This window comes from Agelaius phoeniceus, chromosome 13, assembly GCF_051311805.1.
Source record: "Agelaius phoeniceus isolate bAgePho1 chromosome 13, bAgePho1.hap1, whole genome shotgun sequence".
Taxonomy (NCBI): domain Eukaryota; kingdom Metazoa; phylum Chordata; class Aves; order Passeriformes; family Icteridae; genus Agelaius; species Agelaius phoeniceus.
In genome coordinates, this window is record NC_135277.1 from 16,402,905 (window position 1) to 16,645,567 (window position 242,663).

A 242,663-nucleotide genomic window follows, 5' to 3' on the forward strand; every position below is an offset into this window, starting at 1 on the left:
TCTCAGTGCCACTGAAGTGTGTCTGCACACTGCAGAAGATGCACATTATCCCATCTGTTTCCCACAGACCCTCCATCAGGTCAGATGCTTCAAGGTAACAGATCAGACACAATGAATTCCACCGCAGACGACTGCCTTGGAGGCATCCTCCTGCTTTGTCCCTGCATGGAAAAATTTGACTTAAGAGTAATTTTATTCCTTCACAGCAGGTCATTTAAACCCTGTCCACTCTAGGGAAATCTCTAACTTTGGCTCAGCTCCTCACGTGCCAAGGTTTGTCCCCAGTGTGGCCGTTGTCATTAACGTGCCAAGTCACTTCTCTCCAAGCAGGCCTTACAAGACACTGGCTCAATCAACAGCAGCCACTGGTGGCCAGTTCATTTTTGGGCTGTTGCTGCCACTTGCCAGATGGAGCTGAAATGGTGCCAGCCATGGTGAGGCTCCTGGGGCAATGCCAGAGGTGGGAGCTGGGGCAGTGTCTGAGCACTGGCAGCTCCTGCAGCCGGGATTGTGGCCTCGCCCAGGTGGGCACCTGCCACACCTGCACTGCTGCTGCCAACCCAGCTGCTCGTGGATAAAACCCTCAGCTGCACTGGCCACATGCATTTGCCTCAGAAATACATGGTTTTGTTTCATTACCTGGGAAGGGGGAAAATGAAGCAACAGCAAGTTTGATTTGGAGTGTAATAAAACTAGTTTATTTACACAGTAACATGAATGCCACGGAGTACACAGCAAAGTACCACAGCAAACCAGAGTGTAACTGCCCCTGATCACAAAGGAAGGCTTGAAGTTTATATACTTATTTATATAAAAATGTGTAAATATCAATATGAAGCACCAGATAAAGCAATGCAACCAGGAATTCCGAATACAAATTACCCACAAGAATGGAACTGAAAAAAGAAATTAAAAGAAATTCCCTTATTCAAGGCATTTAAAGAAATCCCATTTATAAAAGTTAGCTGATTTTGGAATCCGCAATTTAAAAATAAATTTCCCCCTTTTACTAAAAACAAGAACATATTCTTAAATGCTCAGCATAATTAAGTTTTAAAAGAAAAAAACCCAAGGATTTCAACTGCAAAACTTTCTAATACCAACAATCCAAAGGACAAGGAAACAGAAATTTTGAGTAGTTTTTGAAGAGGTGTTATTTATGAAATTACTATATTAAAATTTACACACTCTTAAAATATATATTATATATACAATATATAATATATATATTTTTTCAAGCAAAAAGGGGCAAAGAATACTTTTGGGATAAAAAATTCATATACATACATATATATTAAAACATGCCCACATGCACTCATATATATATATATGTATGTATATATATATTTATGAACAAATATTTCTTCCATATTAAAAAAAAAGGTCCAACCTCTTTTAAATCCCTGAAATCTTCCCCTTAAATTTATGGAAAAAAAATCTGTATAGTCTGAAGTAAAAACCAAATTCTCAAATTCTGTAGAGTGGTAAAATGCTTATGTACAGGTAAGTTGAGTATTTCATTTCTCACTGGCAACTCTGCTTGATCTGAAAGCATTCTGTGGTTTCCAGGTAAATTCTGAGTGGAGCACCAATGCAAGGAGACTTACAGGAAATTATTTGAATTACATTCTACACCTATTCAAAATCACCATCCTTCTAACACTGCATCCAGGTGAGTAAGAAAATCCATCCAAATGTCTACCAGAAATTCTCTGCAACACAGCAGGGAAAAAGACTTGCTCCTTCTTTTGAAGTTGAGGGTGCCCTTACGAAATTCCTCCCCAGTGTTTTTTGAAAAGTATTTTTTGTGTATTCTTTGCTTGAAGTCTTTGTAATCCACATGACTGTTTACAGAATATTTCCACAGGTGTATTTTTATAGAGGTATTTAAAATTCTGTTCTGTACTTCTTTGATGTTATCTTACTGCATAACTAAATCACAATCACATCTTTGTGCTGGCTGGAGGGCTCTGATTGTGCTCCAGGTCTTACAGGAGTTTTAGCAGAACCAGCACCACCTCTGCAAAATCAGAGTAAAACTGATGGTCTAGTCATGCAGTAAAGTCCTGTTTGTACTGAGAAACAGTCAATTTAGAGAAAGGGGGAAAAGAAAGTGCATTACAAGGTCTGACTCAGTTTCAACTGTATCCCTCAGAAAACTTAAAATTGATTTAAATAAAAACAGGATCATTTATTTTATATTTACATAAGGATTTGTTATTACAAAAAAAAGAAATTAATTTAGATGGGAATCTCAGCACAAGAATTCAGAACCAGATACATTTTATTTCAGCAGCAAATACACATTAAAATTAAGGACCTACAGTATGAAGCTACTGAATACATTCTGCAGGTAGCTGAACCCTAACACACATATTTTATTTAAATAATATATTTTTCTCTATAACATGTAGGAATTCTCTTGTATTAACACATCAAGATGATCCATTCATACTTTGTGGGTAGGATGTGTGGAGCATAAAAGATTTAAGGTGGAACATTTTTGTAAATGCTACCTGCACTCTTCTCTGTGGGGCAGCAACATGGTATCCTGCCTGGAGTAACTGAATTCATCAGTCTGAACACTGAAGTGAGACCAGGCTTCTGTATTTGGACATTCCAGGGGCTCCAGAAGAAAATTCTGGATTCCCTCATTCCTACAAATTTATAGGCAAGCTTTTACCAGTAGAGTCTCTTCATATTCACCTGGTTATGCATATTGACTGGATCAGATCTGAGGCTTGACAGACAATTAGTAATTCCCATTTAAGAAATACAAAACGAACCCACTTTCCATGTCACCTCAGGAGCAGTTCTTGTAGCACTCCTGTTGGAACAGAGGTTTGCATTTCCCACCACAGCCCAGGGTGCTGTGCAGCAGGAGCAGCACGTTCCCCCCTCCCCACTGCTCCCAGACAGACCCCCCTGGCCAGCACAGCACTGAGTGTCTGCAGAGATTGTCAGAGCAAGAGGCTTCTCCTGTGCCTGCTCAGGCTGCAACAACTGCCTTGGCATCCACTGGTATTCTCCCTGTTCCAGATCCCAAATTTGAAAGCCCACAGTTTTGTTACTTCAGGTTTATGCTGTACTACAAGCAACTTAAAGGAACCCGTTCACACAAATCTTATGGAATAGATCAACCCAGTATCATGCAAAGTACAGCATTTAATTTTGTAAGTCTTTTGCATCTTTACATGGGCAGTATTATTTCTAGGGGTATTATGAAAAGAATAAGATTTCCACCCACTGACCAGCTACATTTCAGGTTTTTGACAAGGCACTAAATATTGTGAATCCAATCACTGTGCTCTCTCTGTAATATTAGAGAGGGTTTTAATGGCTCTAAAAGGATCAGAAACCACTCAATCATAATTCTTCAAACAAGCATTTGATTTTTCCAGAAATTAGTTTCCACTGGAAAAATCCTTAGAGTTCATGTTAAAAATATTTGAATGACAGCTTTTATTAATAGAAAAATATATATTTACAGTCAATACTGTTATCTTAGATTTGCAGCTCTTCCTATTTCTTGAGCTCAACTGAAAGTGCGACATTGCTAAAAAAAATTCAAGATCTGTGCACATATTCAAGTACGTTCTAACGTGCACAGCCAGGGGTTTTGTTCCTGCCATACACAGGATCCTGTTACAAACAGAGCGGGTTTTTTTCCTTTTGCTTAGCAATTATGCTGTAGCATTCTTAGGATTTGTTTACAATCAGGTTAATGCATACATTCTCGTGTATTTACGTGGCACAATCTGGTGCCAGGATGGAGAACCACCACAAACACAGTTGCAATCATCAGTTATGGGCAGATCTGCAAAGTCAGCCTCAAGCTCCTCAGGGAAGAACTCAGGCCAGATCAGGTTCGATTACATTGGCCATTCTTTCTTTTTTAAAGAAAAAAACCACACAACATTAAAAATTGCTAAAGTTTACCCAGTGCTGCACAAGAAAGAGGTTGGTAGTGAACATCTATCCATGCTTGGTTATACTGCAGAGCTAAAATGAGTATTGGTGCATCACAAAAGATACAAACTGAAGTTAGATAGCTAGAGATACAAAGGCCTTGGACCAGCTGCATTAATACCTACGCTTGTACAACATTCAAAATCCAACTCTGCATGTGCGTGTTGACATCACAGTGACAGTGGGAACACGTGTCCCTAAACATGGCAACACCCAGAGGATCCAGGGACTGACTGCCCCACTGCAATGCCAAGTGGTCCAAGAGTTACTCCTATGCCTATGTGAGCTAGCTGGGAAGTCAGGTGCACACACACACACACCACGGAACAGACACAAAACCAGACCACAGAGAACAAGAAGCCCCACTGGCAGCTCAGCACACTGGCACTAATAGCTAGAGTAGGTAGTACACAAGTGACTTGCCATGCTCGGTGGATGTGAACTATGGGAGCATTGCCCTCCTGTGTCCAGATGAAGCAGGGCTGCACTGAACAGGAGATTCTTTGTAAAGGTTCTTCTACAAGCTGCTCAGCAGTAGTGCAGAAACTTTCTTTCCTGATGTAGAGGAAGTACTTCAACTACATACATTGCACTTGGGCTTTTAATGCACTGTCCTGTTTTTCTGCATCAATGCCACCATCCTAACCTTCTTGCCAAAAAGAGAAAGAAAAACATACATATCACATTAAAATATATTATCCTCATCCTTGCCTGATCCTTCACTGATACAGGTGAATCAAACAAAAGAACAATCAGAAGTTTCAAAAAAATCTTCAGAAAGGTAACGAAGACAGTCTATACTAGGGCACAATCAATGTAGGCTTCCACAGGCCATTGAGCTGAGCTCTGAGAGGTGCCAGAGAAGAATCACAGACATGTCAGCCCTCGATGAGCGCCGTGCATCCAGAGCTACTCTTGCTGACTTTAAGCCTGCAGGACTGTTAGTTCAGTTTCCATGCATGTGGTCCAAGAATGCATATGTTGTATAAAGTGGCTATTTGTTTCAAGGCTGAAGTGAATTGATTCCTCACAGTTTTAACAATTACAATGGAACATCAATCCATAAAAAGAACACATGGATATCTGTGCATTTATGTGCCAGGAAAGTAAAGGAAGGGGCTGCAGATCTAGCATCAGGTAAAGGCTGGTGTGTAAAGTGAACACTGTAATGTACAGCTTTAAAAAATAATACAAGAATTGCACATAGATCCATAGGAGAGAAGCACAGGCTCATAACTACGGCTGTCTGCTTTCCATCACCTGGGTCAGAATATTCAGGATTGCTTTTCCCTCTGCATCCAGATCCATTCTTCAGAGCAACCTGGAAAACAACTCCTAGCCTACCAATACTGAGCAAAGATATTGTCTGTACAGAGGTTCCATGGGAAATGGCTCTTAGGGCACAGAAGGAAGTCAGCAGTGGCCTTGAAAAGTGAAAAAGCTCCTTCAAGTTGAGGTTTTCAAAATTCTGACTCTTCAATCCTCACTAATTCCTGCTCTAGTCCAAAACTTTGTCTGTGATGCTCTTTGAGCTCTTCTGACAACATTCCATTTCTAGGGTGTTGTCTATAGCAACATTAGAAAACACTGGTTACAACAGGCAAGAGATGGGCAGCCAAGCACTGCTGCAGGAAATGTGGATCATGATGCTGTTGGTCGTGGCTGCCAAACTTAGCAGCTCCCTCAATAATTAAACAACAGTGTTTTTGCACCCTTGTTCTTACCCTTCAGAGAACTGTGTCTGCAGTGAAAGTATCTCCATGTTGCCTGTTAGCTACACAGACAAGCTCTAAACATTTCTATCTCCTGCCAACAAACCTGCAGAGCCAATTTCAGTCTCACTTTGCAGTATGGCATAAGTGACAAGAGCAGACCAAACCAAAACAGAAGAGGTGGCTTTTATTTTTGTCCCTGATTCATAGCAGTGATTGTCAGAGAAGGTTATGCATGTCCCATCCATTTCAAGTCAGGCTTTAGTGCTTTTTGCAATGGAAAGGGAATTTCAAGGGTCTACCATGTGTTGTATTGTTCTTGTATAAATGTGGTTATGGCTACAGTACATCAACAGTTCAGACTGGTGAAAGTTGCCTAGGAAATAGGATAGATAAAGTGTGCATATGCTGCTTTTTAATGCACAAGTCTCAAGCTAAGGGTAATGGTGTGATTAAGGCAGTATTGATGAAATTGTGAATGGTTAGAAAGGATATGGGTAGGCAATGAGGCAGAGGGAAGAGGACTGAACACAGGTGCTTACTGCTCACTGACACTTGCCATGCTCAGTGGGAAAACCACATCTGGGGAGGAAAGTACAGGTGGTGTAAAGTGTAAGAGAAAGATCAGAACCTGTTTGGTTGAGACCAAAGGAGAGAGGAGCACAGCCTGCTTGTGGGGGACTGACTAAGCTGAGAGGAAATGTGTGGTATGTGGAGTGAAAGCAAATGAGTGTTTTGTGGCATGGTGGATAATTCATCTCACATTCACCACGAATCCATCTCTGCTTATGGTCACTGCTATTCACTAATCAATGCTATGTAGGAAATGACAGAAACTACCCAGAAGAGGAGGGCAATTTGTTTACTGTAGTGGTAGAAATAGTGGTATCAAAGCTTGCTCTCCTTTTCAGCCAGATATGAATCAAGTTACATACTGTCTGATCCAAATGCAGTCGTGTATGTGATCAATCCCTAGCAGGCCTGGCAAAAAAGTAAAGTTTCTGTCATACTTGGTACAGGATGCAATTTCTCCAATTAGAACCTATTTGCTCAGAGTTGCTGGCTTTGTTGTCTAGGCTGTTTTGTAACAATTGTACAAAGTGTGAGCCCTAGTGCAGGCTGGAGTGAGGGCTGGGGCAGAGGTGGGGATGCTTCACGAAAAGCAACAGGCTCTACAACTAGTGCTGCTTCATGAGTCTCACAATGCGATGAAGTGAGTCTGTAGTGGCAAAAGCCAGATATTGACAACAAAGCCAGTCTTCCAGAATAATTCCACAGTCCCTCTCCAAGGACTTCTCTGCAAACTTGATCATCAGCAGCGTCCTTTTTATATCGAGCCAGTTCTGAAGTATAGCATCTCTCCGTGAGGGGTTGGAAGATGTACTGAGAGCATGGAACAAGTCCTCACGTGGGCCCCAAAGCAGACACTGAAGGATTCCTTTGGCTTCTGATATCAAGATCCTCTCCGAAGGGTTGGGATTCAGCAGGCAGCTGGCAAGTTGTTGAAGCCCTTGAGAGTAGAGGGAACGGCAAGGAATCTTGGGGAGATCGGCACAAGTGTACTCCTTCTCTTTCAGCTCTGGATTCTCATCAAAGGGGTTGGGTAAGTGCAGCATTTCATAGATGAGGATGCCAGTCTGGAACTCATCACACTTCTTGTACTGCGTTGCAGTGATGATTTCTGGAGCCAGGCGGGACTGATCCCGCAGGACCTCAGGATCCACCATGTGACTCTTCTGCTTGGCCTGGGAGAAGTTGCTCACAATTAATCTGGCCGGGCAGGCAGTGTTGGGATTGGGCTCTGTGGCCTCGGGGCTCAGGGGGCTGCCTCCCGGCCTGGAGTGAACCAGCAGCAGGTTCTCCAGGCGCAGGTCACAGTGGGTGATGTGGTAGGGCTTCAGGTGCTCGAGGCCCAGGCACAGCTGCAGGAGCAGCAGGCACACCTGTCTCTCGTACAGGTCGGGGCTCTTGCTGTGCCGGGCCGCGGAGTCGCGCACGAAGTCGGCCACGGTGAGCTGCGGCACCTCGCGGGTGATCACCACCACGCGGCTGCGGGGCTTGCTCAGGGTGCCCTGCCTGCTGGGGCTGTCCCTGCACGAGGCCTCTGGGCTGCAGGCAGTGTCTTTGTTCTTCTGCTCAGGCTCTTTCTCCTCTTCCTCCCGCTCTTCTTCCACGTCCGCTGCGTCGTCATCCTCCCAGGGAAGGAGGCGCATGGGCACCTCGGCCAGGAAATGGCCACAGTCCTGCTGGATGTTGAAGTTGATAGCCAGGCTCTGCCGGATGGACAGGCTGTGGTAATACTGCTGGGACTCCTTAGCCTTGCTCTTACAGATCTGGGGGAAAACAAACACAACGGACATCATTCTTCAATTCCTAAATTCTGTATTTTTTTTAATATGTACTTTGCTGATGGGATTTCCAGTCTAGGTCTAAACACAATCAATGAACATTTTTTTTAATGAACTGATCTTGGCAGACTGTCTTAAGGCACCCAAACAGTTCTCACTGGCTGGTAAGCAACTGCAGAGCAATACATGCAGGCATCTGCACAGATGATCCAATGGAAAATACAATTCTGGTTTTTAATCAGAACAGCAGCTGGTACATGGTAAATGCACAGCAAAGCTTTTTTTACAGTTATTTGTTTACCTGTATCATTTTATTCCAATTTTATTCTCTCAGCTTTGTGTGAAGCTTGAACAAGATAAAAATAATCAATAGCAATAGGGGATACAAAGAAATATGCATAAAGTATTTGACCAAACACTTGCACATGGCTGAGTGAGCATGGCATAACAAGTCAGCTGGGTGACTGATGTTTGCTCCTTGCCCATGGTAAGTGGAACTGAAATCCATGAGCTGCAGCAGTGCAGTGTGTTTGCACTGAGGGGGCCATGTGTGCATGCACAGGCTGCTGCCAGGCAGACTTGGCTCAGGTGATGAATGGACAATCAGTAGAACATGGTACCTTACTTGCTTTCAATCAATTATCAAGATCCAAAATATGGTTTGGTTTTTTGCTATATATACTGTATTTATGTCCAGAAGTATCTTATTGATATATACATTATCAACATAGTAATTATCCTTATGAATTGTTTGCACTCCCATAACAACTGGCAGCTCCAACCTCTGAAAAAAGTCACTGGACAAGCCCTTTTAGGGCCTCTGCTTCTAAGGCATTAAGTGATTAAAATTACAAAGACTCAGCTGTCTTGACCTTTGCATATTAACCTTTGTTCTACTAAATTCAGAGAGATCATTCACAGCATGTAAGGTTAGGTGTATGTTTTGATCTTTTACATGGTTAGAGTCTAAATATTCACTTGCTGTAATGCACCAACAGGTTTTAAGTGCAAAGCTCAGAGAAGAAAAAAGGAGGAAGTCATTTCTCTCCAGATGAAGCTACAGCTTCCCTTAGCTCATCTCTGGAACCAAGGAAAGCCAGATAACTGAGGTCAGCACTTGTTATACACAGTCACCACCACCAAGAAACCCGGATCTCATCCCAGCCCCAAATGTAAGCATTAGGTGACTTTTCTTCCTGTTTCTCATTTTTCCCCTTCTCAGAACTTCTGCAGCTAAGTTATAAACCTATCTTTCAGTAACACACACATAAATTTTTCATATTTTACATGCTTATGTGGCTAAGAAATATAAATGTGAGATTTAATCTTTTATGGTAGTTGATCAGAAAACTGCATTGTCAGATAACTACAGGAACCCAGACAAAATTTGAACCAACATTCTGATTGTCCTCTTATCTTTGAGACTCTGCATATTTCCATACTTCACAAGCACTCACATTTCCCTACTCATTATGTACACGAAAACTGCCTGTTTGTAGCTGCCACAAACCCACAAAACTGATTTGAAAAACCCATTTTCTAGTCAATTTTATTTTATTTATGAGAGGAAATGCTGATCCTTACCCTGTTTATACAGTGGCTTTTGCTCACTTAAATTTTCAAATGTATTTTACCCTGTTAGAGGTGAAATGAGTTCTCAGTGGTATGTGTGCCCCCTGGTCCCTCCTCTCAAGGGTTATAGAGGCAAAAATATAGCAATAACCTTTGAATTATATAGAAAAAGAAAATGCTAGCTGATTGTCTTTGAGATTCAAGTCCCCAGATTGATTAAATACTTAATACTGCACAGAAGACAGAACTAGAAAAGCTGTACAGACAGACTGATATATATGTGTTGAATTTATACACATGGTGTGTATCAAATCTGACTGGGAGAAGAGCTATTAAGGAAAACAAAATTGTTCCATCTTCTATGCCCTTCAAGTCCATGGCCTTTTTCTTGCACAGCCAGCTAAGGGAATACTCAATTCCAACTGCAGAAAAGGTTCAGCATGTTGTAATTCAGCCTTTAGTTTTCAAAAATACTTAAGTGACCTAATAAGAAAAAAACAACAAAAAACCTCATTCTGAAAGAGTTTAAAGTCAAGTTTACTTGCTGATAAAAAATGTTGAGAACCACACTTGGCCTTAGCTACTGCACTCTATTTCTTAATCCACAGAGGATTTCTAGTGCCACCAGTCAGCTAAAATTGATATTCTGCTAGGAAAATATAATCCACAAAGTATGTGCTCTGAAAACAATATACACATCTCAGTTTGGTGAATATAAGGCTTTTTTAAAAGTTTATGGAAAAGATTTTTCCTTGCCAACAAGAAAAGAAAAGCAAAGGAATCAAGACTTTTCCCTAGTTTCTAATTTTAGGCAGCCTCTTTTTCCTACTTCAGAGAATATTCTCAAATTTACTACTATTTCAGGTAAAGCTGGAGATAGGATCTGCACCTCTCAAAATCAGCTTTGGTTCCCTCATTTTAGTAAGCATGGCCAACCCCAGACCTGTGAGAGTACAGAAGCACACTTTCATCCATGCTTTATGGAGGTGGTGGTGCTTTCTCCTCTTTTAGAAATGGCTGGCCAAGCACATCTGCATCCAAAGGCACCCAGCTGTTGGTGCAGAGGATGTTTTCCCTGAGCCAGTGGCCTGCAAGGCCAGTCTCCTCTGTCTGGTCATCCCTGAGATGACCTCTCCAGCCTACTGAACCCACCCCAAAGCAGTTCTCCTTCTCTATCTTCTTAATTTTTCTTTCCACTATTCAATCCTAAATCAACTTCACTTCAAATTAAAGTGACAGCCCTTCTCCTTGCTGATTGGCTAAAAATTGATTCCTGATTCCCATCCTTGAATATGATACCTTTACAACTGGGGAAAATGCAACTTTTCCCATCTTTGTTTATTTTTGAAAACACCCAGCCCTTACTTCTCCTATCTTTGTTCCTAATCCTCTGATTTGTGTTGCTCTTTCTGGATTCTCCCCATGTATTAGATCTTTCTGAAGAGTGGTACCTATAATAAATTCAGTATTGCAGCTCCAGCATTCAGCAAAACAAAGCTTTGTGTCCAATGATCCTCTTTGCAGGATCCTTTTGTCAACTGTCCAAGAACACTTTGCAGGAAGAATAAGTTACATTACTAACTCCATGTGTGCTTCAAAACATTCAGAGCACTGTCCACTCTAAAGCAGGAAGCCACAGCAGGGCTAAACTTTCCCCAAAATCAGTTCTTAAATTTCATGAGGTCTTGCTTCAGACTCCTCTCCATATCAATAAAACAGAATTTAAGTTACCAACAAATCAGACATTAAATACTAAATAGAATAATGATTAAAACTGATACTAAAATGACTGCATTCATTAAAAGAGAATTTCCCTCCTTATTGTGCTGTTAAGGAATCTAACCAATATAGGGAAAAAATCTCTAATCCCACAAATGGCCAACAGTGATGGCTTTTGGACACTTCCAGCCCTCTTGTTTAGTACAGAGAAGTAGATGGGTACATGAACCTGCATTCAGTATCTACAAAGACAGGAGAGCTGGGATCTGATTTGAGATGTATTTTCTGCTTCTTGCTTTTTGTTTACAAACACCATGAAGTGAGAAGTGGAAGAGGCAGCTGGGTTATTTCAGGCTGATGAAACTGCTGACTACACAAACACAAAAATCTGTACACTGGGCACTCTGCAATTGTCAGGAGGAAGGGAAAGCTGGGGAGGGAAAGCAGCACCCAAACTCAGTGTGATAACAAATCAGACACCTGTCTGAATTCATAAAGCAGTTTCTAGAAGACAGACCTGCAGTAATCTGATGTTCCTGTAAGTGTCTGGCTTCTCTTCAGGTAAGTCTTGGGGTTTTACATTGCAAGATTCTTTTACATTGCAGGTTCTACTCAGAAGTCTACTTTATATTATGATTTTGCAATAGAGCAGTAAATACTGGTGTTTAATACCATAAATGGGTAATTATTCTCACCCAAGCCTTTTGTACTGGAATAACTCCACTATCACCTAAAACTACCATCTGAATGACAAAGATTTTCAACTTTCAAAATGGTTTGAGTTGGACTCAGTATTTACATTTGAAAAAAATTAGGGAAAAAATTGTGAAATTTATTGGCCCCCCTAGCAAGTATTTTCAACTGCTGGTGATGAATTGCTAAAGGAGTGCACACAGAGCTGCTTTTCTGCTTGTGATGGTTAATTCTGTGTCAAAGCTGGGAAAAAAATATATAGCCTATTTTCCTTTGCATTTTTAAAGGTTTTTTCTGTTCCAGTCATCTACTCAAAAAGATGGCAATCCTGTTGCCTTTTACATATAGAACATGCTGAATACCTGTTTTTTGGCACAGGAAGAAAAGGTGAAAATACTATGACTAAAACACTAACACAGAAAGTAGGATCAATGAGTCATTTACTATTTGCTTTAATGAAATACATCCAGCTGAGCTATGAAGATATGGTATGTGATAACAGCTGAAAGGAAGGTGTTGATAAGGGCTTGGCCAGCCTTATTTCATGAGCTGATAAAGAACTGGTTGCTCAAAAGATGAAGCAATGTTGGTGAAAACCCCTTCCATATGATGCAAGAAAGCAATGAGAAAAAAGGAGAGTACAAGTAGGAAGGAATGCAAAGTATCCAACTTCCTTTTCACTGGAATGCACTGTCATCATGTATCTTTTCCTTAATGCATCCACATGAACTAAACATCTGTCACCTTTACAGGGACAAGGACAGGTTTCTTTATACCCTGCCATTTCAGTTTTCCTCTGTGCTCCCAGCCCAAGATGCAGGATTTGAACATTTCAGAGCTTCTACAAAATGTTCTGTGTTAGCTTTTCTTCTTCCTTTATGAGTGCTGTGGCTCACAGTGCCATCAGCTGACTCTCCCTTCCCCAGCAGGGAATCTCATTCCCACTCTGTCCCGTGCATTTCACACAGCAGCAGTGAACTCACAGCACCACCAGGATTGTGGGAAATGAATTTACAAGCACTGAAAATGAGAAACACAGAAGATCACAAAGACTGCACCATCTGTGCCACTTTGTTGGATTGCACAGAGGGACAACTGCAAATGAAATTCTGTGTAGAATGAAAGCTTGCTAATCCCAAATTGATAGCTTGTTCTTGGCACAACCTTGTTTTCCAAGGAGGCCAGTTTGATCTCTGATTGACCTCATTTTCTTCATCTGCCCTTGGAATAGAGCTTTGACTTTTTAATGATGTGCCAAAACACAGAATTCTGTTTTGCTGTGACTGAACTGGGAATGGGCTGGAAGTTGAATGCACATTGCTTTGTTTTGATCTGAAGCACAAAGTTCTGGGACAGCCTTTAACCTTCTGACAGGAAGCTCCACTAGGAAACTGCATTACCAAATAAAACCACCTTAGCATACTGGGACAAACTAAACATGACTAGGAAGTAATTGTCAGCTGCAGTATGAAACTACCAAGTTCAGCCCAGTGCTGCTTACTTCTGCATTCCTTGTTCTATACCTGGGACACAAACATTGCCAGGAATCCAAGGGTTTTACTGCTAGGAGAGCTTCTGCTGCCCTGCAGCAATCAAAGCAATAAATTTGAACTGCTCCTTGTGAGCTGTCTGCACCTCTGCAGTTGCTGTTACCCACCTGACCAGCACTGCCACACGTGCCTGTGGCCAGAGCCAGCTGGGTTTTATGGCTGTTGTTCTGTCTGCACTCTGAATCATGGCTTCTGTGAGTCAGCCTGTGACACTGGACAGGTCTGCTTTGAGAGTTTCATTCTGAAAGTGGAACCAGTTTATGGCACTGACACAGTAGTCATAGTGTCTGTTACTCCTTCTGAGTAATCTAATTTATTTATTTATCTTTTAATAAAAGATGTCTCTACCACATCAGTGCCTTATTCGATTTGTGTCAGGACACTGAGAACAGAACTCATCCAACCTGCTGTGCCCAAAGAGCTGGTGCTCTGTGCTGCTTTTACTTTGGTGTAACCTTTTCACCACATATTTGGAATTACTGATAAGACTGTGGTTTCAGGGGAATGTTCATCCATATTGCCCCAGATGTACCAACAACTTAGAAGGTGGTACTGCACTTAGGTGAAAGAAAAACACCTCAGGGGCTGGAATTTTATGGAAACCTTTCGTGAAAGGGAACTTATACTTTTCCATTTGAAAACCTACTTTTCTGATCACGACTTATGTACTGGTTTTATTTCTAATGTTTCAGTCAAAATAATTTCCACATGGCTTCCTGCAGCTATTTTTGCACTGGCTGTTTACTAGCAGATTAGGTGAGAGTTGAAGCAAAAAGCATAATAAAGTGCTGTGAAACAACACACCCCTATGAATGTTTCCTCTCATATCCACCCCAACAGAACAAGTTGTGCTCGTTCTCCACCAAATTTATCAGAGCATCTTTTACTGGTGAAACCACCAGAATGGAAAAGTGCACTGGTATATTCACCTCTACAAATCATTAATTGTTCTAAATTTAATTCAGCAGTAGTTAAATGGTCAAAGCTGAATTTTTAGCAATGCTTTTGTAATTATATTTTTGGAAATAGAATATTAAAATGCAAATTTAGGTATCAAGAGTATAGCACTATTTGGGGGTGAATCTCTGATTTTCTACAAAGAGAATAATAATTTAAAAAATCTCATTATGACATTGTTTCTCAGGTCTAATATTAAAATCATAAAACTTAAGAACTGTGTGAATTGTTAGCCAGTGTTGCTTGGGTAGTTCTGTAAAACTGAAAAGAGCTACATTAATTTACACCATCCAGAGATGTGGCTCCATATACACTTTCAAAGTGTATTTCTAAGACTTGATCCAATATAACAGGAAGACTGTTTTGGATTCAATTGGCACACCAGCAATTTTCATCTCACTGCTTTTTCCACCCTGTTTTGGGGACAAGGGATTTAAAGTGGCAGGAAGACACAGGTTATTTGTTGAAGGCAGATTATTGTAATTTGGCTCACACAAAATACACCCATGGCAGTAAAAACGAGCATATTTGTTAAAGCTAAATTCCCAAATCTCTGTATAATGAAACAGCAATCTGTGGTTATGAGCTTTTGGACAAATCTGAACCTGGACTGATGGCTTATAAGTCAAAGATCAGCTTGGGGCCAACACCTTCCTCTACCACAGTAAATATCAGGGGGGTATTTTCAAGAGGAACTTTTCCTCTCATCCTAACAGCACAACAGCTCCTGGTGACCTCTGCCTCAAGGATGTTTTGTGGATACTTCACTCACATCTATTACCAGGCAATAGGCCTTGTTAGTCAGAGAACTATTTTTAAGAAATCTGAATTATGAAAAAAAAATTTAGCACCTATTTGACCATGCTACCCTGCTTTCTTTTTTCTCTCTGGCTTTCTACAAGGGAAATGTATTTTGGAGGACAGGAGATAACAGACCAATGGCACAGGTCTTGCCTGTCAGGGAATATTGTACAGGCACATCTGTGATGTGCAAAGAGATATCACACTAGTGATAACTCAAACCTGCCAATAAAGAAAAATACCACTTTGGGCCCTAGAAGCAATCATTTTACATCATTGTATTAAAGTAAACCCTCCAAGGCAGCCATGAGCAATGCCAATGCTGATTGTGAAGCACAACTGACTGCAGGTAGGCTCATGGGCTGGCTCTCCTTGCCTGCTCTGTACCACTGCACATGGCAGCTCCAACACATCTGCATTTCATTTCACGTCTTTTCCAATAAGAAGTCCTTAATAATTAACACAATAGAAATGGTTAGACCCAGATATCTGCATTAAAAAGATACCTCTTCAGGTCTCAGAAAAACATATTAGCTGCACCAATCTTACCTTTCAGTTTTTTATATCTTGTAAACAACCATGTAGGAGTGGTAACAACATTTGATTCCTGTAAAGCACCACCCTTGTGAGAATGTGAAATCAAAGGAATAACAGCTCAGGCCTCACACATCTGGGTCAGGCAATAAATGTTTTATCTTAGTTTCAACAAGGAGGAGTCAGAAGTTCACTGATTTACTCAAGGTCACACAGGAAGCCTGACAGTGCTATGAGTCTCAGCTGTCCTTCTCACTATCTTCCTACCAGATAAGCATTGAGACATGCAGAGTTACAGCACTCAGAAAGAACTACCTATATAAAAGCCCATGAAATAACAATATCTGGTGAGATAGCCGCCAGCTAGGCACTCATACGTTAGCAGTAAATCTAGTAAATCTTATTTCTTTAATGTGTTAGCTGAAGAATTTATAAGGCAAACACTGATGGCTAGGCAGAGCTTCTGAAAGGCTGGTAATGAGCACTGGTGAAAATCTAAGACCTTCTATGGGAACAGAAAGGTCTATTGCCCTAGAATTTACACTTAAAATTACATGGCTCTGAAAATGGAGAACTTTTCTTCAATTTTTTAGGAAACCTTTCCTAACTAGGAGTGATGATTTAATTTCCTCTGCATGCAGGTGAATCAAAGGATTTTGTTATTGTGAGTTTCCAAAAAATCGCTGGCACACATTAAAAGAACACAGCTTTTCTTTCAAAATGTCATTAAGGAGTGACCATAGTAAAGACTAAGATGTGTTGATTTTTTTCAGTAATTTTGGAGCTGCAACAAAAACATGCAATTAAACAGCAGGTACCAATGGCACAGATGGGTGTGGACAGAAAAAGAGCCTGTATCTTGGGAACCTTCCTTCTTACCCTCTGCCAGCAGCAGCCCTATCACTATGGGATGTGGTGCAGAGAGTGGCTGCTGTCACAGTTTGCCACTGGTGCCTGGGGTTAGCATTGCTCCAGCCCCTCTATCCTGACATGGGTCAGCATTGCTCCAGCCCCTCTGCCCTGACAGTGCGTTACCACTGCTCCAGCCCCTCTACCCTGACAGTGGGTTAGCATTGCTCCAGCCCCTCCTGCCCTGACATGGGTTAGCATTGCTCCAGCCCCTCCTGCCCTGACATGGGTTAGCATTGCTCCAGCCCCTCTACCCTGACATGGGTCAGCATTGCTCCAGCCCCTCTACCCTGACATGGGTCAGCATTGCTCCAGCCCCTCTACCCTGACATGGGTCAGCATTGCTCCAGCCCCTCTACCCTGACAGTGGGTTAGCATTGCTCCAGCCCCTCTATCCTGACAGTGGGTTAGCATTGCTCCAGCCCCTCTACCCTGACAGTGGGTTAGCATTGCTCCAGTGTAGGAGCATCGGGGGTAGCACGGTCAGGACAGACGGAGACGAGAGAGATCTCTGCAGCCTGGTCATGGAACTTGTGGTTTATTGCAAAGGGCCTGGGTGCAGGGCCCTGCTGGGAGCTGCCAGCCATAGCTCAGAGCAGGCCTGAGAGAAGAGAGGGGTAGAGAGGATGAGAGGGTAAGAGCGCCAGAGAGGCAAGAGAGCAAAAGCATAAGAGAGTAAAAGGGGTAAGAGAGTAGAAGGGGTAAGAGGCAAGAGGGCGAAGTTCCCAATTACAATACAATAAATCATCTTCTGTGTTGAATATTCTGATTCTCACTAACCAATCTAGTACAATATACACATCCTATAGCATTTCCATACAGCCTATAAGAATCACTGCATTGCCATACTGTGTTACATTTTAAACCCTAAAAACTCCTCTTTGGATCCCTTCTGCCAAGCTGGCAGGGTCTGCTCTGACCCTTGGACCTGCCTGCAAGCAGAGGGTGTTGTTCCATCAAAAGGGGATTACCTTCAGTCAGCCACACCATTGTTTTCCCGTTGTTCAGTAACTGAGGTATCTCAAAGCTTGCTTTCATTTCAATCTCACTTATAGTTTCCATATTCTCAAAATCTTTTGCCAGGCCATCATATTTATAAGGCTTTCCTGTTTCATCTTCCCTAACACTCCAGCCCCTCTACCCTGACAGGGGGTTAGCATTTCTGCAGCCCCTCCTACCCTGACAATGGGTTAGCATTTCTGCATTTCCTACCTTGACAATGGGTAAGCATTTCTGCAGCCCCTCCTACCCTGACAATGGGTGAGCATTTGTGCATTTCCTACCTTGACGGCGTAGTTGTTGAGGGGGTCCTTGGCGTAGGAGGCAGGGTAGTACACGGCATCGCCCGCCTCGCAGCAGGGCTTGTCGCTGGTGAGCCGGAAATCCGACCAGCTGTCCACGCCAAAGCGCAGCTGGTCCTTCTGCCCCGCCATGAACAGATCCTCGCACTTCAGCGCCAGCTTCTTCAGCGAGTCTGCGTGCAGGCTGCGGATCTTGCCCACCACCTCCTCCCTGTTCTCGATGCCCCGGTAGAGCGCCTGTCTCTGCGGCTTCTGCACGCCCTGGCCCTGCCTGGCCTGCGGGAGGCGCCGCCCGCTCAGGGACTCCATGCTGGTGGAGCAGCGCTCCTTGATGCTGCCGGTGGCCAGGCTGGAAACGCTGCTCGTGGCCGAGGTGGCTGCCCTCAGCTTCTCTGAGGGCCTGTCCAAGGAATCTCCTGACTCATTGTCCAGGACCTTGAGCTCCAGGCTGACCGAGGAGCAGGCGCTGCTCGCTTCCCAGTTGGTGTCAATGTCATAGGTGGGGTTGGCCATGATGCACAGGTTGTTCTCCAGAGCCTGCTTCTGGAGGTCTCGGGGAGTTGGCTCTGTGTTCGCTCTCAAAATTGTTTTCTTTGGCAGTGGAGGTGGTGTTGGCTGCAAGTTGTTCACTGTCTCCTGGTCTGCCAGCCCTCCAAAGGCGATGGCATCATCCAAAGCTCCCTTGGGTTGTCTGGGCTGTTTTGGAGGGATCATAGCTGCTCTGGACTGCCCTGTGGAATAAGATAATAGTGAGAGAAGATTAAAGTACTTCATATGTGCTGTTCCTGTGCTCCTGATTGCACTCTGAAAAGAAGTTTAGGGCAAAAAACTCCCAAAAACCTGACTAGGACCTGCCCACCCCCCAACATTTAAAAAACCCCTAAATACATATATGAAAAGATGAACTAATTAGAAAGTAAATGACCAAATCAGCATCATATATTTCTAATTACATCCAGCCAGTCTTGATTTGACCTTGTCATTTATATTGAAATCAGCTTCAGTGCTAGCAGAGTTGCCATTTTACATCCAGCAGACCAAGGACAAGAACTGCAAGCAAAACCAAGCCCCTCCATTTGACACTTTGGCCAAGTCCAGTTTCAGCAATTACACCCAGTGTCCTATAATTTCTTCTGCAGTCAACTGACTGTAATATTATTTCTTATTTTCTATTCAAATGTGTTAAAACCAAGGGTGGATAACAGTCCATGAAACAACTGGGAAATGCTATTACATGAAAATCCTATTTCAGAATGGAATCCAGAAACTGCCAGACACAAATAACAGCTTAGATACTCTGGAGGTCACATCAGGCAGTCAGGATTGCCCCAGCAGATTCACACAGTGAAATCAAGGAAGTCAAGCCAACTTTCACTCAAGTTGACAAGTGTATTGCCATCAAGAGCAGGATCATAATTTGACAGAAGTAGTTTCTACCCTGCAATTAAAATTGTGCCCTCCCCCTGACTGTAACTTCTCTAATGCATTTCCCTTCCTAACTTGCCACAGGTACCTTTGCTGGCAATGTTACATTCAGAGATAACCAGACCTGGCTTTACTCAAGAGATCCTAAATGGCAAATTACAAACACACAGGCTGGGATTTTCTAGTTTCAGACATTTGTGTGAATCCAGGGAAGATAAACTTCCTTCATGTGTTGTGGATGGCTTTAATCAAGGACATTTATGTTTCATAAGTGCCAGAGTCCTTGGAAATGCAGAATAAATAAATGACAATAATATAATGGCGAATAAAAACTAATAAACACAAAAATACAAAAGACCAGCTCACTGCTCTGGGACAATTAAACTGTTGTTACTCATATCAAGATGAGATCCTTCCAATCAACTGCTATTTTCAGAGAAATTATTTTATAAGCTTTCTACTTCTCCTGGGAGGTTCACTGACTGTCATTGTGAGGTAGGAAGCCAACTCTGACAGTTGAAAACAGCAGACCTGAAATGGATGTTCTGAATAACTGCAGCTGAGCATCTTCTCTAGTAAGGGAACAGACACTATAACTATTTGACTATTTACAATGTGCTGAATCATAAAATCATTTTGGCTGAAAAGTCCTTTAAGATCAGAGTCCAGCTGTTAACCTAACACTGCCAAGCCCACAAAATCCTTGTAAAGAGAGGACTAAACTGGAAGACTGGGGGGATCTAAGATTCAGATCTGAATTACATCACTTCAACCCATAATTAATAATTAATGAATTTGCAGTTTGCAAAAAGAAATTGGCTTCCTCTGTGTGCTAAGAGAGGTTGTTACAGTTTTTATGAACACTACAGAACCCGAAATCCACATGGCCAGGATGTACCAAAGCCTGCAGTGCTGGGATAGAATGCTGAAATACATCTCCTAATTTCAGAAAATCAGAGAGGATCATATTTCTATATGTATCCACAAACAAAACAGCCTCAGACCCTGCTTTCTTAACAATTGTTCTCTTGTCAGTCACTCCAAGGAGACAGCATCCCAAATGAAAGTTCTATCCCCATCTTTTGTTTAAGCTCCAGAAAGCCTCAGAAGAGCCTTACAGATTTAATGATAAGTCTGGCTATTCCAATGTTTAAAAAAACAAGTTTTGAGCAGGAAATTCGATCAGTTTTGTACATACCTGATATTCAGGGAAGACTGCAAATCATTGTAAAGGTTGCTGAAACAAATGTAACTCTTGGAGGGCTGGGGGGACCCTACTGCTCCTTTGATTTGCAGTGAGTGTTTGCTGTGCACAGCATCGAATGCAGCTGCCAGCTGGGCACTACAGGAGCTCTGTCCTGAAGTTCCTTTTGCAGAGGTGAAGTGTGGTATGGGTCCAAGTCAGAAGTAGAATTGATGTCTGTGTGCCAGACACACATCCAGATGCCTTTTGCTTAATCCTGAGACAAGTTCATTTCTACTTGATACCCAATTCTCTTACTCATGCAAACATGTGTCCCCTTCCACAGCTGCTCAGTCTTACAAAATCTGTGACCTATGTACTTCTCCCCAGCAACACTCTGTGCTAAAGATCATTTGCCTGTTTTCTCCTCCTCAGCCTGCTCCCCACTCTGCTGGGACAGCCTGGCTGCTGGGTTTTACAGACACTGCTCAGGAAGCACTTTGCTAAGGGGCCTTGCTTTGGGACTTGCTAACCCAAGGATGCACAGCTGCTAGAGGGAAACAGGGCCAGATGCACATCCTGAGCAGCAGCAGCAGCTCTCTCCAGGAAAGGTAAGATTTATAAGAGTGTTACTGCTCCATTCTCTTGTTTTCTGACTGCTTTAATGACTCTGTCCTCCAAAAGTCACTCACACAGAGGTGAGAGTTGGGATTGCAACCAGGGCTGCTTTTGCACAGCTACTGGCACTGTGACATCCAAACAGAATTGGAGAAGGTTTTCATAACCAGAAGTTGTTTTTTCAGATGTCTGGAGGGGGTGGCAGGTTCCAGAGAACTGAATGTACAAGTCATTCTGTAGTTACTGTTTCAAGTAGTCTCAGCTGAGAAAAAATGAGTTTGTATAACATGCTATGTTACAGTGTGGTTTCTTCCCACAAGAACAAGTTTTCCATATTGAAATCTAACCATCTGTATTATCCAGTTGAAAAGTTTCCTGTCTGCACTGTTTCTATGCTGAGTTCCAGCACTGTACATTTCTTTCATAGCTCTTGGGCCAGTCTCCAGCTCAGCTTTCCCCAAGCATGGCAGGAAACTACAGGGCCAATTTTTATAAAATCATTGCCCAGCAAGAAAAAGATTCTCTTAAATGTTGTCCCTGTCAAAGGCACAAGAATGTCCTTTTGCATAGAAATACCAGCAGAGCATTAATTTCTTTTTCTTGCCTATCCTTTCCTTCTCCCCTTGCATGTTTAAACTCATCATTGCCTTACCTACTGCACAGACTCTCCAACACTGCAAGTTCAGCCTGAGCCACACTCTTGGGAGGCAAAATGAAAAGAAGAATAGGGACAATATTAGGCTACCACTTTGAGAGATCTTTGAAGTGGATTCCAGACTGCTCAATGAAAGAAAAAAAATTTAACTCTTTACAGACAGCAGATTTCTAGAGAGCTTTAAATAATTCTACAGTTCAATAAGATCTTCCATTATAGAATCTCACTACACTATTTAAATATTAATGCTTAAGTCTCCAGACACCATGCAGAGTTCTGAAACTCTGAAAGACAACTGAGAAAGGCATTTAAGTTTAATTTTTCTGGGTAACTAATTTATCATCAGACTTTGCATTGCAGCCTATTTATGCTAGCTGCTGAAACTATCAAATCTGACATCACTCCTTAATAAACACTTATCCTGGCTGATAAAAATAACCAAACCATGAAACAAACCCACAAATGCATCAAGTACCTTCCAACCACAGCAAAAGCTACCAGCATGCTTCACAGCCCCAGCTCCAATAAATGCTGTGCATGTACTGAAATGCATGCTATGAAACTGCCCTGGACAGATTTGCACTAAATCCTCCACTGTTTACACATGTAGTGTTCATTGAATAGTGAAAATCTTACCAGAATGATTAGAGATGGTAGAGAAAGGGAAGGTAACATTTGTTAAGTACCATGGTGGTGCATGTGCAGTGTCTCAGCAGTAACCTGAGACTGGCACAGGTCTCCTGGGAGATGCAGTAAGAGAAGTCTCACTTTGTTTGCTTGGTGACTTGTCAGGTCTTGCTGCCCACCCTCCATTGCACCACCTTAGACATTACCTGTGCTAATTATGTACTACACAAAATGCACCAGACTGATGCTATAATCACTGTCTGTCACTGAACTGTTTTCATCAACAATGATCTCATTACTTTATTTACAGCCTGGCTAAAGCACTGTTTTCTGCCCTGGTCCAACTGACTGACTGAGGCAATGCCCCATGGCAGACACTGTGATTGGGATTTTTTTCCAGTGTCAGCAGTCACAAAGCCTAGAAACTCAGCCTCCTTTTTTCCCCATTTCTTTAGGTGTAAAGAAAAAACCAGCTGATAATGAAATAAGCTATTTTTTTTCAGTGGCAGAAATAACCTATTCTTTTTTTCAATGGCAGAAAAACTATCCTGAGTATACTGAGAATACCTTAATCTACTTACAGCCATGCAAATTCAATCAAGTCAATTTCCCCAACAAATTCAGACAAAGACAGAACAATTTAAAGATTTGTAAAGGAAAGGCTTTGTCTTCCTTATCATCAGTTACAGGGCTTACCTGAATTAACTTCTGTAACAATAAAAGAACCCCTTACAAAAGAAACATCCTCCCTTACACATCTGAACATTTGTTTCTTCATCTTGATTCAAGTGGCAGCCTCTGGATTTTGTTAAATTGTTGATACCACAGGTCCCCCTATTGCAGTTCTGCTCACCACATGAGCAGCCCCACCATGATCAAGCTAGACTCTTACTTTGATAAGCTGAATGGATTCAGATTCTGAATTAGTCCCTATGAAGTGCTTGCCACAATACCAGGCACTTGCAAAGCTTTTCTTTAGAGCCTGTGCAATTTTTAAAACATTCTTCTTAAACTGTGGGCACCAGAGCCTGACTGTGACCATGGCAGTCAAGAACCTCTCTCCCCCTACTCAAGTTTCCTCTGATTTCCACAAGCCAGGAACACACCTTATCCTATCATCATAAAAGCCCCAACTCTTTTATGTTGTACCTGACTCCTGGAGGACAATCCTCTGCTTTGTAAGGTTTGTCTCTTGGGAGGCCAAACCAAATATGTTTGAGGGCAGTACCTGACATAAACTATTACCTGACTGCAGGTGAAAATTCACCAAGGCTTGCAATTATTTCTGTTCATGACACTCCATGAGTGTTAAGGCATCATGACATGTCAGAATTGAAGATTAGCCTTTTATCAAAGTAGAGACATATTATCTGCTTTTTAATAAAAACCACAGAATATGTATCAGATCAGTTTAAAAGGTGAACCTTGTGCATTATACTGCAAACTGAGATGTGCACATGATGCATTTTACAAACTCCAAACTGTAGCAGGCAGCTCTAACTGCAGCTGAGGCAAGAGTCAAATGTGATGTAACTTCTCATTTTATCCTTTCTTCCAGTTTCACATACCAGTATTTGTTAATTCTATAAAAGATAAGGTTTTGCTGCCCAGGTGATGCAAGATGTGAAAACAAGTAGGGATTATTCTCTGTCCCTACCTAGAAATCTCTCTGTTGCCATCTGAACTAGAAAGTGAGGCTGCCTGAATAAAGCAGGAAGCCTTTGAAGGGCAGCCAGGGAGCTCAGTGCCATTTAGGGAAGCATTTCTCCTAGCAGCAGGCAGCTCTCCCAGCCAGAGCCAGGCAAGCCCCAGAGATAACTTAACCCTTTCACACCAAAGGGAACTTTGGAGACAGCACAGCTCCAAGTGAACCCACAGTGAGGAGAAGGTTTTGAATAAATTGCTAAGGGGCTGAATTTTTTATGGTTTTAAAAAGAAACATTCAAACTTAGGAACAGCACTAATACAGGCCAGGACTGATGGAAGGGATCTCTTGGGACAGGCAGGCAGGGTCAGCTGGAGCAGGCTGTCCAGATCCTCTCCAGTTGGGCTGGAACTTGTGAATATCTCCACAGACAGAGATTCCAAAACTCCTCTGAGCAAGCTGTTCCAGTGTTGATGGTATTTTGCTGCACAGGATAAACATGGTACAGGCAGTTCTGATGCAGCCAGGCCTCAACTGCCAGGATTCTGTCTGCAACGTCCCTGTCTTCTAAATACAGCAAATATAGATACAGATACATACCTCACTAAATTGAAAATAATTCATTAGATCTATGAGTAATTCACCATAAAGATACAGATTTTAGTTCTCCTCCTCAGAGGAGGAATTTCTTGGTAGATGTAAGCATCACACTTGGACAGGATATTTTTCCTCCTTATGCTTTATAAACAATACCTAATTAATGTTTTAATAGCAGAATGCACTAATAAGCTTACCACTAATTCACATTTAAGCAAAAAAATGCAACACTTTCACTGAATGTCTAAGGAATGTGTGCACCTGAGGGTTTAAAGTTCAGTCCTTGATCCCTGAAACCTGTGTGGACATGCCAAACTCTCTGTACTCATGAGCCATCTCAACACAATCACTTTACTCTTGGCCAAATGCTTAATGAGTTGCTGTGTACAGGATTGGGATGTTCAAAAAACTTGTATTGGGATATCCTGGAATGTAAATAAATTAGATATTTTGTTCTAGAAAACCTGGCTCTAGGTATCCCTGAATTCACAGTACTGCAAATCAAAATGCTTTAGAAAATCAGGCTGATGATATTGATACTGTGCACTGGGAGATGCTGCTTTATCTTGCTCCCTTATCTTCCAGAGAAGCCCTGCATCCATGGATCTCTTAAGGAGTCAGGAATTCAGTAATCTTTGAGTAGCACCTTTAGGACAGTTGTATCTCATTGGGAAGGACCAAAACTGAACTCTCTGACCAGGAAAGAACAGTTTGAGCCAACAAGAAATGGGTACAAATATTCTAGCAGTTATTGATGCTCTAAAATAAAAAGCCCTATCTTTTGATGAAGTTTAGAAAAATACTGAATTTTATTTATTCCTTCTAAAGAAACTAGGTAATTTGCTCTGTATTTTAAACCTCTTTGACAAAAATTCCTCCAAAGAGATAAAACAATGTTGATTTTAAAAATCATCTGAGATATTCATCACTAAGGGCAATTAAAAGACTGTTTTAAATTACAGGAAAACAAACCTTTGAGTTTGTTGAATCTTCACTTTCTTGGCTATGAATGAGACTATATATCTTTATTTTCTGTAAATCAATATTAAGCAGTTAAAAGCCACCCTTATGAAGATGTATGGAGCTGTTTAGAAGAAAAGACTCTACACACACTGAAAAGGTCTCCAAAATCAGATCCAGTTCCTGTCCACTCACCTAAGTTGCTGTAGGTAGCACTGCAGGTACTCAGATCAGGAGAATTTGGAGCTTCTTCCTTCTCCTCCTGGCCCGGGGCCCCGCGGGAGGCTGAGGCCGGGATGACGGAGGCGCTGCCCCCATTGTCCTGCTTCACAAACACCGCCCTGGGGACACGCGGGGACAGCTCCTCCAGGGCCGGCTCCTCGGGCACCTGACTGAAACAGACACAACAAGGTCACCTGCACAGCCAGCCTGGGCACACCTGGGGACGGGGTCAGCTGGGAAAGAAGGAAGTGCTTGCACCCTCCTTTTCTAAGAACAATCATCTACAGTTTTTATTTCCCTTAGTGAGAAGGAACAACTCGTGATTGAAATAGTAACATGGTAGTTACTATTATCATGATTATAATAATATATAGCATATAAGAGTTCATGCCTTTGATATAAAAGCTACAATAAAATGTTTTACAGCTTGACTACATCAACATCCACGCTCATAAATATGCAGGCATGATTCTGGGTAAAGTGAGTGGGACTCAGGACAGCAGCAGAGTTTAGGGTGCTTTTTGCCAGTGCAAGCAATTGTGCCTCAAACAAATATAATAGGGTATAGGAAGTAGGATTAAGTCCCAATAAATGCATAAAACTTCAATGATACATTTTCATATCCTGGTAGGATTTTGGGAACTGACACTCTGGGAAGCAGACCTCATTTAGGCCAATAATCTCTCTCCCATATAAAATTCTCCACCATTAAAATCTATCTGCATTAGGCCAACTGCAGAAGGCACTGAAGACATTCCTCTGTGCCTGCTCTTAGCTATGAAGTTTTAATCCCACTGTGATGACTTACAGCACAGAACTCTGAAAATTGTGCATTTACTTGGTTTCCATGGATATATTTATTGCAGTATAATTTAAAAATGATGCATTATATGCATGAAAAAAAGCCGAGACTTAATAAAACCCCACAATCATACTGAAAATATAACAGCAATTATCAATAATATGGCACAAAAACATGTCAGAGCAAAAAAATTTCCATGCCTTTATGTTCTCTCACTTGCAGGAACAAATACTCATTACAGGCCAAATCTCAAGAGCATATGTGCTGTTTGCTAGCTCTCACTACTACAGCCTGATCAAATACAACAGAAAGAATTTGAACTACTTGTGACTTCCATTAGGGACAGGAGTAACACACTTCCATCAAAAAACAATCAGCACATCATGTATCTGTAGAGATACTTATTTTTTGTGATAAGGATTTCGAACTTTCACAAAGAGTTAACATAATAAATTATAGGTATTTGTCTATGGCAAAGCCAACCCCCTGAAAATCCTGGGACACAATCTCGTAGCAATTCCCAGTAAAAGGTTCCAACATGCCAATGCTCTGCATGACAAGACCCAGGACAGTGCAGTGAGCACATGCTGTTTCTGCTCAGACTCATGAATTTTAACTGCAGGCTGACACAAACCAAACTCATTAGAACTTGTTAGTAAAAGAGAAAAAATGGCATCAGTTCAAAAAGATGAAATCTTTAATCAGCGTACCAGTTTTTGTTCCATTTTAGTACCATGCATAGGAATGGTGTGAAGAACATTCCATGTGCCATAAATATATCCACATTAAAGAGTTAACCTTGGTAATTTCAGAGTAAAGCAGACATAAAATTAAAGCAGTAACAAGGCTCTCAGGATAATTGAACTGAAGGCTTGTAGTTGCTGTAAATAATATACATACCTGCATTCCTCAACAGGAATGTTTTCTTTAAGAAGAAATAGGTTCTAATAGCTTCACAGTTCTGTCATTGCCACAAACCAGGAATTATCACATCTCAAAGTAACTTTTTAGTATCACTTGGTGAGGTAAGAACATACTCATTCTCCAAACCAGACACATGCATGCACATACACTAAACCTAAGCTCAGAAGCATTTTGCCAAAGTAAACCAACAGCTAGAAAGGAAGAAAGAAAAAAAAATACCAACTCACCCACTGTACTCACTCACACAATTCCCCATTAAAGGAAATTCTTTCAGGGCCTTCTTGAGTCTTTTAATCATGTCTTGAAACTCTGGCGAGCCATTGATTCCACAGTGTTCTGGTGTGCTACAAGTTGTGCAAGCTGTGAGCAAGAGGGCTGAACTCTGCACAGAGTGATACACCTACTGCACCTTAGTGTTTACCTTCGGGGGCTGGGCCCTGCCAGCAGCCAGCACAGCAGCCCTGCCTCCTTAACTCCTGCCCTGCCTCCCTGCAGGGCCAGGGCACGGCTGCATCACTGCTCTGGAATGGGCTATGGCCTCACTCATCCCACTGCTGCGGGAAAAGCACAGCTCAGCTCTCATCGGGAGCTTCAGGAAGTGACACTAACCTATTGTTAAGAGTTAGAGAGTATCTCAAATCTGTACTCAGGGCCTCAAAAGAATACATTTTAAACCATAGCAATTAGAGGTCAGGTCATGAAATCCATGGGGAAATGCTTCCCAGTATCTTAACGCTGAGAACAGAGAGATCAAGCTTGTGTACACAGTGCAAATGTCAGCCCTTCAGTGGTGCTGGCAGGACACAGGAGGAGTAAAAAGGGAACCATCCTCACTCAGGGAGCTCCAAGAACCACATCCCCAGCTGCTTCATGAACTAAACAGTTAAAATGGCTGGTTTTTCGAGGAAAGAGGAGCAGCTGACAAACAGGCAGTTCTCTCAGATTAGAACCATTAAAACCTGATTTTGTGTAACTTTCTATCTGCTTACTGGTAACAAGTCATACTTACAGCTATCTCCTTATTTGGGATATTTATAGATATTTTGCCAGGATGGATTCTTTGATGCCTTGCATAAGAGCACATATTTAGCATCTAGCACAGTGGGCGCAGCCTCCTCTGTCCAAGTTTTTTTCTCTCCCCTTTTTTATTTCAAAAACAAACTTCATAGAAATTAATTATCTTAGAGAACTCTGCTCCTCAGGCACAAGTGGCTGAAGCTAAACAACTACTCAGTTAGTGGAGGAAGCAGCCCTCTGCATGCAGAGAATGTGTCTGTTTTCCTAAGTAGCTGAGATTATGTGAAGCAAAAAAACTTGCCATAAAAATGACTGTCCATCAGACAACACCCCACTGAATTCATATACTTGTCATTCACGTGTGCACAGGCTCAAAACTGTCTTAAAAGTGTTATTTTTCTGCAGGGACAAATGCCTCTCTTTCCTTCAGGCTCTCCTCCTGCATGGTTTTTGGAGGATAGCCAGAAGATGATGTGGTCTAACTCGCCTCAGTCTTTTAGGAACAGCAGGATGCAGCAAGCTGCCTGTGTAGGGTGCTAATTTTGGTGAGGACACTGGAATCACAGCTCTTGTGTGACCTGTGTTCTCCTCTATTCAGAGCACGCCTGCTCAATTAGGGAGATTAATAAACAGCAACGAATACGAGGGAGATAAAGTGGAAGGCTCATAAGAAGTGATTGTGAGAGTGTATCCTGAAATAGGGTCAGATCCAGAGGTAAAGGTGAGGGAACACAGTTCTGTGCAAGACAGCACATAAATCCCAGTGGCAGGAATAAGTGACAGAGACAGAGAAAAGCAGATGTGGCCTTGGGGCCAGCACAGACTCTGATCTCCTCCCCAAGTGGACATCAACACAGCAGCATCAATGGCAGCTGCACAGCTGGAGATGACAAGGAAGAGGACTTTGCTTTGCACACACACAAACCCAACTGTGTAATTTGTAGCTATATTAGTTTCAAAGAGAACGCTTTGAGATGCCCTCAGGCCCTGCACTTTTAAGCTTATAAAGCAAACATAAAGCCTAAACTGACTGAATAATGCTTGAGGAAAAATGCAGAGGTGAATGGCTGGAGGGAGGTCAGAGGCCACCTTGCCCAGGAACTTCTCCTCAGAACACTGCCCACTCCACTCCTGCAGAGCCCTGGGCAGAGACAGGCAGTGCCCAGGTCTCAGTCACAGGGCACTGTGCATACAGAAAACATTTCAGCATTCCAGTGGCTCCTGCAGCTCAGTCCCTCCTCACCACCACCAACTGTCACTGAAGAGGAAAGTGAAACAAACTTCTCAAATGACAACCTGAAACTACTAAGCCATGAAGTTCATTCCTAATTCTGATTATTGAGAAGCTGGCTTAGTCCTGAAGCTTGAGAATTTTTTTTTTTAGATCTCGTATAATGCGATGTTTGCACGGATAAAGGGAGTACACTTGATAATCCAGTAAAGACATTCTGCTAAGCTCTTTAGTGTCACTGAAACTTAATGGTAATGACTTTCACAGATTAACTGTGCATTATAAAGAAGATATTTTTTTTATCCATTTTAGGTTTTCAGTCTTTCCATTTTACAGACTGTATTAGAGGAGTTAAGAACAATAATACATGATTTACCATTTCCTAATCTAAATTTATAAAATAATCAATGGTAAAGTCCCTTCTACTTGGATCTTTAACAGTTCTTGGTGTTTACAAGTTCTCACATAAAACCAAACTTATGATGTTACCAAACTTATTGCTTAATGCACATGCAGAATTTCCAATTCTGTTAGAATTGGAAAATGTTCTAAAGGAAAACCTCGTAAGTTTTTAATAGATGAAATGGTAGAAGAAAGCTAGTTAATACTTTTAAAAGCACTGCTAAGCACTGCTGAGTAAGGTAGATAAAGCTTGCTGACACCAAGATAAGAAAAGCCCTAACAAGGATTTGACAAGAAGGAAGAGATGATCCACCTTAAATTTTCAGGGAGAATTTCTCCCATTTCAGTAGACTTGCTCAAGCAAGGAATTTCTTTTCATCTATAACATCCTTGAAAATGCTCATCAATTTACTTGGGCTGTACCTAAACAGTTCTGGGTTCATGTGAGACCCTCACCCTAAGAGTTATACCAGAAGCCCTCCAAAGAGGGAAGGACTTTGTTTTAAACAGAGCCCTACTGTGATTTCACAGATTTTCTTATCTTCCCAAGCAGTTTCTGAAGCAGCTGTGGAATCTGCAGGACTGGATCAGACACAATGTGAAAGTGGAATGTGGCAGTGGTGGTTATTCCTGCCTGTCTCTGGATGAAATCCTGATCTTAATGTATGGCTACATTGTTGTAGAACAGTGATTCCCATTGTTTCCAGTGAGTGATCTGTCACAACACTCATATTCCTCTATACAGAGCTCAGATCTATCAGTTATGAGATCAAATCCCTTTGCAATAATTAACACAATCTTAGATTGGTGATCACAAATTTAGCTATGAAGAAATGCTTCCTTATCTCAACCAGACAAAATCAATATACAGACCTCACTACCTGAAGGAAGTATTTCAGGAAAAACAGAGTTTTATCTTCACTTCATCCAAGGCTGGCCCAAAGATCCCATAAAGGAAAGTTATGGCTGACTTGCAGCTGTGAAAGGGAACTCCTGAGTTTAGCCTGTAACTGAAATGGAGATGGCTGTGCCCAGCTCAGATTAGTTCAGCTCTGATGTGCTTTATGAAGACAGCCAAGGCAGCAGCAGCACTGGGCTGCACTTTGCTTTGAGGAAATGTCTCAATCTAACAAGTTGCTGCTGGGTATGAGCAGTGATGTCTCAATGAAGCAGAGAAGTCTTTACCTTGTGAAACTCCAATAGGAACACTCTGATCCATAAGATAACAAAGCCTTTGAAGGATCTTTCTATTCAGCCTGTGATGAGTGGATTGCAGCTGTGCTGTCCCACCTTCATCAATTACAGTGACTCAGGCCAGAAATACCATGGTATCTTTTGGTCAGTTTTAGGTTTTGCACCCGAGAACAACTGCTGGCTCATGAACTAAAGGTGTTCTCACATTTTAGCTAATGATAAAAATGACATGACTGCTGATTTTTAGCAAAAATTATCTATCTACAAATTCCAGTAAATTTAATATATCATTATTTGCCAGCTCCTTTTGAACTAGCGTATTTGCATCCTGCCATCAAACAGAAACAACCACAGTGACAAATCAAAACCAAGTTCCTTTGTATGAGAGATCATTTTCAGGTTTCTGAAAAACTGATAGTTTTGCAAGTGCTGTTCAAAGGGAAAACTGACCTTTCTAGTGATAACTTTAAATACCTTCAGCTGTTTTGTAGTTGTGTTATCAATCTTTAGCAGCTCTGTAATCCATTGCAAAGTAAGGAAATACTGGATCTTCATTAAATTTGCTTTTGAGACCCCCCCAGTAATCTGACATTTTAAAAGCTTATCTTATTTTCCAGGGCATCAGTTTGTTTTTTCAGAGAGCTTGCTGTTCTTGGTGTTCTGAGTTAGGGAAGTGTCCTGTTCACTGATGGCTATCTTCAGGTCATCCATTCTCCTCTAAGCCTCTGCAGGCTTAACTGAACATTCTAAACATCTTTTTCATGCACATATTTTAGCCTGAATTACAGCTAACCTTGTACTAATACCTGGAGGGTTAACACAAAACAAGCAAAGCTTCTCATGGGTTATGCCTCCTGTTTGAGCAAAAATGGCATTTAGAAATCCTGATTCTCACCCACCAGGATATTGAAAACGAAAGCCAAACCCCTTAAACAACAATAAAACCCTTCATTATGTGGCATTATAAGGCTTCACTTGGTCTCATTAACAACATTAAAAAGTATTAAAAAACCCTAAATAACTCAAGGCATCAAGAATATAAGAACTGAAGCATAAAGCTACCCACTGCCCAGTGCTCCCACAACTCAGCACCTCAGTGTACTTTCTTTGAAATTTGTAGAAACCAGGGAACAATATTGTCAGAAAGAAGAAATTCCAGTTCTAACATTTGGGAAATTCCAGTTTTCACTGGGGAAAATTCTGAGATATGATTTTGACCAACATCCTTGTGACTTGAAGAAAACTAAAGAGTCAACATGCTTTTTGGAATGAGTGAATGAGAGATCAGTGAGCCACTGCCTCCAAAAGGAAGGGCAGAAGGAGAACAGGACACATCCCAACAGCACCATCTCCAGGGCAGTGCAAGGATCCCTGGCAGGCTGCTCCTCTCACCAGCCACAGAGGCAGCTGCTGCCTCCTGCCCATCCCCTGCACATCAGCCAGCTGCTGTGCCTGAGCAGTGACTGCCAAGCTCCTTCTCTCCTGGATCTCTGCCCTGGTTCACCAAAGCACAGGAGCAGGGCACTGAGAGCTGGGAGCCAGGCAAGCTCCTGATGGCACTGGAACCAAAATCAGCCTCACTTTCCCTAGCTTGCCCCAGAGACAGGAGAAGGAAACCAGATTCCTGTAAAGGAACAAACTCCTGCAATCCTTTAACTTGCCCTCTAAAGGCAGCTACTTCTCACCAATTCATTTAGGGCAAATCTAGAGACTGCACTATTCTGGCACTTGTCTTGTATGGAGGAAGAAAACAAGTGATTTTGCTTTAGGACAAGTGGCAGTCAGTCTATGGTAAGCTGTAACTATGCTCACACAGAGATTTCTATTAAGTTAAAACTGTTTTTAGCTAAAAAACATTGCAGTTTTCTTGTACAGAATATGGAGAAAGAAAACCAAAATCACTGCCATGATACATTTTCTGGGGCTCACACTTCACAAAATTTTTGATTTCCTCCCATTAGGTTGTTGTTATAATGAAATAAATAATTCAAGTTTGAGGCTACTTTGGAATTGGTTTGTGTAATAACACTGGAAGACAAATTCTAACACATCCACAGCTGTGGTCCAGCACTCAGGGAATTCTACTCTGCCCACATGACTGACTGCTACTGATGTGACCAGTTCTTGCTGGATCTAATACTGTGCCAGGGGACAAAGTACAGTCACTGCTAAGGCCTTGCAAGACAGACATAACACTATTTTGTAGGTACCCTAATTCTGTTACTACCTTTTTACAAGGTTTATTTTGAGAGTGCTGCAGTGATGCTGCAGTGTGGTTAATTAGCATCTGTTGAATTCTTGGGCATGTGAGGTAAGGTTAGCACAACACCTTCCATGAGTCACAGATCTTTTCATTTCTATTGTACTTCTCAATAGTTGCCTCCTATTTCTGCTGAGAAATTCTCAAGTTTCCCATAACACAGAAACACTTTCTTAAAGCAGAAATTCAAGAGAATGGATCTGATCCAATGGAACATGACTATTGTGACACATGAGTGAGCCTGCAAGACAAACTCTAAATATCAGGTACTGCTTCTAGTAAATGCTTTACATCTTTTCTGCTATCTAACATAGCAGAAAGATTTTAAAATACTCTTTAAGTTACCTAAAATAAATATACTTTGAAAAAGTGGCGTTAATGTAATAAAACTCCTTAGTGTCTCCCTTTTCAGCAGCATATACAGGACAGCTCTCAACAGAGTAAGTGACTAAAACAGCTGAGTGGTACCTGGGGATTTTCTTGGGAGCCTGAGGTGGTGAGGAATGGCTGGCTGCGTTTTGTTCCGAGCTCTCTGGAGGCTTTTCCTGTGTTTCCCCCTTGTCCTTGGCCAGTGCCTCTGTGATGGCAGAGTCCAGCCCAGGCTGGGCTGGGAGCTCAGCCCGGGGCTCGGTCTGTGCAGGGTCACACCTGTACATGAACACGATCGAGGGCTTCTCGCTCGACTCCGACTTGGCCTCGCTGAACCAGTGGTGCCGCTGCACTGGGGGCGGGGGGAGCATGTGGATCACAGTTCCATCCAGACCCACCAGCTTCCCCTTCTCCCTGTCCTTCTCCCTGTCCTCCTCATCGTCAGCTTTCCTGCGGCGGAAGAAGCTCTTGAACGATATCCAGCGCTTGGGTTTGGCATCGGGGCGCCGCCCCTCCGAGTGCAGGATGGACTCGGCTTCTGTGGACCTGGTGGGGCTGTTGGGCTTGGCCCAGTTGCTGAAATGCCTCTGCAGCAAGTTACTGGCATGGTAGGGAGAGGAGGTGGAGCGTGGAGGGGGGAATGGCGGGGCCTGCTCTGCCTGGGGACTGGTGGCGCCCGGGGTGGCTCGTGCTGCCTTTGGAGAGGGAGTGGCAGCTGGCTGTGACAGAGGATCCTTCTGCATTTTAATGGCAGTGCTTTCCATCTTGGAGGACTCCACTTCAGGCTGTGATGTAAACAGAGATTTGGGTCGTACCAGGGTGTTTTTACTAGCATCTCCCTCAGGGGGTAAGGAATACAGTTCCTCTACGCTACAGGACTTGGGAGCAGACTGAGGTGTTTCTGGAGGAGACTGTGGAGGCTGGATAGAAGCCACAATCTGTGAGAGCACCGTGCTCGCGTTCTCTCTGCCACCCCCGCTGCCGACAGAACCGTCTGGGGTCACATCTGCCTTTGCTGCAGGCTCTTGCATTGCCTTTTGAACTCTGGGGGGGGAGCTGTGGTCAGCACTGTGACTTCTCTGTGGGGATATCTGGCTTTTACTGAGGCAGCTGTTGAACTCTTGGACCTTCTGAGCCACAGAGCCCAGCCTGCACTCAGAGCTACTGGCTGCCCCCTTTGCTTGGGGCAACTCAGTGGATTTGCTGCCTATGGCTTCCGTGCCTTTACTTTCAGTTTCTATTTCTTCATAGGTATGGCTTATCACACTTGTAGTTTTATCTTTGACAGACAGCTCCCCAGTTGTCCCTAGAAAACTTTTATAGATTGCCAAGTTATCATAGGCATTTGGATTGATTACAATGGGAACTTTAATAGCATTTTTGGAACTCCTAGCGTAAGTGGGCTCATCATGAATGATAATAGGGAAAGGTGGCATGCCAGCATTGTTGTAACTGTTGAATTTTATCTCAGACAAATTGGGAGACTTCACTGGGATGGTTTTTGAAGAAATGTTTGTAGCTGTAGGTGAAGTAGGAGCTGACTTGTGGCTTGTCTTCCTGGGAGGAACGGAAGGTCCTGAGCTGTTTCCAATCAGTTCCACCTTAGGTATCTTCTGTCTTGGACTAGTGCTGGAAGTCCACACTTCCTGGTATCTGATCGCGCTGGATTTTTTCAGATTGGCGTGTACACGTACAGGTGATGCTGCAGAGGATGCAATAGGTGTGCCTGGGGTTACTGGTGAGCTTGGGTTAGATGATGCCTTTTTGGTTTCTGAGGTTTCAGTCTGGTTCTCTTTACATTCACTGGTCATGGCAGCTGATACATCCACTACTGTGTATGGCTTGCACACTGGCTGTTCCATGTTCACCACTCTGTAAGGTTTAGCTTGCTCCTCCACAGGCACCAAATTAATAGTCACGGCTTGACCAGCAACATCTGAAGAACTTTTATTCTCCTGCGTATCAGTCTGCACAGCAATTTTGCCATCTTTCTCCTCCAGGCGAAGTGCAAGGACTGCCTTGTGAGTTTCCTGACTTTTCAGAGCATTTCTGGGTGCTTTTGGCACATCCTTCACTTGTTGATTGTCACAAAGACTTTCATATTCTGGTTCAATCACTTTGAGGTCCTGAGGAGTGCTAGGAGATAACCCTCCATTACAGAGCTTCTGGGAAGAACTGCTGGTTGTCCCAGAACGAGACTCTTCTGTCAAAGAAGAATCAGGAGATGTAGAATCAGAAGATACCATGCTCTGCATGCTCTCTTGCCCATAAAGAATCACAGTCTCTTCCCCATAACCATTTAAAATTTCATCATAACTGTCGTCATAATCCACGGCACAGATCCGCTGCAGAGACTTGTTCCGAAGGGGCACAGTATTCCATTTTTTGTCAACACAGAACGGAACAGGAGACAGGGTGTTAGCTCTGAAATTAGCAAAGCGAGGCTGGCCCCTCATGCGGATTTCCATTGCTAACAACTCTTCATCACTTTCATCCCAGCTCTCGTGCTCTTCCTGCATGCTGCCAAAAAACGTGTCATCCTCACTCTCATCTCCACTAGACAACTCTGGATAACAGAAACGTCCACCTTCATTACTTATGACTTCAGTGCTTCCACTCAGAATAACGTGCTTACTCTGTGAGTCCTTCATTCCACCCACCATGCAGCTTGGAGGGATCTTCCTTTCTAAGGATTTTTTGTAACAATTATTTATCCTTCCCAAGAAGGTTTCTCTCGCGCTTGTTTCATTTCCAGTGAGCTGAGGTGTGGTATCCAAACCCGCAATCTCCTTCAGAACTTCTGTCAGCCCATTATTATTATTATTGGGTACCTTCCCCACGCCCTCGCTGCTGCCATACGGCCTGGGAACATGGCTGTAACCTTCGATCTCCTCCTCATTGTTATTGTTCAGTGGTTTCTTGCTCAGCACCGCCTTGTTGCGGTTCCACCCCCCGGGCAGGGCTTTGTTCTCGCACTGCTCCAGCGTGGCCAGCTCCCCGCAGAGCCCCTCTGCCACCATCATGGTGGGTTTCACCGCTATCGTCGGCTTCTTGGCCACAGGCGGGCGGAAGCTGCCGCTGCCCCTCCCCGGGCGCTGGCCGCTGCTCTGGCTCGCATTGGCTTTCAGGTTGGCATGGGAGAGCGGCTTCTTTTCTGACACCGGGGGTAACTGGTGCAAGCTCTTGGGCTTGAAGCAGTTCTTACATTCACCGGGTTTCCAGACGTGCTCAGTGAAAGTGTTGCAAGCAGACATTTTCCCAGAGCCCTGTGCCTGAAGCCCTGCTGCTCAGTGCATGGCAGGAGTCTCCTCCATGGGCTCTGCTCCGCTCACCCGGCACCGACACTTCCCGGAGCAGTGATCATGCTGCAAGAACACCAAACACAGAGAGGATGAGAATGGGGGAAAATCTGCTTGATCATTACATTTTTCATGCTAGGGATAATGTAGAAGGGGCAAGTAGCCTTTTGCTGATGTCTTCATTTACAAAACTATATAACTGAAATGCAAAACCAAATTGCAACTATCATTCTTCTCATACATAAAGAATTTAAACTTTGCCAGTTAAGTCCTATGTTACCTAAAGCAGAGGGAGGGAAAAATGGCAATGACTGAGAATTTAGAGTAATTCTCTTGACTAGTTCAGGACCATTGACCTTTAATTTTGTCCAATAAAACAAATGCAGGAAGAGGATATAAGCCCAAAGATTACTACACATTATGCTTTCACCATAACTACTCAGACATGAGAGAGAAGAGTGAGAGTCTGTTTACTCTCCTAAATGCAATTGAGATAATTTGTTCTAGCTTTGAATGTGAACAAGCTCAGCTTAAGTGAGTAAATGTGTTCAAGCAATCCCAAACTCTGCCATTTTAGCACTTTTTTCATCAGAGTCAAGTGATAACTGGAGAGGTATTTTGGCTGAACAGATAGGCTGTTCTGATGTCCTGCAAAAGTCAGATAACAATACAGTGGAAATCTTTCTAGAAAGTCAGTGTTTTTTCTCCTTTTGCTTACCAGAATGGCAATAAACCATTCTGATATCCTCAAAACAAAGCTAAGGATTTTGAGTCCCTGATTTGTTTCACATGTAGCTTTTCTACCTAACCCCTCCAGAAATAACAACTGAAGAAGAACTGAAAATCTCTTTCAAAGTGAATCTTTTTATTTCCTGAAACAATCAGCCTTAAGTAAAAATCAAACACGAATCTGCTGTGCTTTATAGTCATCAGAGTATCCAGGATTTGAGAGTTTCATGAATTAATGCCCGAAGATTTTAAGCCTCCTGAGCCAAATCCGCAAGTCTGTTCTCTTCGTCACTGTTGCATAACTCAAATTATCGGAGACATTTCACTGAGGGGAAAGGATCTCTGTGTCCACTGCTACTTCTGTAAGCACAGGCACTGGGAATCAATAATGCTCTATCCTTACAGGCCTTGTGGTGCAGATATCCCTGCTGCTCCCCCAGGTACACCCAGAGGGCAGGGCCACCCCCCTGCAGGTCCAGCTGCAGCCCCACAGAGCTGGGCTGGGAGCAGCACCAGGGAGGCTGTGCTGGAACTCTCAGGCACCACTGCCTTTCATCAGCGTGGCAAACACAGGATCATGAGGAGAGCTGACACCAGGAGGGGTTTGTCAGTCTCCTCACGTCCTGCTCTGTGTTTTGGCAAGGGCTGGCCTGTGCTGGCAAAGCAACAGAGCCATCCTGATCCAACAGCAGATGGGGCTGAAGCCTAACTCTATTAGTGCCTGCAGACACAGCCGTGCTACCAGGGCTATCACATTTCATATGCTGACTAAATATGTTTCCAGACAAAGCTTTTTGCCAAAAAGCCACTGCCAAAAGCTTTCTCTGTATGACCTAAGAGATAGAAACTCTGCCAGACTGAGATCTGCCCAAACTTTCAGACTTTATCTTACATATACAGAGTAAAATGCCTTTGTATGTTCCTTGATCTCTCTCAAGTTTTGTTGCTTCAACACTTTGCAAGGCCATATATTGTAAGCAGAAAAATTACATTAAGAAATAGTTCTCCTAGAACCAGAGAGAGAGCACGTACAAGAATTTTATACTCTGGTTAGCTCCCTGTTTTCATGTGTTTAACAAGCAGAAGGAGTAAAGTTACACTAATGGGAATCTAAACGAAATGCTTTCTTGAAAAATATATTTCTCCATCACATAAAAGCTTTGAACAACCAATTTAAACAAAAGGTTAGTGCTTGTGTGTGGGTTTTAAAATTTACCGTGTGATTCTGAAATTGCATAAGCTGCACTTGCTCTAGAATGCCCTCAGAAGGCAGGCAGCTTTAGGGTGTTCCAGGCATTTCCTGCCAGGAACAGGGGGGCACTGAGGAAGCTCTGCAGTGCCCACTTGCCTGGGGCTACATCCTGACGTGATGAAACCACTGCCTGTGTCACACCTGTCACTCTCCTTTGCCCTGACACTGATGCTGGCACTTCCTCTAAGCCAGAGAAGGGTTACACTCAACCTGAGAATGGGAACTACAGGAAACTCAGCAGAACCACAGAGAGAGTAACAACTCCAGAGAGAGTAACAACTCTAGAGACAGTAACAACTCCAGCCCTGTCCTTCATCCCAAACCCCCACCCTGTGTGCCAGTGGTGCTGCCTGCAGCAGTTCCCCTCAGCAATCACACACCTGGGATTGTGGAAATGCAGCTGTGGAACCTGCACACAGTATATACAAGCCATGTGTAGATGTCCCAGCTCTTTTGGTCTCCAACAGCCAATAGAAGTGGTTTGAACCCAGCCCTGACCCCAGGATGATTTGTGACAGTCTGGAACAGAAGAGCCACTGACTCCCTGGTCTGTGAACCCCAGCTGGGTTTGCAACTGGCTCGGGCACAGCAGGACGAGCAGTTCCTGTCACAGGCCCTGACACTGCCTGCAGCTGCACCACAGAGGAAACAGCCACCTTCCAACCAGAGGAAATGGATCTTAAGAAAACAACCAAAACAATTCCAACACTGTGCTACTTTTGTACTTTGAAATCAGAAGCACTCCTACGCTATTTCAAATTAAATCCACAGTGACCTTTATATGCTGAAGCAAGCATTTGCATTCTAAAAAAAAAGTCGGTTTCTTCCTTGCAGGACAACTAAAAGCAATCATTCTGCTGCTTTCCTCTCCTTTAAAAAGAATTCCTTTTTCAACTACAGATTCTCTATCATGTGTGGTAATTATGGTGAGAGTAATTAGGAGTGATAAGAGAAATGAAATCTTTCAGTAGGCTGCTGCTTCCATGGCTGTCACCAGCTGCAGCTTGGCAGGGGGCAGCAGAGGCCATCGAAGGGACTGAAAATGCACACAAAGACAAGGAAAAAATCACCCTGACATTGCTGGATTCCTACACTACCTCCAAAACAAAGCAGGGCAATGAGAGATCCAGGCAGTCACGCCTCAGATCTCTCCAGCTGCAGGTGACCTGCTGTCTTTTCTTCCCTACCTTCCCTGCTTCCACTGACACTCCATGTGCCTGCTAAGGAACAGGAATGTGCACCCTGCAGAGCTCCTGGCTCTTCTGAAATGAGTAGTTCAGATGTCAAAACTTATTTGAAGACGCTCAATCCATGCAAAACCAAGGCAATGACAAGATGTTACTTACAAAACAGCATCAGCTTTGTAAAGAAAGTATTAATAGCAAATACGTGACATCAACAGTCTGCATTTCATCCCTGTATCTCAAAGCCTTTTATGTAAGTTGGTAAACAGAACTATTCACAATTTATAGAGGGAACCACTGCAGTGCAGTGACGTTAAGGAACTAAAATTCACCCAGTGAGTCAGTATCAGGAGCAACCACAGACAGACAACTTCTGCTCCCAACAGCAGATCGTGACACTTCATTCACTAAATGGTTGAGTCAGCACAGATTATTTATCAACCTTAAAGGCCAAATCATTCTTTGGGTATGTGAGACTAATGCCCCTCATTCCAGCAGGTACACAGCTGTGCACAGGAGGGCTCAGCCTCGCCCTGTTGAGTTGGTATCAAGCAGTCAGGAAGGAAAAAGCATATTTCAGTTTTCAGGTCAGAGGGAGAAGATGACAGATTTGGAGTTGCAGTGCAAAGATGAAGCAGGGATCAGCTGAGATACCCTCGTGTCAGGAAGCTTGCAGAGCAATGCAGAAATGTCTCTGTGGAGCTTTTATTTGTTGACATCATCTTTGCTGAGTGCATGAAGATAGTAATAAACATGCATTTCAGGCATTTTGCCTTTGTTCTAGGTAATTTCAGGCTGGCAGGTCTCCTTTGGATGCATGCTGGCTGAATCACAATGAAGGCCTTCTCCAGTAATACTTTATACTAAAATAATCCAATTAAAAAGAACTTAATTGGTGTGCAACATTCCCTACAATTTCAACATTTTAAAAATGAATAGTCTCTGTAAGTACCAGATGGTGACACGCACTAATTAATCAGGCCTGCTCAATGAAGAGCATATGAAAATGAATGCACCTATTAGACATGTGCTTGCAATGCTGTGTGCTGCAGAAATCTCCCCCCACTGAAAGGCTCCTGAGCTGGGACCAGCACCCTCTGGTCTCCTCTGGGATCACACATCTTGGCACAGGGCTCCTTTGGTTTGTCCTCCTCCAGGGAAACCCATGTACCTTTAGTGCTGCTGGCCCTGACAATGGGGCTGCAATTTTTATGCTGCAGAATAAACTGCATTGATCAGCCTTCTTGGGCACCAGTCCAGTCAGGGCTGCTGCACAACCACAAACCTCTCCCCACTGCCAGGCCTGTCCTCAGACTGAAAAAATCAGCAGTGGGAATTCAACCTGGGCTTCCTATATGGGAGTGCCCAAAGGCCACAAAACCACCACGGCTTTGTGGTTTGTCTGAACCACTTAGAGGCATCTGGACAGTCACTGATCATCATAAACAACAGTGCAAGTCTCACACAGCAGGAAAAAAGGGATGGCTATTCTCTGCCAGGATTTGATTTCTGTTTCTTTTAAATTTTAATGCAATCATAAACATTTGAAGAGACTGTTTTAGAACCAACCCTCGTGCAGGTCCTGCCTGGGGGGCAGTGGCTGTGGGAATGCTCCCAGGGAGTGTCCAGCACTCCCCTCGCTCAGCCTGGGCCAGGAAAAGCCAAGGAACTAAAGAATGCAAGAAGCACTATGGGCTGGCACTACTTCTTCCCAAAGTGAAGGATATTTGCTAAATATCAGCTCACTGCAGTACCAAGCCAGAGCTCTGACTCTGGCAGAGAGCACAGATGGACATTTCCATAAATGCTGGGCATTACCACTTTTGTTAAAAAAGAAGTTTGATCTTGCTGCAGATAGGATTTTTTTCCTGTTTTAATGTTTCCCACTGTATTTCCTCTTCTTTAAAAACAGCTCAAATGACATAAGTATTTCAAAATACTAAGTAAGTGAAGGAAAATCTTAAATATGGGAATTTTTTTTCTTCCCTAAAACTTGCAAGGATAAAACCGGATGGAAATAACCAACGAACTGGAGAAAAAACCTGCCCAAGGCTAGACAATCTGTGATGCTTCAGAAGAAAACAGGCATTTCTGTGCAATTTACCTAACCCAAAGAGATAATGCCACAGAGCAAGGAAAAGGCAAGGAATATCCTCAGGATGTGCCCAGGTACTCTGAATGGATTCTGCATCACCACACTGGAACACACAGAGCTGTAACAAGGCCAAGCTCTGCCCTTTGGTGCTGAGGGGCCAGCCAAGGCAGGTATTTGAAAAGGGACTCTTACGTGTTCCAATAATAAGAATTTTTGACATTCTAAACTGGAGATGTTTTTCCTTTTGGAAAAAGAAATAATTTAGCATTAATAAAATTTTAAATTTATTTGGTCCATTTAGACCATATATAAATTCTTATGATCACTCAGACACAGCAGTACAGTACATTCTTTAGAAATACTTTTTTATTTACATGGAAAATCGATTTTATTTTCTACTTTTAAAAAAATGAGGTAAGCCAAACTATAAATTGTTTGCTTTCTGAAAATGGCTGTACAACATTCTAAGATTTAGCAGCAAATTATGGGTGTACATATCAGCTGACAGGAAAAAAGCACAATAATTATAATTTCAAAAAAGCATCCTCAATTTCAGTGCATTTCAGTTTCTCCCTACTTTATTTAAGGAAAACTATGAGAATTAAGCCCTTCACAGCATTTTAGAAGTGCACCTGTTTGAGTGTATCTTGACCAATCTAATTATCTTTGATTTACCCTTCCTGGGCTCACTTGAAATTCTGCCCTTTGATCTTTTTCCTTTTGTTTAAGCACATGCAAACACTCGTGGAGAAGAATGAACTTTACCAAACCTCTCCAGAGGCTGCTCACAATAAACAAAAAAGCAATACCTGAGAAACATTATAGTGCTCTTATAGTCAGAGAGCTGGGAACAGCTGTGGTTATCCTTCTGCTGAGCACAGCTGGAGAAGGAAAACAGGGTGGATCACCTCTGGATTGTGGAGTTCAGCAATTCTGCAACTTCTGTTTGCCTCACTTCTCTCCCTTGCACTCTTGCAGCCTGGCTCCAAAGATCTGAGTGCTGAACACCCGAGGCAGCAAAACCCACAAGTGCAAAACCCCCATTTCAGTTTAGCAAGTAACTTGTGGATAGCAAAATACAAAACAGCATTGGAAAGGATGGGCAAGAAGTGACTAAACAGGCACCAAAGACCCAGGGAAGTATCAGGGCAGGTAACTCAGGAGGGAGGGGCTGGCTCACAGCCAGGACAGGATCAGCTACAACACCGAGGCTGCAGCACAGGGGGCACCCTCCAGTGGTCCCAGTCCCCCCTGGGAACCTTAGGAGTCATTGAATAAAGACTTGGCAGGATTAAGTTTAAAAATAAACTGCCACGAGCCGTTATAAAAAAATGAGGTATTAAAAATAACCCATAAATTACAGCAACAGCACAGCAGGGCTGGACTGTGCAGAGCCAAGAATTGTGGAGAAATTCAGGAGCCAGGTGGCTGAGCTGTGCAAAATTACAGCCCCTTATCAGGACCAGGCATCAGTACAGCACATGGTAAAGGCACCTGCTCTTCATCATCACTTCTGGGAAGGAAACCTGCTCTTCCTACCAAACCATGAACCAATGGGCAAAAAAGAAATGGCACAATTTTATTTTAAGCTTTTAAGAAGTTCTCTCCAATTCCTAAAGAAAAATGGCAGGGCATGCAAATGGTGTCACAGCAAAGGCCAGGCAACCAGCAGATTACATGCCTTCTGTGTGAGAAAATCAATGACATGATTTACTGAGTATTGCACTCAGTTCTATTTATGACTTCTCAGGAAGAAATGCTGCATAAAACAGCCACAAAAATATTTTAATATGGAAAGCTTTTCATCCCTTCAGTGAAACAAAAAGATTAGGATAGTTTAGTTCAGAATTGAGACAAATAAAATAATGTAATGGTATATTAAATGATCTGTCACATAAAGAAGACAGACTGGGTGTTCCCATTTAGTGTCTGTCTCAAAAAAAAAAAGCAATAAACCCAATGCAGCATATTTACATCTCCAAAAAGAAAATTATTCCACATAAAACACTTCCTGAAAGAAGCTGGCACTGAGATCAAGGGGTCAGTGGATTCAGAGGAACAAGCAGACATTTATACATGGGATGAGCCATGACAGTTGTACGAGGTGGGGAGAACCCAAAGCTCCCAATTTCAGAGTTTGACAGCAGCATTAACCCTTTCAGTGGAGAAGAGGATTTGCTCATTAGCAGATTGTTCCCTGTGCTGGCCACTGGAGCAGTCTGGGCAGGCTGAGGGCTGGGGCTGACTGCTCCTCCTCTTACCAGATCCTGCTTGTCTGTGGTTTCAGCTTGAGCCAGCAAAATCACCCCAGGGTGCAGGAGCACTGAGATCTCCCAGGTAAGGTCAGGCCTTCCTCTCCTCCTCCCACACTTTGTCACTCTGTCCCAGACTTGTCACTCAGTCCTGGGCTATCCCATTTGTACCTTTTGTGACTTCATGTTTGACCCTGTCAGGGGCTGGGCCACACCCACAGGTCCTGCAGGACAAACCCACAGCCACAGCCAGGACAGGCAGTGGGAATCAGCCAAGTAAGGAAGCCAGGTGGAAAGAAATTACTAAAGATCAGTACTGTTTGAAGCTTGGCACACTACAGGCTAGAAAAATCAGGGTAAGGTCACAGAGGAATGATAGAAGAGGGATTTTTCTTTAAAAATAACCTAATCAATTTAACTTTTAAAGACACATATATTACTATTTTATGGTGGAAAATATAAATAAAAATAAGCCCTATACTGCTGTCTCATTCACTATGTGGTAGAGCAATGCCTGGAAAGGGCCTGAATCTTTGTAAAAACTCCTCCAGTTTTCCATTCCACAGCAACCATCTCCTCCCCCTGCCATCTGCTTGGTGCACTCATTTTGCCTCATTCCTCACATCTATGATCAAAGACAGACATTCTAATTTGAGGGCCTCTTTGATAATCTTGAGAAACTAGCTACAGGTAATTTTTTGACCATCAAAGCTGGTTCCAGCAGCTTACTCTCACTCAGGCTACTCTTCTAATTAGGGTGTCATTTATTCATCCCAATAAGCTACTTCACCAAGCAAGATGAATGCAAGAAATTTTAATCTGCACTCATAAGCCAGAGCAATGAAATGAATGATGAGCTCCAAGTCAAAAGGTTAAAGATATTAATGTTTACTAGTGTTGAAGTTTACAACAGATAATTTCTTTGCTTATTCTACTTATGCTTTGCCTAAAATCCATTTCCATGAAATGGCAAGCCACCACTGATAAGAATGTTATTAGGGATAAAAAGCACCAGCATTAGATGAAATTCAGAAAAGGAATTAGGAGTACTGGAATTGGATGCTTTTGGCATACATAATAAGAATTGACTTTTTCCTTATTCTGATGATTAAGTGTTGTGCTTGCCAGCCCACAACACCCCATGTTCCAGGCACATTGTGGGGGCTCTGTGTGCAGCCCTTTCCGTCCGTGGGGACAGAAAAGGACTAACAGCCAAAGCCGGGGTATCCCACAGTCAGTAATCAGCTTTTTAGGCTACCAAAAGAGACAAGATGTAGGGCAGGAAAAAAACCCCAGCAAAACCCAGTAATTTATTTTAGTTTCCCAAATCTGATTCCATACTTTAAAATAATCCACACATGGAAAACTATGCAGTGAAGGCATCATTAAATACAATCAAGGACAGAATCAGAAAGGAAATGCAACAGAAATCCTGTGTTAGTTTTTATCTTTACAGTCAATGACTGGTTTTTGCAGCTGGGGAATTTGCTCAATTTACTCCATGAGAAAAGAAATAGCCTGCATTTTCACAGACAGATGTTTATACCTATCAAGTGTGTAAACCACTATAATTTTTAGCCAGTGCTGAAGGAGGAGTAAGGGGAAGCACGAACCTGAGCGGGCTGTTCCAGGAGGGAAATCGCTGCCTGCGCTGTCCGTGTGCTCCGAGCAGCAGAGCAGGCAGGAGAGCCGGCAGAGCTGGCAGCTGCATGCGGCCAGCCCAGCACCAGGGGTGGCTCTCAGGGCCACAGGGCTGAGCCCGGCACCACAGGCAGCTCCTCAGGGCCGCAGGGCTGAGCCCAGCTCAGCCCAGCATCAGAGGTGGCCCAGCAGAGCCGCAGGGCTGAGCCCAGCCCAACCCAGCCCCGCACCAGAAGCGGTCCCGAGGAGCAGCCACAGGGTCCAGCTCAGCCCAGCACCAGAGGTGGCTCCTCGGAGCCCCAGGGCTGAGCCCAGCCCAGCCCAGCCCCAGAGGTGGCCCAGCAGAGCCGCAGGGCTGAGCCCAGCCCAGCCCAGCCCCAGAGGTGGCTCCTTGGGGCCGTAAGGCTGAGCCCAGCCCAGCCTGGCACCAGAGGTGGCTCCTCGGGGCCGTAGGGCTGAGCCCGGCCCGGCCCAGCACCAGAGGTGGCTCCTCAGGGCCCCAGGGCTGAGCCCAGCCCAGCCCAGCCCCAGAGGTGGCCCAGCAGAGCCGCAGGGCTGAGCCCGGCCCGGCCCAGCACCAGAGGTGGCTCCTCGGGGCCGCAGGGCTGAGCCCGGCCCAGCCCAGCACTGGAGGTGGCCCAGCAGAGCCGCAGGGCTGAGCCCAGCCCAGCCCAGCAGCAGAGGTGGCTCCTTGGGGCCGTAGGGCTGAGCCCGGCCCAGCCCAGCAGCAGAGGTGGCTCCTCGGGGCCGTAGGGCTGAGCCCGGCCCAGCCCGGCCCTGCAGCCCCTGTCCGGTCGGGCGGCCCGCAGCGCTGCTGATCGTACCTGGGGATACCGAGCTTGCAGCCCAGCCAGCGCTCGCTCCTGGAGCAGGACACAACAGGAAACAACAAAGCTGAAGCACAGCAAACGAGCTCTAGCAAAGGAAAGAGAAAGAAAATCACCACCAACATTCAATTCCCTTTCTTTTGTTCTTCTTTACAGATAGAAATGTTTTCCTAAAGGAGCTGATTGCCAGACACAAATTTTCCTACTTGTGCTTGACAGAATCCTGAGAATCCAAAGCCTTTTGTAGCCAGAAAAAACAATGTGAATTTTCTACTCTTGTACTGCTGAGATGACTCAATACCAGTCCACAGGGATCTGAAGGTAAAAGCAGAACCACACTCATCTGAATTCCTTGCCTTTCAAACGAGATTTTTATGACAGAATACTTTATTAGCAAACTGGGCTGCTGCAAGCCAACCAGGAGCCACACCAAGCCCAGGGCAATTACCTTTTGTCACTGCCATTCCAGTGAAATGGGACAGGCTGCTATTACCTGCTCTCTTGCAGGGTCTTGAGGGAGGTTTATTCCTGCCATGTGCAACATTGTGGCATTTGGAAGTAAATTGTTTATAACAAGAACCAGTGTGAGACAACAGCCACAGCAGCAGCATCAAGCTGCACGGCAGCAGCGAAGCTCTGTCCCTGCTCCCTCTGAGCTCCTGGGCTCAGTCTCCAGGGGCTGGCCACGACACACCAGCACATTCCACTGCCTGAGGGAATTGCTCAGGAGCACAGCCTGGCCTTGCTGCCACCTCCTTGCTGCCCAGGAGGGGAAGGTGATGCCAGGTGTCCCCAGGATGGTCACACAGGCGACCCCACGCTCCCTGTAGTGCTTAACCCTGCAATTTATACAAAAAAAAAAAGAGGTATGGCAGAGCTCGAGGTTCTGGGCTCAACCTTGGCTTAATTAGTGGTGGTGGCATATGTTCTGTGATGGTTACATAAACAGGGATGGCATCCCGACCGGTGGCCAAGGGGTTGCCATGGTAACTGTGACAGCCATCAACGCTGCCTTACTCATCCCTTTCCCCCTACTCAAGCAGCACTTCTGGTTCTACTTTGCTATTTTCAAACACAAACGTGAATAAATGGAGCTCTCTGGCCTTCTCTGGGAACGAAGCTGCCCAAAGCTGTAACCCCCAGTGCCACTGTGAACTGTGAGCAGCACCCTTGGGCACAGTGTTCCACCCTGGGGACAACCACCAGAACAGCCCTTCCACTGCTGCAGCACATCCCTGCACACCTGGAGGCCAGGCACTGCCCTCTGCAGCCCAGACTGTTAGCCAGAACTCACGATGATGATGATGATGATGATGATGATGTGCTCATGCCTTCCACAAGCTTTTCAGCAGCTTCACTTCTCTCAGTGCAATCAGGCAAGCCTGGCCTAAAATCTTTTATTCCCAGTTTACAGCTGTACATAATGAATAAAATGCATTTCCTCCATCTTTTTTTTCAGTGCACATCTCTGCTTTCAAATCTCCCTCTCTCCCTATTTACATTTTCTTTCAGACTGTTCATAAAAACCCCTGACTAATTTTAGGACAAAGATTAATACAGAGCACCCTACTCAGTAGCACCTGCTACCTACACCCAGTTTCAGACCTGTCACCTATAGCCAGGCCTAACCCACAGAACATCCACTGCATTTTCATCATTTTGGTTTCTCAGTAACAACATAGAAAAAGGAAACTAAAATATACTAGATTTAAAAGTTAATTTAGCCTTTTGTGTATTTGTTATCTATTTATCCCTCACTAAAATCCAGCATCTGCAAAGACTATATACAGAGGCACAAGGAAGACAGGCAACATGGTTTTTCAAACACAAGGAATTTGTGTTTTATTTTAAAGCTGTTTTAAAAAGCAAGTCTTTTGTTTGCAATAGTATCCAGCAGCTATTCAACAGAAAAACCAATCTCAGTAATGCGAATAAAGATTAAATGCTAAATTTTTTGAATTTCAGTGATTGCAGAAATATTTTTTGGCATAACCAGAAAATGAGTCACTACTAACTTCACCTTCTATGACTGTTTCAAGTACAAATCATTTCTCATCTGACAATCACTCAGCTTTTAAAGCCAGCTGTTTTATAAAGCCTTTTGTTGAAACCTGGTATGTGAACAGGGATCCCAAAGCCTTAATTTTGAGAGAAATTGCAGTATGTCAAACTCAATAAAGGCAGAGGAGTTGTTTAGATGCCAGAATTATGTATGTAAAAAAAAAAAAAAAATCAAAAAGGTGAAGTTAATAATGGGAGATTTATCAGCTGCCTGGATACAGGTGGAGGATTGGCCTCTTGATTGCTTCATACAGCAGAGCTGAGTAACTGAAGTAGATCTGCTCTGTGCTGTGCAGCTCTTCAAACTACAGGTTAATACAAAAATTTCTGCTACATAAAAATACTTGTTTCTTCTTCCTTTCTTTAGAGAGCAAAGTAATTCCCTTACTTCCATATGGTACTGCAGGAACAGGAAGAGTAAAGAGAAAAGTGGAGAGACAGTGGTTGTGAGGAGCAGCTCTGCACAACTTCTGTTCACCTGTGGCTGTGCCAAAGCAAGGCTTGGGTTTTAGGGGGCTTCCAAGAGGAGCCCCTGCCCTGCCCTGCCCTGCCAGGACACAGTGCAGCCCCAGGCAGTGCCACAGCCAGGCAGCCCCAGCTCCCTGCACTGCTGCTCCAGCCCAGAGCCCTTCCCAGGCTGAGCTAATCCAACAAAAGGACGGGCTCTCCATGCTAATTAGCTCTGTGTAGTCAGGAGATAGGCTGGAGCCTCTAGTGCCCGATGTGAAATCTCTTCTCTCCACATAAAGCCCGGGACATTAACCATGTCTTATTTTCCCATTTTTCTTTTCAGGGAGCCTGGATGGATTGTAATGCACATGGATAGACTGAAATGCTCAGCAGATGATTTTGCTTAAATCTCAAGTAAGACAAATGTGAGGAGATCTTCAATCACTGCCCTGGGAGGTGTGGGCGATGGATTACACTTTACAAGGAACAGCATTTGGAAAAATTCCCTTTTCACTCCTCAGCCACTGTACTCTTTTAATTACTTGCTAAACTTGGAGAAAGAAGAACAGGAAAGGAAAAGGGCAGAGGAGACTTGACAGAGATAATGAGATGGCTGCCTGCTGAAGTGAGGCATCATTAATGCCTGGGCTGAAGGAGGGGCAGGCAGATCCTTCCCTTCCCTCGTGGCAGCAATTCCTGCAGCCCCTGCTCTGCAGTCACACACCAAGCTCCAGGACATTCTGCAGTCACACACCAAGCTCCAGGACATCCTGCAGCCCCTGCTCTGCAGTCACACACCAAGCTCCAGGACATCCTGCAGTCACACACCAAGCTCCAGGACATTCTGCAGCCACACACCAAGCTCCAGGACATTCTGCAGCCACACACCAAGCTCCAGGACATCCTGCAGCCCCTGCTCTGCAGTCACACACCAAGCTCCAGGACATCCTGCAGTCACACACCAAGCTCCAGGACATCCTGCAGCCCCTGCTCTGCAGCCACACACCAAGCTCCAGCAGCAAGTTCCCTGCTTGAGTCAAGGCCTTTGTCTCACAGGCTATGATGGAAGAGTTCAGTCTGAGGCTCTGTAGAAGTAATAAAATAAATTTGCCTCAAATCTCCACAAACCTGTAATATGCCAGGGACCAGAGACAGATGAAAGTCTCTAAAGGTCCCTGGAATTTTACCACTTGTTATGCCTATGCATTCCCTGGTGCATGCTTCATTTTTACTGAAAATTAACTGCAAAGAAATAAATCAGGAAGAGCTGTCATACTAATTTTTTTTTGAAATGCAATTTCAATCTTCCCTATGAAAAATGTGATATGAAAACTCTTGTAGATATTAGGATCCAAGGACTACAGTTTGTTTAATCTGGTTGGTTGGATTTGATGAGCTGCTCCACACCAGTGTGGACAATACCCTTGTTTCCTGTAGATGCAAACATGGGAGCATTTCCCAAGATCCTGAATGATGCCTGCTGCAAAACACACTCCAGGAGTTCTCAGGTGAGTACACACTTTTCTTACAGAGGCAACCAAGTTCTGACTCTGACATGCTCAGAGGTCATGCATCAGGTTCAAAAGTTTTGCACAAGGAAAGCCCAACTGAGAGCATTATTGTCTTTCATTATCATTATTGTAATATCTGGTGATAAACGTAATGCCACAAATGTACAGCTTTAATTGAAATGTAAACAAAACTGTTTGTTGATAGTCTCCTTCAATTGTCCTTTGCTAATGATGAAAATAATTCTAATGATTACTGTGCCCAAAACATCTGGGAAGGAGATCAAAATCACTATCTGAAAATTAAGTACAGTAGTAGTTCAGGGTTTAAAGTCACATAAATGGTGCCTTCTTTAAAAATACATCTCTATAATTTGCATAGTGCTGTAGCAGAGAAGTATAAATTAGACATATTTATAAACACACACACACAAAAGGGAAGAAATCACAAGTATCAGATCCATTGGGATATTCTGACATCTTCAGATTGAGATCTACAGAAGACACACACATCCCAGGCAGAAAGCTAAAGTAAGTGTGACCAGATAAAAGGGGACTTAAATCTGAGAAAATATGATTACAAAACAGAAATATTATACTATTAATGAATTCCAGGAAGAACTAACTTAGCCAGCTGATCCAGTGAAAGATGTTAAAGTGGGGATGGTATAAAGGCCACCCCACAGAAAGCAGCCTGTGAGAGGCCAGTGGAGAGGGTGAGGAACACCCAGGCAGAGCCACAGGAGGTGACAGCTCTGGCCACAGCTGTGCCACAGCCCTGGCTTGGGGGTGATTCCCACTCTGCCCCCAGTGGGTCTGCCAGCATGGGGGGCATTTCAGCAGCCCCTCACACAGACCCACACATGCTGTGCCAAGCTCCAACAGGTAACTTCCAATCCACATCATGCACTCCAGCTTTAAAAAACACTGCAAATCCTCAATTCCTATAGTAACCTTGTGGACATGAAAACATGCAATTTATGGCAATTATTCTATAAAGGAGAGGGGGAGAGGTTACAATAGGATTATGAGCAAGGGACTTCCAAACCCAGTTCTAAAATTATCTTCAGCTTTAACAAATCATAACTCTAACCCCCTCTCCTTTTTGCTTATTCCTAAAGCCTTTCTTCTTTCTCCTCTTGTGCTTAATCTGATCTAAATTCTTCCAGGATGTCAAGGGGATAAATCTGCTATTAAGAGCTACTAGTTTCCATTTGCTTTTTACAAGTGGGTGTGTGACAACACTCTGAGGCATTACACAGGCAATTAGGTATGCACAGGATGCCCTACTCCAGAGAGACAATATGCAGAGAAGTGGAGGCTAAAGCACTTCTGCATTAACAGGAGGACCCTCCAAGTGCTTTGCACAGTGTGCTCCAGGGCTACTCAATTGTCCCACAGTGTCAGTATTCCAAGCAGAAGACATTTAACTCTGTTTCTTCCCAGACCAAAGGATCAACACAGGAATCAGGTATTTATCCAATGCCAGTTACAAGATTTCTACCTAGCAATTTTCTACAACTTAAATGTAAATGATGCATGAAAAATGTGTTCTTATGAGATATTAAACACAAGCCAAGTGCTTTAACAGAAAAGTAGGAAACACCCCAATGGTTTCTGTGTTTTGTCATCATCAGTGACTGCAGCCCTGAGGAGCCTCCAGCTCCTGCCAACCCAGTAGCAAATAAGGACTCAGTGCAGCTTCGAAGAAATTATGGCACTTTCTTATGTGCATTCAGAAAGAGACAGCCATGAAGCATTGCCTTGCTAAATGTTATAAAAGTTCTTATAAATATTCATGTGCAGCATTTGTACTCTGAGTATTTAATCATTTCTTTACAAGAAAGGAGCAGAGAGAAGGGGAGAAGAAGAAACTACTGTTTCTTGAATTCCAAAGAGATCAAGGTAACAGAAGAGGAAAACTTGTGCACAGGTGATCTATAAATTAGTCAGCACCAAACCCAGAAACCTACAAAAAAAGAGAATTTTTTCAGATAGATTTTCTTTTTTCATTACACCAGAAGTTACGCAATAGTTTACAGGTATTAACCTAATGATTTTTTTGATTGTTTGAATTTTTACATCATTGGCTTTTGAAAAGCAAGCCTGATCTGTTGCTTCTGACATTTGTGTGAAGACAGACTGAGCTGGCTGCACTCTGCACTCCAAAGCCCATGGTCCCAGGTAAGAGCAGCAGCACTGCCTGGAGCAGAGACTTTGTGCCATGGGCACTGGATCCATCCCTATGGGAAACAAGGCAACCCCAATGAAGGGGGAGAAAGACAAGGAGCACTCCATGGATAGCAGAAGGCTAATTAATTACTTTATTATGCTATATTATTCTATACTATATTACACTACATCTAAACTGAATCTGCACAAGCACCCAAGTCAACTCAACTGCACAGAATCTTGTGACTGCTGACTGACAGGCCAAGGAAACAAATCACCATCACTGTGGGTAAACAATCTCCATATTGCTTTCTACTCTGGCACAACACAGGAGCAGCCAATGAGATAAGAATTGTTTTGATCATTCTCTTGTTTGCTTCTCTCAGGTTCAGAGAATGTGAATCCCACACATCCCCTCTGACCCAGCAGGGCTGAGAGCCCTGGCAGCCTCTGTGCAGGCACTGCCTGTCCAGCTCTGGCCTTGGCACACAGCCCTGCATCAGAGCCTCCCAGAGCTGAATTTATCAATACTGCTGGGAATGAATATGGATTTCTGTAACACGTCTGACAATACAAAAGCCTGCTCACAAGTGGTTTGTGCACAAAAGAGAAAATACATTGTAAAACAGCTTTGATGTCAAATGATAAACCTAATAGAAAAGCCAAGAGATGTGGAACAGTAACACCTGAACTGCTCAGAAATCACCCAGCAGAGACAGCAGTCAGGGCTCCTGCCTTGCTGTGATGTGGCCTCCAAGCCAGACCAAGAAAGCCTTGGCCACTTTTTCCTCTCCTTCCACAGGAGACACAGCAGTTCCTGCTGCAGACCTGTGTTCCACTGAAGCTGTGGGTGCCAGTGCCTTTGCAGACCCCACAGTCTGGATGACCCTCCCCAGCCAGGATGCTGCAGCTTGAGGAAAAAATAACAATCTCAGATGTTTATTACTGCAGGCCCAGCTCCTTCACACACACCCTGGCTGGCAAGGAGACCCAGTGCTGGCTGAACATGCTGGGACAGCAGCAGTAACAGTGGAAGAAGCTTATTGCTGTGGTGCTCTGGTTCCCTGCTGGATCAGCCAAGGCAGATTCCTGCCAGCTGTACCTGTCTGTGCTCTCAGGTGTATTGGACAGGTCTCTGTGGAGTCACTCCAGGCCCATGCCATGTTTAGAATTACAAAGCAAAATGAAAAGTGGTGCTGCCTTTTGCTTCCCTCAGGAAAACTGCCTCTTGCAAATGGTTTTATCATTTTCATTATATCCTGTTTGATTTGCTTTACCATCTTGACTGGAACAATAGCTAAGACATAATAGAAAAAGATTTTTCCACAGGCTGGTTCTAATTACATTAAATCTCAAGTGAGATAGGACATTTAAATAAGAAACAACAACTGCAGAGTCTGAGATAATGACATAGCGAGATACCAGGCTTTTTGAGAGTGCCATTAAAATGATGCATGAAGCATTACAGCTACTCCAATTGGGTTTCAACACGAAAGCCATTCCTTCTGTGGCACAGTGCTGCAGAGAGAGGTCAGCACTTACTGCACTCAATGTGCTACTCAACAATTAGGAACCATTATCCCTTATGCTGAAGTTGCAACATAGACACAGGCTTAAACTTCTGCATGAGCTGAGGCAGTTGGGAAGGCAGGGTCTCTGGGATGAATCACCTCATGAACCTCAAATCAGAGTGGAGGAGCTTCTCAAGAACTCCTGAATTTTGCTGCAACTTGTACCTTTAACATTTTGCCATCATAACTGAATTCTCTTAATTTCCTGGAAAATACATCTTTAGATTTTCTGGAAACCACTGAAATACAGACATGCAAAATGGAGCCTGTGGCTCTGTGTCCCCTGCTGGAAATCAAACTGAGGAAAGGGAGTTTCTGTGGGGAGGAAAGGACTTCAGGCACTTCCCCTGTGCCTCCCTGTCCTTTGGCCACCAAGTGCTAACCCAGGCTAAAGGGAAGGAGGAGGGCTGGCCTGGGGGGATTGGGGGCACCCTCAGCCAGGTGGCAGACAGCACTGAGTGGGGTGGGGATGTTCATCTGCTGGAGGGTTCTGCAGAGGGACCAGGACAGGCCAGATCCACGGGCCAAGGCCAACTCTATGAGGTTCAGCAGGGTGAAGAGCTGGGTCCTGTTCCTGGCTCACAACTCCCTGCAGTGCTACAGGCTGGGGCAGAGGGACTGCAAAGCTCCCCAGCAGGAAGGACCTGGGCACAGCTGAACATGAACCCAGATGTGCCCAGCTGTGCAACAAGGCCAATGGCCCCTGGTCCTGTGGCAGCAGGAGCAGGGCAGTGACCATCCATCTCCCTGTGCTGGGCACTGCTGAGGCCACTCCTCACACCCTGGGCTCACATGGGGGCCCCTCACAACAAGGAAGAACAGAGTGCAGGGGAGCTTTAGTTTGAACCTTAACAATTCTCTGATTCTGTAATGGGGGAGAGCAGCCCACCAAGTGCCCTTGCTCACAGCTCATCCCTAGGCTGAATCACTGACATCAAACCATGGCTCTGCTGTGTGGCTGAGTGAGGCAGGGCTGTCCTTACACACGGTATCACTTTCTTATCTGTCCAGCTGCTTTTGCACAGCTGTCACAGCAATGTTTCAAGGAAATTAGTGAGATACTGAGGATTGAGAGACTTTGTTTCAGTCAATCAGCAGAATCTGTGATTCTAAATTCTATACTCAGAGAATAGAAACTTTCACAGAAGGTCAGTAAGTAAAGCATTCTTGTCCAAGTAGCAAAACATTAATTCTCTATTAATAATCAAGTGCACAAAAGAAAATTTACAAAGTGTTTTTCAGCACACAAAATAAAATTATTTTCTTGGGTGTATATTGCACACTTCAGCCTTGCCCCAGTGAAGTGCTGTGACACACAGATTGTCTGTGCTCAGCCAGTGCCAGGGCACTGCAGGATGATGGCCCAGACACAGCTCAGTATTGCAGTTCTATGACCATGTGGCAAAAGCATTTGCTAAATGCAGCTCAGGTACCTGCACAGCACTGCTGGGGATGCCTGCATAGAGCCAACCTGAACAGAAACACACATGCAACTATTACTGCTTAGGACAGTATTTAATCTGCATCCAATAAAGAAGGAATTTAACTTGTACACCTTTCCCTATCAACTACTGGTTTTGTTACCTTCCTTAAGCTAAAATGAGATGGCCATGCTCACCTCCATGACACCTGTGAACAGCCCCAGCTTTCAAACTGCAGCAGCTCCACTGAGGGTGAGGAGGGAGGGTGGATTTCTGTCAGACCAGGGAGGGAAGGACATCAGCAGTGAGCACCAACATGGGAGGCTGTTGGGCCTCTGCCTCCCTCTGCTCCCCAGAAGTGCCAGGGGAGGTTTCAGCAGGTTTTGTGCAGCATCATGGCCTGCACAGATCCTGTCCTGAAGTCCTTGGGCTCACACTGACTGCCCCTTTCCCTCCTGCCCAGTTGTTGGCACAAACTTTCCCCACTGGATCCCACTGAAATACCAACATGCAATTTTACATGCAAACTACACAGAAGGCTGTTTTTCCTAAATAGAGGAATAATTTGAAAACTTGCCAGTGTTGCTCATGAGCTGAAATAGAGGCTACACAGGTGATGATGCCCTGAGAGCTGAAGGGAGCTGAGGAGTGTCTCCCCAAGCCAGGGCATCCCTGGGAGCCAGTGCACACTGCAGAGCTGGGAACTCAGCAGCACAAGGGCAGAGCCCAGAGCCTGCACTGCACCAAGGGGCTGGCACCTCTGGCACTGGCAGTGCTGCATCCCAGGGCACCTCACCCCCTGTCTGTCACACACTCCTCAGCTGCCATCCAACTTTCCTCCTGCACAGCCTGCTGGTCTCTCATTAAGACCAAAATTTACAGAGCAGATTTCAGCTTTTATAAAACCCCCTGTGCTTTCTAAAGATCCACCTTGTCTTCCGGGCAAGTGAAATAACACTTTCTGTCTATGGCTCCTGGGGGTTGTTCTCCAGCTTTATTTTTAAAAAAAAATTATTTAGATCTTGTAATGCCTATTTCTCAGCCAAACTGTCAGGGATGTTAATGAGATTTATCTGCACAGCCTCTCTCACTCTCTGCCCCCTTTCATTCTTTGACACACAAGTGCTTTTATGTTGCAGGAAATGAGGACAACAGAAAGCTGCAGATCCCATGAATGTAAAAATTGTCTTGAAGGCATGGAACAATCCAGCCCTAATTACAGCCAGCTGGAGCCTGCTCTCTTTGCACTGATACTTAGATAATTAACTGAATACTGACTGATGCAAGACTCAAGTATGTCACTACCAGATATTCAAGGTTAATTTTTGTATCCATCACCAGCATCAAGCTTAATGGATATTATCAGCTAAACTCTTGAAAATCAGTAGCACAGAGTCATAGTCAGGCAAGGACTATTTTTCCTTCAGTGAGCTTGGTGCCATCTTTCTTTAGCTGCAGAAGAAATGTCTTTTACATTAACAAGGCAAACTCATAAATTTTGATCCATTTAATACCTGTAAATTCACTCACTTAAAGCCCTAAAGTTAAATACACTGAAATCACAACAGTGATGCAATAAAATACACCCCAGACTGCTCCAGTGGGCATTACTGGAGTAATACCTGTTTATTTCTCAGAGTATGGCATCTTTAAATTGGTGTGTGTGTGTATCCTCCTCAGTAAGCTTTATATGAATGCTGAAAGCAAACAGTTCTATGCTGAAAACCAAATATCCTGATTTGACTGTGCATATATCTGAAACAATTACAGGAGGGGACAGCAGAGATAGTGCTCAAGAAGTCTGAAATGTCTGTAAGTCAGAACTGCTGATGCACTTCTCCTCCTGCATGGAACAATACATGTTTAGATTGTGAGGTACCTGAACTGTGCTGTCAGCAAAAAAACTGAAAGAGGAAGTCAGTCCCAACAAGAGAAAGTTGTCTCAGTTCCACTTTCAGCAGTGCTTTCCCTGGAAACAGGGATTTTTGGACAGATTCAGTCCCTCTGACTGGTTTACAGCTGCACTGATAGGAGAAAACAAGGTGTCACTACTGCTTATCAAGTGGCACTTTTATTCCTAGTTACTAATTCAAGAAATCACCATGAAGAATCTGAAGTATTTTAACCTGGCAAAGATGTTCATAAGAACAGCAATGCAGCACAGCAAAGCCACAGTAAAAGAGGAACAGAACTATTTAGGAATTGTTAGAGCTTGGGTAGGGCTGTGCAGCAGATAATGGCACCTCAGCAGCCTGCAGTGCTCTCCAAACTTCGGGCTGGGGAGGCAGGAATCCAAAGAATCCGGAATAGGGATTCTTTTCATTTTGTATTTTATTTGTCCTTGCACCTTCTTATCTAGTAATGGGAAAATAAACAATCCCAGTTATGTTTGCACATGGCCTACCATACTCCTTCAGCAGGGAAAGTCTGAATTTTGTGAAATATCTTTGGAATGCCACTGTAATGTAAATCACAAAGCACTGCCACCACAATGCAAGTTAAAGTGTAACCTGCAGTTCTCCCCAAGAGAATACACAGAATTTATATCACCAGAAATGGAAAGCAACAGAACAAAAATAAAAGCTTAGCAAAAAAAAAGTAGGTTAACTCATATAGAGAATGATACATAAGACAAGGCTGAAAAAGAAAGCAAGGCAGGTATTTTTGGAAATATTTTGAAGTCTCTTTAAAGCCCTGCCTATTTGCCTGTGAAGTATTCCTGCTTAAAATATAGATATGCTAATGTTCATATTTAAGATAGAGATGATTGGGCTGAAAGAACTCCTCTTTGGAAGAGCAAAGGAACAAAGACTGTGCATCATCAGCAGCTGGTTCTGAGTGCATTTTCAGACTTATCCTGGGGAGGGTTAAGGAATCACAGGATCATCAGGGCTGAAGGGGTGGCTGGAGGTCATCTAGTCCAGCTCCAGGGAAATGGATGTTTGAGAGGAAAAGCTGCATTCTGGATAAAGTGAAGAAACCTTTGGAATCTGAGAAGCCTCCAAAACTCCAATTATTTTGTGTTAAAGGGGGCATTAGAAGTGCCTCTGCAGCAGCTCCCTGGATGAGGTGCCTGCTGTAGTACCCAGGGGCGTCCAGCACTGCCCAGAACCTTGGCACAGTGGCACTACCTGCATTCCATGGAAATGATTATTGCCTGCAGCAGGTTCAAATGTGATAATTATCTTTTTCACCTAGAAGTTCATAGTTTTCTTAATTAGCAGGATCTGAACTGTATGCAGGTTTCTTTTTTTGGTTTGGGATCGTTTTTTTTTGTTTGGAAGAATGGGAATGTGTTTCTTGCCAAGGCCACATCACATAATAACAGACTAGAGAAAAATGAAAGAAACCAATATGAAAAACACAATGCAATTATCACCAACTGAGCAGCTGATAAAAGAAATGACAGAGTAAAAGACACAAGTTTCACATGATGGAAATTCAGGGAAAGTGAATTTGTTACAAATATTGAGCAAATGAAAAGAAACCTCACCATAAGCAAGGCCTCTCATGTCCCAGCCACTGAAAATTCCCTCCTCCTGCAATAAGCAATCTGCCATCCCATCTCAAAGGAGCTACAAGATCCCCAGCAGCAGATCTGCTTGGATGGAACTTACAGGGGCATGGCCAAAATGAAGACCAGGAGCCCCACACAATTACAAGATAATTTTTCCATTTTGTCCTGTTTATTTGAAATTTCCAGCCATCACACCAGCATGAATCCAAGCAAACACAGCCTCAGCTGCCTTCTATCAGCTAAACTGACAAGGACAGAATTTTTAACACACCTGTGATGGGCACATTTCAGAGATAAGTCCAAGTGAAAACAGAGACACTGCAAGCGTGAAAAATCTGAACTGCCCTCTGGAAAGAAGTGCATATAGGGACATGGAAAAAGTATTATTAAGTTATTGTTGCTTAGTCTGTCAATGTTTCCATTTGGAATCAGCCTTCAGCCATTAAAACCTCAGCTGGAAAAGCTTGGTTGAACTTGACAAAAGAACAAGCCAGGTCTCAGGAAGAAAAAAAGTCATTTTTCCTTAACCCCCAACTCCAACAGATCCTGCCTTCAGTATCTTCAGCTTCTGATTTTGAGATCAATATCCTCAATTTTGCATCCTTCTTTTGTGAATGTGTAATTGCAGTTCAAATGTTCCCCAGTGTGTTGCCTGTTTTACCCTGAGAGGGAAGCAGCTGGCCTGTTCTGCAGGGAGCACACCCAGCTCTGTGCCCAGAGCTTCTCCAAACTGCAAGCACACAGAAATGATACAGCACTTGGAGTCTGGAAAACTGTTCAGGAATGCACACAGGAAACGCACTATAGAAATGTAAGATCATTAAAAGAATGTTATTATGGTTATTATCCTAAAAATCCATCTAAGCCAGTAGCCCCTGCCTGTCCCTGCAGATACCTCACTTTATCTGCAGCTCACATGGCTCCTCTTCAGTGCCAGCATTTTCTGCTCCTTCCTTGCTCTTTGTGCCAAGCCAAAGAGAAGCAACAAAGGCTGGTGTTGTTCCTGGCAGGGAATGGCTTCTGCAGGAGTCAGTGGGCAGCCTCCTTTCATGGGCTCGAGCTCTGTACAGTGAGGGAACCTCTGCAAACACGTTCCTGGTGCAGCCTTCTCAATGAAAGCCTCCCACAGAATGTGTGTGGGTCCTGTGTGTGGGACAGGAGCCTGACAGGGCCTCAGAAGAATCCTCAGTGTGGCTGCAGAGCCAGGCAGGCTGAGGTGTGTGAGCTGCCCACAGCCTCCCATTGTTCCTGGCAAGGTGGTGACTTCCTCTTCATTGAATCTTTCCCCTTACTTTGTCCTTCCTTCCTGATGATAAATGCAGTTTTTATTTTTCCAACCAATTCAACATTACTTTTAGAAATTTTATCACTCATTCAGATTTCAGTCAGTGAGTCAAGCGGAAAAAATGTGTTCTCAAGCTGAGAGAAAACCCTCCCATGTAAAATCCCTGAGCCAAGAGCACCTCCCAGGCAACATCCTCCAGCTGCTCTCAGAGACAGAAAGAATTTGTGCACTCCATCAGTTCCCACCTAGGCCACTCCAGAGCATCTCCAGCAGGAAGGAGATGCAGGAGGGAGATGCAGGAGGGAGATGCAGGAGGGAGATGCAGGAAGGAGATGCAGATCTATCTGCCCTGCAGCAATCCCTGGCTCTTGCCAGGCCTCATCCCACCCAGCTCTTCCCTCAACTGCAAAACCCCTTGGTGTTCAGCTGATGAACATCTTCCTGTGCCAGCAGAGGAATCTATCCCCTAGCATTGTTCTCCCTGTTTCTGGGCCTCTGATTGTCACTTTTATCAGCTAAATAATAGTAATTTGAATGCAGAAACAATTATTGCTCAGCTGAAGTCCTTGTCCCCAGCAGATTTACAGTTAGTGCTGTTTTGTCAAAGGCTGAATGCACAAAGAAGTTGCTCTGCCAGGCAGGGATGTACAAGGGAGCAGAAAAAACATCACCTTCCAGTTTCCTAGGAATGTTTCCTCTAATGATGGTGGTTAGAACGTGTTTGTATCCCCTCCTGACTGCCTGCACACAGACAAGCCAGGGTGGTGCATTTTCTTTTGTAAGAATGGGCAAGAGTTTGTGACTAGGGCTGCTTTGTACCTTGTGCTGCTCATATTTGTGGCTCTGAAGTGCCCTACAGAAACCAAACATCCCAGTGAGGTGCTCCAGCTCCAAAACTTTTGCAAAACAGACATGAGAGCTGGAACTGTCTTTTTCTTGTTCTCATTAGACACATGAGTGAATCAGATCTGAGGATCTGTGCACACCTTCAAAGAGAAAACACTGCTGGGCTACAGGGAGCAACAGAGAAAAAGCACTAAGGAGAGCACAGTAAATCTGAAAACTTGAAAGAAGAAAAACATTTTTTCTTTTAAGTTCTTTTTGAGCTTCATTTGTCACCACTGCAGACAGATGGAATCTGCAAGCCCTCCCTTCCTGCCAATGCAGCAGAGGACACTGACACAGTATAGAAACAACCCTGGCAACAAACCAGACAACTCCTAAAGAGGGGAACTCAGTGAGGGAGGAACCTGGCAGCCTCCTGAGCACCTGGTGCACTGGCTGAGCTCTAAGCTCTTGGCTGGAAGGCTCCTAAGTGCTGCTCTGACTGTGCTCTCACAACAGACACAGCAGCAGTGTGGATTTCAGACAGAATTGCTACCTTAATGCTGACCATTTTCTGAAATCCCACCCTTAACCTCACAGAATCCTTCTGGGGCACCGGCTGCTCTCCCATTGAAGTTCTAACACAGCCTATAATACAGGGGTGGAGTGAATACCTCACCTGGACTGGTAAATAAGAACAGCTATATTTGTGAGATTCAGAAATGCTGGTCTAATTTTGCTACCATCAGTCACATAAAACTACTGTCAGATCTGTTCACTCTCTCTCTAAATAAAAGAGGGTAGAGTAAGAGATAAGCATTTCCAACAAAACCACAGCACATAACAGATTTCCTTTGTTTTGTTCATGACAAATGAAAGGAATGTGGTGAGATGTCATTTTTGATATATGCAGTTACATCACAGTTTTCAAACTAAGGCAGATTCTCCTGAGCTGGGGTTTAGTGAGGCCTTGAGGAGAGCACAAGCACCTCCTTCCACTCTTTTGCCTCAAAAGACATGGAAACATCATCTTGGTGTGGTATTAAAGATATGGTAATTCCCCTCCACCCTCTTAAAAGCTTCTGTTATTAGTGGCCAGTTCTACACTGTTACAAAGGCACAGAGCCCAAAATGGGCAGCAAGACAGAGCTGGGGGGGTCTTTCTGCTCCAAATTTAACTTTAAAAAGTAGCACAGTTTTGTATTTCTGACTGACCTCAGGAGAACAGGCATAGAAATATTCAGATGTTTAATACCCACCTATGAATAGCAAAGAAAAAGATAAGTAAATAATAAGAGCAAAGAAAAGAAGAAAATGGAAAAAGATTTTTGAGGAAATATTGAATGTCAGGAGAAAAAAGAAAACTTCCTAGTGTGCCAAATTAGTGTATCTTTTGACAGGTTTCAGGAGTCACACAAAGGACTTGAAATATAACAAAAAACAGGGACAGAGCCATGTCTACACCCTGTTCCAAACTGCATTTTGCTGGACATTGGGTAGGAAGACAGTAAGTAATGGATAAAACTCTTTTTGTTTTTCAAAGATGATCACATGGGATGAAACCACAGGAAGAAATTTCAACTACTGAATAAAGGACCAGATACTAAAATTTCAACTTTTTGCTAATGAATGAAGCTGACAAAATCATGTTTGCCTCTTGTAAGATTGTCTATTTAAACTCTGGTAGTAGTAAAACAATATCATCTATAACATAAATTACCCTGCTGTACTGTATTGGAAATCAGAAGATGGCAGAAAAATGAGTTACCACTTAAGTCTGAGGCACTGAATCCATTCTCATGTCAATGGCTGGCTTGGCAAAACCTCCTGCAGCCACTGCTAATAAATCCTGCTGAAAATTTCAAACTTCCCACTTGTCCAGACAAATTCACTTCACCCCCTTCTCTTCATTACTGCTGGTCAGGGCAGCAACATTTTCTGTGAAAGACAGACAAGAAGATTATTTCAAACAAACTTCAAATCTGATTTATTGTAAATTTTCTTTGAGTGACCTCCTGATCTCTTCAATGCTGTGAAAGCATTTTTTTTTTACAAAAAACACATTTGAATTCTTTTCAGAACACTGGCTGCATAGCTGGCACCCCAGACTTTTGTCCTTAAGGTTCCCATTCCTTTCCCACTCCCCAGGAGCACAGTGCTGCAGCCTTCCTTTACCTTTATCTGCCCAAGAGCCAGGCTGCAGCTCTGCAAGGAACACAGACTGGAGGCACAGGCTGAGGAACAGCCTCTAGAACCCACTGGAAGAATGAAGGACTTTTCCTGGGAAAAGGAGCAGAGCTTATTCAAGGAAACAGCTCTGTCCAGTTCTCCTGGGGTTTTGTTGTGGGGTTGGTTTTTTCCCCTCCTCTGGTATTCTGCTTCTTGTGACTTCAAGTGTGAACACGTTTGTGGGTGACAAAGTTGGCAGAAAGAAAGCAAACACAAATAATTTGTGTAAAGGGAAGCCACAAATAACAAGGAGCAAAGCACTTCAACTTCTGTGCAAAGCAAACACAGCCTGGTGAGGGCACAGACTGAGCAGCACAACCAGAACTCCTTGACAACGATTATCACCACAAAAGGACTTTTTAGGACATTTGAAAGGAAGATTCTGAAATAGCTCTGCAGATCAGCAGCAACAAGTGAGATGAATAAGAATTATCCAAAGAGAAAACACACATTATGTGCTTGACAATGGACTTAATGAGAAGGGTGAACATCCTGGCATTGAAGGCAGGTAAGGGAATCACCTCTAAATCAGACTTCAACTTGTGGCTCATTATCTAAATAGAGATATTAGAGATGAGGAAAAAGCTTCCTCTGCATGGAGAAGATTGAATCTTCTCCTAGCCCAGTGTTACCAACCAATTTACTTTTGCAGATGGGATTAGGCAGAAATAGGATGCAGGAGAAGAACAGGGATGAGAACTGAGCCCTGCAAAGCCTCCAGAAGGAATGTTAAGGGAACACCACAATCCTTCATAGTTCTGAGATCCTCACACAGCAGCAAACTTTTTCTTTGCATATTATCAAGTGCTTTGAAATAGAGAAAAGAGCCCTGAAGAAATCAGCCAACACTTAGTGGCATGGAATGGCCACAATGAAAGATTACTTAAAGCCTCAGCATAAGGAAACATTGTTTGTGTAAAGTTTTAACCCCTTCCAAAATGTTGTTTTGTTGGCAAGAAGAACAAGAGACTGGGAACTTTGTGGATTCAGGCAGGATGCTGCAGTTCAAGGAGCTGGCTGGGGAAGGAGGGGGGATGGATTTCTCCTCCTTTAGTGCCCACCAGCCTGCAGAACCTGCTCCCAAGTTGTGGGCACCCCTGGCACATCTCTATAGGGAGCTCCAAGCCAGGAAACATTGCCACAGCTGTAGCTATATAATAAAATATCAACAGTTACACGCATTTTTAAACTTTAGCTGCATGCAGGTGTTTGTACTTTTGTCCTAAAATTCTGCAGGCTTTGCCCAGCAGTACAAAGGGCTGTCCTTGCCCTTTGCCTTCACTTGTGGAGCTGCACAGCTGGAGATAGCAGAGACTCACTGCCACAGCTGGATATAAATCTGCTGTTCCTGTGGCTTGTGAGGATCACTGAGGTGTTTTATAGGTGCCACAGAAAACATTTTATCTCCAACACCAGCAGAGTGCACATTAAATGGTGGCTAAGGCAACAGGTGGCACAGAGATCACAGATACAGCTGTCGTTGCACTCGTAAGCAGCACAGGGACTTGAAAAACACAATCTAGCACTCAAAAAGAAATGACTCAAGCCACTCCATATTCACTTCTGTTCCCATGCCCAGAACTACAGATTGATTTAAAACATTTGAATTTAATTAATAAAGATGATGTGCAATTAATTCTTTTCAGCAGCTGCTCCAAAGAGGCAATTCACATGGGTGGAGTGAATGATGCTGCAGATGAGTCCCCCTGCATCTCCCTTGGCTTTCCCTGGAGGCTGGGGCAGGAGAAGCCCCGTGTGAAGAGCTGCCATGTGACTCTGTCCCCTCTGCTGTCCCTGCAGCACAAAGGGCAGGAATGCTCAACAAATGAATCACAGACCATCCCTGCACACACCTCACAAAGCATTCCTGCACACACCATCCCTGCACACACCTCACACACCATTCATTTGGGAAAGGTTTTTCCTATTCATGATGGTTGCAAGAGAATTCTTCCTGAGCTGTGAACAAGTGGTGATGCTTTAGCATTCAGTACATGGCCTGATTTTATCATAAAAGCTTACCCTGGCCTTCAGCTGGCTGTCAGATTTGCCAGGCTGGTAGGATTCTGGCAACACTTATGCTGTTTAATGTCTCAGCATGTTGTATCTTGGACACAAACCCCTGCAAAAATACCCAACTATAAATATTTATGTTTGTTATCCTTTTCGCATGATACAGTAAAGAGAGGGGAAACAGATTCTTTCCAAATGGACTGAATCAGAGAAGCATGACAACATCACAGGGTCAATATCCACGAGCAAAGCATTCCATTAAACCATGAGATCCCCTCAGTGGAATCCCACACACACCCTGAGCAGGGCAGCTTTGCCCAGGAGGCTGCAGGGACCCCCTGGCACAGCAAACTCTGCCCCCAGGAACTCCCAGCCCCCAGGGGGACATTGCTGAGCTCCTGAGGCCACTCAGGTGGTGGCATTTGAGGTGGCATTACACAGCCATTGACCAGGAGAGATGTGCTCTGCTTTCAGAGCAATAATTGCTTCACTTCTGAATTGTCTCCTTGGGCAAAGAAATGCTGCACACACAACATTTCCACTCTTGGAGGAGAAAGGGAAAGGGAATGCATCAGTGCAGGGAATGTGCAGCTCCTGACAGATTTGTTTTTAATACAAATTCACAGAGGTACACGAGAGACTCCAGAAAAGTTTAAAAGTCAGAACTTCTGATACTTTAAAAAAATATTAAATACATGATGACTGTTTAAAATAGAACTGATTCATGGGGAGAAAGGAAGTACTTAATGACTTGCTCATGCTTAAGGACTCTTAAATAAAACAAGTATCTGTTACTCATGCGTTGGAAGGATTTGCTGCTCCCGAACTACTGATTTGAAAAGCTTTTGACACAGCAAGATGAAGACACATCCCCAAGGGCTGCTGTGTGAGCTGAAAGCCTGTGTGCTCTCAAACACTCTTCCTTTCATTCAAGAAGGGAAAGATTAGCAAGAGGAAGAAAAAAAAAGAAAGACTTAGTTGTTTTGGCTTTGGAAATGAGGTGTCAGTAAGATTTTCTGGCCCAAAGAACCACCAAAGAACCCCAAATTATCATGTCAAGAAGTAGTGATTGAATTTGAGACCACCAGAGGCTATCCAGGCCCTCATCTGCATGTCTCCTACTGCAATTTTATTCATTAATTGTTGGCCTAATATTGGAGACCCAATACCATTGAATAGGAGAAGAAAATTAGCAGAAAAGACAGAAATTACAACTACTAAGGATGGAGTCACCCTCCATCCTTATGAATGAATCATGTAGTACAAACTTCAAATACAGGGTTTATCAAGGCTTGGCCAAAATGCAATTTTGGCTCTGGGATAGCAGAGGCAGGAACAATGAAGCAACACAAGCCTCTGCTCCATTTTTACTGCTCTGTGCTCCAACAAGCACAATTTCCTCTCTCAGCAGCTCCTGAAAACCTAGCCTGTTGTTGGTATTTCATGTTCCTAAAAGCCCTGTGAATAGCTGAATGGTTATTGGTATTTCATGTTCCTAAAAGCCCTGTGAATAGCTGAATGGGGCTTTCCAGAGGAGGGCTCTTGGCACAGCCAGCCCAGCTCAGGTGGCAGCACGGACACAGGGAGAAGGAGAAGCTGGCAGCAGCGTGGCAACAGGGAAAACTGAGAACAACAATAAACTGCCCCCAGTGCCAAAGCCTCAAATGGCTGCTTATGCAACTTTCTTTCACAAACTAACCCCAAAACTTGCACTGGGATTGCAATTTGCATTTCAACCCACTCTCCCCCCGCCCCCATTTGCTGTTTGCCCAGTTTTATTAGAACCATCTGCAAGATCCTCCCCTTCCAGTTTCTTGTGTCGGTTCATCTGGCAGCTGCACTTTCTCATCTATTCAAAAAATCTTTGTTTCCAAGTTGTTGAGACAGAAGGTCTTTAACAGGCTAAAAATCATCAAGAAAATCAACACAGAAACCACATCATATGCTGTTCTTTACAGACTGAAGAGGAAGAATGGAAGATGGAATATATATATATATATATATATATGTACGTATGTATGTATTTATATTTTTTAATGGGAAGATAAATGAGGGTTTTGGGGATCAAAAAAAATTTTACCAACTCTATTTATCTGCCAAAAGCCACAATTTACTGAAGTACTGCAAGTTGCCACTGCAGAAAGGGTTTCAGGCTCACCATTATTACAGACAGAACAAGAGAAATGCAGAGAAGTATTTCCTTACAGCAGCTCTTGGCAAAAGATAAGTGAGGGGAGTGCAAAGGGAAGGAGGAATGTTGGTGAAGTTGTAGGGTTTGAATTATTTTCTTTAAACATGATACAAGTATTACAAGCTTTGGAATACAACATGCTTTGCAATCCCTTTCATTAGCTGGTGCATGGTGCTCCTTAAGCTTCCATCTTTCCCTGCAACCCTCCTAAAGATCCTTGTTCCCTTCTGTGGGCAGATATCCCTGCTGTCACCAAGCTGTCCATCCAATGGGACAGCTCCTGCTGCAGCACAGGGCAGGGCAGGGCTGAGAAATGGCACAAATCCTGGGCCTTTCATTGCTTTGGGCATTTTTCTACTCCGAATTGTTTCTGCAGAAGAATGGCACAACCTTCACTTTTGGGGATTAACAGAGAATTCTCTCCCAGATTTCTCCAAATCTTCTCATAAAACATTCTTAATAAAGCAAATTCACTTCAAGAATGAACACAAAATACTCGAGGAACACCACTCCTACTTTCCTGTTTAGATTGATACAAACATTTTCTTTTTTCTTATGTTGTTGCTGTTTAAAAGGTAACAAATAACTACAGACAACATTCACCTGCCACCAAACACTGCTTGTACACGTGTAAATTTGAGGAATCTGTGACATGAACTGAACTATTTCAAGTCTCCCAGAGTCCCAGCAATGCTGGAAACAACTTTTTCCATGTTTGCACAAGAACCTCAATCCTTTAACTCTCCACCACATCCCAGCCCTGCTGTCATCTCCCCTGACCTCTCTGATTCTGTTTTATACAACCTCCAGCCCACGTCTTCCCTAAGCAAATTCCTAATTCCTTGTTTAACTAAACAAGACCATTTAAAGCTTCTCAAGCACTCTGACAAGACTTCTACAGCTTCTACACTGGGATTTGCCATTTTCTTCCCACACTTTCCTTTCAATCCTAATAGAACATTTTAAAATAAAAGTATTAAGCAGGATTTCAAAACTGCTATGAACAAATTGGCTTATCTTCTCCCTTGAACTTTATGATAAAACATAATTTAAGTGCTTTTAATTGCACAGGCTCTAGAAAAAAAGATGCAAATTTAATAATTTGATTTGACAGATCATGCAAGGCAGACTTTAAAAGTATTTTCAGAAACACTGGAAACAGCATTATCATAATCTAACTTTATAAATTTTATATGCAAATAAAAAATTAAAAACACAGACCTGAAAATATTTAACTAAATCCATATTATTTCAATGAATAATATAAAAAAGTGGATCTGCTCTTGAAAAAGCACCTTGGAATCTCTCAGGGAAATTAATGGAATAACCACAGAGTTTGTGCTTCTGTGATCAACTAGCAGGAGAGATTTTTATTGAAACACTTGACATTACTTTTGTTAGCATATATTCAGTGGCTTATTAGAAGTTTGGTTAAAATGAGACATTCTTTGTCCAAGAAAGTTGAACAAAACCAAAGTCTGAGACACCAAGCTTGAAATTTCTCTTCCTGCCCCCTCCCCCAAATGTATTCCAAAAAAATACCATTTTGATGAATAATCTCTTCCAAATCCTCTTTTCCAGTCACTTTTGATCTTTAGAGAATGTATACATTTATATAAGCCAGAAACAACCACAAAAGCAATTTCAAACCCCCATCTCAATGCATATCCCTGTTTCAAGGTATCATGAGTATATTAAGCTAAAATTGCAAACAAAGGAAGGCTTGGGACTATAAAAAAATTACACCCTGCTGTTATAATGCCATTTTTCTTGCTCTTGAATAGGTGATGTCAATTCCCTGGTTTCCATTCAGCAAATAATGCTGTGAAATGGCAGTGGATTTTCTGTTTCAAGTGCAGGCCCATATCCAAACAATTCCAACATTAAAACTGTGGCTGCCAGCCTCAAATATTCCCTCCCACAGGAAAAACCACTCCTGGATGTACCACAGAGGTTATCAGGAATTCTTATTGAATTGAGGAGAAGGTGGCAGATTGAATGTGTGCATTCTCCTCGTGGAATCTGCTCCTACAGAATGAAGTTCCTGAGAGCAGAGGCTGCTGTGAGCCTGCTGGAAAGCACCATGCCATGGACAAGGGCAAATCTGGGCAAATCCTGCTGAAAGCTTCATGGCATGGACAAGGGCAAATCCTGCTGAAAGCTTCATGGCATGGACAAGGGCAAATCTGGGCAAATCCTGCTGAAAGCACCATGCCATGGACAAGGGCAAATCTGGGCAAATCCTGCTGAAAGAATCATGCCATGGACAAGGGCAAATCCTGCTGAACAGCCTTGTGCCATGGACAAGGGCAAATCTGGACAATTCCTGCTGAAAGCTTCATGCCATGGACAAGGGCAAATCCTGCTGAAAGCTTCATGCCATGGACAAGGGCAAATCCTGCTGAACAGCCTCGTGCCATGGACAAGGGCAAATCTGGGCAAATCCTGCTGAAAGCACCATGCCATGGACAAGGGCAAATCCTGCTGAACAGCCTCGTGCCATGGACAAGGGCAAATCTGGACAATTCCTGCTGAAAGCTTCATGCCATGGACAGGGGCAAATCTGGGCAAATCCTGCTGAACAGCCTCATGCCATGGACAAGGGCAAATCCTGCTGAAAGCATCATGCCATGGACAAGGGCAAATCACAAGGACTGCAGAACTCTGCACAGCTGCCACAGGAGCCCCAGGACAAACTCAACACAAATGGCAGCCCCTTCCTGGCACAGCAGCTGCCAAAGGGCAGGGGGTTGGTTAGTGCAGCCTCTGCAGCCCCTGGAACTTGGGGGGACCCAGTGCCATGGGCTGCACCTCTGTCCTGGCAATGCAGCCACAGCTCCTCCTTTCCTGGGCTAAAGCAGAGGATCCATCTCTTGATGCCCAGTTCTGTACTCTCAGTTAGGAGCCCTGCCCTCCATGGCTCTGTCAGAACAATCCTGCCCTGTCCCTGCCCTGTCCCACACAGGTGTTCAGGCCAGGGAGGCAGCTCAGCTTGAGCACAAACCCTCTCTGGAGCCCAGAGCCAGCGTGCCCAGCACAGAGGGCTTGTGGCCCCAGGCAGAGTGGGAACAGCAGCTCCCACAGAGCAGGAACATTCCAGAGATGTGTGGCACTCAGCTCTTCCCACAGCTAGAGCCAGACTAAGAACACTCACTGCAGCAGGAAGCTGGAGAGAAATGCTTTAGCTGAATTTTTCTCATTGCTCAAGTCAGAAATGCAATCTTTACTTAAATGTTAAGCCATATACATGGGCCATTAGTCAAAGTTCCTGTTCTTTTTTTTTAATAGCTTTACCAGGTTTGACATTTTGTAATGCTATTATTTTAATCTGGTCTGGACTAGAATTCAAATATTAGGAAAATGATTTTCAAAAGACTATGCTAAAATATCTTCCCCATATTGCTATCATTTGTCAAAGTTTTGCTTAAAAGCAGGTATTAAGATAAATGAAATGGATCAAAAATGGAATACTTCCAGGAACATAAATGATGGTTAAATTAAGCTTGTGACAAGAGCCAATCCACATATTTTGACTTCTCAGTGAAGTACCATTCGACCTTGCAATGAGAAAGGCACTCATATACTATGTAAATCTAAAGGAAGAAAATACATCAAAAAGTGAACTCAATTGGTTGAAAGAGCCAGAAGGCAGAAAAGGCAACAAGTGGTGAAGGTGAGAGAGAACATCAGAAATCGAACAGCAGCTCAGGGAAAGGGCCAGAACCGTAGGGTCAGTCAGCAGAATAAGCAGAGTTTGAAGACAGGTCAGAAGGTACAGTGCACTGAATATAAAACCTGAGTGAACACTGACAAATTGAACAGAACCAGCTCCACTTGCTGCAAAGCCTCCTGAAGGCAAACAGCACTGGGGTGACAGCAGTGCTCCCTGCAAAGGCCTGAGGGCATGGGAAAGAGCCTCTGTGAGCCCTTCCTGGGCTATTTCTCTCCCTCAAGTACTTAAGGCATTTTCCCTTGTTCTGACTGTAGTTTAAAAATACTGATGGAAAACAACTACAGTTGTAATAGGGAACGTCAAGTAGCACTTAATATTTCTGAAGTATTAAGATACAGAGTATGCATTTAAATAGCACAAAATGCAGCAAGTGTTCAGTGGCTCCAGATTTTTTCCCCAGTTCTGTGAAATGCTCTTGCCTGAGCTGCATACAGAGCTGCACCCACACTGCCCTGCTCACCACCAACCTCTCACCCACTGCACCACAGCCTAAGAGTGAATGCACCAGGCAAACCACATCATCACCCAAAGCACTGCCATCTTTCAAACACTGAAGAAAAGCAAGATTATTTCTTTAAGCTCTCTCTTGCTAGAGACAGGTTGGGCATTAGTGGTTTTGGCAGCTGTATAAAACAGCTGCAGCTGGAAACAATTGGTGCTGAGCAATCGGAAACAGGCAAGGACAGAGGACAATACACTGCAAGTATTGCTCCCGTTCTGGCTTGTCATTAGACACAGGAGAGCTTGCTGCAGCCTCACTGCTCCAACAGCACTTGCTTAAAAAAGAATAAAAAAGATACCGAAATTTAGTATCAAGATCAATAGAAGAGTTATGCACTTGCATTGATAAGTATTGTTATGGAAAGGGAGACACTGAGAAGCTTTAATTCTAAACTCATTTGCCACAGAAAGGTGGTTGTTTGAATCCTGCAGTTAACGAAAAATGAGGCAAAAATCAAAAGAAGGTAATAAAGGACTATCAGAAGAGTAATGCAAATGGTGAGAACATCCACAGCTGAGCAACAGTTCACTGGGAATACACAGAAAGGAGAAACAGGTATCAGCAGTAAGGGGGGATCCTGGATCACAAGGAAGAACTGCTGGTGAACAGGAGCCATTTGCCAGGTTGGTGCAGACCACAGGGCCAAAGGAACATGGCTCAGTGTGCTAAAGCAACTGCCCAGGGTGAGGTGACCTCAGTGAGTGTTATACTTCACGAGAAGAGTTACCAAAGCTACAGAGGAGTCTTTTAAATGCTTCTCTAGAAAATTATTTTACATGTTAGCGCAGAATAAAATTCCAAATTGGAAAGATTGAAGCAGCAAGTTACTTTTTCAAGCATTTTACTCCTAAACACAAATTTAAGGACAGAGGAATCGACTGCCATGGAAAAGCAGGAATGCTCCATCTGTGCTGGATAAATTATGGACTAGAAGGGAAGACACAATTCAGCTGCTGACATTTGAAACAACAGAGGTAACAAACTGCAGATTTAGCAAAGCTGCCAAATATCAAAAATGTTGAGAAGAAGATCAGAAAGATCACAAATACCTCAAGGAGAGCCCCAGAGAGGACAAAAGTGGTTACAGGATGCCAGAGCCGAATCCAGCGTGTCCCAAGGCACCAACAGCACCACCTTCCCCAAAGTCACTGCCACCCCCATGAGCAGCTTAGAGACTACTGTGACACAACTGGGGTCTCTGTACTTGATATTCCTGCATGGAATTTTCCTTCAGAAATTCAGCCAATTACCTTTTGAACCCATTTACAGTCCCCTATCCACAACATCCTGTGGAAGGACATTCCACAGCTTCTCGGTTTTGTGCGTTTGTTTTGAGCTGCCAGGTTCTTGTCAGAAAACAAAAAAGAAAACAGATAAGAAACTTGGTTCCTTTATTACCTCTATTTATTTTTCCCATGCCATAATGATTTGTGATTTCTTTTACAGGCCCCCTCAGCCTGCCTTGCAATGGAAATGTCCTGTTGTGTGTTTTTGTGCTGAGTGGATGCTGCTCCATACCTCCAGCTCCCCACCCTGCATTCCTCTTCTGCATTCTTTTCAAGTGAGGCTGTGTGTCATATTAGAAGCTTTTGAGCAGAGGATGAAAGAATTCTAGAGCAGTGAGAACAAAGAGGCGTGTTTGAAGGGAGAGAAAACTTATTTAGGGAAAAAACACAGGAAATAAAAGAAGTTTCACTGTGATTCTACGTGTTTGCAAGCAGAACCATTCAAGCATTATTAAAAGATATGAAATAGGGAACAAACTGTAAGATTTGTAGAAGAAATCAGCTTATTTTTCTGTGCCTTCATGCTTTACAGAGCTGAAATAATTTCAGTGTGCTCGGTTTCCCCTTCAAATGAGCATTTCACCACAGTTTGTAACTTCCCAGCTCATCTCAAAAGGGGCACCAGTGCTAGAGGCTGACACTAATGAGCCTCTGTATTCCAATTGCATGAATATACTGAAAGAATAGAAATAAAGGCAGCGAAACAGATTGCAAAGAACTGGACAGTGGGTGCTGGTAAAGGAGGCTGAAGAAGAATTACTGGTCATTGTACACTTTTAATGTTGTTGGAGTAATACCCAGAACTCAACTTTTCCAGCATTAAAAGCCAACTGGGATCTTTATCACTCACTTCCAAAAGTACAAAATACTGAAACTCTGGAGCAGCACTGTGATCTAGCACCCAGGCCAGGCTCCCCTCAGGTCCCACTGAAGCACTTTGGAGCTGCTGTTCCAGGTAAAGTCGCTTTTCTTACCTTATCCCCACTACCTGGCTGTAGGTGGGCACAGGGGGCACAGCAGGACACAGCTCCTGGCAGCGTTTCTTTACTAAAGGAGCCCTCAGGGAAGCCCAGCTGAGGGCAGGGAAGGTCACTGCAAGTCGAGTCCCCCTTGGGGAAAACATCTTGGATTAAAAACTGCTGCAAACCACACCCATGGCAGGCCCTGCTCCTCTCTGGATCTGCTCCGAAGCCTTGGTCAGCCCAGACATGGACATTGTTTATTTGCTGCCACAAAAAGTGTCCTATTAACATTTTTGAGGAACATCCCACTTCTCATCTCTGGTAAGCATCTCAAATGCCCCAAACTATATTATTAAAACAAAAAAACCCCAAAAAAAGCAAAAGGGAAAATCCCACACACAAAACATTCCATGCTATTGCATCCCTGGGCTGCAGAAGCCCACACAGGAATTTTACAGTATATTTTTTCAGATCACAAATGTTCTTGCAAATGCTGTGAATTGCCTTAAAAATGTTGGCTTCCATTATTTAACAAAAAATCCCAGCAGGTGTCATTCATGAGAATATTTAAATTTTTGTAGTCTACCACTACAAAAAAAAAAAAATTGAGAGCAATCTCAATTTTTATGTTGTTAAGTTACTTCAAGTATATTTTAGATTTTCCCAAGAGTAAGACAGAGGAAAGGAAAAAAAGATATTCAAGTACTACTCTGTGTATGTACTTGAGAGCTTTCCCACTTAGAAATTCACTTTAGAACTGAATTTTGGCAGGTGTAAGATTTTTGCCTTCTTTGTAAAATCCTTCTAATTTGGCAGAGTTATGATGGTTTGAAGAAAAAAAACCAACTAGGTTTATATTTTCTGCACATAATCTTAAATGTTGATATAATTCAGTATTTACTAAACACATTTCAGGACATTGGGAACTAGGGAAGGGGTATTTGCCCTTGATCATAGCAGGTCAAGATTGGAAGAAACACAAGGTTTTCCACATATGACTGTTCCTGAAAATAGGCATAGAAACAGGAGAAAACCCACTGATATCTGCATATCACGTAACACTTCTGATATTTTAAAACTTTTCAGCATATATGACTTCATAAACTTGATGGTGCTATGAAGAGCTACAGGCAATGGAAATAAAATGAGTGCTGTGCTGGTTTGCAGTGGGAATTCTTCCCAGCTCCCCACTGCCCACTCTGCATAAACCCATCAAAGTCTGATGCTCTGCCATGATTTCCCCACTGTAATCTGCTGCCTATTATTCTCTCAAACCCCATCTGCAGGTCATTTTTCTATCAAATGAGCTGGTTAAAATTCCTTCTCCCTTTTTATTTAAACCTAGGGGAATTTCAAATAGTCCAGCACTAACCGACAGGAATTTATTTTAACCATTATTTAAAACACCAACAGCTTTGCACTGCTACAGTTTAACAGCTCTGATGGGTTTCATGCAGTCTCCCTTCACTTTATCTCCTCTGACACAGGCATTAGCATCCTGGGAGCCCAAGTATGGCTCAGAGAGTCATTGCCTTTATTCCTTTTTAGGCTCAGACCTCTTTCCACACAGAATTTGGAGCATTACACAAATTTTCTATGGAGAGAAAAGCATGTACTAGTGTGAAAATAGCTATATAACAAGTAAAAATATTTAGAAATGTATACTAAGGTAAATCCTCTTTCCCTTTATAATTTAAGAAATTTTGAGGTGATTTTCCTTATATAAGGGAAGCAAACGTATTATTCCCTGATCTTCAAGGAAGGAGATACTTAAGAGTTAAAATTCTGCATATGCATTTTGAACTGAAGCTTTTTCCTCTAGCAGATACCACTGTGAATGAAAGCTTCACACTTGCCAGCACTTACCTCCATGCCAGAGGGCTGAGAGGGAGCATGACCTGGATGGGAGTGCTTCCTAAAGCCTCTGTTTGAAGTGATCTAACAGGGTCCTGGGCAGACTGGCTGCTTCTCACAGGCTGCCACAAACACTCAAACTCTGCAGCCAAAAAGCAGCTGTTCAGTAAGAAGCTGTAGAGAAATGGATTTTTGCAGATTGCAGCTTGAGAACTTCTTGTAGGAAGCCAACAGAATAGAAGACAATGGAAAACTGTTGGCTGTGATGGGGCTTGAAAATAATGAAGTTTAACATAGCTTATTTTTTCTTGTATGTGTGATGGAAGAGAGGCAGGTGAGAGCAGCATGATGGGCAATGCTATCACAACATGTTTCCCTAAAAACCACCTTTGGAGCACTGGGACAAGGCCACCTAACCAAAGCATCAGGTGTCTGTACTTCAGTGCTCATTGCAAATGCTTATTTGTGAGTTCCAGAAGTTACCCCTGAACTACAGGTTCACAATCCACCACAAAAACCCATCACCAAAACCACCCAGTACATGCATCAGGGTTCTCCTCCTTTTAGCAAAATGCCCTTAGCTGTGAGTTTGCAAGCTAAAGGGAAAGTTTTTTTTTCTTTTTGGATTCTGAGCTATGCACAAGCTCGTGGCAGTGCTGCAGCCTGGCTCTCACTGAGCTGAGAGCTGGCACACACACACGGTGAGGGTGTGACACACAGCGCTGGTGCCACGGGCACTGCTCCTTATCTGCACCACCTGTGGCACTGAGTGGAGTCACACAGGCTGTCCTGACAGATGAAAGACAGGATTCAGCCCTTTCCCTGCCTCTGCTGCCAGCCAAGCCACTCTGCTTCCTCTTCTGTGCCCACCCACTCCTGACACAGCAGGGAGCTCTGTGCCCTTGCCAGGCTCTGTCCTGAGCTCCTGCAGAGATCGGAGGTGGCAGCACCACCACGGCTGGGGAGGAAGGGCAAGGGCAGAGTGCTCAGGAAGTGCCCCAGGAGCAGCAGGGGCTGCACTGGATCGTGTCCCTGCAGGGACTCTGAAGGTGCTGTCCCCACTGCTCTGCTCTGCCTGATCACTGTACAAGGCACACAGTGCTACACACACACCAACAACTGCAGAGCTGCCAGCTTGGCTCTAGCCTAGAGGAAAACAAAGGGAAAACCAAGTGGAATGCCTGATCCATGAGGAATCCTTGTCTTCCTCATTTGCCCTGACAGACCCAAAGCTGAGTCAGTGGAGCAATGTGCACAAGGACACAGAAGCTGCTGGTGTGGGTCAGGGGGCTGGTCCTGGTGCACAGGGCCTGCACAAAGGGCACCAGTGACCAACACCACCTTCTGCAGTGCTCCTCAAAGAGGCTGCAACCTGCAAACCTGGCCCACAAAAGCTGCACCAGACAAACCTCATTGCATGGAACTCCAGCAATCAAATACTGTGCCTGAGCCTCATCAGCATCACTCATATGAGTATGCTTTGATTTAATTTATCTTAGTAAGGACCTGACCTGGGCTAAATCAGCACAGAGATCTGAAAAAACAGATCCTGATGGTGGTTGTTGTCTCTTTTGTAGTGTGTGTCCCATTTACATATCACTTATTTTTAGGCAAACCCTTCATTTTTAGGCTGTGGCTCCATTATGACTTTATCAGCAGGAGAACAAACACAACTCCTACCTTTTCTCCCCCAGCTGTTTGTTCCCATGCCAGCCCAACCACCCAGGACCACATGGGTTTATGCTGGCAGTTGGTCTTTTTGGCAGGATTCTCCTTCCCCAGCTGAATCACTTCCCTGGCTGGGTTCACTAACATGTGCTGGCACAGCACAGGAGACAGCGCAGAGAGGAAAGGAATGGCCAGGAAAAAACAGAAATCAAGCTTTACTGGGCTGCAGTGCCACCACAGACACAATCCCAGCTTTAATTGGCTTCCTGTTCTACACCTGAGACAAGCTACAGAAACATTAAGAGAGGGGAAGAGTGATGTTAAACTATAGATGAGGGAGGGATTTGGCAGTGACAAGTAGGGAACAGATTCAGAGTAGCAGCACTGAAATGGTTAAATCATGAGAGGACATCTTTTAATCATCCCACGAGTCACATAAATTCTAAGTTCCATAGAAAATTTAAACACACTTCACTTTGTCAGTGCAAATATACTATTTGATATCAGTCTTCAGAACAGGGCCATACAAAGTTGCCCAAACAAATGATTTACTACTCAATGCCCAAAAACATTTCTAGGCTTTGAAATTCCAAGTTTGGCCACATTATCCTCCCAAACCTACAGAAAGAAATATCTCTTTTGTCAATAATGCCATCACTGAACAGTATCATTCCAGAAATCCATGCAAAGAAATACCAACTTGGTTAAACACCAGAGTTCAAGAAAATGCCTTAATTTCCAATAAAAAGTGGCTTCAGAAGAAGACAGGGATGGGTGTGGAATTGAATATTTTGTATTTTTGGAGACAACACGCTTTGGTATTTGCAAGAAGGTTCTGAGAGATGCCAAAGTGCAGAGCTGAGCACCATCCTGGCAGTTGCTCCAGGAGCAGGGAATGCCCATCGAGGCTGTTACACACCAGCAGCCTGCAAAGGGAAGGGTTTCCCAATTTCCAGGGACTGCTGCAGTCCCCCAGGAAGGGGATGGGGACAGCCAGCTGCCTGGAAGCCCTTCTGAGTCCTCAAATGCCCATTAGCTCAGCAGCCAAACATTTCCATAATTCCCTGCTTCTCAAAAAGGCTGTGGCCCACAGCCCACAGGTAGGAGTTACTTAGGCTTAGGAAATGATCTAGCAATAAATCTAGGCAGAAATCCTTCATGGACTCATCTAAAGTTCAGCATTAAAGGGACTCCAATGAGACATTTGGACATGATGGCAATCTGGCAGCTTTGCAGAACACATTTGACTGCTGAGCTGTGCAATGATAAATACAGAGACAGACCAACCCCAATGCCCCACATCCATTAGGCACTTTCAGCCACTTTGCCAACACATCAAACCAATAAACATTGAATAAATATCACCATTTAGCACACCATCTAAGCTGTGTTGTCCAAAAAAGTGGCCATAAACTACTGAGTTTTATGCTAACCCTAAGTTCTGATGACTAATCTGGTTCTTTCATTCCAGCAAACTGAAAGTACAATGGCCATAGTGGCTGATTGGATGCTGGAAACTACAGCTCTTGTGTGAGCTAATCCTCGGGATCTCAGCAGCCCTAAGCAGACAGTGGGGGAAGGTCCCATGCTCATGACTCATCCTACCCTTTTTCTCTCTCCTATTGTTTTGCAAATTCTATGCTTAATCTAAAATCTATTTCAACTAGAAACTTCCAGGCTCGGTGGAAACTTGAAGATAATATATTCCAAAGAAGCGATGCTTCAGAAGGGTGTGGATCTACAACCCTTGAAATCTATCTAAATCTGGGCTGGCACTGCCCTGCCCTTGTCACTGGCCTCTGCTCCTTCCCATGCTTGCATGACCCCACAGAGAGCAGATCCAGATGTGACTCAGCTGGAAACCAGGGCAGTGCCACCACGAGGAGCCACAGGGAGTGGGAGTGATGGAGGACATGTCACAGGATAAAGTTGTGGCAATACAGATCTAGACAAATCTAAGTGGAGGTCTACCACTAAGAGTTATTAATCATCCTGAATGAGCCATGTCTTAAAGGAAATGGGCATCCTGAGCTTTGGGTTTCATTTTAAGGTATTGATTTATGCCCCTAAAACATTTTAAACCTGTACATTAGCAGAAAAGTTATCCTACATATACTGGTAATATATTCTCTTAATGGGATACATAGCAATGAAATTTTGTCTCACCAGATCTTTAAGAGCAGATTCAAACTTCAAGGATTATGAGTTCAGGCAGGATAATGCCCTGATGGCTGCCAGGAACACTTGGAAGCTGCTTTTGATAATAGGTAGGATACCACAGTAGCCACACTCAACTCTAGGAATCTTTTCTGCTTCATTGCTTTAGCTTTGTTTAACAGCCCATTTTTGAGTGGTAAAACAGTAGTAGAAATAGCAATATATTTATGAAGACACGCTAAATAAAATCGTATTGCTTTTACAAGGAAAAGCAATAGATTATACCAAAGTTATAACAAAAACCCTGTGTGTCTGTAAGAACAGTGAGAGAACTGCAAAACAGGATTCCATCTGCCTCCCAGGACAACTTCTCATGCTGGGTACCCATGGCATGAGGCCAAACACACCTTCAGAAACAAATGCACTAAGTCTCAGATATTTTAATATCACCTTTCTATGCAAAGCATTTCTACTGGCCTACCACCCTCTTCCAGACAGGGAAATTCCCACTAAATCATCAATAATACATCCAGGCAGCCATCAGTCCACCTGCTAATGAGCAGTTCTAGCACACAGCACCTATCCAGAGAAATCAGGCCTGGAAGATGAGAGCATAGCCCTTAATAATTTACAAGACTCATTAACCTTATCCCATAAGACAAACAAAAAGAATGTGGCATCTACTCAGATTTCCAGGCCAAACCAAGATAGTGTTTCAGAGGCCATTAGGATGTATCAGTCAATAAATACTCTGCACATGTTCTTCTGTGGAATACCCTGGCAGCCAAAGAACCATCCATCTCTTAAAGCCTGTATTATTAGAGACACAACATCAGGAACCTTAAGAAACTTGCATTGCTGAAAATGAGATTGAAAAGGTTTGAAAATTATTCAGTATTGCAAATGCTAAAAAATCTTTTGAATTTGCTATTTTAAGTAGACAAAACCAGTCTAGTCTGGTTCTGCATAGAATAAATACCAGCCCTCTACAAATGTCAGGTGAGCCCAGGGACAGAACTCACATCCAACATCAAATACTCACTTTGGCAGCACAACACAGAACCAGGAGTGGGGGAAAAGACAGCCCAGGGTCTTGTCCTGGGACTAAACACTCAGTTCTGTACCTGGCCAAGCAGGGCATCCCTATTCCCACGGACATTCCTTACACAGGGGTTGGTACGAGTATCTGGGAAGGAATTATGATGATGCAGTTTGGTCTGCAGCTTATGAAAACCAACAAAAACAACCCTAACACAAATTGCTTGGTTTTTGTGGTGTCTCCTGCGACAAACACACACCTTAGTGCTATAAAACTGCTTTTCTCTCTGCACAAACATCCAGCAGCCACGAGGGTTTGCCTCCAGAGGGAAGCTCTCCACTTACATCTCCTCTTCTATCAGATCCCACACTCAGTTATCATATTCCTGTGCCTGCTTTGAAGTCTTCCTAAAGGAGATAATCTAAATGCTGGAGGAGCTGGCTGGAACACCCAGTCATGCTCTGTGGGAAAGGAGGAGGCCCTGTGTTCTTCCCTGGCTCTGCTAAGCAGGTGTAGGAACAGGAGCTGGAACGCTTTAGGTGCTCCACCTTGATTCTCACTCCACTTACAGGGATCATGTGGGTTTTTTCCAGGGATTTTTTTCCAGACATTGTGTATGAGCTGCTGTACCTTCCCTTCCCTCCCCACATGCCCAGTAAACTCTCCCTTCCAGCTACAAAATCAACATGCAGAACTGCTACATGATATAGGCTAAAAGCACTTAAACCCCAGATGTGCTTCTTAGAGCCCATCCTATCCCATTCCTTCCAAAGCCAGGACACAAAGCCCCATTTTACTGTCGATCATTCTGAAATGGCAGCAATTAAGGAACATGCTATTTCCCTAATTACAATTTCCCTTTCACCAAAGCCCCTTTACTCACAGCAGCTTCTATGGCAGGCAGTGAAGCACAGCCCTGTGCTGCCTTGCCAAAGCCAAGTGTGTGTGACACTTGTTCTCTCCTAAAGCTCTGCCTTTCCTCCCCAACAGCCACCCCTGAAGGCTTTTCCAAGGTGGGCCATGGCACGGGGACTGCTCAACTGCTTGATGGCATTTTGGGACTACAAGGAGAAAAAACAGCACTTAAATTAGAGCAGAAGCACCGTGAATTAATAGAAACAAGGAATGACAAGGTAACCAGATATTCCATAAAGAGTGCTGATAGAAATTATCAAAAGAATAATGGTTAGCTTCCTGTAAAGAGTTTTTACTGAGGTTTCATATTGCATATTCTTTTGAAACAGGACACAAAGATGAAGGAAAAGGTGGTATCTTTTCAAACTTTCTTTCACAATTAGAGTGTATCCTTAAACCTAATTAAACTCAGAACAACTAATTCCAGGTTAGTAAAAAAACCCCATCTTAGACAGAAGATGATCTGATAGGGCAAAATTATTATTTCAGTGCATGATCTGGGAGGACATGCTAAAGATGAAATATTAGTAGCATATGTTCATGGAAGGAAAATAAAAAGATGGCATGCTAACAAATACAGTTTTTCCTTCTGGCTTTCATGATGTTACATCAAGTTCATTACACAAAAAACGTAAATACTTCAAAATAAAAATTTGTATGTATCAACTTGTCAGACCAACACAACAATATGTCAGCCTATAAATAGCACTCCCTGACCTCTCACAGTTGTGGCTAAATAAACGTTATCCCTCTTTTCCAAGGGAAAGCTCCAGCTCTGGGTGATCTGCAGGGTGACTGGGGCCAGTCTCCTGACAGAATTCCTGGCTGCTCACTGGCAGCACTCACCCTGCCACACCCCATGAGATGAGCACAGAGCAAGGGTGAACAGAGGATGAAGAATAAATACTGCAAGAAAAGGAGGTACTGCCAGAATAACACTGCTGTTGTGAACAGGAAGACATCTCTAAGGTTACTTTTAATCAAAATTAAAACCAGTAACTGGTGTAATTTATCTGGACACATGTTCAGTGGTGCCATATTGCAGTGCCAACATACTTTTCTTCCACAGAAAAGTGCTTTTCTAATATCCAGAAGTAAAAGAATTTTTGAAAGACCATTCTGTCTCCAAAGAGACCATTAGGGTCAGTTTTCCATTCTAAACAGAAATTCCTATCTTCTCAAACAGCTCCAGCTCCTCCAAAATAACCAAACCATCCTGAGCTTTCTCGTGTCCTCACCTGCCAAAAGCAACAAACACTCCTAAAGGAGAAACAGCAGAAAACCAAGAACTATTCTTTAATGGCAGTGAAGTTTGAACCAAGTGAAAATTATTGTTGCTTTCCCTGGAATGACAATTACCAAAGGTTTAGTCCAGAAATGCCTTTAAAAAAAAAATTAGGCTACTAAGATTTGCTGCTTTTCTCCATTTGTTTTTTGCCACAGATCTTAAAGGATTTCCTACCTGCAAGTGAGAGATTATCTATGTTAACACTTTAAATATTCATATTTGTACAGGCAAATGTTATCTACAATTTTCTACATCAGTATCTCCCAAAGTTTTGAGGTTTCTGCCTCAAAGTCTCAGTCCTCAGTAAATTTTATTTCCACATCCCATTACAAAGTTTTTAATTTAAAATTGTAAGGCAACACAGTCATGTGAGGCATTTCCTAACACAGTGGTGGGCCATAAACACCAGGTACTTTGTGGTGTAAGCAGTGAAGAAATGCACACACCATGTACACTTCTTGAGAACGGGTGTAATTATGCACCAGAGCATCTCACCTTGCCCCTGCCCAGCCTGCACTGCTCAGCAGGGATTTCTGCACTTGGGAACCTCATTTTTCACACACACTCCTCTCCTCAGGCACTAAAAGTTTTGGAAGAACTTTCTCATTCATAACAGGTCAGAACATTTTGCCTGCAGACCACACACAAATGCTCAGCTTGACAGCTTGGGTGTTTGGAGGCTGCTGAGATGCTGCTGGATAAATTACAAAGGCCATGGGACTTCCAGCCCCCCCAGGACCTGCCCAGAATCCCCTCTCTCAGTCCAGCTGCAGTGGGAAATAAGGTTCCCCATGCACATTTATTGTCCTGAAAGTTACAGCACCTTACAAGGTGCACACAGAATTCAGGACATAAGTTATGCCTGAAGAGCCCCAGGTCTTCCTATAGACAGGGGAGAAAGATTACATGGACAAATTACTCTTTCAGCTGCCCTTCAGGTCAGTAGCTTTCAATGCTAACTTTTTATTAGATACTTCATTAAGTTATTGACAATCTTTATTTTCCTTTCTGAAACTGCAGAGATTTAATTTATTTTTCCTTAACAGTACAAGGTATGCATTCCCTGAGGATCTTAAGTTACTTCATTGCTATAGATTAATTTTCTCTAATCTTACTCCTTTATAACTCATTCCTCTGTTCAAAGAGATTTTCTCTCCCCATGAAAAAACTAACATAACATCAAAGCTGCAATGCTGTGCTTTTCTCAGTAGTAAGAGAAAGCGATATGTGAGATACCAAATTTTTTATCCTGGAATTTTGAACGGTATCTTGTGACAGATTTTATGACATGAAACCTTACAGAACTTTGAAATTTTCTATTTTTTATGACTTGCAGTTAATGTACACAGCAACAAAATGAAATATATAAAATATACACCAACTTGATAAAAAAATCCAATGTTAAATTCTCCATTTTCAACATAACACAATGTAAACTCCTCTGCAAATGCCAGTCTGTCGATCTGTAGACACACAAGCTCATCTCTCTACTGCTGCCTCTCTCCTCTGTTGAAGTAAGCAGTGAATTCAAATAGGAAACATTCTGAAGCACAATTGTTGAGCTGTTCCCAAGGGATAGTTACAGTTTCATGCCTTAATCACTTCAACTTGCCATTTTGTTAATAACATAGTTGAATAAAAATGATCTGATGCTACTTGTGCATTCATTTTAATGAGTCCCTGGAAAGAAATGCCTACAGTGAAGCATGCCCAGATCTCCTGAATCAGTGGGAAAAGTTCTGCACAAAGATTAGAAATATCTTCAGCTTCTATGCATCAGTAACATATTTTTGATCCTGAATCCCAATTCAGCTCTGAAGAAAAATAAGTTTAGGAGAAAGTTTCATAGTTAAATATGAAAATCAGTGCCTGAGCTAACATAATCCTCCAACCCCAGCTTCCCCTTCCAAATCTGAGCATATTAATCTCCTTTCCTTTTAGCTGCTCCAGTTCTTGCATAACAATGCCATTTCCTGAATTCAAATCTCCACAAATAAACCTTAAAGCTGAATAATACATTATTAAGCCCTATGAATATTCCCTTAAGCAGGGCATCCTTAAAAAACTGGGCTACACTGTCACAACTCAGCATCATTTTCTTTGGACTTTCAGGGTAAGAACAAGAAGTACTGCAGCAGCCACCAACCTAAAAACCTTACTGAAACATAACATTTCTACCCTCTGCAGAGGAGATTTTTAATAAGCTACTAATGCTTTGTTGAAATCCCCATCCCTCCACACAGCAGTCACTTATTTCTCTGTGGATGTGTAATTTGCACAGGCTCCCAGGGAAATTCTGGACTGGGATTTTTGGGGGAAGGAAAAGCACACGGCATCCCCATCTTCCTGCACAGCCCTGAGCCACACACCTCTCCCAAGTGTTCAAACATTCACCTAAATGATCATTCCTGCAACATGAAAAATTTACAAGTACTTTACCTAAGAAGGATGCTCAGTTTCTATTTGCCTGCTCCCTCAGTTCTGATCTGTTCCTCTCCTAGTGCAAATGCTCGCTAGAGGCTAAAAATGTGTGTAATTACTGTGTTCAAGCTCCAAGCTGAGCACAGGCTGGAGACTCTGCATTAGTTATTATCTCAAATGAGCTCCCTCAAGTGTGACTTGCTGGATGAGGAGGATGGCAGCTGATGGCAATGCAGATTGTACATGGACATGGTCCACAGGACACTTTTCACCAAAAGTCTATCTCAAGCAAGGAAAAAATAAATCATCTTGAAGTGCAGCTACTACAGGGTAAAGTCTACTGGATGTCAGAGAGCAAAATTTATTTCTCAATTAGGTCCATAAAAGCAAACTATTCATTATCACTGCTTTATCATCCACTCAAGAATCATGAGATACCTTTTCTCAAGGGGCTTGGAGAACACAAACAGTATTACTAAGGAAAGATCTATTACCTGTTGTAAGCTAAACATTAAAAAAATGACTTAGCAGTAATCCCGAGTGAAAAACAGACTGACATCCAACAGGACAAGACAGCGTTTCACACATGGAAATGAGACAAGTTCATTACACAGGGAACAAGAAGGAAGGCACTGAGAAACAAAGGCACATAATCTCTCAATTTAAACATTTTTTTATCAGCCACTCAGCAATCAGCACACAGTCCTGCCCCTGCCTGATGGAGCAAGTGCTCAGTACCTTTATCAGCTCAGTTATTCAGTGCAGCAAACGAATGCTGAGCCTGGAGCATGCCTTGGCACGATGAAATGCCAAGCAGTGAAAAGAGCTGAGCCAAAAGAACTCTGTGCCAGTCCAGCCTAAGCAGTGCTTTCCTCAGGAAAGAGGAACAGAAACCAATGCACTTTTTAAAAACTGATCCTGAGCATTTACCAACCAGGAAAGAGACTCACAGCTCTTGGAGTGGTGCCACTATCACAGCATCTTGTCACCTCCCTCCCCATGCCCTGGAAGATACATCCTCCAAAATGAACCTGAAAAATCAGCTGAAATGCAAGTGAAGAATCTGGAACGACAGATTAGATCTTAAGGTATAATTATTTTAGGTTAAAAAAATAAAAAAAGGAAGCTTGAAAACAAAATCACAATTGAATCCAGCACATTTCAGCTCACTGTGTGACACCGACACCTCTAATTCCAGTATCTTACAAGTCTAGACATTTGTCTGGAACTTTTAATCTGAAGCTAAAATCTGGCAAAACTGATGCAGTAGGAATACAGCAGTGCAGCAGACTTCATGAAGAGCCCTTTTACTTTGGTAAGGAACAAGATCTGTTTACAGGGTATTCTGCTCCAAAACATCCAAATTTAATCAGTAAGAAGTTTACTCACAAAATGATCGATTACTCCCCACACAACTCCATTTAAAGTAAAGCTTCTGGAGCTTTGTTTTTCTCTTTAAAGTGCAAGGAAGCAGCTGAGCCATCCTGAGCCCATCTGCATGTTAACAAACCATTTCTTAAGGTAGGGATTTACAATCTGTGTAAGAAGATAAAAATCTGCACTTTTGGTCGAAGGGACTATCCCTGCACTCCTCTGGCAGCTGGAGCTGCTGAAAGTGCTCGAGGGTTGTGTAATCAGCCTGATAGATGTGCTCCCTAATCTGGCTGGAAACTAATCCCACACACCAGAAAACTTCAGCTTCGTGCTTTTCATATTACTTCAGGTCAAGATTATTTACAAGAGGCAACTCTGATTTCCTACCATGTCATTGCAATTTTTTTTTTAAGTTATTCCATGGAAAACACATTTAGAGAAACGATCTTCCAGAACTGTGGTAATTCTAAGGTAAAAACTTGAGTTGGGCATGATATAATAACATTCTCAAACTCTAACACTTATTCCACTGGACTAATTTTCTATAAATTGCATGTCCATATTGGTATTCTAAGAAAATTAAGTTTTATTGCTATGTGCCCTCCCTTAACAACTGCCAGGCAAATAAAAGGAGTGTTAGAACTACTGTGTCTTAAAATCTGCAAAATCCAGGGGGGAAAATCACCATCTAGTAAACCAAGTCTGCTGAGGAAGGCTTGACAGTTGAAATTCTGTCCTTGGCAGAGCTGACAAAAAGGCCTGAGGGATGCACTGGGTGTGACAAGAGGTGGTGGTGATGGAACAAACCAGGACAGGAAAATGAGGAACCACAGGAAAAGTGGATTGGAACCTCAGCTCTCTCCTGGACTTAGAGACGGTTAAAAAACCTCCATAAATCCCAGTTTTCCAAGAACTTGTTTTCTGCCCCAAACTGAGAGGAGTAAAAATGTTTTTTCAAGAAAATTAGATATTTCACAGCTTTTTTTTTCTAGTGTTGTGCTTACACAGTGATATCACCACACAAAACAATCCAACGTTAACAGGTTCAACAAAATGTATTTCAAGTCCTTTGGAGAAAAAAGGGAAAAACAGTGTAAGTAGCTCAGGACAATTAATGCACTTCTGTGCATTGTTTTGGTCATAAAAATAACACTTCTCACTTAAAAACTGTTTATCCACCTTTTCCAAACATGAGCAGACTTGTATTTCCACCATAAATCTAATCTTTCCACCCTGACACTGAAAATTTTCCACTGACCTCAAGTGCTTTTGGTTCTTCTAAGTCCCAAAAGGGCAATCAGCAGCATAAAAGCTCCAGCTGAGCAGAGCCCAGATCCATTACTCTAAATGGATTGGATAACTGATCCATAACTATAAAATATTTATCTACATTTGGCATGTGGCTATCAAACACCATCAAGTTCATTAGGCAGTTTGGTGCAAGGACACATTTCTTGCAAGAATTATTCCAAGGTTTCACAAGAAGTTGGGGTATGTTTTCAATCACCACAGCTTATTTAGAATATAATCAATCTGTAGAAAAAGAATTGGTTAATTGGCAGATCACCTAATCAAAAAATTCTGACAGAATTACCTCATTAATTCCTCCCTCCTACCCACACAGAGTAAAATCACAGGAGAAAAATGCTCACACTAAATGCTCACAGTTTAAATGTTTTAAACTGGTCACTTCAGCTTTGTTTTGGTTGTTTTTCCACCCTGAATAGAAAAATGGAAGTAATTTTCTTAGATTGGCAACAGCTTGTCTCTTGGATCCACATTAATGGTTGGCTTTCAGTTTTGAAGACCAATTTGATTAGTTCTCTGAACAAAATCCAAAAATCAGCAGCTGCTCCCTAAAGAAACTTTCTTCTTTTGGGGAGAGATCTTGTCCCTTTGTCCCCGAGCCTCTCAGCAGAGGGATGCAGTCACTGCCACACTCAGGGTTCCAGGCTGGCATTTTTTATGTGGCTCTGAGGCTGGACTGAGTTATCAGAGTAAGAAACTCACTAAGTCCCTCTTCCAGATTAGCTAAACTGGGCTTGCTGGAAAAGGACAATTTAGCACCTGCAGGCAGGTGCAAACTGAATTTCTCAATATATGGATAAAAGACAACCCATTTCTATTTATGTCTAAAAACCAAGGAAGGGAAGAAAAACAGCAAGTTACCAAAATACAACTGCTGCAATACATTATATAAACAAATACTTGCAATCCTAGCCAAATTTATTTGTTAATATGTGAATGTATTTGACACATCAGAATGAAATCACTAAATAATCCTGCCAAAATGTTCTGGAAACAAAACTCTTTCTATGAGAACCTGGTGGAAAAGCAGACAGCCTTTTTATTCTGCTTTTCATTAATATGCAAGCCCAACAGGACCAACCAGATACTGCAACAAGTTACAGCCTCACTTGTTACAATGGACCATTACCAAGCCTACAAAGATAATCAGAATCATCTGATGGACAATGCAGCCTGGGACAAAGATGGTTTTCAAGACAGGGATTGCAGCTTGCCACATTTCACTGGTTTTTAGTAGACAGCAGAGGAGAACAAGTCAAAAGTACCCCAAGAAGCAGCTTTCTAAGTTTCTAAAAATAAACAAGTCTTTTCTGTTGTATTCCTAATTCCATGAAGCTCCTAAAATTTTGAATTATTTTAAACTCCCAAAACCTGAACAAAAATTATTTTTCCAGAACTGCAGCACCACTTGCAATATACTCAGAAGACAAATTCTGCTCATTTTCCAGCATTAAAAAGCAGATGTTCTTCTGTGCATTAACAACACTTGATTATAAAATAAATTTATCCTCTGTGCAAAGAGGAGTGAACATAATGGCTCCCTGAAGGCACAGCTTCGAGGTATGAGGGCTATTAGCTCAATTTCTTTTTCAAATGCTGCAGAGAAGGATGACAGAAAGAAAGCTTCCAGTTGTGATTCTCTAATCTGTCTGGACCATGGATGCCCTGGCTCCAGATTTCCCTAATAAACTCCATCACAGCACAACCCTACCCTATCCTCACGACACACAAACTGCAATCTGTGTGGTCTTCTCAGAGATAGCTCAGGGAAAACATTTTGGGTTTCCAATGATTATTTTTTTAAAACCTGGGATAGCAAGAGAAGGTCATTTCATTTCAAGAACCCACAGGAATCTCGTAACATTCCAAATATTTTTATTTGTGTGTGAAGATAGACATTTGTGTGGGATGTGGAGGGGAAACTTTGGGTTTATATATTAGTTTATTTGGGCAGAGGATGATTGCTGGTTTCCTACCAGTGTTTTTGCTAAATTGCTTTGCTAAACTCTCTGTAGTACTGATTACCTGTTAAAATACTTAACTTGCGCAATTAATGAAACAGAAATCATACAGCCAGGTAATTGGTCAACAGCAAAAATTATCAAAAGGGAAAGCAAATCTGTGTTGTTTGGGAGTGGAAGAACAACAAGTACCACTGGTACATTTAAATAGCAGAGATACATTGAGGGAAACAGAAATGCCATCAAGCATGAACGAGGGAGGAGGAAAACCAGGCAGAAGCATAAAGGGCAGAGGAATGAAGAGAATGAAGGGTGGTTGAGTAACAACCCATGCAAAGAGGAGCATCTTGGAGAGATCTGATCTAGCTGCTCCAGATTCCTCTGCAGAGCACAGACAGCCTTTACAACAGTCCACAGCACCTCAAATTCAAAGCATGCTGTGTCACAAAGCCCAAGTCCTACAAATAAATTTATTTTTATCTCATCCTATAGGCTATGTTTAGCCCACAAACATTTCATTACATTTTTCAACAACCAGTTACTGGCTACACCTCCAACTTTTTTGAATAAAAGCATCAGAAATGTACACAATGTGAGAGTATGGGTAATGAATATTTATTTTCTTTTGTGACAAACTCAAATCTGAAGTTGTCACCTCTCCACCCAGCTCTCCCAAATCTTGCTGCTGCTGTTCTGCAGATCTGCTGCTCCACAGGCACCTCCCCTCTCCAGGTGCTGAGCCCACAAGGTTTCCATGGCCTGCTTTCCAGCACAGCCCTATGAACCTGTTCTCTGCACAAATGAGAGAGCAACAGATCCGTGATAAGCAGATGGAATGCAATATGGCCAAGGGGCTCTAAAAAAAAAAAAAAAGTCTGCCATAACTCATTCCTGGTGATGCTGACATCCTTCTGCAGGGCCACAGGCTGAACTCATCTGGGTAAACAGCAACTCAGCCAAACAAGCACTTGACTCATGCCCATTTTTCTGGGATCCATTTCTGGACACAGGTACATGTGACACAGGGACAGGACAGGAGGTGCAAGCAGCTCCTCAAAGTGGCCTGTGCCAGACATCTGCCAAAACACTGCCCTGCTCTGAGGGCTTGGGTAACCACCAGGGATTACATGGGGAGGGATCCCAGAGCCATTCCCTGCTCTGCTGGCCCCACAGCATGCTCTGTTTCCTTCTCACATGCCTCAGGATAAGCTCTTTCAGGGACAAAAAGCAACATAAATCTTTGACAAAAGTCATGGTTAAGCAGAATGAAGAATTTAATTCATTTCATTGTGTTAAATTGCACAGGTCCCTCTCCCTTACCCTGTTCCTGGTGCCATTGTGGCTCCCTCCTGTGTGCTGCTCCTGATGTTTGTGAGCCTCATCACTGAGCCAATCTGAATTGCAAACCTAGTGCTAAAACTCTCTTTTCTCCACTGCAGTAACTCCCTGCTGCTTTAACAAGTTGACTCAAGTTCAGTGAAGGGCCCACAGGTGCTGGTGGCAGGGGAAGAAGCAGAGGCAGCTGGGGAGAGGAGGAAAGATAGGAGGAAGAACTAAGCCATTATTTTTGGATTAATTTAGGTGCTGTTTCACGCTGTAGTTGGGAGAGGAAAAGGAAATAAGACCTATAAAGAGCAAAGTACTGCTGCTGGTTAATTAAGACCTAGGAGTAAACATGCCAAATGGTGTTTGCCACACAACAAACAAATGTGAATCAGAATGTGAATCAGTACTGGAGCAGAGGAGGGAATGTTTTCTCTGCTACTCAGGAAGCACTTCAATTGTTTGGGAAAGGTGTGAGTCATTAACTCTCCATGTACAAGTGAGACATCCAAATCTATAAATACTTGACATACTTCAGGGGCCCTTTGGACTGGAAGAATGGAAATCTGTACATACTTTTTCAAAATTACAACAGCATGAAGCCATGCATCACTTCACAGATTTTGATTTGTTGTGTTTAGGCTCTTCTGAATTGCATTACCCAAGCATGACAAGCTCTAACCTTGAAAGGCCCTGCTTTCTTGCTTCTGAGCTCTGGGTAGCTGAACAGATAGAAGAGGAGAGGTGCACAGGAACTGATGGAATGCTATTTTAATGCAGCACTTTTCTATGTCTCAACTGGTTGCTGATCACAGCCATTTAGCAAAATTACCTTTCTGATGGCAACCAAGAATCTCATGGCAACAGTCACATGCCATAAACACAATCCTCCCCCTCTTTGATTTTGCATCTGCTTGCAGGAGCTCAGCATGAAGGCAGTAAGGAAGTTTTACTGCCATCTTGCAAATTGACTTTTATGGATTCTTCAGACTGTAACGCACTGAAACTCTTCTTAATCTAACTCTTAACATAATTTATTACTTCTAGACACAGGTAAAAAGGCTGGTTGGACTTCAGCAGGGCTTTCATTGCCAGGTGAAACCCAGCACAGAGGGATAATCAGGCCAAGGTGAAGGGCTTGGCTCCCGAGCTACATTTAGCCAGTCTGGCAGCCTAATGGCAAACATTAGTGTAATAATCCAAGTATAGATCCCATTCCTTCAGATATGCAGCTATAACATTTTTCCCTATGAACATCATCAAGCTGAGATGGTATTAAACGCCTACACAATCCTTCTAGAGAAAAATAAGTTTTTTTCCTCATGATGTGTTCTTCAAAGTGAGTCTTGCACTGCCTTTTACCTTGGATATCAGAGATTGCAAGGAATACTGATGGGCTGCATGTGATCACACTACAGGCACCTTCCAGAAGGGAGGCATGAAATACCCTGAGAGCCCTGGCTAACCCAGGTCCAGGGAGTAAATGCTTTACTCCACTGACTGACAACTCCTGGGAAAACAGATTGCACAACAGGAAGAGGGCAGAGCAGAGCTTAAGAGCTTGGACACACATGAGAGTCATTCATTTACCCCTGACCCCAAATCTCAGAACAGAAATAAGAGGAACACAAAAAGAATGCTTGGTTTTATGGAGGCACATGGAAAGTATGATTTTGCAGTATCATAAATGTTTAATTACACTTTTATGCAACCAGTGATATCCTTTCTTAATTTAAATTCCTTTTAAAGTTCCTATTAACAAAACCTCTTTAGAACTATACTTCTATTTTCCCTAATTTAGGAAAAGGTTATGAAAAGTATTTTTATGAAGAACTTATTTTCTCCCCAACACATCCAAGTTATTTTGTCCTCAAGAGGATTGATCAGGTGTTCTTACAAGCCAAATGATCTGTAAAACCTTTGATGAAGAGCTGTCAGAATGTAGAAGTCTGACTGCCCAGCTTATGGCTGCATTTGAAGGGCTGCAGTCTGCATTTACCTGGTGCTACATCACACCCAACTTCCTTAGGATTGGGAAACCAGTGCAGTATGAGGTGATATCCCTTCCTTTGCTAGCAAGTTCCAAGTTTTATTACATTCCCTCACTCAGTGAAGGCTTTCAGTTCTTGAACACTTGGTATTAGTCTTTTCACAAAGTGAGCAACTTCCTATACATTCAATAAAAACCTCCCATGTTATAAAAACCTCCAAGTCTGAAACAAATATTCCCACTTGCTGCTTCAGAGCAAGTAAATCAAGAGGAGCTCATCATGAAAGGCTCTGCATGCCAGAGCTGCCCAGACTGCAGTGTGATAACACAGATCCTCACAGGCACAGCTGCATTATTCTGTTGATGTATTTGTGCAGACACCACGCTAATGCTGACAATTTATGCATAAAGGACATCTAAAGACAAATTAATTACCTTGTGCTGTGGCATTGGTGCCTCTTGTCTCCTGTGCCATCTCAGGAAGCAGAAGCACAGCTCCTGCCCTGAGCCCTGCCACAGCTACCTGTGTCTGAAGGACACTGAGGCTACAGAGCTGCTGCTCTGATGTCACGAGCTGCATTTGCAGCACAGCTCATACACTGGCTCTCCAACATGGCAGCAATAAGAAAAACAGGAGTTTGTCTCACTTTCCACAAGTCTAAAGTAGCAGTAGGGCTTTTCAGCCTGGAATCACAAATCACTTAGCACTGTGCAATTTCAGAAGGATCCAGGGGATGCAGGCTTTCCACAGCAGGGCCCCATCAGGCTGTGGAGCCAGCCAGCAATCTGCCCTGATCTCCCTGAACATGCAGCTCTAAAATGCACAGAATGGAAAAAGCTAAACAGGCAAAGAAAGAGACACATGTATAAACACATCTATGTTTTTCAGAGAAATCTTTCCTGGAAGTGTCAGTCAAATGGAGGAATCACACTAAAGTGATTCTTCCCAAAGGACTGCAGGGAGGTAGCCCAGAGGTCCCTTCTGGGGTCACTCAGCAGAGGTTCTGTCCCCCAGGGGGGCACAGCCAGTGCTGCTCCCTCAGCCTCACAACTGCTGCCCTAAGGAGCTGGGCTGACACATTTCACCACTGCACACACACATTCCTTTCTCACATAACCAGACATCTGAAGAATGGAAAAAAACCCACCTCACTTGTGAGTGGGCTGAAGGTACCAGTCAAGAAGTAAAAACTTGCTCTTGTCAGATGGAGTGATTGATCAAGCTGCTGCCTCTCAGCAAGGATATGGAGAATGCCTGTGCAAGCTCACTGCAGTGCAAAGGAAAACAACTCAGATGTAAGATGTTTAAATCTCTAAGTAAACAAATTGACCTCACTTTGTACTGAAACCAAGTGAGAGGTGCTGCAGCTCTGTCCTGCACCGTGGAGCAGGGGCAGTAACCTGTAGCTGAGGGATGACTGACAGGGGAGGGACAACGGCCCCTTCATGGATTCCAACTTGACCTAGAAAGAATTTATCAGTCTGCATCAACAGAGCACTGAACAGAACTGCAGGAACACAGCTGGCAGGTCTAAGGACTCCATCAGTTTCTGAATCAAAAATAACATTATCAATGTACAAAATGCTCTGAAAAAATCTTTGTTAACCAATACTTTCTTTTTTTTGGTAAGGTCATAGCCTCATTTTTAGAAACAGTAGTGGCAATGGGACACACACAATGGTCAGCAGAACTCCACAGGAAATATTTTGGGAACACATCAGTGTTCCAGGCTCTCAGCTCTGCCCCATTCCATTTTGTCTTTGATGTCACTAAGTTATTCATCTTATTAGTTCAAGCTTTTTCTTTTGATCAAACTTTTGTAGCACATAATTTGGAAATTAGTTTCTTAGAGGGACAAGAGCTGTCAAATCAGATTGACCCAAACAAAGCAGTAACAGCTTAGGACAAGTCAGAGCCAAAGCTGGAATTTCAGAGCATACGTGCAAGTTATTATTTTCTAAAAACCACAGTGTTGACATTACAAGGGAAGAAAAGAGAGGAAAGATCCTATCTCCTGAGCCCTTGATCAAATTACTTCATAATTCACCCACTAACCCTATCCCCTGGTTCCCATAACAGACAGCAATCTGAGACAGCACAAGCCTGTGGATTTTGGAGCATTAAGGGAGAGAAGGGAACAAACTACAGGGCTGCAGCTGAACCTCCCGAGGATGTAGAAGCACTCAGAGGTATTTGACGTGGCAGAAGAATTTTACAGAACCTTGCAGATATAAAATATGGGGACAACTTGAAATTAGCCACAGTCCACATGCATGATATAAAAATTAGGAGCCCAGAATATACAGTGTCTTCAGTTTCCTATGGTTTCTTTCAGCAAACTTTTTTCAAAGTAACTGTCAAAGATATGAGATTCCAGTATTTCGAAGATGGTATCTACTAGTTCTTAATTTATACCAGCCTCTTATCTTTGAAGCAATTCAGTTTCTGTCTCAGTGCCTAATTTCCATTTTACACATCCTATAATTGTGTTTGTCCTTTTGTCCTTTAAAGTTGACTTCTAAAGATTCCCATCATTAACACATCTACCAGGAACAAACAACTCGCTCTCTGTGTTCTTCGGTTGAGATCTAATTATTAAAGTTATAATTATTTCTCCTTACAGATTTTAATAAGTTGGAACTGGCTTTAAATTTTTCTTTTACTGAAAGCTGTGGGCTTGGACATTTCTTTCTTTAGGAAAGGATGTGTGCTTTACAGAGGTTTCAGATTCTCAACCTGTAAATTAACTTGTTGCATGAGTTACTGTTCACTTGGCCTTCTATCAAGTCCTGGCTATTTTCAATCTTATCTATTTTCCCTTTGCATATTTAGGAACTACTCAGCCCAGAAATTTTATGCAGTGTTTCTGTAATTCCTTACTAAGATTTTTAAACATTTTACCTACTTTCTCTTTTCTTCAGTATCTATTTTCTTAATGGGTAAACTTTATCTTTAGTATATGGACATGGTAACACTTTCAAACATGTAAACCCAAGAGCTGGCAAGCCCTCTCCCAGATTAAAAAAAAAACCCATGAAAAATAACTCACAACATTGAGCTATGCTTATTTCATGACACAGACTCTTTTCTATACAGCAAAGTATAAATAGTGTCCACAGCTGTGCAATTTATCCTCAGCCATTAAATGTCTCCACAGTCTTACAATTCCTAAAAGTGTCTGCACTGCCTACAAATGAGCTGCATTAATATAAACAGCATGTGAATGTCCAGAGAGCCTATAAAACAAAAGCCCTAGGAACAGACCTTAACTAAAAAGTGCCATTCTCAGATTTAAAAAATAAGAGCTTGGAACCATTTCACAGTTGACCAATTTGCCAAAGAACCCTTTCCAATGTTTTGATCCCACAATTTTCAATCCCTGGGTTAGATACCTGGAGGGAAAAGCAGAGCTTGTTTGAGAATTCTGGAGCCAGCCTGCACCATGGCCAGGTGCTGGGGTAGGAGCCATCCTGCTCCATCCCAGAACTGCCTGGTTTCACCAAAACCCAGACACAGAGGATGCAATAACCTGCAGAGACTGACAGATCCAAACAGGGGATCACTAACAGGTATGCACAGGAAACACAACTAAACCTGATTCATTGGCTCAGGTCCTAAACAAACACGCTCATGGTATAGATATATACTGCTAGAAATCCAGCACTGTTCACTTACAGCACTTTGCAGAGGAATAAGTGAGACTAAAATAAGCTATACACTGTATCTTATCTCCATTTTAAGAATGAGCAAGTTTCTTAACCTCTTTGTCTCAGTTTCCAAGGCTACAAGTGAGGCATGACAAAGGCAGGAAGAAAACCCAGATATTTTTTGGCTCTCAGCTTTTTCTTTTTTTCTTGCTGCTCAGTCATCTTCTCTTCCTAAACTCTGGGATTTAGTTATTTTAGCATAGATATTATTCTATGTTCAGCATGTTTTCTTGGTGATTCTAATCAGTTTTCCTCTATGCAAATCTGGCCAATTGTTTGGTGACTAAATTTGATCACTTCTTGTTTTATGCATAGAAATAATCAAGGAAACAATACCCCAACCAGCACTAGCAGAGGAAAAGACACATTCCTACAAAATAAAGTTAAACCAAGCTATTTTTTAAAGGTATGCAAATGACGTGAGAGAAGACAGGAAACCACATTTAAAGTGTAAATCAAATCCATTCTTCTGTAAAATTTCTGGAAAAGCTTTGAAAAATGGCTTTTTCTACTTTTCTCTCCCAGAATTTCTTTGTTCCTTACAAAAGGAAAAACAAAGCAACAGGAAAATGAAGTGATGTTCCTCCTCTGGCAGAGAAGCAATGGAGTCTCCTCCCCCTTCCAAAGGGGATCACAGTTTGCCAGCTTTGGCAGCCACCATAGCATTTAAAATAGAAATGAATCCCAAAATGTGATTTGGCAAAGCCCCGCTGCAATATTCAGTAAGTCTGTTTTCTCTCTTCTCCACTTCCTCTCTCCCACTCCAGTAATATGGAGAGATGCCTGCAGGCACCTCAGGGATGAGAGGCACCCGTGGCTGACCCCCAGAGCAGAGCCCCATGAACTTTAACACACATGGAACACGGGGATCAGACAGAGCAGCTCCTTGTATGGCCACAGCCCCGAGCCTGGGACAGGGCCAGCAGCTGCTCTGGCTCTGACACAGCTCCACGGGAGGCAGCCCTGTGCCTCCCAGACCTGAGAGCATCACTTCCCCTGGCACTGGGGAAAAGCCAACAACACCAAGCTTTGCAACAGGTTCCAGCAGTTTCCCAACAGGACCGTGATTTTCATAACACTTTTGTTTTCACTTACACTGAGGTGAATCCTACAAGCCAGAACACACAGTGTTTTAGAGATATGCTGTGTTGAAAGAAAGAATAAAGAAAATACAAGTGCAAAAGATGAGCAATGAATCAAAGATGTGAACCCTTCAGAGGGATATCCAAATCCACTGCCAGAGTGAAGAATGCTGGCTGGAGTCAGTATGCAAGAACCTTCACTCAAAACAATTGCTTTGGAAAAAAATGGCTTAATATGAGACACCATGGGCACTGGGTGGGACAATAAGCCAGTTGTCACAGATGCTTGAAGCAACAGCAGAAAGCATGTGTGATTAACAGAGGCACTGAGCTCGAGGTGAAGGAGCCACGACAGCCCAGCTCTAAAGAACAGTTTTCAACAAGAGGAGCAGATTGTGTGGCATCTATAACCACTGCTTCACTGGGCTTTCAAACTACTGCCTTCTCTCTGACTAGGACGTGTGGTATATAAATTAATCCATCTTATTCATTCACAGAAAAAAAGCTATTAAGTATCTGAACCCACAAAATGTTAGCTTTAGCATGCAAGCAGCCAGCCAGCTGACTCATTCATAACATGGTTTCAATTTGAAAGGTGGGCAAAATGTCTCCAATATATTTATGCAACAGCAACATTAGCAAAGTAATTCTGTTCAGGATCTTGTGACAAACCTCCAGAAAATGTCAGGACCAAAACTCTCTCATTCCAATTGTGAAGAAACTTTCCAAGCATCAACATTTTGTCTTCTGTATGTTTAAAGCTTTAGAATTTTTATAATCACATCCCAAAGCCTGAGTCATTTCTACTTTGCCATCAATGAAAGTGTTCAAAGGCAGCAGCAGGAAGACTCAAAGATTGATTTCACAGATCATTGGTCCAGGCAGTGTTTGTAAACTGCTGACCCCAACCATGGAGAATTGCTAGGGCCTTGCAGATTGAAGGGAGACTTCCAGTTTAAAACTGATTTGAGACCTGAGGTTAGCCTGTCAGTTTCTCCTAAAAAACCCCAAACTTTTAAAGGAGTTCATTCTAAATGAGTCATATTAGCCCACACAAGTAAATCAGCACATTGTTCTGATTTCCCCTCCCTAAAATGCATCGTGTCCTCAGCACAATGCTACTGCACAAATAACTCAGGACTTGCCAAAAGCTTCCACCAAGCTTTAATTACAGCAGTCCTATTTTGTACATTGTCGAATCAAACAAGAACTAAATCAGCCTGCTAAAAACCAGCCAGCACTTCAAAATCTCCAATGAAGATTAAGAAGTAAATCTCTGCAATAAAGGATTAGCCAGCCCAGAAAGATCCTCATTTTCTTGCTTTAAGATAAGACTGTGGTACACACGTGAAATCTGCTGTGCAAAACAAATGGCAGGAAGTACCAATTAATTGCAGCAAATTATTTTCATGCAGATCATTGCTACTAAATGTTTCAGACAACTGTATTTCCACTTTGCCTTTTTGGCTGCTCTTTCCAATTGATTTAGCTCCACAAGTGAGAATGTTTGCATTGTCAAAGTTTTTGTCACTGTCAGCATTTTGTTGAGAACACTATGCCCCATTTCAGATCTCAGTATATTTTCTAGAAGAGTTAAAAAAATAGAGGGTGCACATCATTCTGCCAGTCATTCTCATCTTATTAAGCTTTTGTCACAGCATGACAATACCAAAAGACTTGCATGCATTTTACTGTTTTGCAAGCAGACTGCTTTCTCTCTTGTCCTAAATGATGGAAAATGTGATCCTGGGGTCAACAAGGGAAATTGTAAAAATGAGCCTTCCTTACTTACAAGTATTTATTCAGTCTCTGACTTAGAGTTTTAAAGGCAGGATCTTCCATGCTCTAAAAATGGCAAAAACCTGTTTTAATCCAAACTTCCAAAAAGAGCACCTAGATTAAATAATCTGAAAACTGAGCAACAAACCAAGCATCATCCCAGCTCCCAAGTTCCTTCAATTGCTGAACAATACAGAAATTAATTCCCAGGACGACTCCCAAATCACATATCAAGTATTCAGCCACAAGCAAAGCAAATCCTCCTCAGCAGGCTGGACTGCAAGCTTCTGATGTGCAAGGCAGCTCCTGCAGCTCCCAGAGAGAAATATTTAACTGGCAAAATGTGTGCTTGCTCTGAACTGACCGTAACACATGACCTGGCATGTGCTTTGACAGCAAGTTATTCAAGAAAGATGACAATACAACAGTTACAAAAACAAAATACAGCAGTGCTAGGAGAAGCCTTTGGAAACACAATTTGTGATGTAAAGCCATAAATCTTTAACATTTGAACTAAAGACTTGAAGCTTTTAGAAGCAGCAGCCTCACTGCTAAGGTTAGAAGACATTTCCATACTCTATTATGGCAACTAAATAAATATTTACCATGGCTCTTTTCAAAAGGCTGGGTTAGCAAAGTGAGTAAGACCATGAGAGTGCTCTGGGCCCTCTTTTAAACACTAGAATAATTGACTTGAGGCAAGCCAAGCTTTTAGCTCTCTTATTTGTAAAATCAGTAAATTATGGAGTTCTGGGTTTTGAGAAGAGCTGACTTAAAAAGCCATTTCACTCTGCTGCCTCCCTGCTCCCAACACACAGGCAGCTGGGATGCTCATTAGAAGTCTCCTCAACAGCACTTTAAAGGAAAAAAAACTTCAGCAAAGCAAAGTCCCAGCAAATTCCTGGAAAGATGAGCACTTCAGTCACACTCTCCAGACAGTGAAATGTTTTTACATCACCCCTACCTCCTCCTGTACTACTCTGAAGATAAAAATGGACTCTTCCCAAAACATGAATATAGCAGAAGATTCAACACCAATTCCTAAGCCAGCATTAATAGTCACTTCAAACAAATATATATGCAAGACATACATACCCACATTCAGATAAATCTGAACAAAGACACACACCATTCTCAGGATGAAAGCAAGAAATGTCTTCTCTTTGAATGAAAGTCTGTACAACATTTTGATTTTGAGATATAAATATTTTTAAGCTGTACATTTCAGAGCAACATAGTGTAGGATGATCACATTTGTCCCAATCTTCATGGCCAAAGATATTTACAGAGAGGCCTCTTGAACTACTCACAGAAAATTTAGAGCTTAACTTCCACAAATACTAAAATGGATCAGTCAATAACTGTTTCCTATGAAACTATAAACTTATTTGTATAAATAAGATATGAAATCACAGAAGGTGGTGCACAGAAATGCCAGAACTGACTGGGTCTGCAGAACCAAACAGCAAAATAAGCCACAGCACCTAAAATTGTTTCTTCAACTCAGGCATTCTTTTTTCTCCACCCAAAAGCCACACTCTCTTTTCTAAGTGCCTTTTTGTCAGATTCCAAAGCAGACCCTTCAGCCTCAAGTTTGCTTTGTCCACCAGCCCTTAATTGTGAGGTGAAAGAAGAAATAAAGCAGAGAATATGAGTAATTTGAATACAAATTCCAAAACATAACAGCTTCCACAGTTTGTGCCAATATTTCTTCAGAAAGTCATAATTTTATACAAAGCAAATTCTAATGATTTTGAATTCTATAAGTGTTAAATAAAATATTTTCTACTCAAAACACTGCAGAGTTAAAGGTGCCAAACAAACTACTGTGGGGCATTAGAGGTGTTACAGAGCTAGAATAAAGGGAAATGTATCCATTTTTACATGCTACAAGCAGTAAATACTTTATGAACACAAAATAAAAAAACTTGTGGCCATGCTCCAAACTTAAAAAAACTTAAATGTTATGTAATAAAAAGCACAAAGCTCAAGAGAGTTGCTCATCTGAAAAATATGAAAAAAACCCTTTCAAAACAATGTATTTATTCCAGCACATCTTAGAGAGGCAGAAGAGACCATGTTCCCTCTGTGTGCACATTGTGTGCAGCCCTTCCAAAGGAAATGTTGATGCCAGGTCCCAGCACACGCTGTGAGGCACAGGAGGGGCACACCAGCCAGCAAAGCAGCATTCACAAAGAGCCCTCTTCATCACAAGACACCTCCACTTTCCTCTCTCAGGAAAAATAAAGAAGGCACACTCCTATTTCAATATTTTTTCCTGATCTAAAGGCCAGTGCTGGTTTTACAGGTGCAGCAGGTGCCACCCCTCCTGTTCCCTGTATATTCTGCTCCTGAGCCCTGCTGCCATGTGCACCCAGAGCACAGCACTGAGCAGCTCCTGTGGTTTGTGGGGCTCCTTATCAGCCTGAGGAAGGCACCTCAGGAAGACAGCACTGTCCATTCTCCTATTTTTTAAGCTCTCACAATACAACTTGACTCTAGTTCATCTCTCAAATCAACAAGAAGAGTGCCTTCATCTCCCAAATCAACAAGAAGAGTGCCTTCATCTCCCAAATCAACAAGAAGAGTGCCTTCATCTCCCAAATCAACAAGAAGAGTGCCTTCATCTCTCAAATCCACAAGAAGAGTGCCTTTTGGGTGCTGTGACACCCCTCCTTTCTAAGCTCCATCACAAATCCACTGCCAAGAGAACACCAAGAAAGTTCAAGAAAAACTTAGAGGTGCAGGCTGATGAGTGCAAGTGCACCCCTGAGACCACAAATCCCCTCCCACGTGTGCCAGGAAGGATCCAGGAGCTGCCCAGGCTTTGAGCTGTCCTCTGGCTGTCATTTTTCAGAATGCTGTAGCAGATTTTCTACCATGTAGAATGAAATGAACATTTGTATGTCTGATAATACACGTTTACCTTGCCTGCAGAACAATTACTCCAAGAATTCATGGAAAAATGGCGATGGAAAAGAAACCTTGACCCATGTGGCAAAGTCAGTTTTAGGAGTTGAAATCTATGGATTTTAAAATACCCTAAGTTACAGACAAAATGGCAACTGAAAGCCAGGAAAATTACAAAAAAACCCCAGCTCTTGCCTCACATTCACAATAGGAAAGAAACAAAGTTTTTAAATTATAGCTGTTCCCATTTCCTTTGAAACACCAGCTTGAATGGACAATCATCTCTCCCTCATTATCAGCAAGAGAAACCCAAGAAGCCACATCCATCTGCTGCAGAGAGATGGAGGATGGGACTGTGCTCCTCTACAGCAGCTACACTCATGACAAGCTTTGGTTTTTGGAAAAGCAGAGCTTACCTTGCTTTAGAAACTGATACTGATTTTCAATTATTTCACTTGTTCAGTAATTTTTTATCCATAGTTCAGATATTTGCATGCAGCACAATCACCGCAGCTATAAACTGAGTACTGGCTGCTTATTTTTCCAATATATTTTCAAACTTCTATTGTGATTATTTGATTGAAAATGTACACCAACTCTTTTAGTCAGCAGAACACAAAAAAATTCGATGTGTTATCTGTGCAATACAATTCAGTGACTATTGACTGAACTTCTAACCCCCTCAGTAAGCTGTGCTTGCTGCTGGAAGCAACAAAATTCATTATATGGATTCATATTTCCTCCTGTGTTCTACAGATCTCACTCTGTTTGGGTGTTTAAATACTTTTTAATGAAAGCACCCCAAGTTGGCTCTCTGTGTAGACAGACCAATATTGAACTGCAGAAACTGAACTCCATGGGGAAAACCCAATTATGTAGCATTTGATCTAGTAAATCTAATTCCCACTTATTTAAATGCTGTTGCTTTGGTATATCACCTGTTTACTTTTATTTCTCCTAAGAATTATTAGTGTATGCATGAACCTTCCAGCTGCCCCAGCAGTTGTGCAGGAATACTTGAGAAAATACCATTATTCCACAGCATTTCCATCATCCCCTCTGGGGGGACTGAGCAGAACTCCCTGATAACCTGTGCTGGTTTATCTTTTCCACCATGTTTCTGTACAACACTGCTTCTCACTCAGCAAATTTGGCTTCAAAAGGTCTGTCTGTTGCTATCTCCATTGTTCAGGAATAGCACTGTTGATTTACACTGATAAACAAAGATAATGTACAACCATAAGCAATGAAGTCAATTTGCAAAGGACTCAGTGGGGAAAAAGCCTCCAATGTTATCACTATCAAGTACTACAGAGAAAAATTACAGCCTTGTGGAAAAAACAAAAAAGATGAGGGGTGAGGACTGGGCACCTTTTTTTATGCAGCACTTCTTGCTGTTTACAATTACGCAATCCAGTATGATTTGCAGTCGTGTATATAAAGAATGTATTTGCTGAATGCCCTTGTGATGCTGATGGCAATACCACCAGAAGGGAACCTGATTCAGCTCCTCTCTTTGAAAGCAACAATCAAACACTTCCCACACTCCAACAAGCAGAACAACAGAGAATTATGAAGAACACAGGAGAACTCACCATGACTAAAGCTCCAGTGCAGCTGAGGAATCTCCAGCTAGGCCACTCTGCAATCTCTCCTTAACGCTGCTGCAGGAGGTTTTTCATGGCAACTGTTACTAACAGTGTCTCTCTACCAGCTGCTAAAAACAGGTGCTTCATGTACCAGAGTGCAACACTCCTCCTGATGCACCAGCTACTGAGCACCTCACTAAGGAAGCACCTCTGGAAGGGATCTGCTGCTGCTCTAGAAGAGAGTGGGTTACTTGTAAGGAACCATGACCCAGCACCCTGCCTGCCAACAGCTGCATGGAGCGAGATGCCAACGAGGATATGGCACAGGACTGCCAGAATCACAGCCTTGTAATGAAATACAGGGGAAGCTCTGAGCTCTGCCTCTGCTGACATTTTCTCTCTCAGGGATGCTGCCTTTGCTGCACATGAAATACTTACCAGGCAAAATTCAGAGGAGCAGGAGCCTCAGTGAGCTTTGCCCTAACACGCCTTCGTTTTCTGTGCTTCCCAAGGAAACTTCTCTAGCCAAAAACACTGCCCTTAAACCTGAACCTCTCTCACTTCAAGGCCTGCAATAACACTTTCCAATTTTTGTTGTTACAATTTAAAGGTAAGTTATTGACAACTTCATTAGCAGCAGAGCAGGTTTGAGACTTATTGCTAATAATCTGATATTCCAAATTTAAAAATTAAATAAAATCCCAGCATGAAAATACAATTTTACATATATAAAGCGCTAAAATAGTCAGCATTTCTGCGTTGGATGTGTGTTTAACACCAAGTTCAGTGAAATCTTCCACTGACTACAACATAGCACAAGCTGTTGCACAATCACAGCATGTGTAAATGATCACACTGGCAGCTCTTATGTGCCCCCCACTCTCTACATCTTTACTAGGAGCTGTCTCCCTGCTTCTAAAAACTGAGAATGTCTACAGTTTACAGAACAAAAGTCATTAAATAAACCAGCTCCTCCAAAGATCATTCCAAATGGCAGGAGTCACACTCCTTAACCATATAGTTACAGCCTTAGAAGTCTCAGACTGGGGAATATTGTGCAACCTGTTTTTAAGGAAAACTACCCAATCTGGATGAGGAAGGCCCAGAAGGACAATTAGCAAGGTTTAAAGCAAATGGAAAAACAATTACACAACATGACTTACTCCCCCATGGAAAACTCCTGGACTAATATTTATTCTCTCTGAGCTTGTATATATTTGCATTAAACTTCAAACTTTATTAAAGCAACATGGATGTAATTCTGAGCCTTCACAGAGAGAATCAGTGATTTTAACAGGATGCCAAACAGGCTAAAAGGGCTAAAACGAGGTAGAGAGAAAGGCAGAACTGAGGGGAAGAAAGAGGTGCAAAAAGACTTAACAGTTACCCAAGGACAACTTCAGCTCCAGAGGCACTGAGATTTGAAGCGTCTCAATTACCTTCACACACATGTTTCTGAGTGTCCTGGCCCATTTGGGGGAAGATTATGGATTTTTAAAACTCTTCTTTCTTCTTGCTGCACCACAGAAGCCCCCAGAAAGGACACCAACAAGTATAAAAGCAGAACAATGACACTCACTAAGAGGAAATTTGGCAGCTGAGACAACAATAAGAGCATCTGTGAGATGTACAGAGACTTATGCTAAGAGGGAATATACATGAAGCCAGTGTGGAAGGATGTCTATATTTGTTCATGTTTATACTGTAAGATTTAAATGTCTTTTAAATGTGTTTGAAGGCTTTTCTGACAGCAAGACCCTGGGAGCTGGAAGACTGGATATAAATATATACATGCAGAACTTACATCTCCTGCATTACAGACTGTCTTCCTCCTCTGGGGAGCTTTGCAGAGAGGCCTGTGTAAATACAGGCATGCATCCAAGAGGGAACATTTTAGGATTGAGATCAGTTTTACAAAAACATGGAAGGTCAAACTGTGAACACTAAACAGCTTCCTACAGAACCTGTAGCCAACAATACAATAACCCAAATCTGCTTGAACACCAATAACCTTGCTTTGGCAAATTCTGTGCTAGTAGCAGTATTTTCTGAAATAGCACTAACTTTATCAAGTCAGTGATCTTACTTTTTAGCACCACACTGAACTGGCATCTCAGACAAGATGTTACTAAAACAAGTATTGCTAGAAGCCTACAATGTTTAGCCTGGCATGATTTTTATCCATTTGTTTACTGTGATTTCCAAAACTTTGCTAAAAATGTCTCCTGCAGTCAACAGTGACTGCATTAAGACAGTTGAGCATTTTTCAGCACTTATATTTAAACACATGTAAGGCTTTTTAACTGAAATATTACTCTTAAGGAAAATATGGGATAAAGTCTACAAACGGAAAGATTTTAAAATGCCTTTCCTGGACAATATTTATATTTTTTTACACTTTGTGTAGATAAAATACTTTCCCCCCCACTTCCCCTGAAACAAAGACTTAAAAAAGGAAATCCATTACAGATTGATTACAAAACACTTCTCTAAGAGGTATGGCTCAAAACTGAGTTTGTCTTCATCCTGCACAGCAATATGTGATTACTAGGAGGAGATAAATGATGCCTGAGGATCCCAGGGGTTCTGAAATCCTGTTGTTCTTGTTTTCATCTGAACAGACAAACTCAAAAACATTTGTGGTAAATCCATTTTGTAACTTGGTGAGCTAACATGATAACTTTTATAATAGCTGAATGCATCCCAAGAGCAATTCAATTCAAAGAAGGTGACCTCAGAGTTACACCCACTGTGTAGTTTTCCTCTATCCACATTTTGCACTATCAGGCAATCTCAAATCAACCCAGTCCACTTAAAGAGATATGGGAAAAGAAATTGCTTGAGTCACTCAGCTACTTATCTATCTAAGGCAAAAGGGAAACTGAAAATTTCTTACACAGTTGATAATTTCTGCTTTTGATTTGGAAAACACGGAGCCCACGGCGCTAAACCACAATTTATGGAAATTGCAGCTCAAACACTGGACAACTAGTTAGAATTATTACCAAGTAAAAACAAGCCATTTATCCTTGTCACTGATGTCCTAGGGATTCTAAAGCTGTCACATTCTCCCCAGTGTTGACTTGCTCCACTTCACCCTGCTTTAAAACAGTGAAAGTCAACTAGCAACTCTTCCTCCAGTTTGCAGCCTGTATTTTTCCACTCTAGATATAAAACTGTATGGTAATGGAAACTCTGCATTATTGTGCTGATCCATATGAAACAATAGAAGTACTTCAGCCTTAGGCCAATGTAAATTCCAGTGCAACTCCTGGTCCTCACACAGGAGCTGTGCGGGAGCACAGGAAGGTGGGAAGACTGGTAATGCCGAGTGAGGCTCTGCAGACAAGGTCCCTGCAGCAGCCTGTCCAAGTAATGCACTCACAGAACGGGCTCCATCCACCCCTCCAGGTATCAGCACGGAGAACCCAAAGCCTTTTCCCGTGGGTCTGAGGCTACCCAGCTCCTCCTCCAAAATCCACGGGACTTCACATACACAGAGAGTGGAATTTCCCTCACTGGTGATTTTTGGCTGCCACTAACAGCCAGTAAATTCTATATATGGCTGCAAATAACTTGACATTCTCTCTCTCAACTTTGCTACAGTTATTAAACCAAAACATGTTGTACAAATTATTATTTTTGTACTCGAAGTAGGTTAAAAACATCTGGAGGTGTTAATAGCAGGAAGATAAGAAAGTTACATTTTTAGTTCCCCTGTCAGTTGTTTCCTTTCACACTACAGGCACTCCACAACCTTCTCAGCGCTTTGCACCAGCTCAGCACCATCTCCGCGTCAGAGCCGAGGCATTTGCATTTCAATGCGCTGCCCGTAGCCGAATGTCAGCTCTGACACACCGACTGCACGGGAGGGAGCAGCTCGGCAGGATTCCCGGCAGGATTCCCGGCAGGGCTCCCGGCAGCACAGCAAGGGGACAGCGCGGGGCACCTCGGAGCCCACCCGGCAACCCTTGGGGGCTTTGCCAGAGGCGCTCCAACAGCCTCACAATCAAAAAATAAAAGAGAAAGGACTATTAGCACTGCCTGAAACACAACCTCCCTCATCAGAGAGCAATCAGAACAAGAGAAGCAGTGACAAGGGGGAAAGCTGCAGATCCCTTCAGAGAAAAGGGCAAAGAAAACGTGGGCCATTAGCAGGGATGGGATGGTGTGATCCTAAACCGGGCTGAGAGGCAGCTGGAGGGAAAAGGGAGCCTAAGAGCAAAGACTAAACAGGAAAAGGAAAGGAGACACTCGGGAGTGTAAATTCAGGAACAAGGTAGAGAAAACATGTTACAAGTTAAGTTAGAGGAAGTTTTTTACATACGTATTTTTCCTAGCACAATATAGAACAGTATCACTAGCCCGACTGTAACTGTCAATATTATGACCCTTATCAATAGATTACAAGAGTTATCATAATATTTTGCTATCCTCTTTAGGAAAAAGAAATTAGTCAACATTTAGGAGTCATTTAGCCAAATAGCATCCTCCCCTTTATTTTTCTTTAAATGACCGATTCCAACCAATTCCTTTACATGGAAGGTAAACGGGAAATAATAGATATATTAGTAAACATGCGTGGAAATGGATTTTCTGAAGAGCTGAAAAGTCAGAAACACAAATTACCAAGAAGTGGGAATAGTATTTTGTCTCTTTGCTCTCTTTCACTGAAAGAGCCATAAGACTTGCAGATATGTAGGAAATGCTGTTCCTTCAAACAAACTCTATGCTGTAAAGTAGAAGGAAATGCAAACATTGCATCCATTATGAACTGCAGCTGAGTCAAAGTGCCTACCTGCAGCCAGGCCAGGAAGCAAAGTCTGCTGGTTCCTTGTTCTGCAGCTGGTACCTCCTGCCCAGGCTCAGGAATCACCTGAGCCCCACCTGCCACTGCTCAGGTGAGGAAGGTGTAGTTGAGCCAAAGAGGTCTGTCCAAAAAGGTAATTCAGGAAATCTGTGACTGAATTATCTACATGGGATATCCTAGCAATACGGTAAAGCCATCAGGAAATGAATACAGAAGATTAATCATGGAAAGTTACTCATGGAAAAACTGGTAATTCCTTTTTGCATAGTTCTGTATTTTAGAGAATAAAACAAACTTTTCCTGAAAACACACTAAGCAGTAACTCTGCCAGGAAGATGCTCCATCTGGATAAAACAACTTAGCTACTTTACAGACACAACCTTGTAAGCCAGTATGAAGCTAGATTAAGAGCTCTAACAAGTCCAAACAACCAAATAAAATCTCTACAAGTATTTGCCACTCTTGCTACACCTCTTGATTCAGACTGTCTAGAGGAGGTTGTAAGTCAAGCAAAAGTCACACAGAAGGAAGTAGATCCAGTCTGTCACAAAGGCAGTTGTTCAGCTGGCAATTTTAAGCAAGTTAAAGTAAACTTTCTAACTATAGAACCTAATTATTGGAATTCCATAAAGTCTTGGTTCCTAAAACAACTGTGTGTTCTTTCCTTCATGCCCATATATCTCCATATGTTATTTTTTCTGTAAATATCTGGGAATAAAATGTTTTAGCAGACATCAGACAGCCTTTAAGTCACAGCGAGTAAGGGGAAAAACTTTAGAGGCACTTACAAAGCAGTTAAAGAAGAATGAGCTCTACAAAAGTAAATGGCAAAGACCTAAAGTAAACAGAAATTATGCTATCTGTGAAGGAGCCCCTGTTAAATCCGAGGTCAGAGATCCACCAGAGAACATTCCTCCTTGCCCTGCGCTCACCTCGGAGCAGCCTGGCCATTCTGCATCAGGTATCAGCTGCTCCACAAGTAACAGCCAACTGCAAAGTATTCACATCGTTTCACTTGCTGTCCCACGCGAATCCCAGCCCAGCCTCAACCTCACCCTCAATAAAAACTGGCAAACAGACCGACCCACCTACAAATCCAAAACAACCTTCGAGAGAAAGGACCGAGAGGATGGAATGCAGCTACACACGTACGCGCTAACGCGTAAAACCTTTCAAGTCAGTAATTGGTAATAATAACAGAGCAGGGACAGAGCCCCGGCAGGAGCAGCATCCACCCGGCACCCCCAGCAGCTCTATCCCGGCAAATTCCTCGAAGGTGTCAGCGCGGCGGCAGGCGCTCCCCGGCGGGGCGCGGGATGGCGCCGCACGCTCCCAGCCGCGCTGCGGGCTCGGCCAGCGCCCGGGGCTGCCGGCGAGCACCCGGGGGCCCCGCGCCGCCCCCGGGGGCGAGGGCGCCGCTCGGCCCCGTGGGGGCCCCGGCGCGGCTGCCGGCGCCAGACGGGCTCTGCGGGCGCCGCTGCGACCGGGACCGCGGCGGGGCGAGGGAAGCCGGGGGACCCGAGGGGAGGGAGTGACGGGCAGGCGGCGGCTGCGCCCCGCCGGAGCCCTGCTCGCTGCCCCCGCCGCGGCCCCGCTGAGGAAAGCTGACTGCCGCCGCCGCCACCCCCCGGCCTCCCCTCCCGTCTCTCACCTGGCAGGGGCTCTCCGGCCCCGCGGCGCCTCCCGCGGGGAGGCGGCGGCTGCACCCCGGAGGCTCCGTGCGGGCTCGGGCTGGGGCTCCGTTCCCGCCGGGCCCCGGCGAGGACGCGGCTCCCGGGACGGGGCTGCGACCGCCGCGCCCGCGCGCAACAACCAACTCCGGGTGCCGCCCCCCGCGCGCGCACCGCGGCGGGAAGCCCCGCCCCTCGCTCGCTCATTGGCTGCCGCCGGTGAGCGGGCGTGGCGCCACCGCGGGGCGTGCGAGGCCTTCGGGCGGCCCGGAGAACCGCCGCGAGAAGACTACAACTCCCGGCGTGCACCGCGCGCGGGCCTTTAAATGCGTCCCGTCAGTTCGCGCGCGCGTGTGTGCAGAAAGCATGTGCTTCCGCCTGTGGTGGTGAAGTAGTCCCGTTTCGTGGTTTGAATTCCAGCCCCGCGCTGAGCCGCTGAGGGGAGCGGAACCGTAGGTGCCGAGCCGGGAGTGCTCCTGATTTGGCTGGGCCTTCTCCCGAGGGGCTCCGCTGGGGCAGGCGAGAGGGCCTCGCTGAGGCGGGAGCGGAGAGATCCCAGCAGGCGGGGCTGTAAAGTGGCCGTGCGCGTGAGGGAGGCGCGGCGGCTGCGCGGGCTGAGGGGACCCGGCTGAGGGGACGCGGCCACCCCCGGCGACCCCGGCCCTGGCCGAGAGCCGCCGGCAGGTCAGTAGGGACGAGCCCGCAGCCCCTCCTCGGCCGCGGCGGGCAAGGAGCCGGCGGGCGGCCGCGGGTGCCGTGGCCCGCCGTGAGGGGGGCTGGGGGAGCCGCCGGAGCTCACGGGGGGTGAGGGGGAAGAACCGGATGAGGGTCTAAGTGCTTGGCTTTCGGTGTTCTCCATTCTGTATCTTTCCACGGTTCCCCCAAAGCGATATTTCATGGCTCTTTAGTTCTATTTATTTGTCCTTTCTGTAGGTCCACTTAACGTTCCCTTGTCAAGCAGGTGATTTATTATGGCATGATTTTCTGATACTTCTCTCCAGGTTTCCACACTCAGTTCCCCGTTCCTGGGGAACCAAGTCTCTTATTCCGAGGTGGTAGAAAGAAGCCCCGACCCTGGGGTTGGAGACACCGGGGCCTCGTGCCTTGCGAGGCGCCATTCATTCCAATCCTCTGGAAAACCAGCGCTAGGGCGAGAAGGAGCAAGGACAGGGGAAATAGAAATAAAAGGGCTCCCGCTCTCTAAAGTAGCGGCCTCCAGCTTTTTTTGGCTGTCAATAAAGAACACTTTTTATCATACATCTCTCATGTATGTAAATTTATTGGTTTATCAGTTATCTACATGTAGTACTGTTTGGATATATACGTTATGAAACAAACTCAGACATAGAAATTGAGAAAGGATAAGACAAAAGGGAAATAGACTGTATTTTAAGGCATTAATCCATAAAGCTGCAAATAATGTAGCTTTTTTTTATTTGCCTTGCATGTGACCCCCTTGACCACTTTTAGAGCACATGTATGTTGTTCTGAAGTGACCATTCTTAACTTCTGAGGAGTGTAAACATAAACTGCTGATGAAAACAAATAATTTATTTTTCATAACTTTTCTTTTTTAATCCTGGCCACATGTGTAGGGACACAACCTATTTGAAGATAGTGAAATGATAGTGAAATGCTGTTTTACTCTTGGCTTTTTTCACACCTGTATCATATGCCTGTTAGAAGGGATGAGATATTCATTATTTCTAGAACTATATCTCTTGGTGGCAGGTACTGTAACTTCAGAGTTCAGGAAATTGAGGGAAACTGGTAATTTTTTTCCCTATCCTTAGAAATCTGGCATGTCTTGAAATAGAAGTTGAGAAGTTTGGCTTAGAAATGGTGTCTAAAGTGTTTGAGTTAGTCTTTGAAATCCTAAGTTAACTCTTATATAGGATCCCAGCAAAATGTTAGAAAAATGAGAGATTGTGTGATCTGACCACACTGTCCTGGTTAGAAATGGGTTTTTGTTCCTTTGGTTGCCCCTGGTGGGGCACAGAGGGTATGTGGTGATGACCTTTCATGGCTCAGAAGAGGGAGGAGAGAATTGTGTTCCTTTAGTGCCTGAGGCTCGGGTCCAGCTCCTGTATCTGACTGTTAGAAGGTGACTGTAACAATTTCTGGTGCTCTGCAATAAAGGAACCTCAAGGAGAGAGCTTCTCACTGTTTACACCGTGTGCTCCGCAGGGGATTTCCCTGGCCCAGCTCAGGCTTGCAGGGTATGGCCAGCCCTGCCCCCAGAGCTGAGCTCGCTGTGCTGCTGCTGCCTGCCCTGACTGTGAGCTGTGCTTTTGCTTGTGTGGCATCACAGTGTCACTGTCAGGGCACAGGAATGGAGGGAATTGTGCACGGGTGTGTTGGGGCTGACTTTGTAACCTTTGTCGGTGTCTGTTCCCAGTGAAGTTAAATGAAGGGTCGCTCATTATCCAGGTGTGTCTCCTCACCTGCCACAGCAGCTCAGCCTTCCATGCTAATTGCTGCTCCTTGACTAAATTGGAAGTGTTTTAGGACCAGTTATTCAGTGGGATTTTTCTCAAACTCATCCAAGTTTCTGAATTCTTGCTGTACTTCTTGCCCTCTCTGGGCTGTGGGTGAAAAATTGAAGTATTCCTGCTCAGCATGGCTGCAGTGCACACAGAGCTGTGCTTGGTTTTTTTGGGTGTTGTGGCATGTGCTGTGAGGAATTGTTAGAGAATAAAATAATGGAGATACTCTGGATAGTGATCTGTGGGAGAGATGGTGACTCAAGGGAACAGGCCTTTACAATTTTGAGGGCAGTAGGTGAATACAGAAAAGTTGTCTTTTTTTTTCCCCAGTTGTTCATGTACCTTTTAATAAAATGCTATTTCAGTTTATAATGTGAGTGGCTTGGGAGTCCCAAAATGAAGTTGCTTTCTGCATTCCTTCTAGCTTTTTTGTTTTTTTACTTCAGTGATTTCCCTTAGAAAGAGAGGGAAAATGTTTCTTGTGTCCATGGAAGCTGTTAAGCTATTTTTAAGACAAGAAGAGCGATCAATAAACACACTTCCACACTAAGTGTTCACAAGGTATGAATTACTAAGTGTAGGTGGTTTTCAGAAGCCCCTGGTTTTTCCAGAGGATTGGAAGCAGGTAAATGATGGTTTTTCCAGGGGATTGGTTTATGGAAGCAGGTAAGGCTGGTTGATGGCCATTTGCAATACACAGTCAGTTAAAGCTTTGTTGCTGCAGGTCAGGCTCCATGGCAGGATGGGCGGTGTTGGCCACACTGGGGGGTTGTGGCTCCTTCCTGCCCAGTGCCACCAGCAGCACTGCTGGCTCTGATGGCACCTGTTGGTTTTTGCTGGACTTGGACTCCGTGGTCCTTGTGGGTCCTTTCCAAATCTGCATATTCTGTACTCCATGGTGCAAACCTGTAGTCTGATTCTGGACCTGGAATTGTGGGGGCAGAGCAGCCACATCTGGGTTTGTGCAGGCACTGCCAGTGGGACAGGTCTGGTGATAAGCATTTCATTGCCAGACTAGTCTGTTTTAATCTCTTGCATAATGGGATTGTTGGGATGTATATGGTAAAGCTATTTGTATGCACATTAATCCCACAGATGACTAATTCTTGTTAAAGGAATAACTTGCATTGTTCATAGCTGTTGTTATAGCTGTTCAAAGCTGGGACTGACACTTGATTTCTGAAGCTCTACTTGGTACCACTTTGACAAGGACAGCTTTTGATGAGTTGCAGCTGCACCTACTTTTGAGTGTGTTTATTTGTGAGAAGTCTTCATTCTGTGTTACAGGGAAACAAAACCATTTAACTGTGGAATACCTTCCAAGTTTCTTCCAAGCTCTAAATGTTTTAGGAAATCTTTTTTGTTCCTAGACCTTACTTTTGCAAGTTCTGATGTACTTGGAAAAAAAACTGTCTTTCAGAAACATTAGGAGCATTATTGGCTAGAGTGTTTTAACAGCAAATATGTTAAAAACAGCCTGTGCTGTGTTGCCTTCATTAATGATTTTAATCCTAGAAACAAATAATCCTGCACTGTTTTGCAGGAGACTGTGGCAAGAGCTGACTTGGCTGACTGATTTCAGTCTTTTGGACCATACATCTCTCCTGGCATACAGTGAATTGCAAAATAAATCTTATATTTCACTATTTCTGAAATTCCTGTGACTTGGATTGTTTATACTGTTTCTTCATGTAAAAAGGAATGGAAATCTGAGACATTGGAATGTGCCTTTTGTGCATCATGGCTGGGATAGGTAATGAGGTGAGCAGTGGGCACCCTTAGCCTGCAGCTCAGGATACTGGGATAGCATGAAAATGGCAAAGGATGGTTTGGTCACAAGATTGAGGGGCAGAAGGCTTTGTGGCTGACAACAAAAACCTGTGAAGTGCATAAGAGAATGAGGGTAGCAAAGTGTTGGTTATTAGTTGACTTCAAGAGGCTTAAGACTGACAGGATTTATTTCTGGATCCTTTTTTCCATTTTTTTTCTTCCCCTAACAAGTGCAAAACACAGAGGATTTCTCAGCAATTTAGTGAATTAACAGGGGAAAAGTCTACTTTTGTTTTATTATTGTGTTCAAATATGAAAAGATGATAAATTCATAGCTTTAATTATACGGTGGTGTCTGAGGGATTGTTTGCAGCCAAAAGAAATTCAGCAGTTTTCAACTGCCCTTCAAAATGTCATCTGTAGAACTTGCCAGGCTTTGTTTGGAGGGGTTCTCAGTCTTAACCAAATGGTGGCTAAAGCAGGTCTGACTTGGCTGTGTCTGTTCTGTAGTTCCTTTTATTTCAGGTAAGTAGTATGGCATGAATCAGTGGGGTTTTTGTCAATTTTTGTGTTTGTTACTTAAGAAATAAACTATTTGTTCCTCTTGGAATTCCCGTGGCTGCTGTTTTGAAGCCTTGGATATAAGGCAGTGCATTTCTTCTTAACTTTGGAGTATTGTTTGCTGAAATCCAGTAATTGGCAAAACATTTAGTAATGGAAATGAGAGAGATCTGGGGAGAATGGACTTTGTGTAAGAATAGGCTAAGTAATCTCAGGCTGGTGTCCAGGCCATAATGATGTGTTGAGCAAAGGCTGAGTTCCTGATGTAACAGCATCAGTGCCCCATACCAATATGGAGGATGTGCTGTGCCTAGCAATGTATGGCAAGTGTCCATCTCCACAGCTGGGAAAGCAGTGGAGAGAGAACTGTGCAAAACAAGTTCTGGTAATGGCATGAGACTGTACAGGACAGAAAACAGATCAACACAGAGCAAGGTGCTGGAAACAGTAAACTGTGAATCTTCTGTCACATTTCCAAATCTGGAGTTTGCTAAGGCTGCATTTCTGACAGGAAAACTGGGGAGCCAGGAGGGTGTTCCCAGTGTGGGATAGTGGCACATGGAGCTGAGAGCAGAAAGTTTGGAGTACAAGCTTTGCAGTTTGCCAGTTTAGGGGTGTTGTTTCCTTACTTGTATTCTACCCTGGCTATGGTGCTGCTCTTCTGCCCCAGTTCTCCCTGTCTAGCTTTAAGAACAGTCTGCCTTGTTTGAATTTTCTCTTATCCAGGACATTTACAAAGGTACCTTCTGATACCTAAAGGATAAAAAAGTAAGACTTAGCGAAGTAGGATATTCAGATTAATGCTACCATCTCTTCAAATATACAAACATCTTGTTGGAATATCTCAATAATCACAAATTCAGTGGGATTTCTAGAGCAGAGGAGCAAATGTTCAGAGTCTCCAAAAGTCCTGAAATATTGGCATATTGGAATGCATTTTTCCAGCCCTGACATCTAGTCAGTAGCCATCATAGGTAACCTCCTAAAATCTCTGGAGCAGAGTGCTGGCTCTGGGTGCATTTACTGCAGTATGTTGTAGCTGCTATTGCACATGACTCATGCTGCTGCTGAAATGAAACTGAGATAACCAATATTTGACTAAATCCTCACTGTTTCAATATGTGGGAAACGTGACAGAATAGACTCCAACTTCTCTTTGCTGAACTTGAGATAAGAAATTGCTGCAATTCATGTAAGATATGATGAGCCAGTATAATAAATAATAAGAAGAAATTAATCAGAATTGTAGAATTGAAGTTCTTTTTCCAGACTTATGGGGAAGAATCTCATCTTTCATCAGGAGAATAAACGTTTGCTTTAGATTGGAAAGGGGGAAAAAAGTCATGTCAGTTTATGATATAACCCTAATTTTTTTGGTAATCATATTTTGTCCCACTTAAGACTATTTTGGGGCCCTCTGTTACTGGAATAGCTTCAAATGTTCTTCATTTCTGGCAGCAGTGGAATTTTGGGGAGAGCTGAATGCAGCCTGTGGAGTTACAGCAATGTACATCACTAACTCCTGGCTGTGTTACTCACATCCCTTTTTCTTCTGCCAGCTGCTTGTTGGATCCTTTGCTGAGCCATTTCACCCTTTCATTTGCCATAAACTAATTTGGTAAATGAACTAAATGCTCTTCTGTTTCTTCAGCATTCTGAAGCACCATGTGATTTGTCCAGGGAACAGGTGCCAGGCTGAAAGATGATGCTCTAGGAGTAGCTGGTAGCTCAACAGGCTTAGGCTGCAGTGAAACCATAGCCTAAGGCAGTGGACAGCTGCTGTCTGCACCTTCCAGCACCTGGCTTGTCTTCATGCAGGCAGAGGATCCTTCTGGATGCTTCTCTGGATGTCTTGTGAGAGCTGCAGCCCACTGCTGGCAGAACAAATCCCAAAAGTTATCTTGGGTGATTGGAGGTGGCTCTTCAGGCTTGATACGACTTTACCACGCATGGCAGTAGGAGTTGCCATGCACATTCTTTTTCAATTAGCTCTGGTATTTCTTTGAGCCCTTCCTTTCAACTGTGCCTAGTTGGAGATCCTGAGCCTCCTCTCTTTCCAGGGATTCTCCCAAAGGGAAGAAGAGTTAGGGAGTTCAGTAGCTCTGTAAAATGTCCAATAAGCTGTAACCAGCTGAGAAAGGGGGAAAGGGCAAGACCGTCCTCTTTGCAGCAGCAAGTTACTGCTTTGTAAACGATCAAAATCTAGGTTGTATCAAAATATGCAAAGCTTGAGCATTAGAGAAATACAATTTTCAGGCCTCCTCCATCTTAGCCACCAGTATTTTGCTGGTTTCCCATTCTGTGTCAGTTGAGAGCTGTGTCTCAATCGTGTGACATCACCAGGATCCTGTAAATTGTTCACTAACGCCAAACATGTACTTGTAATGTAGAAGCACAAATATTTTTTCTTTAAGCTCCCAATATAGGAAAAAGGTGAGAGAAAAGCTTCTGAATCATATTAGTTTGATCCCTGCTTTCTAAATGTCAATTTCAAGTAACAGATAGTGCATGATTCATATTGCTTGCTGATGGTTTTGAACAAAATGCCATCAGTTTCAAACTTGTGGGTTATTTGTGGAGAGGTAATGTGACAAGTGCTTTTTCAGTAGTTGTGCTTGACTAACCTGGTTCAGCTTTCTGTTTTTAAAGAATGTACTCAAGCAAACCAGACTTGATACTTGGTGCCATTAAAACAAGCCCAGCTCTGGACAGGTGTGGGCTGGGAAAGCCTCCTTGGCAGCACTGACATGAGGAGGTGTTGGAGGTGACAGGATAATCCAGCTTGGGGACATTAGCATTTAGTGAAGCTTGAGCAGCTAAGCCTTAGGTATAAATAAGAGTACAGAAGAATCTGAACAGGCAAGGTAGAGCACGTGTCTGCTGCAGCTGGCACTGGTGCTGCTGCAGCTGCTTTGGAATTCAGAAAGGGTTGCTAGCACACTGGAAAAAGATCCATTTGAACACGAGTTTAAGGCATATTTTAACTGCTAAAAATACAGGCAGGTGCAGCTTTAACTTCTTGAAATGATACATTTATCAAATAACAACTTAATCAGAGTTTATTGATAAAGGCTCTTAGCTTATAGGGTCTAACCTGTGAAATGATAACAAAATCTCCATGACAGCTGCAGTAAGAAGTTGTACAAATTTACTGTAAGTGCCATAAGTGCCACGTGGGACAGCTGCTGTAGTGATGCTTCTTACTTTAACACCATGATGAAGGTTTGAATTCCTGTGTTTCTGGTTTTTAGCAGAGGGGAGTGCCTGGTGTTAAATGGGTCACAGTGATCACCCTCATCCCCTCTGGCCTGTTCCTGTGGCTGTACTGCAGCTTTTTTTATAAGGAAATAAGCTTTTCTAATCCCAGCCCAGGAAATTTTTGGAAAGTACAAAAACTTTGCATGTATTTGTATTAAACTAACCCAATGGTCTTTGTCTTGACATAAGATTGTTCTTCTGTTTACATTTGGATATAAAAGCCTGTAGCATTGTTAACTGCATATTAAACTTAGACTGTGAGACTTTATGTGAATTGTTTTGAATGTGTAGTGATGTGAAAATTTTCCAAATATCAAAGATACTTTTCTTACTTGAGAAATCTTTTCTGTTAATATTATTTTAACCTTAAAAAACTTAAAGTTCATTGCAAGTATGGAAAGCTGTGAACTCTGTTACAGATGGCTTACTTCAATTTTTTCTATTAGAAATACACTTTACATGTTTGGATTTTTTTAGGCAAGTTATTTATATCATTTTATTGCCACTTGTAAAAACATGCATTCTGTCCCAAAGTCATTTCAACAAAGTATTTCTCAAGGGAATTACAGAGCAGACATTTATCAGGAAGGATTTGCAAGGCATGCAGAAAATAACTGATCACAAGGAACTTTGCAGCACGTTCTTCAAGTTTTTGTTCTCACATTGCTGTTACATGGAAAACTACTATATTCAAATAACCACATGCAAAGGGTTTCCATTTTTATAGTGAGGAAGAGTGGGAAGACAGATTTCAAATGCATACTAAAGGCTGGATACAGTTTAAAAAAAGATAGCCTTCAGCTTTTATCTTCATGTCTTTATATTATAGACTTGTGTGAATTACTTTAGAAAAGTGTGTTTTCTCCATTGATCCAATTTCTTTATTGAGGCAATTCCTTATTCACAAGTCTGAGATCAGTAATGTTTGTCAGCTCAGTGTCTCTATTTTTCCTGGAGGCATTTGAGTGGTGCTCTGTAAATGTAGGGACCTGCTGCTCTCTAGCTCTGGTGCATGCTTGGGTGTTTTCAGTGACTGATCAGTAGAAGATTCTGGGCAAGTGATGAGTCAGGATTGTGCTAGTGCAGCAATACATTCTAACCTAGAAAATGTCTGTCCTGTAGATAAATTTTACTCAAATCAGTTGTTAGTCTGTAATAGGAAATGTGTCTGTCATATTTGTACTTTTGAGACTTGAGTGTCTCTGCTTCTGAACTGCTTTCTAGCATCTCAGGTCTGTGGATGTGTTTGTATACCATTGTAACTAAAAATACAGAAATTTGAGCAATTGGAGGTTTTGCAGATCAGATAAAGGAGTTTCCTGGCATTTGCTGTGACTTGAGACTGCTAAATAATTTAGCATTTTAAAGGTGAATGAAATACAAAGAAGCACAACAGCATTGACAAAACCAGACAAGACCTAGAATGGCAATTTATTGAAAGAATAGAGACGTGTCAAATCAGTGAAACAGGTGACAAATCAGTTGCTTTTTGGGTGTTGAATGGAGAGGGGGGTTACAAGTGTGTTAACCACTGCAGCAGTTATTGAGGTAGGGCTTGGGTATCACTGCAGAGATGGGTTCATGCTGCTGGTGGCAGGAGTGTTAGTGGGTGATTCATAATCCAGCTTTGGCACAGAATGTCTCTTCAATTTTTCATCTAGTGCTGACTATTTCTTTTGAGATTTAAAGCCCTTTTGTCATGCAGATAACAATATATCCTCTGGCAGGCTAGAAATGAGAACTTCCTTTGCTCATAGGCGATGAAGGGCTTGATGTTACAATATCTTCTTGGTCCCTCAGTCATCTGTCCCTATCATCTTGTGAAAGTGTGTGCAGCTCATTTTGCTGTGCCTTCCACTTGAAGGACAGATGGAACAAGTGGAGTAGCAAACACAGCAGCCCTGAGCTAAGCTTTCCATTTGAAGAAAAGAAAACCTGTTTAAAGCTACTATTGAGTTAAACCTACTTGAAATCACTGGAAGTTGGGTTCTGTGAAGTGAGCCTAATGAGGGACTTTGTTGGAAATGGCAGCTTGTCATTGTTTTTTACAGTTTGTTGAAATGGTTTGAGTTGGGGTAAATACTGCTTATTATACTCAGAATTAAGAGTAAACTTGAGCTTAACTCAAAGGCTGAGGGAGTCTTTGATTAGGGTCAGTATTGGAAGTCCAGCTCGAGCTTCACAGAGGGAAGATCCTGGATTCCTTGCTAAGGTTGTTCTCGATGGAATTTCTGGTTAACAGATGAATACAGTGAAAACCTTCTCTCTGTTCCTGTGCTGTTTTATTCTCCTGTCCCTCCATCTTTGTCAGGGCTGGAGGAGGAGTTGTCTGATACACCTGTGCTCCTCTGGCCACTCTTAGGGCTTTTTCAACTGCTTTTGTCCTGTCTTCCATCCATCCCTGTGTCCTGAAAATAAGCAGTGCTTATTTCTTCAGCTCTTGGTAACCTTCCTAGCAAAAACCCAAAGCAGTTGAGGGCATTTGATGATGTAAATCAGGGTTGATCAGGATTTGAGTCAGACAGTGTAACGTGGTGTCTGCCATAAAGATGACTTCACCTTGGTTTTGAGTAGGTGTTGGGATCAAATGACCTCTAGAAGCCACTTCTAGTCTAAACTTGGAATCACTAAATTTGAATGATGCAAGAGATGTATTCCTTGATTTCTGGGAGTAGGCTTAATTCAGTATAGCAGAAAATGTGGACCTTTCTCATATTGTTTCCTTTTTTTCCCCTTCAGCTGACAAAGAAACTGTGGTGGCTAAGCATGTGCTTGGCTGGGTGGATCTTAATCAGCAAAACTAGTTGGAATCTTCAGATTTTTTTTGTATGCTTAGGGGATACTTGTGTATAAAATGTGTAACATTTATGTGATGCCACAAGTGTTATTGAGAAAGGCATTTTAAATAGGAATACAAATGAGTTCATGCTCATTAAGACATGGATACTTGAGTAGAAGAAAATTTAATTGTGAAGTGAGTGAATGTTTTTGCTTCTTGTTAATTAAACTGTTAGCTGTAAATGAAATACACTTCAATTGTCAAAAGCCACAATTTTTACAAACTGAAATTTTAGACAGGATTTCCTATTCAGCTTGGTTACTTGGCACAGTTTCAAATAATAAACTGCTTGTTTCCTACCTGCTAAACTCCAAGAGCTGGGCTTGCTGTGCTGTGGATGGGAGGTGTTAGTTAGGTAGAGATTGGTGCAGTGTCCTCTGCCAGGATTTTTTATTTACAGAGTACAACCTGCTCTGAGGTTTCCTTACTGCTGCTCCTGATCAGGCAGCAGTGGGACTGGTGATGTGTGTTTGGGGGTGTCCTCATTGCTGAAGGATCAGTGTGTGCTGCTTACAGCAGTCAGGTAAGGCTTCCCTCAAACCTAATGCTTCCTTCTGAGTCTTCTGTCATGAAAAACACAGCTGAGTTCAGATGTGAACTGAACCTGCTGAGTTCTTTTTGGTGCTCTTACCACGGAGCTTTGGAATGCTCTGGCCATATTTTGTCTGTGTTATACATAGATGACCCTTTCTGTAGGTCAGGAAACAGTTCCAGGGTGGGAATTTGCTGTTTTGGGAGACTGTTAAAGACCAGGAAAAACAAGCTTCCATTGCTGTAATAAATGTTTTATCTTGGGACATCTATAAACTCAAATGTGATTGAAGTTTTCATAAAATCTGAAGACCTTTTAAAAATATAATATTTAAAAAGCAATATCATGTCTTTTTGCCTTTGTTTTGGGAGAAGTAGGGAGTAGCAAAATATAAATGAGTGTTTTTTTCAGAGGAGTCTTTTTAAATGAAAAGGGAGTGCTGGTGACTGAGAAGGCAGTTGTCTAACTCAGAAAGCTCCTGAGCTAACTTTGGGGATTAAATGTGGTATTTGATCCTCAGCCAGTCTGTGTGCTTACTTCTAACAGAGTGCAGAAGGTAATCAAAGAATGTAACTTTTCTGTGCTTGCACTTCTGTTGTAAAATGTTTAGGCTCCACAAATCAAAAAAGACAGTAGTGCCTGAACTCTTGTTTTCCACCAGTTGGCTTTGTTTCTGCTCAAGGCAATGAACTTCAGGTTATGATATTATACTGAGGTGAAATCCATGTTGTAGCACTTTTGAAAATAGAAATGTTTTTCCACTTTCCCACTGTTTAATGCTGTGTAAAGCAGAGTGGTGCTGACCTTTTGCAAGGATCACAAGGACTTTAGTTCTTATTTCTCTTTGCAGTAAGAATTGCATGATGTGTATTCAGGTCAGAGTCTCAGCACTCTGAAGATCTCAGAAACCAAGCAAAGACTAACAATTAGTTGAGCTGTCCAAAATAAAGGTTAAGATTGGTAGTGCTTCAGAGTTTGTTTCTGAAGTTTGGTTGTATTCTTAGCTTTGGGAGATTTCCTATATGACCTTTAAATCAGCTGTGCATCTCTACCCATATATAGGGGTATTGGGATAATATTTCTGCTTTAGCTCAGAGGAACCATTTTTACTTCACAAATATATATAGAAATGAAATCATGCAAAAGAAATGTAAAAGCAGTATAAATCTGCTGTTTGCTAAATATGGTAAATACTAAACCTGAATGCCAGATATCTTTCAGAACACTTGTAACTAAACATAAATTAGGAATCTTTCCAAGTGCAAGTGCTTGAAGACATAGTGTTGTGTGAGACCTCCATCCTCATGTCTGTTCAGTCATCAACCTGTTTGAAAAGATTTACATTCTCTTCTAGGGCTAAATTTATTGAGTGCTTTGATCAGCTCTAGTTTTCAAAGCTTGTGCATGTTTCCCACCTGCAGTTTCTTGTTTCCAGCCCATGAGGAGCAGCTATGGAAGAGGGGACTTGGAAGAGGAGATGAAGTCTTGGACTTGCTTTTGCCACGTCCTTCTTTGCTCTTTGGCTCCCAGCCCCAGGCAGTGACACTCTGCTCTTTTGGGTTTTCCCTCACTCACCTCGTTTGCCTTCTTGCCTGTGATGTGACAGGAGATGCAAAAGAAGAGGCTGCAGGAGGAAGTTCACACTGCCCTCAGAGCAGTTTCTTTGGGCTGCTGGAGACGGTCTGAGGATGGGGTGCAATATTGCAGATGTGCTGCTGTTGTTCCAAGCACTCAGCCTAGGATATTTAGGCACACTGCTGGCATGGATGCTTTTTTCTCAATGCTACTTCAGCTCCAAAATGAACTATTTTCATTATCTGTGCTAGAGGTGTTCCAAAAATGTGCCCTCTGCCTGCAAAAATCCCATCCCTCACATGCATCTCTGGATCTCTTGTGTATTGCTTAGCACTGGAGAACAGTCAGACCACTCCAGTGGCTTTATGCTTTTGTTGGTTTTTTCCCTTGTTTTCCATTCATGATGCTAACTATTGTCTTTTTCTCTTGCTTTTGGATGAAGATGAGTACAGGGAAAGCTTTATTCTAACTTCTCTACATTCTGCTGTTGATTTAAGTTGATTCTTTTATGGAGCCATGGAAGTAGTGGGGTTTTGTATGATTTTAAAATTTCTGTGAGCTCTCCCTTTGGTGCTGAGAGGGGTGTCCTGGAATGTGCCTGGTTTAGAGCACAAAGTTTGTCTTTTTATATTTTCCTGAATTTTTGTTATTGGTGTATTCTTTTCCTCTCGGATCCATTTTAACACATTTTGTCTGTGAACTCAGACAGCTTTCAAACCTTGTTAACAGTGGTAAAAGAATCTGACTGCTGTTCCTGGAGAGGATGCTTTGGCAGGACTGGGCTGTTTTTGCTGTTTCTTTTCTTTTCAGAAATCCAGACAAGGTTTTGTAAGCAGTGTCCACAGATGTATTGATGCTTACATGAACCTCTTGTCTGTTCCTTTGTGCTCACTTTCCTTATTAGTTTTTCCATCAGAGTGTTTCCAAGGCCTTTACAAATCTCAGCCTGTGATATCAATGGTACCCCTGTGGGACTGCAAGAAGAGCCTTGGCTGAAAAGGGATTTTGGTTCACTTCATGTGATGTACCTCCAAACTTGAATTTCTGATAGATATTAAACTATTACCAGAGAGGTTTAGGGCCAGATTAGAAACAAACAGCCCAACTCAGTTCTTCACTATTCTGGCTATTAGAAAGTATTTGCTAATAGCAGTTCTGTTGCTCAGATTTATATGCCTGTTCTTTTGCACAACTAAGGCTATCTAAAAATTGTGATTTCTTCTGCAATGGTTTGAGGGTTCAAACTCATTTTATGTTGGAATAAAATGCCATACTTGTTTTATGTTGTATGGCAACAGTAAGAAAATAAGAACAAAAATGTATGGAAGCTGACATGTCATATTTTTTGCTAAAGATGGATCTTCTGTGAAAACAGGCAGAATGAGTTGCTTGTTTTGTGTGAGAATCACTGACTCTTCCCACACTTCATTTCCTCTAACCTTTGTCCCTGTACCCATATCAGTGCATTTAAAATATCCAGTTCCATGCTGTCTTTGTGGCTTTTGAGGTCAGAGTAGATGCTTTTGTGTTGGGTCATGATGCCTGTGGTGAGTCATTCTTTTAAGTGTATACTCAATCTCTTTCTCAGTGCATTCTCACATCCAAAGTATTCGACCCCATGTTCTGTAAATGGCTGTAATGACTTGTTTTGGTGAGTATGTGCATGAAAAATTCCAATCTGTATTCCTCTGTGGCAGCAGCCAGAGCTTCCTCTTGCAGAATATAAGTGAGCTTGGAGTATTTGCTCCACTCCTGTACAACTTCTGTGATGAATAAAGCTTTGAGGAAGAGCAAAAGTGCTAAAATAGCTTTAAAACGACTTTCCAATCTCATCAGGTGTATGCAGTCTTCAATTATTTTATTTTCAAGTATGTGACTTTGCATTTCTCTGGCCAATCCCAATCAGGATTCCTTGACATTCAGTTATCTCTAGTTCAGAAGACTTGTTTGGCATTTTAAATCAAAGTATTCCTCAAGCATTAATTAATACTGTTTCTTATTTCACTGGTGTGATGCTGGTAAATGTTTGAACTGGGTAAACACCATGAAAAACTTCAGTCTGTTCATTTACATTTTTTAATAACTGCTTTGCTTATGGCACTTTTATGTTTGCATTGCACAAACAGCGAGTGATTGACTCTTAGAGACATAAATGCTCAGAGGAATGGAGCTGCAGTGTTGAAGGGAAGTGACCTCTGCTCACTGCTGGGGGAGCTGGGTGCTTTCTGGCTCATGGGCTGTGGGAAGTCTCTGTGTTCCAGGCACTTCCAGTTTGTGACGCTGGAGCTGCTGCTTGTGGGGTTTTTGGGGCGCCCCTTGTACCCCCTTAATGGGAAAGGAGCTGTTGGAACACTTTGTCCTGTGAAATACGGGGTCCTCACTCCCAGAGGAGTTCTCAAGTGGAAGAGCAGGGGAAGAAGAATGAATTGCCTATAGTAACTGGAAATTCTGAAGGCATTTTTATGTGCAGATTACAAAACCTGCTCCCATCCCTGGCAGTCATCTGTTGGACTTGCTGTAGGTAGAGTGATTAATGAAAAAGAAAACATTCTCAAGATTTATTTTGAGACTTATTTTTTGTGATCTGAATGGTTTCTGTGTTCTCATGTGAGATCTGTAACACACAAATTAAATTAATTTTGCAGAATTGTATTTGTTACTGGTATTAGTTTAAATGGCAATTGATGCTATCATGAACAAAGTTAATTCAGAATAAAATGAACTATCCTAATCCATAGGTGTGTAATACCTGCAGTGAAGGCCTAGATAGCAAAGCATTCCCTCTGGATACCAGAGGTAACCACAGTTACTGGTTTTAGCTATCCAGGGATCTATAGCACCATTAGTTTTCATCTCTTTGTGGGCTTTTGTTTTCCCTGAAGTGATCTAAAAGCTGGTTTATTTGAAATGCAAAATTTCACTCATGTATTTGAAGGGAGAGAATCAACGTGGGACTGTTCTTGCCTTTGTTGTCTGGAGAGTTGAGTATATTCCTTTCCTGTGGCTTCCATTTCAGACATCAGCAAGGTTTTACACACACACATATATATATATATATATATTTATATGTATGTGAGAGATGTCTTGTATGTGCCTCATCCTAAAACTTCATATAAATTAGAATAGACTGCAGAATTGAACTCTTGTGTTTTTAAAATACATGTTTGCAGATGTTTGACAGCTGTTTCTAAGGTCAGAGTATGAATAGCTTTGTTAGTGTTTGCTGCAAAGACCCAATTAAACTAAACATAAACCTCAGCTTTACATCTTTCCCTTCTTTCCTTAAGCTGCTTGGAAATGCAGTTGAACTCTGGAATTTTTTCCTACAAGTCTCTATTTTGGTCTGTGGTGTTTCTTTGTTTTTACTGGCAAGAAGTAAAACTAAAAGCAGTTGGCTATTCTCTGGTATGTAGTTTCTGACAAAAACTTTTTTTGACAGAAAAACCTTCGTCCCATTAGGTTGAGCTTGCAATTTTCCTAGTCACAAAAACCTTTGTCTAAAGAGTTGCCTGTAGGGAAAAAGTAAAATCTGATTTTTTGCAGTGAAGTATTTTAGATATCGAGCTTCTTCTACAGCTTGATGGAAGAAAAGGCTCTGTCAGAGCGTCTGAACTTCCTCTGACAGCTCCAAAACCTTGTGGTTTTAATAGGAGATGGACTTGGGTTTTCTTTCTGATGTTCTGGTTACTTGTGGAGAGGCAGAGGAAGTGATAGTCCTCTGCCTTTTTGGTTTTTCTCTCCGTGAATCTGAATTTTTTTCTCAGTCATCTGCAATTAGATTGTTTGCATTCTGAAGTGCTTGGGTTCTGATGCTGAGATAAGGAATGCTGTGATTCTTCTGTGATGTAGCAGATGATTGATTGGTTTTTTGTAATCTGTTAGCCTCTAAATGGTAAAATTTGGACATATTTACTCTGGCAAAGGGGGATGAGAGACTTGAGGAGAAAAATTCTCCACTCAGCAGTAACGTTTCTAAAACTAGAGCTGGTGATGAGGTAATTGGAACTCCTGCAGTGTTTTATAATCAGCTTGTAAGTTGGATTTCTGATGCTGACTTCATATTTAAATATGCTTAACCATAATAAATAATCTTACCATGTAATTGGATGGCTAAAGAGTTTAGTAATTTATTTTTTTATTATTCATAAGATGATCTGTTGTAATGTAGCCATTGAAAAGGCAACATTGTTAACACTGTTCTCCCTTTTCCCAGTGTTCAGGGGCATTTTAGGCTTTACCTGGCCTTGGGATGAGAAGGAAATCAGTGTGGATGTGCCAGTGACTCAGTGGTGACATGGGCTGTGCACACCCTGCAGTGCCAGTGACTCAGTGGTGACATGGGCTGTGCACAGCCTGCAGTGCCAGTGACTCAGTGGTGACATGGGCTGTGCCCACCCTGCAGTGCCAGTGACTCACTGGTGACATGGGCTGTGCACACCCTGCAGTGCCAGTGACTCAGTGGTGCCCAGGGCTGTGCACACCCTGCAGTGCCAGTGACTCAATGGTGACATGGGCTGTGCACACCCTGCAGTGCCAGTGACTCAGTGGTGCCCAGGGCTGTGCACACCCTGCAGTGCCAGTGACAGTGGTGACATGGGCTGTGCACACCCTGCAGTGCCAGTGACTCAGTGGTGACATGGGCTGTGCACACCCTGCAGTGCCAGTGACTCAGTGGTGCCCAGGGCTGTGCACACCCTGCAGTGCCAGTGACTCAGTGGTGCCATGGGCTGTGCACAGCCTGCAGTGCCAGTGACTCAGTGGTGACATGGGCTGTGCACAGCCTGCAGTGCCAGTGACTCAGTGGTGCCCAGGGCTGTGCACAGACCCTGCAGTGCCAGTGACTCAGTGGTGCCATGGGCTGTGCACAGCCTGCAGTGCCAGTGACTCAGTGGTGCCCAGGGCTGTGCACAGACCCTGCAGTGCCAGTGACTCAGTGGTGACATGGGCTGTGCACAGCCTGCAGTGCCAGTGACTCAGTGGTGCCCAGGGCTGTGCACACCCTGCAGTGCCAGTGACTCAGTGGTGCCCAGGGCTGTGCACAGACCCTGCAGTGCCAGTGACTCAGTGGTGCCATGGGCTGTGCACACCCTGCAGTGCCAGTGACTCAGTGGTGCCCAGGGCTGTGCAGAGCCTGCAGTGCCAGTGACTCAGTGGTGCCCAGAGCTGTGCAGAGCCTGCAGTGCCAGTGACTCAGTGGTGCCCAGGGCTGTGCACACCCTGCAGTGCCAGTGACTCAGTGGTGCCATGGGCTGTGCACACCCTGCAGTGCCAGTGACTCACTGTGACATGGGCTGTGCACACCCTGCAGTGCCAGTGACAGTGGTGACATGGGCTGTGCACACCCTGCAGTGCCAGTGACTCAGTGGTGCCCAGAGCTGTGCAGAGCCTGCAGTGCCAGTGACTCAGTGGTGCCCAGGGCTGTGCACACCCTGCAGTGCCAGTGACTCAGTGGTGCCATGGGCTGTGCACACCCTGCAGTGCCAGTGACTCACTGTGACATGGGCTGTGCACACCCTGCAGTGCCAGTGACAGTGGTGACATGGGCTGTGCACACCCTGCAGTGCCAGTGACTCAGTGGTGCCCAGGGCTGTGCACACCCTGCAGTGCCAGTGACTCAGTGGTGCCATGGGCTGTGCAGAGCCTGCAGTGCCAGTGACTCAGTGGTGCCCAGGGCTGTGCACACCCTGCAGTGCCAGTGACTCAGTGGTGCCATGGGCTGTGCACAGCCTGCAGTGCCAGTGACTCAGTGGTGCCCAGGGCTGTGCACAGACCCTGCAGTGCCAGTGACTCAGTGGTGACATGGGCTGTGCACAGCCTGCAGTGCCAGTGACTCAGTGGTGCCCAGGGCTGTGCACACCCTGCAGTGCCAGTGACTCAGTGGTGCCCAGGGCTGTGCAGAGCCTGCAGTGCCAGTGACTCAGTGGTGCCCAGAGCTGTGCAGAGCCTGCAGTGCCAGTGACTCAGTGGTGCCCAGGGCTGTGCACACCCTGCAGTGCCAGTGACTCAGTGGTGCCCAGGGCTGTGCACACCCTGCAGTGCCAGTGACTCAGTGGTGCCCAGGGCTGTGCACACCCTGCAGTGCCAGTGACTCACTGGTGACATGGGCTGTGCAAACCCTGCAGTGCCAGTGACTCAGTGGTGCCCAGGGCTGTGCACACCCTGCAGTGCCAGTGACTCACTGGTGCCCAGAGCTGTGCACACCCTGCAGTGCCAGTGACTCAGTGGTGACATGGGCTGTGCACACCCTGCAGTGCCAGTGACTCAGTGGTGCCCAGGGCTGTGCAGACCCTGCAGTGCCAGTGACTCACTGGTGACATGGGCTGTGCACAGACCCTGCAGTGCCAGTGACTCAGTGGTGCTCAGGGCTGTGCACAGACCCTGCAGTGCCAGTGACTCACTGGTGCCCAGAGCTGTGCACACCCTGCAGTGCCAGTGACTCAGTGGTGCCCAGGGCTGTGCAGACCCTGCAGAGCCCAGCCCTGTCCCTCTGGTGTGACTGCACAGGCACTGCAGGTGCTGTGAACGTTTTGGGTGTGCAGTGATTGCTGTGCTTGGGCTCTGCAGGAGGCTTCAGGGGGGTGAGCCCGGAGTGCCTGGGGGCAGGACGGGGCTGCTGTGGCCCTGCAGCTGCCTCCTGACACCCAGCAATGCAGCCAGACTCTGCTGGATCAAATTGTTGGCACGTTTTAAATGGCATTTTTGCTGTTCCTGATGCTTTGACTGTGGGTAAATTTTACCCTTCATTTACAGCATGTATAAAAGGCCCTTGAACTTTGTCGTGTCCTTACATGTGCTGCCCTATAGGAGTGCTGTGAACAGTGCATCCACAGTAATGTTGTGGAAAAGTGACTCATTCTGTCTAGCTCCAGCCATGGATTTGTTCTCACCCTGATTTTAAAGCCACCTGCTTCTGAGTTTTCCTCTCTGCTATACAAGTGTGGTTGGAAATTTGATCACATGGTAGCTTTCAGTCGATGCAAAATGTAACTTGGCTACTTTACTACTAGAATAATAATTACATATCATGGCCTGCAAAAGGTAATGTGAGAAGAAATTAAGAAAGGTTATTTAAATCATATTCTGGTTTTGAATGGTGTTTAATTACTTAATTACCCACTGCTTGATCCTTTATGTGTGTAGTAGCACTTAGATCTTTATGCTGTAAAAGTTTTGCTGTCATTTCCTGAGTAATTCTGTCAGACCATGTTGGTGCACTCTGTACCATTTTGTGTAAGTATGATCTCTGTGGCATGCAACCAAAGTGTCCAGCTGAAAAATTTAAACTGAAAGTTACCAAATAGTGTTGTCCACTTTCTGTGTCATGGAGTCATGATTGCTCAGGGAAGAGAGGGAAAGGAAAAGCTAAATTAAGCCACTTTTTTGATAATGTAGGATTTTTTCTAGGCTCATATAGAGGTTTAACTAATGCCACTGTATGTGTTAGTTGAACCTTTGAAATCCTGTCAAATACTGCTGTAAATAAATAAATAAATCAGTCTCTCTATTCATGTGCAGCTGGTTGCTTTCTTGAGCCAACACAGCCAGTGGTGTAGCAGTACAGTGAACCCAGAGCTGCTCCAGTTTGAATTATTGGCTTTATTTGGAGGAGAGGCTTCCCTGCCTTGAACTGTAGGGCTGGTAGGATTTAGGGTTTAACTGCAGTTTCAGTTTTGTTTTTGCATTTGGGTAGATGTAGTTAAAAAATGAAAATAGGGTATATGTGTGAGCCACTTGTTTCTGTTGCCTTGAATTTAGTTAAATGTATTTCAATGAACATGGAGCTCTGCAGTGGGGCTGAAATGAAGTGGGTATTGATTTTGGAGCAGAGGTATGGGAGGTTATCCTTGAGAAATGGGACTGAAAGGCTTCTGTAGGTTCCCATCTGCTCTCAGTGAGTTTTAGAGGAACTGTTTTGTTTTTTTGCTCTCTGGAACTGATTAGAAGCCATTGTAAATTCACTGATGTTAATTTTTCTTTAGGATGTGGGTCAGCATCCTCTGAAACAGTTACTGTCTAAAGCATATGGGTTAAATAAGAAAAGTGTATCTTCTCCTGGCTTCCTGTGTTTGTGTTCTGTTTATATGTTGGTAAGGTTGGTGTCCAGCTGTCTCCCTGCAGTTTGAAAGTGAGCTTGGGCCAGTTGTGAGCAGACAGAGCAGGACCTGGTGAGAAGGTCACAGTGGGCATAATTGCTTAGGCTTCCTTTTTTGAAAATTATAATTTAGAATTTTTGACTGATGAATATTGTGCACCGTGAAGCAGAACCTAATTTCCCTCTTAGATGATAACTGCATGAAGCAATTTATGTTGTATGTTTAGAAGCTGTGCTTAAAGAACTTCCTGGGCAGTGAAGAGCATAATTTTCAAATCACTTGAATTTTTAGATTTCTTGTGATACATCAAGTCCTGGCCTTTATGTAGTTTCTTTTCTCTGTGTGTGAGGAAGGATTGTTTGCCTTCTTTAAGGATTTAAATCCTACTTCTTTCAGCAGAGTATCTCACTACTTTTCCTCACAGCATTATATTATTTGAGTTGTCTTTCTTTTCCTGTCAGAGATGCTGGTATTTGAAAAAAACCCATAATATGGAGCTGTGATTCACAGAACTGCAGATGTTGCTTGGAAGGGACATCTGGAGGGAGGTCATCTTAGTCCAGCCTCCCACTCAGAGCAAGACTATTGCCAGCATTGGTTTGGGTCAGTAAGAGCTTTCAGCATTTACAATCTGCCAGGCTGGACTCCACCTCTCTGGGAGCACATCCTGGTGTCCAGCCTGGGCCTGCAAAGCCAATAGAGCTGGGGAGAATCTGGTTCTGTCCTCTGTGCCACTTCCCCCCAGAACCTTTAGCTCCATCAGATTGGGGCCCTGTGCCAGGCTGTTCCTGATGCTTTGCAAGGCCATTTCCTCAGCATCCCTTGGGCCAGCTGCTTCAGAGCTCTGAGCATCTTGGGGGCCCCTGGCTGCTCAGTCTCCAGCTGTGCCTCAGCTCTAAGGCTGAGCCCCCAAAACTGTACCCAGTCCCTGGTTTGTACTGGCAGAGCAGGAATTCAGATTGTTCACTCCTGGGTGAACCTTTCCTGTACACAAGTAAAGGTGTTCCTCTGCTAGAGATCAGTGCCTGTACCACCCAGGAATAGTCTGCTTAGCTTTAATTATTTTCCAGATGAGGAGGCAGGATGATGGGATGCTTAAGGGTGGTTCTAAGGATCTCAGCAGCTGCAAAAGTAGAAGAAAAAAGGATGAATGTCAGCCATGTTGTACTTGTGATAGAGATCTGCAAAATCTGGAAGATGCGAGAAGCATTTCTACCTCTGTCTGTAGAAAACATCTACCTTTAGAACTGGGGTGGGATGTGGGAAAACACATCAAATATTCAAAACATGCAGCAAGATTTTCTTCTCAGATCACTTGGATTTCAGTGCTGGGTGGAAAGCAGCAAGCCAGGAGAGAGCAGTACAGGGTGATAGCTCTCCTCTGTCCCTCGAGGCCCAAAGCCCAAGTGTTCTGGATGAAAGGGACAGCAGGAATTGAGTGGAGTATCTGCTGCTCATCAAAGGTGATTCTAAAACTGAAGGAACAGGAATTTAAATAGTATGGCCCTTCAAAATGGCCTGAACTGGCAACTCATAATTGTAGAGTGAGTTTATTAAGGCTTTTTGGTTTTGTTTGTTTTTATTTTCACTAAAATACAACATTTTTTTAGTAAGGAAGGGGGTAAATTAATTAGGTGTTAGATTTCATGTCTCACATTAAATTCCCATGACAGGCCACAGGCTTACAAATGGAACTACTTCTAATTTGGGGGTAGTTTGTATTCAATGAGAAATACACAGTCCTTAAACCATTTGCTTCAGCAACAGTTCTGTGGGATTGAAGATAAAATACTCTAAATAGCTGTGTTCTATGCACACATAGATTAATTGTGAAAATCTGGACAAGAAATTATTAGTGCAATCTTAATTTGAAATTTCAGGGAGGGCTTGGTTTCAGTTTTTTTCTGGGGTCAAACAAAGCTCTGCTGAAGGGTGCACTGTGAGGAATGATCAGGCAGGTGGACTGGAAGAGCAGGATCTACCTACCTGTGTGCTGAGTATGGTGAATGAGGACTTGTCTTGAGGGATAAAACAGAACTGCAGGGATTTCCAGCAACACTGTGGCACTGGCACAGAGCTCAGTTAACATGGAAACTCAGAACTGAAGTGTCATTTATGCTCTTTGTTCTCTGTCCCTAAGCACAGGATCTGTCCTGAAGCCATCAGCTGGCACTGGCCAAGTGGTTCATGGGGTAAAAAATTCCTGCTGTGTTATGATGTTTGATTTGAAGGACTGCTGAAGGGAGAGAATGACATAGTTAACTTAACCTTTTTTATCTTTGGTTTTCTTTTTCCCAGAGGTATGGAGAACTTGGTAGCTGGGTCCAATCTTCCTCCCCTTTTTACAGATGAGGATGGATCTAAGGAAGGTGCTGAAATTAATGTAACTGGGTAAGTAACTCCTTTTTCACCTTCAGCTGGTAGATACTATCTCTGCACTTGTCAGGGAAATCATTTCAGTGGAGGAGGCTATTCTGAGTAATTTGTAAAAATAAGAGAAATAAACCCGACAGAATTCCATTTTGCAACCTTCCCTTGGCCTTGATAGAAGATCACAGGATCCTGTTTAGGAGAAACCAGAACTCTTCTGAACTGATGGAAGTGATCACAAACTGTTCTTTAGTATCTCTTAGCTTTAAAAGGTAAATCCCTGGGATTTCAGTCTTAAGAAAGTGACTTTATGGGAACAGAGAGGGAGGAAGTATCTGTGGGCCATAGTGGTCTCTGCTAAGTAAATGTTTTCAAGTAAGGATATCATCAATGTTCATCAATGATCTCTGAAACTGATCACTGACACTGATATCTCATTTTTGTCAGTCTGACTCTGCTTTTGGAAACTGCAGCAATGGCCTCTTAAAATCAAATTGCCAAGAGAAGTTTTCTTTTAAGAATACATGGAATTTTTGCTGTGTTTTTGTAATTAAAGCTTCTTTTCCATTTTGCAAAGCACCAAACAGTAAAATTCAGACTTTGCAGTCAGGTAAAGCCCTGTAAAAATGTATGTGAACACTTTCACTCTAAATTTGGATTTACTTATCTGGGACTTCAAACTTGTTGGTGCCAAATGAGGTCCATGTTCAAATGAGGCTTGTGTTTAAGAGGTATTAATGTTTTGGCTGAGCTTTCATCAGTGTTTGCTGCAAATGGCTGCATCACATGAAGTTTCTCCTGTAAGTGTAGTTTCAAGAACTTCTCTGCTAAGGGGGAATGGAGAGGAAAACTGAAACACTCTTCAAATCCTAACAGTGAATCCAGAGCTATGTTGTTCCTATTCTTTCTGACACATACCAAATATAATTAACTTAAGGGAGAATGTCTGCTCTGTTCCCTTGCTCCCTCTCTAATTGTCAGTAATGTGAGCTCAATCTGCTGTCTCAAAGTCAGCCATGGATCTCTGCAGCCCTTTTGTCTTTACCAGTAATTATGTCACAATTGCTGATTGTAGTGAGTAGTGAAAATATGCTGTTCTCTCTGAAGACAGATATTCCCATGGGCATTCAAATAACAATTCTGTTAAAATATATCAAATTTTTATAGCTGTAGTCTACATTAATAGGAACAGGTATTTTGAATATTTAAAATTTGCCATAGCCATGAGTAGCTTTAGAGTGGAATAAATGAGCAAAGAAGACTTGAAGCATATCCTGCTGTTAAAGGAATTTTCATGAATGTAACTGGGTAAGGCCAAGTATTCTTTAGTCTCAAGAAGGGTTTAGAATCTGAGATGAGTCCAAAAATTTTACATTAATTTGCCTCCTGAGCACAGGGCTGAGAATGTCCATGGGGTTGTTGCCCCAAAATAGGTGTTCAGCACTGTCAGTCTACCTTCAGAAGTATTTCTGCACGTTTGCTCTTCTTTTTTGCCTGCAGCCATCTTGCCCTTTTTTGAAATAAGGTAGATTGATACAACTCTTGCAGCAGAATTAAATTAGGGCCATTCTGGAGCCTGTTGGGACCTAGTCATAATTGTGTTTAAATACCCATGTGGATGAACAGGAGAGTGTGTGGAATGAAGTTCAAGCCAAGATCATACCCAATCACAGATCTCTACATGTATTTGTGGAGAAATATATTAAATACATCCAGAAAGGTGTATCTTGGTTGATGATTAAACTTTTAATTTCAAATTCCTTATGGTACTTCTGAAAAATGATAGATTCACACTGACTGGTTTCTGATGCAAACGTTCACTTGCCTGTGAGTTGTTTGTGTGAGCAAATGCTTCACCAAAAATGAAACAAAATACCACTTTAAAAATCAAACTGGGTCTGAAAGTCCATGGGAGCTGTGGTGGTTATAGTGGTTGCTTGGATGGAACAGCCAGTTCTTCAAAAATCACTTCTAAATCCCATTTTTCTTGCTAGTGTGAGAATGAATATATTTGCAACATTTTTACATGTTTTAGAAGATTAGGGAGGAAGTGATTTAGGAATGATGATTAAATTTTTTGTTTTCCACTTCTGTGCTTTTTCAGATTAGCTAATTCAGAGAGTTCATTCAGTGGTGGAACTTCACAGCCTGCAAATAACCCAGATTTGGTGGAGGACTTGTCACAGGCTCAGCAGCAGCAAAATGAGTCTTCTAATGCTGCTGAAACCACTGAGCAGAAGCCTGAGGAGGAGGTGAGATGAAATAATAGTAACTTTTCAATGAAGCAAAGGCATAGAATTTTGTCATTATATTGTCTTACCTGCTCGGATTTTATTTTTAATAGGATCACAAATTTTTATCCATTTGCCATGTTCATCTTCTGATTCCCTGATTTCCTCCTGTGTTGCACAGCTGCACACAGATAGCTGGCAGTTGGACTGTGCACAGAGCAGCACATGGGTCTCAGCTTAGCCAGAGGGGCCCACAAGCTCGTGCTGCATTCAGGACTGAATCTTCAACTGCCACAAATGATCTTCTCTCTTGTGAGCCAGCAAAGTGAGACCATTGTCATGTTCTGGTAGTAACTGAGGTCTTTAAAACCATTGTGTTTTTACTGCTTTAGACTATACCTTGTGTACCATCCAACACTGATTTTTGGTGACTAAATCATGAAGGGACCTGAAGTTGCACTAGGAAGTGGTTTTGGGGTTTTCTGGTTTGGTTTTTTTTTTTGATAGATGTATCTGATATTCTCCCTTGTAGTTTGTTTTCAGCTGTGAGGTCCTTTTTTTAATTGAGTAATAAAATTCCAGGAGGGAAACAAAAAGTAACATGATGGCAGGAACATGTTGATCTGGGGAAAGATTAGAAGTACTGAAAATAGTTGTATGTACATAGCACTAGAAAATAGTGTTGTCCAGAGCTTGCTGTAGAAATAATTTGAAGCCAAGAGGATGAGTGATAATGTTGTTATTCCTGTGAACTCACAAGTGTGCCCCAGACACATCTTACAATATTGCCTCCTTTGGAGTTTGTTTGCTGCTCCATTGGAGGGGGTTACTGGGAAAGGCAATCTACTTAGCAGATGAGAGTAGCCTGTTTACTGTCTTTACAGCCACATTTTGGGCACGTTGTGCATGGAGGCCAAAGATCTGGAAGGTGCAAAATGACTACTTATCTATTATTAACTAGTACACAAAATCTCTCCAAAAAACCTATCGAAGTAAATGACTTGCAGGGGAGGGTATGTGAGGGTGAGAATAACTAAAACCAAGCAAATAAGTAATAAAAGAATATTTGCAGTGGCATTAGTTGAGATGATCATGTTGTGGATTATCAGTCCCTGTGATTTTACAATCAGAAGTTGATGCCAATGTTATTTTGTTGTCCCTGTGGACTGGGAGAAACTGTAAGCTACTTTTCACAGTGAGACTTGGTTGGCTTTGTTTAGCCAAAAGTCAGGATATCTCTAAAGTAGGGTTGGAAAGCTGCATCCATGGAGAGGATTGCAGCCATGTACTCCTAATGAAGTTGTTTATTCCTTCCAGAGGGGGTTATTTTCACTCAGCCTGAATTACCTTCGTTTTCATCTTGCAGCAGCAAAGAACCAAGCGAGGAGGCTGGGCCAAAGGGAGGAAGAGGAAGAAACCCCTGCGGGACAGCAATGCCCCCAAGTCGCCCCTGACCGGGTACGTGCGCTTCATGAACGAGCGCAGGGAGCAGCTGCGGGCGAAGCGGCCGGAGGTGCCTTTCCCTGAGATCACCAGGATGCTGGGCAATGAGTGGAGCAAGCTGCCCCCTGAGGAGAAGCGGGTACCTCTGCACTTCCTTGTCCTTGCTGCTACATGGGAATGTTCTTTAGTGAGGAAGGTGACACAGGCTGTTGGTTGGAATCGTGTTTAGGAGGATATTTCAAAATGAGGGCCACAGGTTCACATGATGGGTCCTGGCAGGGCCGTGGCATCTGCTCCAGGGGTGACTTCAGGAGAGCTGTGTCCTGTAGGTAATGCAAGAACACATCCAGAATGGGGGCATTGCTCTAATGAGACATCCCACAGTTCATGTGATCCATGGATGTAATTCTGCTGTACCAACTCAGACACATCTGAGACTTGTAAGGCCAAAGTCTTGGAATGTGGTGTCTCCTACCTGGGAGTCCTGTGGCCTTCTGCACTATCTGACAAGTGAAGGAAGTTCAAGGCTGTGTTTGAGCTGGTTTTTAGGGCCTTCTGGAGTGAACCTTGTTAATGGGTTAATTGCTAATGGATGTCTCACTGTCCACTCCTGATTGCCAGTTGGAGATTTCTGCAAAGCAGTTTTTAAATCACAGTGCTTCTGAATGCTGTCATATGAATTTGATCTTCATACTTGTACTTTGAAAAATACCTTAAGGGTGTAATGAAAAATCAGATGACACAAAAAACCAAGATTTCCTTTTGTTGCTTTTTGCTAAGCTTGTAGAATACCACTTACAGAGATGATACAGAATGGTGCATAGGCACTGTGACTGAACCATAATGGAAAATATGTGGCAAGGCAAAGCAGTTGATTTGGTAGCAGGGATAGTGAGAATGATGTTGCTTAGAGAAAAGTCAAGATTGCTCCTGTGTAAGGTTGGAAATTTACATCCATGGAGACGATGTCTTGTGGTGATGAAAATGTCTGCTGGGAGAGAAGGGTAAAAGACATCTGCCCCTCTGTCCCCTGCACTTTAACATATTCTTATCATGTGTCAGGCAGATTTTTAACCTGAAAAAGGAAATTGAGTTCAAATCTCTATTCTGTATGCTGCTTTTTAAATCCCCAGGGAATCTGTCCTCAAGTAAAGCTGTAAGTTTCTAACTCAGAGCAGGTCAAGGGAAGACTGCTGAGCCCTTTCAGCAACGCATTGCTGGAGGTGGAAAAAACGAATATCTTACAGAGAAATAACATGTCCAAAAGCAGTGCCAACCCAAAAGCATCACCAAATTTGCAGCTCAGTCCAGCATGTTACTATTGTCATCTGTTGCAAATGTATGGAAATCATAATTTACAGGTATTACCATGATGATTTAGAGAATACTAGGGGACTAAGGTTCACTGATTTAATTCTTACATTCATTGAATTTTAAACTCATTTGGAGAAAAAATTGGGAAGGCGACTTTTTTTCTTGAAAGGATCCCATTAGTAAGCCTTCTGACCATTCATTAAATGTTTTTCAGTTCATCAGTTCCCTTAAAGAATTTTCCAGCTAAGCTCATTCTGTCTTGCAGATGTGTGAAATACCTTCAGGCTAATAAAAAAAGGTTTCTGTTAACCAAAATGCAGACGGATTATATAAATTAAAAAAAGTTTTCTATTACCCAAAATGCAGATAGATTATATCAATTAAAACCAGGCTCTTTCATCTTTACACTGCTCTTTGCAATAGCCATGATGTTTTGCTCACCTCTCAGATGTGTCAAGTTTTTGGTGGTGCTTTTTGTCTGTGGGGCCTGAAAACGAGTGTGTATTTGGAACTCTACTGTTATGGGTCTGAACTATAAAGCATCATCTGATAATAAGATGGTATTGTTTGGCAGCACTTCCTCCTGGCCACAGAACAGGAATTCTGAAGTGTCTGGTCTATGACATGTTGGTAATGTTCAGTTGAGTAGAGTAGCAAGTTACTCGTAGGCCTAGCAAAAAAAAATTAAGAGAACAGTTATTATAAAAAAGAGAGAGAGAAAATGGGACACCAGAATGCAGTAATTTATCCAGAGATCTTATGTCTTTGCACCTCATTGTTTCTTCACTCCTCTCCTGTTTGCATAGGTGAAATGGATCAGCACTTCATTTGACAAGTTGTTTTTCTTCCCTTCCTCCCGAAGGGGAGGGAACTCCCTGAAACCCTGGGACTTTTTTGTTTCAGCGCTACCTGGATGAAGCAGACAGAGACAAGGAGCGCTACATGCGGGAGCTGGAGCAGTACCAGAAGACTGAAGCCTACAAAGTCTTCAGCAGGAAAGCACAGGACAGACAAAAAGGCAAATCACACAGACAAGGTATTGAATGGGACAAAAGTATGTGCCTAACTAGAACAATAGAAGATTCCCTGCCAGCCATGCAGCCTGACACTCCTTGAAAGCCTTGGATTTAGAGACTGGTTAAAAACTGAGTGTTCTTTCTGTGGCATTTACCTCAGCTGTGTGTAAAGGGAATTAGACTTAGGTGAATTTCACTGTGTCTAGATTGTGTTGGAGGATATGCTTTAAGAGCATCAAAGTTAGGCACAGCTTCTCTGTGGCTTTGTAGCAGAGCTGCACAAATCTGTCTAGAATTGTTGTGTAATTAGAGTTGTGTAACTGCCTTAATTCTTTGCTTGTTTTCTTAAATTTTGTTTATTTTGAGAGACTTCTTGCTTGTTTTCCTTTTCAGATGGAGCAAGACAGCCAGCTCATGATCATGAGGTAAACCTCTTAATTCTACATTTACATCACTGGGTAGACTTTCAGGTGAAAAAAACTTATAGTGAAGTCAAAACCCAGTTTATCAGAACTTGAGTGTGAATTCTTCCTTACTAATGCAGGTTAGTAAGGAAGGAACTCTTCCTAATGCAGGTTTTGAAAAGTTAGAAATGACTGAGTATTTTTACACTCATTGGTGTGACAAAACTAAATTTGATAAGTCTTGGGCAGGTACAAATGATGGAATGGAGCAGAATATACACTTAAAACATTGGTCAGTTTTGTAATGCAATGTTAAGAACCTAAAAATAGTGTGAGACCTCCATAAGCCTGCCAAGTCAGCACCTTTAGGTGGCTGTTTTCAGGTACTAATTTTTTGCAGTAACATAAATGCTTGTGGCTTCCTTGAGAAGAAAATGGGTAAAGCAACCAAATAATTGGAAAATCTCTGGCTTAAACCCTCTCCTGCCCTCCCTTGCCCTCTGCATATAATGTCAGAGTGATAATGTCTGGAGCTCATCAGCTGCAGCACAGGCATCTTAGCACAAATCTCGTGTGTCCTGGCTGACTGTGGTTTCTCTCTCCTTGAAACACCGAAGCTTTCTCCAGTTGTATTACCTAGGGCCACAGTGCTTCTGTAATGGTTACCAATAAATTGCAAACAAAGAGCAGGGGAAAAAATCTTGATTATACACAGCCTCTTCACTTGTAAGCAATAGGGCTTTCTGAAAGATCTGTTTTTCTTTGTGAGGCTTTTTGCCTTGGGAAAGCAATCCAGTTTGCTTCTAATGTGTTCATTACAATAGTGACAAGGCTGAGCACTGCTGAGAGGCAGCTACTGGTCTTGAAGGAAAGTACCTTTCACTTTCAGGACAATGTTTTGGTGGCATGTTTTTTATATGCCTTTTATTAACTCCTAAAGGAAGTGCTTGCAGTGAGATTATCCTTTAGAAGTACGTGGTCCCCAAGTTTTCTGATTCTACGGTCACTGAATCCAAGTTTGTCTCTAATTGTACAAAAACTGAAGGCTTCAAGTTCTAGGTTGACTGTGACTGTTACATAACCTGTATACAGGTGGCAATCTACAAATTTGGAGTCTTCCCTCTTACCCTTCTGATTCAAGCTATCATTGCTGATGTTTCACATCATAAATGCAGTAAAAAATGAGTTCTCCTCACCCTGTAGGACATTTAAGCTTCATCAGATACAGCTGAACATCAACCTGTCAGTCAGTCAGACATCCTACTCTGAACTGTGCCTTTGACTACTTGGTGTTTTTCACCTTTATATTTATAAAATCCCACATGCTTATCACCTGATGTGCTTTTGCATCTTTTGTCAGGGAAGTCAAGTATTATAATCCTGTATATGTGGGAATCAGCAGAAAAGCTTAGATTGCTTTTAGAAGTGTCTGCTCAAGTTGTTACTGGAAGTGAGACTAAAGCTCTTTGTCATCTTGCTGCTTTCTCCTGTCCACACTGACTTCTGTTGCTGTGTTTGTGATTAGCAGGTACAAGCTGATGAAATTATTTCTTGAGAGAATATAAGAAAATAAGGTCAAAGAAAGCTTTTTTCTTTCCCTTCCTCAACTTAAGTGTTTATTGATGTAGTTTCTGTGAGTCAGTGTTGAAGATATTTTCAAATTGTACATAGAGTTGACCTCTGAAGAGTTTCATGATGGGCAATTCAAATACTGATTATAATAAAATATAACTAAAGGATGAGAGAGAACTTATAATAGATATTGCCTTGAAAAACATGCACATACTGTCCCCTGAGCTCATCTATATGCATGAAATAGAACATTTTTCTTCCTTCAAATTCTAGTTTCATAAATGTCACATATAGCAATATACAGTGGAACTATTGTCATCAGCAGTGACTAAACCCCTGGATAATTGTTCTCCATTGTTCTGTTTTTGTTTATTTCCTCAAGCTGCTTGATTCCAAGTGGGTCTGGCATCATGCACTCAGTTACACTTGTTACTGGAAAGCTTTCAAAGGTTTGTGCACACAGACTGAGAGCAGGGGTTGCCTCATGGTTCCTGCTCTGAAAACACTTAATGGAGTAGTACATTTATTATATCTGTTCCTTCCACTGTCTGCAGCCTGACCATGGCAGCAAAGGTGAGCTTAAACCCCCCAAAGTCTCAGCTGTCTCATTACCATACTTCACCAAGTCTCTAAGAACTTCAAGCCTGATTCATTGCAGAATCTTCAGAGTTCAGCCCCAGTTTTAATAACCAGATGAGATTGTTGACTCTTGAAGCATCTCAGTCTTATTTAGGGTAAATGATAGAAAGAATTCTGATTGTCTTTTGGTTTGAGGAATGACTAAATGATAGGTGAACTGAACAGACTGGGTCCTTTCCAGTAGGAGGTAATCAAAGCTTTAGGATTTTAATCTTCAGTGAACCTCAGAGTGGCTTAAGTACTTCAGGGTTCTCAAGAGGATCTTTTATGTGCTGGGTAATGTATTTTGTAATGGGAGAGTGCTGATGGTTTTAATGATCACTCTTCTGCTTAGTAGAATTTCTTGCCTTTTGGAGGCTGGGCAGTTACATCTAAAGCCTTATTTTTTTTGGTTTTTATCTGAAGAACCTTTGCCAACCTAGGGCTGCAAAGAGAATATCTTCTCCTGGCAGTACTGTCTCCTCCACCATCTATTCTGTAGGAGCCAGTGATGATCCAAACCAGTGGCTCTTTGCACACAGGTAGTAACAGTGAGCACAAATTAGAATCTTTAAAATGGATGTTTTATAAGTGTTCTAACCAAGCTTCATAACTGCCAACATTTCTTGGTGCACATTAGTGTTGAGATCCTGGATTCTGGGGTGAAATTAATTCTTAGCCATCTAAGCAGTGTTCAGACAAAACAAATGCATTATTCACACTTCTGTGTATGTCTTCTCTTTCTAAATATACTCTTGAGACATTTGCCCTGTAGCAGCATGTACAAAAACTTCAGTGAAAAGCACGTGTGATCATAAACCCTAAATAAATCCTACTGTGCCTCACAGAGCTGGGAAGAGTTGCCCTTCCCTCCAGTCTCCCCTGTTTCTCATGTGTCTCCAGCTGATTCAGGCCAAGTAAGGTTTGAATTCTCACTCAGTAAATAGAGAGCTCCTCAGCTGTAATTGTGCCACACAATAAAAGCCAGCTTATCTTTAAAGGCAATCAATGGACAGTCTGTCTCCTCAGGGGAAACAGAGTAGCTGTAGTTCCATCTAGTCCTGTCTGTCTTGGTTGGCTGTCAGCTGGCATTCAGGTACCCCTCTGTGGCAGACAGCACCGTGGTGCTCTGAACTCAGGGCCAGAATTCCCTTAGCAGCTGTCAGACATTGGGGTTGTCTGCTGGAGGACACCAGTCATGTGTAACACTGCAATTCTGGATGATGAGTTGGTGATTCATTATCAGCTATGGTGTTTGAGAGTTGTGAAAAGCTTTTATTCTCCACAGACACTCTTTCCTGCATAACTTTATTTCTGTGTTAAGTTACAGGTTGATTGTAGTTGCTGCAGTTTATCAAACCAAATTTGCATTGGCTTTGTCCATAATGATTCAGGTGCTAAAACAAGCATTAATTCCTGTTGATTTAGAAGTGGTGACTGAAGTATGTTATAGTAGGGGATTTTTGCCTTGAGTCAAATCACATTATGTACAGTTTTTTGACTAAGTTGTAGAGCATTTCCTGATTTACAAGTGGTTTTTGTTTTTTTGCTTTGGTGTTGAAAGGCCAAGAGCCATGAAACTTATTGTGCATTTTGCTCACTCTGTCTCCTTTTTGTTGATATTTCTGTAAAGAATATTTCAGAATGTGTCAGTTGGTTGGTGGTGGAAAATATGAATGCATTCAGATAGTTTTAAAAATAATAATAATAGTAATAATAATAATAATAAAATAATTCTAATAATATAATAATAATTTAAAATAATAATTAATAATTCTTAGGTATAATGTCATTAGGATGAAAGAGTGTATTTTAGTATGTTGTATGTTCTTTCTTAATGATGGTTTGATTAAACCTATATCTTGAAAATCTAAGACACTTCCTTTGGCCTTTCTTGGTAGGAGCTGGAAGTGTCTTTAATCCATACAGCTTTTAGCTGCCTCAGGTTTTGGTCTCCTTGGCCTTTTATTCTCATGATCAAAACAGTTCAATGAATTCCTGAAAACAAACTGTTTAACTATGCTACTATTTGTTCTGTTGTAGAAAGAAGCAGATACAAAGGAGAGATCTGTCTTTGATATCCCAATCTTCACAGAAGAGTTCCTGAATCATAGTAAAGGTAATTTTAACTTTTCCAGGATGCTTTCCTCCTTGCTTTTCCAAAATTCTTGGCAAATGCTGTCCAGCTGAAGAGTCCTTGCACTCTCCCATCTCAGCTCACATAAAGACTTGGGTATAGTTTCTGCTATTACCTTACCTCTGTATATACACAATGGCTGAAAAGCAGTTTTTCCTGGCATTGTCTTCCCAAATTAGCCTTTTTTGAGAATGTTTCTGATGTTTATTCCAGCCAGTTTGAGGTTTGTCTACTGTTCTATAGGACTAAGAAATATCAAAAATGTATCCTGGTGGTGATCAGGCTGGTTAGCAGTATTTTATTTCCCCCCATATGTGGAAGATTACACTGATATATTTTCTGTTACCCTGTTTAGTTTTCATATCTGTGTGTCTCAAGGTTGAGTATTTTTTGCCAGATTTCTTGAAGACTTTCCTGACTGAACAGAATTTAGATTCAGATACTTTCTATGGTCAACAGAAGATTATTTTTGTAACTGGTATCTTGATTGCAGGATTCTTAGCACTGCTACTAAACTTTGTCATGCTGATTGCATTTGAAATCAGTCTTGCAGTCTTCCTCCCTGATCAGTTCCCCCATTCATTTCCATTCTGATGCTTTGAATGTTTTCCTAGTTGTCTTTGTCTCTAGGAACGATCTCTGTCAAGTGCCACTGTAGGTGCTGTTGTCACTCCATGATGTGATGCTCTTTATCTATAAACCACAACGCCACCATTTGTAATTATCAGCTGAGCACTCCAGAACATTCTGTCTCATTGCCTGTTGGTCCTAGAGATATTTGTAGCAGTTTTTTGACTCTCTGGGATGGGTTGATGTTGGCAGCCCGTGAGGCGGAGCTGCGGCAGCTGCGCAAATCCAACATGGAGTTTGAGGAGAGGAACGCGGCGCTGCAGAAGCACGTGGAGAGCATGCGCACGGCCGTGGAGAAGCTGGAGGTGGACGTGATCCAGGAGCGGAGCCGCAACACGGTGCTGCAGCAGCACCTGGAGAGCCTGAGGCAGGCCCTCACCAGCAGCTTCGCTGCAGTCCCGCTGCCAGGTGGGCCTGGGAAAAGGAACTGCTCGTGTTTGTGTCGTGCTGTGGCCTGAGAACAGGGGGGCTGCTGGCACAGACATGTGTTATGAAAAATCCTTTCGTTAGGAGTTTTTCTCCTGAGAAGCTGACAGGCCTCAGAAACGAAATGTAAACAATGATTATCTGCTGCTGTGGAATGCAACAGGTGCATCTGTGATTGGTCTCATGTGGTTGTTTTTAATTAATGGCCAATCACAGTCCAGCTGTCTCGGACTCTCTGGTCAGTCACAAGATTTTATTATCATTCCACTCCTTTCTATTCCTTGCTAGCCTTCTGATTGATCCTTTCTTCTATTCTTTTAGTAGAGTTTCAATATATCATTTTCTTTTAATATAATATATATCATAAAATAATAAATCAGCCTTCTGAAACATGGAGACAAGATTCTTTTCTCTTGTCCTGAGACCCCTATGAACACCACCACAGGCTGCTCTCGTACTTCTGTGCTCTTGGCCATTTCTGAGCTTTTGTTGCATGGGATAATGAAATACTAAAATGCATGCAGGGGGAAGTGTAGAGTCAGTGCTTTATTTCAACATGACATTTATTTTCTTATTGCTCCTACTCTTCCTAATAAAGTGAGACACATATTCAGTCCTGGCTCTCCTTCACTTGTTTTATGAAAATGTTACTGAATAGAATAGACAGGACGTGCAAGTTCCTTGATTAAAATAAGGGCTGTGTCTGTATTGTCAGCTGCCAGGGAACCCGCTTAGATTCTATGAATGCCCAGCTGAAAGAGTTTGTTATAATCAACTATGAGACCCAAATAAAAGAGAGCCATGCTTCATTAGTCCTGATATCCTTGGAACTACTCACTTTGTGGAGTTAGGAGGACATTGTTTAGCAGAATCTGTCACAAGAGGTGGTGCACAGCAGAATCACCTCCTATAGCAGTTTGTGAGTTGGCACAAATTACCCTTAGCATAGTGTTAACTTTTTTGAATTGCTGTGGTCATGCAAGTATCTTGTGGCTCATTCCACTGTGTTGACCGTAGGCAGTGGGGAAACTCCCACGATGGAAACGATCGATTCCTACATGAACAGACTGCACAGCATCATCCTGGCCAACCCCCAGGAGAACGAGAACCTCATCGCCACCGTGCGGGACGTGGTCAACAGGCTGGAGCGTTAGTGACGGGGTGAGTGCTCTCTGCCAGGCTGCTCCTGGTGCCTGCTCCCTGCCTTTGGCACCTGTTCTGCTGCTGAGGCCTCTGCTGATCACCAGATTGTACAATCCAAAGGCTTTCTTCTTCAAAGCTGCAGGAGCAGGTTGTCCTAATGAAAGTCAAATTGGGTTGAAAGGATTCCACGGCATTAAAGGGCTCTGAAATTCCCTTTAGCTCCAAGATCTTTATGTATTTGTATAAGGTGAATAAGAGTTCTGACGGAATGGTAACAGGGTGACTAATTTAGAAGAAGGTTCCTTTCTTGAGTGAAGTAAATCTGAAGATTTTTAGCAGTAATTGTAGAAACTGATGGCCATGGGGAAATTCTATTTGTCTCAAGAGGTTACAGGTGAACTCAATTCTGTTATAAATTGAAAATGCTCTACCTCTGCTCAGTGGCACCTGTAGTCAAGCTGTTGTAATGAGGAAGGCTTAGATGCAAAGCTGTACATAGCATTTGCTGAGACGAATGTTTATGTGGCATGTGCGTAGATTATTATTGAGCTCATGATTCTGTATTTTTGCTGCTGTTTAACAGCTTGGAAAACTGTAATAGAGAACAGAGTAGAAAAACAAATTAACAAAGAAGTAAATACCAGTCTTTCTGCATTACTGTGCTGCTTTGCATTTCCCACACCTCTCACTCCCCCACTTGCCCATGATGCACAGCACTAGGCAGCCATGAGGAGTTTGCCTATTTCTATTTTAACAAAGTGCATACCTTCATTCTTCAGGCATTTATTATGTAGAGATCTACTGTACATGTCTTGAATAGTGTTTAGAAATGCAAATAAAGCTGCCTTGTGCCATCTGCAAATATGAAGACAGGGCTTTTCATCCTTTCTGGTTCTGACCTTTTGTGGTGCTGTGTAGAACAGTTAATTACACATTTCCCATTATAGTGTGGCTTTAGCTGGGAGATCATTGTCCTTCAGGAGGGTAGCCAGATGGAACACACTGTAGTTCTAAGAGATGACTGAGCTCCCAGCAGAATAAAGAAGTGCCTTTACTGCTGCTATTTGTGAAGGGAACAGCTTGTCGATCCAGGTCTGGGATTTTTCAGCAGCTCATCAACCTCCTCCTTTTTGTATACTGTTTTCAGTTAGTTCTCAGGCTCAGAGAGAGAAAACCTCAGAGGGGAGGTTTTACAGAATGGCTAACAGGGAGAACAGTTTCTCATCCATCAGTTATTAGAAGGGTATGCCAGGCCCAGAAATGGATATTTGTCCTTTAAGCACCTTGCTAGAAAAATCGTATCACAAAGCTACTAAAATTTAGACTTTCATTCTCTTGCCAGGTGGCTTCATCTTTCCTAAAGGATGGACAATTCCTGTGTTCCTAAACATATAATTTTCTTGGATAGGCTAGATTTGGCTGTAATTGATTTAGAAAAAGTAATTCTTGCTTTAAAATTCTTCCTTCTAACCTCTACTTGAAAAATAGTACTTCTTTCCTTTCTTTTCCTTCCAATGCCTTCTCTCTTTTCAGCAGCAAAACAGTTTGAGGCAGTCAAAAATGGGATTAATAATCACATAGTTTCACTGGTCAATGACATGCTTGTAATGGAATATAATGATCAAATAATTAATGGGACTGTTAATTACACTGACTTTCACTTGGCACTGATTATATTTTGAGACTAAATTTTGGAAGGAAGAAGGTTGGGTTTTGTTGGATGCAAATCTAGAAAATGATAGAGATTCCCTAGAAAACAAGGAAGCTTTGGATAAAAGGTTCATCTGGCACGTGATAAACTGTATCAACAAACTGTCATCACCAGTGTCCCTTTGTTAGTGTGCATATGTGTATATTAATGCTGGATGTAATCTCTGTCAACCAAGTGGTCTCTGTTTGAGGTTGGGACACATCACAAATCAATACCACAGAGAACTGCCCATAATGCTCCTGAAAACAACTCTTTCACAGATCTGAGGTGGGTTTCGGTGGCTTTGTACATTGTGTTTAGGGATATTTGATTATACTGGTCAATATTTTGGTTTTTCTGTACTGCATGGTAAAAACTTCTTTGTGCAAACAGTATATGGGGAGCACTGGATGGAAACAGCCACTCAGTTTGGTTGTGTCTCTAGAGGCTGCTTTACTATCCTGAGTGTTGTGTTTTCAGATCAAACACCCCACACCCCTGTCATGGTGCCTGTTTGGTCCTGGCAGATTGTAGCCTTCTAACCCTTATTTTTCTGTTTCGTCTGCAGGTCTCGTGACCCGGGGAAGCTTTACAAAATTTTTTTGGCCAGTGTGGAATAAGAAGCCATGGGGGAAAGCCTGGGGTGGGAGGCAGGAGGGCAGGTTTGTGCTGGGCCCTGCCTGTGTGATTTGTCAGGGAGACAAACAGATCAATGCATTAAGAGATGTTAAGAAGCCACGGACACCGCCCACTAAGCATTTGGAACTGTCCTCTGTGTGACCATTTAAGAGCATGCAACTTCTGTGCAATCTACATTTTTTATGGATTTTGCTGGGTGTGAGGGTGCCTGTGTTCTGTGGACTGGCTGGCTGTGGAGATGAAATCTCAGCTTGTGAAATGGAGTCAGCCTATATGTTGTAGTAATAACTTTGATGTGTTATATTGCCTAATGTCTTCTAGTGTCTTTTATTTTGTTTTCATGTTTATCCTGTGGGGTTACCTTCCTTCACTTCAGTTCTCTTCTTTTGATCTTGTTCCCTGATTCTTGCAGTACTGGATAGCAGTGCTTGTGTTCTCTGCTCTAACAGGGAGTTTTTCCTGGTGCACTGTCTTGTCCTCCTGCTATGTTTATAGGAGCTTTTCTTAAGCAAAATCCTGGGGGTTTTTTGTGTTAGCCTGCAGTTCCTACAATGTGAGTTTGCCCCTGCTAGAGACTGGCTGTGGTTGATGCTTTGTGACTTGATTCTACTATGAGACAGACTTCTTCTCTCCCCTCTCTTCAAGCACCTCTCTTGCACATTGCATCCTGCTCTTCTGTGAAGGTCTCCTGTCATCTCTTGAAAACGTTTGCTGGAGCATTTTACTATCCACAATGATCAGTGGAAATCAAGATAAAAAGTGAAACATTAGTTCTTCTCAGCAGGGAAAATGGGATTCTTCAGTTTAGACTAAACCCACAAAGCTTGCCCTTCATCTGATACCTTGTTCAGTCTAATTTAATGTTACTGCTTTGTTTTTGAGAGAATGATCTCATGGGGAAAGCAGTTTTCTATAAAAAGAGAAATGGGCACAGGGATTGCATTTTTTTTCCCCTCCCTGCCCTCCTGAAATTGCTGTGCTGGGAATCAATGTGTCTGGAAGCAGCACATATATTTTTGCATGAATTATTAGAGCAGAGAAGGTTATTAGCAACTAGCTCCACATAGCCCACAGAACTCAGCATTGCAGCTTGTTTCTGCTCTCACCTTTTGTACAGTCCAGTACTGCCCATGGAGCCCATGGCATTCAGCATTTTGTGCTCCAGCTGACCTAAATGGCCTTTCACTAGCATTGAATAGAGCTCTGCATGTTTGAGTCTGATCTTGCAGAGCTACACCAGACCTCCTGGCAGAGCTGGGGCACCCACTGCCTGCACTGGCTTATGCAAAACTTTCCCTGCCCTTTGCTTCCTGTCAGAGTGTTGGTTCTGACTGGCTCAGCACTTGTTGGACATCTCTGGGCTTTATGGGGGTGGTTGAAATGCTCTTGCTCCCACGTGACAATCTCTCTGCTCCTGCTCATGACGTGTGTTAAGATTCCCTGTTGTGATGTGGAGGTTGCTTGTGTTGCTGTCAGCATCACTTTCAGGTACCTGGACACAAATATTTTGAAGATTAAAAACCAGTTTCTTCTTTTCCTGCGCTGTACACACGGACGTCGTGCTGGCCTGGAGCCTTTATGCCAGGTCTCAGCTTACTCCTGGGGTTATTGCTGTAGCCAAGAAGCAAGGATTTCCATGTAAATCAAGTCTTCCTTCAGGGAGGAAACTCCTTTCTCTTGTTATCTGTTTTGCTTTCAAGACTTCACAAAAAGGAACCTCAGTTTACTGCATTGACTTCCACTCTCCTTAGCATGGATGAGACCAGCTGATGCTGCCATGAACTTTTTTAGTGTGTTCTGTAAAGAATGTTGTAAATCCTAGAGGTTTTTAATGCCTCCAGTAGAAGCACCTACACCTTCATCTCATGTATGTATCTTGGTTTTTTAGAACTGGTGATGTTTGACTCTCTGTTGAAGTGGCCAAAATGCGCTGCATAGCCAAAAACTGATTTACAAAATCCTGAAGTTCTGTCTGTGGCATCCTACCTAATACCTGGAGTTGTATCCCATAAAGACTCCAGAAATTCCATGTAATGTAGGATGCACTTGCAGGCTGTAACATATGCAGTCCATCAGTAGGGTCAGATGGCTCCAGGCTGCCTGCTTACAGAAATCTGCTCATGGATACTGCTCATCCATCTCTGCTGAGAAGCATGCAAGTGTTGTGGGATAGGAAATTTAAGGTGATATTATTAGCTGGGGACTGACAAATCTCTTGCTTCTTCCCACAAGGAAGGAGGTGGGGTGGATTATCCATCTTGAAGCAGCTGGGAGAAGACTGAGTTCTTGCTCACTGATGATGTGACAGATGATGTTTTGTCTCATTAAGAAGCTTCTTATTTATGTTTATTAACCCTATAAAAATGGATTTTGTCTTTCCAGTGTTTTCGGAGTGTCACTTCAGTTTACAGTTTTCAGTGTTGACTGATTAAAAAAAAATGAAGTGGGTGTCAAGGAGAAGAGAGGAATAAAATGATTTTGTCACTTGCAAAAATGTTAAGAGAAATATATGAAAGCAGAATCCATTTGCTGGATTAACGTGTTTGGAATTGTTTAAATGCCAAGTTTTCTGTACAATGTTTTTGTAATTAAACTTTGGAGCTCCTTGGTTTCTAAGAAGTTGATGTGCTTGTTTGACACTGCTTCATTAAAATTGTTCAACGCTGAATCCATTCTGATTCAATTTTAACTGCATTTTCATGAAAGAACTATTGCTACATTGATATCTCATGAGAGATTTTGGCAATTCCATGTTAACCTTTGAACCTTTGAAATTCCACCTCTCCATCCTAAGTGTCTTCCTCTGGAAAAGCTGAAGGAATTTAGATTATTACTTACAATGGTGAAAGCATCAGAGTTTTTGGTTATAACTAATGGTTGCCAGGGTCTTTCCCCAACCTGACTAACTTTAAAAATGTCATCTCTCATTCATCCCTTTTTTTACATCTTTGTCTTCCTTTATCCTCCCTAATTTCCCACCATCATAGTGATTTTCTTTAAGAACCTTCTGTATCATAACTATTGATAACTATTCATAACTCCCCACTTGATTTTCTTTTCCCCTACTAGATTTTTATCCTCTCTTTACCCACTTGCTGGCTGAGAATGAAGCAAACTGTAGCCTGATGACATTTGTACTTGGTGTAGGTGCTCTGTGGAGGAGGTTGGATGACTTCTGCCTCTGCTGATGCTCTTTCTGAGGTCACAGTGCTGTGAGCAGCCATGTCTTTATGCTGCTTTTGTGGTCACATCTCATTATTTTGGTTGACAGATTAATGCCTGCTCTGTCTATACCAACAGGCTTGGTACTGCCCTCTTCCTGGGACAGACTATCTTGAGATTTAGAATGCTTTGGAGATTCTTTAAACCACTAATTGTGTAATGGTGAAGATACTGGGTAATCAGCTGCCATGTGACACTGCCTGGTTTGGAGCTGGAGACAGGAACAGCAAGACAGGTGCACACCCAGAGGAAAGAGTAAGAGCAGAGCAGCAGTGAGTTCATAACGAGAGAAAAACCTCATTCCTCTGTAACCTGTGCTCCTGTTTGTGGCACCAGGAGCAGATGGTGGTAAATCATGCTCAATTTGAGCAATGTGGTGTAATACTTCCTCTGTTTGTTCCTGTTTGTTCCCCCTGTTTACTCTGCAGCTGGGCAATTGGCCTGATGATTAATTATCATCTAAGGGAAGTGGGGGGATCTGAGGCCTTCAGGCTCTTTAGAGGAAGAGATCACTTCCTCTCTGCTCAGGCAGCTTCCTGTTGATAATGTGGATTCATTTGGAATCTGAAATTGGGTCTTTTTAACCTTCTGCTTCATTGCAGTTGAACCCTTCAGAGTCATGAGTACACTGATGCCTCTCCTTTACTTTTACCATAGCATCTTTCTGCTTGGGAACCATCAAGAGTTTTGCTGCTTCTTTCTCCTTCATTGCTGATAGTACTGAGGTTTTTAAAACGTTAATATATTAATGATTTGCTATCTTAATTGCAAAATCTCTGGATTTTGTATGAACTGTACCATTTTGTGTGTGGTGAAGTGTCCACATCCATTATGTAATACAAAGCATAGCATTTATACTTCAACTTATTTAAGGGTTTTATTAATTAACCTGTAATTCTTATGCTGTGGAGGTTTGGGTGTTTTTGCTATTTACTGTGCAAGCACTAATGGTTTGTGTGTCTGAAGATGTAAAAATGCAAGTTATTCTAAGATGTAAGGTAATTGTAAGGGTCTCTGCTGTCTCTTCCCATTGATGAAATGGCTCTTCTCCTAAAGTTGTTAAATATTCTGTTTACTGAATGGTCATGCATGCTCTGGAAGGCAGAAGGCATTCTCACTTTTCCCTAGAAATAGGTCTGTGCACTGAAGTCCATGTGATCTTTTTGTTTATAAATTTGGATTCTAAAACCTTAATGAAAAAGAGTTCTACCTGTCCAAATCCTGGGCTGCTAGATACCATCTGGTTTCCTTGAATTGAGTGGAACAGTGTTACTCCCACTGAATACCTGACTCGCTGGAAATCAGAGACAGAGTTCTAGTTTTTGTTTTGAAGCAATAGCCCTGTGGGATTTCTCTTTCTATCTCATATCAGCAGTTCTAGTTTTATTAAATCTCTTCTAGTGTTAATCAAGAGAGAATTCCCTCATCTAATTTATTTGAAATACTGCTTAAGCCCAAGACACTTGCAAAGAAATCCCCAGCTGAAATTCAAGGCCTACAAACACTGTTCGAAGCCCTCCCCCTCCAAAGTGGGTGTTAACAACTGTAACAGTATTTGGATTCTTCTCAGAGGAAGTTCCTTTTTCTCAATAACACTTTAAATTCCTGCCTATGTTGGGTTTGTGTGTTGAATGTTGAAGGAAGAGAAGTAAACTGTTTGGACTGGGGGCAGATTAGCAGGAAATTTATCAAAGGTGCAGGCCAGCAGGGTGGCTGAGTCCAGGAGAGTGAAAAGCTCTGGAAAATTAATCTTACACCTTTCCCAGGAAGGACTGTGGTGCTTTTAGGATGAATGTTGTACATGCAGCAAAACAAAGGCTGCATTCCTTGTGTCTAACAGCTGGTTATGGAGAGTGTTGACATGGTCATCCAATGATTTCAGTTCTCTGAAATTGCTGTTACCCAAGCAAAGCATCTGCTCCTGTAGGAGTACTTCTGTGTAGTGGCTTTTAGGCACATGTATGAACTTGATATGCAGGAGGAAGGGGTTAAATTTTCTTTTGCTTACTGGCATTAATGATGAGTGGCTCAGACATATGTAAATGCACAGAGACAAATTCTGTTTACAGCCTTTTTTTTTCCTTTTGTGATGAAGGTGACAAGAATTGCTTTCAATCTTCACCCTGCTAAAAATCTGTGAAGGCATGGTAGGATAAGGACAGAAGAAAAGGATATAAGAACAGAATTTGCCTTTTTTCTTGAGGTTAATGTTCACTTACTGCCAGTACAGAAAAGGTTGAGTTTTCAGCCTCAGTAAATTTGAATTCAAACCTGCAAATTCCATATATTCTTGAAGTGCTTTTGAGGAGGGAGAGTAGCAAATATAAAATGAAATTCCAGCTGCACCCTCATTTCAGAACTTCACAGTTATGTGGTAAATGTGCATTTCCAGATCTCTGAAATCTCTGTCCACTTCACCAGTTTCCTCCTGGGGGGAGCAGTGCCCTCTGATGATCCATCTTGGTATCTCTGATTGAGAGTGAGAAAGCCTGGCAGTGAAGGCCAGAGCCAGAGCTTCTGCATGTGAAAATTTAAGTCAGTTCCCTGGTTTTGTTCTAGGCATATGGCAGTTTCTCAGGGTTTTGGTATCTGTTTTTTTTAATAGATTCATATCTTTCTTTCATGCAGATACATTATTCTTTTCCTACCACTCTTTGAGAGCTTGTCAGGGTGAAAGTGGTTCAGCAAGTATTCCTGTGTTACAAGGACAGCAGCATAGAAAACATGACCTGAGTTAGCTTGTCTTTGAGGTCATCATTCTGACTGCAAGGATGGCTGTAATAAAGATTTCTGGTTGGCTAAAGCTGTCTCTGTGTGTTGGCAAAATCAGCCTGCCTGACTTGGAGCTAGCAGGAGCTATGAATACATAAATCCATGGAATGGAAGCTTTGCAGCTGTTGGTATTTACACAGCACCGTGTCTTTGCAGAGCTGGTTTTTGTTCTGGAAGCCTGCAGCAGCTTCACACTTCATCAGCCCCACCAGCTCTCAGGTGTACAGCAAGGTGGCAGCTGCTTCTCTATGGCCTTTCTCCAGCCAGGAACACCCCTGTCCAACCCTGAGCTCCACTGGTGCATCAAAATACTGAAAAACTACACAGCTTTTGGTTGTTGTAGAATGTTGTCTGTAGTTTGTGAACTGGCTGAGCTGCTGTAGAAGTCTGGCAAGCACCAGGGTTTTTGTGAAGTGAGCAAGAGGATCAGAGAGGAGATGAAGGGAAGCAGGAGCTCCTTTCTGGAGTATCCTGCTTGCATTTTGGCTCTCAGTTTCACGAGACTGCACTCTGAATTCATGTGGGAGCACAGACTGTAGAGAATTATCTCCTTTTCAGCACCTAGGGCTGTCAGTAAATATGTGACAATCAAAATATAACTCCTGGCTTCATGCTGTTGCCCTTATCTGTATGTTTTTCTGTATGTCTTGCTTTTCTTTCTCTCTCTTCCCCTCTTCCTTTGTGCTGAGCTGTTTCAGCTTAAAACCAGCTAAAATTGACTTAAGTGGCTCCACCAAGAAAGATTTTTTATAAAGTCTTTTTTATGAATGTCACTATCCAGTGGACTTAGGAGGGGCTCACAAGTACTGCAAGTGAAGTATTTAGAAAAGGCAAAATTATAGAAATAAGTATTTTAAATTGTCTTGTCTTTTGGGAAATGGGGGCAACAAATCAACCCAGCAACAGTGCTCTTCTCTCTGGTACCATTTTCCAAGCCAGATACTGACAAAACAAACTGAAGGGATAAAATCAAGGCTGCTTAATCTGTGGGAGGGGGATGAGGGGCAAGATCACATTACTGATAAAAGAAAATATGTAAAATAACAAATTCCAGGCTTTCTCCCTTGGGGTGTGCATTCAGCTGTAGAAAGAATGTTTATGGAAGAATACATTGTGCTGTTTAAGCATGCTTCAAAGAACAAATCTTTTTCTTACCTTGTAGAAATTCATCTCAGCTTTTTCTTTTCTTTCTTTCTTTCAGACCATAAGTCAGTAGAAGTGATGTATGTTACCCATGGGCCAGTTTGTACAGGGCTAGCTTAATCTGGGCACGTCCTTACCTTGGATTGGAAGTCTGTTCTATTTAATGGAGTGTTAACTCAGTTTATTCCCTGGGATTTCTGCAGTAATTTTATTGCCTGCAAAAGGAGCAATTTGAAGCCAGATGAAGTGAAGGTATGCTCTGTACCATACCTGCTGAGCTTGGCAATGATGCCTGGACACACTTACCTTATTCTGGGGCTTCTGTTTTCTTCATCACATCTCTTGCATGCATTTTCCTGGTAGTCCTGCTTTGAGTTTGAGGGTTATCTCCCTTCTTTGAGGAAGTAGATCCATAGGCAATGCCTCTGGTCTGTTCCCAAGTTTGTGTCAAATGTTCTTGGCAGGCATAAGAGGAATGGATTCTGAAGTCGGATTTTACAAACGAGGCTGTTTGGTAGTTGAGTTCAGTGATACTGCAGCAGAACCTAAAGTGAATTACAGCCTAAGACATTTATAATGTTAAAGAAATGGGTTCTTCTAATGCTGAAGCACTAACAGAACAAAGAGGAAAAATCAAAGACAAAGATAAAATATCATCTTAAAGTGGACAAACTGTGCGGGATGACAGACTTTTATAAAGACTTAAAGTGGACAAACTGTGCAGGATGACAGACTTTTATAAAGACTTAAAGTGGACAAACTGAGCAGGATGACAGACTTTTATAAAGACTTCTGTCAGCTGTGGCTGTTTGGTGAGGGAGGATGGTGTGGATCAGCATTGATGCCTTAGGACACAAAGCTTAATTGTTCAGTCCTCTTACACAGGTGGTCTTGCAACTCCTATGTGGTAAAAGCACAGACAACAGTTTCATGAACATTAAAAAGCATTTGGATGTTAAATTACTGGGCAGTATGTGTTTAGTGTGAATGAGAGACACAATGTCACTTGTGCCTGGTGCTTTGGAGAACAGACTGCAGTAACTTCAGCAGACTCTTCTAAAGCACAACTTTGCCTGAACTAATATGAAATATCAGGTCTCAGTTCAGTTTGTTGTCATGTGGTCTTGACATACTTATCTAGTAGGAAACACTTCACAATCAGATCAACTGTTTTCTAAAGCCAAAGCTTCAGTGGAAAGGTTTTGGCCCCTATGAAATTAATGAAAATTTAATTATTGACATTGCTGGAGCCAGGATTTCATCTGCAGTCTTCAGCAGTTATATGTGTGGTTATGGACAATCAGTCCATATGGAAGCTGAAACTGTGTCTGCAGCTTTTCCTAGACTCATCCAGTGTCTGTAATCCTGCAGCTTCACAGAGGAGTCTGTGTGAGGGTTCTTCCTAAGGAAAATCCAAACTCCTGCAATGTATTACCAGGCTGACAAAGCATATGTTTCTTCAGCTAAAATAGCACTGCTCTTTCACATATAATGGGGTCACTGTTTCTCTGCTGAGTTTCTCATGTTATTGATACTTACTAGCTGGGCTCCAATTTGATGATAAAATATCAGCACTTCAAAATCCTAGCAGTGGGAGGGCTTCACATCACCAAAATGTCAGTCCTGTCACTTAAAGAAGCACTTCTGTTACTTTCTGTCACTGCTGCTACTTTTTCTTTTATGATAGGAAATTTCAATTGGATTCCCAAGTTCTCCATTAGCAATTTCACTGAATCCAGTATTTCACTACCATGGGCAAATGCAATGAAGGTGTTCTCAGAGTAGGGTGGGAGAACTCAGCCTGGATCCAGAGGATTTGGGTTTGTTTTCCAGGCTCTCTCTGTGTGACAGATTCTATTTCTGCTTTATGGTCCAGTCAACAAATTAGTGAAAGATACTCAGTTCAGTGATGATGCTGTTAGAGGAACTGATGGAGACAGAGTTTTTGGACAGTGGGCTGTTTTTGGTCTGCTTCAGTTCTTCATTGTGCAAATGAAAAGAGTAAACATCATCCTTTTAGACAGAGCTGCCTGAAAAGGGGGCTGTGTCTTAGCCAGGAACTACCACTGAATAGGAATCTGTAGGCTTTGTTCTGTTAATTCATCTACCTCCACTGATAGTTTTCGATATCATTAAGAGGATTTGGGGTTGGAAATAGTAATTTCTTGTTGGCTTTTTAATTATTATTTAAAGTAGACTTGTGATGTCTTTTTTTCTGCTTGAGCTGTACTGCCTGAAATAGTGCAACTCTTGCAGTTGAATCCTATTTTCATTATTCTTTCTCAAGCTCTGACCTTTAAGAACACAAGTGGAACTGGTATCTATACAAGGAGGTGGCAAAGGTCTGGTGTAGCCTTCTGAAAACACTCCTGTTTTGTTTGCATGACAGAGTAGTCAGAAAATGTATCAGGAAAGAATAGTGGATAAGAGAAAATGAATGACAGGACTGAGTGCAGCAGCCAGAAATAACCTCCTGCCTGGGCTTGTTCACCTCACCAGAAATTATCAGTATAATGGGAGAGGGATTTTACACCATCTTTAACCATAAGGGTGTAGTCTGTGTGGACATACATTTATGTCAAAATTCTTCATTTTGGTGTGGATACTTTAATAAAATGATCCAATATGAAAATCAGTGGCTATATAGACTTACATAATTTAACTGTATCAGTTTAAAAGCTATTTATTTTGCATACCAATGAGCCCTGTCTGGGTTTGATGTCTACAGACAAGACTGTGCATAGTAAATAATAATCATTGCAAAAAATTTGTTTCTCAGGGTCCTAAATTCACCAGTCTCCACAATCTATATTTTCTCTTCATGTGCTGCCCAGTTTCTCCTGAATTTCAGTCTTGTTCCTCACTTGAGTCAGTGTGAAATGTGTTTCTACTGTTTTTTTTTAAGATTTAGAACAAATGACAGGCTGACCCAAGGGGTTTGACTGGAGAGGGAAGAACACTGGGTGCTGCTCAGCTAAAGAAATCTTGTTTTATTAGCCCAGTCTGACATTTGAAGAGGAGAACAGATCAGATTTGGGCTTCACTGGTAGATCTAGAGCTGCCTAGGTTGCTGCCCTAAAGGGAAGGGTTCCTGACAACTCCAGATCTCCCAAGAGACATAATTTGCTGAGCTGGTGTGATGAGAAGGTTCAGAGGTAGTGTCAGTCTGGATGGTTCATTAGTTTAAATGTCTGGTGTTGGGAGGTATGTTCTCAAGCAAAGGTTTCTAAATATAAAATAGCCTTGTGAAGTTTTCATCTTATGCATATTCACTTGTTGAATTTACATTTTGTTTTTCATCTCTGAGCTCCTAGAACAGGGCCTTTCACAGAGGACAGCCTTCCCATCTGTCTGAATAAACTGACAGAAAGTTTTTGCAAAAACAATCCCTTGTTTAACATGTCCATGCCCTCCAGCTAGTTTATTTCAGAAGACTTTGAAGACACAGCCATTGTCACATGCAAGCCTGAATAATCTAAAACTTGAGGAAAAGTTTGATCTATGCACCCTTGAATACATGGACTGTAATTGGTGCAGGTGGAACCATAACAGTTTTGCCTCAAGAGGCTGAAGCAGTCCAGGCAGTGCTCTCAGTACAGACAGTTTTGGTGCAGCTGGGAGAGAGCAAACACATCTGTCCCACACCTGTGGGGATCTGGAGTGGCTCAGAGCTGCAGGGATCACTGGGCTGGAGCCTTTACCAGAGCTGCAGAGTGTGCTTCATGTGAGCCCATCATCTCTGGCTGCCACTGCTCTGCTTGCCTGTGCACTGCAGTCATGGGAAAAGGCATGAAATACATCAATAAGGGGAGGCATTCCTCATCCCCTCCAATCCTCTTGGGTGCCTGATTGCTTCTAGGCTGTGGCTTTTGTTGTTCTGTTCTCATTTACTTTCTTTTTTCAACTACATATCAAGTTCTTTCCTGATCCGGCTTCATATGGTGGCTAATGGAACAAAATTGATGCAATTGCTCCAAAACCAGGCTTTTAGCTCGTAGATTCTAATTAAAGCAACCCTTTTTTATTTTTCACAGGGAAAAAAAAAAATCCTTCCAAGGGCCCACTTTCTTTGTATCAAATGAATATATATGCAATCATTTCCCAGCCTGATGGAGACAGAAGTTGAATATGCTTGGAGCAGTTATAGCCAACCATATGTAAGTGCTGGCATTACCTGGAGCTTATTTCTCCCACAAGGTGGTATTTCTACCATGCTAATCTTGCTGCTTCCTGCTGTAGGCAGTATTAGGCAGAATGTGTCAGAAAATATGTCTAAATGGCTTTTTCTCAGGAGATTCCATTTTAGTTATGCCCATGGGGGGGAAAAAAGTATAGGTTTAGTTGAAAATTCATAGTTCTGTGGTTTGGCCAGCATGAGTGTGAGGGGCAAGTCCTTATGCCCAACTGCAGAAGGTCCTGAATTTACAAATTCTACTTACAGGCTCTCCAGGGAGATGGTTTCTTTGTTCTTGCCTGCTTCTTCGTGTGCTTGGCTGCCTCAACAGATGGAGGTGAGGAGATTTTCTCTGCTTCCAGGAATAAAACCCCAAACTCCACACCTACAAAATGATTAAAATTATCCAGTTAAATTCCACGTGGGGTAGGTTCTCAGTGGCCAAAGCTAAGTGGAACTGTGGAAGGGTGGAGTTAAGCTGCCTTGATGTGACATGGACTGCTCATTGTGCTGGGGGAATCACCTTATCTCCAAACCTCATCTCCCTTCCAAATCCACCCTAATGTCAGACTGAGAAATCAGTGCTCAGGAGAACAAAGACACATCACAAATCCACTTCCACTCCAAGTGCCAGGAGCAGGGTTTTTTTTTTAAATCTTCCTTCTGTATTAGTGAATCTGCTTAATAAGGCTTCCCAAGGTAAGTCATTGCCTGACCCCCAGCCATCCCCAGGAGGAAAGAGTGATGGAAGGAACCAATTGCAGCTCATACACAGTAGCCTCAAGACCTGATGAAAAGACATGGTGGGTAAGTGTGCAGGAGGCTCAGTACATGAGAATCTCTGATTTTTTTCCTCTCTATAGCTGCCTGTGTGCTTCAGAACCACTTTTCATAATTCCCTTCCTTTACTGTCCTAAAGACCAAACAGCCTCTTTCTCCCCATTTGGAGCATTTAGGCTTTCTATTCATGGAGAACCTTTCCCTATCACTCCCTCCCGAGCCTGAAAATCCTTCCTGAACAACATTTAAATAAAAAATCCTTTCTTTGTCTGTCCCATTCCTGCTGGCCCCCTGCACCTGAGCTGGCTGTATCTGAGGGGCTGGAAGCCTGCAAGTGATGCTGTTTGCCTCTTAGTCAGAGAGGCTTTTAAATCTGAGTGTAAAATGAGCCTCCTCCAGCAGTAAACAGCCCATCATACACCTCCTTTGAAGTTCCAATTTAAATAACCTCCAGGGCTTTCCTAATGCGGGAAGGCAGCAAGAGGAAGCAATTCCCTCCTTCTCCCCTCTCCAAAGCAAGGAAAATGAATTCCCTGGCAGAGGGGGGATGCCGGTTTTCAGGGTACTGCAGAGGAGATTAACAGCTCTTGTTTGCAGCTTAGTTTGTGAGTCAGCACATGCTCGTTCATGGGCACAATTTATTAACCCCTGAACACCAAAGATGATGGTGTTATCACTGTAAAGTCATTTTAATTTGTTATATAATTTATAAGGTAGCTGCTGCATCAGAGGGAAGCCTGTATCTGCTCGTGTGTCCAGGTCCTGGTGTGATGCTAGGATGGGAAGAGGATGAGGGAAACAAAAAGGAGGGGTCCTGGCAGGACTATGGGAGCTGACCTGGTTGCAGATGGTTTTTTTGCTGATTTCCCACCTCTGAGGGTTGTTCCTGGTGCTGCTGCCTCATTTAAAGGTGGCTGTGTGTTTGCAGGCCTCCAGATCTACATGTGAATTGACGCTTGGATTTTTCCTGAAGGTGAACAGACACATAGCAGCAGGAGCACTAGTGAGTTTGTGTGACATCTGACAGCACTGGAGGGATGTTCAGTGGTGTTTTGGACAGGAGGGTATCCTGTGCTAGATGGGATCCTGTGATGCTGAATGTCAGAATTTTATATTTTTGAGATTATATTAGGGCCTTCTCTATGGACTGGTGTCACGTGGCTGCCAAATGTGAGAGTACAGTAAAATCAGTGTCTGTAAAATCTCCTGAGACCTTTGTAGTCCTGTGTGCTGCAATGATTTAATGGGACAGCTTTCCAGTGAGACAGCAGGTTTGCCCATTACTGGAAGGACTGGAAATATTCCTACTTGCCTGGATATTACTTGTTTGCCAGGTAGGTTAACCAGTCAATACCTAAATGAGTTCACTCCTTTGTTAAGTGATTTATTAAATAGTAAAGTTTATTCAAATCGTAAAATAGGCTTTACTAGTGCACCATCTTAACTAGAGAATGCCCTGAAGACATCTTAAGTAAGTTTGAAGCTAACCAAGCTGCCTGAGGTTGGTTCTTCCTGGGCTCAGAGGTGCAGAACTCAAGGATCCCTGCATTTTCAGACTGCTGTTAATCAGGTGTTTGGGGGTTATTTTCCACAAGGAGAAATGTGTGCTTGCCTGAATGTGCTGTTAGTCAGTCCTTGGCCTGACTGAAAGTGTGGGGAGTTCCAAGGCAATTATACCTGCACTAATCATAATTTGCTCCTTAATCTAGGAGTACCTGCCTCTATGTCCCTGTTTATGCTAAGTTGCTGAACAATTTGATTAGGTGCTTTGAATAAACCTTGTAATTATGCCATAGATACTCCTGATGCATTATGTTATTTTTATTATCTAAGTTAACACTGCCCATTGTTGTAGCATGGTTACACTTAGAGGCTGCTATTAGAGCTGAAGCTCAATTGTGCTAAATATTGCACAGACATAGAGCTGCAGTCTCTGTCCTGGAGGACTCACAGCTTGGCTGTACTATTGTGCATCAGCCCATTAGAGCACCCTGAGAGGCATTAGTGCCCCAAATAGTGCCAGAGGTTCTGTAATGGAAATGGCCTTGCAGCCCTTTTAACCTGTGAAGGCAGCAGTGTTCCTGAATTCAGCTTTGTCCGTGCTCTTCCGTCATTACCACTGCTTGTTAGACAGAACCTTGGGAAATGATAGTTTCAAATGGGGTTGGAACAGGCCAAGTCTGCTTTCTCAGTGAGTCCTCCTGAGGGTGGAAGAGTAGAGCCAGGCCACCCTCTTTCATGTCCCCAGCATGGTTTCTGCTTTGTCAAAAGCATTACAATGTGAGCTGAATTCTTTCCTGGCTGGTTTGTACTTCACCAGGTTTCCCTGACCTTGTGCCAATCAGTGATGAATTGTACAAGTCCCCATCGAAAACACTGCAGAAGCCAGAGGAATGCCAGCCTCACTGTGTAGTACATTAAGTCAAAATATTTTAAGCCTGAGACTGATGGGTATGATTCTTCTATTTCAATCTGCTCCTTCAGATTAAAAAGCTGCTAAAAGCTTCAGCTTGTCTTGCTGCATCTGCTGCTTCAAGACCAATGAATGGCATGTCCAGGACTGGAGGCTGTGGGTAGGAGGATGATATTTTGTGGTAAATGTACCTGATGGTGTTTTATGTTCACAAAGTTTTTTAAAAGCCTTCTTCAGCAAATGATCAATCTGTTAGAATACTGAAAGAGCATCTAGCACTTCTTTGACTGTGAGGAATCAGTAATGTCTAAAAGACCCCAGACCTCTATCCTGTGCAAAGTTATGTCACTTTTGGTTTAAGTTTCCTTCTTGGTTTGCCCTCTTTGGTGCTGTTACTGCTGGATTGGCCTTAACTGCAGGATTTTATTTTGTATATATTTTGTGTATTGGCTCTCTTACTAATTCTCTATCCCCTTTTTATAGTTTTGTGGCTAAAAGATTAAATCTGCAAAGCATTTATATGAAAAAACATAAAATAAGAGACTATTGTTGGTTTTCACTTGCTTTGCATTAAGTTTTTTCACTGTCAGAGTTTCAGTGAGGCAGATTCTGTGGTGATGGGAATCAGTGGTGGTAGAGTTGATTGATTTGAATTTATTGGTATAAGAATATGAGGATTTCCTGAGTAAGCTGGAAGGTGGGAATCATGCTCAGAGACATAGCTGGTAGAGCCAGTCTGTAAAACCTTTGAAATGATGAAAAGGCATAAATATCAGACTTCTTCCTGTTAGACTACTGTGATCTGTCACAGCACCAGTGGTAGAAGGAGAGGTGCAGAGGCTACAAAAGGCAGCTCATATTTCTGGAAGTGGCTGGTGGGATTTAGAACTGGTTTTAGCTCACATGGAATTTTGGGACTGAGGCTAAGTGCTATTTCTGTAATTTGAGGTTGACCCATGGTTAGGATTAAGGGTTTGAATTCGATTTGCTTTAAATCTGAGGCTGAACTTGGTTGACACCTGCTGGTTGGGATTCTAGGAAATCAAAGGGAGCTTCACTGACTGACATGAAATTCTGCTTTCAAATACTGGTGAGAAATCAAATACTTTTCAGCCATTTTCCAACAACAAAATGAGAACTCAAACTGGTGATGCTTGGGTCTGACCTCAGCACCCTCATTTCTCCTGTTTAAGAAGCTGGAGCTGGCAGAGAAGAGAAGAAAGATGTCTGGCAAATAGACATTCAATTGGCTTAACACAGGGACTGGTTTGCTGCAATGGAACTGGAGCCTCTTATTAACAATCTGATGGCACTTCTAAACAAGGAGAGCTGCTCCCTTGGAGGGGGCAATCTCCAATCATATGCCAACATTGCTTTTGACATATTTATGACTCCAATAAAATCTCCCATCTGGTATATTTTAAAATAAAATTGAAAATTTATCACTTTGCTGTAGTTGGTTTGTCGTTCTCCCTGAGAGAAGATAGCCAGGCTGAGATTATTGCATTGGCAGCCTGTCAGCTGAGGTTAGGCTGAGGTGTGATTTAAATTTCAATACTTTTCACATTACAGCTGTCTGGGGTGGGGAAATTACAAGGAGAAAAGCAGAGAGTCTGTTATTTTTATTCATTAGTCTCTCCTGATTTGTTTTGTTTTTCTTTTGTTTTGTTCTGCTTACCACATAGAGCACCTGGAGGAAAAGATACTCCCCATTTTTCTGGGTTTCCCCAACCTTTGCTTGGCCAGAGTTGATGGGAGGGACAAGGCAGACCCCAGGTTGTGTCTGTGTGTCTGTGGCTGTGCCATCAGGCTGTGGTAGCAGGGTGAGATCCTTCTGCATGTGGGGTACTGTGCAAGTTCATAGCATTTAGAGATACTGCAGCTCTCAGCAGAGCTAGGGGAGCAGTGCTGATTCCCATTTCCCTGACAAAGGACCAAAGGAGAGATGTGGAAGGCATTTTGTTTCACTTAACATGGACAGCTGCATCTAAGTCTAGATTTCATCAGAGCAGAGAGAAATGTGCATTTCTGGAAGCAGAAGCAAACATGCTGTGCATGTGCCTTGCTGTTTCTAAGCCATTATGATGGGGTTAGGTCAGGTACTTTTAAATTATGTGCAATAGATGAAATGAATCACCTGCCACAGGATTTCTTTGTGTGTCCATAGCTGGAGCAGGTTTGGAATGTGGAGCAGCTGGAGCAGAGTCTGGTGTTGAAGCTGCAAGGCAGAATGTGTCTCCCAGTGTGTCCCTGGGCTTTCCCATGCAGCCTGGGGTGGACAGAAGCTGTGGAACAGGAGTGTTTGTGTACAAGGCTGGCTGTGGCCTGGGCAGGCAGCAACTGTTCAGACTGTTCTGCTTCCTGCTTTTGATTCCTGCCCCAGTCCTGCCTGGCTGGCTGCTCTGGCAGTGCTTGCTGGTGTGTTTGATTAGGTGCATTTGTTTCTCTTTAGGTACTCCATAGTCTGACTGTAAAATTATCAGAGGTCTTATCTGGGCAATAAAAGGGTGTAAAATGCCTTTATCCTGCACCTCCAGCAGCTGCTTTGTTGCTCAGGTTGTGACTGGTGCTTGAGTGGAACAGTGGCTGCCCTCCACTGCAGCTGTAGAGGTAGTAAGGTGAGAGGGCACAGGGCTGATTGAGATGCCCATGTGAGGGCTGCATTACTTTACCCTCCATAAAATCGAATTCTTGGGCCCCCCTAGACAGGGGGAAAAATAGGAGAATTGCCAATGAATCTCCAAATGGATTTTGGCAGTCCAGACACAGTAGCTTATGTAGTTCTAAGATGGCTCTGGGGAATTACAGCAGCAGTGCAGGTGCTTATTCTGGGAGAAGATGAAATTCTCCACATGAACTGCAGGCACTGAACCTGTGTGGGGCCAGCTGTGACCTCACCCCACTGCTCTGAGTGCTGTGCTCTGAGCTGCAGGGTGAAATGCAGCCCCCAGTGTGTGAGGATTATTAACTGCAGCCTGCATTTGAGACTTAGGAATTATGTTCTGTGGAGCACATATATAACACTTATATGCATGAATTGGGTATTTGTGTAGAGTGTTCCTCATTTCTAAAGTGTACATTTTTGACTCCTTATTATGTGTAATGGGCTTTTGTTCTTCTGATACATATTTGTGCAGGTGAGTGTATGGTTAAGGATCTGCCTGTGTGCACTTGAGCACAACAGAAGTGTATGAGGAGTCCTCTGGGAATACTGTGTTTGTTTATGGAGGGGAGTGCTTTCCCCAGTGTACATTCTGTGCACACACAGTGCCTGTGTGTGTGGCATTTCATTTGATTGTTCTGTTTTCCTGTTTTCTAGGCTGAACAATTAAGGGTGGTTTTTTGAGTGCATCAGATGTATTATTTCCTTTCACAGCAATTGTGCATTTGCTAATGTCAAATTTATTCTAAATGGATATACAGGTGCAATTCTTCATTTGGTAGACATAAATCTTTGCTACATGGAATGAATGGATGTTTTGTCTGCATGCTCAGTGTATGTGTGCTCCCTTGGTACACATGCTCCTGTTGCCTACAGAAAAAGGTGCTTTGCACTGAAAATCATCTGTGCCTGCCTTATGTACTGTAAATTTGTTTTTGTGAACGTGGGGGTTAGAGTATGTGTGCAGGGCGTGTAGTAAATGCATGGCTCTAAAAATCTATGTGCTCAGTTTAATATTTGTGCCAGGTAAGCACATATTTCCCTGCATTTGCTGGCAGACTTACACAAGTGTTGAGTCTTCATATTGTTAAAATAACAGAAGAATTGTCCACATATTTTCTAATTTTTTAAAATGTCCTGGAGCTTCCATGGTTTAAATTTCTAAATGTCTGTCCAAGTGATGTATGTCAAAACATCAGGAAGGATATTTAAGCAGTTATGTCAGTGGAATGAAACAAAGTCATGAGTTAATGCTTTTCTGATGCTATATAAAAGGGAAAATGGTGAAGAAGGGCCACAACTAAAATACAGAATGAATAAGATCAACCAGAATAAAGTCAGGCAGTTTGCTCTTAAACTGGAGACATCTACAGCAATAGAACTCACATGACTGCATTGCTATTTTTATGCCATTCTATGATCACACCATCCTGTCCCAGATCTCCCACCCTCTAGGGTCAGTCCCCAGGAACCAGGAAGGATGATGGAGCCCTCCTAACCCTGTTGCTTCCTCCTGTCTGTCCTGCCAGGTGCTTTGAAAGTGAGTCAAGGCATTCATTATCCCACCATTTCTTTTCAATGACATTTTAAAAGACCTGGCACAGTAGGAATGATTGAAGTGCCTGCTTCTTTTCTCTGTAATTATGCAGTTTCCTTGTTGGGACTGAAATTATTGCCCTGCAAGAGGGCAGTGTCCCTATTGCCACGTAAGAGCTACCCAAACACAAACCTGCTTGGCTGCCACCAGCAGCACTCCACATAACCAGACAAAAAGAGGTTTTTCCTTGGCTGCTGGGTTGCACTGGGAGTGTGGGACCCAGACTCAACTGGTGAAGCTCCAGTTGGCTGAGGTGGTGATGTTCTGGTAGATGGTTACAAAAACTTACCCCTTTTTTGTCTCCCTTTTCATGGCAAAAAGTAGTGCACTGAAACAAGGGAGAGGGAGCTGTAATTAGTCCTCAAACAACCTTTGCTGTGGATTGCCCAACTGAAGGCCTTGCCTGTAATCTGTGGCAGGAACAGCAGGACAAACCCCCTGAGATCATCAGCTCAGCTGGTTAGAGCACGGTGCTAATAACACCAAGGTTGTGGGTTTGCACCCTGGATGGGCTGTTCACTGAAGAGTTTGACCTGAGAATCCTTGTGTGTCCCTTGTAGCCCTTATTATTATGTGGAGGAACAAATACAGGTAAAAAATGGAAGGTACAGGAAGAGGATGATGGTTGAGGAAAAAGTCTCGCTCAATTATGGAGCATCTTCTGTGGCATTTGCTTTTTAGAGGGTGTTCAAGGAATGTGTGCAGCTCTTGCCAGGGGAAGTTAGATCTGGAGCTATCAGGAAACACAAAAATTGGGAGTTGAATTTCTTCAGCTAAAGGTAGGAGTGTGCCAAGGATGGTGTGAGACAGCAGAGGGAGCTGACAGGGATTCCTGTAAGTATCTGTTGGACAGCTGCTATTCAAAGCCTGAAGAGTTAACAAATAACTAGTCTTGATGCTCAAGGACTGCCCCTCTGCAGTCTGTTGAGTTCTCTGTCTTCACCTGGGCTGTGAATTCCTCTCCAAAATGGAAGCTGGAGTGTTAGTGGATGAGCAAGGTGAGAGAAGGGGGAAAAGAAGATTAGGTTGAAGGATCAATGAGGTAAATGTACCTTCAACCTATGCTAAGAGAGCTGTTTGTAATGAGCAAGGAGGCAGAAGGATCCTGTGTGGCCTCAGGTGTGTGTGCAGATCCTGTCCCAGCCACGGGGCTTTCCTGGAGCTCAGTTCACACTGCAGCTGCCTTGGCCCTCGCTTCCCCCTCCCCTTGGAACACATGCTGCCTCTGCCCTGCCCCCTCTGCCTCCAGTTCCTTGTGACAGGCTTAGAAATCCTGGCACCCCTGATGCTGAAATGGCATTTTGGCCTAGCTGGAATTGTTTATAAGCACAGAGCTTTGATGCTGTCTCCAAAGCCTCTGGAGAGCTGAGAAGGGCTATTTTTCATGTGATGCTTTTGGAGAATGCTATGGGAAAAGGTCAAGGGACAGAGTGGGAATGAGTAGGTCACATACTCATTGATTTAGGGCACCAGGACAGCATTGGCTCTTTAGGATCTCAGAGGCTGCCTTGTACAAATAAGCACCTCTCAGTGAGCTGCCTGGGAAAGAGCAGGGCCACGCCTCCCGCAGCAATGTTCCCGTGGCTCCTTCTCCTGCCCTGGCCTTCCTGTGTCTCAGCATCCCTGCCAGCCAGGCAGATCCCACAGATGGTGTGCAGCATCCTAAAAAGCCTCTTTGCCTTCTGCTTTCACCTTTGTAATGCAAGGAGATGTCTGTAAGCAGGGGCCTTCTGCACCTGGCACAGATGGGGTCTGCCAACAATGCTGTAGGATTCCTTAGTCCATCCCTATGTCACCACCCTGGGCCTGTGGGCAAGAAGAGCTCAGGCTTGAACAGCTGTTTGCCCCTTGATTTAGCCTGTTATCTTTCTCATTTCAATTGGGCTGGGGGGAAGCAGTCTAACAAGTCCTGTTTCCTTTTTCCTCCCTGATTCACACATGCTTCAACTACCAGCCGGAGTGTGGGGGCTACGAGAAGGAACAGGAAGCAGAGGGTGAGGTGGCAAATCATTTACATTGGAAATATGAGCTGAATGTGCATTTCCCTACTGCTGCCATCAATCACTGTGATTTCCTGCACGCTACAGAACAGGGGAATGGAGTTTGCTTGCTTCCTACTTCCCCCGGGAATGGAAACGCTCGTTTGTTTCACTGCCTAGAAATGCTGATCACTCAAAACATTTATTGTTTCAGAGATACATGCAGTTCTGATGCTGAATTTTTCAGCTTTCTCTTATCTGGTCTTCAGAAATGTCTTCAGATGTCCTGCAGACCTGGGGAGTCACTCTGTTCTGGTAGAGATGTGAAGGTGCTGCTGCAGTAGCACAGGAAAGCCCACAGGCAGCAGAGCAGATGCTTTACTGCAGAACCCTGGCAGACACCCTCTGGTCTCCATCAAACCACTTGCTTTAGCTTGTTCATGTGGTCTGGCACCTGATCCACTGAGATGAAGTCTTTAGAGTCCTAAGTCCTTGTTATTGTTGGAAACTTTTCAGTGGCTATTTTATGGGGCTAACAAATCTGTTAAGTGAAAGTTATAGTGGGGAATGACATGGAGCAGACATATCAGCACATGTTCACTGTTCAGCTCTGTTGGAAGGGATGGAGACAATAGAAGAAACAGAACCTAAAATGTGGAACTGAGAAAGGAATAGAAAAAGAAGAAAACCAGAAGGAAGTACTAAGACAAACTAGAAAGTGAATGAAAAGTCTATACCAAAGAGCAGAAAATAAGTGTAGAAGAATTCAGGTAACCTTGCACACTGCAAAGGTAAAATAAAAATGCCTGTGTATTCATTGCCCTTGTGATCATGTGAAGGCCTGGCACACTTCTGCTGTCTTTGATGGGATCTGGTCTCTGATTAAGAAACATCTTCCTCTAGTTTAACAATCTCTCATTAGCCAGATGATTTTCCTGCAGAGGTGTGGAGGGATAGAATGTAAGAAAATAAAGATAGTGCAGAAGGTAGTCTCACACCTGAGGAGTTGCAGCTGCACCAATCACCAAAGATTAGGAACAGGCCTGCCCTTAATAGGCCACAGCTGTGTCCAATAAGAAGATGAATGCTACAAAAGAGTGGGGGTAGCTGGGTAAGGAGGGAGTTGGAGTTTCTTGCTGAGCTGTGAAGAAGAAGGAGTTGGTGCTGTGAGGTGCTCTACCCATGAGAAATCACTGAGAAGGTATGGAACTTTTGCAATAAGATGACAATACAGAGGACATGCTGACTTTGTTCTACATGGGGGCCCCTGGGCTGTGGACAGTTTGGGACTCATGGATAACCAAAGGGATGGGGCACTAAAACTCTGGTGTGGTTCCTGCAGCCCTTGTTTGGGGATGGCAGGGCATCTCTGAAGCTTCTGTGCTGGCTGGGACTGGGATGTTGTTGCTATTCAGTTCAGTTGCTGTAGTAAAGAGGCTGGTGAGGCACCATGTCCTTGAAGCATGGTGGTGGCCAGGAGAGCTCTCCTGGCTGTGGGGGAGTGGAGCCCTGTTCCCTGTGAGCTCAGCATAGCTTTTATGAGCTTAGCCACTGTGGGTCTGGGCAGTAACTCAGAGGAGACCTGTTGGGAAACCCAGGGCTGGAAGGAAGTGCTGTTGGTGACTCAATAGGCAGAGCTCTTCCCTCTGTTGATGTTGGAGCTGAGCCACACAGACACATCCCTTCATAATTACCCAGCAGTTACTTACAGTCCATGCTTTGTAACCACTGGCATTCTCACATGTGGATTTGTAAGACTTAAATCCATCCCGGGAAATCTGATATCACAGCAGTGCCTGCAGCCTCTGAGAAGCAAGGATGTGTTTGCCTCTAGGTGAGGAGTATTTGACCCATGTGAACATGTCTCAGGCATGTACAGGTGTTGTACCCATGCAGACAAATTGTGGATTCATTGCTGTGGTTCTGCCCGGGAATGGCTGCTGTGGGATTACGTGCACAAACCCCAGAGCTGTCATTACCCGCTGGTTTCAGCCTGGTGAGGAGCTGGGAGGTGTCGGTGGCCGGTGTCAGGGTGCTGTGGGATGGCCGGGCAGCACGGGGGAAGGGCTGGGCTGGGCTGACAAACATCCAGCAGGACAGAATTCCCCACAAAGGGTGGGACTGAGCGCGGGGGACCCCTGGCGGGCAAGCAGCGCGCCCAGCCCTGAGCCCAGCCATCTTTCCACGTGTGCTTTCCATTCACTCCTTTCAGACATGAAGTCATGCCATGACTTCAGCTCTGGACACAAAACACAATTCAGCTGTGTTAACGGCATTGAATAATTGCACTTTTTTTTTGTTTCTTAATGATCCCCTTGGAAATAGGGAGGTGCTTTGTTAAACTGGCACAATTTTCAATTGCTGTATTGATAGCTTTGTGATATTTGTGTATTTTGTTGCAACTGCTGCCTTATGCTGAGAAGTTCCTACTTCAAACTCCTTGTAAATGTATTTGACCTGTCCTTGTGCTTCATCCAGCCACAGTGGCTTCCTCTTCTCCCTTGCTCCGCACCAGCCCAGTGTAGTTGAATTTGGTGAATGCCATTAATTAATCTGATTCTTCCCTGAGGGGGTGCTGAGGCTCTGGCACTGGGGTCTTACAGAACCTGTGAAGCTGTGGATGCCCCATCCCTGGCAGTGTTGGAGGCCATGGACTGTCCTGCTCTAGTGGAAGGTGTCCTTGCACATGGCAGGGGCTTGGAATGAGTTGGTGTTTGAGGTCCCTTCCAACCCAAACCTTTCTGTGATGTTGCAACACCCTTATCCAACTTGCTAGCAAATGCACAGATAATTTGCTTGCTCCTATCAGAGTTATTTCTGTGCAATTATTCTCTTTGCTGTGGCTGGCAGAGGAACCAACCCACCCATGCAATGGATACCTCCTGGCTCTGCAACAGCACTGCCTTCCTGTTCTGTTTGTGAGAACAGTGTTCTCTAGAATGTTCCTAGGTAACAACCAGCAGCAGAAAAATCAGCTCAGCTCTCATGCTCTTTATGAGACTTAGTCACTGCCACTTCAGAAGTCAGGGACTGTAGTATTCCAGGGATCTGTTGTAGCTTGACAAGTGACAGGCTGGGAATTGGAAAAGATGGGCTGGACATCTCAAGGGGTGCTCATTTGGGGTAAGTCACTTAGAGGTAATAACAGAGGTGTGCAAAACAGGGATAATGGTCTGACTCACCTTTGCAGAGAACTTAGAGAACTCAGCTGACACTGGTTTTTGCTGACACTGTTTTTTTTGTTGCCACCTCTCAGCTCCAGCAATGGTTCAAGACCTCTCTTAGGACTCAGACAGCAGGAATTCTACTGGTCTATTAGGAATCACAGCAATATATTGCAGGGCTCTTCCTGCTCTCCCAGTGCTGCTCAGTAGCTGTGCACAAGTTACCACAACGTCATCATTAGGATGCTGTGTGAAATCACCACTTAGTGTGCTCACTGAGTCAGCTCTTTCCTGGCTTCCACATTAGGGCTGACTGATCAAACTAACACTATCCTGCAAAAAAACTAGAACGCTGAGATTTCTTTTCTGCCCAAATCCCCTTCTGCATTGTTATTATTATCTGTCAGTGCTCTAAGTAGTAAATTTTCTGAGGTCATGAGCTGTTACCAGCTGCTAATGATGCTGTATGCAAATTGCTGCTGGAGAGATTGGCTTAGAAGAACCATGGGATCCCAGACAACTTCTGGATAAAGGATCCCAGTAGAGACTGGACCTTGAAGTTCATGTCACCATTGGACCTCTTCATGAAACTTCCAGCTCTCCTGTTTGTAGGAGACAATGAGTATAAAGCAAGGGGTGGTTGTTTCTTTAAGGCCCCCCTGCACTGCTCCTCTCTGTTTTCCTGCTGACACAGATTTTCCTCTCTTGCTCAGTTTCAGTGCACCTGCTCATACAAACTAGGCTGCACTGGGTTCTCTCAGGCTTGTGTATGGTAAAAGCACATTCCTAGGCTGAGAGGAGCCATCTGTATGCAAGGAGCAGCCTGGCTTCAGCAGCCCCACAGAAACCAGGCAGGAGGTGAAGGAAGTGCCTTTAACTAAAGGTCAAATCACCTGACATAGGAAAATGTAGGGATATTTTAGAGAGGTAGCAGCAGAACAGGAGGCTTCCCTATTGGATCTAGGTATTCACTGTGAATATATAGCATTATTATTGTCTTACATACTCAGTACAAACCTATTTACCTGTGCATGCTAAAAGCTTTGCACTCAAATTCAATATCAAACAAGACAAGTTGACTTGAAATGTGAATTCCCACATTGTTTTACTTGAGCCTCCAGGTCAACCTGCCGTGTCTTAGTCCTGAGTTAAGTAATGGGGGTTAGTCAGCCTGTATTCAGAACACATATTTTCTTGGTTTTTAAAAGCCATTTTTGTGTAACCAGAAGGACTTAGAGATGGATAGGAAGGCCTCTGTGGTCAAATTTCAGGAAGCCAGAGTGTGTCAGGAGGGAACTGGTTAGAGCTGTGGAGGAAGCTGGCAAATAGCTGGAGAAGCCTGAGAGTTTGGGGGCAGCAATGTCCACTGGGCCTGTGCACATTTCCAGCTTGCTGTAGTTGTGATGGAAAATGTAGTCTCAGAAAGTGTTTGTGTGGCAGCTTGTTTGCCATCCTGCATGTCTGGAGAAGGGAGGTGCTCTCTCAGAAGGATAGGTGCAGCTGAATTCATACCCAGCTTCTGGAACACAGACATGATCCCTGGCAGGATGTTCTTGCTCTCAGCTTTGTGTGTGGCAGAGCTCCCAAAATGCCCCTCCTGGCACGGTGCTGATGCTGTTCTGTGCTCTTGGCTGTTCCCTGTGGCTCAGGGCTGCAGCACAGTCCCTGATGTGCCCCAGTGCTCACCTGTGAGCAGGGCTCCAGAGCTTTGTTCAAGGCCAGTGCCATGCAAGGACAAGCTGCAGTGCTCCCCAGGCCTCATGAGTGGACAAAGCAACTGTGGTGAGCCTCCAAATTATACTGCAGGAAAGCAGGGTTCCTTGGAGTCTGGGTGGGGGCTAATCAATGTACATTCATCATTAATTTATGCATATAAGGGGCTTTTGGAGTGGAGTTGTCATGCTGGTTTTGATAATGCTAACTCTATCCACTCTGCCAGCTGCTGCAGTGTCGTGGTAGTTTGTGTTGCTGCATGCAGAATTATGGTGCTTTTGTGGGAATGTTATGTTCCCTGAATAGAGCCCCACAGAGCAATTTGCTTCATCCTTACAAACCCATCCAAATAACTGGCAGTGCCTTACAAATACAAAACAATTGAGAAAATAAATGTATTATACTGTACATCTGTGACAAAACAATGCTTTCATGTGCAAAGAGAGAAATGTGTTTGTTTAACTTACAGTCTCCCTTTTGGAAATAAATGCATTCATTTAAATCAAAATGGGATGTTCTTCACTATTACAGTATTTTGCATGCCAGATGTAAGAAATATGCTGCTTGAGGAGCAGACAAAAAACTTGGAGTGGTTGATCTTACCAAAAGCATGTATGTATGTAGTGCCTTATTCTAGACCCTGCCTCTCCTCCTGGAGTGGGAACCTCCTGCCTTGGTGCATGAAGGGTCTGTGTGCAAAAGGGAGTGTGGCACTCTGATGTCCTGTCTGCACACAGGAGAGCTTCTTTTCTACCTGGGTTGTGCCCAGAGGACAGTGCAACCAGCAGCCACACAGCAGAGCTTCACATTGCCATGATCATGAGGCAAATTCCCTCCAGGAGTTGTAGCAGTCCAAAAGTTTTTTGATCCTTTATGGTTTTTGTGCTAAAGAAACATTAGTTTCATTTATATGCAGCAGTAGAATTGTTAGATGGGAAACATAATCAATAAAATACAGGTTGAATGTTCTAATATTTGTTTTAAAAATGTGCCCCATCTTGTAATTTTCATCTTTTTAAATGGTTGAGCTCTTGTAATGAAAGTCTGCTGCATTTCAGTTTACACATAAGCTTAACATCATCAAGCAAAGTTTGTTCTGGGAGTTAACATTTGCATTTTTGAAAGCAGCAGCCTAATCCAGAGCAAAAGCAGATGAGAATGTATTATAATATAGCACATTACCAGCTGCCTGTCAGTAGGTGTGAGAATTGTCAGAAAGGTGCTGAAACTTGATTTCAGTGGTTTTCCAAGTCTGCAGTTTCTTCCAATTCAGTTTGAAGATCACTACCACCTGGAGTATGAGTTGTAAACAGAAATTCCAGGAATGATTTATTAGAAGGAAAAATAGCAAGAAAAAGGAAGTATACACCTGATCTTTTCCAACCCGATCTTTTAATAATAATACTCAGACCACTTTCTAGGCTTCTTGTTATACCTTAATTAAAATCACTTCTCAGATTATAGGTGAGAAGGAAAGAGTTAGGAGTTTCAGCCCCTTGCCAGTGTTGGCTGACACACACTGCTATGTCATGGTATTTTTCACATGTATCATCAGGTCTGGGCAAGCATTTGATTGTATTTGTCTTTGAGTAGCTGGAAGGGCCCCAAGTTGAGATTGCCAATTCAGCAAGTCTAGCATTAATAAATACTCTTTAATTCAGCTGGAAAGCATCTTGGTCTGCATCTTCCCCATGTGAAGTGTGATATCCATCTTACTGCTGGATCCAGCCAGCCAGAGGAGTCCTCACAGCCTGCAGGAAATGTGACACCTTTGTGAGAGCCAGCACCTGTGTATTGACTGATTGACCAGCAGGGCTGTGCAGCAAGGCTAGTTTGGCCTAGCTCTCTTTTTCCCCTGGATTGATTAATCAAATAATTGCTGCAGTTGTGATTAATGTCAACTGCATAGCTAATCTCCCAGGAGAATAAAGTGACTCTGTTTGAAAAAAAAAATCAAAATCCTGTAAATGAGTTAATTATTTACTCTGCTCACCTCTCTAACCTTGTTATGCTTGTAAATGAATAGAAATATTGATCTTGGAGCTGACTTTTGTGTTATCCATCTTGCCTCAGTTTAATTGGGGGGTTCAATGTAACCCTGTGCCCTCCTTTTGCCCAAGGACATGCTCCTTCTGCTTTGATTTGGTATGACCTGGGAGAGTGGGGCTGGCAGGACCATTGGGCTGGAGCTGACCCAGGATTTTTAGGGCACCCCTGAATTAGTAATTCCTACTCTCCATGGGCCACCGTGGCCCCTGGCAGCAGCACCTCCTTGGCCACCTCTCTCGGTGGCAGACTCTACCACCCAGTGGCTGCCGCTGTTAAAACAATCTTGTTTCCTCCCATTAGCTTCAGCTCACATCCAGTTTTCCCACGTTCCTGCTCTGCCAGCACATTGTCCCCCCCCTCCCATGGACACAGGAGACTTTGAGAGCAGCCAGGGCTGCAATGACAGATTTCTGCCCCTGGCAGTGCAGTGCAGGCTTGCTCACAGAGGGGCCTGCTCTGTTCCCTGCTGTGGGACAGACACCCCTGTGCCTCCCCATGGAGCTGCTGCAGCCTGGGCTCCTGTGTCCCAGCACTCCTCCCCAGCTCAGCAGTGCTTGGCAAAACGTGGGACTCTCAAACTGACAGAGAGTGCCAGCTTTAGGAACATTAGCAGGGGTGTACCACCAGCAGCAACACAGAAAGCCCCTCTGCTCTTGTATTTGTGCAAATGTAAGTAAAGGAACCTTTAAAGCCAGATGCTGTTTGTGGTCAACTCCCTGTGCTTTCATTTCCTTGCAGTTTGGATTCCAGAAAAAGGTTGGGTGTCTCAGCTTTGGGAAAGGTGTTTTAGGCACTGTCCAGGGACCATCAGCTTGTGTAACACAGAGCTGGGACCGGTCCCATGATGCACAGGTGCTGTTTGCTGGCCACAATGTTTTCCTTGTGAAAACTCAGTTTCAGGAAACAGGGAAAAGCAAGTGAACAGTTACTACAATATCCCTGCCTCAGATAAAACCTGAGAAGAGGTTGTAGCCCCGGATGGGGTCAGTTTCTTTTCCCAGGTGACAAGCAACAAGGGAAGAGGAAAAACCTTCAGGATGCACTAAGGGAGCTTTAAATTGGATATTAGGGATTTTTTTCCATCAAAAGGGTTGTTAAGTCCTGGCCCAGGCTGCCTAGGGCAGAGGTGGAGTCACCATCCCTGGAAGGATTTAAAAGCTGTGTGGATGTGGCACTTGGGAACATGGCTTAGTGGTGGCCTTGGCTGTGCTGGGTAAATGTATGGACTTGATGATTGTAGGGGCCTTTTCCAACCTACACAATTCTGTGATTGGGAAAAAATAAAACACCCCAGCATGGAGGGAACACAATGGCTTTCTCTTCTGCATCAGACTAGTGAAGACAAAAGGGCAGGAGTTTCTAGCAGAGCTCTGGAGGAGATGTTAATGTTTCCCAGCAAGGCAGACACAGCTCCACCAAAGCATCCTGATGGCCAGACACAGGAATGAGTGTATTAGAGCCAGACAAAGACTTTGTGCCAGGCTCCATCAGCAGTCCCTGCCCAGACACAAATGGTCTGAGTTGGTGCTGAGAGACCCAAATTTTCTTCTATTTTTTTTTTTTTTTTGGCAGCAGAAGGCTGAGTTATATCTGTAGCCTGAGGGCTGTATGGACTTGGTACAGGCATGGCTGGTGCTACAAAGATAAAATAAGTAAAATAAACAAGAAGCATTTTTGCTGCTGGACTCAGTGGCTTGACTTTAATGCCAGGTGCCATCATGGGAACTTGGCTGCAATTCAGTTGGTGAAACTTGATATGTTTTCTTGTAGCTTTTGGATGTGGCTATATTTTCTGGCAGCTGGGGGAAAATGGCTTTGAAAAATAATAGTGGCTTTAAAGTCAAATTAGTGTCAACATTCACTCCGTGGTACTAGAAGCCAATCAGTTAAAATTCCTACTTGGCAAATGAAATTTCAGTCTTGATGGCCACTCTCTGTAGCCCAGTTCTCATAGTAGCCCAGCTACTGTAGCATAGTTCTCATGCTACTTGTTTTTCACTTCCTTTCTTTCCTTTTAGTGGCTGGTTGAAGAAATGTTTGCTTGCTGAGGTGTAGGATCTGGTGTGATTTTGAAGGTACCTGTGTTTGGGCCTCTCTCCTTTTGTATAGGAGCAGAGGGGGGAAAAAAAAAGAAGGAAAAGTTGGTGAAGCTTTAACACCTGCCTTGGGCACAGTTCAGCTCATGAAAACCACCAGTGCCTGCTCTCAGCAAGGCCCTGATTCCAGCTGTCCTGCCTGGGCTGAGGCAGGTGGGTAGTGAGGATCCATGGGGGAGCCATTACAGGCTATTCCAGGTGAACAGAAAAGGGAAAGAAGCAAAGCTGCCTGTGAATAGAGAGAATCAGGAGAGCAAGAGGTAGATGGGCTGCTGAAATAATGCTGCCTTTAACTGTGAATAAGTAACAGCATCACAGGATGCATTCAGGGCAGCAATTTTGGAGGGTTAAAAGGAAGGTTAAAGATTACATTTAGGATTAAGGATTAGGAAAATTGGGACCCCTAAGGCACACTCAATGCATGCTGAAGATAAGGGCAGAGGCAAAACTGGCTCTGTCTGGAGTAAGGACTGGTAATTAGATGTGTAAGATACACTTCATCATTTTTTATATTAACACCTCTATATTTAATATCTATGGTATGTGCACATATAATATACAATATCCATGTTATTAGCAGATTAGATGTTATGCAGACTAATTCCTTGGATTTATGGAAGTGTTAGAGGTTGCTGTGCCAAGAAAAAGGTTTCCTCTGGCAGCTCTTTACATCAGCTCCTGTCCAGGAGCAGCTTCCACACGAGGCTTCCCTGTGGAGCTGAGTGCTGGGCTGTGAATGCAGCCCTTGCTGAGGCCCTGGCTTTGGCTGGAGCTCTCCTGCCCTCCCTGAATGCTCAGGGATAATGCAGGCTGTGTTAGCACGCAATGCAGATGCTGGGGAATGAATAAAGTGGGAAAGGAAGGAGTGAGCCTGCCTCTGTCATCCTTTTCAGAGAGCAGAGGAAGGCATTAGCAGCCTCCAGAGGGAGTTTCACTGCTCAGCTGGTCCCTAGGCACGGGCAAGTGGTGCCTCAGGGAATCTTGTGATGGATGAGCCTGTTTTACTTAGTTCTGTCATGGCCCTTCAGAAGGCACTCGTTTCCTGTTTGGTTTTAAAAGATTGGGTTCACTGTGTGCTAATTTTGTGTGAGGGCATCAAAGCTTGCAGAGGAAGCAAACAAACCCCCTCCCACGTGTGCAGCACTGTGCCTGCCAGCCCTGGGCTCTGCCATGGGGGCTCAGGTAAGCCCAGGTGTGAGACTGAGCAGCTGCACCTCAGGAGCCTGGGCATTAACTCCCACAATCACTGCTTCCCTCTGCTAGAGCAGGGACAGCTCTGCTCTGCAAGGGTTGACTGAGTTGTTTTGTAAATCTCAGCAATAAAAACGTGTCCACTATCACCCAAATAATGGAAGGGGAAGATGAGAGCATAAAATGATTATGCTGGTGAAAGAAAGGAGGAACTAGTGGAGTCTGAAAGAGATACAGGCAGGTGACCAATGGGCCTGGTGAAGCAGAACGAAATGCATTATTATTTTTAATGGAAATTCAGAAAAGGCTCTGTAGATGTGCTGGGCAGAGGCTGAGTAGAGAAATTGCTAATTCTGTACTGTTGGAAGAGAAACCAGCTTTGTTCCACTGCTCAGGCAAATGGATGTGGCAGCTGGAAAGGACTTTCTAGCAAGGGAGGATGGGAGGAACCTCATGTGAGGATTGCACTTCACACCTGCCAGGTTTTCTTCCTGTTTGCACCACAGGAGCCCATTGTGCTGGTGTGAAGCTCTGGGTCCCCTGCAGAGGATATGTCTCAGACATTTCAGTGTGACACTAATTCCAGGCTCCATCCTGCCCCTCTGGCTTGCACATCAAACCTGGACACACCACATGCTCCCTCTGCCTTGCTTAGTCCCTAAGCAACCTTTCTGACCTGGGCCATTCTCCATCCAGTATCCTCCCAGTGTGCTCGAGCCTTGCTGCCCCCAGGAAACTTCCTGCATGTGGGATTTGCAACAAAAATGTAAAATCCCTGGTAAGCAGGTTAACTATTTCTTCCAAATTACAGGTAGCTAAAGCTATGCTCAGCTTTATGCTCATAAATTAAGGGAAGGTTCTGATGCCACCACTAAGGAGAAGAACTGAGACTTTCACAGACTCTGAGGTCTTCTCTCTTCTCATTTCTTCTGGGTGGGGTGCCTAAAGCTCAGTTTAGAAAATGGCAATCATGTCACAGGATATGTGTCATATGGGACATTCCATCGTGTTTAGTGCTCCTTAGAAAATGGTTCCCAACACCTATTCCAGAGGCTAGAGAAAATGACACATGTAAAACATAAAATAGAATTAAAAACCAAATCAATCTGTGTCCATGGGGAGGGCATTCCCAAGAGCAACATTTGCTGAGAAAGAAAGAGCATTTACTCTGTTTCAGGCAGAACAAAAGTAATTAAGGCACAGCACCTACCCAAGGCAGCTCCCAAGGTTGCTGGCTGGCCAAGTGGGTAATGTAGAGGGATTTAGGTGGTGATAGTGGCCTGTGATGGTGTTTAATAGAAAACAGGGGTTGGGTTATTATTTCTGGGGGATTTAACCATCCCAGACTTGCACAGCACAAGCTTTCCTGGCATGAAATCCTGCTACATGTCTTGGAGATGCTGAGGACTCCTGAGTCCCACTGGGTGACTGTGCCAGCCAGGGGGACAGGTGAGGGTGGTGCTGCTCTCCCCTGAGGAGGAGTTGGTGACAAATGCTGTATCTCAGGGTGCACCTGATTACTTGTGCCAGGTCCTCTTTTCTGAGAGGTACCTGTGCCAGGCTGGCCTGGCCATCTGTTCTGGGCATCTGAGCTGCATGTTCCCATTCTGGCTCAGACAAATTTTCACTGTCCATGCTTGTGTAGTCTAAATACTGGGCATCCAGCCTGCCCTTTGTCTGGCATTTCAGGGGTCAGTGTGACCAGTGCCAGGGTCCTCATGGAGAAGCACTGTGCCCTAGTACAAAACCAGGAGGGTTTCCTTTTCACACACAGCTCAAGCTGGATCTTGAGGTGACAGGACCAGGCTCACCTCCCTTACAACCCACCAACATGAAGCATTTGCTTTGTGATTGCCAGGGCCCAAAACCTGATTTCTGTGCAGGTCTGTAGAGAGGGGAAGCAAGAACAAAAGGAGAGTGAGGTTTTAGGATTTGCTTTCTTAGTGGCAGTTCCTTCTGATCCTTTGTGCATGTGCTTGGGGAGTGCAGGAGTGGAGGGGATGCCACTGCTTCCTTCAGTGCTCCAGAAGACTAATGGACCTTGACAACTGCAGCACAACATGGAAACTATTAAAAAGGGAGGGCTGATTAAAGCCCCAGCCATCCCAGCATTCCCCTGGGCTCTTAACCCCGTGTTGGGGCTGAGCAGCCCAGCAATGCCTCCTCCCAGTCTGCACAATTAACATCTCTTGTCACTAATTGATTCCTGTGGTGCTCACAGGACAATTAGAATTTAAATTGCCTTTTACAAAGGTCATGAAAACATGATAAAAGACGAATCTATTAGGGAGGATCACTCAGGAGTCTCTCTCCTTTTCTGCTGTGCTGGCTGTTGGTTATCACACAGACATGAGTGAGGGGAGCTGGGAGGGAGGTTCATGCCTTGGGTTCATTTCTTGATTGTAGTTCATGGCAGAGGCTCAGCTCTTTGTGACTTGTGAATATTTTTGCACTGAAGATGGCATTTAATTTTTTACTGCCTCTTTTAGAAGGTTTTTGTGTCTGTATGTCTTCTGATAAACTTGAAATGCTGGTTTTGTGCTTGAATCTTGAATTTACTGCAGAGGGGAACCTACAGTGTTTACAATGTGAGGGCAAAAATTTTGCCTTTGCAGGGCAAAGGTGTCCTAGTACAAGCCTGTCCTGGTTCCCAGAGGGTGGAGAGATGGATTAAAATCTGCCATGACTGCCTGGAAAGCACAGGCAGTGAGGCAAAGGGCAGCTGAAGTGCTGTCTGCACAAGGGTGCAGTGAGGATCTGAGTACTTGGTTTAGCAGTACTGTCACTCCAGCTTTCTGTAAAGCAGTCCCCAGTGAAGAGGTCCTAAAAGAGAATGCATAAATGTAAGTGTATGAAGGCATCACTTCTAAGCCCATACTTGCAGCTTTCCCCATCTGCAGCTGGTACTTCTAGGAATGGCATGATGGCTCCAGAAACCTCTGGAACTCCTGCCATTGCTTCTGAGCTGGTGCAAAGCCTGAATTCAGGTGTCTGCAGCTTCAGGGCTCAGAGAGCTTTGAGCATTTTGCCTCCAAAGCAGCATATGGCAAGCCCCCAGCTTACAGGGGGGGTATTTCAGTGGCACAAGGGAGTGCAGAGCTGTTGCATTTACAGCAGCTCCCCTCTGTGACCCTCAGACCTCAACAGTGGCAGAGATACAAAGTTTGTGTGTCAGGGTTAAGGCAGTGTCTTGTGACTGCAGCAAATTGGCCTGGATCTTGGCAGGTTCCCTGACTCATCTGCCCTCTCCCAGGCAGGACCAGCCCCACCCTTGTCCCCAAGCTGTTAGCCAGGAAACCTCTCACACCAGCCTTTGCTGCAGTGGGGATTGGGATGGGGGCAGGTCACCTCCTGTAGGAATGAGCACATCTTGTTCTGACACACCTGGCCCTGCCTCAGAGCCAGCATTGTGGACTAGCTGCATTTCAGGCCTGGGTCCAGTGAAAAGCAGCTTTAAATCCTGCAGCTCAGTCATTGCTCTCCTGTCTTCTATGCCCCAAGTGTGGGGTTTGACAGGAAAAACAAAGTTGGAGAGCCACCACTGTGGTCCAGAACCCGCCTCATGTAACTACAGCAATATTTCATGCTGAGAGAGAAAATCTAGCCAGAATGTCCAACTGCCCATCCCATCCTATCCCAGTGGCATTCCCATTATAAAGAAAGCTGGCTGGCTTTTTGAAAAACTCATGTCCTTTCCAAGTCCTGCCTTTGACTTCTTGCTATTCTGGTTATTGAAATTGATTTTGCACTCCAGGCATGGGATTTTCCATTGCCAAGTTTAATGTGGGAGATAATAGAAATTATGTTTCCACTTGCACATAAATCTCAGGGCTGTTTGTGCTCAGATGACTGGACAGTAAGTACAGGTGAAATTGCTCCTGTGATTGTTTCAGTAAAAGTGTATTATTGTTGTAAGGTTTTATAAAGTGTGTTTAACTGGCTTACACATATTTCTAGCAGTCACCAAGTAGGTTCTTTGTTGAGGTTTTTTTTTTTCTATTCTAATAAATATAAACCTCTAAGCAGGGCATCTAATTTCTCTTCTTGACAGGGTGGTAAATCAGCTGGTTTTGGCAGTAGGCCAGAGAGTGAGCAGCAAGCCCACCCAGCAGTCATGCAGTGCCCCTCTGCTGTGCTTGCCCTGCAGTTTTGGGCTTGGAGAAACCAACCTGTGCAAAAAACCACAGGGATCCCTCTGCCTTTGCACCCCTCCTCACACAGGACAAGCATCAGGCTTTGTTCTGACTGCAGCACAGCCTGGTCTGTACTAAACCCAGCCATCATTAGTCAGAACTCTCAGGACCTGGCTCTAACAAGCTTGGGAAAGAATAAGCAAAGGTCAATCTCTTGAGCTTTAAGGGCAAAAGAGGCAGAGAAGGTTCCTGCAGCTCCCAGGAGCTCAGGGAGATAATGGTGTTAGTGTGAGCCCCTCAGGGATCAGCAGGGGCTGTGGCCTGAAGGCACTCCAGCCTTTGGGCTCCCCCTGTCCTAACCCAGCAGCTTTTTCTGCTCCCAGGAGGAAGGACCTCTCTTTGTCAGAGTGCATGAGGCAATCTCACACTTTACAAGGATAAAAGAGGGGAAGGACTCCGGAGTGATACAGGGACTGAAGCCTACAACCACTTCAGCTCCAGGCTCCTCTGGTAGTTGTGAATCTGCTCAGCTCTGCAGTCCTCACCTGGGTGACATTCCTGTCATCTGGAGGCCTTGGTCAGCTGCCCAAAGAGCTCCATGTAGCCCAGCCAGCTGGCTGCCACCCAGCCCTGCTGCCATCTGCTGCCCTGGGCCTCTGTTGTGTGTGGGCCCTGGATGCCAAAGATGCTGCCATAGCTCCTTCCTGAGGGAAGCCCAGGCCCTGGTAGCTCAGGTGTTCAGAAAATATCCTTCCTGCACAGAGTGTCAGCCCAGCAGCCAGGGCTTGCTGTGTGTTGATTAGAGCACTGCAATGCATGCAACACATTGCTTGGGTGGTTTCCTATCTGTCCTGACCCCACTTTCTTTTATTCTTTGCATGTCTTGTGTCCTTGGCTCGAGGAATATCATTACTGTGTGTCAGGTAGTGCCCAGCATGGTGAAGCTCAGCTTGAGTTGGTATTTTAGATATTGCTGAACAGTTAAAAATGCTGCACTTGGCTTATTTTTGTACTTGTATGCATTTGGCAGAGCTGCTTTGGTGTATCACGTTGTTTCCCTCCCAGAGATCTTAACTTTGGCTGGGAGCAAAGGGACTCAATTTATCTATGCCTTGCCTTGCAGGGGTTTGGTGAAGCTCAGCTAGCAAAAACTTGTAAATTGCTTGGAGATCATTAGAGGAAAAGTGGTGTAAAAGAGCAAAGTATTATTTATTAATGTGCCTCTGTCTTACAGTGCCAGAAATATCAAGGTTCTAATTGTGCAGACTTGTAATCTGAGTAACTTCCTGTTGTTGTTTTTTGGTTTTTTTCTCCTTTGTTTTCTTCTTGGATTGCCTTGGTAAATAAATTCATGGAGCAGTCATTGCCCAAAGTGGCACATGGGAGGGGTGTTTAAAAGGCAGGTCTGTCAGATAAAAGGCAATGGGATGCCACAGAATGACTTTCAGCTTTCCTCTGCCTGCTCTAATCCCTACTGCCTCAGTCTTATCCTCTGCATCTAAACTTGCTTTTCCTCTGTCCTTGTTTAAAACCTGACCTGTGCTCAGGAGAGGAGTGTGTGACACAGTATTACAGAAGTGAACAGAGACCTTACACTGCAAGGATCACTCCATCAGCCATATGCAGCCACTGATAAACTCTGGCCATGCCTGAAAATCTGCACTATTGCCACTTTTGGGCAGGAGATGAATGATGTGGCTGAAGGGCACAGAAGGGAGAAAATCCTCCCTCTCATGCCACTAGCTTCAGCTGGCAGGGGGAGCTGGGAGCTGGCCCTGCTGTGGGCCTGCCCTGCTCTCAGACCATGCCAACAGTGCTTGCAGCCAGTTTGAGGTGACAAGGGTGGCTGTGAGCTGAGTGTAGCTACTCCAGGAGCAGTTGGAGCAGACAAGATGCAGTTAAATGTTCTCTGCATGAGAAATGTCTCCAGATGAGTGACATTAGGGGCATAATCAGCTGCCACCTTGCCCATCCCACCAGGACTGGACAGGGATCTTGCACATCCTTACCTCTGAGGCTGTGAAAAGGTGGGAGCCTGGTGTTGCTGCAGGCTGCTCTGCAGAGGCTGAGCTCAGATGCTGTGGCTGGTGGGATGGTATCAAGTGATCCACAAAGAATGATGGCAAACACTGTGGTGTGTGGGTTTAAAATTGAACCTTTCTGTAGTATTTCTAATGTGCAATGAGGAAATTCCTGCCCCCTCTCTCTCAATATCTCTCTCCCTTTGCCTGTTTTGTTTTAGTTGCCTCAGAAACAGGAGGCTCAGCCTGCTCCTGTTTTCCCAAGTGCATGGGCATCTGACTGCTTGCTCCTGCATTTCTGGGGCCTGGGACTGGCCCTTTGAATATATCATTCAGAGGCCTCTGAGATCACCCCATTTCATACAAAATTCACCAGGAGCAGCAGCAATTTGTCTGTGTTCTCACTGTTTTCCAGCTCTGGCTGATCAACATCAGGTTTAAAATGTTCATATTGGCTGTCAGTGAGATGTAGAACTGGTCTGGAGACTTTCCTTTCTTCTAGGCTACAAGATATGAACAGCACAGTGTTCTGCCCTCCATGTTTCCCACACTTCCCTCTGATCCTTCCCAAGCTTCCTGTGGGATTCTGAAGGCTACAAGGTAACAATTTCATAGCAAATTCAAGGGGCTGGAATCCCAAATACATCAACATTATAAGGAAACCTTCAGGATTGGTGGTGAGCATGTCTCCAGACAGTCCTAGGGGGTTTTGCCTCGGGTGTGGTGATCAGACAGTGTCAGGACCCGTGACATCCCTCTGGCTGTCCTGAGCAGCCAAGACCCCTGCCAGGGGGCTCAGAGACCCTGGCACACAGCCCAAAACACCTGTGGGTTTGATTATGACCCATCCACTGTTATGACCTCACACTGAGGCCATGGCTGAAATCCCCTGGGCTGCAAGAGATGGGCTCTCAGTTGGCAGCAGAATTTAGAAGTGCATCTGGCTTAGCCCTCAGTTGTAGCCATCTGCCTTTTCTGCTCACTCACAGCCTCACTTCCCTTTAGCAGCCCTCCCCAAGGGGCTCAGGTGTGCCACCTGAGAGAGAAGGGGAACAAATGGTCTGTGCTTCAAAGGGAATGTCAAGTCCTAATTCAAGGGCTGTGGCAGCCTGCTCTTTCCTCATGAGCCAGGCCTTGCACTCTGGAGGAAAGGAAGTCTCTGATTTCTGCCAGTGACTTCCAGAGGGTCCATGAGCAAATGGGAAACAGCTTGCAAATGCTGAGGGCCATAAAATGTGCTCCAGGAAAACATCTCCAGTACAATGCCCATTGCTTGGGCAGCATCACTCAGGCCTGTTCCCTTTAGCTTTGCTAACATCCTTCAATTAAGTGATTCAACACTCTCTGGTTGGTTTCAAATGTGTGGCTGATACTGAAAAGTGCATTTTAAGCATAAGAGGGCTTTGAGGAGCTGTGTTTATGCTCAAGAAAGGAGATCCATGTTTCAAAGGTGTAGATGAAATGACATTAAAGTGGGAAAGGAATAAAACAGCACATTTCTTGACTCTACAAAGATTTCAGAAGTATTTTGAAACCTAGAGAAACTCTGCACTGCAAAATCTGTTTTCCTCATATATTTTGGCTGAGATTTCCAATTATTTTTGCGACATGAGCACAATCTGGACTCTGAAGAGAGAGTGGGGTGGAGTGTGCTGCTGCATTCACTGGGCAAGCCTCGGGTGCTGCAGAAGGGAGAAGCAGGGGAGGCTTCCAGAGGAAATTGTGTTCACAAGGATGCCCTCCCTGCACAGCTAGGGACAGTGACTGCACCTGGCCTGGCCTCACTGAGGATGTGCCTGGAGTTCAGCAGTTGGCTGAAACAAACCCTGGAGACTGGAATGAAGAGGAATTCTGTCCCAAGATCTCAGCACAGTGATCTCTGTGCCTGAAGCTCCTGGCCTGCTCTTTGAGCCTCTTGCTAAAGAGTTGCACACTGGGGAGGGCCCTGCTGAAGTCTCAGTTTGTGTCTGGCAGGAGAGCTCATGCAGACTGCTCAGCAGTGATCCCACCATGTCCTGCCCAGCCCAGCTCTGAGCAATTCTGGCCTCTCAAAAATGTATCTACATTCAAATTATAGAAACTTAACACTCTTGCTTCCATGGCTTCTACTCCCTTCAGCTGATGGCTGGTGACTGATCCCTTTAGTGAGGGGCCTTTGAAGTTATTATGAGACTCATTAAGGTAATTAAATGGTTGGAGCCTATCAGGAGGGCTCATGATCCCACTGGTGCACGAAGGGAAGAGGCAGCATTTTGTCTGGGTTTCTGGGAATGCTGACACCCCTGAGCTCACTGCTGTAGCTCTTGGTGATTGCTGGTGCTGCCAAAGGACCTGTGGGCAGGCTGAGGTGAAAGCTGTGTGCACTAAGGAGCCTATCAGCATTCAGACTGTTGTGAAATTAATCCCAGTCCCTTGAGACAGGCTCAGTTTGGGACTTCCAGCACAGTGAGTGCTGCAGGCATGCTCATAGTTATGGCTGGAATTAATTACATTTATATCAAAGAGCAGATGGAATAAGGCAAGAGGGAGAAAGTGAAGGGGCTGTGGGACAGATCTTGTTCTCTCACCCCAAGGATCCCTGGAAGCCTGGGTGGTTGCTGTGGCTGTGTTCAGCTGAATGGGTGCTGCTGAATTCTCTTCAGCAGAGAAGGGGTTAAGGTGGTGCTTTAGAAATCCAGTGTGGGAATAACAGGGGCTCTGAAGATGGGCACTAAATTGGTACAACAGGCTATATGGACAAAGCTAGCGGGGAGACTTCATTTCACCAGTGCTCAGGAATGGAAAAGAAATGAAAACTGGCACATGATTCTGTTTCCACTTATGAAGCACCCATCTGCCTTTTTAAAATTCAATTTCTGGGCATGGTGAGTAAGGCTGGGCCAGTTCATAGCTATTAGATCCATGCCATTAACATCCCAGCCCCTTCAGAGTATCAGTAGCACGCACAGGGCGAGGGACATCTCTCATGCAGGATTGGCAGAAATTGATATTAATAAATGGATCTAATATTCTTAAATTTGCATTCCTTCCCAAGCCTCGCAGCGACCCCAAAGGGCAGGAGAAATAATAAGTGAAGGCCTAATTCATTATTTATAACCAGGCAAACCAGGGAAGTAACTCTGGGAGATTACCTGGATAATCCAGCATTAGCATCTTGTTTCAGATATCTTTATTAGGACTCAAGAAAGGCTGCTGGGAGACTGGAGACAGCACAGTAAATTCATGTGCTAGCCTTTGGCCCTGCCTGCTGCCCTGGCCTTCTCATTTACTTTGGGACGTGTGTGAGTCTAAGAGAAAGATAAACACCTTTGGGTGAAGAGAGAGGGAAGGAGGCTGAAGAGGGGCAGTGCCTTTTCAGGCTGCTTGGAGTGCATCTCAGAGCAAGGTGCTCCTCAATCTTTTAGACTGTTCTACAGAATGGAAAGAATAATATCACATCCTAGAGCTCAGGCTGATGAGGTTAATGTTTATGTGATGCTTTGAGGTTAAAATACATTAGTTTTTCTAATGCAATGTCTGTTATTCTTTCTCAGGGCAGGGCCAGCCTATAGGGCTTCTGAAAAATTATTGCCTTGCTGTCCTGTGCTTTGTTGCTCTTGTATGGGGTATGTGGATGATTTTGTAGAAGGAAGGGACCAGTTGCTGTCTGAAGGTTGAGAACTATTGTCCTCACTGGGTTTTTGTTCTTTTTTTCCTGCAGAGGTTTAGAATGGTCTCAGGTTGCAGGAATGAAACCAGCTAAAAGGTCACAAATAAATTTTTGGGAGAAGATGTAGATGAGAGTACCGTGGGACAGAGAGAGAGATCCTTCTTCTGAGATTCCCAGCTCAGCTTTGCAGATGTGAAATGTTTGAATAAGTTATGGGAGAGGAATTTAATGTGTGTTTAGTCCTGATAATGCCTTCAGCTCTTTATGGTTTGCTGAGCAGCCCCTTACTGCATGAAGAGCTTTGCTTTTGTGTACTAATAGCAAGGCAGATGGGAGACACACTCCTTGGAAAAGTCATGGGGACTCCCCTCTGGATGACTGTTTGATTGGGGCTGTTCCTCATCTTAATTCTTGGCATTCATTGTTGATTCAGGTCTGTGGGCAGGCAGTTAAAAAGGAGCAGAGCAGGCTGTCAACAGTTAATAGAGCAGCAGGGCAACTGCTTTGCATTTATATTGTACCTTCCCTCAGAGGTTCTCAAAGTGTTTCCAAATATTAGTTAATCCCCACTAGGCACCTACCAGGTAGGTACAGTCAATAATAAGCCCATTTTAGATGAGGAAGTCTGAGGTGGAGCAGTTTAATGGTTCTGTAACAGATCAGTGGCAGTGCTGGGAATAAAGCCCAGGACTCCCAGGTGCCTCTCCCTGGCTCTGATTCACTCTTCTTTGCTTCTTCCTCATCCGAATGGATTTACCCATCCCTAATAGAAAGCAGATCAGATCACCTACCATGTCTGCTTACATGAATTTCCTTTAAACACTAGCTGTCAGTGGGCCTTTTTGTGAAATTACACACAGAGAAAAGAGGGAATATTACCATCTGGGATATCATATCAGCACTTCTAGAGATACTCGGTACAGGATGTATCCAATTATAAATGAGCTAGAAGCCTACAGTCTGACAAAAGCACATGGAACCTTATCAGCAGTAATGAACAGTTAAGGGAAAGAGAGTTAGCAGGATTATTAACCCTCATGAAATAGATTCTGTCTTCCAAAAGGGAAAATAATAATGTCCGATGCCCAAATAATTAACAGAAAAACAATTTGCAACACTTAATTAAATGACTTAGAATATGCTAATGCAGAGTTAAGACTGCACAAAGGCTTCTACTACATTGCATACCAAGTATGCAATTTTCATCCACTTATAACTTGGTGAAATCAAAGACCAACTTCTTCCAATTTAGGGAAGCAGAGGCTCCTCATTGAGGTGCCATGTGTCAGGTCTCAAGCACCAGCCACACTTTCTGGCTGCAAGGCTTTTGAGATTTGTTGGGGGCTTCTTCCCACCACAAAGTGTGCTTTTCATCATTCTGTAGCTCACAAGCAGCTGAAGAGGTTTTTCAGAGATGATTCAAAACTCTGCAGCTCTGGGAACACATGAAATTGTGCAAGAGCTGTTGAGGAGTGTGCTGGAATGGCCTGGGAATGAGAAGTGTCTCATGGCCATGCCTGCTGAGGGTGTGCCAGCTCCAGCCTGGCACACTGGGCATTGCATCTGCTGCAAATGTGCTGGGAGCCACAGGCACCCTGCTCTGCCACAGCTGCCATCCCACACATCCCTGCCACCAAGTGCCACGGGGGTGACTCTGTCTGTATTGTTGTGGAGCCAGTTCTGTGCCACTGTGTGTGACCCAGCTGTCCCACCGGCTGGTGGAGCCTGGCCATTCCAGCTCAGGCTGGCAGGAAAGAAACACCCAGTCTTTCCCCTGAAAAGGGCTTGTGCTGAGAGAGGGGGTGAAGTGTAAGACTCTTCTGGGGGGCCTTGAAATGCTCTCTCTGCCTGTCAAGGAGTGCAAGCTGTGGCCTGGTTCTGTCCTGTTCTGCTGGGCTGTGCTTGTGTCATGGAGCCAGCCCTGGCATAGGAGAGTGAATTGGGTAAATTGGGGATGTCCTGCAGTGTGTGTGTGAGTCCTGCCATGGTAACAACACTGAGGTGGGACTGAATCCAAAAGGTTCTGGATAAGCAGAGCAGGAAAACGTTCTGCTTGTCTCTCAGGATGAGGTCCTTTCTGCTCCAGTCACTGGCAAGAGGGAACTAATAGGAGAACATTTTACATCTGCATTTGCTGTCTTCTTTCCTGGGTTTCCTCTGCTGCCAGCACAGAGGCTGGAGGTGCTAGTTGTGGATTGCCTGTGTGCATTTCCTGGTATCAACCTCCAAACACTACCTAGTGGCACATAAAATGTCCTAATAATCACCATTGGGCAGTGTGTGCTTTTTGGAACCTGCTTGCCGTGTGCTGAGAATTCTTTGGGGTTCAGATTGGCTTTCTCAGTGGTGAGGAGATGCCATTCACCACAAAAGCATTTCCAAAAAACTAGGTCCCTATTTCCAAAGTGAGCCCTGTTCTGGGCTAATGGTGTTTGAAGTCCAGCACCCCTCCTTACCTTTGCAGGGAGTACAGGATGCTGGGGCTGATGAGCACACTGATGTTATTCTGGAAAATGCTATCAAAGACAGCCCAGGAAACCATGTTCTGGAAACATCAATATCTGCTCTGGGAGGTGGTTCGGGCCCTTTAAACTGATCCCTGATATTGCAGATTTCTCTGCTGAGAGCCTCAGTCTCATTCCTTACATGTCCAATTCTTTTATGCCTGGAGTCAGCTGTTAAACAACTGGTTGTAAGGTTGGCATGTGGGAATAGGGGGATTCAGTTAGCAGGGGTGGATTGAACTGAGTAGCACATGAGTGCAGGGCTGGGGACTTTGCAGGATGAGCTTAAACCCCTGCTCATCCTCTTCTGCTGTTCACAACACCCAGGCTGGCTTCAGCAGGTGGGGGCTGTGGGAGAAACATGACAAGAGTGTGGGAAGAGGCATAAATGGTTCTTGTGCTTTCTCTGCTGAGCTCTGCGCTTGCTTTTTATTGCCTGTGAGAAAGTTGGGAGAGAAATTCCTGCTCAAGTCCCAGGCCCAGGGATTTTGAAGAGATGACTACAGTGACAAGAGGGAGAAGAGCACATGAGAATGGATGTTAGCAGCTCATTTGAGTCCACGTGACCCGGAACAGAAGGCTCTGGCTCCAGCACAGAATGCCTTATTCCCACGTTGCCAAAATGCACACTTTGGAGTACACTATCTGCTGCTTCATGACTCTTTTAAGGCTGAAATGATAGAGCCTCCTCTCCCATGGTAAATGATTGCTGGGCTTGCAGGCTGTTTGGTGGGTTGACACATCATAAGTGCAGGTGCTTAGGTAAATATTGCCTCTTCCTTGCCTGAATCAATACCCGTGCTGATCACTTTGTAAATGGATGCCTTTTGATGAGAGGAGAGGGTGCAGTTTGCCATTTCACAGTCATTCTGCAATATCTTTCTCTTCAAATTGTTTTGCTTTTATGGGACTCTGGCCTGTATTCTGCAAATAACCCTGGAATTTTAAATAGTTAAATGGAGTTGGCCAAATTCTTCCCTTGGAGATGCCCGTGTGGTTCCCATGGCATTGCTGAGAACTCAGAATGCATTTCTGAGGACAAGCTTAAGCTCAGCAGAGCCATTTCACTCCAGGCATAACACTGTTCAAAGTCAATGGAAGCATGATTTGAACACATCTTGTTTGTATTTTTACAAGTGTTTTTCTATATTCCTTTATTTCCAGGCTAGAATCCAACTATGCAAATGCCAGGCAGAAAATTGCTGTTTTCTTCTTAACTCTTGTTCTCCATGAGCTGTGCATGGTTTTGGGGAGGACTTGGATTTCTGGATATGTTAAGGTTATCTGGATTTGGTCCTACTGAAGCTGCTTTGTAATCTTGGCTTCCCAGTGGCTAAATAAAGCTGGAGTGGAATGCCTTGGAAAAATCTCATTCCTTCCTGAAAAAGATCAGTTTCTGACCAGTTAAAATCCTTTTCTTCCCAGATTAGCTGCCTGAGGTCAGCTGGTAGCCCCATTCTCTTGGCTTAAAGCACCTGCTGCCTCAGCTTCACAAGGTTATGCACGATTGCCAAAATTTAATTGGCATGTGTTAAAAGTTGTCTGAGGGGAGACACAGCCTGCTTGGTACCTAGGCTGGGTCAAGCTGTCTGTGCTAAAAGTGTCCATCCTGGAAATTCCACCTGCAATCCTGAGTCTTTCCTGTTTGCTCTCTTTTGCTGTATGTTGTATTCAGGGTTTTTCCATGGTTCTCTGTGCTGAGATGCTGTGGGAGCTTTATGGCCAATTGTGGGCCAGTGTGGCTCTTGACAGGAAACCATGAAAAGGCTTTGGAAGGCTACCAAGATGGGAGTGATTTGGCATAGATGGCATCTCATCTCTGCTCACACCCACAACAAAAATGTGTCCAGACTGGGGCTGAGAGCTGTCTGTGGTGATTCTATGCTAAATCCTGGGTCAGAAGGGGTGCAGCACACACTGTGTCCATGCTTTAGTTGCCCAGCTCTCCTGACTCCACTTAAATAAGTTTGGGCCTATCTTGGGAATTGATGTAGCACCTGTGTGGCTGTGCTGGGAGAGCAGTTTAAGATGAGCAGAACCAAGGTTGTCACTGCAGTTGGGCATGTACAGTGTGTCTGGGCTTGTGCAACAAATCCTGGTCTTGGATATTAAAAAACCCACTCTTGGCAAATTCATCTGTCTCCCCAGCAACTGGCAAGATGACAGGAAAATTGGCCAGGCAGATTTCCAGCTAGCTTGTGGCAGCCCTGATTTAAGACGAATATTCCCTGTCAGATTTATTTAGAAGCTCCAAGTACTCCTTCCTGGTCTCTCCTCATCCACTCCTCATTGTTTTGTTGTCTGCTTCTCAGCATCTTATTTGCTGTTGATTTAAGGCAGCCATTGTTTAGGGTGAGTGTAAGCTGCAGTTACACAGCACACCTGACAGTGTCTTGCTCACACCATTTCCCCTGGGAATATCCCAGATCTGCCCCCTGTGCCCTGGTACTTGTGGGGTGGCCCAAGTGCAGTTCTGGGGGGACCTTGCCCTCTGCAGGAGCCCTGGCTGGGGAGGGCAGCTCAGAGAGCAGCTCTGCTGTGGGGAGGAGCCAGGCTCACTGTGCCCTGGCACTTCAATCCTGTGATAGCTGTGTGTGGAGACACTAAAATGAAGCCAGTTCTGCTGGACAGCAGTGGCTGGGCCCTTGGCCTGGCTAATAACAGAGCTGCTGCAGCAGGAGCATGCACTGAGAATGTCTTCCTGCACAGTTTTGATTGGCACACCTTGCCAGGTTTCCTAAGTGAGGTGTTGAATGCTGCAAAATGAGTTCTGGACCCTGACTGTGGGCCTGCTAATACAATTCAGAAGTAATTCCTGGGCTCCCAGGGGCATGAGGAGCATTGGTTGAGCCCTCCTTGTGTAAGCTGGTATGGAGGGGGGGCTGTGTCCTTTTGAAAGTACAAACTGCTGTGCTTGCCCCATGGGATTTCCTTATTGTTCAGCCTGAATTGAGGCCTTCAGGAAAATGCCAGAGACGCTCCAGTGACCTCCTTGCAGTACCTCCCAGAGCTCCACAATCAGATATTAATTACAGGCAGACTATATTAAAGCAGAGATTTGCCAAGTTACCATAGGGGTTTCAATACTTGATTCACATTAATTTAAAGTGGAATTTAGAAATCCACCCCCCCAGCAACTTTGGAAATCTCATAAAAGCAGAAATGAGGAATTTTGCTGGATGTGCCCTGCTTAGCCAGGTAGCTGTCTAGTGGGCACCTGGCTGAAGTCAAAGGGGTTGTCCATGTTGCTTAGTGTTTGCTCTGACCCTGTTTTCTTCTCTGTGCCCCCCACCTGTGGGCCCAGCTCTGTTGCCTGTAGCTCTGGAGAGACTCTAAAAATTGTGATGCCTCCACATATAAGGCCTGATTCACCTGTCACTCGTTTCAGTCCAGTGCTTCATGCTGCTCTCATTGTCCTCTTGCACTCAGATCTGATAAAACTTCTTGGCTTTTCCAGCTTGGGAGGACCTGGCAGTGAGTCTCATGGGGCTGCATAACTGTGTAACTAAGCAGTGATGTGGCTTTGTAGGGCTTCCACTGGGATAGAAACTGATCCTGGGCTGCTTCTGCAAGGTAAATCCTTTTTCCAGAGAGAGCCCAAATTTCACTCTAAGCATGGGAATCAGCAGGTGAAGCGATGGTCATTGGGCACATGGGGAATTTGACTTTGTTTTGAATGCTCCAGGAAAACAAGGACCAATTTATTTCTAGTTTAGTGAAGTAAGCTGTGTGAAACAAGAAAATCTCCTTCAAATTCCCCTGGAAGTTGCTAGGAATAAACTTCAGCTATCTGCAGCAAGAGCTGGTCACTGTAACAGGGCATCTGCTCAGCATCCTTGTGGGATCTGGGTCACCTCTCTAAATGGCCTGCAGCAAAATTTCTTCCTGGGATTCTCAGCAGAGGAGATGTTGCCTCTGTGGTCCTAAGATAGATGCTCCCACTGTGCTGCCTGCTGAAAGCTGTCCCTTTCTTAATCCCAGTGCTGAAGTGGGGAATGGGATCAGTGTGTCACAGAGGTGCTGTCCCAGCTGCCTGCCTGTCCTGTCTGCACTGGAGAGGAAAGCTGCTGTTGTGGCATGGCAGGGCTGGCTGGGGACCTCAGTGGGGCCTGGAGGAAGGGATGTGTGAGCAGCAAGGATTTCCTGCTTCTGTCCACTGGCTAGAATCTGTCCTCTGCCTTCTCTGGCTCTTCATTTCCCTTCCCTTCTCATCTTCCCTTCCTCCTTCAGAGTCTGCCATCTCTTGCAGCTTCCTCATCATGTTCAGCTCAATATTCTTTGACAGCAGCTCTGGAAGGAAGGAACAAGTTCAAGCAGCCCTGTTCCCTTCAGAAAACTCTTCCTGAGGAACAGGGCAGCAGAGCTGTGCCCTAGAACACAGTGTTTCCCTGGCAGGGCAGTGTGCTCTAACAGGCTTTAATCGCCCTGATCACCCTCACCTGGGCCCTCCATCCACCTCTACCCACCAGCCCTGGGCCTCAGCCCTTTCCTGAGCTCCACTGTATCTGCTTCCAGCCCTTTCCTGAACTGAGCCTTGTTTGGATTTCCTGGACTGACCTCAGACCTGATTTGTTATCTTACTCTTTCCTGATGATTTATTAATAGAGCTGTTTTTAACTGCCTGACTCAAGTGCTGTGGGACCATATCCTGCTGGGGAGGTTGTTGTCCACACCTCTGCCTGCAGGCTTGTCTGCATTTATGGGAGAGCAGGACCTTGCTGTTTCCTGACACTCCTTTGAGAGCTTCAACTTGGAGTAGTTCTGCCTCTCAAGTTAGATATGGACAAAAAACCAGCTGTAAAGCTTAGCCTTGCTCATGGACCTGAGGCCTGGTTTTACTCTTGTGTTGATGGCTTGATGAGTGTGTTGTGTGCTCTGCCCCTGAGCAGGCAGGCAGTGGCCACTGCCTGTGCTCCCAGGCTGCAGTGCTGGGGGTGATCCCAAGCAGGACTAAATCCCATTTTGCTGATATCTACAGAAGCTGATGCAGTCAAATAAACCTGTTGTGACAGCAGCATTTAATAGCCTTGCTGTCTGCAAAACCCTGGGTTCCTGTGCTCACTGGCAATGAATGTGTGTTTTCAGCAAGCTGAATTTATTGTCTTGGAACTGGATTTACAGCTCAGCATCTGCTGAGTACCTGTACACCCAGACTGTAAAAGGGAGGGGAGGGGAGGTGTTCAGTGCTCAAGCAGACCCACAGGAGAGAAGGCAGCAGCTTTTGTGCCCCTTGGTGTGCTGGAGCTGACCCAGAGGAGGCTCCTCAGTGCTGGGTGAGCAGGGAGGCAGTGCAGGGAGCCCAGAACAAGGCAGCAGCAGGCAGACATCTCTGCTCCCACAGAGCTCCTGGCTGTGGGAGGCTTGTGTGGGGAGGGATGGTACAAGTGCAGGGTGAGGAGCAAAGCCTCGTGCCAAGTCTTCTCTTCCTGGTGCTTTGCTCTGTCCTTACAACATCCTCAGCCCCTGCCACACTTACAGCTGTGAGGAAGGAGCAAAGGGTTGGTAATGGGGATGTCTTCAAGATGGAGTGTGAGCCTCTGAGGTGCCTTCAGCCCTTGGAGTCACCCACAAGGGTCACTGTGCATCCAGGCCAGGGGCAGGGTTAGTAACAAGAGCCCTGCTTTTGGTTTCTCTCCTCTAGTGTTAGGAAAGTTGTGGCAGGGAGGAATTTTGGTGCTCTCTGCCTCGTTTCACTTCTGTCTCCTGTTGTGGCTGGTACAGTCATGCTTGTTTCTGCCTTTATAGATTAGGTGCTGTCACTGCACACAGTTGCATCCCACCCTGGGGGTGGCTGCATTTTGGTGATTCATGCTAGCCCAGAGGACTCCTTCTTATTCCATCAATTTGATGGAAAGAGGCAGTTGAACTTGTTGTTTACATGATTACTAGAATGCCTGCGTGGCAGAAAGCTGTATTTGTAATTAATATCTGTACCAATGGCCTAACAGTTAGTCATCTTTCATTACTGGATGGGCATTCTCTCTTCAGCAGCTGGCAGGGCCTTTCTTTGATGTTGTGGCTAACAGCCAGTGAGGGCAGCCAGCTGTTCTGAGAGCTCTTGGGCTCCAGCAGAAGTGGTTTCAGTTGCTGCATGACACAGAAGGCATTGCAGCCTTCCTCTTCTTGCTTTGTATCTAAATGGAGCTTTCAGTGGATGCCTCAGGGAGGGTGTCAGAGATCTGCTCTGGCTGGCCCATCTCAGGCACAGGGTTTGTTCTGCTGCTGCTCCTGGGAGTAACTCCTATCCCTTTGGTGGCCCCTTGGTATGGAGAACACACAAACACTTCTCCAGGCCACAATGGAGCAGGGTTTCCTGGCCCATTCCAGGAGACAAAGTCAGTGGTAGGTGCCACTGACTTTGAGGTGTCATTCTCATTTTAATATCAAGGAAAAGGGACTGATTTACAGATCATTTCCCCAAGGACTTAATCAGGCTTTTACTTTTCTCCTGCTGGATCCTTTGCCCTGCACTGAGGTGCACTGCTTGACTCCTCTGTTCCTCCTGCAAGCCCACATTGTCTCTTCCTCCTGCCTCTGCTCTCCCTTCTGTTCTGCTTTCTGGTTTTTTTTCCTCACAGCTGTTTGTATTCAGGGCTCTCCTGCTGTGCCAGGCTGCTGGGTTATCCCTGCATGAGTTTCCTACACCTCTCCTAAGTGTTTGTGTGCCAGCACATCCACAAATCATATGGATGTGTGGGTGAGAAGCAGGGATGGAGGAGCCACTGGCTCCCATGGCATCACAGGCTCTCAGAGCTAGCAGAGGGAAAGGAAGGGCCTTTCTCCAGGGACTTCACTGCCTAGGAAAGGGGGAAAGCTCCCTGAGTGCTGGAAGCAGCCTGTCAGCTTGGCAGGGAAAAGGGAGGGTGGGTAGAAGCAGGTTGGGAAGGAGGACAGCTGGTGTTGGGCATGGTGGGCTGGGGAATGGACTGGCAGTGTCAGGGGCAATGAGGTGTAGAGAGTATGAATGAGAAAATGCCTCCCTCTGAGGGTGGGGGTCTGGTCACATGGAGCCCTCAGCCATTTTCCAGCTCAGCCATGCTTCTCCTATGTATGGCTCTGCTGCCCAGGCCTGGGCAAGGCATATGTGCTCTTCTCTCAGGGAAACCTCTCCACAAGGTCAGAAGTGTGACACTCTCCTCGCTTGACTTCAGGCCTGGTGAGCTTTGGGTCACCCCTTCCCCCTCCAGCCCTCTCCTCTCTGCCTTCTCAGCTGCCTCTTCTTCTTTCCCAGCCCCTCCTGTGGCTGCCACAGAACTCATGGTCACCTCTTGCCCCTGGCTTTGGCTCAGGCTGAGGGAAGCACCTTCTGTGGGTCCCCAAAACCACTTTGGTCCTGGATGCTGTTCTGCAGGAATTTCAGGGATGCTAAATGGTGAACTAGGAACTAGAGGAGATGTGGGAAATGCTTTACTTGGAGGAGCAGTGGAGAGGATGCTGGTCTTGTATGGAGTTGTGAGGTAAATTCGTCATGGGAACAGCCTTGGGTGAAACAAGAAAAGCAAGCACAGCTGGGTTTGTAACAGGTCTGCCAGAAGCTTCACTTGCTGGTCTCAGATATGCTGCCATTCTCAGCCATCCCCCTGTGTGTGTTTTCCAATCTCTCCCTCTTCTCCATTCACAGTGAGTGCTTTGGGACAGCAGCCTCATCTGCCAGTGTGTTTTGCAAGCACTTGAAGCACACTTGGTGCTGAGTAAATGACTGCCACCATTGTTGTTATTGCATCAAGAGCTCAGGGCCCCAGATCATCTCACAATTGCTTTATGGCACATTGAGGGCTCTCCAGCAAAGCCCTGGGCCTGCTCTGCAGGGGCTGTGCCAGGCAGGAGGGCTCTGGGCTGGGGTGCAGTGTGTCCTCCTGCCCTCCATGCCAGTGGTATCATGTCCTTTGGTATTTGTTCCTTGATTTCCCCCTCTCCCCCCACTGGCTCCCCTGCCAAGGTCTTTAGTGAATGCATTGCTTGGCCTAAGAGTTGCTGTGACTTGTCCAAGACAACTCAGCAGTCAGGAGTAAACCCAGGGACTTTTGCTGCCCAGCTGTGTGTTTGAACTGCTCCTCTTGCTCCCCAGGAGGACACCTGGATCCTGTTGGAAGCACAGCAGATGGAGCCAGGCAGCAGGTCCAGCCCCAGCTGCCTGGCAGGGAAAGGGCAAAGCAGCAGCACCAGTGACCTTGTTGATTTATTCATCACACAGTGCTTAGAAGAAGGGGAGGATTGATTTGTCTGTCAAATACAACATGAAACCATGTGGCCTGCAAGGGGAGGACTAATTGTGCTGCTGACACATGGGCCAGCACTGACTCATGCAGTCAAGCACCTTTTTATTGTGTTTTCCTGCTAGTCAGCTTTTCTTTTCATCTATCCCATTATCTCAGGCAATTTATTGATGCAAAGTCAAATTTAAGTGGTTATTTTGCCTGTGAAAATGAGAAAAAAAATGTCTGAACTGAATACCATGAGGTGTTGGATCAATCTCTGTTATGGAACCAGTTTGAAGCCATCCAGCTTGTAGGATCCACAGCAACAAAATGCCTTCAAGGGGCCAAGTCCCTTGTTCAAAAGCACTTTGTGGGCTCTTAGTAAGTGTCCCAAAACAGTCAGGTTCTTGATTCTTGAATCCAAGGGATTCTTGAAAGCACCACACTGCCTGCATGCCTTTGAAATCAATGCCAGAGCTGCTTTAAAGATTAAAAAAAAAAAAGAAAACTTTTTGTATGTAGAGTGTGATGGCTCTGAGGCTGCTGTTCTTGCAAACAGGCAAGGGCCCAATTTAAATTGGCTGTTTCACATGCAAGGAGTGGCACTGCTGCAGGAGCTCTCCCAGGCAGCACAAGTGGGCTCTGCCTGTTCTGTGGGCAGCTCAGGCACTGCTGAGCCTCCACCAGCACCCTGCTGGGGTAAGGTGAGCCTGGCTGGGTGGCAGCACAGGACAGGCTGAGCTGTGCCTTGTGCTGTGCCCTGCCAGCCTCCCCTGCTGCTCCATGAGCTGCCAGGCACGCTGCTGTCCCTCTGTGCAAGAAAGGTGTGGCACTGTCCTTCCTGAGGACACTGAGCATGCAGTCACAGGGGTCAGCCCCTTCTCTCTGCTTCCTGTCCTGATCAGAGCTTCACCTGCACTGCAGGAGGCTTTGGCCTGGCCCCACAGGGCTGAGGACATTCCTGTGTGTGTATGGGATGCCTTCAGAGACTCAGGTTTGCTTGGGCCCTGACAGCTCCTGCTCAAGATTCTCAGCCCAGGCCTGGCCTGGAGGGTCAGTGCAGTCCTTTGGAAGATTTCCAGTGGCTGCAGTGGGTGCTGAGCTGAGCCTGCACTGAGCACACAGGGGAGAATTCCTTGGCCTTACTAATTTATTTTTCATTCTCCCCCACTGCTCTGCTCAATGGACCTCAACCCTGATCTTGAAGCAAGTACTTTGCCAAAATTTGCACCCTACAGGACTTGAAAAGCTCCTCCTCTCACTTCCAGCCTCTCCTTTCCTTGCAGTTTCTGTTCCTCCTCCACAATTTGTTGAAGGCCATTTATCCTCTGGTTGCAGAATGTGCCTCTCTCTCCCCTGCTGTAGTTTCTTGCTGCCCACAGGATGTTGAACGTGATTCCATCCTGCATTGCAAAACTAATCACCTTTTAATTATGTAGAGGAGAGGGAGTTGGAAAAGCCTTTCAAAGCCCAGAGTCCTTCTGCAAAGCAGAGGCAATGTGAGCCTGGCAGTTTTTTGTATTGATAGTGAGCTGTTCCTTTAAGCCACACATTACACCTTCCACCAGTGTTTAGCCATGGACAAAAATGCCAGCTGAGAGATTCCTGGGCTTTTTTTGAAAGCAAAGGTGGATTCCTTTGAACAAGACCTGGATTCCTTTCTCTTGGCTCCTCTCATCCCCATGGAGATAAATTAGGGATACTCTCAGCATGAAGGCAACACAGTTGGAAAGCCAACTGTTCTGCAGAGGGATTTCAGAAAATCTTGTGGATTTGGCAGGGAGGACATCAGTACAAATGGCCAACTACCTCCCAAAGGGTAAAACTCCTCTGGATCAAGGAAAAGCTGCTTGCAGTTTGTTTTGGTGCTTTCTGTCTCACTGTGGGGCTTTTAGGACTTTGGAGGGGGTAATGAATCAAGGCATTCAACTTACAAGACTTCCTTTTTGCTGTGATGCTCATGTGAAAAAGTGATGGCAAAGGCCTGTGAGAGCTCCATTAATGTCTCTTATTCATCCAGCCTGGTTTATGGCAGTCACTAAATTGGCTGCTTGCTAATCTTGTGCTCGCTTCTCTTATAGCTGCGCCCTGCTGCTTCTCCCTTCACAGTTCCTGTCCAAATCATCTGTAAGAGAGCAATATTCTGCATTCATGTAGCACCTGGCAGTCAGTCACAGACAGGCTTAGGGAGCAGCAGTGGAGTCTGCCATGGGACCCTGACCCTTTTCTGTATCCCAGATGAATGTTCCACTGGGCTGAATTATTGAGTCATTGCACAGTTTTTCTCACCTTAAAAAAAAAAAAAAAAAGGTCAGGGATCTCCAGTTGCTGTGTCGTGTGTGTCACAGTAGATCACACTCCCTGTGTGAGGGGTTGAGAAGGAGCAACTCTAGGCTTGGATACTCACCTGGATTTCTGTGAGTGGCTGCTCCAAGGGAAAACCCCGTGTGACCACATGCTCTGTTTATTCTCTGCACCTGAGCTGTGACAAAGCTGAAAAAGCTACAGAAGTACAACTTCTACAACCAGCATAGTGGGGAGCCTGGGGTGAGAAAGCTCAGGGATGGGTAAGCCTGAAGGACAGGCAAAGCCTAAAGGCCTGGCAAAAACCAAAGCTGACTTGAGCTATTGGCATGAGGGTTTGGGTGAAAGGTGAGAGGGGAGCTAAGATGGTGAGGGACAGGAAGGAGGAATCTGAAGATTCCTGTCCCAGCTCTGTACCCACCTAGAAAGTCAGACTTTGATCAGTGTGTTCAGCCTGCCTTGCCTCTGGTTCCTGTTTGGATAGCTGGTGAGTGATTCTCAGCTATCACATGGCTGCAGCTCTGCCTGGGGGACTGGTATCTGCTGAGTGTTGTGATGCTTGGTGTGAAGAAAGGGCAAAGTCCCCTTTATTGACACTATACTGCACCAGCAGTCAGCAAACAGCCGTGTTCACCTTTGGAAATCCTTCTGCCCCAAGAGAGGCCCAGGATTAAATCCTCACCCACTACCCTGAGGACAGGAGGGCCCTGGAGTTGAGGCAGTATCTTTCCCTGGCCAGCTGTGTGCTGCAAGCCTGTGCTAGCAGTTCATTTACATGTTACCAGGGCTCACTGCAAGCTGGCAGTCAGCCAGGGCAGCGATGCATTCAGCTGGCAGGCCAGCTGCAAATCCTCTACAAGTTCATCTCTTGATCTCCAAAAGACAAAAGTAATGAACCTCTTGAAAGAAAGTTGCTGTTTTTGCTGTTGTACTGCCACAATGTTTGGACATCGGTTGGAGGAGGCTGGAGTCAAAGCAAGGAACTGTTGAATGAATAAATCGGCTTAGAGGGCTTTGTGGTGATTTATTCTGGTCCTTTGGGCTTGTGTGCAGCTCATCAATGAGCTTATTATTCTATCATGATTCACAGCTCTGTGGCAGAGGCTGGATGTGCCACCAGGAAAGACACAGGGGCTGGAGATGGAGCATTGCAAGAGGAGATCAGGCAGAGGTCACCTGGAATGTGGGGGAGAGGGAGAGGCTGTGGCTGCAGCCAGCAGTGAGAGACAGGGCTGTGCATCAGGGCTGCTGGATCTGGGTGCTGGCTCAGGGCTGCTGGATCAGGGCTGCTGGATCAGGGCTGCTGGATCAGGGCTGCTGGATCAGGGCTGCTGGATCAGGGCTGCTGATTAGGGCTGAGGGATCAGGGCTGTGGATCAGGGCTGCTGTATCTGGGTGCTGGCTCAGGGCTGCTGGCTCAGGGCTGCTGGATCAGGGCTGCTGGATCAGGGCTGAGGGATCAGGGCTGCTGGATCAGAGCTGTGCATCAGGGCTGAGGGATCAGGACTGCTGGAGCAGGGCTATGGATCAGGGCTGATGGATCACTGCATGTGCAATGCAGCTGCTGGGGAATGACCCTCCCTGATTAGGGTTTAATTTGTGGCTGCTCTGGCATTCGTTTAAAGATATCTGAGATCTCCCAGTGACAGGAAAGTGCTCTGTACATCTGCTGGTAGGAAGCTTAGTGATGGGGTACATACAGTCTGTCTTTAGGGAGACTTCAACCCTCCCATCTGTATCCTGGGACTTCTGTTCCACTTCATTGTTCCCAGCAGCCATTTCAGCCTTTCCTCCTATCAGTGGAAGAGTTTCTCATTGGGATGTTCTGCTCTAGCACACACCAAGGCACCTCAGAAGTCCCTCATGCTCCCCTTAGCATGTATGACTTGATGTCCTACTTAGAGTGCTGCACAGCTGGTTTCTGCATGTTGGGGGGCCCTCTGTCACTGGAGATTAATGCTGCAAACAGGAATCAGCTTGAGATGGGGCTTCAAGATGTCCCAGCCCATTATCTGTGTGTCTGATCCAATCTGTCAGTCTCCCTGGCAAGGAAGAGACAGCATGTGCCAGGCTGCTTAGCCAGATGCTGTGGTATATTTGGTGTTTCAGAGCTGTCAAGGAAAAAAGGAGAAGCCCTGGCCTTTAGCACCTCCCTTGGTTTTTCCAGCATGAGACTGGATTGTATCTGCAGGGCTGCTGCACAGCTCTGCCTTTAGAGAATGAGCAGGTGGGCTTTGTTCTGTGTGCCCAGGGCACAGGAGCCTGAACCATGCTGTCCATACCCAGTCCCTGTGCTCAGTGATGTCCTTTATGTCCCAGAGACCTTCTGAGCAAAGGCACAAAGGCATCTCAGCAGAGCCTGACAGCTGCTGGTGCAGCTGTGGATGTGGTTTCTCAGCCATGACCTTGGGAGGCTTTCTCTGCACATCCTTCTCCCTAGAATCACAGTGGGACTCTGATGTTGTTTGCTTTTCCTTTTGCCAAATGCAGAGGTTACTTTGATCAGGAACCTGCCTGCAGTGGCCCAAGACACAGGAGGGTTGAGAACAGCCCTTCTCAGAGTGTTCACAGAGATGCTGTCCTGGCATTCCTCAAAAACAATTCTGATGGAAGCCTGAGCCTCCAGCAGTGCATTACTTCATCACACAGGGCAATGAGGTGCAGGTTCTGGTCTCTGTGTATATTGTTGAAGTTGGGATTCATCCCACCCAAGCTGAGGAATGCAGATAAACTGTGAGTGCAGCTCTGTTTGCTGGTGTCACAGTCACTGCTCTCAGGGAGAGAGGGAAATCAGCTCATCTGAGGCCTTCTGGCCATGCTCTCCAACTTGCTGGTTGTAAATGAGCTTGGGATGACTATTCTCTGCTCCTCCCTTGGGAGTTGAAGCTAACAGAGGTAAATGCAGGTCTCTGACCCTCTCTCTGAAGTGTATCAAGAGGCAAACCATTCATCATGACACTGTGGCTCTTGGTTGTGGCTCCTGGTGCAATGTGGTGATGGTGGGCAGCCTTGTGAAGGTTTGTTCAGGTGGTTTAGGGGTACAGGTGTATTTGAGGGTGCTTTGCTTGCCTTAGCCTAAATAAGAGCATCCAGCCAGCCAAGTGCTCCTTCTCCTGCAGTGGTAAATAGTGGATGCCTACAATAGAGGATGAATGTAGGAACAGGATAAGCATGCAGTGACACCTCTTAATATATTCTCTCCATCTCCAGAGATTTAGCATTCTTAGCCAAAGTCATTTCCTACAATCAGTAGCACTAGATGGGGTTTTCTCCCTTGAATTTCCCTCAGCTTACAAGAATTTATAGTATCCAGCCCCTGAAACAAGGAGTTCCACTGCTCAAATCCTGCTGGTGCCCAAAACACAGGATTTTGTGTTGTCTTCTCTAGTAAAGCAAACCTAATAACTCAAAGAGATGAAGGTCCCTGGGCAGATATCTTTGATGCTTCTGAAACCTGAATGGCTTTCTGTGGAAGTGTGAGTCAGCAGAGTGTTGCTTGTAGCTTAGAAATACTTTCAAGGCTTCTGGCACAAATATGTCTCCTGAAAAGCAGGCTCTGCGTGGGCTCTGGGACACTGGGAGTTCCCAGAAGATGAATCTGCAGAAGGCATTTCTTCAGTCAGCTGTGTTAGGAAAATTAATCCACAAACACCAGAGGTTTGTGTCCAGAAAGGAGACAGAGGAGTCCTTTCTGGCTTTATTTGAATAAAGGGAGAGGCCATGGGGCATTCCCCTGGGATCTCTCAGATTTTTGGAGGATGCAGCCTCCTTTTTATCCCAATTTCCCACCTGCATTTCCCTTCTCTCTTTCCCCATTGGCTGAGGTACTTGAGAGGTTCAGACTTCCCAGAACTCCTGATACCAAAGATTCCCCTCTAATGTATAACCCTCTCTTTTAATTTTTAATTCTTAGGGAATTTAGGGGTTTTTCTTCCCCATTGTTTCTTTCATCTTTCAATGTCTAATTTCATTTATCAGCAATTTTATTTGTAAAAGCAAGTATCTTTTTCCATTCATCAATCAGTGGAATCCTTCCCATCATTTCTTTTATCTCCCAGTGCTGGTTTTATCTACCAGCAGACCCACAGCTTGTTTGGAAAGACAAATCCACTGTTCCTCTCAGCTGGGAGCAGGGAGAGGCAGTAATTTCCTCTTCTCCTCGGGCCACAGCCACTGCAGCAGTGCAGGCACGGGTGCCTTCTGCATCTCCGAGCTGTGGGTGCAGGGGACAGGCTGTGTCTGCCCTCCCCGCTGCCTGTGGTGCTGCAGCAATGCTGAGAAGTGCAGAAAAGTCAGACATTCATTCATTGTGTGCTTGACACCTGTGAAAAATGCCGATTTTATGATTGGCTTTTCGAAAATATTCAAATGAATATTATATGGGTTATGTTAGAAAGTGATGCTGTATTAATTTTCTTAAGTAGTGTGTTAAATATAGTTTTAGGTTATAACATCATGTTAAAATAGAAACTATGCTATGTAAGATACTGTTTTTAAAGAGAGGACTCCCAGCGAGACAGCAGCCACAGGACACCTCAATCTTTCAGAGAAAGAGAATTATTGCCCTCTTATCAGAAATGAACTTCTTCCTGCCTTGCTCAGTCCTGAAAACACCATTAGGATTCAGAGGGAAGAAGTTGACACTGACGAGACAGAATCCTGTGTTTGAATGGAATTTATGCATCATGGATGAGGTGTATGAATATGCAACAGGCTGTTGTTTTTAAGGGTTAATCCTCTGTTAACGTGGGTCCTTTTTCAGGCTTATGCTGCCCAGACTATCCGTAACTCTTTGTTTCTGTTGTCTCATATTGTCCTAATCCAAATTGTCCAAATTTTTATTACTCTAATTATATTGCTATTTTTCTAACCATTTTATTAATGCTAAACTTTTGAAATTTTAAAAACAAGTGATTGGCGTTTTTCACAATACCCTTGCAGGAAGCTGAAGGGAGCACCGCAGCCCTTTGGCTGGGAAGGGACTCACATGGGACAGCAAGGGAGAGCACAGAGACTGATTTGGTTGTGAGAAATGTAAATGAAGGCTCTGCTGATTCCACAGGAACTCTCAGCAGGCTCATCAATCCCTCTGACCCAACAGCCAAGCTGAAAAGAGTGCATTTACATTTCAAAGAGAGGGAGAAGGTGTGCGGAATGAGGCGGATTCTTCATTTGGTGATCCTCGGGTAGGTTAAAGAGGCAAGAGCTGCCTCCTCTCCTGTGCTTCAGTCACATGTGCAAACCATGCGACCGAGCTTTCAGAAATGCTCGGGATCAAGAGGTTTCCATCAGGAAGACAACTCCAATTCAGGGTGCACACAGATTGATGTCACTTTGTCAGAGCTGCACCTGCTTATGCCAGCTCTGAGGGTGGCTGAGGGCCAGGCAGCACTTGGGTAATCAGATGGGAAATAAGGAAGTGACTTTGATTAAAGCTGAGAGACAACATGTGGGGGAACAGTGGGAGGACCCACTCTGAGCCACTGGAAGGGAAAGCTACTGGGAAAAAAAAGCTGGGGAAGGATTTCTGGAGTTTGAATGGGTGAAGTAATAAGAAAAGAAAGGCTCAGAGAAGGCTGCAAGTGTTTTGGAGATATAATTGTTTGGGACAGTAGCAGGAAAACAGCCAAATTCTCCTGTCACTGTGTTTCAGACCCACTGTGGGCGAGTGGCACAGCAGTTTTGGGAAGTTTTTGAAATGACAGAATATTAAACTCCACTAGCAGAGGCCTCTCTCCTTGGGGAGACAAGAAGGGGTCTGATCCTGGGATGTGCCAGCCACTGCTGGATGTCTGAGGTCCTGCTCAGCCCAGAGCTCAGGGTTTGGCCGTGTGAGAAATGATACTCACTTCAAACAATGTGAAAGGTTTATTAAAACCTTCTAAAAAGTACAACAGAAAACTGACTAGAGAAAATATTAGGGTGCTGGGAGCAGAGGATCTTTCCCACCATGGATGGGAATGGATGTTCCACCTTTTAACCCTTTTGGCTCCTCCCAAAGTCTTGTCAATGGACTCCTTCTTTGCTGTCCAGTGGTGGAGATCACTATCTTACATCTTGATTGGAGGTCAGGTGCTGCCATAGTGAGAGGAATGACAAATTTGTCTTTCCAAACAAGCTGTGGGGTCTGCTGGTAGATAAAACCAGCACTGGGAGATAAAAGAAATGATGGGAAGGATTCCACTGATTGATGAATGGAAAAAGATACTTGCTTTTACAAATAAACTGTAGGTTGGTTGATAAATGAAATTGGATATTGAAAGATGAAAGAAACAATGGGGAAGAAAAACCCCTAAATTCCATAAGAATTAAAAATTAAAAGGGAGGGTTATACATTAGAGGGGAATCTTTGGTATCAGGAGTTTTGGGAAGTACCTCTCAAGTACCTCAGCCAATGGGGAAAGAGAGAAGGGAAATGTGGCTGGGAAATTGAGATTAAAAGGAGGCTGCATCCTCCAAAAATTGGAGAGGCCCCAGGGGAATGCCTCATGGCCTCTCCCTTTATTGGAATAAAGTAAAAGGACTCCTCTGTCTCCTTTCTGGACACAAACCTCTGATGTTTGCGGGTTAATTCTCCTGGCAATAGTAATAAGCCAACCCTTCCAAGTGCCCTGGCTTCCCTGGCCATCCCATGAGAACAATGCAAAAGGGAAAGAAATAAACCTGAAAATCTATAAAACTTCACTTAGCATATACATAATATTTGCCCTTTAATTGTGAGAGTCAACCCTATAATTACTCATTTATCCCAGCCCTGTGCTGTGCAAAGCTTGGCTGGGGTATTGGTGGAGCCTCTGGGGACTCCCAGGGGACAATGACATGGAGGCAGAGCTACCTGGGGATGCTTCTGTGACACTGGTGAGCACATCAGGCTCTGGGACCATGAAAGCTCCAAGCCAGTGAATTTGTTCCTCCAAATAGCTTCTCAGCTATAAATTTGATTTGCCCAAAACAACTTTTCTTGTTTTAGTGAAGCTCCTTCACTAAATGTGTGTAAGATGGCAGGTGTGCAGTGGGGGAAGCAGGAAAGGATGGCTGAACAGACAGAGCACTCACCAAAGCTTCCTCTAAGCACACCTACCAAGGTGGGACTCCTGAGAGCCATTGGTTTGGACAGGAGGAGAGCTGGGCTCTGCAGCTCTGGGGGACACAACCTGCCTGAAAGCCTGGAGCAAACCAGCTGAGACCCTGTTTGATTGAGTCACTCTGAAGGGAGGTAGAGTCTGTCACACATACCCACTGTAATGAGTATGAACAAACCCAGAACAGCTGGCTGGAGCATATGGAGCATCCAGAAGGGAAAAAAGCTGAAATAATTCCCTTTTCTCTGCTCTTTGCTTACCCTGGCCCTGATTCAGGAGCACACTGGGGACTGTGCTCATCTCCAGGCCTGCATTTTAGATCCCAATGATTTCCTTTTCAGTTTTACTATCAACTTAATGAGTTCTCTGAGCAGATAAGCACCTGCCTGAGTGCAGTTGGGGTACAGCATCTTTAATCACAGATTCCATAAGGACTCTGGCTCCCCCATGACCAGCTGGCTCCTCTGTGGGGTCAGGTGGGAATCCAGCCTGCACCACCCTTGCTCCTGGATAGGAATTGGGTCTGTGATGGGCCTTGGTAAAGAAGGCAGGGCAGAAACACCGGAATGGAATCATCCTGTCACTCACAGTTAGCCAATGGGCCATGTCCTGGGTTCTTGTGTTTTCACTTTCCCTTAGAGTTTCTCAGGTTTTTCACTTTGGAATCAAATAGTTTCCTTCATCTGTACACTGCACATGTGGGAATAACTGCTCTGAGGCTCAGAGGTGGCAGGTTTGCTTCAGAGAGTTTGGTACATCTTTTTCACTCTCCCATGGTTTTTTCAATCTCCATCAGGAGGGACAGAAGGGCACAAGCAAATAATTGTTCCCCATTGCCAGTATTTCTGTAGCAGAGCAGTGACAGAAGGACTGAATTGTGCCATAAGCAACATATATGTGTGTATGAAAAATGGGAATGTGGCATAAATGATCTCACCCATCATTTCTGGCTTTGATGCCCAACAGAGGATAATTATCAGCTGCTCTTGCACAGAATGCACTGGTGGAATCAGGGAGAGTCTGTCAGAAACCAGTAAGAGGAGCAGAGGAATTCACAGCAAAGTTGCTTACTCCTTGTTGAAAATCCCTGTGTGTGTGTGCACATGAGCACGTGTGTATGGGTTTTGCACTTGCCTCAGCGTTTTTGGGTGGGCTGTGAAGCAAATTTCCTAAGCAGTCTGCACCTCCTGCTAAGCAAAAGCTGCTCTGAACATTTGTTATGTTAGTAAAATGCATCTTTGTGGTACCCTTTAAGCAACTGCCTCATTTTAGATAAAAATCTGTTTGTGACTTTTAGGGCTCTTGCAATTTATTGCTTCCTCAGATATCCTAAACCTATTAGTTCTCTACCCATCCACAAAATTTTCCAGAGAAACAGAATTGACAGGACCTGAATGTCTAATAAAAAAACCCTGAGCAGGAATGAAAACAACTAACTAAAGTAAAAAAACTGACAAAACAAAAGCTGGCCTGGGGGTTTCAGGCTCTGCTGTGTATGGCACAGAAGGGGCTGTAAAAATGGAGCTGTTTTCCCTCTGCACTGATGTGGGGACCCAGGACATCCCTCTGGCTGCCCTGGATGGCTTGAGACCCTGGCAGGGGGCTCAGAGACCTTGGCATGGAGTCAAAACCACCTGTGCCTTTGATTTTAGCCCATGGAAACAATTACCAACTTTGTGTGAAGATTTACAAGCCACAAGAGTTGGAGTAGAATGGTAGTTAAGCATTCTACCATTCTATTCTATTCTAAGAAGCAAGATGGAGGAATCTGGGCATGTCCTGTCCTTCTTCTTCTTCTTGTCCTTCATCTTCTGCTGGGATGGTGACACTTTTGGGTTGGTTTAGGATAGAGACAGACTGTCTAACATAGGTGATAGGGATTGGAAAATTATTGTAAATAAAGCACAGGTAGTTCTTAGTATAGAAAGCCAACACCACCCCACGGGCAGGGACTGTGCCACAGCCCAACCTGCTGGACAGATCTCAGCAGGTCAGAGACAGAATGGAACAGATAAGAGAAAATAACCTTGAAAAGCAGAACCAATGAATCTTGACTTCTTCAATCACGGGGCTGGGGAAAAAAGACTTGCTGATATCTCAGGGGTTATCTCCACCACAGAAACCAGAGACACCTCCCTTGTATTCATTCAGAGCATCCCTGAGCACTCCCAGTGGCTGGGCTGGGATTGTAACCTGGAAGCAGCCTGGCAGTGCTGGGGCAGCACTCAGAGCCTGAAGTGAGTCAGAGCAGGCTCTTGGTCACTCTTACAGAAGTGCTGCTCTTTGGGATCCCCTGGCCCCAGCTCTCCTTTGGCTGCTGTTGAGCAAAGGCCAAAGGAGACAAGACAACCCAGAGAACCTGGAGCAGGAAAGAATTTTTCAGCAGCACCCAGCATTGACATTACAGCACATTTCTCAGCTCCCAGGCAGAAGCAAAGCCTTGCTGTTACCTGCTATTCTCAAAGGTGCATTTCATCTCTACTCAAATAGTCATTCGACACCAGATTTTTAAATACAGCCTCCAGAAGGCTTTAATGTTAACATTAAAAAGATAATGAAAACAGGCAAACAGACAAATCATGATGCCCAGAACTCTGCTTCCTCATTGATAAAACATGAGAGCAGCTCCCCCCTTGCAAGATTTTGCCTTTCCAGACTGCTAGTCATTTATGGTTTTATTTATGAAAAGAAGAAAAAATAAGTTTCCATCACAGCCCCTAAGCATAATAGAAAGGGAAAGCTTTCATGCATTCTGCATGGGGCTGTGCTGTCAGGCTGTGCAAGTGGCTAATAACAGGATTTCTTCTGTTACAGCCCCAAACCTGCCTTCCAGTTCCATCACAGAGCTCAAAAATAAGTTTGCATTCAATAATATTCCTGTTGTGCTCATCCACAACTTCCTGCTTTGTACCTATTTCCCTTTGCAGTGTTTTGGGGTGGTGCATCCCTGTGCCAGGCACTGCTGTGTGCATTGTTGCTGTTAACTGCTGCAAGGCAGAGAATTATCCTGAGAGGCCTCAGTGCAGTAAGAGAGAGTCTCTTACTTAAGGTCTGAACAGGCAAGGCAGGTGGAAGTGTTATTTTATATCTATATCTTATAGATATATCTATATATATATAAGTTATTTTACTGAGCGCTTGAATGACCTGCTAAAGGTCACACAGGCACCTGTGGTAGACTCACACCTGGCAAAGAGATTTCCCAGGGTTTATTTACACATCTAACCCAGGTTCTTGGTTCAGGAAGGCAGTGTGAGAATGCTGCCTGTGTGTGTGAGCCTGGTGCTGTTCTGGGCTGAATTTCAGGGAACCTCCTGGTCTGAGTAAGGAGCTTTGGGTGCTGGAATGAAGAAGGCACAGGGAGCAAAGAGCAGCTCCAAGGGGCAGCTGCCCTGGATTGCAGAGCTCTGAGCAGCTCCAGGACAGAGCCTTCACAAGGTGCAGAGGCTGGTGCTCTCACTGGGTGTGTGTTACACAAACCTGAGCAGGGAAGCACAAAGGATGGTGATTGCTCTGGTTTTAGGCTGATGAAGAGCACAGTCCTGTGCCTGGTGGGCTTTGTTGTGTGGGCCTTGATGTTCAGAAGCAGCTGAGAGCCTCACATTTTGCATCAAAGTAAATGTTTAAAGTGCGACATGTTGAAATGTTATGACAAAATACAGGTTTTAAAAGCACTCTGAGGTGCACAGGTTCATGTGTGATGGGAACCACCCACGGTGAGTGCTGGAAGTAGAGGCCAGCTAGAAAAACAACTGTGCTGCAGAGCTCCCTTCTGGCAGAGTGGTCTGGAGGAAAGGTGACCTTCCCACTAATCCCTTGTGCCAGCTCAGGAGGGGTCCCTGGGCTGTGGCTCTGCTCTACCTGAGCTGAGGAAATGGCTCCTCTGGAGCTGAAAGCTGGGCAGTGCCCAGGTCCTCTGCTCTCTTTGGCTGTACAACAGTTTTGTCTGTTATTGGCTGGAAACTAGACACAGTTAGGCCCTAATACCACAGAATTAGCACAGCTACCTTGCTTAGCTAATTAAGTGAGATTTTAAAAGAACTCTTTTCCTTAACGTTTCTAGTTTGCTTTTCTATTGTCTGCAAGTACAAAATTCAATTTTCTTAAGTGTCATTTTTTATCTAAAATAAAATATTTATTAGCAGTCCCAATGCATTTCAATGTAACTTTGTTTTTTGAAATGATTTCACAAAACTCTTTACATGTCTAATTGAAATTGACTTTAATTTAACAGAGTGACTATTTCTGCAATCTGCCCTAGCTTGTTTCCCAAGGAAAATGTTATTTCTCTTGCAGCAAAGGGAAGGACATGAGGTACCCTGCTAGAGCTGGAGACCCAGAACTGCAGGGACTTTGGCCAGCTGTGAGTGTGGGGTTTCTGAAGCCTGTGCTGGTGCTTTCAGCTTGCTCTCAGCATTTGCTGTGGTCAGGAAACAGCTCCACAGAGCTTTTTGTGACATTTTGGCCTTGGAGTAGTAATGCTCATGGTTTCCTGAGAAGTAAACAGTTTTTATCAGTGGCTGAATTGGAATAAGGCACTAGAATTAACTGAAATGTGAAGGCAGATATTTGAGAGCTAACGCATAATGCCGAATGCAATTCCTTTCCTTTCTTTTGGATACAATGTGTTCGGGGATTAAAGTTGCCATTATGGTCAAATAATTTCTCTTCAACTCCATTTTGTAACTTAGCTTTAATGTGTTTTGCCATTGTTTTAATTTTAAAAACTCTACCATTAAAAAGCTTTTAGCACACTGTGAAAGGACCCTTAGTGTGGGGTACTGGAAGTGCCTTCCTGTGTTGGACAGCCTGAAAGAACTTTAAAATTGCTGCTGAACAATCTGATCCTCTTCCCCTGCACCAAAGTCACTTCCAGCAGCTTAAGAACATTTTAAAAAAAACCTTTTCAAATGTAGTATATGCAAGGGCCCTGTGGGAAAGCTGAATCACTTTGGGAGATATTTAAAAAGATTTAAAACTTTGCAATGCAGCCTCCTTGATCAAAGGATGATAGATCCATGGGAAACTTGCTGTATGATATATTCCTGTATTCCATTGGCCTTGGGAATTACAACTCTGTGCACAAATGAACGTTACCAGTTACAAGTGGAGACACTTTGCCAATATTGAAATAATTACATTACAGTAAATCTTTAACTTTTAAAAATATTCCAAATGGAGTTTCAGCACTGCTTTCAAAGTCATCATGAAGACAATGAGTTCCTTCCTATTCAGCTTTGGAGTTATAAATGATTATTGAAAATATTTTTATATTTCCAAAGGTTGTAGCGTAGAGAGAGCAAATAAAATTGTCCTTTTCTAGAATGTCTTTATTTCCTGTACTGAAAAAGAAGTTAATATATTTTTGTCAATGAACAAAGATTTTGCCTTATGAAGATGCAGCATTTTAGCTACGAGTTAATCTTGTAGAAACAACATTATTTAATTTGCTACCAATTCAAGAGATCTCTGCAAACAACTAAATAGTGGTGTTGTGTGCCTTTGTGGTTTCACAGAAGCCACTTTGTTACTCTGGATTTGCAGGCAATAATCCATTTCAGAAATGTTCTGTACTAACCTTTACAAGGTTTTGTTTGTGGACTGTCTCTCATCTGCGTCCACCACAAGCAACAAAGAAACTTCTGCAAAACCTATCATAGGTCTTGTGACAATTATATGTACCTTCAATGATTCATGCAAAGTAATTTCTTTACTCAGGTTAGAAAACACCAAATCTCCAGGAGATCTCTTGTGAGTTATTGCTGTAGTGCTGCTGGCAGTGCCATTGAGGTTGTTACCTGAGGAGGATTAAGGGAAGTAAATAATTCTCAGATTAATTTTTTATTATAGATATCTATAGTTTTGTTTCAAGTCATTCTGGTTCATGGGCCAGCAACCCTCCAGACAGTGGGACTTTGGATTCAGGCCATGGTAAATATAGGGGGGAAAATAATATTTAGAGAGCAACAGGCTCAGAAAATGTGATAATCTAGGTGAATTTAGCTTTTAAAAATCTTGCTATGATAGTTGAGGTGATTTCTGTATTAAATTTGTGAAGACTTTTAGGGTCCATTAGTCTGGAGGAAATTGTACAAATATGAACTACTGCTGTTTGAGATCACTTACCCAAGCCTTGATCTCAAACAACAAGGAAGTCTGGGGAAATGAAGCAGGCTTTGCAAGACAGCCTGAGTCACTGCTCACAGTCTCTGGGGGAGTGAGCATTTGAAGTACCTTTCTCAGTCAGTTCCAGTCCTTCAACTTGTACTCATTGATTTTCTCCATTCCCAAGCTCTAACCTCGCTGCAGGATTGGAGGGAGGGCCTGTGCTGGCTTTTGAGGAAATCTTCCTCCCCTTTGTCCCCAAAACCTCCTGTCCCTTTCTCATCCTGAGCTGTAAGAGAGCTCATTATTTCTGCTGTGCTGCAGCAGGAGCAGGGGGAGTTCTGGGAACAGGCAGGAATTCCCAGCACAGGGATGGAGCTTCCCTCCACACACAAGCAGCTGAGCCTGGGCAAATATTGTCCCAGGACTCGGGGGCAGCCTCCATTTAAAAAGTTTGAGGTCCCTCAAACCCGTTTTGCACATGACAGTGTTTCATCTGTGCAAGAAAATGAAATGATTCTTGCTGTGGCAGTTGTTTGCTTTTCTGATTGTCTCAGTGAGCTCCTGCAGAATTGCTCTTCCTCGCCTTTGGCAGGGTTACAGAGCCAGGAGCAGAGCTCAGGGGTAGCATGGAGCAAAACCACCTTCATGACTCTCATTTCTGCTCTGCTGCAGGCTTCACACAACCATTCAAAAGCTTTGTTTTTCTCTCCATGGAAATGCGTAGATTAACTTTGCTAAAATTTTAGATACGTTCAGGTTGAACTCTCAACTGAGACAAGGTTTAATCAGCAGTTACACTGCTTTGTGGGCTTTTTTGCAGGTTTTTTTTTCTTTGTTTCAATCTTCTCCTTTCTCTACTGATAAATGAATAAAAAGGGGATATTTTCTAAAAGAAGTGATGCTGGGTTACTCTTTGCATTGAGATTAGCTGGAGGGAGTGAAAATGTACCCCGTGGTTTCTGTCCATTTCTACTGTATTGGGAAAATGGATCAAATGTGCACTAGATTTCAAAGTGTTCTGTAATTCAGGCAAAATATCTATATATCCAAATGTGCCATTATTAAAAAAAAAAAAAAAAAAAAAACAAAAAAACTCAACCAAAACCCCCAAGCAAAAAGCCTACAAAGTAAAGGGAAATGTAAGCTGAGAGCTTAGACTTTGGATTTCTCCTAAGCAAAATAGTTTAACCCTCCCCAAGGTTTGGGGGGTCTAGAGTGAACAAAGTATACTGGTAAAATCCAGAATTTGTTACCATTGAATCACTTAAAGCTAAAACAATATTCTGAGAAAGAATCACTCACTCAAACAGGCCTGAGTAGGAAATATTGTCCCTGTGTGCACCAATCCTTCAGCTGTCCGTGCCATGAGCTGGACTCCTTTAGGGGTTTTGTTCATTTGTTTTGTGGAGGTGCTGGAAACCTGCAGCTCCTACTGAATTGGGCAGGTGTCCAGTGAGGTCCCTGGTGAGCTGACAAAAGAGGACAAGGATAGTTGAAACATTTTTCCATCTCAGGCTTGCACTGATTCTGGAGTGTGGAGGTGCCAGTTGGATTTTCTGTCTTACTGCTGGTGTTAAAATGGGGACCCAGGCTTGGAGTAGCTGCTGAGGCAAGACAGGAGTCGGAAGGAGAGAGATTCATTGCCAAAGCTGCCTTTTGCCTGGCTCTGGTCCTCACAAGTATTAAAAGTTAACCACAATTTTTTGACAGGAGAAAGATGAAATCCAGCCAAGCCCTGCCCTGAATTACAGGGGGCTGCAGTGGGAAGCAGAGGTGCACACCCCTCCCAGAGCCAGGCGCTGCCAGAGGTACCCAGTGGGACATTAGGAGGCAGAGAGAGGACAATTTCCTTGCTGATGAAATGCTGCTTTGCTCAAGGGAGCACATTATTGCTGTTATTTATGCACTGCCAAAGGTGTGCACAGTGCTTTATAGTGCAATAAAGCAATGACTGGTGTCCAGTCCCTGGGGTGCTGTGCCACTGCTGAAGGATGGCAGAGGGGCAGCATGAAGGGTTGATTGTCCCTCTGCGCTGAGGCAGAGCTCTGTCACTGTCACAGCGTGTCCTCCTGGCTGGGGACATTGCAGTGGCTCTGTCACTGGTGTGCACAGTCGCCTGTGATGATGATTCCAAGGGCACGTAGCCTGTTTGATATGCACTGGGAGTCTGGTGGCACTGGGAATGAGTGAACAATACCTGGGGCTGTGACAGAGGCACTTTCTACATTTTTTTTAACTTTTACAGATTCCCAGCCATCTGCTGCCTCACCAGCTGCTCACAGTGCAATGCAAAACTTATCTCCATTCAGGAGCTGAGCTCAGCCCCCTGAGGAGGGCAAGGGCAGTGGGTGCACAGCTGACCTCTTGTGCATTGGCTGCAGGACAGGCCCAGACCCAGTGCCAAACTCCAGAGAGATGGGGAATAAATGCAAGGAAAAGGTGGAAGAGCAAACATATGGCTGCATGAACTCTTGTTCACCCCTTCCCAAATCCTGGCCATGGAGATGCTCTGGCCTGGAGAACTGTGGGAGTGAGTCTGGGGACTGAGAAGGCCAGTCCCAGATTTGATGCCCCTTTAGCCATTATTAGGTAGCCAGGAAGGAGGAAAAGACATTCCCTGAGGGCATGGAGAGGTTCTGGCTCTGGCTGTGTTGCTGTGATGTTGCTTTTGCTTGGGAAGGGAGCCGAGGCCTGTGGCAGCATAACTGGAGGCAGTGGGGAGAAAGCAGCAAGTTCTGCCTCAGGGAACCTTAGCAGCCACCAGCAGGTGTAGGGGAACAGAGAAAGACACAGCTACTGGAGATCTGTGGGGCCAGAGGGCCCTGGGAATCCTCCTGCCCGGCAAGTCCCATGCATTGTTACTCACTGTCTTTGGGGCACCTCGGTGAGAATTCCCTAATTTCATTAAATCTTGTTTTTATAATCCCCTTGGGATCAGGGTGACTGGCCTGGGTGCTCTCTAGTCCTACCCCTCCATCTCTCCAGTGCCTGCTCCCCAGAGATGGGGGCGATGCTGGGGCAGGCAAGGGAGGAAAGGCAGGCTGGCTGCAGGAGCTGGAGGGAGTGCCCAGGTTTCCTCCTCCATTTCCAGAGAGCCCCTGTGCTGTGCCTGTGCCACTTCAGACCGCTCAGAGCTCCCTCCTCCCTCCTCATGCTTTTATGCATTTTCCAATTAAATTTCTTCCACGAGAAGGAGAGAGGCACTCTGAATCCATTAGCATTAGTAATTATGCAAATGCTTCAGGGAGTTGACTGCCCATCATTACATATAATTAATGTTTCTGGTTATGAATGAAGGGTTTGTTACTCTTCTTCACCCCCCCCCTCCCTTTTTGTGCTGGAATGGGGCGGGGTGGAAGCGCGGGAGGGGGGGAGGTGGTGGCGGTGTGTGTATTGGTGGTGATGATGTTGCTGTATTTAATTTGCATAATCAGCAGGTCTGATTGGGTATGCATGAGGGTAGGGGCGGGGGGACCTTCTCCAACGTGCACTCAATTAAGCTGGTGGCAAATCTCAGGAGAGACACACGGAGTGTGGAGCACAGTGTGGCACAGTGATGCAGCCAGCAGGCTCGGCTTTAGGCTCGGCTTTAGGGAGCACCCGCATGTAGCAGTCTGAATTGTTGCTAGCATAGTCCAGGGAAAGGAAGCAAAAGGGATCTTTGCATAATATCCAAAGATGTTTTATTCAGCCCCACAGTGAGATGATCAGGTTCCAGCTCCCACACACTGAAGGTCGAGCTTACTCTCACAGGAACCTGGGGCTGACCCTGGTCCCAGGGCAGTACAAAGATGAGGGGCAATCAGGGAATAGGGAATAGGGGTGGCTCAGGGACATAGGAACAGACACAGGAACAGGGAAAAGAGCCAGTGGGGTCTAACAGAGCTTTTTGAGGGAAGTTTCCTGTGTCTCCCTAGACCAGGGAATGGGAATGCCCCCCCCCAGGGTCTCCACACCAGCAGGAGCAGAGGTGCCCTTGGACTGGCAGGGCTCTCTGCACAGGTGTTCTTGCCTTCTTGCCTGGAAATGCTCCTCCTGCCCTTTTGCTTTGCTTGCCTGCTAGAAATGGCACAGGGGTTCTGCAGAGGTGCTGTTCTGGCTCTTTCCTTGGGCAGCACATGGGCACTGAGTACTGCAGAGCTGTATCCTCAATACTTGGGGCAGCATGGGGGAATGGGCTTGGCACTGGCAGCAAGAGGCACAGCCCCATCCTGTGCCCCCCGGCCCGAGGCTGTGCACTGAGATCTGTTCTGGAATTCAGGCAAAATATCTATATATCCAAATGTACCATTATTAAAAAAAAAAACCAAAAACAAACCCAAAACCCCCAAGCAAAAAAACCTACAACCAAAAAACCAAACAAAACCCCAAGCAAAAAACGCTGAGGCTCTGAGCAGGCGTGCTGGTGCTCAGGGGGCTGAGGATGCTCTGTGCCCTGGAAGGCAGGGGCTGAGAGGGGAGGGGTATTGGGATGGACTGAACTGTCCATGTAACAGGGGTCAGGACAGACAGGGAAGTGGTAATGTGGTAGCTCAGAGCTGTACCTCTGTCAGACTTTACCTCCCATGTCAAACATCACAAAAGTTGGGGGTGGAAATTTCCTCTGTGTGTTCCAGTTACAACAAATGCCTGGGAAACCTCCCTGGAGATCTCTCTGCTTCCTGGTCCACATGAAACAAATGCTTCCTGTCCACTGTAAAACATCTTCCCGTTCCCTGTCACTATCCTTTCACTTTTTGTCTCTTTTATTGCTCTTCTGTGTTTCCTTTCCCAAGCAGCCTGACCCTGGTCTCCAGCTGAAGCCCATCTTGTGTCCTTTACCATCTTGTGTCCTTTACCACCATCCCTGGATGTAGGCAGCCCATCACTGGCCTCTCCAGAGTCCCCTGGTTTTTAAGTGTCAGCTGCTGTGTTCCCTCACTCCTCCATGGAGAGGATAGAACCCTTGGTTTTGGCTGATCAAAGATGTACAGAAAGAGATACTCAGTGAAGGGGGTCTGGAGTGGGGAAACAAAAGATTCTGGAAGCAATATGTGCTCAGTGGAATGTAATCCCATATATCCCTTGGAGGGCATATCTCCAAGCTAAGGACAACACAGATCCTCCAGACAGAGGGAGATGAACCTAAGAGTACCATGGAGATGAGAAAAGCAGGCCTGCAGCAGGGATCAGATTGACCAGAGAGTCTCTGTCAAAAACCAAAAAGGGGCAGCAATTGCATAGATGGAGTCTGGGGAATAGTGCCCTCCTACTCTGTATCTATCATTATTTTCTGTCCTGATTATAATACATTGTTTGCAATGCAGCCACTGGAAATTGGATAGATCTCTTCTGGCATCTCCCTCTTGGGTCACTATGGGCAAGGTGTGAGCTCTTCACAGCAGTGCAGGAATTTGGAGTATCTCAGCAAAGGTTCCCAGAGCAGGCAAGTAGGGAGAATTTCAGTTTTATTTCCTGCCATGCTATCCCCACAGCTTACAGAAATGTGAGACAGAATTCCAACAAGAACTCTACTGTTACTTAGAAGAGGTGAGGAATGGGACACACATAAAAGAAAGAAAACATCCTGAAAAAATTAATGTGTCCCTGTGTATGTGTTTTTATGTGTGTTTGTTCTTAAAGCAGAAGAAAGTTCTGTGTGTGTGTGTGTTTGTGTATAAGCTTTTAAAGGAGGAGAAAAGTGGGGGAAACTTGAAACATTAAACTTCCAAAAATCCCTCAGACTCTTGATAGATGGCATTATGAACTGATACCAGGTTTGCTCTAAAGATTGTTTTTTGGTACAAGAAACTTGAGGCAGTGCTGGATTCTGTTGTTGTCAAGGTTTTGTTTTCTCTGACTTGAAGCTGCTTTGGAGATTTGTAGTTCTGAGGTTTGTGTTGTTCAATATTTTGTAAAGCATTTGTGCACTTGGCCTGCTGCTACAGAAAACCACTGGGGATGACAGGTAGCAGCACCTGTAAAATCTTCAATGTACACAAAACCAAGAGCTCTGGTTGGCTCACACAAAGAACTTCTCTTAAGGATGACAAAGGTACCAACACTGATGGGAAAGGTGATCCCTGAAGGACTGGGTGAAATCCCAGAGGCACTTGCCAGGAGTAGAGCAGAGGTCTTTGGCAATGATGTGATGAGTAGCTGCTGTAAAATCACAGCAGCAAGTGATGGTGCTTCCTTATGTGATAGAGAGGGAGCTTTCCTCCTGTGGAATGGGAAGATGTCAGCAACTCTGCTCTGGTTTTGCTTTCTGTGGCATTCACCCCACAACAGATTGTGTGACCAAGGCACCAGGGCAGCAGTGACCCATGGAAGCAAGGTGGGCTCAGGCTCCTCAGGTGGCCCATTTGCCCAAGCCTGGGTTGTGTTTCCTGAGGTCAAATCTGCTGATTGTGCTGTATCCTCAAAGAAGACACAAGGTGAAGACCTCACTGTCCCCCAGAGCCACCACTGAGGTCAGCTGGGCCTAGAGAAAAGATGAGGGAAACAATTTCCAAAGCAGAAGGGAGACAGTGCTGAGAGCAGGGAGTGCAGCTGAGGGAGGGAAGGGAAGGGACAGTGAGTAGCATGACAGCCCCAGGCTGTGTCCCATCACCCAGAGGGTGCAGCCATGGCCAGGGACTATGAGCTGCAGGAACAGGGCTCCCAGGACACAGCTGAGCTTGTGCAGGGTGCCAGCCCTGTCACAGGCTGCTTTGTGGGCACTGATGTTCACAGATGGTGCTCGATGGTGTCACTGGGGGGGAAGGCAAAGAACAAAGTCCCCTCTGAGCTGTGCCCAGCAGTAGCTCCACATGGTCACATCACTCTTCTGCAGGGTGGAGGCATTTGCTGTGTTTCCCCTTGCCATTTGATTTATTTTTGTTGCCCACAAGGTGGGTCAGGCTGTGTCTGGCACAAGGACACACGAGAACACCCATGGGCACACGCTGGCACAGGGCATGGTGCACAGACTCTGGAGATTGCTACAGGCAGAAGTTAAATCCCACATCAAAGCACAGAGCTCTCAGAGCAGCACTGTTCAAAGGCACCAGCTTCCTTCCCGGGAAAGACAGATTGTCACTTTGATTTAGAGATTTTAACAAGAGAGAAAAAAGAAGGAGGGAAAGAATGGAGGAGAGAAAAGAGGGAGTTTTCATTTATACCTTTTTTCCCCTTTGGCTATCCAAATAAGGCTTCAGTTTGATCAAAAAAGGACCCCAATTTAAAATAAGTTTAATGTAACAATGAATTATTTAAAGGAGAAGAAAATACAAGCTGCTGCTTAAAAAAAAGAGAAAAAGCTATTATTGAAATGTCAGAACAAATACCCAGCTTGATCTGCATTAATATGATAAATACTAATATATTCATTTCCCCTGGTGGTTCTGGCTTGCAGAGGTACATCTGCAGCACGTTGCTTTTGGTAATCAGGTCACAACTTCAAAGGGAGAACGCGAGGAGTTCTGGAGGATGTTGTGCAAGCAGCAGTTAGAGACCTTGTGGAACATCCTGTAGACTTGAGGTGTTCTCATCAAGGGTCTTCTGGAAGTTCTGTGATTGCTGAAGGAAATGGAACATCTTGTCATGTTCTGTGGTGGCTCACCAGTTATGGGACAGCACTGGTGTCTGGCTGTCAGCTTCAAAGTTGCTGTTTTCCTGTAGACAGCTTATCAGGAGAGAAAAAAAGGCTGAGGTGGAGAAAGCAAATGAGCTTCCCACCTTCTATCCCCACAACCAAATTCCCAGCCCCTCTGTGACTGGGAAAGCTGTAGAATCAGCTGTGAATCAGCCATGTCAGTCTGTGCTTCCAGAGCTGCACAGTGAAGTTTTCAGGAGCTGATAGCTTGAGCCTTGAAGAAGCTTTATGTAAATATCTTTGGTTTTTTAGGATCTAACAAGCTGGGAAGGATGTTTTGGATAGGGACATGCATTATCCTCTACTGGGCATCGTCTCTGCCTGCCCCACCCTTCTCATCTGTTGGACAAGAAGTTCTGTTGTACTGTGCATCAGGCTTGCTGGTATCAGCACCACCTGTGCCCTTGAAAGAGTAACCTGGAGATCAGACCCCTTTATGGGGGTCTTTTCTATAGCCAAGGCCTAGATTTAGACCAGAGTGATGCACCAAGAGAAACCAATAGTTCAGACTTAGGAGAGCTTATGTAGGAGTGATGTGTGAAAGGTGTTGAAGTGTTGCTTCCTAACATTACTGCTGACAGTTGAGTGACAGATTGAGAGTGTGGTTAAATTGAGATGCAAAGGAGTTAAACTGGTCTTCTGGTTGGTAGAATAATGACAAAATGTTGGAGAGAAACAAGGGAGGGGCAAATTTACATGAGAAGGTTGAACTAGAGAGAAGCTCAGATCAGGGAGTGGAGGAGAGGTGTGTTTAGAAAATCATATAATATAGAAACCCATTGGGGTGTCACTCACTCAGGATCAACAATTGTGGTCATTAATTGTTGCGGTGTTGAGGGTCCCCAGGATGAGGTGAGAGATGAGAATTTACTCCAAATTCTCAGAAGGTTGATATTATAATTATATTATATCATATCATATCATAATTATATACTAAAACTATACTAAAGAAAGAGAAAGGAGACATCAAAAGGCTAGAAAAAGAATGATAATAAAAATCCCATGACTGACCAGAGTCCCAACACAGCTGGACTGGGATTGGTCATTAAGTAAAAACAATTCACATGGAACCAATCAAAGATGCACCCGTTGGTAAGCAACCTCCAAACCACATTCCAAGCAATCAGATAATTATTGTTTACATTTTGGTTTTGAGACTTCTCAGGAGAAAAATCCTGGCAAAGGGATTTTTCATAAAGTATGACAGTGACAGAAACCTAATGTGAACCTATCATAGAATGGTTTGGATGGGAGGGACTTTAAAGATCATCCAATCCAACCTCCCTTCCTCTAGCCCGGGTTGCTCCAAGCCCTGTCCAGCTTGGACACTTCCAGGAATGGGGCAGCCACAGCTGCTCTGGGCAGCCTGTCAACATGGCAAGGTGAGTTAAGGTAAAGCCATGAGACATTCAGGTAGATTTTGACCTTCTTGTTAAGCATCATTTCAATTGAGATAGCTCAAACATAATTAATATATTGCTAACCTGCTGCCACACTGGAGCTGCTATGTGATGAGACATTGAGCCCCTCCCCACAGGGGACACGTGGGCCCCAGGCTGCAGCGTGGGGCTCTGAGCTGGCCACGTGCCCACCTCAAGGAAGGACTGATTGCATCCAGGGGAATTCAGCTGCTGCTGGAGCCTGGAGTTTCCAGGTAGATAGAAGTGTGCCCAAAGCCCAGGCAGGGCTGGTTAGAGAGCTGCAGGAACCGTGCCTGAGAGTCTGTTGTGATAATCTGGGCTCACTTGAGGAGCCCCTCTTCTCTGTGTGTGTGTTTCTCCATGAAATGCTCCAGTTTCCAAGGAGCTCTAATGTGCTTTTCCGCTAGATTTTCCTCACAAATGCAGAGTCTTAGTCCGTCTGCTTCTGCCCCTCTTCCCTCCATTGCCTGCATTTGAATGTATAATATTGGCTTTTGGGCATGAGTGTGCTGTGCCCAATTTACAGACCAGTTCCTCAATTAAAAGATGCATAAGCTTTATTATTTATACCATTATTTTTCTAATTATTTTGTTTTCCTGGAGATGCCCCGCAGGGTCTGTAGTCTGCTAGAAATTCTACCAAGAGCTCCTGGCTTTTGACTTCAGAAGGTTAACTCTCCCAGTAGCTATTTTTGATCCATTCACTGGGAAAATGTGATTACTTCTTATTTACTGACATTAAGTATTCCTGCTTGTAGCCAGTGTGGTATTAAAGTAAAACGTTCAGCATTTAACACGATGAATGCAGAGATATGAGGCTAAATGCACTGCATAAAAATCTTTATGGGGCTGTAAACAGACGCCCAGAATATTTTCAACTGTTTTGTTGTGACTCAGGCTGGGGTCCCCCTCTCTGCCAGGCAGCCTGCCCCAGGTCCCTTGGGAATCAGCCAAGATGTGTCAACACAGCCTTGGCTTCCAGAGGGGAAGGGGCCTGGGGCACAGCAAATGAGCAGAGCTGCTTCTGGTGGGTGCTGCACTTGCCAAGACTGGCCTTGGCCACACTTGGTGGCTGTTGCTGCATCAGTGCAGATCTGGGGGTGAATATGGGCTGTGATTGCTTCAGAGCTGCTTTCTTCAGTCTCGGTCTCAGATAAACAGAGCTCAAGAGAAAATCAGTTCAGAGTGAGTTTTGTCAGCTTCAAAAGAGATTCATTCCTGCTGTTGTCAGTCACAGGAGACTGATGGCTGAGATTACTGAGGAAAGCAAGGCCTGTGGGCATTAAAGCAGATACTGTTACTGGAACTCTGGCTTAAAGATGAGATTTAATCTGGACTGTGGGTTTGTACAACATCCCTTCCCCCTTCCAGCTTCTCACTCAGAAGGTCTGGTTTCCATGAGCACACTCAGCTTCCAGTGCTCCATTTGCTCTCATCAGCTCTCTGGTCAACACCAAATCTGCTCCTGACCTCCTGTGTGCACTGAACACCAAGAGCAAGGCTAAACTGAGAGCTGGGCTCTTGCTTGACCTTGTTCTTTGTTGGGTTTTGGGTTGGGTGTTTGGGCTGTGTCCTCACCCAGGGATAGAAGCTGGGAACTCCTCAGCAAAACAGGCACCTCCTGTTGCCTGGGAGAGCAGCTGGGCTCCCAGGGAGCCTGTGCTGGGCTTCCCACAGCTCAGCAGCTCTTCTGAGCTGAAACCCCACCAACACCTCCTGCTGCTGCAGCACAAGGAGCACCAGTGGTGCCACACAAAGCACTGCTTGCCAACCCTTACTTGGGGTAATCCCTGCCACCCTTGGGTGTTGGAACCCTGGATGCTGAGACTTTTAAACTTTCTGTGCTTAAAGGCACAGACCCACAAGAGAACACTGTATTTGACCTGAGGCTGTGAAGAAGGCTTCCCAAATAGCCCTGGGATTATGGGTGTGTAGTTGGTTAGAAGTGTGTTTTCCACCCTGTGTGTTTTCACAGGGTAGGAAACCTTAGAGTTTGGGGTTTTAGAATATAGTAATAAATATGAAGCAAGATGGAGGTTTTAGGGCAGAGACAGGTTGTTCTTCTTTACCTTCTTCCTTCTTCTTTATGGATTTGGGTGATGTTTTGTAATTGAACAGAAAAGTCCACATTGCAGGCTTTGAGGGATCAGTTGTTGGGTTAAAGGAAAATAATCTGGGTGTCCTTTCTTAATTGGATAGTTTAGCCTTAAAATACCTTGTAAAAAGAGCTAGTTAGCCATTTTGTGCCTTGCTAATGAAAGGCGGCAGTACTCATGGTTGGGAGGCTGTTTCACTGATAAGAAATAATAAACACCTCAGTCCAAACATGTACTACCATCTCAAGTGCCTTCAATCTCAACCCAGAGAAACCAATACTTGGGCACCTCGGCAAATTCTAGGTATGGTTGGTGGTAAGTGAGGAGGCAGAGCTGAGTCACAAGCTCTGAGATCTTTACTGCTTTAATAAAAGGCTGTGGAAGGTATTTAAATGGCCTCCTGAGGAGCATTCCAAGAGCAAAGTCAAAGGCCGCAATTCCATATTTAATGATACGGAATAGAATTGGTTGTGTTTGTGCTGCAGGGAGCTTCACACAGCCCTGACCTTCCAGAGCTCCTTTCTGCCATGTGTGAGGCTCAATGACAAACCTGAGAGTTTCTCCCAGGGGCTGATTTATTTTTGATTGTTCCAAAGCTGCGTCCTGAAATTTGGAGTGGCATATCCCTGGGAAGTTAACATTTTGCAAGCTTTACTCTTGGTTAGAAGTCTAATGTGCCTGTTGGGAGCAGCCCTGCCTATCTGCAGTGGAGTGATCAGGACAATTCTACATCTTTGCTCTCCCCAATTGCTTTGGATGCTTCACACTGGGGTTTCCAGCACAGGAAGGGCATCAACTTGTTGGAGTGACTCCAGGGGAGGCCTTCACATGATCAGAGGGATGGAACACCTTTCCTATGTGAAAAAGCTGAGAGAATTGGGATTGTTCAGCCTGGAGTGACCTAATTGCAGCCTTCCAGTACCTGAAGGAGCTCCAAGAAACTAAGAGAGGGACTTTGTTATAAGAGCCTGGAGTGACAGGACAAGGGGGAATGGATTGAAACTAAAAGGGAGTAGGTTTAGTTTAGATATTGGGGAACAATTCTTCCCTATGGAGGTGGTGAGGCCGTGGAACAGGCTCCCCAGAGAAGCCCTATCCCTTAAAGTGTTCAAGGCTAGGCTGAACGGAGCTCTGAGCAACCTGATCTAGTGAAAAGTGTCCCTGACCATGGCAGGGGGTTGGAATTGGATGATTGGATGATCTTTAAGGTCCCTTCCAACCCAAAGCCCCTATGGCAGAGGGTTGGAATTAGATAATTGGATGATCTTTAAGGTCCCTTCCAACCCAAACCATTCTGCAATTCTGCAGTTCCTTGCTACAAAGGTTTGTGTCCTACATCCATCCTGCTCCTCTTCCCCACTGCCTCCCCCTGCATTCAGTGTCTCTTCCCCATAGCATGTGGCCAGAGCACATTCTCAGCAATGCTGTCACTTCTGCTTCTTCACTGCAGCAGCCACAGGAGCTGTGGGACAGGAAATCTGTTGGGTGGTGTTTAACTGCCCCGTTTGCAGCCAGTCACGGGACAGCAGGGATTACAGTGGCTCTAATTGGCTGGCTGCAGAGCCCCTGCACTCCGTGCTCAGGGCACGGCAGGGATCGCTGCCAGGGTCTCTCCTGCTCTTCTTCCAGCAGGCTGAATGCTGCTCATTCAGGAAGTTAACAAGGATGTCTGACTGCTGCCTCGAGGATCTGACCCTTCTACAAAAGAGATGCTGGTCAGCTGAAGTTCAGGAGGTCTCTCCTGGAACTCTTTCCAGGGATCCTGGCAGGGCAGGCTCTTGGCAGCTCTGGTGCTGCCTGCTCCTGCCAGGGCTCCCTGCTTTCCCCTTATCCCGCTGCTGCCAGGCTGGAGCAGGGTTTTTTTCATTAGCAGTGATGCAGGCAGAGCGGGGCCAATTACTCACTGCTTTATGCTTGCTGGAAACCCACCCAGGACTGGTAATAGCCATTAAGTGAGGGTGCAGCTTTAACTATGTGCCATTACATTAAGTTTCAAGTTGATCTATGGCCAGAGCAAATTGAATTCCTGCTGCTATCCCATCTGACATTTGTTACATTACAATGCCTGCTCTTTTGTTTTTGAGTCAATAGCTGCTGCTTTCGAGAAATATGGATTATTAGAATTTATAGCCCGTCCAAAGTGTCTTTTCAAACACTCATATCCTTTTATCATTTCGTTTTGTTGTTATTCTGCCCAGCACAGTTTGTATTTCTTCAGGTTTTAGCACCTGGGACTCTCGATACTTGTGCTAAATCAATACCCTTTGTCCTCATTGCTTTAATATACACAACCATTTGTGTGATGCATGAATTGCAGTGGGTTTTCTACCTGCAATAGTCATTTACTCCTTCTGCTCAAGCATTGCTTCCCCTGTCTGTGTACAGGCCGTGCTTTGCAGTAAATATCACACATCTACATTTCAATTCCTTTATATGACCATTTCCAGGTACCTGGCTGCACATGGGAAAGTGAATTTGCTGGCTCCTTATCAGGAGGGGAACACAGGTTTGACAGTATTCCAGGGCCTCCTGGAAAGTGCTGGTGTGCTGAGTTCATAAAAATCCAACTTTTTCTCTTATAGTGGATTCACACCTTCGAAATCTTAGATTTAATGCAGTTACACCTTTTCATAAAGCAGATGTCAATACTCTCAAGATCAGTAAGAGGGTAAAAAAGGGCTTTTGGACTTTTGTTCAGATGTCCTCAGGTCAGTAGCAATTGAAGTTGTCACTCATCACTTGGCAGTTCTGGAGACCCTTGGGAGGGGAATTGCTTGGATTACTATCCCACAGCCAGGTGTACTGGAATGGAGACCTCCCCCCCCCAGCCTTGGACCTGCATCCACCCCTGCAGCTCAAAGTGGATTTACAGCAAGAGCAGCACAGCCAGTGCTGTCACTGCATCTGCTCTGCCCTGCTGTGCTGATGGAGGTGTTCCCAAGGCTCTTCATCACCCTTTGGGTGTGTGCTGGACACTGCAGTGTGTGCTAAGGTACATGGTAGGTCTGGGCCTTTGGTATCACTCATCTGCTGGCCCTTCTGCTCTGCTCCACTTCTCTGCTGGCTCTGGGAGTCCAGAATGCACAAGAGCAGCAAAGCTGCATGTTCCCTCTGAATTTTGATTTCTTTTGGTCTATCAGGAAGGGCAGGAAACAAACAGGAAAGGTGAAGGCATACAAGATGAGATCAGAGAAAGAGAAGGCCACTTCTTGGCCACTCTGCATTTCCCATACAAGTAGGAAAACCTTGCCCTGTGGCCATGACCCCTTTCCAGATGTTTCCCTTTTCCTCTGCTCCACAGAGTGGCAGCCACACACCCACTTCATGCCCCAGCTCCCTGCCAGCCCCGTGGCCATCCCACGAGCTGCCTGGGCTTCAAGTCCTTGACTCAAGCTGCTCCACTTTGTGATTCAAGGCCCTGTGCTGCTCTCCCAGCTGCTGCCAGCCCAGCCCTGCCGTGGCCCTGCAGCCCCATTCTCCTCCCAGGCTGAGCAGCTCCCGGTGCCTTCCTGCTTGAGAGGTGACAATTTAACTAAGAGCCATTTCCGAGAGTGATGAGTGTGATTTTCAATGTCTCATTGAAACACAGGGCAAATCCTTCATTCCCAAAGGGAGATGTGTTAAACACTGCTTCAGAATTAATCTGCAGAGCGTGAATCTCCCTTGCAGCAGCAGCAGGGAGAGGCACCACGGTGTCCTCCTTTGTCTCCGTGTTCATGGCAGCCTCCTGGTTTATCTCTGCCACTGCCGCTCTTCGGGGCTCTCCCTCCCTGTCCTGCCCATGAAAAATGAGATGTCAGCTCCCTTCAGGGCACAGGTATTCCTGGTAATATATTTTCCATGTAAATAAATGGCAGCAATTTGCCTGTCACTTACATTAATTGTAGTGGAAACTGGGAGAAGCAGAAGAAGGGGTGACCAGATCCTCTGCTGGACTGACCCTCCCACTGCTGCACCCTGCTCCCAGGGGGCTGCAGTTTGGGCAGAGCTGTGGTCTTCTGCATGGAGCACCAGAGCTGCTGTCCTGCAGATTTGTAGCAACATCCCTAGAAGTGGAACCCAACTGCCCTGGCTCAGGGTCAAGGTGAAGCAGCCCAGCCCCTGACCCTGATGGATACATTTTCCCTAATTTTAAGTCCTCCCATCAATCCCTTGATACTCCCAGTGCAGCCTTTTCCTTCAGAGGTGCTTTCAGACCTGCAGATGAAGCACCCATGTCACAGAGCCAGGAGGCAGAGCCCAGCAGGGCTGTCAGAAGGTCCTTCAAAAATCTGTTGGCACAGGTGGCACGTGCCTGCCTGTTCCTGAAACATAACTGCTCCTGACTATAAAGATTATTTACATTGCAACCAAAGCTGCCAAACACTTTTAAAATGCGCTAACGGTGCCTCTCTCTTCCCACTGCACTTGCTGATAAAGGGCCATAAACAAGCTTGACACATTTATAATAACCTTTCTCCCCTCCCTCTACCTTGTTCTCTCCTCTTCCTCTCTTGCCTCTCTCACAGGCTGCATTGGGTAAATTTTTATTCTACTGCCATTAGCTGGGATATATTGTTTGATGGGGGAAATAAAATGTCGAATCTCATTTTATTTTTATTTTTATTTTCTTGTTCTAGTAGCAGCTGCTTCAAATGCCAACAGCGGATGTTTGGTTTTAAAATTTTGTTTCCCCCAGCATTTTTTTCCTTTTCTCTGTTCATTTTCTTCCCCTTTTCCTGTATCTCCCTTCTAAAAGGTCATCTTAAATGATGCAAGGATACATGCTTTTGCAGGTTGTTTTTATCACTTATCAGCCTGTTCCAAAGGCCATTTAGTCTTCTAGGCAAAGGTTGTAGCTTTCAGCCTCCACTTCCCATTTACAAAGGAAAAATGGATGCTCCATTTCTAGGTGTATAAATTAGGTATAGATATAGATATAAACCAAAATGCTAACCCATTGGAAAGAAAAGAACCTTGTAATTTCTTTGTCTCCAGTCTGAAGAGGTCTCAGGTTCACCTTTTTTCATGTCACCTGTTCCTCTCAGAGATATTGATGGAAGTGCCTCATCTAACGATTCCTCCTCCATCCTGTATTGATGGTGCTGTGGAAAGGCCTGTGCTCTGCAGATGAAAGGCAGGGTACAGGCTGTTCCTCTGGGGCTGCTCTGGAGGCTTTTTTGCTCAGTGACTCGTGGCTGTGAGGGAGGGTTTGTGGGCAGGGGGGCACAGGGGACTGCACTGGGGGCCCGTGCAGTTCAAAGTCTGCGTTTCTGGAGCCATCCTGGCTTTGCAATTTTGTACCCATAATGATAAAGCACTTATTTGTTTCATCTTCCCTTGAAGCCCTGGCCAGAGGGAGAGAAATGGATGTGGTAGACCTGGCCTGGAATTGCTCATCCTCTGGCAGCAAATGAAGCCATGGTGAGCTGTGCTCAGCTGCTGACACTGGGAAAGCCTGGCTTGGAGGGGAGGGGGGACATTGATTCCAGCAAATCTGGCAAAGATGCAGCAACTAAGCTATTGTGTAAGAAAGCATTACCTAAGATATGGTTAGAAAGGTGAAAACATCCCTCACCTCTCCCCACTTTGTCTTGCTCACATAATATGTATATAATATGTATGTATATGGTACTGGCAGGGCAATTAATCACAGTGTGCAGACCTGAGTTGGAGCCACTTTCAGGGCTTGAGACTTTCAGATGAGAGATGAGGAAATAATTTTTTATGTTTGATACATTAAAACTGCTGCTTTTCCTCTCCACTTGGTATATTTTGTTGTACGTGGTCAATAAATTTGCAGAGATCTGCCTGTGGTTATGGAAATCACACAATGGAATAATTAAATGGCCTAATTGTAAAGTATATTATCTTCAGCATTGCACTCAGCAGCTATTCTACCACACCTCATAGAGAAGGGCAGTAATTATGAAAATCTGACACAGACTTGCACTCAGCAGGGGAATCCAGCCAAATCCAAATGTGATGAACTGAACCCACCACCCATGGGGATGGATCCCACTCCTCCCTCATGGTCAGTGACTGAAGACACTGAGGGAGGGGATGATGATAATGTACAAGGGATAAATCATGAGGCATCTTACAGCAGAGAGAAGGTGGGGACCATTTTAATTTTGGTACCACTTTGGCCTTCTAAAGCTGCTCTGTGGGACTCAGGTCTGTGTCGTGTCCAAGTATTTCATCCTCTGTGGTCCTGGCTGGAGTTCTGTGAAAATGTGCCTGTGGTAGATATCCTGGGGCTCCTGTCAGCACTAAGGGCTGATGCTGTCTAAAAAATGAGGAAGGAATGAAGTGTCCTCTCTAATATGACACAAAACCCTCATCATCCAAGCCATTTTCTAGCATATTAATATTAATTTTGCACTAATGCAGGATGAATACATTTTAGTGTTTGACCAGAGCACATTTGTCATTTTTATGTCATACTCACAGAATGCATCAGTGTGATATATTGTGTATTTTACCATAATAGTAGACAATATACCTCAGTATTTCATTTGGACAAGTAGCAAGTATGAGGCAAGGAGACAGTCACTGCTGGACCAGGGCTGAGCGCAGGAAAACAGAAATAAATTAAAACATATTAATCTGGAATAAAAAGTCATTTATCCAGTAAATTAAAAGCAGAAGCCTTCACCTCTTGTTGAGTTGCCCTGTTAGGCTGCCTTAGCAAGGCTTGGCCTGGAGCTTCTTCTGTGTGACTTCAGGCAGTGTGAGTTTGGAGACAGGTGGGAAAAGGCAGAACCTGAGAGTGACAGTGCCTGGGGAAGTGCAGAGCTGCAGAATCTGAGATGGAGCCAGGTGGGCTCAGCACCTGCTGCCAGGTGTGCCATCCACCACCCTGCCTGCTCCCAGAGCACAGCTGGGGCAGGGTGAGGTGCCTCAGGGGCCTCTGGGTGCTGGCAGGGAAGGAGCATCCCTAGGGTGCCCACAGACAGGAGGCTGAGGAGGGGCAGCAAAGGAGGGAGAAAGGGCCCAAAAGTACCAAGGAAGTCACAGTTACTGAATGGACTCTTCCCTATTGCTTTATTTGTTCCCATGTTTTGCCCTGGGCACTGATGTTTAGTCATTTAGACCAAAGGGATCTAAAGCGTTGCCATAAAGGGTAGTTCAAAAATCAATGGATGTTAGAAAGGGTCAAATGATGCCATAAAGAGATTAACAGCAGCATGGAGAGATAATATTCCCCTGACTGCAGAGCTGGCCCTGAGAGCTTTATGAGACGGAAAGAGCAGAGGCAGCCCCAGCACCTCTTTCCCTGCTTGACTTGTCCCCCTCCTCACAGCTCAGGGCTGTGTGGGGAGATGGAGGGATGGCTCTGGAGATGGCAATGAGAGCAGACAGGCAGGTGGGCCATGCTGCTGCCTGATGAATTCTTCTTCTAATCCAGACAAACTGCAGCTCTGTGGACAGTCCCTGCTAAATCACCCAGGAGGAATTACTTACTCAGCAATCAGTCACAGGTTTACAGCATGAAGGTCAGATTTTATGAGGGTCCCCTGGAAATGCATGGGGGAAGCACAGCAGGGCTGTGTGTCACTCCCCTGGCATGGGACCTAAAGGCAGGGCAGGCAGTGTGCTGGGCAGGGGACAGAGCCAGCCAGGGCAGCCTTCCCCTGTCACTTCCTCACCAAACCCATCTGTGCAGCCTCCGCACCCAGCTAGGGAATAAAATCAGGAGCCCAAGGGACCTGAGGGCTGAGGCAGAGGTGACATTTGGAGATTAACTGAATGTCCTTGTCAGGAGAAGGAAAGCTGTTCTCTGGGGATTTGTTTTTTGCTTTGTTTTCAGCTGTTCTTTGGTTCCATGGAATGTTCTCAGTGCTGACAATGCTCTCATGCAGGAGCACATTGGAATAAGCAGCTCTGTTTTCTCCTGTCACTCTCCTGGGGCACTGCCTCTCTCTGTGGGGACAGGCAGAAGGAACCACTGGCATTTTTTGCTTAGAAAACACTGTTGATGCACAAATATCTGTTCAGGACACGTGGAGGGGCCACTGCCCCTCAGGCTTGCAGTTGCCTGGGCTCCTGGAAGGGCCCTGAAGGAAGTGAAGAGGCTGAAACCCACGTGCTCAGCAAGGATTGCCTGGGAAATCTCAGCTCGGCCCTCCTGGGAAGGTTTTCCCCTTGGAGAGAAGCCAGAGGCAGCTTCCCCACAGCCCAGCTGATGCTTGGGAAGCCTGGGCAGGAGCCAGTGATCTGCATCCAGGGATCTTCCTTCAAAGCATGAGCAGTTCTTGTACACACAGCTCCCTAAGCCTTCCCATGGTGATAGTTTATGGCAGGATAAAGCCAAGGCAGATAAAATTACTTATTTTCCTGGTGTTGCACTGTAGATCTTAGTACTGCAGGAAATGAAAGATCACACCCAGAGGTACCTGATGTTTCCTGGATAGAGGCTCCTTTCTCCTGGGTGCAGCAGGCCTGGCTGGCACCCAGAGGGTGGGGGCTCTTCATGAGGACAGGCACCTTTGGGGTCTGCTGGGGACTCCGCAGGGTGGGCAGAACACATAAAGAATGGGATAGCATTTGGTGCTGCACTTAAACAAATCAATGTGTGAATCAATGTGACTGGAAGAGCTGTGTTGAAGAGCAGCTGACTGATGTACCATATTAGCAAATGTGAAGGGAAAGGAAAGAGATGGCTGAACCTTGGGAAAACATGACCTTGATCCAGTGCCCTTTAAAGCCACAAAGGCATCTGTTTACTGGAAGAGACAGCTGCCATTTTATGTGGGAGCATTGAGTCTCCATGTGCTAAGAGGTGACATTCTGAGCTCTTCCTGCTGCCATGATTGGGTGGCTTTAGGCCAGCTCAAAGGCCACTTTGCCCAGGAGGAACCTGCTGTGATTCTCCTGCCCTTGCCCAGAGGGACATTCTTCTCTCCCAGTTCCTTGCTGAATGCAGCAGAGCCTGGTGGCCATCAGGATGCCTGGTCCATGCCCTGGAGCTGGCCCTGCTGGAGGCACAGCCAGGCACCCATTCCCTTACCCTGGGCAGGGCTCCCAGACCCTGGCATGGAGCAGTGGTTTGACCCTTGGTCCATCTCCAAGGAAAGCAGCATTTTACTGTTAGCCTTTAGAGTGATGTGTGCTCTGTTCCTTGATGCCAGGGTGCTGGTTTAGCTTGCTCCCTCTCTCTACATTTCCCCTCCCTCTATAGCTTTGCTTCTGATTCTCTTTTGCTTCCCATTTTTTTCCCTTTTCCATGTCCTGCTGGCCCTGATCCTGCTCACCTGCCAGCCAGCCCCTCTGGGACTAACTCCTGGGCTGCCCTCTGTAAAGATTTGTTTTCTTTAGACAGCAGAGGCAGGAGGAGGGTGCTGCCACGGGATTCCTGTGCTTACTTCCATCAGTGCTTCCTGCAGAGTCTGGGCGATTGTTATCTCTGTAAATGACTGAAAGAAGTAGAGTGATAAAAGGATTAAGTGAGACGTATTTTATTTTATTTATTTATATCTTGCTGCTCCTCCTCCCATCCCCCTTGACAGGCTGTGGAGCATATTGTGCTGCAGCTGTTGCAGGGAGGAGCAGTGACATGGACACCAGGGCATGGTGCACAGGGCTCTGGGAGCAGGCAGGGAGCACAGATGGGTGCTTGGGCAGGGGGTGCAAGGGGCTGCAGCAGGAGGGCAGCAGACCCCACTGGGAAGGGGCTGGGCATGCAGAGAGGCAGCTTGTCCACTTTTTTGTCTCCTAGTCCTTCTTTTCAGGACAGGGGTAAAGAGCCCATGAGAATGCAGTCATGGAGCTGGACTTGGAGCTGCTCAGAGTGAGAGCTTCAGTGAGTTATGAATCAGGAGGGCTGACAGAGTCTCTGGACAGGAATTGTTGCACAGAAATGCCACAAATTGCTGCTTGCCTGGGGCCCCTGAGTGCACAAGGCAGTGGCACAGCCCCGTTCCCATGAGCAGTTCCCAAGCTGTTCCTGCAGCAGATCCCTGCAGATGCCACTGGAAGCAGCCTATTCCCAGCTGAAGTTTATTTCAGGTCTCCATGTGTGTCTGCTAAATAGCTGCCAGCCTACAGACTCATAGGGACAAGTGAGTCCTGTCTGGCAACTCACAGAGCCCTGCCTGTGTCTGTGGCTTCACTAATGGCCCTTACAAGGGTTCCCATGGTCAGAAGCCCAGGTGATTCCAGCCATGCTGGTGGCATTAGAGTTGGATGGGGCTTAAACCATGACAGAGACTCAGAGTTATATAAAACAATTCAGCCCAAATGTTCGGGTTTTGGTATTGCACCCCCTCCCAGCTCCTTGGCACAGAGGGAGCAGTACATGATTGCAAACTCTCCTTGGATTGAACCCTAAGGAATGAAGCTGGAGATTATATTCCTGGCAAAGAGTCCTCTGTAAAACTCATTTGTACCAAGGCTGTATCTATTCTAGTAAATGTAATGAGCCAGGATGCAGTCTGGTCCTGCGGGGGTGTGATGTGGTGTGGTTCCTGCTGATACAACTAAACTCTGGCCTCTCCCATCCAGTCCCCTGGTGACAGTCCCTGGCTCATGCCATCCCCTGAACTGTGTCCAGGATCCTCTGGGACACTGCTGGCTGGAGCAGGCCAGTGAAGCATGTCCTGGCTTGGATGGCAGTGACAGTGTCTGAAGCCTGGGCTCTGGCCCTGGCTTAGTTACCAAAGTAGATCTCTCCTGACACAGTTTCCCAGGCTAGAAGGAGTTTCATGGAGCCAGGTCTGTGGGCTGTCTGCAGTGCTGCTCACTGGCAGCACAGGGTTCCCACACATGGAGCAGGAGCAAGGGTGGGGCTGGAGGGGAACAGGGAATTTGGATGGGGAGAGAAAAGCGATTTGTGGCACGCTGGGAAGCCTCAGCAAGCAGGAGTGGGGGCAAGAGGAGCCTCCCAGTGTCTCCCTGTAGTCTCAGTGCTGGCATGATCACACTGCCTGTACCAGCAGGAAGAACTTGGCAGCCGCCATCTCGCTGAGTGCTGCGTGGAGACAGATCAGCTGCTGTGTTTGTGTGACTAAAGAGACCCAGGAGCACAATCAGTCAGGAAGTGAAACAAAAGAATGGCAGCGTTCAGGAGTCCTCAGGATATGGGAGCTCTGCAGGCAGGTGAAGGAGCAGCTAGAGCTATGTGTAATGATTGCATGTTCTCCTGAACCCCTGGGACTCTGAACTGGCCCTAAAGGGGCAACAGCTGCACCATGATATTCCCTTAAGGAGTCCAGTCCCTGAGGTGGCATCACAGATATCTGCCTGGTAGGCATGTGGTGGCAGCAGCACCCCTCGATTAGCTCTTGCCATTTGTTCTGCCTCGTGCTGCAGCTGCAAAGCAGCTGATGCTCACTGGGCTCTTGGTGCTTCTGGTCTTCAGCCTCCATCTCCATGGCCAGAGTTCCAGGCTCTCTCTCGGTTTATGGCCAGCAGCAGAGGCTGTGGGTGGGACATGCCCCACCAGCTGTCACTGAGAGGCAGCCCAGGGGCTCAAGGCCAGGGCCAGTCTGCTGCCTCTGCTGCCTAAGGCCCCTCCCACAGGTCTAGGCAGAAGGAACAATTTTGTCTCTTCAAACAAGGCCTGTGGGAGATGAAGCCACATCAGAAGGGTCTCCCATGGATTCCAGTCCACCCTTGGAGAATACAAGGCAAGTGGGATGGGCAACCATCCCTGGAAGGTCACCTGAGGACATCTCACAGCCTGACACAGCTCTGCCTAAAGTCAGTGACTCCCCATGGCTGACTCTTGCTGTGGTGGCTTCTCCCCACAAATCCCCCATGGCATTTGCTTTTCCCCACCTTCTCTGCTCTGCCATCTCTACTTTCCCTTCCACCATTGCCCACAACGAGCAGAGTGAGCAATCCAGCATGGCCCAGTTTAATATTCCACAGATCCTCACACACTGATAAATGAGAACAAGAGAGGGAAGGGGGGGATGAGAGCCTGGTGCATGGGGGGGATATAAAGCCCTGAGCCAGTATTCAGAGCAGCAGAGATAACAATAAGCGAGAATAATAGTCTAACAAGTCGGAAATGTCACACGCGATCGGGTGCCATTAACACAACATGGATCTGAAATATCACATAATTAGTTTTGTGCCTGTTGTTCTGATTTGGAGAGAAAAAATATTAAAGGGAAGAGATTTGGGGGGGCAGAGAGGAAAGTGCCAGCAAAGTGAACTCATAAAAGGGCGAAGCCTACAGCGTCTAATGTTTTTGGAATGGTATAATAAAGCTCTATCTCCTTACCCATGTTTGAGGCAGAGATTTTTATCTGGCAGTACGGGATAAAAAGAAATGAGAACTTGAAAAGGGTAGATAAAATTGCGATTGATCTCTCTAGGGCTGCCTTGCCTCCTTTCAGGGAAGCTTGTGGGCCTCATGAATTGCTGCACTACTGAGACACATGATCCCCACCCCTTCCCGTGCCACCTCACTGAAAGATGAAAAAAACCCAATGTTTTCAAGACTTCTTTCTCCATCTTTTTATAACCCAGTGCACAAAGCCTGTGTTTGAAGGCTGTGCAGTGACTCAGGAGCTGTTTGTCCCCTGAGAGCAGGCTAATGCATGGGTGTTTGGGGGACCCCCACTGCTCCAAGGCATGAGAGTGCCTGTGCCTGCAGACAGGCTCGGAATTTCAGCGACTGGTGTCTGCCACCAGCTGCTGGGAGCAAAGCTCCTGCCTCTGCTGCAGAGCCTGCTTTGTGCTGGGGGCTTGTCTTTCTGAGGGATCCAGGCACTATCAAAAGAGACAGAAATGCTCAGGTCTCAGTGGGCACTGCTTGGGGATGGTTGTATAAGGATTGGAGCGTGACTCTTCTCTGAAATGGTAGGAAAAGGGAAAATTGCAAATATCACAGGAGACAAACTGTCAGTCCTTTCCTGCCCTGCAGCCTCTTGGAGTGTGAGGAAAGTGGTGTACATGCCAAGCTCTTTGAGTCAACTCTGGTTGTGTCAACTCTACACCTGACTATTAGGTATCTATATTAGGGGATTAGTTAGACTATGAGGTGACTAGTTAGACTACTAGGTGACGGTACACTCTTTTTCTGGAAGGAGCTGCCCCTTTCTGCAGGGCCCACACCTCAAACACACTTCTTTGAGACAGGAGCCCTTGAAAGAGTGGGTGGGGATTGCACACTAACCCACCCCTCTGTCCTGGAACAACTTCAAGGTCAAGTTGGAGTGGGCCTGGAGCAACCTGGTCGAGTGGAAGATGTCCCTGCTCATGGCAGGGGGGTGGAACTGGATGATCTTTAAGGTCCCTTCCAACCCAAACCATTCCATGATTCTATTAACTTAGCATTTTCATCATCAACAAGATCATGATAGGGATGGGGATGGATTTCTTATTCATGCTTCATTTTAAACATTCCCCTTTCTACATGCCTTTTCCAAAAAGCCCTTTAACTCTGGTGCTCACTGGGACATGAACAGCCAACTATTACCTGCTCTCTGGTGAGACAGCTGGAGCTGCTTGTACAGCATCAGGCACAGATTTTGGTGTCTCCTCTGGCAGAGGCAGCCCCTTCTCCACGCCCTGGCTGTGGGAGCTTGGTGGGTGCCTTCTGCTCCTGGAGGCAGGGACTAACCACCCATCAGTGCTTCTCCAGGCTGAAGGACTTGTGGTGCACAGCAGCCAGAGCTGGTTTTGCCAGCTCATTCCAGGGACTGTATTTTGGAGGGGAGATGGGAAGGGCGTGTGCTCCTCCTGTTTGCTTTTGCCCTGTCACCACAGAGCAGCTTCTCACCCATCCAGGTACTGTGTCCCCTTTGCCAGGTCGGTGTGAAGGGAGAGCAGAGATGTGCTAACCCCCGGT

At 44.4% G+C, this 242,663-nt stretch overlaps 2 protein-coding genes across 10 annotated transcripts; one reads left to right on the forward strand and one right to left on the reverse strand.

The window, feature by feature from the left end:
- Window positions 1-670: 670 nt before the first annotated feature.
- PEAK1 (pseudopodium enriched atypical kinase 1) lies at window positions 671-112,211 on the reverse strand. 7 transcript variants are annotated; one of them, XM_077185638.1, is made up of 8 exons: window positions 112,029-112,211; window positions 64,054-64,223; window positions 47,473-47,563; window positions 34,296-37,561; window positions 27,951-28,067; window positions 25,971-26,167; window positions 18,048-18,796; window positions 671-8,014 (listed from the first exon to the last, which is right to left on the reverse strand). In XM_077185638.1, exons 4-8 carry the CDS (start codon window positions 37,448-37,450, stop codon window positions 6,860-6,862), a joined length of 5,373 nt encoding a protein of 1,790 aa, XP_077041753.1. In that variant the 5' UTR covers window positions 37,451-37,561; window positions 47,473-47,563; window positions 64,054-64,223; window positions 112,029-112,211; the 3' UTR covers window positions 671-6,859. The 7 variants fall into 7 exon arrangements, with proteins under 7 accessions (XP_077041753.1, XP_077041756.1, XP_077041752.1 ...); XM_077185641.1 differs by lacking the exon at window positions 64,054-64,223; XM_077185637.1 differs by lacking the exon at window positions 47,473-47,563.
- Window positions 112,212-112,400: 189 nt separating this feature from the next.
- HMG20A (high mobility group 20A) lies at window positions 112,401-153,462 on the forward strand. Of its 3 annotated transcripts, none has more exons than XM_077185242.1 (10): window positions 112,401-112,499; window positions 135,460-135,552; window positions 137,636-137,783; window positions 139,129-139,344; window positions 141,423-141,555; window positions 141,929-141,960; window positions 146,173-146,248; window positions 147,089-147,304; window positions 148,340-148,483; window positions 150,724-153,462. In XM_077185242.1, the coding sequence occupies exons 2-9, from the start codon at window positions 135,464-135,466 to the stop codon at window positions 148,474-148,476; spliced, it is 1,047 nt and encodes a 348-aa protein (XP_077041357.1). In that variant the 5' UTR covers window positions 112,401-112,499; window positions 135,460-135,463; the 3' UTR covers window positions 148,477-148,483; window positions 150,724-153,462. The 3 variants fall into 3 exon arrangements, with proteins under 3 accessions (XP_077041357.1, XP_077041359.1, XP_054498333.1); XM_077185244.1 differs by lacking the exon at window positions 112,401-112,499 and adding an exon at window positions 112,558-112,731 and having other exon boundaries at window positions 139,132-139,344; XM_054642358.2 differs by lacking the exon at window positions 112,401-112,499 and adding an exon at window positions 112,566-112,731.
- The last annotated feature ends 89,201 nt before the right edge of the window (window positions 153,463-242,663 follow it).

Excerpts from the sequence above, each read along its gene's own strand:
- PEAK1 (XM_054642121.2), bottom strand. The coding sequence starts at position 37,450 with ATGTCTGCTTGCAACACTTTCACTGAGCACGTCTGGAAACCCGGTGAA. Across the intron at positions 28,068-34,295 it reads GCTCCCAAGAAAATCCCCAG|CACACCAGAACACTGTGGAA; the intron begins GTACCACTCAGC and ends CACAACTTGTAG. Across the intron at positions 26,168-27,950 it reads TGTGTGAGTGAGTACAGTGG|TCAGGTGCCCGAGGAGCCGG; the intron begins GTGAGTTGGTAT and ends TGTCTGTTTCAG.
- HMG20A (XM_077185242.1), top strand. The coding sequence starts at position 135,464 with ATGGAGAACTTGGTAGCTGGGTCCAATCTTCCTCCCCTTTTTACAGAT. Across the intron at positions 139,345-141,422 it reads TGCCCCCTGAGGAGAAGCGG|CGCTACCTGGATGAAGCAGA; the intron begins GTACCTCTGCAC and ends TTTTTGTTTCAG. Across the intron at positions 147,305-148,339 it reads CGCTGCAGTCCCGCTGCCAG|GCAGTGGGGAAACTCCCACG; the intron begins GTGGGCCTGGGA and ends TGTTGACCGTAG.